This window comes from Cyprinodon tularosa, unplaced genomic scaffold (assembly GCF_016077235.1).
Source record: "Cyprinodon tularosa strain WSP-4 unplaced genomic scaffold, ASM1607723v1 ctg221, whole genome shotgun sequence".
NCBI lineage: Eukaryota > Metazoa > Chordata > Actinopteri > Cyprinodontiformes > Cyprinodontidae > Cyprinodon > Cyprinodon tularosa.
This window is the reverse complement of record NW_024038824.1, coordinates 297,114-558,953: the sequence shown is the minus strand read 5'-3', so window position 1 is coordinate 558,953 and position 261,840 is coordinate 297,114. Positions and strand designations below refer to the sequence as shown.

Here is a 261,840-nt window from a genome sequence, read left to right as displayed (position 1 = left end):
GAAGCTGTAGAATCATTGGTGTGGAGGTCATTTCCCCATGGCTTTGTCCAGTGTTTTCAGTTCCTTCAAATGAATGTAAACTGGTTCATGAATTTATCTGTAATCTTAAACAAAGGGCAGTTTGAACAACCTGATGAAGCTCCTTTTATTTTGAAGGGTTTTCAACATCATGAATGTCATAAAATTGAACGTTCACTTTTTAGTATCACCCACTTTTTAAAGTTTTGACCCAAATGTTCCCTTAAAGCTCCACCCACTTAGGTTTAATCCAACCAATGAGGATGTTTCTTCATCACAAGCAGTTCTGCTTTTTATGAACGGATGTTTAACTGAAACTCTAATGGGGATACTGAGAAATGGTGGATTAATGGAAGGACTGGAAGTTGCCATTGCACTGCATTTCCATCCTCCGTCTTCTGTTCGCGTTCTGTTGGACAGATTTCCCGGGACTGTCCCCAAACCAATTTCCCGGCTATCCGTTCCCCTTCTATCTCACCCCAACTGGGACCCATTCACACCTGGATCCTACACCTCCCCCCCCCCCCCCCCCCCCCCTCCCAGATGTTCGCTGTCAATGTTTCTTTTTTGTATTTCTTTTATATATGGAACACAATAAAAAGGGGTCTAATTTTTATAGAAGCAACAAGTCTGATTGTTTTTTCCCTCTTTTTTTGTTTATTATAAGGGCAAGAGATAAACAAAGCAAAAAAAAAAAGTATTCCTAATTACTTTGGTAATACATAAATCAAATCAGCTAATTTATTTATCTCTGGTTCATAATACATGCCATGTTGAGACACTTAACAGAGTCTAACAGACTGATTAAGGAGTTTCTAAGGAAATTCAGCAAACAAAGAGCCAATGAGATTAAACCATAAAGTATATTGGGTTCATCAGAAGGAAATCATTTGAGATTTTGGGGGAGGTTACAAAAAATCTACTAGTATTCATTTATTCATTAAATTAAAAGTTCAAGAGAAACTAATTCAATTTTAAAGGTACTGTAATTGTTAGAGGATCCTGTCCAGGTTTTCACTTTTAAAGAATAAAATGCTGTGATTTTCTTAAATAAAACAAGGGTTCTGTCAGAGGGAGATAGAAATACTCAATGGAAAGATTTGGCTGTTATTGTTTAAATGGGTTTTGCACAGTGGTGATTTGATGCTTTTAGGAAGAGGAAAGTGAAAATTTCATGAAATCACAGCTTCTACAACAAATCCTTTTAATACAAATCACTCAAGAGGCACAAGACGATTCTAACATGTATTTGTTTCATTAAGCTTAAGATACTCTATGAGCTGACTGACACGTGTCAGACAATGGATGGATACTCTATGAGCAGTAGCAGCTCATTTATCTGCTTTGAATCTAAAATGCTGCTAAGCATTTAATTTAGTTTTGATCATAGTAAATTCCACAGTGTTAAATATGCAGTGTTAAACTACAGGGACTCTTTTAGAGTTATTACAACAACAACTGGAGTAAGATATACACTATGTAGATTGTTAGATCAATACTATTTCAGAGTAGGACCAAATCCACTTGGATTGGTGTTAAATTAAAACTCTTAAAGTGTTACTATAACACTGCAGAATTTTGGTTTCCTTATTGCTACAGGAACAAGCCATGCAGATGGCCAATGTGTGCTAGCATTGTTAGCAATTTTTTGGCTCATAACCTCTTACTTCACCGGACAAAGTCAAAGGCTGGCGGCAACTGAACAGCTTTTATCAGAAGTATTAGGTTTCAGTCAATAGTTATAATGAAATTGAAGTTGATTAAAGTGTTTTCTCACAGTCTGAGTTCCTATTTCCTTCACCTGTCTCAGTGGAAAATCTTCTCTCAAACCTGGACTTGAAATGAATAACAATTAAACCTCGCTATGAATTATATTTGACGCAAGCAAAATTTTAAGTCTTTCAGAATTGGATTGATCTACTGTAGAGGCAGATGAACTTAAGACTCAAATCAATCCTGTTGATGAACTCTGAGAAAACATGGACACAGAAGGCTCTGAATGGGGGAGGAGTGTTAAATCAGGGATACCACTGGAAGATACAGAGTAAGGAAATGAATACAACAACACAGAAATAGTGACAATTCAAAGTAAAGACAAACTCAACTCAAATCAATGAAAAAAATAAACTACAATAGACTTGAAAACAACTAATAAAAGATATGAACTTACATTGAAAAATAAATCAAAAGACTAAAAAAATAACCTCAAAATATGTCATTATTACTCTGACATGAAAATTGTATTTGGTAAAGAAAAAGTTGCACTAGATGAGTTTTTTCTTTATTTGCACTGGAGGTGATACTAACACCTTCACTTTACATAAAGGTATATTTCTTTAAGATTTACTGTTTTACTCCGATTTGAGGTTAAAATAAACAGATTGCATGTACTCACCACTTAAAGGAGAGTTTTCCGAATCATGTCATTAAAACAAACACAAAGCAAAGTAAATTGAATCTAAAAAAAAATAAAGAGCTACTCTTTAAGCCTTTTTGGTGAGAGGATGATCATCAACATATTATTATAACCATGTCATATAAAATAGACCCAAATCCCCAGTCCTGGATCTTTCTGCATGGAGTTTGCTGGAGTTCACTGGTGAGATCAATCAGAAAATGAGCAGAATCACTGTAAGATGAAAAGGACTTTGGAGCTACCTTTGATAAATATTTTGGACACTTTTTAGTCATTTCATCCTAAATAACCATGTGATTTATTTTCAATGTGTCTTGAACATGATGTATAACAATTATAACGGACTACCATGATACTAAAGTTGCCGTCTAGAGAGAGGGTCCTTTGATGAGCTCTAAGGTGGGGATTCAGTTAGCATTTCCTCCCAATGCATCTAGCCTCTCTCTGGCTACTCTGGCCTGCCTCCATGGTCTAAAAACATCTCTTTGGTTAATTGGTCTTTCTAAATTCCCCTAAAGGTGTCTGGTAACCTAACCAGGTTGTAACCCACCTCAATGAGGTTAGACACCAGGGTGGGAAGGAGGGACAGATGGACAGGTTGATGGATGGAGCAGCTCAGAGAGGGCCCTGATTCTGCAGGCTTACCGTTTCATGACAGAAGCTATAAAAACATCCTGACATACTTTATATGCAAATTTGCTTCTGATCCAAGGGAGTGGGCTGCACCAAGAATATTGCCCTGAATTAAATGTAGGATTGAAAGATTCTGCAACTTCTTCCAAAAATCCAAGAACTGTGTGGTGGTTTACTGCAGATATGGAGCTTGGTTAATAGGTTAGGTTGATAAATAAATGATTCAAATGTTAATAAATAAATAAAACAGGAAATTCTGGACCTGTGATCAGGAAGCTCCTCAGATCCTAAATCCTCTGAGAAGCAGTAAAACTGCTATCAACTCCATGTCTAAGGAGACTACAACGATTTGGTCCAGAAGATGATGCATCCAGCATATCAGAGCGATGTGGAGACATGGAGAAGGTTTGCTGATGTGGCTTTTGCTCATATAAATTTGACTTTTTTGCTGATATAATAGCTTAAGATTGGCAACATTTCAGTAGTTCCCAATAGAAAAGTTATTAAACTGTTGATGCATTCTGTTATTTCAAAATCTATCCACTGGGTGGCAGCAAATATCCAGTCAGACCAACACTACAACCCATTTTAGAAAATGTAAATGCTTCTCATGAGTGGCTGGAAGCTTTTTAAACCAGTTATTTTATAATTTTCACATAATGACCCATAAAGAACCGGCAGGAAATGATTTTTTCAGATCACCTAACTAATGCTAGTAGCATTTCATTTGCAACATAACACTTTCATCTTTATTCTGCTGTTTTTTTATTAAGATTGATACTCCAACAGAGATGTCATTGACGAATAAATCAAAAAATCACAGCAAACGTCTGAGTATCGGGTCAATGCCGCATAGTCAGACACAGGGCCTGCTTTTCCAGGAGGAATTGTTGCTCTTGTGTATGGATTTTCAGTTAGACAAGAAGGAAGAAACAGCAGGAAAGGCAGATGTGGAGGATGGGGTTGCCATGGTGATGTCGGCCTGTTGAGCCTGCAGTGCTTGTGTCTTTATAACTGGCTTTACAAGTGCTCAGCTGATGGATCTGTACAGCAGCATTACTACCTCCTCCTCCTGATACAGAGCGCCTCGAACAAAAACAAAGGGTTTAGTTACAGGACCTGCACCTGCAGGGACAATAGAAGTCATGGGGCTACAGAGTCCACAGCTTCATTACTTGAAGTAACTCAGCATTTTCTTACCATCAAAAGAAACAAATTATTCCAAATGCAACTAAATGGATAAGGTTAAAAAAGGTAAAACTCTGCATTAAGAGATCTGACTTTAAACAGCTACAAGAAAAAAAAAGACAAGGAGACAAAACCACACAGAAAAATCATTGCCAAAGAGAATCAAGCCACAATCCAACATGTTTAATACAAACTACACAGCAAGAGGTTCAAGAGACACATGCAGGTTTAAAAAAAACAAAACACAAAGATCCATAGAAATCACCAATCTTAAATAAGATGAGTATTATTATAAAATCCAAGAAGGCGAAAAGTCAATATCGAAGTGTAGAGTATTTTTAACTCTCTAGATTTATTATCTTCTATTATGTGCCTAGCAATCTGGACTTTTTTTTTGTTGCATTTTTTAATCATCGTTTTCTGGTGCAAAATTGTTAAACAATTTTAGAATCAAACATTGAATCGATAGTGGATATTAAGTGGTTTCCAAGAAAACTTCCCACCAATTATGAAAAGAGGTTAACAAACCTTTGATACTCTGATGCACAAAACATAAACCCATCATACTGTAACTGAACATCTACTATTATTCCTATCTCTATGACCAACTTAATTTTTTATTTCAGTGGATGATCTCCTGACCCTTTATTGGCTTTTTTTATGAGTCTTAAGGTTTAAACAAAAAAGCTTCCAAACTTTAAAGATGTCACACAGGCCTGTGAGGTAAAATAAATAGAATATATTTACAAATAAAAATGAGTTAATTTTTTCCATAAGAAAACAAAATATTAAGCAAACAAAACATACAATATAAATTTGTCTCAAATATCTATATTTGAAAGAAGGCCAGAATGAAGCATTTTAAACATCTTAAATAGATTAAATCATTAAATTTTGTCAAGTAAATATTCCATCCATCCGTTTTCCATCACGCTTATCCCTGCGGGGGTCACGAGGGGTGCTAGGGCCTATCTCCAGCTTTCTACGGGCGAGAGGCAGGGTACACCACGGACAGGTCGCCAGTCCATCGCAGGGCAACACAGAGACACACAGGACAAAAAAAAACATTTACGCACACACTCACACCTAAGGAGAATTTAGAGAAGCCAATCTAAAAGTCAAATTTTTGGACTGTGGGAGGAAGCCAGAGTACCCAGAGAGAACCCACGCATGCTCAGAGAGAACATGCAAACTCCATGCAGAAAGACCCAGGAATCAAACAAGTAACCTTCTTGCTATAAGGCAGCAGTGCTACCCACTACGCAACTGTGCAGTCCTTTAAGTAATAATTTAGATGAAAAATTATCATACAATAGCACACAAAAATGTGCTCTAAAAATTATCATTTGATCTGTAGAAACCAAGCAAATATCATAATATTAACTAATCCAGTTAGAAATGTCTTCTCTATACTGCTGCCTTTAGGTCCCACACTCATCCTGTGGAAAGTATGGGCTATGGATGCAGCATCTCAGATACTTTAAAGGAAGAAAAAGTGTCAACAGTACATCTTCTAACCAGTTGTTCTCTACTCTGGTAGTAATCTGCCAGATTCCTCCCTTAGGCCTCTGTTCCTATGATCTCTTCGCTTGAAAAACAGAGTTTGCTAACTAGACTGCTCTGGTTAAACTTTGTATTGGATATTACAGCAGCACCTTCCCAAATTTGGCATTAGATATTTGTTACCAATTGAAAAACAAGTCATAAAAAATAAGAACAATACTGAAACTATGATTGTATCTTTAAGCAGTTGTTTGACATTTTTCTCCCAAAATGAAGATGAGGCAACACAGAGAATTTATTCCATCTTGACACATTTAAAAATATGAAGAGAGAAAGCAGGAGAAGTTTGTTCACTACTGCTGCTGTAAGAGAAGGTAATTAGTAGCAGCAGGGGGTCAAATCTCTACCTCTGGCACTCATTTCTGATGCAAAGCGGTAGCTGATTGGATGGAAAACAACAACTTGTTTACTTTGAAGCTGAATCTACTTGTACTATATGTTTAGGTGGATTAACCTTTAACGCTGCTAAAGATGGCTGTTTTTGCCCTTCTTCACAGTGAACTGCAAAACTGATTTTAACATGAGGCATAGTTGTTATTTAAAGGATGAAATGTGGTGAATCTCTATGCCCAAGACTTAGAATCACCTGCCTAATCTATGTCCAAATGTCTGATTGATCATATGGTTGGATTTCTAGATGCCTGCAGTGCCAAATAGATCTATACAAACAGAATTGGTATGGGACATCATTGATATGTTCAGCTTTACCACCAGACGTCATTTAGACGTTGGCTTTTAGGCTAAATCTGGTCGGTCCTTCACAGTCTTGATTTAGTCAAGAAATAATTGTTGAAAATTGGGCTGTGTTTGATCAGTCTTAGTTTCTCCCACTTTAGTCCAATAACAGACGTCAAAAAGACGCAAACCCATTTTTATATTTTCAATAAACTGAAAATTACAACTTAACTTCATAAAGACTGTGCATTGTGATGTGCCTATTTTTAATATAAGTTAAAGTAATCTAATTGTGTAATAAAAAAAACAAGTTTGTGTCAAAGTGATGAATTTATCTTTATTTTAAAAGTCTTAAACCCCCCTGAAAATTAAGAACACCATCTTTGTTCGATGCTGTGGCACATGAATTGTTTACATTGCGACCTGTCTAACTAGGGAGTACCAATATGGCGGCCGGTGGCTTCACTTCAACCCCATACTACCAACAGGCAATCAGCAATCCAGTGAAAAAATAGGGATCAGTGTTGTACAATCCAAGAAAGTGGAAACTCAATATACTCTACAATATTAAAGTGTATTTAGTAAGAGTATTTTTACTTCCTAGATTTATTATCTTGTATTCTGCGCCCAGTAATCTGTATGTTTTGTTGCATTTTTATTGTCATTTTCTGGTGCAAAATTGCTACACATGTTTCAAAGCAAATACTGCCTTGGTAGCAGATACTAAGTGGTTTCCAAGGGAACCTCCCACCTCTAATGAAAAGTCAGAGGTTATCAAATCTTTGCTGCTCTGATCCTCAAAAAAAAAAACACAAATCTGTAATGAAACATCAAATTTTAATCCTCTCTCAATGACTAACTCAGGGGCGTCTCTAGGTTTAAGACACAAGGGTGGCTCAGCCCCTAGAAGATAATGCGCGCCCGTAGCGCGCGCCGAATTTTTTCAGTGCACCTGCTAAGGCGTTGTCTAAGACAAGGGTGTAACTTTGTGTTGAAAGTTGGTGGGGACGGCTCATAAGGAAAGGGAGCTACCTGCGCGACGCCTTTTTTTTTTGTTGGAAAGGATAAAGCCAAAAAAATGCGAATAACATTTATCAATTTAATGCTTACAGTTGAAAACATAACTGTTACAATATTCACTTATATATTTTGTGCAAAAAATATCACATAAATCTAAACAGACAGTGCAAATCAAATAAATATATCAATTTTGTAGAACATTTATTGACAGTCAATTTTGGGTCACTTTTTAAAATTAATTTACTTTTAAACCAGGACTCGGACAAGATCTTATGGGACCTTAAGCAGAATATGATTAAGCAACTCCGTCTTTCTGTCAAGAACATCCACTAGCAGGGTATCCAGGGGGGGATTTACCATTAGGCAATACTAGGCAGTTGCCTAGGGCCCCAAGTTCTGGGGGCCCCATAAAACTCTGTTTCCATGTATGGTTAATACAACTAATCCTTATTTGTGCACATTAATTATGTTTTTGATAAAAATCCTTTGGCTAAAATGCCATCAGAACGCTGATAAATAGAGAGAAAAAAGGGACAAGAAGAGAGGGACAAAACCTAGAACAGATAATGGATGTCTATTCTATTAACATTTCTCTATCTGTAGAATGGGTCTGTTTTATGGGTTTTCTTCTCAGGGGGCCCCCTGCCTGTCTTTGCCTAGGGCCCCAAATTTCCTAAATCCGCCCCTGAGGGTATCAATACTGATTTCATAGAATCTGGGAGAGCGGACTATGTTCAACCATCCATTTTCTTGAACCTTATCCCTCAGTGGGATCAGGAGGTGCTGGTGCATATCTCTAGCCACGTTCTGGGTGAGAGGTGGGATCACCCTGGACAGGTCACCAGTCTGTCGCAGTATGTTCAACCAGTACATATAAAAGAAAAAGGGGCGCAGTGCTTGCAACTGAATGGCAACACTATCAAAGTCAGGAAAAAGTTTTAAGTAAAGCCGGGATTAAAACAGTAGCTACAAGAAGCTTCAAATAAAAGGTGTTCTTTATGTTCAACCTAAACACCAACTCCGATAGACCATCAGTGGAGCAGGTGTTTAAATTAATCAATCACTGCTGCGAAAGCTTATAGCAGTGAAAGCTAATATTCCACAGCCATCACTTAATAAACGCAAAATAAACAACCCTCTAAAAACGGAAAACTGTAATGGACTGAAAGTCCTGTTTTTTATGTGGGAAATTATTTGCGTGTGTTTTAGTATAATTCTGATATATGGCGCTGTTGTCTGTTTCTATGGCAACGATACTGAATGTAGTGTAGCTTAGAGACCTGCATGGGTCGAGTTTTACCAACCCGCACCCGCCCGAACCCGTTAGGATGACTACCGAACCCGACCCGTCACCCGCGGATATCTTCAATTCAAATGTTATGGGGAGAGGTTGGAGGGGGGTGATGGGGAGAAAGCGAGAGGCAACAGATTCTTTGTTCTGAGTTTTTTTGTTGGGGTTTGTGGACGGTGAGCAGCGGGGAGAACTTTTTTTATTTTCTTTCTGAGGAGCGGCATGAATGGGGTTCTAATCAGATATACACAGCACCGAAAGCAAAATACGTGTACAAAATATTGGTGGGGACATGTCCACACCAGTCCTTAAGGAAGTTACGCCTATGATTGTTCAGATTAACTTGTCTTCTTTATGGCTTTTATTCGGTGCTTTACTGCATTTGTTTTGGGAAAATATGAGGAAAAAATAAATACAGAAAAAAAATATATATTTTTTAAAATCGCAAAATAATTATAGGGTGGCTAATGCCAAAGAAAGGGTGGCTGAAGCCACCCTTAAATAGGTCTAACGACGCTTAACTTAATTTTTCTTGATTTCAGTGGATGATCTCCTGACCCTGGGGGCATTGGGTGGTGTTTATTAGCCTTAAGGTTTAAACAGCAATTCTTCCAAATGTGTAAAGATGTCACACAGATGCCTGTGTGGTCAAATAAAACAAAATAGAATATATTTATATTTAAAAATGTGTAATATTTGCCAAATAAAAACCAAACAAACAAAACATACAATATAAAATAGTCTTCAATAACTATATTTGAAAGCAGGCCAGAACTAAAAGAAAACTCAGGAACACTAATTCCTTTTCAGGGCAGAAATAAGCATTTTAAAAACCTGCAGGAATTCAAAACCTAATATAAATACATTAAAAACAATTATGTCAAATAAATATTAATCTAAAAAATCATTTTTAAAAAGTATATAAAAAAATGGCCTCATAAAATTATTAGTTCAGTGTGTATAAAAAGGCTTGGTACAAACCCGACCAAGTTACAGTGGCTCTGACTGGTGGAATGCACTGAAGATAAGAAGCTTTTGGAAGAAAAACCAATATATTTAATCAAATTATACAGTTTAAAATTCGATTCTACCTAATACTATAAGTTGTGATCCTGAAGACAGTAATAAAAAGTTAGCTCTAATTTTTCTAACATTTAGTAGATAGAATTGATCTGTTCAGTCTGAAGTGAACAAAAAGAGAAAACCTTAAGTTGGACATAACGTCTGACAGTGAGGTTAGGTCTCTCTTGTAAATATCTGATTCCAACTCAATCAACATCTGTTTACCCTCAACATGTGTCTTCCATTAGAAAAGACATTGTTTTGATGCGTTGTCTATGATTTTGTCCAAAGACAGTGTGACATGGTCCTCTGGTGCAGACCGTCCATTTGGTCCATTACCTACTGAGCTCCTGTCCTCCCTGATCCAGCCATATACGAGGATAGTTTTTTTTTTTTTTTTATAATCATCTTCATGCCGCTCGACGTCTGCTTATATAAGATGACAAAGGTCCACTCCTAGATACCTAATCTCAGGGAGCCCATAGCGTCACAGCTGGGCTCGTATTCTTTTCTTAGAGCATCAGACAGTTGTATTGACCAGAGCCAATGTCAACCGGGTCCAGAAAGAATCATTCCTAATGAACAAATACGACCCTGAGCAGCATGCTGGTTTTCTGATCGAAGAGCAGCCAGAAGTGTATACTAACAGGAGCTGATTTACTGATCTGAGAGACTAAAGATTATGACAGGTATCCTGAAGGCATAAGGCTGCTGGGTAATTCTCGGAAAAACAAAATCAAATTTGATGAAACTAGAATCTTTGCATCAGGTGGTCAAACTTCTTTGATTACATAAAAAAATATGAAGAAGACATCACATTAGCAATGTAAACTGTTTCATTCCTGACCTAGATGCACCTTACCACAACGAATACACTATAATCAGGACTAGCAAGGGCAAAGAGCAGTGTGAGGACACACCAGACACAGAAGCAGATTGTAGTTAAGTACTTTACCGCATCTGAATAACACACTACCTGCAGAATATGCATGTAACAATAAAGAACATAGCAAATCAAATGTTGGGACTAAGTCAAGGCATTTAGCGATAATTAAGAATTAATGGGGATGATCACACCAACACCTGATTTTCTGCAGGGGCCTGCATAGCTCCCTCTGAAATAGCCCCAGGTCCATTTTAAGGCCGTAACACGACTTTTTAATTTCCAATGCAATTTTTTTCCTCATCACCCTAACTGCATATAGAGAGGCCTAGGCGGTGGGGGAGCAGATCTGTGCGGAATTTGTTTCCACTTTTTTCTCTTTGCAACACAAATTACAACAATTTCACACATTTGACCTTGACACATTATGAAAAGTTATTAAATATAAATACATTTTAAAAAAACGCTGGCACGGCTATAAAGCAATGCCCCATTTAAGGAGTCTGTGCAGCATCTAAAAGCAGGACAGATAGAGAATTTTTATAGGCCTATCTTAATAACATAATGGGATGTTTGAAGAAAGGAAAAATGCAGCAATAAAGGCTGTAGGATGGTTTATATGCTTTATAAGGCAGAAAGAGGCGATTCTAACAGAGATCTGTGAAGTTTGTGAATTTTTTATTTCTTTTGTAAAGAGGGGAGAGTGCTTACCTGCAATGTCTCCCGTCGTAAGTTTTGTTTTTGGTGAGACTTTAAAGAGGATCTCTATTTTACTATATTAGACAGTTTTTTTGTTTTTTTTACTCACAAGTGTATACAAAAAGAAATATCATTACGTACAGATCTCTAAACTTTTTTATTTTCTAAAGTGCAGCCTTGATAAAGGTAAGCAGTAGTGATAAAAACATTGTGATGAAAAAAAAAACACTAGTGAGGCTAATGGGAGTGCGAAAGAAAATGTTCTGGAATCTGCTGGACCTGCATCAGATGCTTCGAAGTCTCTTCCCAGAGGGCAGCAGGGAGAACCGTCCATGGTGGGGGTGTGAGGGGTCATTTATGATGTTGCTGGCTCGGAACACGCAGCTCTGGGATGAAATGTCTTTAATGGAGGAAAGAGTACATATATATCCCTTTTCTAGATATATAAAACGTAACTTTTTAGTACATTATTTTTTAATTTCTGAAATTTAGTTTCTGCTGCAAAAATTTAAATTAGAAATGCTATTATCATAGTTCATTCTAGAAGTGTGATTTTGACAAGGAAGAATCCTATTTTAGTGATCTGCAAATGGAACAACAGAGAGGAGAGTGCTTTAATAAATGTAAAAGCGGCCTGCCAAATGGGACTTCATATAAACTTACGCATTAACTCAAGCAGCAATCTTTACCTTTGCCATTTTACTCTCCTTTGCAACTATAGCACTGTTTCTTTTAAACACATTCTAATTATTTTTTTTTGCTTTATTAAATCTTTAGATCCAGTGGTGTAAAATAGGCACTTCCTGTTGTCATGGTGACTCATGGACTCGGTGCTCCACCAATAAAATTATAACCCAGGAAAAAACATTTGCAACCGATTGCATCCAGTCATTGACTTGTGAGAGATGCTACTCCTAGATAAGCTTGTGTCAACAATATTTGCTTGCATTTTGTCACTGACTCTTCAGCAATCACTCACCCCAAGCATACATGTAGAGTGGAGAGGAAAAGATATTAGTCACCAGGACGAAACCTAATAACAAGGCTCAGTGTGAACAGCCTTCTGCAGAAGCTGACTGTGGTTCAAGGAGAGAGAAGTAGATATGCAAAAAAAAAACACAGAAACTGTGAACCATGAATACTTTCTATGTTAAAAAATGTTCAATCTGAAAAACTCACACAAAGAGAAAAGATAATTAGGAGAAATTTATTGATACAATTACTTTGTCTTTGGCGTTCAGACCTTGGCAGGAAACATAGCACTTAATTTTGATAGATATGCATGAACAGGAGCAAAGAATAGGGGTGTTTCCCTCTCAGGCCTGAAACCGGTGGTGGAGTGGAGATAGATGAAGTTGGTAAGTCTGTAGACTGCTGGTTAGCGAGACGGTATGCTGAGCTTTATGGGGAGATCCAGTGGATTGCATGAGCTGATTCTAGAGCTTCACTTAGGGAGCAGGAAGATGGAAGTTGAGTTTGGATAACACAGGTGAGAGAAACTGTCCATGATGAGCAAGCATGACACGACAGTGGAGAGGAAAAACTCCCTGTTGGGAAGAAACCTCTGGAAGAACCAGGCTCAACATGGCGGTCTTCTGCCGGACCGGTTGAGATGAGACAGGGAACGCAGTAAGAGTCCAGGAGGAATGAGACTCTAATGAAGCTTTAGCTACAAAGGTGGAGGAGGGGCTGGAGGTGGGTTGAAACGGTTTCATCTGAATGAAGTATCAGCGCAGCCGCCGACAGGAGCAGACAAGTGCGTATCGGAGGCCTTTGAAGATGAACTTTGAATGCTGATTGGCTTTCGTGGAGGTGTGGTTCAAAGCTAATCGGCTGTGTCCCAGGTGGATGTATGAAAAACAAAGAGTTTCTTCGGTTGAACATCCGCCTAGGCTCCATGTAACATTACACTAGTTCCACAGGTGTATCTGTCTAGGAAATAAACAGTTAAGCAGACATGCCCTGGGCCATGTTCCATGTCAAATGGATCAAGGAGAGCAGATGTTGCTAGTTACAGTAAAGCTTAGCCGATACTGTAGCTATTTTTTTAGGCAAGAAACAGTACTTAACACAAAAAAAATGGCCCAAATCTATTGTTAATAATTCATTTCTGTTTTTTGGTCAACTCCAGCTTATATTTACTTTTCCAAATGGTGAATATACTATGATGAAAAAAGAAGAAAGAAAAATGTAGTTAGAGGTTGAAATGCTGCAGAATGGAAGAATAGAGTGAAAAGAATGAACCAGAATTATGAAAAGCTGTCCCTATGACCTGCAGCAGCATGTAGGCTATAGCAGTATAACCATAGAATTCACTCAGGATAACCTGAACCACTCTATGAGCTTTATCAAAAAGAAAAGTTTTAAACCTTGCCTTAAAAGTAGACAGGACGTCTGCCTCATGGACTAAAACTGGTAGTTGGTTCCACAGGAAAGGAGCCTGAGAACTAAAAGATCTGCCTCCCTTCCCTATTTTTAGAAAGTCTATGAACCACTAGTAAATTTGCAGATTAGGAGCAATCAGATCTCTGATATAAAATGGAGCTTGGTTATTTAGGCCTATAAAGGAGAGGGAGAATTAAAAATGTTATTCTGGATTAACACAAAGCCAATGAAGGGGAGAAGAAATATGATTTCTCTATTTAATTTTCACCTGAACCCGACTGCTCTAACTCCTTACTCCAGCTTAATCATGTAAAGACACCTTATGTGCAATAATCTTCATTTTGGGATTCATTTCAATTCATGTGTTTCTTGTTCATAATATTCCGGAATACAGAAGTGGTAGTGTGTGTTATGGGTCTATGTATATATGAAGTGGGGGGGAGGGGGGTCGTGGAAACAAACACAAATGTGTCCCTGCACTACACACCACCCTGAAGGCTAAGCGCCCTACATTCAACGAGCAAGCACTCCGTTACATAAAGCCAGTGCAGCCACACAAGCTGTTGCTAGGCAACAAGCCCCCGAGCCCCATCATGGAGTCTCGCTGGGCCGCGGCTGTACCTGAAAGTGTTCAAATGGGTCAGTGAGGACAAAAGAAACCAGACAAACTGAGGCTGCATAAAGAATAAAAAAAAGAAAATAAAGTGTCCCTAGAGCCGAGCAGATCTGTGCTCAGCATACCGTTCACAATGAGGCGGTGATTTTGGGAGGTCTGAATGAGGGGAGGAAGATGGGTTGTGTCTGCAAAATGAAGCAGGAGCTTACTTATTAAATGTAAATCAAACGATTGTTTTTAAATCACTGTTTACACTGCAGTAAATTTTAAAGTACCATCAATCAAGGATTGTTCTTTTTTTGTGCATTTATCAATGGATGATCGTAATTCAAATTCACAGCACTCTGATTAATGACTCTCACTTTATGATCCAATTTGACCTTTTAGGTATAAAGCAAAAGCATCTCTTCACCATTGGTCAACCAGTTTAGGGTAGATCTGTGTGATCTAATTTAACGGCTTAAATATAGTTATTTTCTATTGAAGAATTATTTAGAAAGAACTCTGAGCATGCATGATTTGGACGGTGATCAGAGAGCTGCGTCATTTTATTTTTATACTTCAGATTTTAATTTCTGAATTAAACAGAGCTATTTTTTGCATGCAACACGGAAATAGGATGAACTCCAAATAAAAACTGCAGAGTGGGGAAGCATCTCTGAGTTCATTTCCTTACCGGTGGGATAAGAGCATATGGAGTTCACATCAATATTTAGTGTTGGCTGGTAAAGCCAATAATTCTGTGTGTAAAGCTCTTAAGGGAAGATCTTGCAATGAACCCTGAATGCGATGGGGTCCTGCTTTCTTTATTCCCTTTTGAAATAATCTCTTCTTACAGAAGATGATATTATGCATGGCTTTCTATTTATGCTCTGATTCAATACATAGAAATGCTGGAACACACGTAAGAAAACATAAATTAACTGAACATTAGGAAACAAGATGAAAACCACCATGAGGAAAATTCTCTCCTCTGGTCCCTGTTGTCATAGTCCACACTTAAATGTACAATTAAATTTTGTTTGTTCTTTTTTAACAAAAGCATTAAGGGCCAATATGACATCTGTATTCAACAAATAAAATCCCTGGTCAGGGACACTCTTTGGTCCAGATAGACAAGACTCAAACATTAATGATGATCTGCTAGAAGCAACACACTGTCTCGTAGACTTGCTTTGCCTTTCTTCTTGTGAGAAATTGAAGCTGATTTGCAAAAAAAAAAAAATAAGCTAGAAGTGTCATGTTTTCACAAAATCTCATATTCATACTCATCGTTTCATACTTTATCTAGGGTTTGGTCATAGGGGCAGCAGTCTCACATAGACTCCCAGGCTTCCCTCTCTGCAGACATCTCTTCCATCTCTGCTGGGGGAGCCTGAGATGCTCCCAGGCCAGCCGAGAGACACAGTCCCTCCAGCGTGTCCTGGGTCGTCCCCTTGGCGTCCTCCCAGTGTGGCTTGCCTGGAACATTTCCCAAGGAAGGCATTCAGGGGACCTCCGAAAAGACGTCTAGGCCACCACACCTGCATCCCTTCGATGTGGAGGAGAAGCGGCTCTACTCTGAGATATAAACAAATTCTGTTTATATCCAGAATCTAGGTCTTTTGATCATGATCAAGATTTTAAGACTATAGGTGAGGGAAGGAGCATAAACTAAAGTAAAATGTGAGCTCTGCATGTTCGTACAGCTCTCCCTTCACCTGAACAGACCAGTTTAGCATCCGCATTATAGCAGCAGCTGCACCGATCCATCTATCGATCTCCAGCTCTATTCTCCCCGAACTCATGAACAACTCAAGATACTTGAACTCCTCCATTGGAGGCAGGAACTCTCCTCCAACCTAAAGGGAACAAGCCACCTTTTTGTGGTCACTTCACCCTTGGCTATGAACCGCCCCAGTGCCTGCTATAGGTCTTGACAAGAGGGAGCCAGCAGGACCAAGTCATTTGCAAAAAGCAGGGATGAGATCCACTGATCCATGAACCAGACCTGGTTCTTGGCTGCACCTAGAAATCCTGTCCAGAAAGGTTATGAACAGGACCGGTGTGAAAGTCTTGCAAACTGACCAGTCAACCAAAGGGACATCCTGCTGCCTGAGTAGCCAGAGCATATCATCATTCAGAGGCATAGTGACAGGACCACACTGTCACATATCTCATGGATTTGCACTGTTATTTAGTTTAAACACATTCCAGTTGCTCTAAATTAGTTAAAAGCTAATTTGGCCTCATTACAAAGTCTTCAAAATAAACTTTGGTTCTTAAACATAAAATCCATGCCAAACTTTAATGTAATTGTATCCTTTTATTTATTATGGCTGTCAACTAGTTTCATTCCTTTTTCTTTGTTTATTCTATTTTTGTTTTTAACTGAAATACTTTTGCCTTAGTGTTGAATGATTTTTGTTAAGAATTATTAATATTTTGAAAAGAGAATTTGGACATAATCATAATGTTATGATTTATTTCATGCAAGCAGAGCTAATTGCTTGAACATTATTTGAGCTTGATTCAAACTCATTTACTGTCCCATCACAGTATTAAAAGGACAATAAATGACAATTCACAAGTTAAAGTTTGTGAGTGGTTTATGAATGTAAAGTTAAATGCTTTTGCTACAATCAACTTTTTTTTAATTAATTGTACATGTTCTTCTATTTTATTATTTTACTTTCAATAGTTACCAACAATTTACAAGCCAGTCGTTACTTCTAACAGTTGATATGTTACAGTTACTTTTCTGCAGTTAAAAGCTGGAAACAGATGGCCAGTAAAAGTTTCTAATTATTTATTTCTAACATGTTATTACATTTTTTTTAACCTTTATTTAACCAGGAAAAAAATCCCATTTAGATTTAAAACCTCTTTTTCAAGGGATTCCTGGCCAAGATGCAGCAAAGTTACATAGGAAACATTAAACATATATAAATTAAAATAAATGACAGGTAGATAAAAAAATAAAAAACAATATCAAGTAAAACAATTATAGATCATTGAGGCTGCTTCAAATTCTTCCACTTTCAACTTAAAATCATTTAAGGATAAAAACCTTAGTCAATTTCCAGTTTATATCTTACTGGTTGCTTCCATTTGTCAACTTATTAATTTTTACTCTAAGATGCAGTCTATATTTGCATAGCAAAACTTCTTTAGATATAAATTACTAACAAATGTGACCCCTTTAAAGGCAAAGAAATGTTTAAGTTAAAGTTTGATTAGCTAATTAATCTTAGCCAATCACTTTATAAATGAAGTGGTCTAAATGTATTATTTCAACCCACATTCACAGCTCTAGGCTTCGCTGTTCCTCCGAAATCTTTAAGTTATTGTTTGCATGGGGAGGTGAGTTAAAGGGTGTGCTGTGATTTAATCAGTTACTGTTGTATGTTGCTACAATATAATGTGTTACATATAGTATCTGCTTTATTTTCTGTGATTTAACAACAGTAACACTTTAAATGTTTTAACATTTGACTATTTTGACTTTCTTAGTTGCCAATATTTCTTTTAAACAGATTTTTCCTTCTTTCTATGGATCCTCTTAAGGGATACAGAAAATATTAAACAAAAACCTTGTTAATCGTACAATAAAAATAGGTACCTCTTCATATCTTAACAGTTTATCATCGCAAAAAACTTGCTGAAAAAAAGGAATTTTAATGGGTTTGTTGACATTGTCCCGGCCTTTCTAAACCCCTTAAACAGAAGTAGTCAAATAAACGAGCAGCACCATCCATCCGAGGAGAGGCACTCGAGGGAGACTCTTTAAATCTGGGACAGTCGATGGTGTTCTGGTCGACTGATGCCAATTGTGCAGCAATCTGCTGTAATCACTGAGCTTTGCTGTCTAAATTGAAATATGGGAGGGTTGGTGAGTCAAAACATGGACCGCAGAGTAAAAATGTATTTGGCTTAGGGTGATAAGGGCCAACTTTCTCAGGGCCAACTCAGTAGATTAACAGAAACAAAACATTCCAAGAGCCAACTAGTAAAGTTAAAGAATGTGTACTAGTAAACAAGTAACAATTTCCGTGTTACTTATTAGCTGGTTAAGAAGAGAATGTGCTCCCATAATCAAATTAAAGCCATTTTAATCTTATTTGATATTAAGAGCCTTATTAGTGGAGCTCAAAACATTGATTTGTTAAAGCTACAGTGTGTAATAATTTCAGGGATATACAGTCAGAAATGTAATATATTATACATAACTATGTTATTTATCATCATCTACGAGCTCAGCCTCTTAACCTTAATATTTGCGTTGCCTTAGAATTCGTTATTTATAATTACATAGGAGCGGGTCTCGCAGCCATGGAGGCAGACATCTTTGCGCTACGGCAGCGTAGGGCCAACAAGATTCAAGAGACTTTTATTGTCATTCACATCACGTGTTACATGAGGTAGAACGAAATTAAGAGTCACGGCCCCAGTTACATCTGAATATAAAAAATAAATTATAAAAACTAGCTACAATATCAAATTATATAAATAGAAAAAAATATTTACAGATATATAAAAACAAGAAGTAGAGAATAAAATGTATATTAATAGGAATGTACAGGATGGATGAAGTATGAGTAATGTAGCAGCGTGGGAAGATAAATTTAGCAGTGCAACATTTTAAAGTGTCTGAGTGTAAACTGCAAATACAGTGTCATTGGGGGGGTTAGGGGTTGAAGTGACCAAGTTATTGTTAGGGACAGTTTGAGAGTCTCACAGCTTCTGGTATGAAGCTGTTTCTCAGTCTGGTTGTCCTGCATTTGATGCTTCGCAGCCTCCTGCCTGAGGGTAGCGGGACAAAAAGTGAGTGTGCTGGGTGAGTGGGGTCCTCAATGATGCAGGAGGCCCTTTTCCTGCATCTGCATGCGATTGCGAGATCGCCCATTACACTCGAAAGTAACTACGGCAAGTTCAGAGAGATGAACTGAGACGGTACTGAAATCTATACCCTACACCAGTGGTTCTCAAACTTTTTCTGTCATTCCCCACTTTGGACAAGGGGGAATTTTCAAGCCCCGCCTGTCCCCATCGCCCCAACACAATGCTAATGAAATATGCAACAATCTTAAAATTTTCCAATTTTATTGAAGTAACAAGTAGTATCTAAATACTAACTATCTACATCAAATAACAGCAAGCTCAAATATAAAGAAAATAAAAATGCAGCTGTGTCAAAATTTGTATCAAGCTCAAAGATAGAAAAAATTAAAGTGCCACTCTGCAATCTGTTAATAAAAGAAAAGAAGTGAAATCCATCTGGCAATACAGGTCTATTTATCCCTGCATTAGTGGCTGCAATGAGCCTGTTTTGCATTGCACAGTTTCTCAAAACGGGGTTGCAGGCTTGATACTGCCACTCTCAAGTCATGCTCAATGTTCAGCTGAGATCTGTATTTTGTTTTCAGTGAAGCAACAGTTGAAAAGCCCATCTCACAGAGATATGATGTGGCAAAGGGAAGAAGAATGCACACAGCTCTCTGCCCGATGAGTGAATACTCCCTCTCCACTCCAAACCAGAATTCACTATTAGTCTGAGCATTAAACCTGAGCCTCAGGGTGGAGTCAGACGTCATTTCAATAAACTGGTCCTATTTATTTAAGAAAAAATATTTCAAATTCAGTTACTTATGATCAACCTGCGCCGTCAATCCCGGCGCATGTGCGCTTTATTTGCAGTCTGGACGCTGAGGGTAAACATGCTGTGTCTCTGCAGCGCTGAGAGGGACTCCTGCGATAGCGGGGGAGAACGGGGTTGGGACGGAGGAGGCGCCCCACGGCAGCACCTGCCGCTGGAGGACAAGAAAAGGAACGATACGTGCTTTCACGTAAGAGTCTCCAAAAGTCGCTAATTTGTCGCTAGTCCCTTTTTTAAAAAAGAGTCGCTGGAGGGGTCTAAAATATAGCGACAAAGTCGCTGAGTTGGCAACACTGGGGCGCGAAAGTTTATTCTGTTACAAATAATATGCCGACGTCACGTCAATCATTATTTTGGCACTTCAGTTCCAGGTGAAATTTTTCTCATATCTAATGTTCTTTTAATTAGACTGCATGTAGGCTATTAATGATTACTTTGTGGGTTTGATTGGTCTAAAAAGCGGCAACATGCAGCTATAAGGACAGTTTGCTCTCACACGTTCTACATTTATAGTCACACAACACACACACACACACACACACCGGAACTTGGCGCGCCCCACCTGTCACGTCTCAATTCCCCACCAGTGGGTCGCGCCACACACTTTGAGAACCGCGGCCCTACACAGACTAATGAAATACTATCTGTAAAATTATCTATGTAAACAAACCTCATCACTTGAGAAGGTAGGTGATGCGGACGTCGTGGAAGACATTTTGTCCCGTAACGCTCGCCGTACTGTTGGGGGGGAGAAGCGGTGGGGGGGAGATGTTCATGTTTTCCCTTTATTTCATATCTGTTTCACCTGCCTGTACAGAACTTTGGTTAAAAGCTCTTTATAGATAAAGGTATTATCGTTATAACTGCTCATAGGAGAAGCTGAACAACAAATGTTTTATCCTGTATAATTTTGCAAACATGTTAACTTCAATGTTTAAAACAGGTTTTAACTTTTGTACAGGTTTTAACATTTAGGTACGGAACACCTTGCCTCTTGTGGTATTTGTGGGTTAACAAACATGAAAAAACATCTTATACCGCTCTAGTTTGAATTTGTATGAATATTTCCCAAACTGGGTTGCACAATCACACTGCAGAATTATGACTGAAGGCAGGACATATACCTGGGACACAAGCAAGAGCTGCTGAGGACACAGCTGAACCATGACAAACATGGCAGCACAGCAGGACGTATGCATAGCTGCTACTATCACAACCATTTTTCCAGGATTAAGGATTTTGTCTTTGAAACAGGAACAAGAGCATAAAAGCATAAATTGTTCTAGCTTCCCATGGCATCTTCTGCTATTTTATTTGTTACCATGATTGGATAAATCCAAACTTTGTGGATTATAGCTATTGCTTTACCCAATAAGAACAAAAAGTTTTGCTGAACAGACTCAATCTGTCTTGCCAGGTTAACAGATGACAACCCTAAAAGCTGATTGTCTTCCATAGTTTGTTTGTACAGTATAAATTCTACTGAGAAATGCATTTGCACTTTCAAGGGGAAAACCGTTGCATTATTAAACAAATATCATTCTTTCAAAAATGGGTCAAGTATAAGTAGTCATAAGGTGGCATAGTGTGTAGAATTTTAGGAAACAGAATAATTTGCTAACTTAATTTGTCTGGATTTGATGATCGTCTCCTCCAAATTGTCTAGCATCTTCATCATGCATTGCTAGTTTTTCTTCTTCCGGGTGGATCATCAAGATTAGTGGTCCTCCTAATTGTCAATCATTCTAGTGATATGTTTACGTAAGTCTGTCTTATGTGCTCATCATTTTCAATTACAGATGGTGAGTCTGACATAGTGGAATAATTGCAAATCTTCTTACTAGTAAAAGTAAGCTTGTATTAGCGATGCTAACAGCATCTTTTAAACAGAGCGTGCACGAGGAGAAATGGGCTCGCGCAGGCCCTAGCATGTGTTTAATAGACGTTCCCTCTTGGGAGCGGGTCGAGGGTTGTGTATTTGCATTTTTGTGGAGGGGACGCGTCTTTCCAAAAAATTTGTGACAATTCTGCACTATACCTTTAACTCTGAGTTGTTTTAGTCTCTAGCAGTACTTTTTTTAGATGTTGTTTTTTTTTTTATGTGTTTTGTGTCTTAGCTGTTATGTTACATTCTTATTGGAATAAAGACTGCAGCATCAAGTGAACACTAAGCCTCTTTATTTTTCTTCTTCTTTGCCCCCAACATGTTTTTCATGTTATACACAGCAATACACATGCATCTTCTGCACTCTACTGGTAACACATGTAATGCAGAGAGTAATGATGAGAGGCTGCCAGAGAAGAAGTTGTTGGGTTTCTCATTCAGTTCTAAATATTGGGCCTACAACAGGATGAAAATTGGGTTGAAATATAAACTAAATATGTTGAAATGTTTTCCAAAGCATAAAAAGAAATAAGTGTGTGTATGCTTACAACCAAATACAAGATAATTCATTTTTACAATAACTCCATAATGTTTTATGTTGAGTGTTCAGGCGCATACAGTCCACTGCATTGGACAGGTCTGTAACTTAATGTAGTTAGGGTTAGAGTGTTATTTAAAAAAAAAAAATCTGTTGAAATTTTTTTTTTCATTTCCTAAGAAGAGAAAAAACACTTGATAAAAAAAAAACATATTGACCAATGGTTTTTATAATTTATGCATTAGAGGATTAATGAGGCCCGTTAGTTTTACCTTCTGTCCTCTACCCAAAAAGTTTTATGTCTTACAGGATGACACCAACTTCTGTTAATCAAAGCAGAAGAATAAAAAAATTCAATTCACTCTTCAAGACAAACTCCCATCCTTACTCCGTATCTTGAGCTAACTCGCTGAGCTGACGTGATGACACACACACACACACACACACACACACACACACACACACACACATGTATTTGCTATTATTAGTTTGACTTTGTTCACTGATAAAAACGTTCTTCACCTTCAAGCTCAGAGTTTTGAGTTTATAACAAGCTTTCAAGAAAAGGATGAAAGATGTCTTCTTCATTACCCCCCCTACACACACACACACACACCCCCACACACACCTCGTCAGCGTGCCTCCTCAGACTCAGAAACCCCGCTGTAGTTTCTTAGCAACCACTATACTCATGAAAAAAGAATGAAGCGGAGTGAGAAGGTGCTGTAATCTTTGCGCTTCTGGCAGCGAGGCTCACTGAAAATAACCGGGATTTATTGGACTCTGAAGGGTCAGGGTAGAGCCTCAAACATCCTCACGATGTTCAGCGAGTGTCCATCACCACTTTACGATCTTCTGCTGATCTTAAGCCTTAAACCGAGAGACAGAAGTTGGTTGTACCTATTTTTAGACCAATGTCAGCTTTTTAAAGAGAACATTTGAGAAATTACAAAAGGTATTAAAATGAAATTTCCCAGAACTAACTGTTTTAAGACAGATACAGGCTATAAATAATGGAAACGGAAGGGAACAGTGCTTCGCTCTGGCTGTGAAGATAAAAATATAACTCACTGAAGAAGCAGAAACCAGCTGGTGATGCAATTTTTAATCTTATAGGTGAAAATGTTCTCATAATATGAAACTGCAGTCATTTTACATGGTTTTCCTTTAGAAAAATAATGATTTATCAAATATTTATCAAAGGGGTTGTTTACCTCCCTTAGAGCTACAAACAAACACTGGTGTAACTGCCTATTTCAATTCAGACAACACCTAGTTAGTACATAGAGTCCACCTCTGTGCAATTAAATGATCAACCCAGCTGTTGTTTGCAGGTATGAAAGATCTTTAGAGAACAGTAGCTGAACAAACAGCATGGAGGCCTGAGAACACACCCCAGGTGAGAGAATCTATGAAAAGAAAAACTAATACTTATGCAATTCTCATATTTTTTGACGATTCATTGAGGAAGACTTTGTTGAAGAAGGAGACACAACAATTACATGGAAGTAACATTTGTCCAATGGAAAAAAAAACTTAAATTAAAAACACACCCTTCACATTATCCTGAACACCATCTCCCTAGTGAAACATGGTAGTTGCAACATTATACTCTAGGAAAGTTTTCCTTCAGCAGCAGTAGAGAAGCTGGTTGGAGTTAATGGGAGGATAGTTAAATAAATAAGTTAGAGACTAAAAAAGGGTTTATATTCAGACCTTTTATATTTGATTCTTGAGGGGCCTAAAGTCAGACCTGGGTCCAAATGATGGAACTGCAGTGAAAGTGGTTTTAGATTTCCTAAAGTACAATGGATTTAATCAGAATAATTTCTCTTTTTTATTTGTATTTATTTATTTATTTATGTATTTATTTATTTATTTTTACATTTGCAATTATGGGCCATATTTTGTAATTTTATCAGATGAAATAATTTTTTAAAAACTTTTAATTGAAGAAACAATCGGATTATTCGTAATTAATCGATTATTGAAATAATCGTTGATTAATCGTTAACTGTAGTATAGAGACTCTAAAACATGCCTTCAGTTGACAGAGCAACCCACTTAAAGCAGTAATTATACCAATTTTTTAAAAAAGGTATGTAAATATTTAGCATTTAAGATAAAAAAAAATGACTTTTTCCAGAACTTTTCCATCCAGAAATCCGCAAGTGGAAGAGTTTTAGTTCCCCCCATTTAAATTCTGTAAAAATTGATAAATGATTAATTGAAAAAATAACTGACTGAAAGTATAATTGAGTGATTCATCAAATAGTAGAATAGTTGCCAACTGCAGCCTCAAATTTTACATAAAAGCTGCAGAGGTGTGGATGCGCCTGCTTGTAACTGGATCCACAGATTACATTGAAGCAGTCTGGATCAGACAAACAGTAAAACACCATCCAGTGATGTTTCACTGTGAAGGTTTTACATTTTTTCAATGATGAGTTCAAACATGTTCTATAGCAGCTATGATAAAAAGAAATAAGGGCCAACATACAGTATGTTTAAATGAAGGCAGGCACTCAGTGTGTGTTTGCACTGATCTCTTTTAGAATGCATGTGATAATGATGCAGGGAGTCTCCAGATGTGCTTTGACATGGCAGACATGTTTCCCTGAGGAAGGACAAGCTGCTAGACGGGCCCGGGGTGATGATGATGGGCGGGGGATTATGATGAAGGTGGCGTGATAGAGTTCTGCCTGTCAGGACTTCACTCAAATCTAAACAACAACCTCAAGATATAAGCAGCCTCAGAAACACCACACAGCCCTGAACAAATGTTTTCCTATAGACAGTAATGTTTCTGCATTTATTCTTTATGTTTAAACAAAATGGCACTTTTTTTTTATAAAATGCTGCAAATTTCCCTCCAAATGTTACAGGATGCACACATCCAAAAAGATAAACAGCAGGTCCCACTTTTTAGTTTGCTTTGAAGTATTGAGGTCATTTTGTTGCTCCCCACTGTGTCCGTTCACCCCATGAAGTCCCAAAGGAATACATTTTGGATTGGACTTGCAACTTCTGCAATGTGCTACGACTACAGCATCAGTTAGCTGAAGCCTGGAATGGCTGTTCTTGCTTTGAAGATGGACCTTCTCCAGCTCCTTATCCAGCTCCAGGCTGAAGTGAAACCGGACAACCTGACACTTTTAATTTGATCCCTTCTCACCCTTCTGATAAAGGTCGCAGCTCTCACGATGACCTCCGGCTTGTCATGTGTTAAAGCTCACCTAAAAATAAAAAAAAATAAAAGCAGTTTCCAGGTTTTTAATGTAAATGTATTGAGTCTAAAAAGCCTGAGATGCGATCTTTAACAGGTTTATGTGGAAACAAGTTTTTCTTTACTTAAACTCTACTGATTCCCCACATAAGAAAGCAGTTTGGATGTTTCTCCATCCCCCACCATGTCTTTGTGTTGTGTGGTTGGATCGCCTGTCCGGTGGAGGACCTCACGCGCTTCAGAGCGCTGTTTAGCAAAGCTCCATTTTCTAATCCAAACTGCTGACGGCTCTCAGGGGCAAAAGGCTGAGCAAGTCGATTGGACTCTGTGAGGAAAAACAAATTGAAGCTTGTCGAGGCAAATGTGCCAAATATGAATGCTTTCTCTCCTTCAGCCTGCCTCCTGCTTGTTCTATAAATGTCCTCAGTGGGGATGCTTCACAGAGAGCCAGCTGAGCTAACAGAGCAGAAAAACAGCATTTGGAGCTTCTCTAAAGCCTCATAATCATGCTCCACAACCATATCTGTATGTAAAACACGCTTTCATAAACCACATTTTGAAGATTTAAAATTACCCAAATGTGGCATGGCTCTTCTTCTTGCCAAATTTCCCAACCCTAAACCAAGTGTTAAATGAGATTTTACATTTCTGAACTACATGAGGGTCAGTGTTGTGTACTTCTGCATGGTGGCTAAATGCTGGGAAGAAATAATACATTTTCACAAGACTTGAACTAAAGGATAGAATAGCACATATACAAATACAAATACAAATTTATCTAATTGCTTCAGTCTGTTTTATTTGATGCAGAAAGGCAACAGGTATTTCTGCTGTTGGCAAATAATATAAAACATTGGGTATTATATTTATAAAACAACTATCTTTAAGATTTATCTATTCTGATTTTAGGATCTCCATGTTGAGACACCTGCTTTGGATGTTGCAATTCCATTAAATGCCCGTTATTAGCTGTTATTAGTCCTATAAATTGGCTTCAGATTCTGCCTCCTAGCTACCAGTAGACTTCGTAGGTTGCTATCACCACATGAATCCTAATCCTGAGCCTAAGATAATTTATTCTTTACCCGCAGAATTACTTAATGTATTGATGTAATGTATTGTTATTGTAAAAAAAATATATGTTGCTTGACATGTTCATATCGAACAACCCCTCCCTGAAAAATATATCCTGACAACTGAGTTGTTTTTAAACACATCATGAAATCTGTGTGACTGAAACGTTTGGAAGTTACTCGGAGTAAAGCTTTAAAATACAGTTTTTTTTAAGAATATATACTGTTAATAAAGTACATAAAGAGTGTAAAGTATGTAAATAGAAAGTGAAATTTAAGGTGTTAGACGTGGCCAAAGCGGCTGTTGTCAATGATAAACTGCATATCGATGTGAAAAACTCACACCGAAAGAAAAGATTAGAAGAGTTTTATTGGTACAATTACTTTAGTCTTTGCCGCTCAGACCTCAGCAGGAAACATTAGCAGAGAATACATTTTGATATGCATAAACAGGAGTAAATAATAGGGATTGTTCCCCCTCGGCCTGAAACTGGTGGTGGAGTGGAGACGATGACGTTGACTGCTAACTGGCGAGACGGTTTGCTTGAGCTGTATGAAGAAATCCGCTAGACTGCGTGAGCTGATAGTGCATCACTCTGGGACCTAGAAGTGAGCAAGCATGAAGTGACAGTGGAGAGGAAAAACTCCCCTTTTGGGAAGAAACTGACAGAACCAGGCTCATCATGGCGGTCTTCGGTTGAGATGAGATGAGGAACGTAGTAAGAGTCCGGGAGGAATGACACTCTGATGAAGCTTACAGTAGCTACAATGGTGGAGCAGGGTATGGAGGTGGGTTAAATCAGGTTAATCTGAATAGAAATCTGACATCATCTTATTCTATGAGATGTGGATTGGAGTCCCTTTTAAGATGAACTTTGGATGCTGATTGGCCGTGACGGAGGTGAATAGTAAGCGTTTCTTCAGTTGAACTTCCAACTAGGCTCTATATTATCAGCTGTAAGAAATCTATTAGAAGGTAGAAGAGGCAAAGTCTGAAGCCATTCAATGGGACTTATAATCGCTAATAGCAGCAATTTAATGGTGGATCACACCAAAATGGGTGGCTGAGGCCACAAAATTACTTAGTAGCTTCTTGCCCAGTTATTTTTTTTTATTCAGTTTCATGTCTTCTGTGTTTTTCATAAGATGCAAAAAATTTTGCGAATATGAAATGTTTTTCCTGTGAGCGACACTTTTGTTCAGCCACCTGACAGGCAGACTGCAGCATAGAAAGTTAATCAGATGTTTACTTTTTCAACAAACAAAAAAAAACACATTTTAATATATTTGAATTAGGGCAAGAACAGTTTTAAGCAAAACTCCTATTGCGTTTTTTTTTTTTTTTTTTTCATTAATTATTTCTTGATTTATTTAGATTTTTCTCTGCACTAACCACAAGCATGTAGAGGTGGTTTTTATGACCAAAAAGGCTTACTTGTCTAGAGTCCATTGTTGCGTGAATTCCCTGTTATTTTTGAGTAAAATAATGTTTATCTCTGCTTGCACGCATGGATCTGTGCACAAGTTACATCTTTTTCTACCCTTCTTTGATGCAGTAAACCCACTTCAATATTCTTACCGTCACCTAAAGGGTTGGAGTGACAAAAAGTCTGTATTGTTTTTTTTAATTTAATACGAACATATTTAAGTGCATCTATGGTGTGAAAATTGTCTTTTGATATATTGCGATCGTGTTACAAATGCAAATATTTGTTTAAAGCACTGCATTACAAATGCTGTAATGTTTTTGCATTTTTAATCTCTTTTCAATTGTGGGTCAGTTGTTTCACAGCGTAACAAAAAAACATACTAATGCAAGGTTATAGAAAAAATTTAAATGTAATTAGTTATATTAACCATGTTGATTTTTTTCTTTTTGTTAAATTTAAAGTAAATCGAAACACAGAGCTTTCAATAACAATCAATTTCACCTATAATACATATATATTATTTTACAAAACTGAAAATATTGTATGTTTACAGAGACAGAATGGAGTGTTCTAATAAAACTGTCACCTGAGGTCAAAACTCAGAACCTCTACCTGTTCTTGTTGTACATGGTCATACTTTTGAACTGATTATCTACAACATCAAATTTGAATATAACATTTTGTTTGCTGGTTGGACCCATTTAACACCTCTTGGTTCACATTCCATGGAGAAAATAGAAAATGACAGCATTTTTTGTAATCTAAAAGTCCACTATAAACTGGTACAGAGAGTGACAGAGAAACATTTCCTGGTGTCACCTGTTGCAATGAACCTTTTCATTACTTATATAAACGCAGCATCATGGGTTATTTTCCAGCAAAATTAAGCTGTAAAGTAACTAAAAAGACTTGCTGGATCAGCATAGAGCTGAGACTGCCAAAACTGGCAAAAGAAAAAAAGTTTAATGAAGGCGTGATTTCACACAAAAAGGAAGTGCAACCCTGATGATACTCTGCTGATGAGTTGTGGTTTTCGCTACTACTAACATTTTAAGTTGAAACCACATTTTTGGAGCTGATTTACATTTAAATTTACATATAAACCAAATATAGAGTTCACTGAATCTTATTACGATTATTCAAGGGGTAATTGTGTTAATTTTTGCAAATAAAAATGCACAAAAAGTCAATGCAGCACCTGGATGATATGTTCTTAACGCAGACACTTTCTAAACAATTTCTTTATTAATTTAATGAAACCGCATCAGGGTCATTAGTGCTTACAATTTTAGTCGTATTCAGATTTAACATAGTTGCTGGTACTGCAGCTGTTTCTGGTGTAATCCATAGTCTGGAAGTGATGCTATGAGTACAAGCAGAATTAAAGAGTGTTGAAGATAGATGATGGTGGCACTGCAGGGCTTAAATGTCTCAACACAGCATGTGATTCATGATACAGCAGAGTTCCTAAATCTCGTTATAATAATATTTTTCAGAATTGAGCAGTAATGTTGTAGTTTTACAGGAATGTATTTAAATTCATTAATCACTCAACGAGAAGAAACTATATTCTAACCATTCGTGTTTGAGTTTGAAGGACTGAAACAAAGAGCAGAGAAACAAAGCACAGACTGAATTCACTCAGAAAAGTGCAACAACAAATTGGCTTTTTGAAAATCTTATCCCAATGTAATACTTAAAAAAAAAAATAAACAGCATTTTTCTGTTAATTCAAGCAGGTAGTTCTTCAGTGGACATTTTGGACACATCAAGTCTTTTAAATCTTGCAAAATTCGTACATCTTTTTTATGTCCACCATTGGGTTGGTTTTTATGAGCAAAATGAAAAGGCAAAAATACAAGCTAAACTAAATGTTTTGCTTATATGCACGAAGAAGCGTTTATATAAACCCTACTATTTCTATGCACTGAGGTTTCCATTTATGCACAGGAGGACACCAATACATCTGCAGTCACAGTCATAATGATGAAAAACAGCACATGGAAGAAAGGCTTGGGAAATATCTGAAAATAGAAAACTTTCTCTCTGGGTTCCCCTTAAAGTTATGTGTAGACTGGCGGCCAATGGAAATTCACAGGTAAAGTAATTTAAAAAAAAAAAACGGAAATACAGGGGACCACACCATCTAACTGGATCTGGCAAACCCAGTGGAGTTCAGGGTACTGGAGAGCTCCAGTTGGCCCCACAGCTGGCCCTCACTGTGATCCACAGATTCTATGATTCCTAACATTTAATTGTTGGGAATCACAGAGCAGCAGTCATTGCTTCCCACTCAGAACTTGACAGATCCACAGGCAGACACCCTGCAGGGCAGGAAGATAAAAAAAAGCACCTCAGAGCTGTAGGAGGGAGCGGTGACAACAGTCTCCGACAGAACAAACACTCTGAAATGTTCAGCTATTGTGTTTCTCCTACAGTTGCACAAAAACACGACATTACTCCTCTGTTCTTCTGATATAATTCTTCACTATAAGCATAAAAATCTTAAAGTGATACACAAGGTGGGACTGATTGACTTTTTAATTACGTCTTTATTCAGCTACAAAGATTTCCTATCATCCCTATGAAAAACGTTTTTTTAACAGTTACTAAATCTAAAAAAAATAACTGTTTTAAAAGTTGATTAAAATACTGAATCTGAGCTCAGTGTACTTCCAAGATTATACCCCTCTGAGTGACCCACACATGACTCCATATCTCCAGTGTATTATCAGGCCTGTCACTACATGTAATTCTTTCCTAATTCTTTTAGTTTCTACATTTATAATACAGTGAGGACAATGAGTTCATTAGAAAAAAAAGATGTGCCTTAAAGGGATGGTTTAAATTATTTTCTTTTATAAAGATACTCACATAAAAATGACAAACTGCGTGGGAAATAAATGTCTTTCATGTGACTGACAAAACAAACTAGACCCTCATTATAAAGTGAAAGGAAAATAATAGAATGCAAATGATTTCCAAGTGTTTGTTTTGCAAGTTGATGTCGGAAAAGTGTGGAGTGCATTTGTTTTAGCTTCTTAGAATCAACACTTTGTGGCAGTGCCTCTTTCTGTCTTTCTGCAGGTTTATGCTTTTTCAGAACATGTTTGGTACAGTAACTGATAGTCTCTTACAAACCTCTAAGGCATTTTTTCCAGAACAGCTACATTTATAAATAAAATCTCACACGGTATCTGCTTACATACCGTATTTTCAGGCCTATAGAGCGCACCTCAACTTAACTCACCTACCAAACCGGTAGGGGGAGCTCGACATATAGCCCCTGAAGTAGGGACGTAGAAGAATGCTAGCTCCCGTTAGAATAGAATTCAACTTTATTGTCATTCCACTGTCACAAGTACAGAGCAACAAAATAAATTCTCTTCATTTAACCCATCCCCTTGGCAAGCAGTGGGCTGCCATTGTGTGGGGCCCGGGGAGCAGTGTGGGGTTAAGGGTCCTGCTCAGGCAGCCAGAGTGGGAGTGGGGGATCGAATTCCCAACCTCAGGATTCAAAACCCTATGCCCTAACCACTAGGCCGCCACTCCACTATCTTGTTGGTTCGCAGCAATAAGAGCTTCTACTGAAAGAAGGGGCTTCATCACCTCGTTATTTCAGCTCTACAGGAGCTGAGCCCAGTCTTTTCATTTATTTGTCAGCTTTAATGCGGCAAATAAATGTTAAAATGTGTGAATTTGGGAGTTTTGTTTTCTACCGTGCCTGCTGCTAGCATGTTCTTGTGCTAAATGAAAATTTGCCCCTTATTCTTTCATTTCCAACTTTGACTTCCCCCTCTGTCGATGAGTAAAAATCCACAGCAAAGCCACAGCTTCTTATAAGCTGCATGGGTCAATGCGTGGGGGGAAAAGTGGTGGCTTATTGTCTGGAAAATACGGTAGTTAACATTTAAAAGCTGAATTCAGGAAACCCAATAGAGCTATCGGGTCCACATACATAAACCCACACAGTTTTTTTTTTTATTATTATTGTTTTTTCACTTAATCTTTAAAATTATCTTGTGTAAGTCTATCACATTAAAGTTTATGATGTATTTTAGCTTCTAATTTGGCTTATTTAGAAATGTTGTATGTAAATATAATGGAAAAAATAAAAATGGATATAACACCAGTTTGGGTTTCTGTGAGGTTTTGGTTATTGCTCCCAACTTTCACATAAATCACTAAATAATTATAATTATTCTAATGTGTGTGGTATATTCTTAATGAATTTTATATTTGAGAATAGAAACAATAAACCAGGAAAACAGTTTCACATTCACTGAGTCTGTTAAACTGTAAAAGTCGGTCATGTGTTTGCATTTAAATGGAAAGACTTCAAGTTGTGCACAGTGATCAGTGATGTGGTTAAATTGTCCAGCTGCTTCTCCGAGCTGAAGCTGCTCATTATGTAAGACTTAAACAAGCCAGGGTAAGATGTAATTACTGTGTGTGGATGTGTTGTTGTGGTTCCATGCGGCACATATGCCATACTGTGTCCGCGTCTGTCTCTCTACGTCTTCACATGCTCGATCTATCAGCTGCTCTCCCACATAAACCTGCCTCTGCGTGTGTGTGTGTGATATGGGTGCTCTGCAGTGGAAGCTCTTGTGCCTGTTGCTAGGCGAGAGCCAGCATCAGAGCTGCCTCCACAGCCAATGGCGACGATAGTGGAAAACTCCAGCACCAATGAGGCAGTTTATTGGGACCTCGGTTCATGGTGGAGTATCTCCAACTGATTTCTCAATGGGGGGGTTTTAAGTGCAGGACATCAAAGCAGGTATCTGCAGTTATTTTCACCCCCCCCCCCCCTCCCTTTTTGAGTTGGCTGCAGACGAATCAAGATCTTTGCTGTGGGGGGTTATTGGTGACACCTTCAAGCTCTTCAAGTCCCTGTAGAGATCTTTGATTTACTATTTCTGGTATTATCGCTCTCATCCCTCTAATACTCAGCTTTCGGTTTCCCCTGTGGATATGTTGAAAGGGTTGGAAGGACAAAAAAGTCTCGATTGAGTCTTGATTTATTGCCTCTGAATTCATTTACAATATTTAATTTTAATTAGAAGCAGTGTTTACCTTGTTATCGCAGTTACTAAGGCTCGTTTTATCCTGGGAAACAATAACCTTAATAAATTTAGATGAATTTAATCAAAGCGTTAAAAACCAGGCAGCGGAAAATGTTATCAGCTTTAAACACATAATATGAAAAATGAGAGTGCTTTAAGGATAATTTGAAGGGAAAAAAGCTGAACATTGATTATTATAAGACATTAGATGGTTGGAGGACAATAAAGCATCAGTAACACTAATATTTTCCTGCAAAACTAGGTGCACCCAGTTTTATAGGTAAAACTATAAAGGCTGCCACCATTAAAGTGTTTGCAGCTGTACCTGCATATTAATTAGAAGGATAAATTTGTGAAATAACATGAACCGTCATGCAGACGTCATGTATTCTTGTAGTAATGTCTGTGACTCCTGCAGCAGAACACATCCTTTGATTATTTTTAACAGCACCCCTCTCCGTGTTGCTACATCTGTTTGTTTCCGCCAGAATGAATCCATCCATCCATCCATTGTCCTCATTGTTTCAGCAGCAAAAAAAAAATACACTTGAGGATAATCTGCCTTAAATATTCTGCACATTATGTAAGATTACGTACAAACAGAGGGAGATGGGGGTGGTCATGGGAAACAATGAATATTTTACAGACGCCCTCATGCTTCACTCGCTCCAAGAAGTGGCTGAAAATAAAAATCCTGTGAATGTGCATTTCCGTAACACGGTTTTTAGCTCTGTTTCTTGTGGGGAACACATTCCCTGTGGAGTGGAGTGTACTCCGAGCTGCTGGATGCTGTGTTTTAGGACATTTTATCGCTGTTTTTGATGCAATGTCATAACAAAAAAATTGTGGTTCCAATATTTTGCATAGAAAATAACTTATCTGGGGAAAAAAGTATTCAGTTAATTTACTGGAGAGAAAGATGTTTATCATTTTACAACAATCCCCCTTTAATAGTCTGCCGTAACATTACCTTTGATCTTGGTTAATCTTTTGATTTAACAACTAAAACTCAGGGTTTGCATTGTTTTTATAATTCATAGTTTGACCTTTATTGGATGTCAGAACATGAATCCACTTTTTGATGTACCTGGAAATGCGTCCATCCATAGTAAACAACACCACTGAATGTACCTGGTGGTTTAAACAAAGATTTTGCTTATAGTTATTCCATTTAGTTGGACGGATTGGGGTTAACTCTAATTGGAGAAAAATAAATACCAATTTCAAATATAGCTGTGTGTGTGTGAGAGAGAGAGAATTATTGCAAAAGACCAGTGTAAGAAGCATCTTGAAGCATCTCTTTTTTTTTGTCCTCCTGCATGCAGACAGACCTAGGAGCAGCAGTCTGGATTAGTTCTCTTTGCTTTCTTAAGGTCTACAAGGATTTTTAATACTGATCCATTTATTTTCAGTGGCACCTGACTGTGATTCTGTTCTAAACTATTTGTTATTGAAAGAAATTAAATGGGGAGAACCAAGACAGGACAAAACTTTCTCAAACTGATAATCTCAAAGTTATTTCTTTGTGAAATGAAAACAATCCAACCTCTAACACAGGATCTGAGAAATACATAATCCTTCGTTTAATTTTCTAATTAATCCCATGTTTCCATCTGATATCTCCTATAATTACATTGCTGGAAGTAAAAAAAACTTTTGTGTGTCTATCAAACTTTCAAATCCTTTGAATCTTACTTTTTAGATTTACCCAAAATCATTCTTCTTTTTGATACACAGCTGGCAATAATGAACCCAAAGATCCAATAAGTTGGTTGTTTTATGTTACATCAAAGGTTCCTGTCTTTAGTTTAGGAGCTTTTAACACTGCTTTGTAAACGTACTGACAACCTTCAAATATTCTAACATTTTGCCCCTTTACATCAGGGATTAGGAATTTAATGCATAGCACTACACAACAAAGAGCATAATTCGTGTCATTAGGCAATTAAAAGATAACTCAAACAAAAGACTCAAATCAAGGAAATAAAATCAACGTTCATACAGAGCAGGGTTAGAACACTGAGTTGAAGAAACTGGGCAAAAAATATTATCTAAAGGCAGAGGCAAAATGAAGTAGCGCAATAACACCAAGATAAGAGAGACAAAGACAAACTGCAAAGAAAAGCTGCAAGGGGAGAGGCTTTAATAGGCAAGACAAATTAGAACAAGTATCCTTTTGTTTGGCCAGAAAACTAACGTATTTTACCCCTCTGTCATGATCCTGGCACTAATGCCGGATCTGATTACTCATTTCACACACCTGCTTAGCTCGCCCAGTTTATATTATCCGCTCATCTGATCCACCTGCATTAGACACTATATAACCAGCCTTCAGACGAGTCATCAGTGCCAGATTATTTCAAAGCCATTGGTGAGAATTATTCTAGCATTCCTGTATTCTGATGACCTGATCCTTACCTGTTCTGCCTCTCTACCTCTAGGCCTTCCTATTGCCATCTCATCTGTTTGCCTGCCCTATCTTATGACTTCTGCCAGGTATCTGCCTGTTTGTCTACCGTACCTGGAACTTTGAACTACCTCGGTCCTGGATTCTCCCTTGGCACCTCACCGGATCTCTGACCTCCTGGCTCTGACTACTGAGCTCTTCACCGACATCGGCTCTGGCTTCAACCTCTGCATTATGCTGCCTACTTTCATCCGCTCTGTTCTCATCTCCGACCACCAATACATCAACATCTTGGACTTTCTGTGCGGCGACTGTCACGCTACATTGGCAGCTGGCCGGCTGGAACCATCCTCACCCTCAGACTGGGCTCAGACTGAACTATAAGACCAGAGGATCCTGCCTTAGATGCTGACGCAGCTCACTCTGGCTCAATTTTCAATAAACATTTTAAGAAATCTAACTGTTTGTCCGCTTTTAATACTGGATCCTTCTGTTCTGAGCTTGATACCCCCTTTCCCACTGTCCTCCTGTATTAGCCGTCACCCCTAAATTTCCTTTATTATTGTGTTATAAAGTTAAAAACATGATCTGCCTCTCCAAACGGAACTGTCGTTAGCATTGTGAGTTAAATCTCATCAACCAAATTATAGTTTGCAATTGGTTGACAAGTGTTTATTGTAGGTTTCTTGTTCAAACCTCCACAAATATAATGGAAACTGGAGCTAGACTGGGGTAGTCAGAAGGCTTGCAGCAGATGTCATAAAATTTTCTTGTTGCTTGACAGGTATGTTAAAAAGTGTTGCCTACAATTGCATTCTGGCCTGTGCGTTAACACTTCTTAAAATTTACTACAGTCAAGGATACAACTTAGAGAGATGGACATTTTTGCCCAATATTCTTTGTAAAATAATTTTCAATTGTAATATCATATTAGGATGGTAACCCATGAGGCTCTTCCTATTTCAACAATAAATGAAAGGACTGTCCCACCTTTTTTTTGCAACATGTGAAGGTGCTCAAATCAAAGCATGTAGCACATCTACACCTGACAGTGATGTATGTGGCCCTGTCAGACGTTAAGACCAGCACTACCAAAGACCCGTTGGGAGGTTAAGTCCTTCGTTTCCTTCTTATCATCATAGTTTGTTGAAAAGCTATTCAAAAAGAATAAAACAAAGAACAAAAAACTATTGATCAATCATCTCACTCAAATTAGTTAAATAATTAATGAATAGTTAATAAGGAAAAGTTTTTTCTCATTTATTATGCATTGTCTGTGGGTTTGTGAAAGGGGGACCCAGGCTGAAGCTAATGATGTTTGGAGCAAAGAATGTGAATCGCTTGCACAGCAGTTCTGGCTGTATATTTAAAGTTGATTCTCTGCTGACAGGTGAACCTCTGTCACAGTTTCCAGTTTTTTAAAAGACCAACAGGGTTCCCTACAGTATTGTGCTGAATTCAGCTCTATCAATTTGCAGCTCTGCAAGGCTTTACCGCCCCTGTTGATCCAAAGCATACTTTTAAAAAGGCAATAAACAGATAAATGATTGATACAGTATGTCTGATTTGAGGTAAAGACATTTATAAATACACAGCAAATAAGCTAAAAAGGAGCCAGAACCCGAAGCAATACATATATGAAATCTGGAAGATATTTTCTGCACACCATCTGTGACTTGAGAGAGACTGTGTTCATATTGATTTTAATGAGAAAGCATATCTCATAATAAACTGTGAGGATCAGCCCGTCTTCAGAGCTGTCAATTTTTCTCATACGGTGACAATCTCACTTCTAACTGCAGCTCTTTATGTCTCACATTAATGTTCCCTCCTCTCTGCTTTTACAGCTTTATGGCACTTTGCAGGATTAAATTGTTGGACTCCATAACTGCTCGCTGCAGGTGACCATTCAGTGTAAAATGAAAATGATCTAAGCGGGCACATTCTTCTTAATAACCATGTTCTATTAATTCAATTTATTCTACCAACCGGAGATTTTAAATGAAGTTAATGTTGGCATTATCTAAGAATTTCTTTCATTTCTGATGTTATTTTAAACCTCTAAAGGGGTAACAGGATCCATCTTTGAAATCAAGTTCTTAGTTTTATTTGTTTATTTTCTTGGTCCACTGGCAAATTGTTCTGTTCTGTCAAAAATCTAAAATTAAACAGAATTTCTATTCAAAGATCAATGCAACATAAAAACAGAGGCCTGGCAAGCATAATTAGTAAAAACTACCATATATTTTCTGAGGTTTTTTCACAATATTCCCAACTATTAATCAGTGCATGTTTTCCTGGAAGATCTCTGCTGAAATCACATCAGTATCTGGAGACAAAAGTTCTGATGGATCATCCCTGACAAGCCAAGGAGCAGACATGGTGGGAGAATCTGCACATTTGGCCCCCCTGACAGTGAGTACCCACCCATGAAGAGAACCTGACTGATCCTCCACAAAGCCTCGCCTCCATCGAGCTGCCTCTCGGCCTGTGATCCTCCCCCACAACGCCGGGCCAGGCTGCTCGGCGAGGAGCTGCTCACACTCAGCAAGCAAAATGACAAAGATGCTTTGAAACCAGTTCCCCAGTCGGGCTTCAAAGACGGTCACAGCCAAGAGAGGCAGACAAAGATATAGAAATGAGAGATGCTTGACTGCATCACCTCGTCAAATCATCAGATGACTCTTCTGGCTAAACCCTCTGCACACGTTTGATAACTGGAAAGGGTGTTTCTGTCCTTTTATACACTAAATACTTCCAGTTACGTCAACTCCACACTCAAAGAAAAATAAAACAAAGCTGTATTAAAAAAAGCACTTCCTGCAGAGTATGATTTTTTTATAAATACAGGGAGCTCCTTAATTCAGCTAATCACTTTGACATTATGTCACTTTACAGTCAGTCTGAAAAAAAAATGAGTCCACAATCCATTTTGTGACTAATTACAGCTTGTCTGTCTCTTTTATCTGAAATGTTCACACTCGTCTCGATTGACAGACTGAAATTTGTAATAACGCTCAACAAAGACAAAAGCTTTCTTTTCTCCATTGTGTTCCACTGTAAGCCAGCTTTATTCTGGAGAGGCTCAGACAGCTATCAGGAAAACATGTATCTGTAGGGATGTTTCAGTTCCATCCTGAAACCATGCAGGAGACTAGTTTTTCACAAGAAAATCAGTCCTGAAGCACACATCTGACTCAAACACTAAAAAAACTTTTATTTTATTTTTTTTGTCACAGATTCTGTAGGTCATTTGTTTAAATTCCAAAACTACATTGCATTAAATACATAGAAGCAGTTCTCAAACACACCAGGTGCAAAAATGGCTGAAGAGATAAAGTCAAGCCAAGCACCAGGTCCTGAACTGACGAGATAGTCTTTCCTCAAACCTCATCCGTTCTTTGTGGGGTTTTGCTTAGTTTTTTTTTTTTTTTTTTTTTTACTTAAACCACAATATAAGCAATGAATTTTTTTTATTTGACACCCATTATATATTAATTAGTTATTTTGTGATTGATGATTTACAAGTGAATATACATCTTGGTCAAATACAAGTACTGCTGTATCCCTATCTGCTAGAAGTATGAATTATTTGGGCTTCACTGGGAAAGGGTCACTCTAGAATTAAAATTATAATTATTGCAATAATTTGGTGTGATTAAAGCTACAGTGTGTAATAATTACAGGGATATACAGTCAGAAATGTAATATATTATACATAACTATATTATTTATCATCATCTACGAGCTCAGCCTCTTAACCTTAATATTTGCGTTGCCTTAGAATTCGTTATTTATAATTACATAGGAGCGGGTCTCGCAGCCATGGAGGCAGACATCTTTGCGCTACGGCAGCGCAGAGTCAACAAACTAGCAATTGCGAGATCGCCCATTACGCTCGAAAGTAACTACGGCAAGTTGAGAGAGATGAACTGAGACGGTACTGAACAATAGATGGCAGTATTATGCCTGAGAAGCGTTTAGTCTTCTTCCAGCGAACACAATCTTGCTGTTAAACTAATTACTACAATTACTTCATCTGTTTATATCACCATGCAAAGCAGCTCACCAAAACGTCACAACGGTGTAGAAAAACTAACGGGTATATTTATTATCTTAAGTCTACATGAAATCTATACCCTACACAGACTAATGAAATACTATCTGTAAAATTATCTATGTAAACAAACCTCATCACTTGAAAAGGTAGGTGATGCGGACGTCGTGGAAGACATTTTGTCCCGTAACGCTCGCTGTACTGTTGGGGGGGAGATGCGGTGGGGGGGAGATGTTCATGTTGCTGCGGTCTGCAGTCTGGACGTTAGATGTCGCTGAAAATTACACACTTAAGCTTTAAATTTGCTTGATTAGTTTCCATTGCTCATATTAAAGTTAGTTATATATGTACAATGTTAAAAGAAATAAAACATAAAGACAAAAGAGCAGTGAGTGCCTACAGGGAGAGCAACCTAATCTTTTATTTCCAATTGTCCAAGAGTCTAAGCAGTTTGTGTCCAGGATGTGTGGGGTCTTCTAAGGTGTTTTGTAGCCGCCCCCTTCCTAACCCTGGACCTGCAAAAATTCTGGGTGAACCAGCTGATCCGCCTCCAGCCTAATTGTAGTCTTGTCACTGCAAATATATATATATCTATATATAGATATATATATATATCTATATATATATATAGATATATATATACATATATAGGCCTGTTAGGGCCACAGTGGGGCACTAACAGGCCTATGGGCGAGAGGTGGGGCAAACCAGCTTTTAATCAGTTTTATTTTTTGTGTGTCTGGAGCTGGGAGAAGCTGTGGAGCTGCGGCCATGTTAGCAGTGCTTTTTCTTGTGTAACTGCAACAAGTGACTGTGTTGATCCATCCTTATCCTGTCTCCTATAAATAAACCATAGTTTCATTTCTGCTTCATCTTTTTTTTTTTTCTTTCAGATCAATGGATAGCTTTGTCATCAACACTGTGATTGCAGTGGCAGCTGACAGACACTATAAAAAGATTTAAAGGCAAGAAATTGTTTTTTAACCATCCACAGCATTTCAGGTCTGCATTGCTACTAAGAGTTATAATTTGGGAGATGATAGTGTCACAATTCAGAACAGAGAGACCCTGTATTCAGGCAAGACAGACAGTGGGATAACTTAAAAAGTGTTTATTTAGAACTGGCGGATCTGAGTACCAGCGGCCAGGGTATCTGGGGCAGGAAACTCTGGAGAGATCAAAACACAGGTTAGTGACCACGTAAATGTAATGGAGGAAGATTACAAACGTGAGCCACCAACCTGGTTTAGCAGTTTAGTTGAAAGCCAGAGAACAAGGTAGGATACAGCTGGTAGGCTGTCAAAAAATGCAACAGGCGCTGCCCAGAGTGTCCCAGATGCTGCAGTCCCAGAGAACATGCAGGAGTCCAAAGCCAGGTCAGGCAAACAGATCAGAACAGGAACAGGCAGGCTCAGAGGTCCAGGAGTCCAAAGACAGTTCAGACCGGGACAGGCAAGATCGCAAGATTATAGATCTTGCTAATATATGGTGTTAAATATATCTGTACAAAAAACATACATTTAAAGTAAACTATCTCTATAGTTTTTTTTATTTATAGTTAAATCATGCCAAAAATGTCTTTATGAAAACATATTTATAAATTAAAGAGAAGCTGTTGAAAATCACCCTCTTCCCTCCAAATGGTTCAGATTAAATCTCTCCATAATGTTTCATTGGCGAAACAATCCTGTGTACTTTAGTTAAGTACATGTATTGCTATATATGTGTGTAGAACTAGAACACCAGCTGCCAGTGAAGCTTCCAGCCTCAAGTTCAGCTTGTTACTATCAGTTTGACCCTTGGCTTGTTGCTCTTCTCACTGTTGCGCAGTGTTTTAATGACACTTTAAGATGTTCCATGATTAACTTGACTGCTTCCTTTTTATAACGTGGGTGTTAGGTATTAATAACCTTCAAGGCGGTGCCTTGAAGAGATTCCAGTATCGTGTTTATTGTATAAACCATGCTTTTCATGACCAAATTTAGCATGTACAAGTAGTAGCTATTCAAAATTTCCCCACTTTCCTTGATTTTAGTACAATCATTGTACTAAAATATTTCTTCTTTTATGATTTGTGGAGATTAAGATCTAAAGAGAAGCGTTATCTACTGGTTAGATCCTGTAATTCAGTGAAAGAGTGTGTAATAATTGTTCTGTAATTTGTTAGAACAGTGAAGGTATTGGACAGTTTCTGCCAAGCAAGACTAAACTAAAGTATGTAGCTGTTGAAACAAACAAAAGCTGTGGTTAATTTCATCCAGTATTTGGGTAGAAGAAATAGCAAATTATAAAGTTAAAACAACCCAATATTTGTATTATTTTGACCCAGCATTTGCATAGAGCCAATAACATATACAGTATTTGTGGGTGAATTAGTCAAAATTTGCAGTTAATTCCACACATAATTTAGGTGTACTATCATAACTCATGTGTTGGGTTATAATGGACCAGCCCATCACACTCTGTCAAATCAACTGCTGCTGGGCCTGTGCTATAATAGCCCACTGGCTGAACTGGAAATAACCCTGGTTAAGTTATTTCTGAACCACTTGTTTTTCCTGTGTACAGCATGTGCAGGGCGCTGCCATTTCTACCATCAATAAGGAAGTACAGAGCCCAAGTTGGTTAATTTGGTTATATGTTCAGACTTTTTGGTTAAGTGGTTTTATTTCAGGACCTAAGGCATTCACATGCGCTGATCCTCTACGTATCTAAGTATTAAAGTATTAAATCCTGCAATTTCAAGCAGGTAAAGTTATACAGACTGCTGTTTGTAGGAATGCTTTCAACTCTGTTTACATGATTCTATTTTTTTGCCTCTGTAGTTCTGCAGATCTAAACCTTTTTCAATACTCCCAGTTACCTCCTTCCCTGAGGGTTAATTCTGTTCTAACATCGGTTGATTAGAAAAACTAAGGCCAGAAAACATAATAGGACTTTGTTAAATTCTGGTTGGAATGGATTTCCAAGGATTTCGTTAAACCTCCAGTATGCTCTTCCCCCACTTATTGTTATGACACCTTTTCTTAAGTACTGTTTGTGCTTTTAATAAAGTATTTTTTTTATTTCTACTGAGCTGCTGAGCCATTTAGAGGTCAATTGAATATACAGTAAATTATCATTAATACGCTTTACACTGTTCTAACAAATATACAGTTGTGCTTACAAGTTTAAATACTATTACAGAAAATGATAAATTCCCAGTAGTAATTCAAATAACACAAAACTGAAAAAAATAGAACAAATAAACAAATTAACTGACTTTTAATTGTGATAAAAATGACTAAACTCTGAATTTGTAGAATAAAATGTTGATTTTGCAATTTTGTTTAGAAACGAATTCTAAAAAACAAACAGACAAATTAAAGGACCAGTTAACCAATGTGCCTGTCAACAGGTGCAGAAGTCTGAACATTACAGGAAACACCTGATTTTAGTGATTGCCTCAAAGGGTTTCTCAACAACATTTTGGTTTTTGGGTCCAGGCACGTGCAGAGGGGGGGGGGCTAAGGGGGCTTGAGCACCTGCCCCTTTTGCTCCATGATCCCAATGTGCCCTTTTTTTTTTTTTTTTTTTTTTGACACATGTACTGAAATTATTATTATTATCTTTTTTTCAGATAAGGCGGCTAACTGCGGAGCTAAAGGTAGCGAATATTCCACATTACACTGTGGCCGCTGCTCATTTGGCCCTAAGCAAGATCAACCATGATCGGACGGATGGCTATGTCTTCAGTCTGCACCGCCTCTCCAATGTCAACCTGAATAGAGATGTAAGTGAAACCAAATGAGCCCCATGGATGATGCAGTATTGTTTGATCTAAAACACTGTTTACTCTGTGCTTTTAGTCTTTCACATTGAAAATTATGTTTTTTAATTCACAAAAAACTGTTCTGTAATTATTACAGAACAGTTTTTTGTTCTGTAATTATTACAGAACAGTTTTTTTGTGGATTAAAAAACATAATTTTTGGTGAAAATACTGGAGTAGGCTTGCTACTTGTCAGACAATGGAAAACTTTGAACGTTGTATAATTTCTCTACTTTAGCAAAGAGTAGCGGTTTAAACGGAGGAAAGTATAGGACGCGGCGCGCCTTTCTCTGAAGAACTACTGAGCGGGAGACAGCCAGGTGAGGAAAAGCTGTTCTTATCTATTGATTCAGTATTTTTATCGTACAGACATTAGGCTGTTGTTCTTGTGCTATGAGCTAGCTGCTAGCTAATGACTTTGCTAGCAAAGCAAGATAACTAAAAAGCTTCCCTGTGTCGTTAATGATAGTAGGACATTCTTCAGTATTACTTATGCAATAGGGGCACATCGCCCGTCAAAAACCTATCATCTCCATAATGGATATATGTCTGATTTTCTAATTTCCTTTGCTGCATGATGTACATTTCATTTATTCTAGCGTTAGGTAAATGTATCTTGAAGGAGAACTAATCCAGAACTACCATGATAGATATATGATAGATATAATGTATGAAGCTGGTGAAAAAAAAACTGCGCAGCTTATGCAAGGAGGATCGGTTGTCAGACCTTCTTTTGTTGGCAATCGAGAAGGATGTGCCAATCATTCACAGTGAGGTTATTAACATTTTTAAAGACATGGCTAACAGAAAACTGCTGCTGTGAACAAAAGAGAACAAAAATAGCAAAAATGCTTAGAAGTTGGAAATTTGTTTTTAAACAGTAAAATCACCATGACGGAAAATAAGTTTTTGGATCATAATCTTTAGTTTGGGGGAAAAAGAAAGGCAAGAGACTGAAATAAATAAGACATTGACCTTCACTCAACACAGAAAAGATGAGACAATGAGGAAAAAAAGAAAAGAGAAACTGACAAGAAAAAACAAAGGGGAAAGATTGAAGAAAATGTATATAGGTACTTACAAAATACACTAAGACACAAACAGAGTAGGCTTTTCTCATGGTGACATGCATTAATAAAATGTTTGCTTTTGTTCTTTTTTTTCTGCAGTTCCACGTTAAAGTTTGATGCAGCAGCTCTGCTTTTCTGAATGGACTGTCTCCATCTCCACTGTCAGTACAGCAAACCAGGCATACATTCTTTTTTATAGATTACAGTACACTAAAAGGTTGCATTGTGCCCTTGTATGCATTTTAACAGTTTAATTCTGTAAAGACATCTTTGGCTAAATTGCAGGTTTGAATATTGTAATACTTTCCTATAAGAAAATAGACCTGCAGAAAGAAATTACTAATAAAATATTTTACATATGCATAGTTCTATGTTCTATGTAGAGATTTCCCTTAGCTTTGATTGTATGTCTCACAATTTTGTAATTTATCATTGTTCATTAAACTCTGAAAGCTACAGGTGCTGGTCATAAAATTAGAATATCATGAAAAAGTAGATTGATTTCAGTAATTCCATTTAAAAAGTGAAACTTGTATATTATATTAATACATTACATACAAACTCATATATTTCAGATGTTTATTTTGTTTAATTTTGATGATTACAAATGACAACAAATGAAAATCTCAAATTCATCATATCAGAAAATTAGAATATTGTGAAAAGGTTCAAAATTGATGGCCCCTGGTGCCACACTCTAATCAGCTAATTAACTCAAACCACCTGCAAAAGCCTTTAAATGTTCTTTCAGTCTAGTTCTATAGGCTACACAATCATGGGGAAGACTGCTGACTTGACAGTTGTCCAAAAGACTACCATCGACACCTTGCACAAGGAGGGCAAGACACAAAAGGTCATCGCTAAAGAGGCTGGCTGTTCACAGAGCTCAGTGTCCAAGCACATTAATAGAGAGGCGAAGGGAAGGAAAAGATGTGGTCGAAAAAAGTGTACAAGCAAGAGAGATAACCGCACCCTGGAGAGGATTGTGAAACAAAACCCATTCAAAAATGTGGGGGAGATTCACAAAGAGTGGACTGCAGCTGGAGTGAGTGCTTCAAGAACCACCACACACAGACGTATGAAAGACATGGGTTTCTGCTGTCGCATTCCTTGTGTCAAGCCACTCTTGAACCACAGACAGCGTCAGAAGCGTCTTGCCTGGGCTAAAGAGAAACAGGACTGGACTGCTGGTGAGTGGTCCAAAGTCATGTTCTCTGATGAAAGTAAATTTTGCATTTCCTTTGGAAATCAAGGTCCCAGAGTCTGGAGGAAAAGAAGAGAGGCACTTCATCCACGTTGCTTGAAGTCCAGTGTAAAGTTTCCACAGTCAGTGATTGTTTGGGGTGCCATGTCAACTGCTGGTGTTGGTCCATTGTGTTTTCTGAGGTCCAGAGTCAACGCAGCCACATACCAGGAAGTTTTAGAGCACTTCATGCTTCCTGCAGCTGACCAACTTTTTGGAGATGCAGATTTCATTTTCCAACAGGACTTGGCACCTGCACACAGTGCCAAAGCTACCAGTACCTGGTTGAAGGACCATGGTATCCCTGTTCTTAATTGGCCAGCAAACTCTCCTGACCTTAACCCCATAGAAAATCTATGGGGTATTGTGAAGAAGAAGATGCAATACACCAGACCCAACAATTCAGAAGAGCTAAAAGCCACTATTAGAGCAACCTGGGCTATCATAACACCTGAGCAGTGCCACAGACTGATCGACTCCATGCCACGCCGCATTGCTGCAGTAATACAGGCCAAAGGAGGCCCAACTAAATACTGAGTGCTGTACATGCTCATACTTTTCATGTTCATACTTTTCAGTTGGCCAACATTTCTATAAATCCTTTGTTTTTATTGGTCTTCAGTAATATTCTAATTTTCTGATATGATGAATTTGAGATTTTCATTTGTTGTCATTTGTAATCATCAAAATTAAACAAAATAAACATCTGAAATATATGAGTTTGTATGTAATGTATGAATATAATATACAAGTTTCACTTTTTAAATGGAATTACTGAAATCAATCTACTTTTTCATGATATTCTAATTTTATGACCAGCACCTGTATGTGACTTTGTTAATATTCTGTCCTAAAATGCGATAAGATGTGCCCTTTTTTTTTTTTTTGAGCACCTGCCCCTTTAGTGGTCTCTGCACGGCCCTGTTTGGGTCTGTTTAAATAAACAGGGTTCAACAAACTCAAACTCAAATCCTCAACTCTGAATTGATCTAGCCTAACGTTGGTAACTCAGAAACTAACCCGAAGCTGCTTTCATTAAAGCTGCTGTGGGTTAGTCTAATCATCTCTTAAGTAGGACCACTCAGACTTATACGTGTGGGTAACAAGTATGAAAAGTTAGTATGGGAAAGGAAGACTGGCGAAGAAGAAGACTGCTGCTCGAGTTAATGCATAGGTTTATATGAAGCAGGCCGTTTTTACATTTATTAAAAGCATTTTCCTCTCAGTTGTTCCATTTATAAATCCCTAAAATAGAATTCTCCCTAGTCAGAATCACATTCCTGGTCAGAAGTGTAACAGTAGGTTTTCTAAATTACATTTTCACAACAGAAGTTGAATTTTAGAAAAAAAAAAGAAGAATTAAATTTGATATTCATAGTAATGTTTACACCTTTAAGTGGCCATTTTGACAATTATCAGCTTGACTGAATATGCATTTATGATATCTGAAATACATTTCTTCATAGTCAAAATAATACAAATGAAAACCAGTAACAATAGGAGTATGGAATATTAAATTTATTTATAGACATCCAGAATGTTTATTCTAGAAGAGAAGAACGTAATTTTTTTGAAGTTGTCATTTTGACAAGGGAAAAAGTATTTTTTTCAGATATCAGGAATACATGTTTATTCACACTATTGAAAATAAAAATTACCTGCCTGGAGAACTAGCTTATTGCTATAATGGTAGTCGATCAATGTATTCTATTTAGGTGCAATAACCTGTCAGCAGGTGAAGATGAAGTCTAAAAGGTTTTTTTTTATATTAGGTAGGACCTGTGCGTAACCTCATGGGTTCCTCCTTAGTTTGATTCTGTCTTTCATTACACATTAAATACTAAGTGGCTGTTTTGTGTGATAACATCCACATCAGCTGCAATATGTGGTCATTATAAGCAGTTATCATTTCCATAGAATGGCTTTAGACTGTGCCAGTAGGCTCTGTAGGTTGTTATCACTGAATTAATCCTAACCCTAGGGTAAATAATTTTTCCTCCACGGAACTCATTTCAGTCATTCTTCACGTACTGTAAAAAAAATAAAATAAAATAAACATTTGCATGTCGCTCATATAAACAAACCAAAAACAAATACATCTTATATCCTGTGAAGTGAGTTGTTGAATCTTCTCCCTAAAAATACATAATTCTCAGTGAAAAAAATGCTGATTTAATAAGATCTTCGTCAAAAGAACATGCAATGCTTGTTTTTAAAACCAAACGTCTCTAAAGGAACTAGTGAATTATTTTTTTTTATATTATGCACTAAACTTTGTCAAAATCTCCTGACTAAATCAAGAAATAAAATGTTGCGATTGGCTCTTAGGAGAGTAGAGACAGAGGACACTGTCTGGACAAAACCTGCTACCGACCAGGTTAACTATGGGGAGAATGTTACTATAGTAACAGAAACAGAGGTTGAGTAAACTCTCTTAGTGAAACAAAGTTTCCCTGATTTCAGGTTTACAAAGCTTAGAGGGTTCAGTAAATCTGCTTTGTGAAAAATCACAAATCTTAAAAATCATGAATTACATTTTTTATAATTTACTTTTGCAGATTTGAATTAATTTTACTGGCAGCTGCTTTTCTTCTGTCTTTATCGGAAGGCTTTGTAAATTTTTAAGCACAGTTGTATATAACCTACTGTACAAATTCATTTATGCAGTTTTACGATGATAAAGAAATATATGTATCTTCTCCTACAATTGTTAGAAATATTTTATTTATACTCCGTTTGTGTTTTATGGGTTGTGTTCTAATGAACTATTATGATGTATAATGTTTGATTCATCTTTTATTAACTCTTGCTTAAGATTGTTCCAGATAAAGGTCATGCAACGGACGGGTTGTGAAGGAGGCCTGAACATCCTCTATCACATGCTGGGTTGTAAAAGAGACCTGAACAGCCTCCATCACATGTTTCTTCTAAACATGTGTTCTTGGAACAATTCAATTGTAAAACAACCACATGCTTTGTTTTAACATATGTGCTGAGGTTTAAAGTAAGATCCTTTTGTTTCCCCTTTTCCCTTTAGTTAAACCTCAGCTGATGTAATTAGGGACATCCCATTTTCTTCAATAAATGGCAAGGAGAAAGCTGAAGACTGCAGAGTGGGTTGGAGATTTGTAAACTCTGCAGTCTCCTTCCTATTCTCCTCGCGAGTAACTAAATTAATTGTCTCTGTGCTTTCTTTCTTTCCCTGTATGTACACTATATTGCCAAAAGTATTTGCTCACCTGCCTTGACTCACATATGAGCTTAAGTGACATCCCGTTCCTAATCCATAGGGTTCAATATGACGTCGGTCCACCCTTTGCAGCTAGAACAGCTTCAACTCTTCTGGGAAGGCTGTCCACAAGGTTTAGGAGTGTGTTTATGGGAATTTTTTACCATTCTTCCAGAAGCGCATTTGTGAGGTCGCACACTGATGTTGGACGAGAAGGCCTGGCTCTCAGTCTCCGCTCTAATTCATCCCAAAGGTGTTCTATCGGGTTGAGGTCAGGACTCTGTGCAGGCCAGTCAAGTTCATCCACACCAGACTCTGTCATCCATGTCTTTATGGACCTTGCTTTGTGCACTGGTGCACAGTCATGTTGGAAGAGGAAGGGGCCAGCTCCAAACTGTTCCCACAAAGTTGGGAGCATGGAATTGTCCAAAATGTCTTGGTATGCTGAAGCATTCAGAGTTCCTTTCACTGGAACTAAGGGGCCAAGCCCAGCTCCTGAAAAACAACCTCACACCATAATCCCCCCTCCACCAAACTTTACACTTGGCACAATGCAGTCAGACAAGTACCGTTCTCCTGGCAACCGCCAAACCCAGACCCGTCCATCAGATTGCCAGATGGAGAAGCGCGATTCGTCACTCCAGAGAACGCGTCTCCACTGCTCTAGAGTCCAGTGGCGGCGTGCTTTACACCACCGCATCCGACGCTTTGCATTGCACTTGGTGATGTATGGCTTGGATGCAGCTGCTCGACCATGGAAACCCATTCCGTGAAGCTCTCTGCGCACTGTTCTTGAGCTAATCTGAAGGCCACATGAAGTTTGGAGGTCTGTAGTGATTGACTCTGCAGAAAGTTGGCGACCTCTTCGCACTATGCGCGTCAGCATCCGCTGACCCCGCTCCGTCAGTTTACGTGGCCTACCACTTCGTGGCTGAGTTGCTGTCGTTCCCAAACACTTCCATTTTCTTATAATACAGCTGACAGTTGACTGTGGAATATTTAGGAGCGAGGAAATTTCACGACTGGATTTGTTGCACAGGTGGCATCCTATCACAGTTCCACGCTGGAATTCACTGAGCTCCTGAGAGCGACCCATTCTTTCACAAATGTTTGTAAAAACAGTCTGCATGCCTAGGTGCTTGAATTTATACACCTGTGGCCATGGAAGTGATTGGAACACCTGATTCCAATAATTTGGATGGGTGAGCAAATACTTTTGGCAATATAGTGTATGTATGATGTTTTAGGTGCTTAGACCTGACAACAATTTATTATAGTATTTTCTTTTTGCTACAGTTTCAAAATGCATTCTTTAAAATACATCAATTTGATGGATTATTTTATATTTATCCCCCTCTAATTTAATCATCATAATTTAAATCAGATGTTAGAAATAAACATTTTCTTAGAACTTAAGTAGGGGTTTTGCCAGATACATGTATACTTTTGCCTAAGGTATTCATTTATTTTTGCATATCTACTTTTTGATTGTACTTAAATAAAAGACCTATTATAGTAATGCTTTTCTTACATGAGAAAGAGTTATTTGTTAGGCTTGCCATGTCTGACTGATAGAAAATAACTGGTTGGAGCCATAATTATTCATGTTTTTGTGCTTCCAACCAAAGCAACTGACTTTTAAAAACATATGCATGCTTAAATATAGGTATAAAAATGGCCTGATCCTTGTTTACATAGTTGGTTTTATTCGAGGGAACAGCATGCTTTGCGTTCAGTTCCTCTTTCTGTATCTGGGTCCTCTTTATCTAGCCTGTAGTCCAAAAATGTGAAAATGATATTAATGATTGACAAATGGCATTTGAACAGAAATAAATCACACTAGTAAGATTAAGTTCATGATTAACTGTTCCGACGTCGCTGCAGCAGGGAGGGTGGGGTGATAGAGATAGAGACATCAATCATCAATGTTTGGCAAGACTCCGCTGCCTAGGTTTAACCTCATTCCTCTGCTCACATCAATATTTTCCTTTCTTTCGTGGTGGGTAAAGTTATATCTCTGCTGGGGCTGTAGGACTTTTCAGAGTGTGTAATAATATTTTATTTATATGAACCCGTTCAACTGAATGAACCCAGTGACCGAATCAGAATGTACAGAGTGGTGGCCAGTAGCTCAACCATATAGGTGAAGGCATTGGAAAGATTATTGTCAGGAACGTATATATTCATAGACATTCATCTTGTTACAACCTCAATGTCCCGATATACTTTTTCATTATTTTATTTGATAGACCAGCACAGAGAATTGTGTAAATTAAAATACGTAAAGGAAAATAACATAAAATCTGAAAAGTGTGCATGTACTCATCGCTTAAATAAAGCATAAAATCCACTGGTGGGAAACAAAATTCTTTTTAATTAATATTTAAAAAGGAGAGAATTAATGCGGAAGTAACAACTAAGCACAGTGCCAGTAAAGCGTTTCCTCCTAATACATTTCTTCTGCTTCTGGGTTTAGTTTAACCACCTTAGAAAAGCAACATTTGTACCTTGCGTTTCAGATATTAACATTTATTTGATGAAATGCTTCAGAAGGGCTCTAAGAAAGCAAACTGTGTATAGCAAAGCTTTGAATTTCAACAGATTAAATTACTTTTAAAGTAATACAACTTTTCCCTCCTTTAAGACTATCAGTAGCATACTTCTCTTATTATATTTAGATTGTGTTAAAGGTCAGTGTCCCACAATGTTAAATGTTCACATAACCTGACATTGTTTAATTGCATTTAGTAATTGGTGTGTATAACAATTATTAGATCCAATCTAATTTACTTCAATTGAACTATATTGTGGCTGTTCAAAACACATCACTTCAATGCACCTTATAAAATTATTTTTAAATAAAATTGTTACAAATCTCAAAGACAGTGTTTTATATACACCCAAGTATGAGATCCTACTTTTAAAACAGTCTAGCTCATTTTGTTATTTGAGTCAGTATTTCTTCACTAAGAAAACCAAGCCGATTACATTGAGTGGTTGACTTTGCAGCAATCTCTCCATGATTTAGGATTCATAGATTTTGAAAAGTCAATTGCATGGTGCTTCAACCAAGCTTTTGAAAACTGTCCAAGTTTTGACTCTGCTTTCTTTCACTACGTCCACCACTGACTCTCCCCCATCACATAGATCACATATATAACCTTCAACCTTGTTCACACTGCTGAGTAAAAGCAAACAGTAAAGTGCCCGTGTCAGTTCTTAGTCATCCAGGTCATGGCGACCACAAAACAGGCCTTTAATTGCAGGCTTTTAAAACTAGCAGGAAGTAATACCCTGCAATGAAAACAGAGTGATACCAAAACATTTGCTCTGTTCGAAAACCTAGGACGCATCCTTAGAAGGCCAGATTCGAAGGCCGATTACGTCATCGCTGAGGTCTGGTCGGATTCCAAGAGTCCTTGTTATGCGTCCTTAAAATGCGTCCTTCTTATTGCCCGATTTGAAAGACGGGTCCGATGTATCTTCGCTATCCTTGGATATCCCAGGATTCATTGCGAGACCAAGCAAGCCGTGATCAGAGGAAAGATTACTTGGCGCCGAACAGTGGTGAAAATTGGAAGTTCAGTTTAATATAATACAAGTGTGTGAATAGTTCCGTCTGAGATTAATGAAAATATTTGTTTTAATGGTTATTGAGTCAGATATGTGGCGGTAATGTTTGATTTTATCTGTTACTGTGTAAATGGGTTTGGCTGTAATTTAAAGACAGATTCTAATATATCTGCAGTGTGGGGACTATAAATCTGATAGGATTTTAATCTTTTTATTGCTGTTTTGCACAATATGCTTAACAAAGTATTTTTTGTTGTTGAATATTAGGGATTTTGCAGATATATTTTTTATACATACATTGTTTAGATTTGCTTATATCTTTCTACCCCTTTTATAGAATAGAATAGAAAATCCCTTTATTGTCCCACAATGGGCAAATTTACAGCAGCAGAAAGAATATTGAAATGGTCACACAAATGTGGACCTTAGAAAAATTTATAAGAATAAAATAATATAAGAGTTAAAATATAAAAAATACAATACTGTAAAGTGTTTTAACAATATAAAACTGGGAAATAAATAACCAATATCCAGCAATGGACATTTTTACAGTAATGGATATTTGAAAATAGCAGCAATATCAGAGATGTGCAACATGACAGCAGCATGTTATTTAACTGACTAAGGTTTATATCATTACGTACATTTGATTTTATTTGTTCCTGCTCCTGGTGATTGGAACATTTATTCCACTCTGGATTCTTGGTAGTCCTTGTTCACTTTACAATAAAAAATAAATAAATAAACAAACAGTTTTGAAAATTTTGGTGTTTATTCTTTTTCTGCTTTTTGTGTCAACATTCGCAGTTGCTAAGCAACAGAGCATATGGCGGTAAAACCCGCCAAAGTGTAGACCTGTTTGAATTCACAGCCAGAACTCTTCCGGTCTCCTTATTTTCACAGACTTCGTAGGATCCAGTCTAGGTAGACCGCGTTCTCGGAGGATGCAGCCCAGGTTTTTGAACAGAGCCATTGTAATTCCAATTTGTTAGCAATTTCGGACAAACTAACTAGGATCTTCTCTGCACATATCATACTGCTGAATTTCACACCCAACAACACACTCAGAGAAAAGGTGATTCATCCCAAAGACAGAACTTCCAAACTAAAGCTGAGTGGTGTTGTTTATGCAGTCCAGACTCTTATACTGGAAATACCCAACAACAGCTACACAAACGCATGGCGCAGTGTATGAGAGTTCGTAGTTTTTGGCACCTCAAGAATAAAAGACATGTGTTTGACAATGGAAAATTTTAGATTTTGCACAGAGAAGACAGATGGTTTGAAAGAGGGTTAAAGGTAGCTTTCTCTGTTAAATAGAAAAGGCATTACTGAACAGAGGAGGAGGATTGAAGTTTCAGCTTCCATATCAGAATCAGAATCAGACATACTTTAATAATTCCAGGGGGAAATTATAGGAGATCATATTTCTCCTATTCTAGCTTATCTTCAGTGGCTTCCTGTTAAATTCAGAAAATAGTTTAAAATCCTCCTTCTCACAAGCATTAAATGGCCAATGGCTCCATCTTATATCAGAGATCTGATTGTTCCTTATGTTCCTAACAGAGCATTTCGCTCTCAATCTGCAGGTTTACTAGTGGTTCCTAGAATTGCTAAAAGTAGAATGGGAGGCAGATCTTTTAGTTGTCAGGATCCTCTCCTGTGGAACCAACTACCAGTTCTAGTCTGTGAAGCTGACACCCTGTCTACTTTTAAGGGTAGGCTTAAAACTTTCTTTGATAAAGTTTATAGTTAGAGTGGCTCAGATTATCCTGAGCTATCTCTATAGTTACGCTGCTATAGGCTAAAGGGCTGGTTATACTCCCGCAGCAATGTGTCGCAGTGAGCTTGTCGCAGGTATGCCGCAGATATTTTAGATTTTTGTCCAAGTTTTAAGCGTGGTCTGCGCTATGTTATTCCACAGCACAACTCAAGAGGGACAATCAGGAACTAGCTGTGGGTCTAGATAAGGCAGAGGCGGTGAGGAAATAGAAAAACACAAGGGACAAGTTTGTGTGACAACAGAGGGACATTAGGGCAAAAAAAGAGCGGGGATCCAGGTGGAAAAAGGGTCCCAGCATTCTCACACACATCACTCTTCAAGCTGGTCATATAAACAAAACAAGCCGGTAAGGTACCAAACAGGAAATAGGCATAATGTAAAGCGGATGTAGCTTTGACCAATCAAAGGCCTCCTGTCTGCAGCACTGTCTGCGGTCACCTACAATTTTGGAGAGGTGCACCAGAGTGTCTGCGGAAGGGCGGGGGCATATTTGTGTTAAATGCGACACACATGAAGACGACCTGGTTTTGAGCATAAACCAGCTTTTAGACCGCTGGAGGATATAAGGTCCCCTTTTCATTATTCTGCTTAATTCTGTCTCTATTCCTCCATTATGCAGAATTTGTTAGTTCAATCTCTAATGTTATGTTCTCTCTTCTTATTCTCATAGTAGCTTCTGGAGAGAAATATTAGCTGTGCTGCTGCCATCAACACCTTTGTTTATACTGTAGATGTTGGAACTCGGCCTATTCCTCCGTGTAGTCCTGTTTCTCTCATTGTGACTAACTATATGTTCTCTCTTTCATCCTCTGATATGGGAGCTAGCTCGGTGCTCGTCTGCATGGCTGTGTGTTTCCTGGACAGGGTCGCCTGTGGAGCTGGTTTACAGCTGTCTTATGTATCTCTGCTTCTGTCTTCTTGAACCCCAGTCGGCCTCAGCAGATGGCCGCACACACTGCTTCTGCTGGAGGTTTCTTCCTGTTAAAAGGGAGTTTTTCCTCTTCTTCGAGTCAATGCAATCAGCTGGTTTTCCTTGGATACAAAACTTTAAATCAATTTGACTGTATGATCTGGTTGATTTGTAAAGTGACTTGAGGTGACTTCTGTTGTGAATTTGCACTTATGCCATCTGAGATCATCGCAAGATTCAGTTGTTCTTGCTTTTCTGTTAATGAAGGTTTTTAATCAGAACAGTAAACCCACAATTTGGTTGGTTAAAAAATTTACCTATTAAAAAAAACAACAACTGTGTTTTAAAGTTTAACTTCAAATTCATTCTACTTTTCAGTCACATGGATTTAATGTGGTGATTAAAAACGACTCAGTTTACAAGATATGAGATTTTTTGTTTTTGGTTTGTTTAATATGAGCGACACAATTATCTTTTTTTCTTTCCTTTTTTACAGTAAACAAAGAACTACTATTATTATTCGCAGATTACACATAGATTAATTAATTCCGTAATAAATGGAAGACAGAATCAAAGAGAGGATCAGTCCATGAGATGACAAACAGGTCCTACCCGTTCGAACAATATTTTTATGCTCCTTTCTAATACCTTTTATACTAATCTTCACCTGCTGCCAGGTTATTGCACCTAAATAGAATAAATTGAATCACTACCATTATAGCAGTAAACTATCTTTCCCCATAATTTTGTCATGTTTACTATTATTATAAAAAGACGTTTTGATATGTATTAGATGACTGAACATGTATCTCTGATATCTGAAGTTGTTTTTTTTGTCAAAATGACAATTTCAGTTTCTGTTGCAAAAATGTACTTTAGGAAATGCATTATTACACTCCCGAGTAGAAATGTGATTTTGACCAGGAATAATACGATTTTAGTTATCTACCAATGGAACAACACAGAGGAGAATGCTTTTAATAAATGTAAAACCGCCTGCCATAGAGGGTTCAGATAAACCTATTCATTAAGTCGAGCTGCAATGACTAAACTATGAAAGTTTCCTACCTTAGGTTTTAGTTTGTTAAACCTCCATATTTAAATGGATCCCACGAAACCTTTCTGTCTTTTGGAATTATACATTTATCCAACAAATACTTACATATAGGATGCATCAGGGCCCTGTTCTTTGGTCCCTTAAATACAGTATCTAGATGCTTTTGCTAGCTCAGATTATGAAGTTTTTTTGTTTTTTTTATCAGCTTATCTCATTATACTTCGCTGAGGACATATAACTGTACTTCTGTGTCACCAAATGACCAATCACTGCATCTGGGTGATCATTTATATATAGTGCTCAAACATTTTTTCATTTGTTTAGTCTTAAAAGTTTTTTTTTTTTATATAAAATGTGTGTTTATATACATGGTTCTTTACTAACAATTAAACGCCAATACAAAGGAATGTTATCTTTCTGTTGAGCACGGCTTGAATTTGTTTGGGTAACAAGCTGGATTTCAAATCCAACACCTTAGCAATTCAGGCAAGACAGCTAAGGTCCCATGACAATTGTGTTTTAGGGGAAAAACTATCTGATCTACAAAATGAAGTGAAGCAGTGTGCCAGAAAAAAAGGACATTAAATCACATTAGTTGACCACCAGCTAAGTTAATGTTCTAAAGACTTAGAGGACAAAGTTCAGTTGCACAAGATATTTAAGTCATTTTCTGACATTTTATTATTGTTGCACCATTTATACAAGTACATATAATTGTAACGCATCAATTTCAATATCATTTTTTTTTTTTGTCTGTTTGCTTGAATGAACATGTAGAAATAGCTGCGGTGAAACATGGAATGAAAATATCAATCGTAGTTGGCATGGATGCAGACCGAGAAATTATCAATACTTATTTTTTTTATTTTTATTTTTTTCCACTTGACCAAAAAGACAGGACTACAGGTTCACCCAACCACAGACATGCAATTTACTGAGTCAAGAGAGGAAGAAAAATAACGTAATAAAATGACACACAAACCGTCCTCGGATGTTTGTTTCTGCTACGGTTCAACGAGTGCTGGAAGGAAGACGCTGTGTGTCGTATGGATGGAGAGGAAAAGGTGAAAGATGGATTGCAGAGATGACGACACCTACACCTGCATTTATGCAAAGGTCGAAAGAGGAGGGTTTGGTGGTCAGAGTTTAAGCTGCTGGTATCTTACTTTTTGTCCAAGAATTGAGTCACAAGCAGAAGTAAAACTTATTGTGATGGTAGATATGAATGTAACTGTTAAATAAACTTCACATTTCCTGTTTTATGTTGTTTGAATTTAAAATCATATGAAATTGGAAACACTGATTATTCCTTAAGAATATAGCTTTCTTTCATTTTGTCAATATCTCCTCCATTGCTACAAAGATTTTCAAAATATGCAAACAAAAGTGCTTGACTTTTTCAGAGTCCTCTTTTCCCAAACATTGTACCAGTAGTTTAAAATAAAAAAGGGTTTTTTCAGATTTTTTTGAATAGTTGATTTGGAGAACAATTAGAAGTACTCTAGAATCACCTTTGCAGAGTTATTTCTAGCAGTAATTCCAAATTTAACAATGCATATGGCACATTAAATAATGACACTTATTTTGAAGTAACTGTGCATGATTTCTTTTTCATTTAGAGCAGTTTGTAACTTAAGGCTGATAGCCCACTATTTGTTTGTTAAATAAAAAGAATTGAATGATTTCTAGTCATATGCTGCTATGCCTTCTTATATGCAGCTGCTAGGAACACTGTATCTCCGACATGGCAGGATGGTTAGGCTAGCCATGTCTTATACTGACCACAAAAAAGTGTTAATATAATTTTTCTTTAAGGATGACATCTTGAATTGCCCTAATAATCTAAAGATCAACTGGCAAAAAATAAGTCTCATTAATGGCTGTAACATATCAAGATGTTCGACAGTTCATATGCCTGACAAACCAGACATTTTCTAATATTTTACACAAAATATTTTCTAAATACCAAACTGCTAAGGTAAGGTAAAGTGTATAAATGCTCAAATTTACCTTTTGTGGCCAGATAAAACCGCCAACATTCTGATTTCTAAAATTTTTTTCGGTTGTTTTAGATGTTAAGAGAAGTTTCTGAAGTATTGCAGGCCAAAATAAAAAAAAAACTGACAACATAAGACTGCTAAAATCTTATAGCCTTGCCACTTTGTGCAACCTCAGGATTTTGTTTAATAGGTTGGGAAGGACAGACAGTCACAGGATGTCTGAGTGCCAGTTTAGTCTGTTGTTTTTAAAAAGATACTACCTAATAGAGTATGTGCTAATCAAAGTGTCTTCGTAAGAAAGTAAACTTTACTGTCTAAGTATTGCAAGCAAGTATAAACAATTCAGGTATTGTACTGCTTGAATTTCATCCAAGTCAATGCTAGATATGTCTGATCTGTATATGTTACTGTTTATTTCATTCAAAGACCTGAGAATTGCTTCAAACTTTACAAGAACATTGCAAAAGTCTTTTCAGCAAGGCTTTGCAAAATCTTAAAGTATTACAAATGCTAAAAAACCACTTGGTTTCCTTAGAATATACTTAGCTAAGGGTTTCAGTACAAAATTTAGAAGTTTATGTGAAAAAAATCTACAGTTATTTGCAAAGCCAGCAATACTCAACCTTTGAAATGCATCTTAAAGCTTCAGTATTCTCAGTCTTCAAATGAAAAACCTTTGTAAAGTTTCAATGTATGGGAAAACTGGAAGCTCCCGGTCGGATATAATGCAGATCCATTTGGAAAAATTATTTGTAGCCCCTCGTTCCCATTTATCCCATCGGAATGGTTTCCCAAAAACATCCATCAGATAGACGGTGCAGGTGAGTGCATGAATGCAGGCCTTCTGAGGGCTAAAAATGGGAAATCTATAAGTTATGAGTGAATGGAAAGATGAAGGTGAAGTGGCAAAGGCATATGGTTGACACAGACTCGTATCAAAGTTCAAATACTACAGCAGAAAAAATAGATTAAAACATAACAATAATAATAGCAATAATCATCCGCATTGGTGGGAAATATCTCGAGTCCTCTTTACTCAACAAATCATCATAATCATCATTACAATTATTATTATTATTGTTATAATAATATGGGCGGGCTAGTAATTTAATTTTCTTTTTTTAAATCTTTGTCATCATTGAGTTAGGTAATTTGTTTCTTCATTTTGGAAAAGAAGCTGTCCATTAATCCTGAACTGCTACGGTTTGATCCTTGCTTGGTGCCTCTGTGGCATTGGCCTCCTTGGCGGGAGGTTCGGCGGCTGGTGTTTAACTAGGTGCAGCAGCGGCCTCTTTAGGTGCTGCAGGAGCCGCCGCCTCTGTGGGCTTAGGGTCAGGAGAGGCAGTTGCTGCCGCCTCAACTTTGGCCGGTGCAGCGGGGGCCTCAGTCTTTTTGGCGTCGGCCTCCCCTTTGCTCTCCGCTGCAGGGCCAGGTGCCGTGGCCTTCGCCTCTGGCTCCGTGGCGGCAGGAGCTGATTCTTTGGCCGGAGCAGGGGCAGCTGGTTTCTCTTCAGCCTTAGGAGCCTCCGCGCTTTTCGGTGCCTCTGTTTTCGGCTCAGCATTGGAGGCAGGCTTTTCTGACTCCTTGGTGGCGGGAGCAGCATTCTTTTCTTCCTCTTTTGGCGCTTCACCATCCGCAGCCGGTGTCTCTTTGGCAGCCGTGTCGTTTGCTACCTCTTTAGCATCACTGGCTTCAGGGGCCTCATCTTTTTTGTCTTTCGGTGCTTCACTCTCCTCAGCAGAAGCGCCCTCTGCCTTGGCATCCTTGTCTTTTGACTTATCGTCATTTACATTGTATCCCTTCTTCTTTTTGCTAAGCTTGCCTCCCATTTTAGCTTTCTGGCCTCTGAAAAAAGAGAAGAAAAAAGTCCCATTAGTATTTTTAACAGGTTATCTAAGCTTCTCATGCAGTGCTTTGCAAATTAATTCACACTTATTGATCTTTTTAACATATGGAGAGTCAAAGCCACAAATATGGACTGTTTATGACAAATCAACATAAAGTAGTGCTTTAGTGTGTTAACTATAATGAAATTGCTCTACGACTCTTGAAGGTTTTAGGTTCCAAATGCAGTTATAGCTGCAAACCTTTTGTTGGTATGCCTCTACCAGCTTTATGCATCTAGAGCAAGCTTTATGCATCTAGCTTTATGCATCTAGAGCAGAGGTCTCAAACTCCCACCCTGGAGCGCCAGTGTTCTTTAACTTTTAGATGCATCTCTGCTTTAAGACATCTGACATCAATAAAAGCTCATTAGCAGAGCTCTGCAGAGTTTGACTGCATGCTAGTGATGTAGTTTAGCCATTCAAGTAAGGAATGTAGGGCAAGGAATGCATCAAACATCTGGATGAAAGTAGCCCTTGAGGATTTGCGTTTGTGACCACTGATCTAGCGGCTGAAGGTCTGACCTTTCTTCTATTCATAACAGCTCAAAGTGAATCGGATTGGTTGCAGTGAACATAATTTTTTTACACTTGCCAGAGATTTTCACTTTAATTTAAGTTTGGAGTTTGACTTAGCCTTTCAAATACATGAAGAAGTTCCATCTAAAACCTTCCAATGAAGTATTTTCTATGTGCTTATATAGGATACAGGATGACCTGCTAACAAGTGAACATCTACCTTAGACTCATGTCTTTAAAGCCTTCAGCCAACTGTCTACAAACAAACTACCCATCTCTCCATTACCAGAAAGTTTCTAAAAAATAATGACAAAGCCATGTTTCACTATTTTCACAGAAATGTGTTGTTTCCATTTTCCACTACACTTTGTGTTTTGTTCACAGGTCAAAACTTTCAGGGTTTTTTTTTATTTTAATTTTAAAGGCAGTCAAATAAACCGGATTTGATCTGGGCATGTAAAAGTAAATAACTACAGATTAAACTTATGTTTTTTTTTTTTTTTTAGTAAAAAACTTTGCAGCTTAAAAAAATCAAATTTTTTAGTGTTATCAATAAAAGCAATAAGATTCTGTGTAGGTTTATACAACACATCATATAAGTAAAAGTACAAGTAGTGTGTTTGTACTGTTTGAATTAGGAGACATTCTGTAAAATCCACAGCATGAATTGAAATGATAGTGCAAAAGCCTTTTTAGAGGAAACACAACCTATCAGTCATTAATTTCTCCAGTTGTAAAACACAAATGCTCCATTTTAAAGTTCCTTGCAGGCTGTTAAAGTTATCTATGTCATGTTATCTCTCTGGTTGTGACAGTAACTTGAAACCAACAACAAGAGCCACAACAACCAGACATTTCTGACAATTTGCCATCTTTCGCAACAGTTGCAAGAGATTTAAGCTCCCATGATTTGCTGCATTGGCTCAGTAGTTGTCATGGCGATTAGTCATGGAGTCATATTGATTGCCCTACTTAAAATAAACAGTAAAAAAAAATAAATAAAAACATTAAAGTCGTATTTTTATATATATATATATATATATATATATATATATATATATATATATATATATATATATATATATATATATATATATATATATATATATATATATATATATATATATATATATATATATATATATATATATATATATATATATAACACCTCTAAATTACTCCAGTTCCATCATTGGAGCAGGTTTAAGAAGCCACTAATAACAAACTCCCATGTCTAAAGGCAGCATTCGATAAACAACAAACTGATTTGCATCAATATGGATAAGCCGCTGATCCCTTTCTAATACCTTTTAGTCACATTTTTAATTTCTGTTGTTTGTTTTGTTTAAATTCTAATAGTTTTGAAATTCAACAGATAACCGTTACAAAACCTGTCAAGCAGTTGGTAATGTAGTTACAAAGACAAGAATGAAGGGGGGCATTGCAAGCATACTGATGTTATCAGGTAGTTTTCTAAATATCCAACGGCTTGTTAAAGCCTCCAGCGACTGCTCTGCAGAATTGGTAGGAATTATCTGCATCTGAGGAAGGATGATAATATTTTAGGTCTATATGTTGGTAAAGGCGGAATAATTTAGAGTTGCTCTGCATAGATAAATGTTCAACTCAGTCGGTATTTGATGTCACCCAGGTCATTATTTAACACTCAACATGCGGTGAAGAAGACTTTCTTTGAAGGTTTTCTGACCAAATCCTACCTGGAGAGGAAATGACAGTGAAAAAACTAAAACTAAAACCTCCTATAAATCTAAGTGGAAACCTTTCCAGTACTGTCCAGAACATGTTAAAGAGAAATTTTGTAAGTTTTTACTGTAAATATATTTAAAATAGCCTTTTAATTTACCGTATTTTCACGACTATAAGGCGCATCTAAACATCTTTTTTTTCCCTCAAAATGTGCGGTGCGCCCTATGTGTTACTGCGGACGTTGTTGAGACCTCTATGAGAACGTTAAAGAAGGAAGTGTGGGCGTGGATTGTGTATAAAAGAACAGGTATGTGCTTTATGCAGAACATTGTTGTTATAACAACCCTGAAAATGGCAAAGAGACACGCCTAGGAGGAGTATGTAAGGAGACCAGGTGGTTTTTTTCCACACATCACAATCGCTGTTAATCTGTGACTCCATCCACTCGACATCAGTGTGAACCGGCCGTTCAAAGTAAGGCTGCGAGCGGCGTGGGAGCGATGGATGACAGACAGAGACCACAGTTTCACGAAAAGTGGAAGGCAGCGCCGGGCAAATTACGCCACCGTTTGTGGATGGATTGTAGATGCTTGGACTAACGTGTCTGCTGGCACTGCTGTTCGAGCTTTCACAAAAGCCGGCATTATTTCTGAGGAGCCGCCCGGCACGGAAAGTGACTCTGACAGCGAAGAAGGGGAAATTGGCATGTCTGATTTAGCACGGCTGTTTAATCCAGAAACAGAGGATGATGACTCCGATGGGTTTGATTAATACTTTGTAATAAATACATGAATAAAGCACAAACATACTCAGTTTTGCTCCCACTCTCTTTTTAAATACGCAGTAGAGGTATTTAAACGTAGTAGAGGGTATGTAGCAGTATATAAAACCCCCACCCTATAGTCCGGTGCGCCTTATGTGTATGTTAAATACAGAAATGGATCACATAACTGAGACTGTGCCTTTTAGTACGGTGCGCCTTATAGTTGTGAAAATACGGTAATCTTTACAACCAAACACTGGTTGATGAGCAAACTGACACTTCGGTATTCTGCGCCGATCTATAAGCCTATATTTTATATTTTCCCTGGATGTACTTTGGATCGATGGTTCCTGCCCTAATTCTGTAAGTGGTAGGTTAAGTGCGTCCGTGATAAATAGGTCCGACATGGTAAAAAGTGGAAGCATTATATTAAAGATTGATTTTGTGGATACTTGAAGGCGACCTCCATCCAGGTCACCTCAGCCACAGATGGTAACTCCACATTGGGTAAAAAAATGTTTAGTACAAACCAGATCTACAAGAACAAGCAGAAGAGTGCTGCAGTTCTGTGTTTTTACCAATGGTGGCAGTATAATTAGAAAACTCCTTAATGTCTTTTTGTTATCCCCTCCTAATGTAACATAATAATGAAAAGATTATTCATACAGATATTTAAATCAATGGATTCATCACCTCATCAGACAGCATGTTGCAAGGAGCGGGACCTATATGCCTCTTGAATCATACAAGGACTCAGCCTCATGTTATCACCAACTCATAAAGCTGTTAGGTAATCTGGCCGTTCCTGCTTCTTCATTTACTGCTCTGCATGGATCCTAAATTAAACCCATATTAGACCAACTTTTCCTATGACCAATTAGAAACACATGGTGCACAATGTTATCACATGAATACATCCAAAACCCTTGAACTCTGACAGGCTGCATGGATATATCCTTTGTCACCAGGTAATAAGTTTGTGTGCACACTGATCCATATAAATTCCACTGAAAATGCACACAAGCACAAATGTTGGCACCACGGACTCAATGATCCTCATAGTGTGCCTTTGTGGATCATTGCATTCCATGCATGCCAAAAGGAATATCACACACACACTCTGCAAATCAAATCAACGGACAAGTATGTAGAGTTTGGAAAGGCTGTCACAGAAATCCACAATTTCCTGCGTAAACTATCCGACAAAGAAAAACTAACAGAATTCTGACTCTTTCACATTTTTCCATGATGATTAGATCTAAAGTGCACAATCTCACAGACACACACTCTCACACACACCTGCAGTTTCCTTGCTCCCTCGATCAGCTGAAGGTAGATATTACCATCTGCCTGCTTCACAGGGGAGGAGACTTCACTATGCAGCAAATCAGGCAGAACATGAGCAGAAAGGCTCAGTATTTTTGGTTTGAATATGTTGATGCTTAAACAGGTTGGAAAAAATGCAGTCTGGCCAAGCAAAGGCAGCTAAAGTTCTGTATTCACAGAAAAAAAAAACATTGATCTAGTTTGTTAGTCTGGATGTGCAACTTAAGCAATAGTCGTTTGAGACTGTTTATTAAAAAAGCTCTTATTTAAGTGATGAAAACGGAGGAAACCTACTTTGTATTCCATATTAGATCTGGGTTAAATGAAACTTCTTCCCTCCAAAACAAACCAGACCGGAGAAATATTGTGCTGCTTACTCACAGACTCGCCCTGTGAATGGAACAGAGCTGGCGGTGAATCCACTCAAAATGCTAATCACCTTGTCGCCACAGACTGAATCAGTCCACTATTCATGCAAAACTCCTCTGACAGTCCACTGGCCGGTGTCTGCCAGGAATGCCGGTCCTGCCTCGGCTTTATACGGCCCACAATAGACCTCTTCACGGCTGCATCACGTCGTTTGACTCCCAGCTTGTGCTGCTGGAACAATGACTCATGATCACCCGGGCAGACAATGGCTGTTCAGGCCAAAGGCATGCTTTTCCTCTGCTGGGCGTGTGGTATTAGTGTTTTTTAGTGTGTAAAGTGCTGGGGCAAGGCTGGGACAACCTGGAAAAAATGTGATAACTTGCACAAAAGACCAACTGTAACCTGCAAGCTGCAATCAAGAAAGCAAGAACTGTAAACAAAAAGGATCCTCTGAGGTCACTTTCAGTATCAAGGAGAAAATGACTATTGAAACACTTCAAACACTTAGGTTAAATATGTTACAATCATGTGAATAAAGCCTGGATCTGATAACATGACTGCACAGAAGAATAAATCTATCTGGAGGAAAAAAGGATTACAACCTACTCAGAATCGCCCCAAAATACAGTACAGCTTTACTGTCTTTAAAAAGAGCCGCTCCAAAGATCCTTTTCTTTACTTCTTTTTTTAATAACAGTGGCTTATAGCAAAAGAAGAAAAGCATTCCAAACCTGCCTTTTTGGGTTTCAGTCTCACTTGATCTCTGTCAGACCTGTATAAACTAAGATGAGGCAAACTGACCTTAGGAAGTGAGCTAAAGGCTGATGGGACAAAGGTGGGATTTGAAGGAAGGTGTGCATCCTGTTACATCTGGGATATAACTAACACAAAGAACTAATGGTCAAACATAGGGGAGGTAGTGTGCTGGTCTGGGGTTTTTTAGGAGCTGGACGACAAGTCATGATAGATTGAATTATCAAATATGCACCCTAACAGAATAAAAAAAACCTGCAGGAGCAAAATTCTTGGCCTGTTTTACCTCCAGTAAATCTCAAGTTTTCACTGAACAGCTGGATTTACAGAGATTGAACTAAACACATGGTGGACTGCGTTTATAACCATTAAATCAAGTAAACACAAAATATAATTTCCCTTTAATTTCACCATTATGCACACTTTGCATTTTTCTAACACAAAAAACCTTAAGGGAAAAGTCAGGAGGTTGGGTTTAGATATTGTTTTGAACAAACTTGCAGCCTTAACTAAACCTCAACATGATGCATCTCTTCCCGGTCATCTTATTTTCCTAAGAATGTTTGCTGACATGATTAATGCCTGCTGAGCTACTCTGTCCTGCTTTATTTCCACTGTGTTCAGCAGTTACTGCTTGCACCACACACCACCCAATCCCTCAGCCTCAGAAGGCTGCTGAGTTCACAAACCTTATGACTGATCACCACAACACCGGCGTTTGCTGGAAAAGTATTTATGGAACATTATTAATCTGCAGTCAGGCCAGTGTCCTGCAAGTCAGAAGGTTGCAAAGCAGTTTAGAGATGAGCATGAGCCCCTGAAGGAGCAGATGGCTCGTGTCTCGGCAGATTCTTCTCACCATCTCTGGCGAGTCATCTGTCACGCCCCCACAGCTACTCTGCTTCCACTCACCTCCTACTTTGCCCATCTGTAATAATCCCTTAAAGCTCTCCACCGTCTCCATGCCACTGCTCCTTCTATCTTCCACTCATATAACAGTGAAGTATCAGGAAATAAACGTGTGTGAAATGACCAGCTTTGCAACACATTTGTTTTTTTTCTGCAGACCACATTGCAAACCCTCCTCCTGCCCCAGCAGATGGAGGTCTCTGGGAGGTCCTGGGCTCTGGGTAACCTCAGCATGCACATTCTGGCAGAATCTGCATCCCTGCCATCCAACATGACACCTTAAAGGTTAGGGCTGTCACTGTCCGTCTCCCTGTCCCAATCGCATGTTTTCACTCTCCTTAAATGTCTGTTAGAGAATTGACTTGACAGTAAAGAACAGGAGGAGCAGCTGGATGACTAAAGGCACTTCTGTATTACAGGAGCTCTTTATTTTTACTCCCTAATTTGCATGAATGAAATTATAACACTTTCCGAGAATTTTGTTGGCAGAGAACACGAGCACTGAAGCAGTCTCTGCATTTGTTATTCTCATCTCCAGAGAATTTTAATTTGCCTGCTTATTCAGTGAGTTCTCATTACCATTTTTTAAGCTTTCACGTACCCCTGAAAATCTTTCAGAAATATTAGATTTGGACAAATAAACACACAGACCCCCACGAACACTCAAGGCAGAGGTGACTCTTAAGAAGCCTATCTATATCTTCAAAGAGCTTCCTAAAAGGATAACAGTGACAAAACAGTAGAACAACAGCGGACCTCACAGAGAGACTAAGTTAATCCACCCAACAGCTTTTCACAGAGCTGTGACACAGATAGGATCCCACTGTGAATCCAGCCTGGGGGTAAAAGCTGCACAGTTTCTCCCCCTGTGTCACACTGACCTCCATTTTCAAACAGCTCAGCCTCGTCAGAGAGAGCGAATAAATTGCTGCTGCATCTCTTCAAACCTGCTGAATGTCCCGTGGTTTTAAAACAGTCTGTTTTCATAAACTTCTTTGTTTTTTTTTACATTAAACAGCATGTTTCAGGAAGTTAATTTCAAACCAGATATTTACATATGGCACACTGTAATACTGTCTAACATTAAATTAGGCCAAAGTTCTCCAACTTGTCTGGTAGGGTTTGCCGAAGTGTTTTTTTGTGATCATCTAATACCTAAAGATATGTTATAGAGATGAAGTTATTATTTTTGTCAGATTTATAAGTTTAAATACACCAAGAGTATTTTTTGAACACTTTAGAAAAGGCCAAATTATATGCATGCAGTAAGAATGTGCAACCACCATGCTGTTCAATAAGGAGGAAGGTTTTCTGTGGCAGTGATGAATTTGTTTCTATGGCCAACTGTTTAAATCGATCTCAGAATAGCAAAACCTCTTGTGAATATGCTGGCTGAAGGTGATACTTTTGTTAACAGTTACATAAATCATTTGGTAGAAAGGCCTCTAAGAGTGGAAGGTGCCATTTAAAAAGAACAGATTAGTTTTTACAGTTTCTAACCCACTCATGGGATCAAGACTTTAACATTTTAAGACATTTCCTAAAGCTGAAAGTGCTGTTTTTAAATCTGGAGGGTAAACAGGAGAGCCTGAAAGCACCATGTTGACTGCGGAACAGAGCCATTGAATAAGAAAGTTCTGGCAACTCCATTGGCCCAATAGGTGACGTTTCAAAGACCAACAGCAATACACGGAGCTTCAGTAGTTCGAGGAATGTCAGCCACTCACGCTAGCATTGCCATAGACATAAGCAGAGCATGGTAGTTGGGGCAACATCTATAGTCTACTCTTCTTTGATTATGTAGACAAAATGTTAAGATCTATAAACGTTATATATGAGTTGACTGAATATGATTGAAATAGGCTCTAGATAAAAAAAAAACACATTTCACATGGCTAACAACAGATTTATAATACGGAGTACAACCTCTCAATTAGTAAGCTCTTTTATAATGATTGTGTATTTTGTGATAAAGTATCTGGTCTGTCACAACTCTGCCTGTATTTTAAATTGGCTGCCAAGCACTTCTGTAAGATTACTGGACACCCAGGCAACCTGACTTTCTTGGTTTTCCGGTGGCAAAACTCTCCTATTGAACAGTTCTGCTGTGGCGTTCAGGGGCGGTCATGCCATGTCGTCTCTGGGTATTTTGATCTCGGAGGGATTGGTGCGCTACACAAAATACATGGCATCATTAGGGGTACACATCATGAGGAAACCTCAAAAGACAGTTTGGAAGTTGAGGTTTGGGTAAACATAGCTCCCTCGATCTTCACATCGTCCTACTACTCCCATCTTCGCTGTAGGAATAAGTTTGCTTCTGGAAGAGGTGTCTTTTATCCTTTGATCACCTTCTGGCCTAAATGTACTTGGGAAAACCCATACAATTAAATTAGTAATTAGATGGATCTATAGTCTGGTTAAAGCTTGAGCTGCAATCATAGTGTTGCAGCTGTTGTATATTCCATATCTCTCGTTTTATTTTAGCTGTCCACAAGTGTTAACCAGCGGCCATACATGTCAGGAAGTGAGAGCAATCTTTACTAGACGGCATCTGCAATATCCGATAAAATCCCAAGTGAGCATGGATAAAAACAGGCAGTGTATGTCCAAGTAGTAGGCAGGAAAGCGGTGTGCAGACCTGTCGTCCACAGAGGTTTGCCTCCTCTGTAACCTGACTCAGAGCTTGGCTTGACTCTACAGGGATGATTCTGCATCAGTCAGGCCTGTAATTCCACTTCCAAGGGAATGAGCAGCATTCAGAGGACCTGGCCATACTTAGACATGAGGTAATCCACTCATCCTTGTCTCACAGTACATTTGACTAATAATCAATAATAGCGATTTCAATCAAGTCGAGTTTCTGGGAAGAGGCGGACAAAAACAGCATGTGTGTTTTAGAAACATATTTTAGGAGCTTCTTAAAACTCCAAAGGAAAACAATTCTAATAAAAAGTTATCTCTGTTTATTATATTCTAAAATAGGTTAGACCTCAGACCCAGTTTGGTTGCAAAAGAGATTAAAAAGGAAACAAAAAATGAAACACAATACTTTATTGTGTTTTAAGCAGGTTATTCTCCATAGAAACACATCTCCATACAAACCTTTGACATCTAAGTCCTGTGGGATGTGAGCGAGCAATCAGCAAAGTGGTTCAATAGTTCAAATGAAGAACTGTGTGTATCCTCCCTGCTTATAAATAAATGTAACACGAGCATGGCGCCGTAACTCAGAGTGCACGGCTTCCTCCTGCCGTCATCCAGCTGGCTGATTTAAGACAAGTCTGTTTCACTGAATAGCAGCAGGCGATTGAAAGATGGACAGAGAAACTGGAGCAGAAAATCTGGCCAATCACACAAACACTCACACATACAAAATAAAAAAGTCTTTTAATGCTCTTAGGACTAAGGTGAAAGAGAAAAGAAAAGAAAAATAACTGACACACTAATGAAAAGGGGCTGGTTTGAGATATTCGAGTACAGGAACAACCGGCTGCTGGTATGGCTCTCTAAAAGCATCTCCAACAAGCTTCACAGGAACTATTTTTCTTTCATCCTTTCATTTCTACATTCTCAGTCTGAACTGACAGAGCTGAAAGTAAATTTCAATACAGCCTTGCAAGCATAAAATGCACCATTTGTGAAAATTGGTACTGGTCCCCAGTGTCAAAGCTAGCAGCAGGACCAGTGGCTACGTCTATTTTTGTCCAACAATAAACACTTTTCTCAGTCTGGAGAAGCTTCTGGCTTCATGATGATAATATCATCTGTCAGGCTAGAGATGGAAAACATGAAACAAGGTTGTTGGAGAGTGCTACATATGAGAAAAAAGTAAAAACACCTTTAGTATGTATAAACCTTTGGTTCTTCGGTCTGTAAAATGTAAATGTTAACCCTGAACAAAACATTCAAATGTGCTTATTTAAAGCAGGTGAACCAATATCAGGTATAAAGGTATGAAAAATCTAACAGGCTGATTTCCTCTCATATTTTTTCTAGGTTCCCTGGAGCTTTGTTAGAGTTTTCCTTTAGTCTTGGAGCTTTTTTCTCATGAATCAATATGGAAATTATAAATACCTTTGTCTGTGCCCTTACTGAAAGGCCTGGCACATGGAAGCGGAAGGTGGACCTGGATCGACTGCATGGGCAAACCAAATTTAAACCTTCCGAAACCATCCAAAGGCAGTTAATGGCCCTCAAATCCTACTTTATACACATCTGATAAATCACCAGCCAAAGGCAGCATAGAGAAAGGACAATCTTCACAGATTTATGATCAAAATGATTAGTGACAGAGTCTGTTGGGTGATCTCTATGTCCTGCTAATGACAAAGAGAGGCAGAGAGATCAGGGGAACTGTACTTAAGCAGTTGCTGCAATGACAGATTGGCAGACGGATGGATAGGATGGTCCACCAGAGTCTTTTTCATGCTTGGATGATTACAAGGTCAAAACATCTTTCCTAAAAATAAGCAGCTGAAAAGACTTGACTTGGTGAGGAGAGGGAAAGCTGCCAAAGTCCAACAAAAGAGCCTTTGAAACCCTGGAAACTCAACCTGAATAAATATATGTTTTATATATATATATATATATATATATATATATATATATATATATATATATATATATATATATATATATATATATATATATATATATATATGAAGTCAAAAGTTTGAGAGGAGAAAAGAATAGTGAATATAACTAAGAATTAAGATTATACAAGATAACATAGAAGTCTGCTTCTACAACTACAGAGAGAGAGAGAAACAAAAAGAAAAGCCACATCAACAGGAACTTAAACGACAAAAACACCATCGCTGTAAATGGTATTGTACTTATTAATACCACATGTATTTTCGGGGAAATGCAGCTTATCTTTTTTATCTGTGTATCATTAGGCTCCTGAATCCAAACACAGAAAGTGGCTGACTGCTGCTGAAAGCTTTTTCTCAGCCCTTTGTCATTTGAATGAGTTGCACACCTTTGCAACCAAGATAATTGAATGGTAATCCAAGAAGCAGCATCTCAAACCTGTGGTTTCATCATCTTACTGTCTTTTATTAATTTCTACTTTTCCCACCTTTTGTGGTTAGTTATGAGTCAGTAATTATTACCCAGGAGCTTCTGGAAAGGAGTCGTCGCTTAAAAACACATTGACCACACAAGAATCCCTATGTGTGCTTAAATGAGCGATAAACACACACACACACACATACATTAGTGGGCGTTTAGACGATCAATCCTCAAATTGATAGAGCTTGAGAAAACTCCAGAGCTGGAAATGGGTATTGATCAGCCTGGTACAGAGAGGCGCTGTGTGTTCAGCTGCTGCTTATGAGTCAGAGGATGCACTCAGCAGAGATGAAAGCCAGCGAGGTGCTTTGAGACGCTTCACGCCGAGACATTTAGCAGTGAATACAAATTCTGTCCAAACGCTTTGTTGGCCGCACAGAAAACTGACAGCAGACAAAACAAGACAGAAGAGCAAACCAGATTATGTCCGTCTCCCTAGCCCCAGTGGCATTTTGTTCTAAAGAACAAATGCTTCCAGACATCCAAATGACTTCCATGTCTCCAAAACTAGAATAAAATTGTACAAATAGAAGATTACTCAGAGAAAACAAACTGGTGATGATGATTAAATGATTAAATACATATAAAGAAGGTTAGATATGATGATTTTTTGGTTTTAAATTAGATATCTTAGTGGGGGAAAAAATGCTTTTGCAAATGAGGGCTCTTCTACCAACCCTAATCAACTCGAACCCACCCGTTTGACCTATGCATACATCCAGACCGTGTAAGAGTGCATTCACACTTGATTCATATAATACAAATATCTACTAGGATAGGGATGGTCTATGCAGAGTTATGGCAAAGGGAGTCATCCTGAAGGGTGTTAACAGCACAGTTAGTTTAACGGTGATAAAGTGAGAGACGTATTCAAAGGTTTATAGCATGGGAAATTGTCTCCTGGGAGATTGTGATAGTTTACCACAAGGTCAGGGTGTCCAATTCACAGTGGAATAGAAAAAACTGTGAGCTTTGCAGCATGTTAAATGTCAATGTTTATGACTAGTGTTGGGACTAACACGTTATTAAGTAATGTGTTACAGTAATTACTTTACTTTTTCAATACCTAGCATGGTAACTAATTACTTTGTAAAAATCAGTAATGCGTTAGTCATCACCTTGCTTAAAACAGATTTGTTGTTTGATATTTGCCATTGTCATTTACTGGATTACTTTAGCCCTGTTTAATGCTATTGCAAAATATATTTTATTTTTGTCAAATTGCTTGAAACACATTATTTTTTAGCTTCATAACTCGTTCATAGCCAACTGAAGGCTGTCAATCTGCAAACAAATAAACGCCAAAGCATCTCATTTTCCTTTAATTATAAACAAGAAATATGATCAAATCTACATAATCATATTGTAACTCATTGTCAAACCACACACATCCAAGTAGTGCAGAGTTGTGCAAATGTTAACAGATGTTTGTTTTTACTTCATTATTTAATTTACTAATTAATAACAAACACCTTATATTCCATAACTGAACCTATAGCTGTATTTAAAATTCCAATTGCAGCAAAGTTTTCCAAATTCTTCAACACCCTAAATCATAAAAAGTAACTGCATAGTTACTTTGACTAGTAACTGAGTTACTAACTCAGTTAGCTTTTTGGACAAGTAACTATTAACTATTATTAGGCAGTTATGGCTGTTTGTACGGGAAGAAGAAAAAACTTTATTCTAAAAACGACATGAGAGCACCAATCAGGTAAAAAACAAATGCAGCATATGAGTACAACCCCGATGGTGGGGTGGGTTGGACAGTACTGCCTTTCCTTTCAGTGTCATTAGAATATATGCCACCTTAGTTAAGCCCCGTTAGAGTGCTGCCTTGCTCTGCAGGATAAACACTGGTTCTACCTGAGCCAAGACAACTCAGGCTTTTTGGATGTAAACCTGCTGCATGAGCACTGCAGCTCACATGTCATGTAAACTGAACATGAACTGCTTCAGCAGTAGTTTATTCCATCATTGCTCAAATGTCGTTCCAAAGACATTCTGTCTCGTGCAATACAATCCGAACGCTCTGTCTGCACTAGTGATTCGCTCACCTTGGAATGCACAATGCTTTAAACTAAATGTAAAACTAAGAGCATGACCTACTTTCTGAGTGATACCAAGCCAAAACAATGCATGCTAATGGGATACGCTGGAATCTAATAAACTCCACACTCTGCATCGCGGCATACAGACTATTTAAACCTGAAGTGCCTTAAGAAAATAATCACATTAGATGTGCTACATCTCATTAATCAAAAACTGTCAGTTGGCGTTGTTATGAGACTCAGTTGCATCATGTTTATGTTTGCAGAGACGGACAGGGCAGATTCCTGTACTCCAGCCTCAGATGGTTTTATCAGAGGCCTCAAAACCTTTGACAGATTCACAAAGGTTTGCTGTACCTTCAAGCTTTTGCTGACCACACGCAGCTAGTGTGGGCTGTCAGATGGGAAGGAGATTGCCCTCAACATACCTAGAATTTCATGTTTCGCATAATCTGATTGATGTCCATTTTAACTCCAGGATAGAGATCATTAGGCCCTATCCCGTGTGTTCACTAAGATGGGCGCAAATCATAATGAGGCTTCAAATTTTTAAATGTCAGCCTGTTGGGTGCTGGTTTTAGATAACAACTCGTCTTAGTTAGATTTGAACTAAAGCAAAACTATTGTAAAGCAAACAACAAGCAACATTAAACATGGAAACCAGCTTTAAAAGAAATAGAAACATATTAAAACTTGAACAATGTCACTTAATTCCTGTACTTTGGCTTGTTGGATGTCATCCAGGCCTCACTTTCCAGTGAAAATATTGTGTCTTCTCACTGCTAACATTCTTGTACGTCTTTTTTCGTTCCATCCTGATTTACTGTAAAATGCTGAGGGTGTTTAGTTGTATTCTGACACATCCAGGTCATCCCTTCAGGCTCTGTTGAGGGATGAAACAGGTGCTGCTAAAGCTTCAGTACATATGGAAAAATACCCACCAAACTCACCGGATTACAGATATCTGCCAATCAACCCATTTTATCCCAGACACAAATATTAGCGCTACCTAATAAAACATCATTCTTTTACCGTGCTGATGAAAATTCAAACCCTAATGGTAAATACTGAAGCTTAATGTTAATTTGACTAAAAGTATTGAATGTTAGGACTAACACACACACTAAAGCTGTCCACTGAGGCCACTCACAGAGCCAGTCGATCCCATCAGCCCCACGGTTAATGTGACTGATTGGATTTGTCAGATGCGTTGGCCGTTTCAGCCCGCTCGCTGTTTTCTCAGACAGATAAGAGACTCAGGGCGGCCGAGGACGAAGGGAGGAAAAAAACCCCAAGGCCTGTTTGATATTTCCATAGTCTCCAACCTGCCGTCGCTGCTGAAAACAGCAGCCAGGAACAGACAGTTATGTCTGGAGAACAAGCCTCGGAGAATCTTTGTCTGATTTAGATTTTTGTGGCTTTTGAATTAATTCCAACAAATGTACTTCCTGTTTGGAATTCATTAGAAAATAATGAATTAATTCTCTGGTGTTAGCCTCGGTCAGATCTATCCCCGTGGGGACGCGGCTATGTCTGTTTCCCACTGAGGAAGGACTGTGTGAGGGGGCATGGACTCAGTCAACTTAGGCTGTCACAACCTGTTAGTGAGCCTCGATGCCATGATGCAGCAGAAGACAAGACCTCGTTTTCAAAGCTTGAGCCCTTTAGTTTGAGGTTCCTGAATCTTTCTAGTTTAAAATATAACAATCAAAAATATTCATACGACAGGCAGATTAGAGCGATTTTTGAACCAATATATTAATCTGACTGTATTTAATAGTAATTTTTTAAGTGGCTGAGCCACAGTCACAGCTTTAAAGGTATAGAAGACAATCATTTATTTCCGGGTGCATCATCTAAATAAGTGCTCCTCCTAATTGTCAATCATTCTGGTGACGTAAGGCCGTCCTACATGCTTAAACACGTAATATGTAGCCAACATTTGGAAGAACAATATTTTTCAAGATGACTTGGATAATAGTGCGTTGTGACAAACACCAGATACAGCACTAGGACTCGATCAACAGCTGATACTGCATCATGATGTCACAAACCGGTAGGTGACAGTAGGGTTCTTTGACAAACATGGATATCTATAGTGAAACTCATTCAAATGAAATTACTCTTAATTAAAAACACTTATCATTTATCCAACAGTATGTAATAATCATATATTTAAAGTACTTTCAGAAGTTGGAATTCTGAATATGACCAGACTTTTGCTTTAAATCTAATAATCTAATGAGGGAGCAAAGATTAGGGTAATGGATAAGAGATCCTCCAAACTTAAAGGCTTAGAGTTTATATCATAAGACAAAATACTATTAAAAAAATTGTCAACGGGAACATTACAACGATGCTCTGCTCTAATACGAAGGGTTCAATAGCTATAATACAAACACAATCTCCATTGGTTTTTGATGAGGGTGTTAATAATTCTCAAAGCTAAGAAATTTTAGCAAGTCTTTCTTTTATTAATTTTTGTTCATTTGTAGATTTCCATCTTTTAGTTTTATATAAACTGTTTATACTTTTTACATGTAGCGCTTTACACTGTGTACATATTGAAACTAAAGTCAGTTGCCTTGTTGATGCACAGAAACTTGGCTTGTGACTGTGACTAACTGAAGATTCGTTATTGAATGTTAACAGAGTTGTTTTGGCTTGTCAGATCAGAAGCTACTAGCGTGTTGTGTTGATGTCCGTATGTTGCGCTCAATGGTGTCACATTATGTATCCCGATCAGAGCTGAAGCAATCTTAACATGGGTCCATTGCCAATACTTTTGACCCGGTTAGTAATACGTCAGTAAGCTGTCCCCACCGCCACTAAAAGCAGATTGTTCCCGGATTTAAACACATTTTTAGGCCATTGAGAGAGGGGTATAAGTGTGCTCTCTTTCATGCTCTAACAAGACAACTGGCTTGTCTGCCTGGCTGTGTCTTTCCCGGACATGGCCTCCTGTGGAGCTGGTTGAAAGTTGCCTTTTGTATCTCTGCTTCTTTTTCTGTCTGTCTCTGTCTCCTTGAACCCCAGTCGGCCTCAGCAGATGCATACCCACACTGGTACTGCTGGAGGTGTGTTCCTGTTAAAAGGGAGTTTTCCTCTCCACTGTTGCTACAAGCATGCTTGGTGTAAAGGATTGCTTTTAAGTCTTTGAGTCAATGCAATCTGCCGTTTTTTCTTGAATGGAAAACTTTGAACCAATCTGACTGTATTATCTGGTTGAATTGTCTCTGAGGTGCCATGAGATGATATGTGTTGAGAATTGGCGCTGTATGAATGGAATTGAACTAAATATAACTATTTCATAAAATGTAAAAAGATTAAGATCAATGATTCTGTTTGTAATAGGGATACACTTTGAATTCCATTATGTATTTTTAGAGATATTTTCTAATTTCCTAACAAACAAAAATCTTGGCTGAATGAAAAGAATGTAAACCTGCCAGAGTTTGCAATCTGCCGAGTCCTTAGACAAATATCTTTAATCATACAAATAAGGATAATAAGGCTAGTGACTGCAATATTTTATAAATAGGATCAGTTGGAACATAGGGTAGAAGTACATGACTTGGAATCTGTTTGAATCACCTTAAGTAACTTTTTTTAAATTACTAACTGCCCTTAGAAGACATGTCTAGATTTTCACCACAGTACCTGTATGTAAATAAAGTGAATTGAAATGCTTGGCAGTTCTGTTTGCTTTTTCTATTAAATTCCTGCTGTAAAACAAAGTTCCTATTTTTCAATCTTTCTGTGTTGAAGGTTAAAGTAACAAAAGAAAATAACTTTCACACAAAGTGATTTTAATTGTAAATAAAGATTTGTAGAAATGTTTTGGTTGGAAAATTTCTTAAATATTGCATTGTTAAAAAGATACAGTTGAACTGTAATAGATAATTATATTTTATTGATAAAGTATAAATACATGCAAAGATTAAGTGATTATTAATAGGTTTTGCTTTTCCATTTTTAAATTCATGAATTTAGATAGAAGAATCCAGTTTCAACACACTAAAGTTAAACAGGATGTAAGTGCAGAAGCGGGAATTACAACCAAAACACTGAATCTTTATGCTTTCTGAGTCAGAAGCAGGTTTGAAACTGATTAACCAAATAGCAGACGAAGAATGCTTGATTAAAGATTCACCCAAACAACAGTAGATTGTTCATTGTTTGTACAGTGTACAATCTTTTCAAACATGAAAGCAAATTTGAAGGTTACTGGAGAAACAAAAAGAAAAAAAAAATTAAGCTGAATAAAAAGGACATTTAATTGTGGTCAAAAGATTACCGTCTGCAGGTTTTAAGTAGAGTCAGTCCTGCTGATGTTTTTGGTAAACATCGTTTATTATTATCTTTATTACGCCTATTCATGTTCATCGAATGAATACAGTCACCATCATGAGTTCAAATCAGCTTCCTACACCGAATTATGCAACGAAAAGATAAAAACTGACATTAGCATTAACTTTGTGTCTAAATATGTAACCTTTGCATCGGCAAGCTGCATGAGCAAAGAAGTCCCAGTAACCACATCTAAACCAGCTTGCACTTCATCTTACATAAACATATATTAATAGGAGGGTTTAATACACCTGTTTTTAATAGGATAAACAGTAATGAGCCTTTAATGTGAAAAATGTATTCTTTCCTATTGTGTCGGTTAAAGTAAAACATGTGACTATAATTAAGCTGCTTAATATTGCTGATGTTAATCACGATTAAACCACATTTTTCTAATTTTCTACATTTTTCTAACTCCCTAGGTGAGTTTTAATCAGCTTTTTCTGATGCACAGGTGGAGTTAAAGAAGGAAAACAGATTAACAAATCATCTTGATATTGCATATTAATAAAGAACATGTTTAGTTTAACCTCCTTAAAGTTTTTTCTATGGCAAAAATATTTATTCACTAGTTTTTCATCATTTATCCAAGCCTCAGTCACACAGACATCCAATGAGGTGGCAACACTTTCCAGGCTCCCCAGATGGATCCATAGAGCATTAGTGTGAAAGAAAAAGCTTCAAAGGATTGAAACCAGGAGGAATCTTACTCAGATGCTCGAACCACCGCAGATCATTTATTTTGAGGCTTCAAGCTCCAAATGCCCCTTGGATCATTGGCTTTCTTTATCTCTGAAGCTAACCAGTTTCCATAAAAAAGCTATTTTCAGGTACTTATATTGAACTGTGTATTCTCTTCCGAATAAACTCAATGAGAAGGACAGAGAAATGGATCAGCGAATCAAGAGGTCTGCCTGTCGACTCGTTTAATTTCTATTACAGAACTGAGCAAAGGTAGGTGAAGTTCTGGTTAACTGTAAAACACGCAAACTCAATCCAGCCCAGAGCAAAGACTTGGAACAGCATATAGACTTTACTGCTAAAGCTACTTGCACTAATTCAAACCAGAAACCTGAAAGTGTTCAGTGACAGTTTTGAGTTTAACTAGCAAACAACCAAAGAAACTGCTTAAACTTTGCCATAGATCCTAAAAGAATATTTTAATGTTATCAGATCTCTAATTATGATGAATTGTCCAGAACAATTAAGATGTACAGTGACAAGCTCTGATATCCCTCAGTAAAACAGCAGGCATACCTACACCTCTAAATGTTCATTATGAGACAAATGCAAAATCCCTAAATTAAGCAAAAAAAAATCATTTGAAAAACATTTGAATTTGATCTTCCAACCCTATTATCTTTCTGTTTTTTTTTGTCTATGTACATGTGCAACTGCACAATTCCCAGGATAAACATTAGCACGCCGCAACAACAGCTCATTAACACCAACTGTATCCACAAGTGTCCACTCTGTTCATGTAGTCTAATTTAATTTCCATTAATAATGAGCTGCTGCTTGGCAGCCATCCGCCTCCAGGGTGTCCCTAGAGAAGACCTGAGTGCAAAAGAAATTCAAAATGAGTAAATATTAGGGCTGAAGTTTTAAAGTCATGGTTTGACACAGGCTTGGTTTCTTTCTATAAAGAAAACAAAGAGGCCAACATAAGTAACTAACTGGAGGACGGACGGAGAAGCAATAAAACCACTTGAAAATGATAAGTATTGTTTTCTCTGCAGGAATTTCTTAAAAAATTGGCAGACATTGAGGAATGAAAAAATGAAAATCCATTTGAGCTGTTTTGATAATTAAAATAGTCCAGTGTACAAGATGTATTTGAATGCACCATAGAGGATAAGGATTTCCCTTCTAGGTCATGGGACCGTCCATGTAAACACCAGTGTCTTTGTACAGTACAACTCTCCCCTAACACCAGACAGCATTTAGAATTTGGTTTTTAGGCTAAATCTGGTCAGTCAATCATATTCTTGATTTAATCCAATAATACTTGTTGAAAATTGGGCTGTGGTTGGTCTTCTGATTTTTGTCCAGCTTTAGTACAATGATAGATATATTTCCGATTATCTGAAAAGTACAGTTTTTCCCCTTTCACTTTTCAACTAAATGTAGACGTTGTTTGGGCGTAAAGCATGTCCTCTTTTAATGTCTTTTCAACCATTTTTTGCTTGGTGGGCCTATATGCTGTTCATAAATGTGTTTCAGACCAGTTAAACACTGCAGGTAGCTGGCGTTAGAGTTTAGCTGTTTTTTGAATGAATGATATGTGGGAGTCCCCCACTTTTTTTCTTGGTGTCAATTTTTAGGGTTGTGCTACCTGCTGGTTCATTACAAACTGACAGGACTGTGCCTGATATTCAATATTAATACGCATACCATCCAACCAAGAATGAATAGGAAGAAATTAAGTATTTAAAACAATCAGAATTTATACTGTGGCCTGGAACCTTCATCCATCCTTAATATTATCCAGTTTTAAATTAAACAATTCCTGCTGTTCTTGTTCCTCTTGAACAAGAGATGCTTTTAGAGCCTTAGTCCTGCTGTACAGAGTTCGCTTTGTCGTACAGCTGTGTGAAGTTTTATGGAATTAGAGGGAGCAATAATCTTTATAAAAAGAATAAGTTTATCTAGTGAAATATCGAACTAAAGACACGAGTCAGAAATAAAATGTTCAGTTTGATTATTATATTGTTGCCTAATCACCTCCACCAAGGTGACTGGATGATTGGTTTTCCTCCTACAGCAGTGAGTGACCAGACTGCTTATCAGCCTAATGAGTGCGTTTCGATACATGTTTGAAAGTCATATTCTACATCTCACCAAAAGGTCAAAGAGGTTTGAAAAAAAAACCACACATATGCTGTATCACACTGTCCTTGAGGGAATTTTCCATCAACTTGTATTACCAACACATATCCAACCCTAAACCTAACCTCAACTCAATTCACACCTTAGTCCTAAACTTTACCCCCACCCCAGTCATTGGTCCCAACAAGTACCTATATTCCCCAAAATGTAGCATATTCCTGGGAAATCTTCCAATCAAGAAAACAAAAACATGGCCGCACACAAACGGACAGCGTGTCTAAGATAAACTCTAGAACATAGCTCCGTTCTCTCTGACGCACACGTACCGATCTGTCAGCCTGAAGGGTGTCGTAGTGAAAACATGACAAGACCTCGTCATGCAGAAAGTAAACCATCAAAACAGTCTTGTTTCAGACGAAAGAGCATGAATAAAACTTAAACTTCCCCAGTGAGGGACAAATAAACTCTAATACAAGAACATTACACTGATACAAACCAGAGTATTCCTGGCTTGGTTTATACTGTAGTATACATGGGGATTAGGAAGATTCTAAGGGTCCCTGACTGTGAGGGGCCCCAAAAGAAGAATAAAAGATATGTCCCACTATATATTTCAGACATAAAAACAAAAATCCAGCAGTAAAATATATTATCTTTGTGTTCTCCCCGAATTTTCAGCAGTAAACAGTGAAACAAAGAATTGATATATTGACCAACCCATCCTTCCCCTGTGAAACTGGAAGAAATGGTTTAGTCCTCAGGTCCTGCCTTGGTGCATCAGCTAACCCCATCTGTCCGCAGCAGTTTGCTGGTCTCAGGGCTTTAGTGCAACACACACACATCAATGAATAAAACAAATGAACATGAAAATATATTGATAAGGAGCAGTGTGGAAAAACCGTCCGTGGCTGAAGAATACAGTACCCCAAATAAAAAAATCACAGACCGATTTTACTTAGTTAATCCTCTGCAAGGTTGGAGCGAAATCACATCACTGATTATGCTGGCCAGCCAGGTACAGCTCTATGTATTAAGTCAGAAACAGGGCTAAAAATTTACATTTACAGACCAGGCAACAGGCAAACACCATACTGTAGTCCTCAGAGGGTTAAGAGCAGTTGAGTGCTCATAAATGCTTAGCAGGATATTCACATTAAATAACTGTCTTTATCCCTCCTCCATGATGTATACAGATCTCTCCCTGTCTCTTTAACCCCCCTCCCTGTCCCAGTGAAGAAGGTGAGCCACAGACAGACCAGTTAGCGTCATTGCAGAGTCTGTTGAATTTTCTTACTTTTTACCACTTCAAAAACTTAAATGTAAACCCTATATTTATATATATATACACTATATTGCCAAAAGTATTTGCTCACCCATCCAAATTATTGGAATCAGGTGTTCCAATCACTTCCATGGCCACAGGTGTATAAATTCAAGCACCTAGGCATGCAGACTGTTTTTACAAACATTTGTGAAAGAATGGGTCGCTCTCAGGAGCTCAGTGAATTCCAGCGTGGAACTGTGATAGGATGCCACCTGTGCAACAAATCCAGTCGTGAAATTTCCTCGCTCCTAAATATTCCACAGTCAACTGTCAGCTGTATTATAAGAAAATGGAAGTGTTTGGGAACGACAGCAACTCAGCCACGAAGTGGTAGGCCACGTAAACTGACGGAGCGGGGTCAGCGGATGCTGACGCGCATAGTGCGAAGAGGTCGCCAACTTTCTGCAGAGTCAATCACTACAGACCTCCAAACTTCATGTGGCCTTCAGATTAGCTCAAGAACAGTGCGCAGAGAGCTTCATGGAATGGGTTTCCATGGTCGAGCAGCTGCATCCAAGCCATACATCACCAAGTGCAATGCAAAGCGTCGGATGCGGTGGTGTAAAGCACGCCGCCACGGGACTCTAGAGCAGTGGAGACGCGTTCTCTGGAGCGACGAATCGCGCTTCTCCATCTGGCAATCTGATGGACGGGTCTGGGTTTGGCGGTTGCCAGGAGAACGGTACTTGTCTGACTGCATTGTGCCAAGTGTAAAGTTTGGTGGAGGGGGGATTATGGTGTGAGGTTGTTTTTCAGGAGCTGGGCTTGGCCCCTTAGTTCCAGTGAAAGGAACTCTGAATGCTTCAGCATACCAAGACATTTTGGACAATTCCATGCTCCCAACTTTGTGGGAACAGTTTGGAGCTGGCCCCTTCCTCTTCCAACATGACTGTGCACCAGTGCACAAAGCAAGGTCCATAAAGACATGGATGACAGAGTCTGGTGTGGATGAACTTGACTGGCCTGCACAGAGTCCTGACCTCAACCCGATAGAACACCTTTGGGATGAATTAGAGCGGAGACTGAGAGCCAGGCCTTCTCGTCCAACATCAGTGTGCGACCTCACAAATGCGCTTCTGGAAGAATGGTCAAAAATTCCCATAAACACACTCCTAAACCTTGTGGACAGCCTTCCCAGAAGAGTTGAAGCTGTTCTAGCTGCAAAGGGTGGACCGACGTCATATTGAACCCTATGGATTAGGAACGGGATGTCACTTAAGCTCATATGTGAGTCAAGGCAGGTGAGCAAATACTTTTGGCAATATAGTGTATATATATATAGTGCCCCTGGGAGTATAATCCAATTAAAGTCAAATTTTGAATAAAGAAAAAAGAATAAAATCATAATGATTTCTTAGGGTATTTTTACTGTCAAACCATTGATTTACTGTCTTGGTTTGTAATGTTCTCTCTTAAGCAACAATATACTGATTGTAAGCAGCAGTACCACTAATGCTTACTGACACCCTGATGAAGTTAAATTAATTGTTTATCTCAGACTGATAGAGAAAATATAGCATAAAAAAACATGTTCCTATTTTCAATCTGTCGATATTTGCTTTACAAAGATTGTAAGTAGGTAGACTGGTCCAGACTTTTTTTTTTTTTTTTTTTTTTTTTTTTATCTTTGTGGAATCAACTGATGATGAACCGTTTTCCTTTTTTCTTTGGCCACCAAATTCACCTAAAATACCCTGGTGTGTGTGCCCTCCAGCATGGATCTCTGGGCTTTTAGAAGAGGAACGGGCCCACAGCATGACAGCTCCTCTACCATGGTTAATGACTAGTGCTTTTCCATGTGTTGACCCTTCATTTCCAGATGCAATTGGAGGGTCTGTTACAGAAAAGTTCAGTCGGACCAAAGCACACAGTTCTAGTTAATACCAGCAGCAGAATCAGCATTTATATTAATGGTTGACACAAAAAAGTCTTTTTTTCCTGGCAGGCCTCCTAAGAAACTAGTTGGTATGTAGATATCATCTAATAGTTGTAATGAAAACATGTGACCCAAAGGGAGCACTCTTTGCTGCAGTTCCCCAGCAGTGAGCTCTAGAGGGGTTTTACCTCCCATTTCATCGTCCTCACTGAGCATAATGTCCATATAAATATTGGTTGTCATCCAGCTTAGCGGTCGGTCTTTATAGATGGTTCATTTAGCTTTCTTTTATTGTAATGATTGTGTTTTTGTGTGTCTTGCTTTGTTTGAGTACAATGGGTTTGTTTTTATCTAAATAGAATAAACCAGAGAATTAAAGGTCACAGATGACAAAACAGGGGCCTACATCATATGAAACGGGTATAAATATTTCATTTGGTGCTACTGGCTGTATGGAAATGAAAAGAAAACTGAAGCAGGAAAACAAAAACCTGAAAAAATCCTGATCTGAAACACTGTGTGTCAACTTCCCACGTGCAGCAGGAAGAGGAATATACTAGGTCCTCAGGCGGTTCTGATTCATCACATATTTATGAGAAAATGTGCAATGTAGAATATGTTCAGCTTGATACTACAGGGAAGGAGTTTTTGCCAAAGACACAAATAACTGTGGTTTAACAGTGGAGTTGGTTCGCGTCCAAATCACTTCCCGGGTCAAACTTTCAATGTTAGCTGTAAGGAGCAGCAGCCAGAGGTGGGAATAAAGTATCCCAGAACAATATTGCACCAGTGCACTTCACAGATCACATGTTATCTGCAACAATGAGTGCAGTGATGAGAATAGTTTAGGAAGTGATTTACTCTGAGGATGATAACCAACATCGCTCCAATCTCTGTCTCCTGAGCCGCTGACTGCTGACTGCACCGCTTTCAATCTGAGTCACTGCCCTGACAGGGATTGTTTTTATGGGAAATCAGCATTTAATAGGAAGATGATTCATTGTTAACATAAAACCTAATGTGGCCACAGATCTTCAGACCAGTGACGAACATCAATTTCAACACAGAGTCTGGTCATGGCACTCATTTAGCCCTCAGCATATTATACTTTTTAACAATTTAATTAAAATGATTTAGGGGTAATTATTAAAAGTAACTAAGGGAATTAGTTGCACAAATAAATTTTGTGAATCTTGTGAAAATTTCGGCCCGGGTAATGTGCAAAACTAAGGTTCCTTACAAGTGTTTCTTCCCCCTAAAGTGCTCTGCATTTTAAATGACTGAATTTATTTTAAAGACCGTTAGAAAGATTTCTAAAAAAAATAATTATTTACGTTCCTTCTGGTCTGCATTCATGTTTTGAGTTTATTTTATTTAGATGTAAATGTTTTTTTTTTATTAATATGTTTAAATAGTTTTTATACTAAGCTTTCTTTTCCCTGTTTTTTTTTCCTCCATTTTTTTCACAAATTGAAATAAACTTTTACACTTTTCAAATAATTGATAATGTCTTTTCAACGTTTTTTTTTTATATTTTTCCAATGTCTTTAATTTGAACACTTAATTTGATGTTTGAGCTCATTTTATCTTTTAGTTTAATTCACCTAAGTTAGATTAAATGAATGGCTATTCATATGTTATCAGGACATATAAGAAACATGAATATTTTAGAGAACAGAGAATACAAAAAAAAAAGTAAAAAATGAAAATAAAGAACAGAGAATAGTTGCTCAGAATGGGCTGATATGCTGTTTTTCCGTGGTTTGTTTTGGTTTTCATGAAAATTTTGTGATAAATAAATGCTTTCTTTAAACATTAAACTGACTCCAGGAGTAAAACCGAAGGACTGAAATGATTGCACCCCTAAAGGAAATACTTTCTCTACATTAGGCTCACAGACTTGAACTTTTGATCTCCTGTTAAACGCTTCGCTCAGGCACCCCTCAGCTGTCAGCCTGTTAAGTGGTGCGAAGCCATTTTCATGATCTGTTTACATTGACCTCATTCCATTTTTGACTCTGTTGATCTGATTTTGTCCTCCATCTGAGAGCCCAGCCTGTAAATGTCATGTTCCAACCTCCACATGTCCGTCCCACCTTGAGCTTTTAGATTCTGCCCTTCCAGATGACGACAGGACAGACTGCTTTGTCTACTAGCAGAATGTGAAGGTCGAACTTGTGTTGTTGTAGCAATAAAATCTTGCTGAACACTTATTTTGACCATGGCAGAAAAGGCTACCTTGAAGAAAGAAAACTAAGTTCTCCCTTTTAAAAATAAGTGCAAATAAGTTTCCTCCGCTTCCCACAATATAACACACCTGTCTTCCTCTTGGTGCAATAAGCCAGAAATTGGGAAAAATATAGTTCTTTTAAAATATCTCTTGGGTTGTAAAAGTAAAAAAAAAAATTTAGAAATCCAACTGAAAAGAAAAAATGTTTTCTCAGAGCAAAAGCTGAAAGTATGTTAGATTTCATGAAGCTTTTTGGTGGTTAAAACTCGTACTGCTGCTAATCAGCCTATAGATGAGACAGAGACTCCAACACACTTCATTTTGGGCCTTTTCTGTAATTTTCAGAGCATTTTTCTCAATTCCTCAACACCTCATGAAAGCTCTCAATAGGACTATGCATTATTTACCTGTAGATGCACAGGTAAATAAGCTGTCAAGTTAACATCTGTTTAAGACATGAAATTCAGACCATGGGCTACAAGGTAGAGCAATTACAGCACTGTAACTTTGCAGCAAGATTCTAATCGCAGGGTGAAGTCTTCCCAGTCCATGCATAGGGTCGCTCTGGGCTCCCCAGTTTTTCATCAAAGCCATAAAAACATGACTGTCAGGTCATGTTATCTAAAGTTTCTCATACACAGTCGTTGTTTGCATGACTTTCTGGGACATTTCATTGACATACATTCAAATCATATGGCCTAACCCAGACCCTAACCCTAAACATTACCAACATACCTAACCCTAAACCTAACACTAACCCTACCCCCCACTCAAGGAAGAAAACTTTACCATTTGGACCCCTTTGAACCTGTAGGTCCCCACAATGGGGGATATTTGACAATACACTGCCCCCTCTGGTAGCTCAAATAAACACACACACACACACTCTGCAACACTGTATGATCTGTTGGTTAAGGTGGAAGGATGGATGGATGGATGGATGGATGGATGGATGGATGGATGGATGGATGGATGGATGGATGGATGGATGGATGGATGGAATCTCCAGGGAGATTTAGGAAAGTATATATATATATATATATATATATATATATATATATATATATATATATATATATATATATATATATATATATATATATATATATATATATACTAAAACAATTGCAATAACACAGCTCTTCCTCCAAGCGCAGGTTGCTGTGGGGTGAAATGTCTTTCCAGCATGATTTGCATATAAATTGATTATGTCTTTCAGCTGTAAACCATCTAGTTCTGTATATCTATAACCAAAAGAAGGCTAGTATAACTGCAGTTCCATGTCTAAAAACAAAAGCCAGCGTAGAGGAACTGGCGGTTTGTTAATATCAACCAAAGATTATTATATTATAGGATCAAACCTGGCCCAGGGCATTTCTATGTGGAAATGCATTTTCACCTTCTACAAAGATTGTCTCCTACTATTTCTGCTTCCTCAAACAGTCCACAAACATGCATGTTGGTTTAATGGATAACTCCTGGCCGTTATATATGTGTGTATGGACTGAGCTACCAGAACAGGCTGTCTGATTGTCAAGCGGGTTTAGATTAGAGACAGATAGATTAATAACCCCCCCCCCCCCCCCCCCCCCCCCCCCCCACTCGACATCAAAAACCTGCTGCTCATCTGTAGAATTTCTTTCAGACTTTGAAAAATAATGTCTGGACCTGATTATCTAAACACTTTTAGTATTGAAGTAAGATTTTTGTGAACTAACATCTGCACCTCTACCAACAATTGCTAACACCACTGGTAAAAATGTGTAAAAAGTAGTGTTGCGACGATGCCATTTTTTGGCCCCGATACCCGATACCTGGCTGTGCAGTATCGGCCGATACCGATACCATAATAATGTAAAATAATTGCCATCATGGCTTTGTCAAGCTGCTGCCTACCTTTGTGAAGCAGGAAAAAATCTAATACAAAGTGAATCCAGTAGAACTTTTTATTGCCTACCAGGAGTGGGTGACAATAGTTGAATAAACTTATGGCTCTCAAAATGGTATCGGTGCCTTATTTGTTGGTACTCGCCGATACCACCATTTTAGGGCAGTATCGGGGCCCCGTCCGATACTGGTATCGGTATCGGTGCAACACTGGTAAAAAGCCTTCTGAGTCTGGTTAGCTATGTACCAAAAGACAGTCCAGATGGGTCCGATGTAAAGTATGTGGGAAAGAAAATGTCTTATGCTAAGTATGGTAGAGGATCTGTGATGCTGTTGGAATCTTTCATCATCCTTGGATCTTCCAGCAGAAAAAAGATCTATACGGAACATGTTCAAGAAATGTAACATGTAGCTGAAGAAATGAAGGCATAAGAGGGGACCCAGAGCTCTGGAAAAACTCTGGAGTCCGTGCAAACATAGAGAAACGCTTTAATCACATTAAATATTAATATTATCAAATAAACAAAACAAAACCGACAATGTATAACTTGACACTATGCCTTTGGTCACAGCTTGTTTTAAAAGGACAAGGATGATTCTTACAGAGAAAAATGACAACCAAACAAATTGTTACATCATGACAGCAACTTTTGTGAAAAATAAAAAAGACTTCATAATATAGGACAGAATATCACTGTTCTTTAGATATAAATCTGGTTTGGGAAAATTATGTTGCTATCATTTTTACCGTTTTGGTCTTTTTTTAATTCTACAAAAACAAAAAATAAACAGCAGCTGATTCAGAGCAGGGCTGCATAAAGTTGGCCCTGGACGGCAGGTGTTTGAGGTTTCCCTGCTTCAGCAGAGCTGATTGTGATGATTGCAGTTCAGTAAAAGCCTGTTAATCAGCTATCAGTGAAAATCATCTGTGATGGAGCAGAGAAACCTCTAGAACCTGCAGGACAGCGGCACTTGAGGACCGACTTTGTTCAAGCCAGATTTAGATCCATCAATGCTTCATCTTTATCTAACTTTCTGGTTAATGATCTCCATCAATCACCCTGAACAGGAGCTTAAAGGTCTGTAGAGTTTCCGCAAGCCCTTTCCTGTGTGGGCTGGCATGAACTTGGTCAAATTTGGAATTATTGTTTAGTCATGAAAGAAAACATCCTGTGAAAATAGCCTCCCAGCCACTGGTGGATTCTATGGGTTTGACTTTGAGGAAAAATGGAAGAGAATAGTTTCAGTTCGAGGTCTCTTGCTTTATAAAGGAGGGGAACATGAAAAACAGAGTAATCATCTGCCTTGTTAGAAACATTCAACTTATGTGGATGTTTTTACTCCATAAATAGCAGCCAAAGCCTGCAAGGACTCACATCCTCTGGGAAATTATGCATCTCTGGGAATAGAAAAGTGGAGCGTGTCTGCATTAAAACAGGACATCTTTTCCTGGAAAAAACAATAATCTGCTCTAGTTATTCCAAATGAGATAGCTCCACAAGGAGCAAACAAAACCTCAGTGATGGGAACCGTGGTGTTTCTTTCCTGGAGTAGTGTAGGAGTAAAATGATTGTTTAGGCTGACTCTGCCTGACTTTATAACAGATTTCACTTCCTCTTCATGGGGAAATGAGTTGGCAGCCCAGAGATTCAGTCCGTTATCATGCACAATAACAGTGAACAAACTGTAGCCCACATTAGACTGATGGAGCTGGCTCAGGATGTCTGCTTGTTGCAGAGGTGGCCGGTTCTGATCTGTGAAGATTACCGGTTTGATCTTTGCTGGTTGCAACTGGTTTGGGGTCATTACTGGGGACCCTAACTTAGCGGAAAGTGTGTAGTTGTTTGTTTCCAACCATCCAGCTCATTGATAAAATTATTTGCAATCCATAGTGATTTGAGCCTATCAAAGATGTCATTACTTCTATATTGAGGAAAAAAGAAGCTAAACTCTTGTTTGCTTGTGGTCAGAAACAAGGTCTCTAATAACCTTAGGAGTTTATGCCTGACAAGGAACTTTTATTCTGCATACAGAGCAGATATTTAAGGATTTCATTTTTGAAGAGATTAATAAGATCGTTTAAAACAAAATGAAGTCATTACTTCTGTGAATACACATGGGCAAAATTGTTGTTCCCCTTGTTGAAGGAAAGAAAGGGGGCATGCCAAATAGTGGCGAGCCCACCTATTAGCATCACAGTTGTCTACAATCATGCAATTAGTCAATGGGACTATATATACAGTGGGCACTGGTTGGAAATGGACGGTTTCCTGCATGATTCCTGTGTGATTCCCACGTGAATCACGATGTATTTCCTGAGGCCAGTTTTTTTATTTCAAAAAGAACTGCAATGTACCCGGACAACCACCAGGTGGCGCTTGGGACCTCTGCCGTGCTGAGGGTGACGTTTGTGGGCCTGCAGTCAACTGAAAAGCAGGTTTATTGGGGATCTTGGTGTGATACTGTGCCATTTTATTTTGTTTTTGATTAAAATAAAGTTAATGAATTAATTTAACATAGTGACTGCATAATCTTATTTTATGAAAATGGTTGCGTAGTTATAGATACACCTCCGATCTTATCTGAGATCTGTTTATTTCTACTTATTTGCATCTCTATTTTTTAATGAAAAATAAAATTAATTAAGTTGGAACCGGGGATACGGACTGAGGCGCAACCAGAGAAAGGCGACAGAGACAGTGCTGCGGCTGGTGATGTTGAAATTAAAATCATATCCAAAGTTGATTCCTCATTAAGATAAGCCAAAGTTATTCAACAGGGTATGTAAGAAAATATATTTTCTTTAGTGTTGTAAAATATAAGTGCCGTAGCGTCATTGCATTATTTATCAAGTAACTTTCCAGTAGTGACGTTATTTTTTTTATCAAGTAGCAACGTAGCGTCCACAAACGCTACAACATCCAGGGCAAAACTAAGTAATGAAACCAGGTTTTCTATTTTTGAAACAACCATTGGAGTTATTCGTTGGACATTCACGCATGAGCCTCCCATGTATAAAAAGAGGAGCTGAGCAGCTCCTTTAGTCAGAGACTTACAGTAGACAGCCTGTCTGTAAGAAGGAGCGCTACCGCAGGTCATTTGTTCCTGCTGCCACCAGACTCTATAATAATGCACTATATCAACAATAACTCCTGTAAAAACCACTGTGCAGCTACATTATAGTTTTGTATTTATTGACTGTGAACAATATGCTGTGCAATATGTTGAATGTGCAATATTTCTCCTCCTGTATATAAGCCATCCAGATTGCACATATCTTTATTTCTTTTTTTTTTATTTCCTATTTTTGTTTTGTTTTTCATTGTGTGCGATACATGTACACATGCACCTTAATCCTATTTATCTTGATATACTGTATATACCTGGATATACGGTATATATATTGCTTATTCTTAAAGCACCTTTTTCCTCCATGTTTGCACCTTCAGTAACTTCTATGCCAATATGTGACGAGTGAATTTCTCCGCTGTGAGATCAATAAAGCTCATCTAATCACATCTAATCCAATCTAAATAAATAAATAAATATATACATGTTCAATAAATAAATAAGCATTCAATTAATTACCCCCAATAAATGGTGAAATGATATGTTCTCATAATGAATCATTTTTTTTTAAAAATGCTGTTATGTTCCTTTTTTGTAAAATTGCTTTTAAAATGCTTAACTATTTTTATTCTTTTATTTTCTTTCAAAAAATCACTAGATTTTAAAAACTCATAGTTTTTGAAAGGTATTATATATATATATATATATATATATATATATATATATATATATATATATATATATATATATATATATATATATATATATATATATATATATATATATATATATATATATATATATATATATAAACTAAAACGCTCGGATCTTTCTGTCATTTTGTGTGCGTGTGAAGCATCTGCAATGTTTTCGTTAAATATTCAAATAAATGAGATGGACTTTAAACTAGCAGACACGTTTGAATTTTTGCCATTTAAATTCTTTATTTAATTTTAAAAACGAAAGAAATAGAAATGGGTTTTTTTGTCATGATCTTGGCGCTGATGGTTTGTTTTTTTCCTCTGCTCCTTGCTCCCTGTCTCCCTGGTTCTGCGGTTCTAAGCTGTGTGTTTGCCTCCCATCAGCGCCAGGTTATTTGTGTGTTTTGGTGAGACGTTTCCTAGCTTTCTTTAGTCTGTCTGCTTCCCTGATTATGACCAGTTTTCTGTCCTGTGGATCAGCGGCGTCTGCTGCTCGCCCTCTAGAAACTCTGGGGGCGTGGCCGCCGCAACTGCTGGTCAAATCTCCCTTCTGGATTCTGCTGAGTTTCTCCGCGAATGAACTGAACTTTGAATCAAGTCAGTGACTTTGCTCCAAGTCGCATTCAGCTCCACATCAGACGAGCAGCCCTGCGCACCTGTTTTGATTAATAAACGCGTTGAACTTTCCCACTGCCTCGTCTGCCGGCGAGGCAGACGGGCAGTGGCGAAATGATGTGGATCAAAGTATTTCCCGGCTAGAATCAGGCATGCAGGAGATCCTTGATTATTAATCAGGCTGCTTCAGCTGCCCCCGCCCATGACAGCTGCCGCGCCGTCGTCTGCTACTGATAGTCCAGCTTCTCTTGAACCGCGTCTGTCCCCTCCTGAAGCGTTTAAAGGGGATCCTGATCAATGCAGAGCCTTCCTGACTCAGTGCGAAATTCATTTTGAATTACAGCCCTCTGCGTTTCCTTCTGATCGAGCCAAGGTGGCCTATGTAATCTCTCTGTTAGCGGGAAAGGCCAAATTGTGGGGAACACCAGAGTGGTTGAATAATCCTGAACTCTGCAGCTCTTATAATAATTTTTCTTTGGAAGTAATCAGAGTTTTTTGCCCAGTATTCTCCTATCCCTGCAGAGATCTGCCCCGCAGCAGAAGAGCAGCCCCGCTCACCTGTTGGTGTTTAATAAAAGTTTTGAACTTTCCCACTGCCTGTCTCGCCTCGAATTCTGGGTCCAATATTCTGACATCATTACATTTTTACAGGTTTGCTTAAAAAGACTTATATAGTAGCCCATAATATAATAGTGAAACATAAAGTCAGGAAAATGTCTCATAGAAAATGTTTTTTATTTGCATTTCAAATCAATATATTACTGATAGCAAATGACATGTATCTCTTGGCACTGGGAATATTACATGCCAGTCGCTGCTCCATTCAAGGCTACGACCTCATCGTTGTCTTGGAAAAACCGATGTGTAGACATTTACTCTCTTGTTCTCTGACAATAGAGTTCAAGCACCGCTATAGTAGTAGCGACATTCCTGCATTAAGTGGTTTGCTTAATTAATTGGTGATGTTTAGAACAGGATGAAATACAAAAGATGAACCCATTATATCCAGATTACGTTCTGGTCATATGTGGTTAAATAGTACATAATTTAAAATGGGAATAAACCGGATTAGCTCACTAACTTGCGCGTTGATCACATAACTATGTTCTTCTCTCCAAAACACACAGCTGCACCGCAGGCTTTGGAAGAAAAATCCAATCCATCACGGCGGGGCGGTGCTGATCCCCGCAATATTAACCCTTTATTTCGTGTTGATGATTAAAGTATTATTTATAACTATATTATTTTACAGTACAGTACAGTAGTTAACATTTATACTGCGCTTTTATTTGTTAAACAAATGCTTGGGCCTGTATAAAGTTTTTATTCCCTGATTTCAATGTTATAAGGAGTATTTCATCGATAACTCTAAAAAAAAAAAAGGTTTCTACTTCACGTATTTCGCCTATCACGGGTTCTTTTTGGAACGTGACCTCCGCGATAAACGAGGGTTCACTGTATTTAAAATGGAAATACTCCGGATTAGCTCACTGACTTTTGGGTGGGTCACAACCATCCCTGACAACAGTTTAGAAACGCTGCTATTCATCGCGGCAGCAAGCAGCATTCTTGCATAATGTGCCCAAAAAGCCTGGGGGGTTGGGCCTTTCATGCTTGTTGTAAGGCATCATAGCGTCCTTTTCCAGATCAAACTGAAAATTTTACCAGCTAGATGATAATAAAAATAACAAAAATAGTATAACAATACGCCTATTATTATCAGAGTAAGATATTGAGGCTGTAGAATGATAATCCCTATGGTCTAATGAAATTCCTTGGAAAGGTGGAGCGCACATCAGCTGATCTAAATAAAAGAAAGATGCCATAAAGTCAAACAGCAAAATAGGCTACTATCCGTAATATATATAAATAAGTTAAAGAAGTAATTGTACAATTTCTGATATCATAGGCCATCAAGTGATAAAAAAAAAAGAAAGACATTTAAGGCAACATTAATAATTTGACCACAGCTGGGACCGAACCCTTAACCTTTGGAATTGCAGAGCATTCACCCTACCCTCTACGCTAAACCTGGGGAACAATAACCTGCTCAGCTCGCAACACCTCATAGCCCTCCCAGTCTGCTCATTCACCTATCTAATCTTGACTCATGGGACGCCGAAATGGACTCAGACTGCCACCTAGTGGCTATAGTAGTCACATGTTTTTCACACAATATGTGAAACACGCGGAGCGTGAGTGAAGTGTCCATTTCCAACCAGCGCCCACTGTAGGGCTAAAGTTAGTCACTGTGCTTTTTGGTGACATGGTGTGTACCACACTCAACATGGACCAGAGGAAGCAAAGAAAACAGTTGTCTCAGGAGATCAGAGAGAATATTGTATAAGACAATTTACAATATGCTTGATGTACACATATTATTCAGAAATTTAAGATCCATTGGGACTGTAGCCAACCTCACTGGACTCAGCTACAGGAGGAAAAATTATGACAAATGAAAGAGACGAGTAATATGAATGGAAACAAAGAGCCCAGAAAAACTTCAAATGCGATTAAAGGTGAACTTCAAGCTCAAGGAAAATCAGTGTCACATAGCACCATTAGTCATTGTTTGAGCGTAAGTGGACATAATGAGAGATGACCAAAGAGGACACCATTTTTGAAAACTATTCATAAAAAAAAGACAAAAATTTCCCACATATTATGTTGACAAGTCGCAAAGTTTCTGGGAGAATGTTCTATGCCAGGCAAGATAAAAATTGAACTTTTTGCAAAGGTAAATCCTTAAGCTTTGTGTTCTGAGACAGAAACATGAAACATATGAGGTAAACATGGAGGAGGCTCTGTTATTTGTGGGGCTTTGCTTCACCTGGCACAGAGTGTCTTGGATCTTAAAATTCTGAATTATTATTATTTTTGTCAGATTTACCCTATTTCTGTGACCATTGTGGGGGGTTTCTTTTTTCTTTTTTTTTCAAGACAAGGAGTACCATAAATTTAGTCCATGTTTCTAATTATAAGATGACCATTGCTGAAATGATATATATAGTGACAAGTTAAAGTTGAGTGCATTGCTACGTTTGGGGTTTAGCTCTGTAACTGAGCTTGGGCTTAGTCCTTATCTAACTATTGTTTGGAACCAAATATATTATAAACATAAGCTTTTACTGAACTACCTCAAAGCAAATTATAACTTATGCAAGTTTTATACACTAACGTTCAAAAGTTTGGGGTCACATTGAAATGTCATTTTTTAAGGAAAAGCACTGTACTTTTCAATGAAGATAACTTTAAACTAGTCTTAAATTTAAAGAAATACACTCTATAAATTCCTTAAAAAATAAGGACATTTCAATGTGACCCCAAACTTTTGAATGGTAATGTATGTAGTATTATGGATAGACTGAGTCAGAAACTACAGTTATGTGTGTAATCAGCATGTAGAGATGTTTTAAAACTCTATAATCTAGGCTAGCAGGAGCTGGCAGATTTGGAATAAAAGGGGCATGAGAGGGATGCCTGGAGGAGCCCCACATATGATTTTAGTGTTCTCAGACTTGTGTATTTTATTTTATTTTTTTAAACAAATAGAAAACCATCTCCATGCTATGTTGCTATGAAGTGTAAAAGTGGATTAGAGTTGCTGATGTCTGGTTTTTTTTGTCATGTTTTAATGTATCAGAAAAACTGTAAAATATTAAGCAACTAGGGGCGTAAATAATAATCGTTTTGTATCGATGCATCGATCCAACAGCCGACGATCCGATGCATCGACACGTCCGCAAGATAATGTTTTTTTGTTTCTTCTGGTCTATTTTTATCCATTTGCTCCTTGGCGTAATTCCCCCTCCCGTGCTGCGGTGGCGCTAAACCTATTTTGCCCTCCTAACTCGCTTCCTGTTTATACTCTTACAGCAGTGTGTTGCAGTGAGCTTGACACAGATATTTTTAAATTATGCTCAATATTGAAGCGTGGTCTGTGCTACACGCTGTGGGTATAGATACGGCCGAGGCGGTGAGGAAGTGGGGACGAGTTTAGTCCGACGACGGAGGGACATGAGGGCCAAAAAGAGCGGAGATCCAGGTGGAAAAAGGGTCCCAGTGTTCTCGCGCACCTCACTCTTCTAGCGGGTCAAACTTCACGAGTTGTTTTCCGCAATTTCGGTCATAAAAACAAAACAAGCCGGCCTCCTGTCTGCGGCACTGTTTGCGGTCAGCTACAATTTGGGAGAGGAGCAGCGGAGCGTCTCTCAAGGGGGCGGGGTGTCTGGAGCCGAGGTATTGAATTGCACTCATTGCACTGATTTTGTGCAGTATTTTTGCAGTATTTTTTGATGCAACTTTTCTACTTCTGGTATTTGCTGTTGTTTCTAAAAAAAAAATGCATAACGATATTACAGCTTTCATTGATTTATTTCAAACTTTAAACTTTGTTTAGCCTGTAAGGTCTAAAAAAAAGCTAAATAAAAAATTAATCGATTAATCGAATCGTGGTGTATTCTTAAGTATCAAAAATAATCGAATCGTTGGGTCAGGAAATCGATACTGAATCGAATCGCCATGATGGGTGTGATTTACATCCCTATAAGCAACCATTGATCTTTGGGTATTACCTATTCCTTAAGGGTTTGGTAAACAGACCTCACTTTACAATTTCAAGTAATCAAATCACCAACCAGGCAATTTCTGAAATCGAATGTTGGAACTTTGCAGTTTTAAAAGTGTTTTTTTCAGAAAACCCTTAGTTTGAACATATGTATTAAAGTTTCCTTCATCAAAAAGTAAATTGTTGTTTCATGTTCTGTATGCATCAATGGGTAGACAATCTCTCTAAAATAAATATGTGACTCAATTGGTCCCTATGCTTGATTAGAGTGACCAGAGTCCTTGTTTTTAAGCTAAACATGTAAAATAGATTTGCCACATTTATTTCATTGGATAAAAATCTTAAGTATGCAGTTTGAAAGTGCCTAAACAGTTGACATTATGGCTAAGATTTTCATTTAAGATCACAAAGAAATGACCAAAGGCAGCAATTTTTCATGTTTGGGAAATTTGACAGGAAATTGCCACAACCAAAAGTTGAGCTATTGAGTCATTATAAAAGAAAAGCTAAGCCTGATGCAGATTGCACAACAGGAAGACACCAGCGTTATCTCTGGTACTTATTCATACTTTATCACTCCATGCAGCAGATGGGTAAACACATTAATGTCATCTCAAAACACAAAAATTGTGTCTTTAAAGGGTAACAATAATTGGCCAGGACAGGCATGTTTTTTTTTTCCGTTTCATTTAAGATATTTTGATGCATTCTTCCAATGAAACTTGAAATAAAATCCGTAACAGTCTGTTTATTTAAGATGATTCAGATGTGCTATGATTATGTTGCTACAAGTAAACAACAAAAAACTTGTTTTATTTAAAACTGAAATAGAAAAATTGAATATGACAATTTCAGTCAGTCTGTATAAATGTTAATAATTCTTATTTTAAAACTAATTAAAAAAAATTATTTCTTGATGAAGCCCAGCTGGGGGCCATGCTGGTTACGGCAAGAAATGCTTTTGCTTCCAGGGGCAGTGATCAAGTCGGCCAGAGACGAACGCAAGGAGACAAAGCTGAAAGGAGCTTATTGGCTGCACATAAACACACACACTGAGTCACAGAGCAGACAGACAAATAGATGTGACACCTTTGGCTGAACACAAACAGCCTCTCAGAGAGACAACATTAGTTCTGGCTGACTGCTCGGCCAGTCGTAGCGACAAAGACTGAGCTGATTCTTTGGCTTTGCTGCTTTTTGTTGCACAAAACAGAATAGAAGATGGTTCTGTGTGCAGATAACGTCCTTTACTCTTTAAAATGATGTCTAAATTGGCAGGGAACAAATTAAACAAAGCTATAAAATAGAGCTTTGGTCCTTCAGCTCGACATGTATTTATAACGTTAAAGGATGCACCGTGTAAAAAGTAATTTGACTTAGGAAATCTTCATTGTTATCAGTCTAAGCTCTGAGGAGGTTTGGGATGCTCCGAGAATTTAGCTTGTAAATACAAATATGAGGAATGACCGACGACAAATTTTGATTTTTCCAGTCAAAGGTTGAAAAGCCCATCTTTTTCTGATCAGTTCAAGCACTTTGTGCAACAACACCAGGTCATGTGAGTGAATGAAAACACTCTTCAATTTGTTGCAGAAAAGCGAAGACTCCTATAAGAGCAAATAACACAGCAAAATACAGTTCAGACCGGACAAGGAGGACGTGGTGATTTCCATGAGCCGCTCTGCATTTCAGATGCTCAGCGTTTACACCCTGGACCGCATCATCATATAGGAAGAGCTTCAGCTACGTTAAGATAAAGCCCCACAGACGAGAAGAAAACTCAGCAAATAGACTGAATGGTTGTTGCTTCTTTACTGTAGGTTTGTGCATTTAAAATGGTAATTTAAAAAAAAATAAAATTAATAAAAGATAATTGTTTGTTCTTATTGTTACAGAAATATTAAGGATTATATTTTTAGGTCACTCAGAGGTCAGCTATCCCCCCATCTACGAATTGAATAAAACTTATCCTATTAGCCTACTTTTTCAGTGCAGGTAAAACTGTCAGTTGGGCTGATATAGTGTAAGACATCATTTACAATGACGTCACCACATTCATACATTCATATCTTCAGGTAACACAGAGTACATGTCAGACTTAATAATACTACTTCAGCGATAGTTTCAAGGTGTTGCTTTATTGTATATCTCGTACCGTGTCATTCGGTTGTGCTGTTCTTTTTTCATCTCGTTACAGATGATGAAGCAGACTGAAAATGTTTTGTCATTGTCTCCTTTCTATCTCCTCTTTCTTTCATCTTTTCTCTTTTTTTTTCCTTTTCTTCTGTTTTTCTGCTCTATTTACATTGCAGTGTCCATATAAACTGTAAAACTCCCTGCATAATTATAATAAAGCAACTTATATGCATGAAACAAGTGGAGCAATATGGCAATTGCCATACTGCTACACTTGTGAAAGTAAAATCTGTTGGGCTCTTTTTGACATCAAGACAATTATTCTTAGTGCCACATTGCCAGACAGGACACTGTTAAAAAAAAAAAAGACGACGTCACCATCCCCTAAATACCTTAGTGCTGCAAATGTGGTTCCTGTGCTGTTACTGAATGGTACTGAATATAACAGTGGGTATGTTTACCTTATTTATTGGCTGGAATGATTGTTTAATATTCAGTAAATCAACAGGCCTCCCAGACCCTGTGCATTTGACCTGCCGTTACCCGTGGCAACCCCATGTAATTTCCTCTCAAGGTCTCCCTGTCGCCATTTAAAAAAAAAGTGCACAGGTGAAACTTAACATCACAGACTGCTGCTAAAGTGTTCTCTATGAAACTCTTTTGAATCGCCTTTGGGAGACCGTCTTTTTTTTTAGAAAAGCCCCCAAAGTTCCTAAAACAGTCCACTTTAGTTCATCCACAGCTGCGTCTGGATGACGGTCGAATTCAGCAGGACTTCCTTGTAAATCTACCCCCTCAGGAAGCACCAATGCTGGGCAGTGTGCAGTGATAGGCCCTGAGCCGGAGGTTACTGAGGATGATGAACAGTCCTTCTAAAACTAAATTAAAACGGCTTTTTTTTTAAGCCGCCTAATACCTCTTGAAAGCATTCCTTATTTCTTCCTTTGTTAACATTATTATCCATAAATTTCATTTGAAGTGAAAAAGCTTCACCTAAAACCAGTCCCTGATTGGCTGCCGTGTCACGGTTTCATTAAAAAGTTGAGCTCCTTCCAACTTCAGCGCTCACAGCTCCTCTCTCTCCATGCGGTGCTGCTGTTTGACAACAATTAGCAGTATCGTAAACACTCAGGCATGGAAGTTATCAGTTATTTGACAGTACAAGTGAGGCATTTAGAAATCAGGTCACATGCGGGTAAGAGACTAGAAAAACTATTCAAAGCAAACAGCTAATTTAGGCTGTGAGATGTGCGAGACCTTTAGGAGATAACAGGAAGGCAAAGCTGCTCTTGTTTCTGCTTTCTGGGTTTTGAGATGTTGGCAGGTATTACGAAATTGTCAAGTGCCCTAGAGTCTCCGTGGAATAAACACAGACACCATTGCTTTATGAAAGCTGATGTAGCATGTTAATCCTAGTATAACCAATAACCAATGACTGCTTGGGACAAAATAGCTACAAAAGAGGAACTGAAGTCTGCTAGAAACGGCATCAGTGGGTTACAGCTAACAAACTCATATTTTTAGTCATCAGTCAACATTAGAGGTAATCAAGAGTCTTTGTTTAAGATAAAATTCCTTTATAATTATTAAAGACACAACAAGATTCTGGTGAGATCACCAAAGATCCCTCGGTTCGGCTGTGATTTGTAGTTTATGCCAGAAGATACAACCAAATTACGAAAATATTCATGTTTTGATTGACTTGATGTTTTATTTTCTAAATAACCAGTTTGGACATATCATTCTGGGAGAGAATGTACAAACCACGAAAAATACTTTCTCATGATTGCATGTGTTTTGAATGATTTACATGGTTGTTTTGAAGTAAATGTTATGCACACCAAGAACATGTCTGAAATGAAATCAACATGTCCTCCTCCACCCATCAGGAATCAGTAATCCTTGCACATGGTATAAGAAATCATTGACATGTCAGCAAGAACTAATAAGTGAAGATCTGCTCTGCCTTTTCCTTTGAGAACAGCAGTGGATGCTGCCAACTACCAAATGTTTTTCACTTTGGCAACGTTCCTCCTGTATTTAAAAAAAAAAAACAAAAAACTATGCAATGTTTCACAGTCTGCTCAGTTTGTCAAAGGAACTCTGAATATGAATCCTCTCATTTAGAGGAGCTGCAGAGTGAAGCCAAAACACCCCAGAGCTTTAATGTCGTCACAAATCCCTTTATTATTTTTATCCTCCAGTTTTAAAAAACAAACAAATGCACAAAAACATCCAAGCCGCCAAGAGAAGGATGCACGCCAGGTCTAAAGGAATAGGTTTTGATTCATGTTTATTGTGATGTAATACACGAGCTCCTCATCCAACTGCTGAGTTAGTAGTTAGGAGCTCCACAGCAATGGGGTTAAGACATGTTGCGACTCAGAGGAGGTATTATTAGCTTTCTTAGCCAATAAGAAAGTTTTGTTTCACATTTGTGCTGATTTGAAATGCAACAGATCTAATTTATGGCAAATTTAATGGTAAATTATAGTGTTCCTTTGGAGCATGGACAGCATTTGGTCAGCTCTTAGTCTGGTCACACCTCAGGTGCTTACATCCTCACAGAACAGAGACCTTTAAAAGAGAAGATTTAAGAGATATTTACTCTATAAATGCAAAAAAAGAGACTTTTTGTGCTTTATTTTTTTACATTAAAGCTGTATTCATGTTACACAAGCCTCTAAGACACTTAAACCCCAGATTCTAATGTTTTATATCATTCTTTTTAGCCTTTGGAGCCTTTATTTTCCTTAAGAATAAGACAAAAATTTTAAATATTTTGTCTGAGTAAAACAGTAACACCAAGACTGGCCTATTCTACTCTGATTAAAGCCCAGATAATTGCTTGGTTAATTGTTTTCTTGTTATTCGTGCTCCTGTTTTTATTTAATGTATATTAGTAGTATGTAAATAAATATTAATCAAACTTTGTTTCCTTTTGTTTTGGCAGTTTTTTAATGTTTTTTTTTTCCATTTTAAAGAGAAAATACCAACCAGAGCTTCACTCTGACTCACAGCTGTTTCTAACAAACAAACAAAATATTTTATTAATTCCCCCTTTCCCCGTTTATAAATAACTATAACTTTGTGTTTTTGTTTTAGTGGTGCCTGTGATGGCCAAACCCATGGCCACACTTTAAGTCTGGACTATACGTGCACCTTTACTTATTCAATCACTACACATACTTTAGTTTGCAATAAAACTTTATTCTTAGTTCAAATGCATGTGTTCTATTTGTAAGCGCGCACATTTAGTTCACTGTATTTGTTTGCACTCATTCATATTTCTTTCTGTTTTTGTCACTAATCTGTGCCTTACCTATGGTGCCTAGGAGTTTGGCCAGACAAAAGATGGCTGCCAGGGTTCGGATGTGCTAAATGTAGGAGGGGGAAATTGGCCTGTTCCATCAGCTGCAGCTTAAAGGGGAAAATTTGAATTTTCCTTTTCTAATTTTTTTGCATTTTTCACTTAGGATTTGTTTTGCGGTTGGTGTGTTTTCATTGTTCTAAGATATAGATTAGTTTTTTGCCAAACCCAACTGTACTGCCAATGTTTGTAATTTGTGGTTGTTTGTTTAGTTTGAATTACCCCTATTGTGTTAATGGTCTGATCAGCCAGTGTGTATATACAGGACTGTCTCAGAAAATTCTTTATTTTCTGTAATGCAATTAAAAATCATGAAATGTCATACATTCTGGATTCATTACAAATCAACTGAAATATCGCAAGCCTTTTATTGTTTTAATATCACTGATTATGGCTTACAGCTTAAGAAACCCAAATATCCCATCTCAAAATATTAGAATATCTTGAAAAAGTATACTAGTAGGCTATTCAACTAATCACTTGGATCGTCTAAATAACTCGAAACACCTGCAAGGGTTTCCTGAGCCTTGAAAAACACTCAGCTTGGTTCAGTAAACTAAATCACAAGTATGGGGAAGACTGCTGATCTGACTGCTGTCCAGAAGACCATCATTGACACCCTCCATCAGGAGGGTAAGACACAAAAAGAAATTTCTCAAAGAGCAGGCTGTTCACAGAGTGCAGTTTCAAAGCACATTCACAAAAAGTGTGTTGGAAGGGGGAAATGTGGCAGGGAATGCTGCACAACCAAGAGAGGTGACCGCAGCCTTAACAGCATTGTGAAGAAGAGCCGCTTCCAGAATTTGGGGGAGCTTCAAAGACAGTGGACTGAAGCTGGAGTCCAGGTATCAAAAGCCACTGTTCACAGACGTGTCCGGGAAATGGGCTACAATAGCCGTATTCCCATGGTCAAGCCACTTCTGAACTCAAGACAACGGAAGAAGCGTCTGACTTGGGCTATGGAAAAGAAGCACTGGACAGTTGCAGAGTGGTCCAAAGTCCTCTTTTCAGACGAAAGCAAGTTTTGTATGTCATTTGGTAGTCAAGGCGCCAGAGTCTGGAGAATGGCTGGAAAGGTGCAAAATCCAAGTTGCTTGAAATCCAGTGTGAAGTTCCCACAGTCAGCGATGGTTTGGGGAGCCATGTCAGCTGCTGGTGTTGGTCCACTGTGTTTCATCAAGTCCAGAGTAAATGCAGCTGTGTACCAAGAGATTTTAGAGCACTACATGCTTCCATCTGCTGAAAAGCTCTATGGAGATGATGATTTTATTTTCCAGCATGATCTGGCACCTGCCCACAGGGCCAAAACCACCAGTAACTGGTGTACTGACCATGGCATTACTGTCCTTGATTGGCCTGCCAATTCCCCTGACCTGAACCCCATAGAGAATTTGTGGGGTATTGTGAAGAAGAAGCTGAAAGACATCAGACCCAACAATGCAAATAAGCTAAAGGCCGCTATTGAAGCATCCTGGGCATCCATAAAACCTCAACAATGCCACAGGCTGATTGCCTCCATGCCACGCCGCATTGATGCAGTAATCTGTGCAAAAGGATTCCCAACCAAGTACGGAGTGCATTAATGGACATTTTCAAATGTTTGATTTTGTTTTGCTGTTATAATTTTTTTTTTTTTACTTGGTCTGAGGAAATATTCTAATATTTTGAGATAGGACTTTTGAGTTTTCTTCAGCTGTACTCCATAATCAACTATATTAAAACAATAAAAGGCTTGCGATATTTCAGTTGATTTGTAATGAATCCAGAATATATGACATTTCATGATTTTTAATTGCATTACAGAAAATAAAGAACTTTATCACAATATTCTAATTTTCTGAGACAGTCCTGAATACGCTTGTGTGTCATTTCTTTGTTAGGTCAGTTATGTTTGTTTATACAGCCAGTTAGTTTGGGCAAATTTTGCTTGAGTTAAATTTTCTCTTTTTGGTTGGCCTCTTTTATAACTTGAACCCATGTATTTTTTGTAAGTTTCTTTTTTGGGTTAAAAATAAAAAAATATATTTTTGTATTAATTCCTGTGACTCCCCATGCTTTTCATCTCTGTCCCTCACAGTGCCCAATCCTGACTGTCCAGGCTGACAGTCCATAATGTGTTTTAAAAAGAAAAATTATAAGCAGGAGAAGTCTGATTTCACAACAGTCAGCCATTTTAAAATTAAAGAACATCTGATGTGCTTTAAACATAGGGTTTAAACATTGAGCTTGTTTGACTGGCTGCTTTTTGCATTTAATAAAAGCTAAAGAGCTTTCAGTCAAACTCTGCTGGTTGTGAGCTGCTGTGCTACAGCTGAACAGATCAGGTACAGAAACAGTGTGAGAATTATCCTCCAGTGTTTATTTATCACCATGTAAATTCACTCTAATGTAAAGTCAATTCTCTCATCAATTTGTCCAGACAGACTGGGCCAGATTAGGATTTAAAGAGAACATTATTACTTGATTTGTTTACACATTATCTCAGCTTAATGGCTCAAGCAGATGAGAAACATTAATATCAGACTTTAATTTCCTTTTTATTTATTTATTTATTGTTTATTTATTGTTTATTTATTGTTTTGTCTGCGCTTTTATGAATGCCCCGTTTTTTATTAGGTGATCCCAAAGGAAGCCTCTACATGCAGCGTGTATGTTGAACATGTTAGATAGACATGAATAAAGTGTGCATCATAAGCGATGAAAGCTAAATGGAGTCTTAACTGCTGCTGCTGCTGCACAGAGTGGATATTTGAATCATTTCAATGACTCTCCTCTCATACTGTTGTCAAATCTGGCTCCATCTTCCTTTCCAACAGAGACTCCCGCCAATAATCCCTCTTTCTAACACAGCCTCAGATACCTGCTGAAGAGACAGAAGACTTAAGGATCTATTATACTTGATCTGTTTGTACTTCTGAAGAATTTCAGGACTCTTTCATCATCAGCGCTGCAGGGTTTAACTGAGAAGGTCCAACGGACCTAAAATACCGTCAGGACAGACCATCATGGCCAGATGTTTTTTGTGTTTCTCAGGTTTCAGATGTATCAGAGAGCATATTTTCCTACAATCATTTTCATAATAATATCCATTTTTCTCTCTGAAAATTAACTTTACAATATAAAGGTAACCTGCTTTTCTTTCTTGACTTGTTTTCAGGTTGTGGAGAGCAGCGGCTCCACCTTTGGGGAACCGACCATTGGTTTTAGAAGATCAGATCTGAGGGGTTTCAAATTTTAATCTTTCCTTGTAACTTTCATCCTATGATTGAAGCTTGATCATGTTTCAAAAAAGGAAACATCTCCCAGATTGCTGGAAGAATTTGCTCCTTATTTTTGGGAAGAAGCCCACTCCTTTGGATGGAAACAAACTTCGCCAGACTCCTTAACTTGAAGCTTTTGATGCATTTTTTGGTAAAAAATTATGTTTCACTATTTTCTTCATGGCTAATTACAAAACCCCAAAACATCAGAAGGTTTGTTTTGCAGTTCATGATTAACATCTTTTTAAAGTTTTACCCAAAGTCGTAGTTTAACCACCGGAGTAAAACATGAGTATAAATATGATGCATGAAGTCTTGATTAAGGAATGAGGTTTGTTTTCTCAGCTGTGTTTGCATTTTATCAATCATGTGCAGAGATTTCTGCATAAATGAAATACCTTCCCTTTTATGTCGCGTTTTAAGTGCGGACAGGAGTGCAGAGTTTACCTGAACTTGCTGAAGTCTGGATTGAAAATGTGTGGAACCTCTGTGCAAATGTTCAGAAAACTAACCCAGAAGAAACTAAAGTAATTACAGCCCTCAGCCCATAAAATGGATGATTAATGATTACTAGAGTTAGAGAAAATAGAACAACTCTACAGTGAATGCTGTAAGTCATATGTAGATCTGGACCCAACATTCAACCTAAAGCGGGCCGATGAGATTAGCCACATAAAATCCTAATCCTTAAAAGTAATCTGATAAAACAGAATACCACTTTGGCATTGATTCTACCTGTGGCATATTTTAAGTAAAAATACAATACAGATATAATTGGCTATCATTTAATTGTTGTTTATCCTCCTGGAGCTTAAACCTGCCCTCTTTTTCCATATAACAGCCATTTTTTATTGCATTTATAGATCAAATGAAAGTTTCAGAAAAAATAATTATATGAAAGAATCTGTTATTGGTGCTAAATATTTTATTAGCGCAGTTTCTGCATTTAAAGCAATTTTTGTTGAGCATTTAGTTCCTATGCTCCACTTATCTGGAACAAACTTCCAGAAAACTGTAAAAGTGCAGCCTGAGTTCCTTTAAATCAAGACTAATACACATTTGTTTAGGATTGCCTTCGACTGTTCTAGTTAAACAGTTCAACTGAAACATCGTTAGTTCAACTTTTTTATTTTCTTTAGTCCAACTGTTACTTGCTTTGATTCTGTTTTATCTTCCTGTATTTTAATCATGTAAAGCACTTTGCATTGTCTTTGTACTGAATTGTGCTATACAAATAAATTTGCCTTGCCTTGTCTTGCCTTTAAAACTCCCTTCTCAAGCCCACCTGAAAAAAGCAGATTCCCACTTCTCCATTCGGCACTACAGATGCTTTGTACCGACCCATTCATTTGAACCAGGTATGTTGGAGAAAGGATGCATCATAAAAAGCTGCAAGGTGGCACTGTAGCCCTGGGTGCTTTTCTGTAAATGAACCTTCTGTATGACACAGCGTCTAGTTTGATTCCCAGTCAACAAACCGACAAACATGAGAGCCTCTATGCATGATACGCAAACCTCTAATTGATGTCAGCATTAATCGCTGCTCCTGTTTATTTTCAGACTCCCAAACGATCCATTACATTTCCATCTTAAATGCACCCTAAGCAGCTCAAAGGGAGAGAAACACTGAAACGCTTCCTCGACTTTAATTACTTATGTTCTTCACTTCAGCTCTTTCGATTCCTTGATTACTTTCTGTATTTTCTTCCCTCTTTGTCACCTCCCCTGTGCGCTCTAATAGCTTTAGACAGACATTTTTATTGTCCTGAATTGGAGTAGTTTTGTTAACACCAAGCTAAACCTAATAACTGCTCTGGATCCAACAACACAAAACTTATTTTGAGAGAAAAAAAAAAGGTGTGAAATGCAACTCTGAGTAATCGTACAACCATGAAGAAATGTTGTAAACAGAATGGGCAGGGCAATATATGAAAGCAAATTTCTCTAATGGGTATAGAGGAAATGATAAGTCTAGTTACTGCTTATCCACTGGATGTAATCTGTCCATGTCAAGGAGGATCTGGCTTTCATTTGGCCAACAAAGCCACCGCGGGATTGTTCCAGAGAAGAAGATGCTCCCTTCACTTTCTCTTGCCGTCAGCTCGGCTTTAGGGGGTTTTATCTCTGCTGTCAATCAATAGTATTGCAGCTTTAAGCCCACCACTAGCTGCTCTTCTTTCCCAGTGTCCCACTCCATCCTCCATTCCATCTGTCTGCTCGGGTCCCTGAGGGCCCCGGGCTTTGAGCCGGAGCCAGACACAGTCCAACATCAATCAATATCTCTGCAGGGCTGTGCTGGCGAGCAGGCCGGGACCAAATGATCGTTTCTTCTGAGGAACTTCTGGGAATGGAATGATGTTTTCTGATGAAATCGACTTTTGGTTGCTCTCCATGTTTTAGCTCATTAACTACAAATTAAAAACACGTTTAGAAGATTAAACCAGTCCTTACTTTCTTTTTCCTTTTTTTTCTACTCTGAAAGTGTTTAATGATTTCAGTCAGGAAAAGAAAAGAAAAAAGTGAGCCGAGATCTCCTAAACGCATGAAGGATCCATCAGACTAATTAAGGATTATCTTGCTAATCGATCAATCTATTGATTAGTTTTTCCATTAATATGGAAATCTGATTAATAATAAGATAGCAAAAGGTTCCAAAAAGAAGATATTTTACAGAATTAAACCTTTCAACTTGAGGAGTGCTGAGTAGAGGATAGACAGACCAGAAAGTTTTTTTCTATTAATCTTAATTGCATATATATATATATATATATATATATATATATATATATATATATATATATATATATATATATATATATATATATATATATATATATATATATATATATATATATATATATATATATATACATAAATAAAATGTTTTAGAGTTGCCAGAGACTCTGGTTAATGATTAATCGATTACTAAATCAGTTGGCGATTATCTCAATAATCGATTAATCCAATGAATCGTTTCAGCCCTATAACAGAGTATCTGTGTCTGCTCTGAAATGGCTCAATCAGATCTAATGGCAGCAATTGTGCCCACTGGGGTCAGCAGATGAGGAGTAGAGCAGGTGAGACCGCTGCATGTCAGGCAGTGATGGTGGATAGTGGACTCGCCTTCCAATATAAATCTCCTCATTTTGGTTCAACTTTCAGGCTGATGAAGACATTAAAATCACCAATAAGGAGAAAGAAACAAGCTTTATGAAAACTCACATCCTGCTCAGGATGCAGAGATCCCTTTCCACTATGAAAGCACAAAAATGCTCAGGTATTGCTCATGGTGTGCTGCAGGGCATACAGACAACCTTTCATCACTTGTTTTATTCTTAACTGCTTTTCTACATCATTTCCAGCATAACTTTAGTTTTTCTTTTCTTTTATTTTAAGCACTTCTTGACCAAAGCTTCTCTTATCTCTTATGGTCCATTTTCTGGATAGATGGCTGCTCCTGTCTTTGGGATAAATAAAGACTTTACATTTGAGGCAAAGCTGTTTATTCGTTGGTTCATCTACATTCATGATCTTGAGACAAAAACATGTGCTACAACTGCTGGGGTCATCAGACCTTGTCTCTTAAATTCAGTGTTTTTTTTTGGCCGCAGTCCACAGATTAGAATTTAGATTTAAGACCCTAAATGATTCACATTTTTTTGTAAAAGAAAGCATAAAAAAACTACAGTGGAAAATAGGTTTTTATTTCTAACTGCAACTTCATTATGATTTCAGAAATTAAAATAAAGAAAATATATATTTTTTTCAAGTGGAGGATGAATACATTTTCTTGAAAACTTAATTTATATGAAAAATATATTTAAAAAAAAAAGCAAAAAATGTCTAAGCTAATTACAAAAAATATCTATAATTATATGTTGTGGTGACTTTGTGTGTCATTATTTATCTAAAGCAATCAAAGGGAATATTCTATTAAAAAAAAAATCAAACACTGCTAAAGCCCTAATTTGTTAATATATGCAATATTATATTATATTAGCTTGTTCTTTCTCATCTTTAAGCCGCGATTAAGGGTTTTGTGGAATAAACATCTGTGTCTCCAGACCATCAGCCTGCAAGACATTTGACTCTAAACCGTGCAAATACAAATTATGAAATGGAAAGCTCCAAGATTTTTGTCTACATGTGCTGCAGAGTTCACGTTTGGAGGCATTTTATTAGACTTGAGATTAATTAAAAGGTAAGAAAATGACCTTTCCTGTGGATAAATTCTGTCCAGAGTCTGAGGCCATGGAGATCAAAGCAACAGCTGCTTTCTGGAGACTTTTCACAGATATTCATGATTGCAAACAAAGATGCGAGTAGCCTGCACCTGGAATCATCAGCGAAATGCTTATGCAAATCATGCATGAAGACGAAGCAAGCAAGATTACCTCTCACACCATAATGCAGCCCTGAGCTCAGGAGGAAGAGATGAGCATAAAAAGAGCTCATTCTGAAGACTGCTGCTGCCCACGCACAGCCGAGACGTAACACTCTGCAGTAAATTACAGCCATGGTGCACAAGTGGCTGGTTATTAAAACCCTGTATTCAAAGCTTTAACAGGCTGAAGCCTTCCTAACATGGATTTTTTTATGCTTCAAATTGGTGACCACTACTTAAAGCTTCGTCTCTGAACAGAATAATATTGTTACTACACACGAAAAAAAAAATGATTTTGGAGGTACATTCTATAAAGATCAAAGGTTTTAAAGTTTCATCGAATCAAAAGGTTAAAGGTGCAAGAATTCAGCCAAAAGCCTAAAAACCTGAAGTGCTGAATGACACCGATTAGCCATCGTGTTAGAGCATCAAAAGCTTTTAAAGGGGAGGATAGCCTGCTGTTCTCTGCTTTACCAATAGATGTCACTCCCTCTTACATAGGCAAATTTAAAGGGACATATTAGTGTTTGTAAAGTGATGTTAACAGAATTTGCTCTGAGCAATCAATATCTTACATTCAGTAAACGACAACCTGTATTTATATTCCTACTATGTTTTGCAAAATTGGACATTTGATGAACTGTTGTTGATAGGGTCTCTGCCTGGCTCTATGTAAAAATTGTAAATGTTAATCCCATACATACATATGAGGTATTTTTGTAATAAATCTGCATATGCTCTTAAATTGTGTCAACGCCTACATTTTATTTCCTTAAGGCTTAAAAATGAAAAAAAAAAATGTCCACAGCTGTGAAATCAATCGCTTCCCCCGTAAACACAAAATATTCCATTTTATGTTCATATTTTCAAGCTTCTCTTTAGTTTTTTTTTTTTTTTTCCGATTTTTATGTTTGCTTATTTATGTCTTTAGGTCTGTGTGTTATTATGTGCATCCTGAGCCAAGCTTCCTGACAACATAGTATTACCGATCCATATAGGCATGAAAAATTCTTGAGTCTTGATTGCTGTCAACTTGCAGTCTGGTAAAAAAAAAATTTGTGTGTATATATATATATATATATATATATATATATATATATATATATATATATATATATATATATATATATATATATATATATATATATATATATATCCTCCACTGGCTGGTGTACACAGATATTCACTTCCTGTCTCTTTGCACAAACCAGACACTCAGTTTGAACCCCATCCTGTCACCAGTGCATCTACAGCTCACATCCAGATACTGGTGGAGTGAAATTAGACGTGGCAGGTGTCCACTGTCCCCAGCCACAACAGAGACACAGCCAGAGTGAGGCAAAGCGGGCAGACCTGGAGTCAGCAGCACTGGGTGGGAGGCCAGACGAGGACATGGGACAAAGTCGACACTAAACTCCAGATAACCCCTCCCAAAAAGCCAGAGGGGTTCAGAGCCAAGACGTACATCATCCAGCACCACAGAGCAGGCCTGGATTCACTGAGGAAGAAGGGCAAATGGTGTCTGGATGGACTCTAATGGCTCATTCTGGCATTACTGGTTTTATAGCTGTGCAGGGAGATAAGCTCCTTTAAACACAGCATAGTTGATGGGCTTCAGATCTGAAGATAACTGTTTAAAGGCAGATTTAGTCAGGTTTATGCACCATATCCGTAGGAATAAAAACATAATGAGAAAATGTCATTAAAATGTAAGCCACTCTTTATTCAACATTAAAACCTATTTTTTAACATGCCAAGGTGATTGCAGATCTTTTAATATAACCACATGTTTAACTATGATTTAATACTAATAATTCAATTTACTGAATTTTTAATTTTTATGAACTATTCTATAAGTAACCCTAACTTTATCAGTAATAGCATCGTAAATTAGAAATATTCAAATTAAATATTAATTTAAGATTTTAATTTCAGTTCAGCCTTCTGATAAAATACATGAATTACTTTGCTAACTTATTTTTACAAAGTAAGAAATAGCAGAAAACTGTCAAAATATGCATTTCAATCTTGAAAGCTTTTATAAAATGTTTGTATAAAATTTTACAGTAGAGCTGACTAAATATAAGGAGATTTTTGATGATTAGATCGACGTTACAAAGACAGAAGTCCTTATAGGGGATCCATTAACCTTTAAATAACTGTAAGGTAAACCAGCACCCCCTGACTGTCTCCCACCATTCACACATCACTGAGTAGTTCTGACAGCCCCCCTGACTGTGGCTCAGACTCGGGGAGGGAAGGAATCCAGTTCAGAGATCTTCTTGTAATTTTGCTTCCTTCCTGTGTCTCTCAGTGGTTGATGGGAGCTGACAGAACTGGGACTGCAACACTGATGCGAGGAGGCCGAGCACCTACGAGTCTAAACTCTGTTGTTCCCTCTCATTATTTTCAGACTCCGTCTACGCGCCGTTTGAGATTCGCACAAAGAGCAGCGAGTGGCGGCAACGTCACCGAGGCCTGGCAGCTCTTCATCTTTATGCGTGAAAAAAGACACAAACCAAAAAAAAAAGCAGAGACGCCGTTCATCAGTCAGACTGGGAAATTAAAATGGGCTTGCAGCTTGTGGAAATGCTTCTTTTAACACGCTCCATTTTAGACAAGAAAACAGAGACTTGCTTCCTTATAGTGTTGTTGCTGCAGCTTGTGTGTTTCGTTCAACTTTTAGTCTCCTGACTGAGCCTAATTGGGACATGGTCTGTAAGTTTAGCAAGGCTTAAACTCTAATCTTGTTTTGATGTAATATTCTTTTATCGAGATAATCCAACCTGAACTGTACTGTAGATATCTCAACATCAGACATAATTTAGAGGATTAATTCTGTATGCTATCCCAATTTAGACAAATATACATTTTGTCTGCCTTTAGCCCCGAGTACATCCCCTTTAGATATCTATATTAAGGCTAAGAGACAAAAACTAAAAATTATTTATCTAACCACTTGAACGCAGTCTTGAAGGCTGGTGTACAGACAGGGAGATGGATATCACGTTAGCACAGATGCTCCTGGGGTACTGAGCTCTTTGGTATGAAGGTGCAAGTCCATGGTCGTTCAGTTCTCAGGGATTCCCTATGACCTAACCAGAGTGTCCCCCAGGGGTGTAAATCACACCTATCATGGTGATTCGATTCAGTATCGATTTCCTGACCCAACGATTCGATTATTTTCGATACTGAGGAATACACCACGATACAGTTTGATTGTTTGTTTTTTTTGTTATGTTTTTTACCTTACTGGCTAAACAATGTTTCAAAATTTTAAATACATCATTGAAAGCTGTAATATTGTTATGAATTTTATTAAAGAAAAAACAGCAAATAACAAAAATAGCAAAGTTGTTCCAGGAGCAAATGGATACAATTATGAAACCATGAATCAATACTTGCGGACGTGTCGATGCATCGGATCGCCAGCTGTTGGATCGATGCATTGATATAAAACGATTATTAATTACAGCTCTAGTGTCCCCTCTCTTTAACCTATGACAACCCCACATCGAAAACAAACTTAAAGGCACCAAACACTGCAAAACCAAAGGATGACAATATAAAGAAGAAGGTTGTGACTGTTAGTATCTTGGAGAATGATGCTCCTGTTTCGCCACCAAAGGATCAGAGAACCTTCTTAGGATGCGTAGTATCATAAACTCTTTGACATTCCTGAATGTTTTCTATTCAATCAAAACACCATTTAATTGACTTAAAGGGTTTAAATAATTTCACTGGTGTAATAAAAGTGTCCCCCACTCTATAGATAAAGTCTGCATGTTTGTCGCTGTTAAAATTAGATCTGCTGCTCACCACCATGAGAGTCTGAGATCATTTGTCACAATTAAAGGAAATGAAAATTATTCATAATGCCTATCCAGCTTTGTAGCTTTTCTATTAAATTGAATAAATTAGCAATTCAATGACACTCATTTGAGTCATACACAACCTAATCTTTAATGCCAACCCTCTTGATTTATGCACATTGACATGAAGATGTCTAATAAATCTTTGTGTCCACACCATTTAAACCCCCATTTTAATTTAAACCAGAGAAATAGCTCATTTTGTTTGCATTTTGTCCTTCAAACAAAATGGCTGCTATACTATAGATTCTTAGTTCCATCTGTACAAGTGAGTCAGAAAATACCTGCAGTTAATTATTAAGTCCTGCACAGACTATAAGAGAAACGTCTGCTCCACTCCTGGCTTTTCACATCTGTTGTTCAACATGTCTAAAGGGTCACATATTAAAAGTAAATCACTCGCAGGTTGTATTTCTAAAAAAATTTCCCCTAATCTTTAAGCAGGAGTGTTTATTTCTCTGAAAATGCTCCTTCGGGCATTAACAGGTGCCAGTGTCCTTGGCATGATAAAAATGAGATTTGATTGGTTATCAAAATCTCATAAGTATGCGAGTGTTGCCACCGTCTGGTCAGCTCTTAGGAAGAAATCAGTCCGCTCCACAGAGAAGAGCACAGGCAGCCGGATTGTCCCTTTATCTGCCCTCGCCCACTGATTAAACATCCACCAGGACAACTGAGTGGATTTGGGATTCAACACAGAGCAAAGCCGAGATTCAGCCGAGCTCATCCATTGCGACCCCACAGGGGTACATATCAGATAATGTTGTCGCTTTTGGTACGAGCTGTAATTTCCTGGAAGACGAGGCACGATGTGACAGATGGTGCTCTCGGTGAAAGACCTGCCGAGGACGAGGACATGATGCATCGCCATCAAACTGTTGGAGGGGATGGGATGGACACGGCGGGGAGCTGAATTAATTCTGCTGCACTTTTGCTTAAGAAACACCAACTGCAGGACATGTCAAAGATAAAGCTAAAGGCCTAAAGCTCAGAGATCATTAAAAAAAGTCAGATTAGTGTTTATTCAAAAGCCAAACAGTTGTTTGGATGATTAAATGTCTGTGTACTACTTTCTTTGAAAGGCAATCCTTTATCTTTCAATGTACTTGCTTCAAAGACACTGTGCTATTATCAATGCTATTAAAGGACTTAGGCAGCGTTAACTTTTTTTTCCTCTTTTTTTTTTAACTATGGTACTAATGCTTTTTCTTCATCAAAATCATGCCCAAAAGTAATACTATGCTTGATTTATGCATGTCTATTTAAATTATGCGAATTCAGCTCTTTGAGGCGCCCACCACTATTTTATAATGAAAAATTATAAGCCCCTCCCCTCGAGGAAGCCATTTCCTTGACTGCGCCAATCCTGCCAACTAAACAACACCCCCACTTTCTACAATCAGTGAGAGGTTATCTGAGGCAGCTGATCATTTCTGCTCAAAGTTAACAACATGGTTGTTGTAGCAGTTAATCTGCACAGTGACAGCAACACAAGGCAATTAGATTACATGAACTTGAAATAAGACAATGCAATTTTCTCATTTTAATTTAAATTCTCTTGTTCCATTGGCAAAGTGTCTCACTTACCTCCTAAATTCCAGGAAAAATGCACTTATTCAAAGAAAAAACTACTTATTTAGATTTACATTTTTTGCACTGTAAGCTCAGGAGCACCTAGAACACACAACCGGACAATGATCCTGCGCACCATGAGGTCTATCTTTGAATCTCTAAATAGAACAATAAAATTTTAAATGGAAACCCATTAAAATGTTTTTACATAACATTAAATTGAATGGTTGAAAAACTTCAGATATTGTGATTTTTTTTTAACAATACTCTGAAAGGAATTGTCCAAAGTTCTTCTACTGTAGGTTTATTTCAGACTCACTGTCAGTAATTAATATTCATAGCCATTTCTACTATGAATGGGTGCACAACCTGTAACCATCACAGAATCTGCCATACGTTTGCTTTCTTTTCCATTGCAAATAGAAGCCATTGTAGTTGATGCAGTAATTTCTATCAGCTGAGCTGCGGCATGGCAGAGAGCTTTCCCTCCCTCATCTGTCAGAGATAGGGTGGGGTCTAATTTTGAATGACGATGGAGTAAAGTTCATCAATTTCTAAAAAAAAGATGATATAGACAGGAAGTCAGTGATGGGGTAAGTAAGGTGGATCAGCCGCATTTCAAAATAAGAGTGGACCTGTCTTAATGCATTAAAAGATCATACACACATTCAGTGTGGCTTGCTGTAAGGCATTTTTCGAGAGGAATGATGGAGTGCACATGTATTTAGTGCATTTTTCTCTGTGTCTGATTATCTGAATCTAAATCATTAAAGTACAGATAGATATGTAAGAAGGTGAAAAGTTCTTTACAGCTCTGGATGAAATATTTCTATTCATGCCTGACAGTTTAAATTCAACAATATTTATGGTGCATGAAGTCATTTATGGAAACTGGAAAATAAATCCCCTTTGGATGTCAACAGAAAGCAAAGTAACAACAAAACTTGTTGAAAAGAGGAAACTTTGGAGAACCTGATTCTTCCATTTGTCACACAGCACCAGTCATCTTTGAACCCTCCTCTGCTCTTTGATTGCACTTCAGCTTTAACAGCACCAAAATAAACATTGAAAAAAAAGTTTACAGTCTTTTAATACACAGTCATGCTTCCTCAAACAGGAAATTGAAACCTTAGAGTTCCTCATTCCTGACCGGCCGATGTGCAGCAGTGAGACTAAAACATTAAGGCTACATGCAGCCCAAAGCCATATCGGGTTTAAGAAAGTCAACTGTGATAAGAGCATTAAACACAGTAAACACTTCATATTTCTGCCTTGGTGCTGCTGCAAATTGCTTTAGCAAGAATTAAACAACAGGCTGTGAAGAGTGGTCAGTTTCCAAGAAATTCACAAAGGAAGGAAGGAGATTGAGCAAGAACAGTGGAGGTCGAGCTCCGATCTTATCACTCAGCTGAGCTTACAGGAGCAGAGAGCAGCAGCTTAAAGAAGCCGTTCAGACTGCAGAAGCATGCGCGTGCACAGCTTTTAACAAGAAACGCAGCACAAATTAAAACATGCCTTCAGGTTGTATAAGTAAGCAGATACAGGTAGAAATGTTGGCATGGCAGGCGTCGCGCACATCTTCTCAGTCATACAGATGTGTTTTCTGGATCAGCTGCATAGATTTGTGTTGCCTACTTCTGCACATGGCCTCAAAAGTAAATACAAACATGTTAGCGAAGTATCACGGCGGCGTGTCTGCTCGCCTGACTCGGAGGTCACCTTATTAGCTAAAATAATATACTGATAGCAGTGTTAGGCACGGCTAGTGCTGAAATACTGCAGGTAGTGATCAAATATTATTGGTCGGCCCAAAATATATCTTCAGTTAAATTTAAAAAAGTCAAGCGAAAAGAAAATTTCATTAAAACTTAATAAATCAATACTTAATATAAAGTAAAAAAAAAAATTTGATTATTGAAAATGGCTAACAAATTAAAATAAAAACAATTTAAAATACAGTATATTTAAAAGATGAATATTTACAAGTTATATAAAAAAATTATTAGCCAAATTTTAATTCAGATAAGCATGAAATCAAAAGAAATTGGAAAAAATGCAGTTAAAATAAAATAAAATGGATGTATTTAGGATTTTTATTGAAATGGATCTGACTAAATTTGGAATTCATAGATGGAATTCTGGTTGCATTCATAGAGTTGGTCAATTTTCCACTGTTGGATTTTATTGAAGCAGTTTGTGTGCATGAAGAAGCGCATCTCCCTGAGCAGGTAACGGTTGTCTATAGAAGAGCGGCTCAGTTCACACACTAATCGCAAATCAAATTCTTTATATTTAGATACCATGCAGAGGCTCGTTTTAGAACAAGTCCTTCAAACACCACATTAACGTTTCTTTTCCGCAATAACAGCGAACCGAACAAAAAAAAAGGGAGAAAAGCATCCTCCTCCTCCTCCTCCTTCTCTCGATCCTGATTTACAGGCAAGGTGGCGCGTCTCCCATCCACACCCTGCCCCTAGTGCGCATGCGTGCCGCGGCAAACAAAGGACCAGGCAATTAACAGGAAAGGAAGGCTGATAAAGTTTGACTGTGTGCAGAAATAACTGGTGAGGAGACGCAGCAACAACTGCGGAAACATTTGAAATGCATGGATGTGAGGAGGTGGATGGGGGGAAGAAGACTCAGGTGCCCCAACCATCTCCATCCCACCCCCCACCTCCCCCTCTTCTTCCATCCTCCCCCCCCCCCCGTCTCTTCCCAGAGCAATAAAAAAAGGAATGTGGCATCAATAATTCATAGGAATCGTGACATAACGCGATTACGGACGCAGAGTGAGAGAAACATGTAGACAAGACACTGATGACGGGCTTTATTTCTGGGTGGAAATCCAGACAGCATCCACCTCCTAATCTAATTTCAGCAACCTAAGGAATTATAATCTGTGGAACAATAAAGAACTTTAATTCAATAAATCAATTTTTTTTAAAGCAGCATAAATGGAGCGCGTGGAGGCGCATTCCCATCAATAAAAGTAGAAAAATCCACAATCGGTGTCTAGGCGCGTTACTTCAGACCGACACACCCCTTTTTCTAGGCGCGTGCACATTTAGGAAATTTTAAACTCAATGTTTGAAATTTCAGAAACATTTCCAGATATTTTCTCTGACTTTATGTCATCACATCTCATGCATCTATTGTCTGACATGCTTCCATGAAAGAAGCGCACTGTGCGTCTTCCTCATCAGAAGGACACGTGAAAAAAACATGACAAAAGCTTAAAAATACAGTAGACCCATGTAGGATCTTCCTTATGGGGACATAATCACGACCATGAAGCAACATCCGAGCTTCTTACCGTGTGCACTGAAGTTCTGACGCTCCCTCTGCGCTCCTCGCAGTCTCTGTTTGCGGCTCTCCCTGCGCGCTCGGCGGCTTGTGCCTGCTTCACCGTTCGGCTCTCCTCCGCTGCGCGCACTCGGATCCCGATTGTACGTGCACGCGCGGCAAACTGTGCAGCAGCACAATCAAAAAAAATTTACCACATGAGGAAGTGGAATCTATATAAATCTTTGTACTGATGTTGTAAGGCTTTGGGGTTTTAATTTCATAAAAGTTATGTTGGCAAAATGGTCGAAGCGGTCAAACTGACCTAATGATGTGAATGTATTTTACTCAGTGTGAACATAATTCTCATGATCAAGATAAGGACTTGATTTTTAAATCTGTTAACAGAAAAGGAAGAGTTTTTTCCTGCTGTTTTCTGATGTGTGCAGATTATTTTTTTCTGGCGCAAATATTCACTAAGGCGCTGAAGAGCTCATTGGGAATGCGCATTTTTTTTTCGTGCAGGTTTTACTAAACTCAATTCATCTGGTCTCCCTCGGTTTTATTGAATTCGAGCGCCACCAGCAGGTGGTCGCATCCTTGCCATCCTGGAACCTGTTGGACTGCTGGATGCACTTGTTGATGCCGTCAGAGTTTACGATGAAGATAACTGTGTCCAATGAGCCTATTTAACTTGAAATAAACCCTTTTTGGAGGATTGTCTGTTATGCATTTAATCACAACGTGTTGCTCCAAATGAATTTAATCCTTTATGATGCAAATTTGCCATGGCACATTTTTACTTTTTGACATGCTGTAGAGCCATTTTTAAGAGCATTTCAATATGAAAGACATCATTACAACCCTTAAGTTACTAATTTATCTAAAATAAGTCTATTTTAACTAAGTAAATTCTTAAGATGTGGAATTAATCAACAGAAAAATGAGAAATCATTTAGAATCCAACTTTTCTAACCACCCATGACCCATTTGAGAAAAAAAAAAACATATTTACAAAATGAAATGTAATGAAATCTTTGAAGTTAACCCGACAAATAAAAAACACACTGTAAGGTTCAGAAGACAATGTTCAAACAATAAAAAGTGTTATGAACAACAAAAAATATCATCTGTTTTTTCCTATATTTTATAACCGATAAACACAAATTGAGATAATATTCTTTATCAAGATACAAAAGCGGAAGACAAAAAAATGACAGGAACAACCTGAGCCTATCTATGATAAATCATTTAACATACAGGAACTTCAGACACTGAGTAAAGATTAGTTCTCGATCTGATCTGAGGAGCAGTTATTGAACGTATGACATTTTCTGCCCACTATCACTCACAGAGGGATTTTACACCCCTCACACATGAACAGAGTTCATTTCCAAAACACCCTGCATTTAATTCATCCTGATGTGCCAACAGGCCTCTGCTACTTGTTGTCTGCTCCTGAAAGTCTGGTGGGTCATCAGCAGCTGCTGATCCAGTCGGCCACACAGCTCCTTGTGAAAACAGGTAGCTGTTTATTACAGCATTGTCCACCAAGTCACAAAGGGATTTAGCATTTTACAGATCAACCACCTGTTTTTTCTACATGAAGAAAATGATCAAATTATCTGGTCAAAAACATCGATTCCCCCCAAAACACTTATAGTCCTTCATAGACGGCTCCTTCTTTTTCCTATCCCTCTCTGCAAATGACTGGGTGCTTCACGAAGCAGTCAGTCTATTCTTCCTCCTCGACATGTCACAAGAAGTGTTAGATGTTTTAATATCAACAATAATATAGTAAAATCCTTTCATATCTACATTATCAATGTTTTGAAACTAAGACAAATCATATATATATATATATATATAAATATACTGTGCATGTGTGGATCTTGTCCTGTGCATGTGTGGATGAGTTTGTGAATACTGAGACCCTTCTAGCTCCATAGTGACACGATGGAAACGTTCTTTTCTACTTCACCACTCTCTCCATGTGGGCCCTGCTGTTTGACAGCACCCCAGATCTATCAAGTAGCAGGTGAGAGTGGAGTGGTGACAGCCATCAGTTTGCAAAGGTGTACCATGTAGATCCAACACCATCGCTACGGACACCGCGTTAGGTCTGAATGCATCTTGACAAGCCTCTAATCTTTGGTTATGCAACCCTTTCCTGGCTGATGAAAGTCAATGACTGTCAGAGAATTAATGGTTCTTGGAGTGAACCGAAGTGTAGACAGAGGAACCATGGTGAAAAGTTTTAATAAGTGAATTTACAAGCTTCGAGCCAAGTATGATATTTCAGAAACAGACAAAGAAACTGTGACAGGCTTGGTGGTGACTAAAAAAACCTGTGAGGACTGAATGAAACAGACCTGTTAGAGTAGGCTATTGTCTGCTGCAGCTGGAAACTAATAAAGCAGGTGGAATGGATGAGGATGATTAGGAAGCAGGAGCAGAGAGTGGAGCACAAACATGGAGCTAAATGGAGCTGTAAGGTCAAAATCTACTAAAGAAAACTGACTCAAGGTAAAAATGAACACATGAAAAACTGGAAAACCATGAGCATAGAAAGAATCCAACGATAATATCAAGGAACAGAGAACTGTTTAGGGCTTGGCCATGGAAATTCAAAAAATGGTGACTTGCACTCAAAAAAATTTTCAATGTCTGTAGATTACTTTCTAACACACGGCCTGGTTGGTTTGGATGATGATTTGATCATACAGAGACCTAACAGCCCTTATTAAAGGGCCTGGTACTCCATACTTCCGGAGTACCCCCCACAGGCTCCCCCGAGGGACATGGTCGAATGCCTTCTCCAGATCCACAAAACACATGTAGACTGGTTGGGCAAACTCCCATGCACCCTCCAACATCCTGCTGAGGGTGTGGAGTTGATCCAGTGTTCCATGACCAGGACAAAAACCACACTGCTCCTCTTGAATCCAAGATTCAACTATCCGAGAGACCCTTCTTTCTGGAACCCAGAAATAGATCTCACCAGGGAGGCTTAAGATTGTGATTCCTCTGTAGAGCAGACTGCAGCGTGTCATCCGGTCTGCAGAGAAGGTGATTGGCTGCAATCTCTCCAGGAGTTGCACGCCTCCAGGACTCTGAGGCGTGCAGGGAAGATTGTGGCTGATCCCTCACACCCCAGTCACAGATTATTTCAGTCACTTCCCTCTGGCAGGAGGCTGCGGTCCATCATGACCAGAACCTCCCGTCACAAAAACAGTTTTTTCCCATGCTACTGGCCTTATCAACAAGGCCAAGAGCCGCCCGTGGACAATGTTTCTCTCCCCCATTCAGGATTTCTGCGTTACATTAACGCACAGTCTACTGTGTGTATATAGCTTCTGTGTATATATATATTCTATCTTATTTTGTTTTTTGTCTGCACCAACAACACAAAGTCAAATCCCTTGTAAGTGCAAACCTACTTGGCAATAAACTGGATTCTGATTCCGATTCTTTAGTTGGAACACACCCTCCGGTCCCTTTCTTAAATAGAGGGACAGGTTGGTACGAAGACCTCCTTAATCCCTTAAATTAAAACCATAATTTTAAATTGACCTAATTAAGATTTTGCTTTCTGTCGGTAAAAAGAGTTTGGATTTGAGTATCATTTTGAACAGGGGAAAAAATGCAAACATTAAAGCTGTTCTAGTTGCTTTAATCACTGCTCTGTCTGTAGTAGCTAATCTTGGACGCTAGGTGGTAGTGTTTGCAAAGAACTAAAGCTTTCAGTCAGCTCTGTTTCAGTTGACTTTTCAAAGCACCTCCAGTGTTGGCTGTTAATTTTTAACTCAGTAGTTTTGTCTCACACAGATTTATATCTGTGATATAAGATATAAACACAGAGAAAGAGAAAACATCTGAAATCCTCTAAAGTACTAACTGTATTTAGGACAGAGACTTAGTGCTCTAAAATGTATGTACAGTGAGGACCGGATCATTCAGTTCAGGTCTGTTTGTTCTGGAAGGTACAGGTCATACATTTACCCACTGACACACCAGATCCCACAGTCTGTCTAACTCCAAACACTCTGACGGCTCCAATCAGGCTCAGCTGTGTTTATCTTAAAGGGTCAGTTCACCCAAACAAACCTTTAGCAGGAAGTTAAGCAGATTCACCTTGAGAAAGAAAAGTGGGAGACCTCCAGTCAGAGAAAGAATGAGTTGAGTTAAACCTCTCACCCCTGGAGCCCCTGGAGCCCCTGGAACTCTGTTGATTTCTGTTACATTTATCTCCCCATGACTGATGTAACAGGGGAAAAATTCTGACCTGAAAGGGACATCGACAAACAGCTAAAGTTGGTGCTGTCGATTCCCAGCTTTAAGTAAAAGAAACGCTTTTAAAGAAATAAACAAATATAGCTATTACCCATTCTAAAATGTTTGTTTTTGTTTCAAACTATAATCACCAATATCTTATAAGCAGTTGTAAAACTAGAGTCAAATGATAAAGGTGTTTAATTCATTTTGTTTGTGCAATGTATACATTTGAGTTTGGATAGTTATGTGCCACTAAGAATTGGTTAATAACTTGGCTTTGTAAGAGTAACCAAATAAAACATCAATCCACCTTCTACAAGTTGGCCATCAATGTCTGGGTGGGCTGGAGCCTCCCCCAGCAGACTTTGGGTGAAAGGTGGGGTACAGGTGACCAGTCCATCACAGGGCAAGACATAGACACACAACCTTTTGGGACAATTTAAAGATACAAATCAACCTTGCTTTCAGAAAACCAGAGAAATACATACTATAATTCTCTAAATGAAGTATTATAAGATGATAAACTGTAGCTCCTACTTTTAGAGCATAAAATTAAGAGCCACAATTTCATAACTGATTAGATAGGGAAGCAGAAATGCTGAAATAGGGGCCCTATTGACACACAGTTGGAGCTGTGTTTTTAGTCAGTTTTTAGACCATAAATACATCAAAGAATCCCTTCTTTATTAATTTTTTTGTTTTACAGTTTGCATTTTTAAAATCAACTATTTGTGCAATTATTTTTAACTATTCCATATTGTGTTTCTGAAAAAAAGTATTTTTCTTTGCGGACAAAAATACATATTAAGACAATAAAAGACCTGAAATATTTCAGTTAGTGTGCAATGAATCTAAAATATATGAATGTTTAAGTTTTATCGTTACATTATGGAAAATAATTAACTTTATCACAATATGCAAATAGTTTGAGAAGGACCTGTATTATGATCATGAAAATTGGTTATGAACCCACTTTTAACATCTGTAGTGTGTGATTTGGATCCTTATTCTAGCTGGAAGTTCTGTTGTTCTGGTTGCTTTATGTGATTATTATTGTACAACAGCATGTAGGGACATTTAAGACCAAGTGGTTTAGTGTTGAGCAATCTTTACAAAAAAAATCCAGCAGCAGTCGGAGCCCAAGCTAACAGGGAACTGTCATCTGGTAGGGTCTTACTTCCTGTGCCTTCTCCTCAGCATCAGATGGATTTACTCCACTTCCACACCTTTGATGAACAAGATAAGGAGCTTGTTGTTACCACACAGTAAGCTGAGGAACGTGTTGATGTAAAATGTGGCCTGAGGCTGAAGGAAGAAGCATTTTAAAGCAGCTTTGAAGCGTTCGGTTTAGTTGATGTGGTGAGGACCAGTCATGACAAACTACAGGAAGCTCCATCATTTAGGAGTTAATTATACAGCACAGATTGTTCTGAATGGTTTTCACAATACAGAGAAAAAACTTATCCATTGAACTTAACAGCTTGCATTACTTTTGCTTTTTAATATGTTAAGAATTAATCTAAATGCAGCCTTGTGTTTGTGCAAAGAATCTTCTACTTTAATGGGGAAAGCTCTATTTTATTTTAGAGCTGTAACTCAAGGGTAAAGTCATGCTAGAATAACAAGTCTTAAAACTTTTATTGTAGCAAAATAACTTTGATCCAAATTACAGGAACCTGAACAAAGCCAGGATAAAGTCAGAGTTGTGATTCATTCATAGTCTATTTTTTGCATTTTTTTTCTGCTGCAGAAAAGCCCAGAATTGCAGCATATTTGAATTCTTTCTGATTAACTAATCCATCCTGCTTCTGTTTCTGTAAGATTCTGATAAACATCCATGTTTTGAGTCAGAAAGAAAGGGTTTATGGGAAGGACTTTATCTCTTGTCCAACAGTATTGTCTTATTTCAATGTATCTCTTTACAAACAGAGTAGTTTATGTTATATGTGTTATTTATTTGAAATAGATCAGGTTTCTGCAAGCTACAAAAAAACTGATTTGACTTCACATGTTTTGAATTTCTTCCTTTTTGTCCTTCCACTCCTCGTTCATTGACGGGTCCTTCAGCTGCTTCAAGGAGTCTTTAAGGAGAATTTGGGGCTTTTTAGAAGGACCTTCGACTCTTTCAAGAGGTTTTCAGCTTATTGGAGAAGATTAAGAGTAACAAACATTAGTCTAACGAAAGCAGAATGAATTCCAGTAAGATTATAAGTTATAAAACCTGAAACTAAATAATCCTTCAACATTAAAGAAGCTAATTATCGTTATTAAAAAACATCTTTATTGTTTGGATCAGCCACTCCACAGACAAAGGGAATGCTGATTGGACTTGAGGAAAATGCCAGTCGTCTGAGGATTAATAAAGCTGATGCACTTGTAGGAGCTTGTTGCAGAGCTCAGGACGTGGGTGCATCACCCTTTTCATCAAATACCCCACTTCTAAGGGATTTTTTCCATGTAGCTTTGGCGACTGGAGGGGTTGGGGCAAACAGACCCGGAACTCTTAGTGAGCTGGAGAGAAAACAATGGGTAGGGATAAGGAGCAAAGAAGAGAAGATTTTAACCTTTCTTTTTGTTGATCATAAAATGAATTTAAGATCAAACAGATTTGAATTTTAAAGGAAATCTATGCACAGCAGTTTTCATACATCTAGAGGTTCCCACTATCAACTGTATCTCACAGCCCCATGAAAGCTTCGGTCGGCCCTGCTAAACAGAACAGCACAAATGGGGGAAAGTGGGAGAATAAATAAATATTCTACTAAACAGTGTCCTAATATGTTCTAATAAACCGATCATTCACACATCTAAAATAAAACCACTGTGGTTTTGTCAGTGCTGCTGCACAGTCTCCTATTTTCTATGCTAAAAGTAATGAACTAAACTAGAATGCAGTTTATTTTCTGTATAATGCTGTGTTTCAATGTGGTTTCAACTATAATAGCAATGTTCAAACAAACCTTTAGTACAAAAACAGCAAAGAAACCAGATTTGTTATTAAGTTATTTTTAAGTTACTTATTTAAATAACGCAAATGAAATGTTTCTAAATACCAGGTAGAAAATAAAATAAGATGTAAAGTTGAATATCTAGCTCCTTAATGTAAGCAACTATATGTAAAAGCTCTATTAAAGACATAAACCTCTCTAACTCTAATCACTCCTTTAAACCTGTGCTTCACAGCGCCTCTGTTTGCAAAGTCAATGATGACATCATTGTGAGGGAGTTGGTTGCTGAATTTTTTCATCATACTACTGGATCATTCCTTTGTCATGGAAGGTTTCAGGTCATTCTTTATAAATGTGAGTTTGGAAAAGCTTTGCTCTGCAAATGCAAAGGTCTCAGGAAGAGAGCAGATCACCATCGAAGCTACCCAGCGATTCAGGTAGAACTCGGGTCTCATTTTTAGCTGAGTGAGGAGAAGAGGTCCTCTGATGCTACAGAACATCTTACTATGGTAATTGACCCAGTATACTTAACCTGGTCGGGACAAGATTGGAACCAACCAAGGTCAAGCTAGGCGTCTTCTTTGTTGAATCCAGGACCAGGGGGATCAGACCGTTACAGAAAGGCGATTATCAACATCGCCATTTGGCCCAAATGCATGGTGCCATCAGAAATGCCAACAAGTTATAAGCTACACAACACAAAATTTATTTTATGCAATGTGATATATATAATAGTCACAATTTTCTTTTTAACTTTGGCAAACAGATCGGCATTAGCTGAATTTATAAATGAAATATATAAATATAATATATTTCTGAAAAGAACCTTGGAAGGACTGAGGGAGTGACTGTGCATCCCGCTTCTTATGAGATCAAAATAACCCTTTCTTGTCACCTGACACATATCTGCATTAACGTTACTAATTTCTGAAGAAACATACATTTCCTTAAACACTTGAACTGGACCTCAGGTCTCCCACAGAACAACTCCAATCATTCCTTAACTGTTTAGGGCCGCTTCCCTAGTCTTTGTTACATTACTTTTTTTTGTTTGCTTGTTTTTGCGGCTGCAATTCAATTAATATAAGTATATGAATACAATTTTTTTTACGTAAAAATCTAGTCCAGATTCCAAGTGTATGTATATTTTTGTTGCTTTCTTGAAATAAAGACAGTGTGATTTATCAGAGTTAACATTTTGGATGAGCTTTTTGTACTTTGTTTTCACCTGTATTCTCACTGCTGGTTTAATTAGGATAGCTAAATCTGTGGAAGAAGTCTTAGCTTCTTGGATTACAATATGCTGCCTTTATTTTAGGCCAAGCAAGATTCTTGCTGACTAAGATTTTTTTTATTGAAGGCTGTGTGGGACTAAAGTTACGATTAAGCTCTCCATGCTGGATTAAATGGAATATTTAACAAAATTTTCCTACAATCATTTACATTTTCTGAGCTCTTTTACCTTTTTACCAATAAAATACAGAACACATTCACTTTTCCCATGGTCCACTGCGGTCTGCTGATGTGAGAGACAATACTGATTAGTTGAACCTGTCCTGAATTAGTGCCATTTACCAAACATTTGTCATTTTAGTGAAACCCAATGATGGGGACTTAACATGCTGTATCTAAGTTGAGTCAGAATTTGGCATCTAAGTCTGACTTTTCTGACTGAGTTTCATGAAATATCACTAGTGTGTCAATCTCACCCTATTAATTAATCTATTAAAGAATGAGTATCGATTTCTACTTGATTAAAGGTATATTGACACAAAAAAATAAAAAACTATATCATGAAATTGTGTGTTTTTGTTACAGTTTATTCATAGAGGAACCATTGCATACGCAAAACAAACAAAACTAAACATTTACTTTGGGCCCCAGTGCCCCTAGTTGCCCATAATAAGTTGCTTAGTTCCCTTATACGTTAGGCTAAACCAGCATTAAATCTAAACCCAAACAGGGACTTTTATTCTAAATAAAATCAAACATTAAGCATTTATCCAAGTGTCTTTGATTCTATTCTTCAATCTTGTTATTGTGAACTATTTTTTTTTCCTAATAAAACATCCAACTTATCTTGTGCCTACCAATAGTGCACCTTAATGAGATAAGTGTTCTACAAATGGGCCTAAACAGTGAGACATACCAAACAATTCATCAGTAAGCAGCAGTGCAGGATGAAACATGCAGCAGCTAAGTGGAGGAGCATCACTCAAGAGAGGGATCTGTCTGTCACTCTAAATCACCACCTACATGTCAAAGCACCAAAAATCCTACACACAAAGGGTTGAGAGAGGAGGTGGAGCAGCAATCAGCCTAATGAGGGACTGACAAAAGGTGGGCGGAGCTCCCTGCTGCATCTAACTACAGCCTGACCCTGAATCCTCATGAGGAAAGGGGTCAAGGCTGTGATCATCTAGTGCTGTCTAAACTCTGTCGGTGACTGCTAATTATAGGTCAGGTGTTACCATGGTGACAGGTGACCTGTGCAAAGCTGTTACATTTAGTGACCACCTCTGAGAGAAAAAGGTAGGAGGAGTTCACAGATTATCAGAGACACATTAACACAGAAACAAAACGCCCTAACAAAACATGTCAGCTGTGCTCTGTAATAACCAATGACTATTTACTGGCCAAATGACAATGAAAAGCTGGGAATGTTAAGTTACTGCAGAGACTGGAAGCCCTATCCTACTCTGATTCCTATCTGTAAAATTAATGTTTGGGTTATTTAAAGTCATGACTAATAATAAACTTAGTGCACTTAAAGTTACCCTTAGAGTGGAAGAAGATAAACTAAAGTTGCAAATATCTGATTTGCAGTTGACTTAGTTTTAATGCACAATGGGAGACATAAAAGAGGAAAATAAAAATGCTAGTTTTGCTCCATTTTGCAAACAATTACATTTAATGGTATTAAAAATACTAGAAATTTAAAATTTAAAACAATTCTTGTTTTTATGACCATGGATTCATTTTGCACAGTAAGTGTGTTCTTACATTTATTGTTTGAGACAGAAAGTCCAAAAGACATGAAAAAAAGCAACAGACATTTTATCCATCTTTTTTTAACTGTATCTGGGGAGACGCTGCTGAACTACACATAGAGCACGCCTCAGACTGTAAAGCTACAGGAAATCAAGAGAGAGGGTGAAAACGTCCCTTCAGGTATAATAAGATGAGCCATCAGCCAAAGCAACACTGAACCAGACCTTATAATCATGCTCATAACCACCAAAAACACCATATATCCAACAGCTTTTCACAAAGATGACCAGAACTACACCAAAGCGCACATAAAGTGAAAAAAAGAGTAAAGAAAAATACTTTTAGGAGTCATTTAATAGCATTGTGCTTTCTACTTTTGTTTGAGTAAAAATATGAAAAAAGTACTTCAGTAAAATTTCTGGCTACTCTACGCATTGTGAGTAACTTTGCTTCATAAAATCAAGCTTGTTTTAATTCAGCAGGGGGAGAAAGACTTTCTTCTTGCCCGCTCTCAAAGCTTATTGGTTTAGTTCTATTTTCCATTTGTTGAGTCTGAAAATCCAATAAGCAGTATAAACTATTAATATAGTAAGTTTTATAACTCAGACAATGTATTTTGACAAGTGTTCATTCCACCTACATTTGCTATTATGTAATCACTGTTTGCTATATGTTTATTTTTTATCTCAGTCTTTTAAACACCAGAAATTGCATATAACTTTATATTTTATTTAACTTGGTGAAGTTACACTATACTTTTTCACTCTTACTTGAGTAAGTTTAAGGATGGCAACTTTTTATTTTATTTGGGTAAAAATATGATGAAGTAATGATACTTTTAATAGAATACATTTTTTCGGGTACTTTACCCTCCAGGGAGCAGAACCTAAAGGTCCAGTGGGCTGGCCAAACAACTGAAGTGTGGAAAAGGTTGCAAGCCTAATGTAAAGTGGTGGCAGTATTATGTTTTATGGAGGTTTTACTGCCAAAGTGACTGATGCACCTCAGAAAACAAGTGACATCAGAGAGAAAGACCATAATTATTGAAGTAACATGTTAAAACAACAAAAAGGAAGTTAGGCTTGAACATAATGGGTCTTTGAAATGGTCAATCACTGTCAGCAAAGGACCAGTGTTAGCAGTAAAAAGGTTTGAAGAAAACAAAGTCAATGTTTTGTGGAATTATAAATATGAGCTCAAAAGATGAGTGTGAAAAAGGCTGCCTTTAAACCCAACACAGTTATATCAGTCCTGGCTGAAGAAATGGGTCAAAATTCTACCAAACTATTCTGAGAAGCTCAATAAAGGCGCTTTAGAACAAAATACTAAAGCAAATATATAAACCTTGGGGTAAATATTATTATTTCCCCCATCATGCAGACAACAAGCAGATAGAAATAACACAGTTAGATGCAACCTGGTTTAAAACATGTAATGTTTAGTCTGAATAAGACTGAAAAAAACTTTAACTGTGTATTTTAATATCTGACCCTTACAGTAGGGGGAGTCAGTGAGGAGGAGGATGGCTGGAGAGGAGGAGGATGGCTGAGGAGGAGGAGAGGGAGGAGCTCTTCCATTATTGTCCAGGGGGTTGGGCGATGGACTCTCTGGGAGAAGCGCCTCCAAAGTTACCCCGGCTTTCCCTCCGTCCGGTTCTTCCCTTCTCCTGACACCTCTCTCCAAACAGGCGCAGATCGCAGTGATCCACATCCAGGCGCAGCCGAGGCGCGCGGTGTGCAGGACGCAGTCTGGCTAGAAGAAATGAAAGTTTCCCTTCTCGATGAATAACTCATGAAACAAAGAGCAGATGTGCTCCTGCAGCTCCACACGGACTGTCTGAAGGACCATCCAGCAGCGCACTGACAGCAATGAAGAGGATGCGCTGAAACGCTCCAATCTGAAAATCATTCAGCTTGGAATGAGTTGGACGCGCGGTTTTCATACAGTAAATCCCCTGGGATTAAAATAAAGGAGCAATGGATAACTTCTTCACTGAGGTAAGAGAAATCTGCAGCTCATCTACTCTTGCAGTAATCCCACTCCTCTAAAGCATCTTCAGATGAGCAGCTTGGATGATCAGAAACTTTTGCAGCAGATAGTTTTTATTAAAACACATTTGCATGTTTTCTCAGTGATGCATCATGCAAATTGTGGTGTAATTGTGCTTTATGGGGTTGTTGTAAACCCAGCAGTTCCTGCTGATGGTATAAAGGTGCAATAAACGTAATCATATCTGCAATAAATCCATGACAGACGCTCTGTGGGGCTCAGTGGGATTGCTGGAGGTGTTTCACTGAAACATGAAATATGTATTGGGAACCTCAGAGGGGGAGTTTGGACCTGGTCCCAGTGGATCTTTGGTATTTCCGTACCTCTTTTTCTGGTTTCCTCCAATAAAGAAAGAAAAGGGGGGTTAAAAGTCCCGAAGAGCTATTAATAGAAATCTGAACCTCTGAGCTTCTGGGTCTGCAGAAGCCACTTGTTGAATGAACGCTTGGTGTTTCTGGTATGTTCTAGTTTACCTGGATGATTTTTTATTTTTATTTTTTTTTTGCAACATTCATGCAGATGGATGCATAAAAGAGCAGCTATACTCCAGGCCACCTTAATTCTGCTAAAGGAACAATGGTTTGAGAAGTGTTGAGTCAATGCAGGGCAAAGCTTTGTTAAATGATTCTAGCTCCCAGGAAGTGACACATCTACAGGTGCTGGTCATAAAATTAGAATATCATGAAAAAGTAGATTGATTTCAGTAATTCCATTTAAAAAGTGAAACTTGTATATTATATTCATACATTACATACAAACTCATATATTTCAGATGTTTATTTTGTTTAATTTTGATGATTACAAATGACAACAAATGAAAATCTCAAATTCATCATATCAGAAAATTAGAATATTACTGAAGACCAATAAAAACAAAGGATTTATAGAAATGTTGGCCAACTGAAAAGTATGAACATGAAAAGTATGAGCATGTACAGCACTCAGTATTTAGTTGGGCCTCCTTTGGCCTGTATTACTGCAGCAATGCGGCGTGGCATGGAGTCGATCAGTCTGTGGCACTGCTCAGGTGTTATGATAGCCCAGGTTGCTCTAATAGTGGCTTTTAGCTCTTCTGAATTGTTGGGTCTGGTGTATTGCATCTTCTTCTTCACAATACCCCATAGATTTTCTATGGGGTTAAGGTCAGGAGAGTTTGCTGGCCAATTAAGAACAGGGATACCATGGTCCTTCAACCAGGTACTGGTAGCTTTGGCACTGTGTGCAGGTGCCAAGTCCTGTTGGAAAATGAAATCTGCATCTCCAAAAAGTTGGTCAGCTGCAGGAAGCATGAAGTGCTCTAAAACTTCCTGGTATGTGGCTGCGTTGACCCTGGACCTCAGAAAACACAATGGACCAACACCAGCAGATGACATGGCACCCCAAACCATCACTGACTGTGGAAACTTTACACTGGACTTCAAGCAACGTGGATGAAGTGCCTCTCTTCTTTTCCTCCAGACTCTGGGACCTTGATTTCCAAAGGAAATGCAAAATTTACTTTCATCAGAGAACATGACTTTGGACCACTCACCAGCAGTCCAGTCCTGTTTCTCTTTAGCCCAGGCAAGACGCTTCTGACGCTGTCTGTGGTTCAAGAGTGGCTTGACACAAGGAATGCGACAGCAGAAACCCATGTCTTTCATACGTCTGTGTGTGGTGGTTCTTGAAGCACTCACTCCAGCTGCAGTCCACTCTTTGTGAATCTCCCCCACATTTTTGAATGGGTTTTGTTTCACAATCCTCTCCAGGGTGCGGTTATCTCTCTTGCTTGTACACTTTTTTCGACCACATCTTTTCCTTCCCTTCGCCTCTCTATTAATGTGCTTGGACACTGAGCTCTGTGAACAGCCAGCCTCTTTAGCGATGACCTTTTGTGTCTTGCCCTCCTTGTGCAAGGTGTCGATGGTCGTCTTTTGGACAACTGTCAAGTCAGCAGTCTTCCCCATGATTGTGTAGCCTATAGAACTAGACTGAAAGACCATTTAAAGGCTTTTGCAGGTGGTTTGAGTTAATTAGCTGATTAGAGTGTGGCACCAGGGGCCATCAATTTTGAACCTTTTCACAATATTCTAATTTTCTGATATGATGAATTTGAGGTTTTCATTTGTTGTCATTTGTAATCCTCAAAATTAAACAAAATAAACATCTGAAATATATGAGTTTGTATGTAATGTATGAATATAATATACAAGTTTCACTTTTTAAATGGAATTACTGAAATCAATCTACTTTTTCATGATATTCTAATTTTATGACCAGCACCTGTAGAAGTGGTGACATCCACTGTACTGCTATGTATCATCAGGCAGTTCATTTAGCATCTAACAGTCAGTCATTAACTGCAATTTTCTTTCCATTTTTTTCACTTAACCTTTAACTCAGATGTCAGTAAAGAACCTTTTGTTTTGGTGTAATTCAGTGGCGTTTAAAAGGGATTCAATGAATGGAAGGGCCTCTGAAATTCAATTTTAACAATAAGTCAGCCATTGTTTTTTTTTCTTTCAGTGCACCCATAACCAGGTCTGTATTGGCTCACGTGTGCCATTTCCTCTTTACTGTCGCTTCATGCATGCTCAGTGAGAGGAATTGCTGTTGTCTCAATGAGTCGATGCAATCATCTGGTTTTCCTTAGATAGAAAACTTTGAGCTGACTCTAATGTACCTTGAGATGAAATGTTGTGAATGGCGCTATATAAATAAACTGAATTGAACTGAACACACCAGTTTGTGTGGCTTTAAATGTCTGCATTCTGGAGGCAAGTTTACATGTTGTTGGTTCTGCAACTGCTTCGTTTGGCGGGACCTAAAAGTTTGCTCTTCACCCAAACATAGCTTTGTCTGGACGAGGCCTAACTGTTGGAAGCTCAGGCAACTGCCTCTTAACTCTTATCCTTCACTTGCAATGGTGCCACTGATACCTGTGCTGACTGTCATAGACATGCCTGATCCTTGAATTTTAAGCTCCCTGAATTCTTTATCTGACATCTTAAGTGGATTTCATGAAATGCCCCCTGACATTGCTTTTCTTTAAAATCCTGAGCAGGTTTACGTTTTCAGGCTGTGTTTGATTCATGATATCTATGATTCATTTGGTTTTACAGCGTCAGGGAGCCACACCTTAAAGCGATGATGTCAGCCAGGTGAAATAAATGAGTCATCTCTGAATATGATTAGTGAGAGTTCACCAACAGGTTTCTACGGAGGTATTTTAAAACCAGTTTTAACGGTTTGACAGAAAATTTATGAAACACTGTCCACTGACAAAAAAAAAGTGTTTTCATTGCTGCAGAGGTGTTTTTGAAATCGTTTGAGGCATTTTCAGTGGAATGAGGGGTCAAAGGTCGTGGGACTGAGTGAGAACTTATAGGTGCGGGTGTAAAACAAACAGTGTGCAGTACCAGAGTCGTTCACCCTGCAGTACAGAGTTGCGTCGGTCCCATGATGAGCAAACTGTACATCTAGTGGTTTCGCATCTACCACTGGTAGCTCTGAAAAGTGACAGCAAGTTTTTTTTTTTTTTTTCTCCCCCTCAGCCTAAAGCAGACCAACGTGCACAATAGTTTCAAATGTCGAACGCCTGCTTTTATGTCTGCCAGCGAATCGCAGCTGAAACAAAGAGCCCACTCTTTAAGGAAAAGGCCATTTGACGAGGAAGTAAAGAAGAATCCAGTTTGAGCTGAGAGGAATGCCAACTGGGAAGGAAGCTGGAGAAAGAAGAAGAAAAAAAAAAACTTTTTATTCTCGGCGGTCTTGTTGTAATAAACTCCATTATGAGGTCTGCTTTACAGCTTAAAGTTAGTGTGGGGGAAAAACTTCTTCCTGCTCCTCCCAAACTGTAAAACCTCTAAATCTCCTCATAACGTTACTTGTTATGTTTTAAAAATCCTTTCGCAGTTTTAAAAAAGGTTCCTCTTTTCAACTCTAAACGTTAATTTTCTCATACAATCATATTTTTACCAATAAACTATTTGAGATGTATTTAATCCTAAACTCTATGGATATTTAAATCTTTAAAACTACGATTTCTGTTTTTAAAATGAAGTAAAATCGAAAACACACAAATTGTCACTTTTCTCTATGATTTTTTATTTCGATTCCGGACTATTTTTCAGGTTTTAAGTTTGTTTGTCAAACTTTAATCCTGCTATTATTATAGGTCTATAAACATAGTTCAGATTCTTTTAAAATGTGTTTTGGTGTTAATATAAAGATTGTTCATATTTAAATATATTAAAAAAATGTATAATTAACCATTTAAAGGAGAATTCCGGGTTTTAACACTTTTAGCCCATTTTCTGTAGTGTCCAGGATGAAATCGAATGATCGACACCAAAATTTTGACAATTGGTCCTGTCTCTGCTTTTTGGCTCATGCAGAATCCCCCCCTGGCTGCTTCAGAATGGCTTCCATAGTGCATGTCCGATAATGTCCTTAAAACAACCTTAAACGTTCTTTTTTTAAAATATGCTACTCACCGGGTCGTCAGCGCTGTTCAATGACGTTCCAAAAAAAGTTCCGTGTTTTATTTAGCATTTTGTAAATCCCAGAACTATTTTTTCCGATACATCACAACCGCATATAAACTTCCGCTTCCCGTTCGAATCTGAAGCGTTGCACACTCCAGACCACTAGTTGGCAACAATGTCTCTATATACTCCTCCTCACTATATTCCGGTTCAAAACAGTATCCTCTACCGTCAAACTCAAAGTCCAATATGTCCTCATCAAGAATCCACCTTTCGTATTCCATTTTCAGAGTTTTTTAAAGTGTTTAACAGAGACGTTAGCACCTCGACGTCGGAGTACACAGAGTGAAGCGAAAAGACTACAACTAAGTGTAGTCTTTTCCCCATTTCCGTTTCCGGTGGCGGAGGGATATTGACTATTCCAACAGAACTCAATGGGATTTACAAAATGCTAAATAAAACACTACAGCAACGTTTTTTCTTCACGAAACTTTTTTTGGAACGTCATTGAACAGCGCTGACGACCCGGTGAGTAGCATATTTTAAAAAAAGAACGTTTAAGGTTGTTTTAAGGACATTATCGGACATGCACTATGGAAGCCATTCTGAAGCAGCCAGGGGGGGATTCTGCATGAGCCAAAAAGCAGAGACAGGACCAATTGTCAAAATTTTGGTGTCGATCATTCGATTTCATCCTACCTGGACACTACAGAAAATGGGCTAAAAGTGTTAAAAACCGGAATTCTCCTTTAAACACTTAACCAAGTAATTTAATCCTTCCTTTTTTATTTCCTAAGATCATCTTTCATCAGATTGCAAATGTTGCTTGTTACCTTGTTGTTTCCAGCTACCAAATCTATTATCAGGAGCTATATTTTTTATTTCAAGGCACTTTTTTCATACCCAGAGTTAAAACTGGAAGTTGTGACTCCTGGAAGTGATGGAGGTATATCCCAGAGGCGGTGACCAGCTATACGACTCCAAGCTTGGTAATAGTTTTATTTTAATCCACTATGAGCAGCTCTGGATTATTAAATAAGTGACTGCCCTAGAGGAAGAGTGACAGACAAACAGAAGGATCTCGGTACTAAATCAGTGTCTATTTATAAATAAGCAACTGGCTTTGCAGAATCAGAAAATGACCTCATCTCCCAATTTTAAGAGCTACATTTCAGATTTAAATCATTTTCCATCATTTTATGAGCTAAAGTATTAAAATTTTCTCTTACATAATCAAGTTTCTTTTATAGACCTCACCTAAAGTCATTAGTATTTTAAAAAGAAAACATATTTCTAATATACCAAATTCTTATTCTTTGATTACCCAAGTAAATTGGCATTTAAACATTTTTGTTTTCTGTTTTTTGTTCATATAGGCTGATGGACTAAAATTACATTTCAGTAGCATCTAACTCAACATTACAGCCACGATTAGGGAGGTATGTAAACAGCTGCAGGAGATGAAGCTAAGGGCCTGCTCCTTTAAAAACGCCATAGTGGAAAGTCAGCATGTACTCAACTGGAATCCATTAAGGATGTATATCTACTAGTGTGTTACGGCACTTATCGGAGTTCTGTCTCAATTATCTGATCCACATTACATGATCTAAGAAGAAAGGTGAGCGCATCAAACAGGAAGTCCTATGTCATTCAATCAAATAGACGGGACTGATTTCACGGTAGATCCCAATGTGTGTTTATTTCTAAATGGTCTATGTTTTTTTTTTTTTCGCAGCTTATCCAGGGACAGAAGTGTTTAAATTTAACAGCATTTTTTTTCTTTTGGTGATTAACTCCATCAGCCACAGTCAGTTTAAGGTTTACAATAAAGCCTGGATATTAGAGTGTTTGTGATTAACATATCTGATGCCGGTACTTTTATTTTAAAGCAGGGATGCCAAACTCAAGTCTTTGAAGGCCGGTGGTACCCTTCAACTTTTTAGATGTCTACCTGGTCCAACCCACCTGAATCAAATGGTTTAAAGCCTCGGCTGAAGTCAAGTCCTACAGGGTCCGTTAAAGTTTAAGTGTATCTAAAAGGTGCAGGACACTGGCCTTAGAGGGCTGGACTCTTAACAATACTCATGAAGCTCTAACATTAACGTAAAATTTTCCCCTCTGATTCGAGGCGAAATCTTTACCATTCTTAGTATAAAGCTAGCTTAGGACAAAATTAGGTTTGTTTATAGTCTTAGGGCACCAAATGTGCTTTTTGTTGATTTAATGTGGTGTATATATTTAAACTTTAAAGTAGATGAATAAGATTTTATTCATTTGGCGATGGTTGGAATCTCATTTGTCTAAGAATATTTGAGATTGTTTTATTTTGTATGCTGAAACTCGTTATTCAGAATTTTACGTTGATAATCTCCCATTTGGTCTGTGAGCTAATACCATAACAGCCATGTCTCAGTGCGAAATGTCTCATTCAGGGCCTATGTGATGTTCAGAGACAATAAACTAGAGGAAGGTTTGTTTAAGTGCTTCTGGTGCTGAATGCAGCAGCTTTAAAAAATGTGTTATTTTCTTCACTAAGCCTCTGCGTCACCCAATAGACATTGGTTCAAAGGGTTTGAGGAGTAGCTGAAGCAGCACAACTTCTACACATTTTCTCTCTGATCTTCCCTTCAGACGCGTTCAGGAGCAACTAGCAACTTTTGCTCCACTAGCTTTGCTTTTTAAATATAAATGCTATGCTGCAGAGAAGTACTCACGGCTCCAAACTGTAGGGACACGATGGTGTTGACAATGACACATCCTTCAGCAGGAGGTTCCTTGTCTCTAATTACCGAGCTGCAGCCAAAACAGTCTGGACCAGAGTCAGCGCAGCCTCTATAAATGGCCTGGCCACAAATCCGGTGCACAGTTTTTCATCACCTTGCCATTAACTTTGAAAAATAACAGTGACAATCGGAGGGGTTTACAGTAAAGTTCCTAAACCAGACCTCGTAAAACTGCTAAAATTAGTGTAGACATGAGATCTATGGCCAAGAGAGGCTCTGTTTTAGAACAAAATGAATGTTTTGATGAAGTTTTAAGGTTCTGGCTTTAAATTTCCACTTTAAATCTTGGATATGTTTAAAATCTATCAAAGACTCTTGAAGTAACGACTTTTTGTATGAAACTTCTTTGCAGCAGTTTAAAACAGAGCAAGGCAGGTTTTGACTGAAGTTTACCAGCCCAAACATTTATGGCTGCAAAGCAACTTAATGCCGCTCAGTGGGTGATGGTGATTGGCTGCTCCAGGTTTGATTGTGTCCAATAAAGAGTTGGCATCTGGTCATTCAGCTCCGTCATCTGGTGCTTGCTGTGTGTTTGATGTGGAGCGTGTGTGTTGACACGGGGGAGTCAGTGGGTTTGTTTATATTTGAACTGGAGGGTGTGGAACCAGGTAGGCTCCAGCCTTCAGCCAATCAGACAGCATCTCTGCCTCAGGTGTGTGTTTGTTGTGATCACAGTGTTAGAGACGGCAAATAACCAGGTCAAAGATTAGTAAATGTTGTCTGTTTAACAGAATTAGTGCTGTCAGGTTTTATTCCCATGAAGAAACGTTTCAACTGAATGTTTTCCTTTCACCCCGTATGAGAAGTTCTTATCAGAGTGTGTCAACATTTCTTGTTTGGTGAGTTTGTGACAGAGTGATTGGGTGAGCTCCATGTAGGCAGACCAGAGGGATCCTGTGGGGGGTGACTGCTGAGGTGGAGCTTGTATGCAAAAACTCCTCTTTTGAAAATCAGCCATTTGATTTCCGTCTTTAAGCAAGGCATGGAAAATGCACAACTTGGCTGTGAGCTTTAGAAATAAACGTTGGAGACTAAAGCACACCAAGCATAGAGTAGAATAATAACTTGACTGTCGGTCACACACAGTGATAAGTTTTTGTTTATTTTGGCTTTCTATGCCACACAATGGCAGCCCTCTGCTCCCCAAGGAGATGGGTCAAATGCAGAGAGTGAATTTCCCCCATTGTTAGATTTACATGATACATCAGGCATTTTCATGCTGCTTATTCTGAATTTTCTGCTCATAACATGTTTGAAACATGAAATTTCATGTTTGAAATATGACGTGCTTAGTGTTACAGGGATAATTTGGCTAATAACAAATTATCCTGTTTCTACTTATGCAACATTAGTCTGCACAAAGCAAAACAATCAGATGGACACATGAGCCATGTACGGAGGCCTTAGTCCTAGAAGCCGCCAAGCCGGGTTCGAGTCTGACCTGTGGTTGTTTCTGTCTCTCCCCCTCTCTCATTCCCCCATTCCTGTCAGCCAACTGTCCAAAAAACAAGACTCTAGTGCCATAAAAAAAAAAACAACAACAAAAAAACAGCATGACCTAACTGTTTGTAAAATGGATCAACAGGAACGATTCTTGTGTTTGAGTTTCCACATTGCATGAGTAGTTGAGTTTCTCATGAGGTCTCTTTCCAAGTTACAGAATTTAAAGTTAGAATTAGATCATTTTTTATGATTATTTTAATAATGCATCAAAAAGTTAGCGAAACCTATTTATTAAAGCTTTTCCAGGTAAGCAGAAAAAATATAAAAACTGTTTCAAAGCTGAAGGTCTACCATCTAATGCTGTTTCATGACTTGTTTGTGAGGCAGCGACCTCCACTGCAGTTTTTTTCATGAGGCATTATCAGCTCTCTGAAACCTTAAAGACAGTCTCTGTGTTTGCATGTAAATATGAAACCACCCACTCTGTAGCCCTATAATAAGCGTCCCATCTCACAAATCTCTTCTTGTTTTGCAATAAATATCAAAAAGATGTAAACAAAAATCTACTTATCACCATTGCTCCTGTAGAGTCTTACATTTAGATTGCATTGGATAACCAATGGCAGCCCTAAATCCATTATCTGTATTACACTGAAATAAAAATCTGAAATCAACTTTTTAGCTTGAATTATTACTACGATTGAATATCTACAGTCTCAGGCATAATAAAAAGAAAATCCATCCTTTTTTATCAGGGTTTTATGAAATACACCTACAGTTAATGTGATTTTTAGGTGGTTCATCACCCATCATCTATTTTAAAGGCTGACCAAAATAGTTCTAACAGGTAATAGAGTTGATTTCAGAGCCATAAACTGTGATTTCTTCCTTTAATACTCATAAATTTCAACAAACGTCCTGCAATCTGGAGAATGCAGCTACTTTTTATGCGATTTCAAAGTGAATGTTTTATGCTCAAGTAGAAAAAATCAACCATTTGATACGGAAATCTAGTTATTTGTGTCTAAAAAAATTGTAATTTCTAATAGAGCATTCTGTCTGAGTAGTATTTTTAGTAATTTTGGATTTAAGAGGCTGAGGTCAATGGAAGTCAGAGGTTAATGTGTTCATATGTTGGTGGGAATATCCAGGTTTATAGTGCAAGTTGGCACAGATGCGTTGCAGTTATGCTGTCAGAAAATAAACCCTGTTGAAGACAAATGATAAGCAAACATGAGCCGTTATGGCAGCTGCAGCTTTCGCAGCCCAGGCTGAGCTTAAGAGACGGTATTTCAGCACTTTGTGATTCCAAGGAAATCACACAAATAGTTGTTTAACCCAGACAAGCTCAGAGAATCCGACTTCTGCTCTTGATACTCTAATTTTGGGCTTTGAAGCAGTCAGTTTTATTTCTCTACTCCTGCTTCTCCTACTAAAAGGTTCAGCTGCATTTCTCATTTAAAACCATAAAACGGTCAAGCCCAATTATTGATGATTATCAGCCCGCCGCAACAAAGGCCAGACCCGCCCATTTTCTGCTGCGACATTTTAATGATGGAGCCACACAGTTTCTCTTTCCTTTGGCTTTTTCTTCATTTTAATGTTGAAACACGACACCTTTGAAGGAGCCAGCGAGAGCTGAAAGGAATTTAAAGGGCTTGCAGATTGGTCCTTTGTGAGCTACAAATGGCCAGTGATCCTTCTTGTTCTTGTAGCATGACTGTGGAACACGTACGGCTGAATTCCAAAAAGTTTTTGTCACCAATAGATTTTTTTTTTTTTTAGACAACCTTGATAAATAGTTACTGGGAGTCTGGGACATTTTTAGACACAGATGGTTGACATACCTCCTGTTTATGACCCTTGATGTCATGAATGAAATGAGCTTGCTTTTTAATTTGGAGAAACTGAATTTTTAAAGTAGCATTTTTCAGTTTTCATGCTCAAAAAAAACTTTAGTTTAATGGTTGCATGAGTGGATCCATCCATCCATCCATCCATCCATCCATCCATCCATCCATCCATCCATCCATCCATCCATCCATCCATCCATCCACAGCTATTTAAACCACAAACAGCTCTTCACTCTATTATTGAGCCCTGCCAGCCAATCTACCACAGTTTTATCATCTCTTACAAGAAAGACAAGTTCGGCTGTTTGAAAATACTTCCCTTTATGAAACGACCGAGATTGTTATGGTGGACTACTACGGTTAAAAGATTTGGCAGACACCTTCTAGATGTCATTATTCTAAATAATACTGGATGAGCACAACCCATCATCCAGTCTTTTTCATCTCTACTTATTCTTGGCACTGATTGGCCTCTTCAATTGAACATACCTGTTTCTCCCAGGATCTCCTGGATTCTGTTAAGCATAACATCCAATTCGAATTTGGCGATATGACATTTGTAGCACCTAGAACACATGGAAGTGAACAGAAACACACAGACCACTTCAATCAGGATAGCCGAGGGGTCTTCCCTGGGGCTAACCTAGACATAAATGTCGTTATTATGACATAAAATCTTAATAAGGGCATTTTGGACTCAAACCCATGATACCTTGTTTCAAATTGTTATGCTTTGTTAATTTCAAAGATTGTGCATTCCAACAATTGATTATTAGGGAATACAATTTCACCTAGTGTGGCTTCCTTTGTGTGATAACATGTTTGTAAAAAGTTATTTTTCTGAGGAAAACTGGTTTGATTTTTACTAATCTTAATTTATTAATGTTGCTAAACTAGCAAAGACAACACTCATACTTGTGCCCAGTTTTCTATTTGGAGTTTTTTTATTTTTACTATCAGCAGCTCCATTATAAATGTCCTGTCTGCAAATGTCTAGTTATGTTTAGAACAAATGTATTCCTGTCCTTGGTCGAGTTGAGGACTGTTAGGATCTCATTTCTTACATCATTTTTATTTCTGCTGGTTGGGAAAAAAAAGGCAGCTGAGCTCAGCTGCTGTTTTATATGTTGCTGTTAAAATAATAGCTTCCTTAAAGACGCAGACACTCTAAATGTGAGCTGAAGCTGCCTGCACTTTATCTGAAACTGGCTTCACTGCTCTACCAATAAATGGGCCAAAGAGGCAGCTGAGACTGTGGGAAATCAAACAAAGTGTCAAGGTTGTAAGTCCAGAACGAGGCCTAGACAGGGAGTCTGTTTGGTTCCCTCCACTGGGTGTTACACTGAGTGCAGCCTATAATTCTCATTTACTCTCACTGATACTGATTAAGGAAAGGTACCTTTATTTGTTTAAGGCAACAGGAAGATTCTATGTGCATTATGTGGACATGAAAAGAGGAAAATAAGGATACATGTTTAGACAGCACTGTCAAAGGCCACTCCAAACCATCACGATTCCCAGTGTTTGGTTCTGGGAATGAAAGTAGATTAGAGCTGGAAGACCTGAGTGGTCCAGGCAGTAGATAAACTAACCACAAGTCTGTGATGTATTTTAGTGCTCAGCTATTCAGTGATTTATAGACTAACAGGTATTTCAATGCGTATTCTCTTAAATAATTTTAATGATTTTAGTGATAGAAGGCTGACTTTGTTTCTGTCCTTATGTCAGGGTCAAGGTCTGATCCATCACTACACTCAGATTAAGAGCCTGATTGGTGGTTTCTAGCTATATTAACTGAAGCTGTTCGCTGGCTTTTACATGGCCGTCCTTTGGCACAAAAATGATTGCTTCCATTTTTTTTCCTTCCTTAGCTGGAGAACGTTTTTTATCATTAACTTTTTAAACCTTGATACCAGAAATGGCCTCAAGTCTTAATCAGGTCATGGAGTTATGCTTTTATTAGGTTATGTTAGCAGGGATGATGATTTCAGAAGATTGTTGCAGTGGTGAAGACGCTCCTAGAACTGTGATGATGATGATATCCACTTTGATATTTGCATATTTTCTACATTTTCTTGTTATCTTTGCTTCCATGATATTTTGATATTAAGCATTTTTGATAATGTCAAAATATATGTCTGGTGTGAGCATCTGCTGTAGTGAGATTCAGTTCAACTGGCTAAATACTGAATTACCATGGGAACTTCTGATTCATACCATGGTAAATCAGCCAACAACTATAAAACTTTGAAGTGCCCCCTATGATATGAATATTGCACACATTGAGATTTCTAGTACATTTTTTTCACATCATGATCATTATTTTGCAGCCTTATATATAACCTCTGTTGAACATTCCCACTTTGACCTTGGGGTTTCCAGCCCATACTCTGCACAGATGTTCCTGTATACTATTCCAGCCACTTGGTTAAGGTGCACCATGTAAGCTTTACCTGCCAGCATCTTACACCCTGCAGTTATGTACTGGATTGTCTCAGGGCCTCTTTGCACATTCTGTACCTGGGGTCTTGTCTGGTTTGGTAGATCTGGGCCTCTATTGCTCTGGTGCTCATGGGTTGTTCCTGTGCTGCCATGATGAGTGCCTCTGTGCAGTCCTTCAGTCCGCCTTGTCTAGCCATTGGTAGAATTTCCTGATATCCGCCACTTATGTTATGTTTCGGTTGTACATCCCGTGTAGGAGCTTATCCTCCCATGACGGAAGGCCTAGGTACCATATGCACCGCCTTGTACGGAAAGCACCCAAAAAGGAGAATTTGACGGTGATTTGAAAAGAATAAAAGCTCTCTTTTCACTAACATGATTACCTATAGATAGAGTGTTGGAAACACTTTATTTTCTGCGGCTTAAAAAACCCTGCCGACAGAAGTGAAGTTATGAAAAGCATCGGCATATATCTTATCTGAAAATATAGAAGGCTTATTAGATCTTAGCAAAGAGGACTAGTTATCTCTAACAGTGAGGAAGTGTTTTAATTTCCCTCAGTTTTTGGTTTGAATTGGTTGAAACAGGTTAAATTTGGTGAGTTCTGGATCAATGAGAAACCAAATCCATAAAGAGCCATGCTAAATGTTGCCATCTGCAGACACTGTTGCTGTCTTCTGAATTGTTCTGTGTTAGCAGAGCTCAATTTCCAATAGAATATTTAACAAAAAGTAAGACATTTCTAAGTTAATCTCAGAACCACCCTTTAGGGTATACTCACATCTGTTTAGTGCATCTGTTCATGGGTCGGTCAGTGATTTGGATGGAAGAGAAGCAGCCATGTGTTTGTAGGCCTGATTGCTAAGGTTTTGCCAAGGCTCACATCTACAGTAACATGTGTTTTGACTATAAACAAGCTGGTGTGAAGATTAGGGCTCAAGGATGAGCATTACTTGGATTCCTCTTATCATAAGTAGCCAGATCTACTTAACATGTTAACAGCCTTATCTACCAGCGTCCCGATGAGGAAAAAGCTTCAAACTTGAAAAGACGTCACTGATTTTTCCTTCTGTCGACCTGAAAATATAAAATGAGATCATCATGACCTGCTATAACAAATGTTAATCTTTAGCTAAAAACTACATAACTTGATGTTGTTAACTAAAACCTAGAAATTGCAACCAATACTTTGTTTTAAATGAAATAGTATCAAGGCTTTGATTTATTAATTAAACAACAAGAAATATAATTGACTTTTATTGAAGCATTTGCCTTGAAGCATGGAGGATCTTCTAAATGCTTCCTCGCTCGAAGTCTTTAATAATCAGCTCAAGGGATAAATAACTTTTTTATTTTCTGTCTTATTTAGTGGCTTCCTCTGCTTCAGCCTCCTTGTCCTTCCTCCTTGGCTCTTTCAGCATGTCTTGGCTTCCTGTCGAACATTGAACTCAAAACAATCCTTTGGATCCAGACACTTCCTAACGCTTTGCTCCGTCCAACACGTTCCACATGTGCTTATCTAAATGTGCAGAAGTCATTTGATGGCATAAAACAAGACAGTGTTTTCTTAGATTGAAGCTGATTCTGGGATTTATTTTGCTTTAAACAAAACTAATCGATGGTCAGGAGGGATTCTATACTAGCAATTGACCAGTAAATTGGTCAGCCCATCATTTTGGCCAATATTGATTTTTTTTTTTGTATGAGTAAAGTTTGGTTTTTACTTGACACGTCTGTGAGGTCCACGCAGCCACATTACATCAGGGTTTGCAAACATAAACATCTAGACACATCCAGTGATTTAATCCATAAATATTACCACTATCAACAGATTGTGGAAAAACTCCAGGAAACAAAAATACTGTTGCTCTCAAATGGCATGAAGAGGCTTTGACAAAGTTATAAACAGCTGTTTTCTACTTGTTCGTGATATGTGATTTGTCAGCTTGCTGTTTAACTGAACACCCACCACCCCCTGCAAACGCTGTGAGGGGTGGCTCAATTTCAATGTGAAATGTCCATGCCTCAAGCATAATTAGCCCTTAACGGCCAATGCATTCAGGAGGTTTAATAAGTGCATTCAACTGCATCCTTTCCGAACATGGCATGCATTGTCAATCCCCTCCATTTGCCAAAATTTTTAATTGTGTTCATTTCTATAATATAAATTGATGAAGAAAAAGCAACATCTGATCAGAGAATCCGTGCAAAACTATTGGCAGGACGTATCGGTGATAGGTTGGAGTGATGTCAAAAAAATTGCCATTGACCTTAAAAAACATTATCAATGGATCTCTGTTCTATACCTGATCTTGTAGTTAGCTATTCTTTTGAAATATTCTTTAGATATCGGTATTTCGGGAATCGGTTGGACTGATAATCAGTATCAGCACTGGCCTTAAAACACATATATTGGTCGATCGCCAGATTACATGGCAGGGGAGTTGGACCTTTCCTTTTTTTTTTTTGGATATGAAATTATTACATGTATCAGGAGATTAAATAAAGAAGATTTATATTATATAAAAGAATTTGATGTTTTGTCTATGTGAACAATAATAGCAGCTTTTAATTTTTCTTTTAATTTAAGAAAGATTTGATCGTTTGTTTTCAGCAAACTTCATTAGCCTTCCTCATAAGCTCTTAGAATGACACAATCTGACCAAAACAGCATAAAACATGTCATATAATTGATGACTTTTCACATTGATCCAAAATCGCAATATTATCAAAGATGAAAAATATTTGTTGTTAACTCACAGGCATAGCTATAAAATGAGTTAAAATGACCTTTTTTGTACTTAAGGAGCTTGTTTAGATTCAATTTCTGTCACATGACCACCTTTTCCCATGGTTCTTGTTTCCAAAAGGATATTTAAAATGATCTCTTTTCTTGTTCTTTATCCCTTCAACCTGATGCTCATGTTTTATACACTTAAAAACATAGAACTTAAATGTTACGGCCAAAAAACTCTGACAATTTTAAGTACTGCAGCTTTACCATTGAAGTTTTGCTTTTCAGCTAGAAGCATTTAAGTTCATCTTATTGTACATTGGAAAACTATACAGTGACTTAGGAATTACTTACTTAAGTGTGAAACTCTTTATCACTTATTTTCCCATAAAGGGGAAAAGTGCATTTCTGCCACCTTTGCAGTCACCCCAAGAAGTAATGCGCTGTTCTCTAACCACTAGGCCAACGTCTAAAAGTTGCAGATGCGTACCATCATAAATAAGCAGCTTTAATGACTGGTGTCTGAGCTTCTAACTCAAAAACCACTCACTCAAAACTCCCCTAAAAGTTAGTAGAACTTTCACCTGATAGAACTTTCACCCATAACTTAAAAGTTATTCTGTTTGGAGTTAATAACCGACATTACTGATTCTTACTAATTTTAAAGATTTTAACCACCTTGGTTTTCTGAGATGACTTATATTGTTTCCTTAGTTTCAGCTCAACAAAAGGAAGATCTTTTTCTTATACTCAACAGTAAAACTGAACTTTACTGGATCAGAGATGTCAGTTGGCTTCATAGGGGATGTTTAAGGGAAAATAAATTGTGTTGACACTAATCCTTCTGCACCCAGTGCACTCTTGGATCCCTTCTGATGAAATCTTCAATTAATATGTTGCAAAGAAGTTCTGATACAACCTTCACTGTTTAACTTTACCAAAGATTAAGTCAGAGCTAAAAGTTTTACAAATTTTAAGTCGTATAGATTAAATGCTTTATTTTGTTTTCATTTTTTTTTTTGTGACCAATTGAGCAAGGTTAACTTTGTTTTTTGTCTATCTGGATCTTTCCAAAAAAATTTAATTTAAAAACAATCCATTGGATTTTGTTTCCAAATTTGATCGAGTAGATTGTTTTTGATTTTCTTTTTTTTGGAATGACTATGACCTGGGTGACTGAGAATCTTCACCAGCGTACCCGGATCTTTATACGTCTCCTTCAGTAAAACATTTCCTTACAGAACATGACAGACAAGCTACTTTGGTGTTTCAATGGAAACAGCTGCAAGAAGGAAACAATTTCTTCCACTTTCTCCTTAAGAACAGATGGAAACGTCTGAAGACAGGAGTTGGCTTACTTGTGTTTTTAATAATTATTCATACATCAGCATGTCAGAGTTACCAAATGGTTCTTATCCAAAATTTCACATTGAATTTTGAGTAACTTTACTAATTGATTTATTTTTTCTGGAATGAGCCATCAATACTGGAATATTGTTAAGCTTTGTAGCGATGGTGACAATCTTTTTATTGTCTACAATTAAACCTTCACTCAGAGACATGTAATTTGCATTATTTATTTATTTTTACTAGTACAATTAGCACTTATTATAGAGTCCAACCTCAAAGACGTGAATTGTTTGGATAAAACAAATTATATTGATGTTTTTTATTTTTTTTAAATACCAACAGGCCATAACAAAAATGAGCTGAAATGAAACAAAACTATTTTTAAAATGTTAGCGGTAGAAAGTAGATATAATAACAAAAAATATAACAAGTAAAAGTAAAAAGTTGTCTAAAAATGAATTACTCCAGTAAAGTATAGATAGCCTAAATTTCTACTTACATAAGGTAACAAAGTATTTGTCTTTTGTTACTTGACACCTCAGTTTCGCACTTAGCTGGCTGACTCTTACTTCCTGTTCATTAACCAAGCATTACATCAATGTATGACAATATTATAAGGTTCATAGTTAAAGTTGATATCAAACCTCTCCCTGGCTTTCCAAACAAAAAATGCATATCAACACCTGTTTGAGTATTTAACTATCCTGCTCCGTTAGATAAAGGCCTGTCAGTGTACAGTGTTCAGTCAATAGCCGTGAGATTGCTTTGTGTTTTTTGTAAAAAGTATGTGCTTGTGTTTAAAATCTGAAAAATAAAACAGTAGATCTGTCTGGATGCAGATATTTTTACTCTTGCAGGATGTTGCTTATTGTCTCGGACATCCTCAGTTCTGTTTTTGATCAGATCTTATAAGACTTTGGAAGAGGTTTATCTGATCCATGGTGAATGCAGCTTCCTGGAAAACCCCGTCTGCACGCTCACACAACACAACCCAAAAACCCCAAACATCCATTTCCACCAATTAGCTTTCTCTCATGCGATACTGTTGGCTTGTAAGGGTGCAGGTTTGCTCCTCTGAGGACTGCTGAAAGTACTTAACGGCTCATTAAACCATATTTTATTTGCACTGTTAGTATAGGCTGAATTTGGGTTTAATTTAATGCAGTTCTTTAATAATATTTTTGCAGCCTCAATGAAAAAAGCATCTATCAATGCCAGGTTAGGTCCTTAGTCCTGCAACCAGCAGATCCCCATAACATTTCACTTCAGGTTTAAAACCCCCCTTTTGACCCCCGTATTTCATTAAACAACTAAGTTACATGTTTATCTTCAGCAACGTTTGCAACTTTTGGATGTTTATCTTATGATGCAGCTCCTGTTTAGGACACAAACCCCCATCTTTAAAGAGCCCTTTCCAAACCGTGACTCATGTTAATAAAACCCAGAGTGAGAGGATTCTTTCTGCTGTATCAGGAAAATCCAGTTAATGAGTTGCTGAATAAAATCTGCACTGGGGGAACCTGCTTCTAGAGGTAGACTGGTGTCGAATGCAGTTCGGATGGAGATCTAATTTGCCTGCTCTCTGGGTTCATCCGTTGTTTTTCTAAATCTATTGTGAGTGTTTGGTAATGACAGCTGATGTCAGCAAGACATGAAGTTTGGATGCATTGAAAGCATTGAAACCTGAGAACCCTGATCAAACCAAACAAACAGGTCTTCATTCTCTGTACTAAACGTTACAACATCTCTTGAACGGTTTCTAGCAGCTGTGCTCACTTGAACTTAAGATTGAATATTTAGGGCCCTATAAAAAGAAGCCTTTAGGGCCTTTCCCTATATGTACTTCTTCTGGACTCCTGCATGTGATGGACCTTCCTCTGCTTCAACATACATTCAACTTCAACAAACATTATAAGTCCTTATTTGGCTGGTTTTGTTTCAAGTTTATTATTTCATTTTTTTTACTTTAAGGGATGAAAAATATTAATAAGGTACTTAATTTAGATTTTTTGGCATATTTAATTTCTGTATCTCTCCAGTTATGCAGACAGATATATGGACAGTTAGTCTTCTTTTGAGAATTTAAAGTGTTTTTTTATGCAAAGTCTTATAAGTTTGAGTCTTATATGGAGACTTGCTGTAACTTCATTTTAATGGAGTCGTGGTAAAGATCGTAATCAATTTAAACGTCTCCTTTGGCAGCCATTGCAAGCAAGAGACCCCTTGTTAACCTTTTGGTTTTTGGTCTGCGTTTTGTAGAACTCAGACCTCCATGCCTTCATCAAACATTGGGAATGAAAACTGATTTAAGCACATTATACTTTGGTGATAAAGAAAGCTCACAGCTTGTTTACACGCACTGTAGAGTAATTCTGTAATTTCCCTCACCACTTAACCGAACCCTCTAAGAGCCAAGCCATCAGAGGCGTACGTTTTTCTTCTGAGTGCACTCAGCAACCTGAAAGGTTTCCAAAAACCCATAAAGTCATTATGAGGGAGTTTAAACTTTGCAGAGTTTGTTTCTTCCCTTTAATCATTTGTTCGCCATCCTTTTTAACACTCGGCTCTACCATAGGCAAATATTCGGGATGAGAAAACTATAGATAAGACAGTCTAGTGACATGAAAGTAACCTTTTCCTTTATGGAACTGGTCCTACTAACAAAATTCTGACCATTTCCACATCAGACACACTAAAAGGCTGTAGGCTCAATGCTTTGCTGCTTTTTTGGGGGGGGGGTTGGGTTTTCACCTTCTAATATTTTCATGGTTATAATGCCCTTTACAAGAAAAAGCCATAGCATATAACCTTGCTAAGCAGGCTGAGACCTTATGGAGTGCAGACAGTGACAGACTGCACCACCTTCGGTGCAAAAGGGAGCATTATTGCAAATCCTTCCTCCCAGCTGCTAGACGTTATAAATCCCACTGCTCCAAAGAAACTCAAACTAAAAAGTTTAGTTGTGTTTTTTTCTTTGTTTTGAAGGTTTTATTGTTAAAACATAAGCCTCATTTGTAAATTATCTCTGCTTAGAAAAGATTTTTCACTCTGTCAGAGGACAAGCTTTTAATTTGGGGTAGACATACATTTCTGCTGATGTTTTAAGGTCACAATGAACTTCAACATCTTTGGCCCTACAATGTTTCAGAAGTTAAAAATGCTGCTTCTTTTGTTCAACAATATTTCTGTTGTTTGTCTGAAAGAGGAAGACCATATTTAAACTCCTGCTCTGTGGCTCTGAAAGCTGATGCCGGACCGCCGCAGCTGGGTAACACATGGCACCTTTGGCCCATAACACAGCCGACCCACAATGTGTGCCACAAAACAACACTGATTCAAACCTTTTCGGTGCTCTTTGCTTTAGGCCAGTCTCACTTTCACACACTTCTATAAACAATAGAAAATATGTTTAGAGCCACTTCCATCTGCACGAACACACTCTGCAGGAGAAAGTAGGTCAGGTGGGCTTTATTTTAAAAAGTTTGGCATTTCCTTCTCTGGTTCCAGTGTTCCCTAGCGATGGAAACCAGTCTAAGCCCAGTTTACTCAGTTTTGATTTATTGTCGGGCTCAAACTGGACATTTGCTGAAAGTATTTTGTTTATTCTTGAATCTCTTTCTAAGCTAATAAAAATATCTGCGTGATTATATGACCTCCGTACAAACAATTTTTACATGGGATACTGCATCATATCACATCATTATTTACTTTTCTTCCATAAATAATTACATAAATCTCATAATTTCTCTTCTTTCCCCAGCTTGGATTATATTTTGACCAATAGGTCCAAAACAAGACAACAAAGCAGCTTTATTCAATCAAAAAGTGTGTTTCCTGTGGTCTGGTCTGGCTTTAAGAAATCTGCATAGTATAATTTAGAGGGATTCAAACCCAAGGAAGAGATATGATGATAGAAAAGGCTTGAGCCTTTTTGTGGGTCAAACATCTGGAATTAACTGCAATTAACTTTTAAATGATGTGCGATGAGATTGTGGTACCGGACCACCTTTAGAATGTTGCTTCTACATAAGAATTTCATTGTCTGCTGTATTTTAGATTTTAGACACTTTATTTCTGTATTTCCAGCCTTTTTTAGTTTTTGTTCTGTCCTTTAAAAAGCAAAGTTCAGTCCAAGAGCTGGAAAGACTTTAACGAGCGAACGAATGCGGTGCCCAGAATAACTGCTCTCACTCAGAACATTCATGATTTTATTTCTTTGGAATCATTTTGGATGTTGAAGGAACAATCGGACAAAGTTAATCAATCATAAATCTGTTCCCCATGTGATTAAAACCTGACGAATCAGAGCACTGCAGCTTCCTTCCTTCTCTGGAACCTCTCTCTCTCTCTTCTGATATACACAACATAAAATCAGCAAGACAAGATTAATGGAAGCTCTTTACTTTCCAAACATATTCAAATGGGGTTTGGGTGGATGCTTGGAAACAATCGTCATGAGAGATTTAAGGGATTCAGTGACAGAATGAGGAGAAAAACCCTAACCCTAAAACTGCAGCCCATAAGTGGCGAACAACAGCCCCCCCTTTGCTCTTTTTCTGTTGGTGCTGCATGTTTGCATCAATGAGAACAAAACAAGGATGTGCCCTGCAAGCAGAACTTAGATTACAGCCTGGGTTTGTGGGATTCCAGCTCACTTTGTTCTACAAACTAAAGAGAAGCTTAAAAAGTGCAGAACTCATCCAAAAACATCTGTTTAAGAGAAGTTGTTTTCAGCCTTCACTGATCATCACTCTGCTACTGCAATCTGCCAAAGTCCATTAGAAGCTATTAAAACACTGTTGGCCTTTTTTTCTTCAGATTTGAGATTATGAACATTTTTAACTTTTCTGCTTTGAATAAACTGATAAGTCACCCAAAGTGGCGGCTACTTTGATAAAAATCTTGCCCCTTTAAATCAGGAAAATGATGCTTTGCCTCCAGACAGGAAAAGCAAGTTGGAAATTCTTCACTTCAAAGCCGTTAGCTTTCAAAGGACATCTCTTTAGAACATGTCCGGTTCTTTTGCATGCACAGGATAAGTCTGTTTATTTTCTAGTCCAAGTGGTAGAACTTTCAGCCATTTTCTTTTTTTGTACCCCTCTGTTGTTTCATGTGGCTGTCTTGAAACAGGAAACCAAAACATCGTTTGTAGCGGGGCCAGCATCCAGGTGCTGGCATAAATAACGAGGCGATTCAAAGCAAATGAGGAGAACTTGAGCTGAAAGAGAAGTGAATGTGCTAAAGGTCAAACTGTCCAGGTGGCTGCACTGGAGTGATAGAAAAAAACTCAACAGGAAACAGTTTCAGACTTTGATTGGTGAAAGGAGCTACATCCAGAGGTCCACTAAATACTGCAGTATAATGGCACTAACATGTTCAGTAGTTTCCCAGTGGCTCTTTGTTTAGTTTTCAGTTTCTGTAGAAGTAAGAGCTGCATTATCTCTATTCCCCTCATATGCAATCTAGAAAAAAAAATGTTTTTTCTTGAAAGCTTTCGTCATAACTGCCTGACTTTTTTACTCTTTTAACATTTAAAAACAGCATTGCAAATAAGAGTTACCTACACCAGCTAAGGGAGGATTTATAAACACCATCAGGTGGGGTGAGTATTGGCATGAGTGTTGCGATACGATTCGTTGCAACAATGCTCAATTGGTACCAAGGGGCCCAAAGAGTGCCAAGAAAATATTCCCCACACCATGACACCACCAGTGACGTGCGGTGAGGTTCATAGCTGGTGAGGCACTGACGTCATCAGAATCAGATTTGCAAATAGATGCATAGATTGACAGCAGTTTACAGGTTATGTTTCACTTCTGCATCCTTACACATACAAACTGTAGCTCACAAAACACACATTTCCTTAAAAAACAAAACAAAATAAATGTTATTACTGTCTTACCTTTACTTATAAATGAATAGAAGTCCTCCTTATCTTCCTTCAGTTTTAAAAGTCTCTCTGTCTCAATGGAGATCACTGCCAGGGAAGAAAGCCTTCCTTGATCCGTCCTGTTCCTGCCTTATGTTTTCAGTCTCTTGAGCACCCCCTGCCATGAGGCAAGAGAACTGCCTGCCTCACCTCGAACTTGTTCTCTGCCGTTTATAATCGCTCATTACACGAAACACGTTACACAAACACAGTTGGTGACAAAAAGCTCTGTACATTATATACATAAGCCAAATTATTAGAAATAAGTTCACATATTACATTTGTTTAAACTATTTTATTGACGCCGTACAGCAACATGCTCTCTCCGCTTTGCAGCCAGCGCAGAGCCAGGGGTTGCGCAATCCAAGGTGAGGCAGAGCTCGCTGCTGCCTCACCGGCATCGCTTCCAAGCATTTGAATGGGAAAATAAGAAAATTCAGTGATTTTGAACAAATAAAAATCGAAATTGGTGAAGCTACATGAAAAATGAATATTTTTTAGTACAAACCACCGGATGAATATAACAATTTAAATTACTTTATGATTATATATTTTCTTTCTTTCCATGATGGCTGGTGAGGCACTGCCTCACCTGCCTCCCCTGACCGCACGTCACTGGACACCACCACCACCAGCCTGAACCGTTGATACAAGGCAGGATGGATCCATGCGTTCATGTTGTAGACGCCAAATTCTGACCCTACCATCCGAATGTTGCAGCAGAAATCGAGACTTATCAGACCAGGCAACGTTTTTCCAATCTTCTATTGTCCAATTTCGATGAGCTTGTGCAAATTGTAGCCTCAGTTTCCTGTTCTTAGCTGAAAGGAGTGGCACCCGGTGTGGTCTTCTGCTGCTGTAGCCCATCTGCCTCAAAGTTCGACGTACTGTGCATTCAGAGATGCTCTTCTGCCCACCTTGGTTGTAAAAGGTGGTTATTTGAGTCACTGTTGCCCTTCTATCAGCTCGAACCAGTCTGGCCATTCTCCTCTGACCTCTGGCATCAACAAGGCATTTCTGCCCACAGAACTGCCGCTCACTGGATGTTTTTTCTTTTTTTGACCATTCTCTGTAAACCCTAGAGATGGTTGTGCGTGAAAATCCCAGTAGATATCCCAGTATATATATATATATATATATATATATATATATATATATATATATATATATATATATATATATATATATATATATATATATATATATATATATATATACACTATATTGCCAAAAGTATTTGCTCACCTGCCTTGACTCACATATGAGCTTAAGTGACATCCCGTTCCTAATCCATAGGGTTCAATATGACATCGGTCCACCCTTTGCAGCTAGAACAGCTTCAACTCTTCTGGGAAGGCTGTCCACAAGGTTTAGGAGTGTGTTTATGGGAATTTTTGACCATTCTTCCAGAAGCGCATTTGTGAGGTTGCACACTGATGTTGGACGAGAAGGCCTGGCTCTCAGTCTCCGCTCTAATTCATCCCAAAGGTGTTCTATCGGGTTGAGGTCAGGACTCTGTGCAGGCCAGTCAAGTTCATCCACACCAGACTCTGTCATCCATGTCTTTATGGACCTTGCTTTGTGCACTGGTGCACAGTCATGTTGGAAGAGGAAGGGGCCAGCTCCAAACTGTTCCCACAAAGTTGGGAGCATGGAATTGTCCAAAATGTCTTGGTATGCTGAAGCATTCAGAGTTCCTTTCACTGGAACTAAGGGGCCAAGCCCAGCTCCTGAAAAACAACCCCACACCATAATCCCCCCTCCACCAAACTTTACACTTGGCACAATGCAGTCAGACAAGTACCGTTCTCCTGGCAACCGCCAAACCCAGACCCGTCCATCAGATTGCCAGATGGAGAAGCGCGATTCGTCACTCCAGAGAACGCGTCTCCACTGCTCTAGAGTCCAGTGGCGGCGTGCTTTACACCACCGCATCCGACGCTTTGCATTGCACTTGGTGATGTATGGCTTGGATGCAGCTGCTCGACCATGGAAACCCATATATATATATATATATACACTATATTGCCAAAAGTATTTGCTCACCCATCCAAATTATTGGAATCAGGTGTTCCAATCACTTCCATGGCCACAGGTGTATAAATTCAAGCACCTAGGCATGCAGACTGTTTTTACAAACATTTGTGAAAGAATGGGTCGCTCTCAGGAGCTCAGTGAATTCCAGCGTGGAACTGTGATAGGATGCCACCTGTGCAACAAATCCAGTCGTGAAATTTCCTCGCTCCTAAATATTCCACAGTCAACTGTCAGCTGTATTATAAGAAAATGGAAGTGTTTGGGAACGACAGCAACTCAGCCACGAAGTGGTAGGCCACGTAAACTGACGGAGCGGGGTCAGCGGATGCTGACGCGCATAGTGCGAAGACGTCACCAACTTTCTGCAGAGTCAATCACTACAGACCTCCAAACTTCATGTGGCCTTCAGATTAGCTCAAGAACAGTGCGCAGAGAGCTTCATGGAATGGGTTTCCATGGTCGAGCAGCTGCATCCAAGCCATACATCACCAAGTGCAATGCAAAGCGTCGGATGCGGTGGTGTAAAGCACGCCGCCACTGGACTCTAGAGCAGTGGAGACGCGTTCTCTGGAGTGACGAATCGCGCTTCTCCATCTGGCAATCTGATGGACGGGTCTGGGTTTGGCGGTTGCCAGGAGAACGGTACTTGTCTGACTGCATTGTGCCAAGTGTAAAGTTTGGTGGAGGGGGGATTATGGTGTGAGGTTGTTTTTCAGGAGCTGGGCTTGGCCCCTTAGTTCCAGTGAAAGGAACTCTGAATGCTTCAGCATACCAAGACATTTTGGACAATTCCATGCTCCCAACTTTGTGGGAACAGTTTGGAGCTGGCCCCTTCCTCTTCCAACATGACTGTGCACCAGTGCACAAAGCAAGGTCCATAAAGACATGGATGACAGAGTCTGGTGTGGATGAACTTGACTGGCCTGCACAGAGTCCTGACCTCAACCCGATAGAACACCTTTGGGATGAATTAGAGCGGAGACTGAGAGCCAGGCCTTCTCGTCCAACATCAGTGTGCGACCTCACAAATGCGCTTCTGGAAGAATGGTCAAAAATTCCCATAAACACACTCCTAAACCTTGTGGACAGCCTTCCCAGAAGAGTTGAAGCTGTTCTAGCTGCAAAGGGTGGACCGACGTCATATTGAACCCTATGGATTAGGAACGGGATGTCACTTAAGCTCATATGTGAGTCAAGGCAGGTGAGCAAATACTTTTGGCAATATAGTGTATATATATATATATATATATATATATATATATATATATATATATATATATATATATATAGAGAGAGAGAGAGAGAGAGAATTGGTGCAAATAGATGTTGGTAATGTAGTTGAAAACAACCTTTGTGATTGGAGCTCTCTTTGTTACATTACCGAGATGATTTTTTCTTTCTGCCTGTACCTTTAAGTGTTTACTCTACAGTGATGGTTCTACAGAATAAATAAATTCTTCCATTATTTTACATCTAATTCACTGCAGAATATGTATTTTTCTCCCACATCTCCACTATCTAACTTGAACTTTATGTTTCTAATAAATTGTAGCCGAGTTTGACATGTCAGTTGTAAATATCCAACTCCTGAGTAAATTGTTTAACAGCAAGTCTTCTGTTTTTCGCATTTGGCTCCTGTTCACAAAGGCTCCTCTGGAGGCGGTTCATCCTAAAAGCTTCTTTCAAAACGCTAAAGTCAAACTTTTAAATTTAAAACACCTGTTTTCTCAATCAGCCTGGGCTCAAGCTCGCCCACCTCTGTTAGATATTCAGGGGGAGTTGATGCATTCCAGGATTTCCACATCCGACCCTGAAGAGCCCGTTTTTACATGTTTTCTCTGCACTATTTGATTCATCCCAGCTTGTTTGTTTCTTCTTACTCAGGCTGTAATTACAGTTTGGTTAGCACTGATCTGTCCCATATTTGAACAGACTGGATCTTTCTTGTTGGATGAGCTCCTTTGTGATTGGGCCAGCATGTTTCACTTTAAATGTTTTATGTTTGTGGTGCTGTAAATGAAGCCATAAAGTCCCACCGAACAGTAAATATGCCTTCACCCTCACACTCATGGAAAAAGACATAAAAAAAGAAAATGCTATCTGGGGTGCTCAATTGGTATTCATTTGTCAGTTTAAACATTAAATGGATGTTTCAGTCATTAGCAGACGGGATAAACATCATGAGTCAGGGGCCGTTACCACAACAACACTAATGACAACAATTACATATTAATGAGACACAGTGACTCAAAAACTCATTAGGACATTGAGGAAAACAAAAGCTGGTTGTCATTAGGATTTCATAAAAAAATAAAAAAAAGATTCATTATTGTTTGAGATTATTTTGCTTTGTTCATTGTACATTGACTATTATGCGTTAAATGACTATTTCCTGTTTTGTTTTCAAAGCTAATTTAATTGGTAATGTATACACACATCAATATCAGATAATCTTATTGTCTTTGTAAAGGCAGGTTTTGAATTTATGATCAGCTAAGATTTAGATTTTGAACCTGGGTTATTTTGTGCTTGTAAACCTAGCTATAGATCCATTATGTACTTCCAGGACATTTACAGTCTGGTGTGAGGAGAGTCGTCCAGTGTTGAATAAGGTTCCATTAAAGCCATGGATGTTTTCAGACGAAAAGTCTGGTGAAAACATGTAAATTCAAGTTAGAATGTGGAGTAATGCATTTCTATGAGGAGGAGAACCCTCATGGATGTGTTTTGTATGTTGTGGAGGTTTTACAGAGATTTCATTTGTGTCCAAAAGTAAACACTGTAATGTAGAGAATATATGAATGACTGTCTGATGCAGGGACAGCAAGAGATGCTGGAGACTTGCCTTGTGTTTCAGATACAAAAGGAACGATTCAAAGGATAATTTACAGGGTTCCTTTGTAGACTGAAAATCCATCCATCCATCCATCCATCCATCCATCCATCCATCCATCCATCCATCCATCCATCCATCCATCCATCCATCCAGGCTGTTCTATAACTTGGAAAAATTAATTGGAATTAATTTAGATTTCAGTGCTTCAGCTCCAGTCCAGTCCCACCTAAACAGCATACATGTCCAAACTGTCTAATATGTTTTTAATCTGTGATGGAAGCTCTTTTCTATTGCAACTGCATAAAGGATTTAGGGGTGTGGGGAAAATGGATTTGGTGATGTATCGTGATCTTCACTTGCACTACATAATGTTGATATTTCAGCTTCTGAATACTTTTTCCTAAAATACTGTAGGAGGGAAACACTATTTCTCCTACAATAGGAAAAAAAAATTGTTCTTATTTTTGTGCATTGTCAGTAACTGAGTATTTTGTCATTAATGTTCTCAATGAGTGGTTACAATTAATTCATTATGTTTTAAACGACTTCTTGGAGACGTCTACTAGAATATAGTTTCAGTGGAAAGAAACTTGTTCACTGTATTTTATGATAGCTGCATCTAACTGTTTTTTATTTTTTCAATGAAACACTTGTAGTAAATAATAATAATGATATGATGTTTTGAAGATATTGTTTTTTAAATTAATATGTGAAGGATCAGTATCTTGTGAGGAACCTGTGCATCGGTCTCCTTTTACCTCCTAATTTAATATGCTAATATATAGTGATATTGCTATATTGTGATAATATCAAACTGAAGTATAGTGATGTGTATCGTATCGGAACACCCCTGCTAATACTCACCTCTAAAAGTTGTTAGGGGTTATTAAATCCTCCATTAGTGTTGATGTAACAGTGAACTTTTACACACCTAGCTGAGTCAGAGTGGTTTCATCATCTAACCTGAGGAACTCACCCAGGAATCTTCAGTCAGACATGTTCCGCCACGTTCAATGGACATGAGCAACTAATAGGTGGGATCATTTATGCAGAAATAATCCAATATCTGGAAATCTTTTCTGGCGGATTTGCTGTGAAAACCTGACACCGGCTTATGGTTTCCAAAAAGGTTTTAAATGTCAAATTCCTTAATGCTTCACTTTTCAACCCCTGTCATCAGAATGAAGATGGGAGCTGAGACTATTCAGTCTGCTGTCACACTTTAGCTGGAAAAGTCTTCAGGCAATTTTAAATAGAAAATCTGACTAATGAAGAAGCAGTATTGTTATTCCGCTGAGCCCTACTGATATATCGCCTTGGTGACTGTCGGCACAAAATACAATACTAAACTAATCTGAAACAGTCAATCTAAAAAAAGCAGTTCTGCTCAGGCAATATCAGAATGTAGATGTCTGTGGAGGACATGTGGCATTAAAACCAACTGAAAGGAGCAGTAAACATATTCAACATATAAACACGTCAGTGTGTGTGTGTGTCTGCGGACATGTCTTACCGCAGCGACACACGCATATTAACGTGTTGCTGCTGTTTGTATCAAATTCGCTTCCAGGACGCCTCTCGCTCTGAAATTCTGCAATATGTCGACTCTGCCGAGTCAGCTGCGAACTCACATGGATCCACCCTACAGCTGCTACCCAGATCCACAGCGACGTGCCTTTTAATTATCCAAAGGCAGCTGAGGAGGACAGAGAACTGCATCTCATGGGGAAAATTTTTAGACTCCTGCGTGGGAAAGTGTTGTGCTTGTTTTCATGGATTAAAAGAGATCAGGACACATTTCTATTTCAACTTTTAATAATGTGACCTTTTGATACGTGATAATAATCAGTTCCCAGCTTGTGTAGACATCCTGTTGTTGTGTCCTTGTGCAAATAGTTGCTGACATCTCGATCGCTGACAGGAGCAAGACGATCTGTCGAAGAGCAGCTGCTTCCTGTTGTGCCTCCAGTCATCACCTTAGTTCACACCCACTTTCTGACACCCGTCTGCTCCGTGATGTCACCCCTGACCCTTCCTGACAATTGCTCTGTTAATAATGCAGACCTGCCAGGTGTTCTGCGTTGTTAGCAGGTTTTATCTTGCTTTTTTCATTTATTTTTAAGAGCTCAAAGGCTTAAGGGCATAAGCATTTAAAATGTCATTAAGGATGAGTGCTTTAATTCGGAATACCTAGCATGCATCTAACGGTGAACCATTTATTTGGCCAATATTATCAGCAGCTGAAATATTCTGTTCATGAAATGCATGAAAAACTAGAAACCGCCACGCTGTATTCCAGTCTGTAAATACGTCAGTAATGCAGGTCGTTATTAATAGCTTATTAAAAGTCAGATAAGTGTTACTGGATAGATCATGCATACATTTGAAATTTCAACTTTATGCCTGATATTTGTTCTGGATCATTTGGGAATTTCTACATTTAGTGTACAAAACACACTATTTTTGAGCCAGCTAGCAGGTCATTATTTAAAATGTGTACACCAGCTTGACCCGCCTTCCTTTGAGCAATTGTGAAAATCATTAAAATCATGAATAACCATTTAGTTCTAATTATAGAATTGGAGCAAATTTTAACAGTGAGTTTGGGTTTTATAGGTAATTAGCAGGTCAGTGGATACAAGAAGCTGGTATTGGTGAGTTAACCCATGTGGTGCTTCTGTAGTTAGGAGGATTAAACATCATTAAAGGACCTTGATAAAATTGCATTTACTAGGGAAGTTTGGTCTATATATATGTAGTATTTTTTGACACGTTTTAAGTAAATTCTTTAACATATTTGGTCTTTCCGTAGCTTATAGAATTGTAAGGTCTAAACAGATCTCCTCACCGCTCTCTTTAATAAAGGGTTGGACTCTTTTTGCCTTCATAACTGCCTTAAGTCCACATGAAACAGATTCAACATTTTGGTCACACAGTTGTAGCAGCTTTCATTTTTTTAGGTGTTTATAAAAACCCATTGAGTTCATTGAACCCAACACAGTTTCCTAATGTTATGTTAGCGTTTTGCTAATAAAGCCTAAAAAAAGTTCCTGGTTTAGTTTGTTTTGTGTTTTTTTTTCTACCAGCTTGCAGTTTTCAGGTTGAATTCAAACTTAGTTTTGGATACTATTTGTGAATAAATTTGAGTTTTTTATTTGTTTAAGTACATATTTTTAGGTCTGCAACGTACATTATAGAGCGTTTATCTAAAAAAACGTGATATGTGCATGATATTTAGAGTGTTTAATTCTTTTACAATTTTGAAATCATTTTCAAATGTGGGCATATATACATGCAGATAGTCACCTTTGATTTTACATTGTGCTTTTGGTCAGTGCTGACACCTCTGTAGCTCTTGTGTTATGTACACCAGATTGGACTGTGAGATAGAAGTGATTAGATTCTGCTCCAGAATCCCTTCATTGTTAAAATTTTCATTTTAATCCCACAGAATTCAATACATAAAGAAGCTGATGGTATACACTTGGGCTGTTTTTCTTTGCAGCAAGCCAAGATCTAATATTTTCCATTTCTTTAAAGAAATCGTGAATCATTCATTAACCTTACACTTTGTCTTTGACATAAAGCAGCCAGATTTTGTGTTGCCCTCTGGATAACTATGCTGCAATATCAGCTAAGAGAACAAAATTAAATCTGCTGGTTTGAACTGTGGATCTTAAAAGAAGAATATAAAACTGCACAGTGTCATGCTGAACAGTCAACATCTCAAAGTCGAGTCTGAACTCTAAATATATTCCAACCACAGAACATCTGAGCTCATGATGACGTTAATCTGTGGTAAAATAAGGCACAGAGGCAAAGAAGTGAAAGGGTTGAGCTTGTTAAAAGTAGATCTTGTGGTCGCTGGGAGCTGGAACCTTCTGGAAAGAGGGTTTCAGAGAGAATTACCTTTTGTTCGGATTCAGCTGATGTTTCCATGTGAAGCTGAGTTGTTTGTTGGATTTAACCTCAGTTTAACACTTTCCTTTAAAGGAAAGACTTTTGACTCCAGTGTTTATGTATAATTTCTTTTTCGCTGTTAGGGCTAACATAGTTTGAAATGAGGACCGTGGTGAGAACAATCCAATCAGCTTGGACATGTGGTTACAAGGTCCAACCACAGCTCAGGTGATTAAACCTGGGTCAGTTACGCTGTGATTTGAACACCTGGCATTTGGCCTCCTGGTCTGATCTGTAATCAGGGCTTTTTGCTCAAAGCAAAAAAGTTGTAAGGATCAACTTTTTCATAGCTGTTCTCCTGCAGACCTTTAAGATCTTTCTTTTTATTTCTCTTTATTTCTGCATAAACATACTGCATGTACTTTCAGGTCGCCATAACATTAACAAAGATGGGTTTAAAGGGACTGATATTTGGACCTCCTCAGTCGTTCTCTTTAAAGTGTCTACTCAGAAACTGCAGAATGTGCCTCATTGAATGAGGTCATTCAAGGTCAGCCTCATCAATAGAGGTTTTACTCTCTATTTTTTTTTATTTTTCTTACATTTGATATGATGTCCTTTGACGTTGTTGGAATGCATCAAATAAGTTTTTTGTGTATTATTTCCTGCTGCCAACTTTAATAAAAAGCTACCCATCTATATTATCCACAGTTATCCCCATTAGTTATATTATAGAAATCAAGTTTAATTGCAGATGTAACCTGCTTAATCACAAGTTTCCATCTATTTTTATTGTTGTAAAAATGAAGGCATGCTGACATGCTTCATCAACCATCATAAAGATGCCACTGTTGGGTCTGTTGAAGTAAATTCTGCAGTCAGCAGGAGCTAAATTGACCCAAACATCTTAACTCAGGTCAAGTAAGCAGGTACATGTGTGCAGTTCTTCTGTAAAGGCCTCATAAAACAGCTTCTGCCGTCCGATTATTACAGCCCATAAAAAGCTAATAATCCTCATTTTTGGCTGGGTTTAATCAGCGACTCCTCGCTTTTCTGGCCGGCTGCTGTCGACTGGTCGGCTGTGTTTTATGACTGCAGTCAGTCCCAGTCTATCCTGGTCATGTATTGACAGCTACAGCATCCCTGTGCTTTAATACCTTTACCATCATCATCATCATCATTATCTTCCTCAATCAGCCCAGAAACTGCCTCTCCACTTTGGGAACACCAACAAAGGATTTACCTGTTTTATCCATTTAAATTTTGCTTTTAAGCAAAAACCTTCAAAATAAAACAGCTTTAAACACTTGCTGATATAGGATCAACTTTAGGAGGAGTTATTTTCTTCATCAGGGATGCTTCCCTGATTCCTTTAATTAGAAAAAAATTAAAAGAAAATGAGACGATTCGATTAAAGAAAAACTGTCTGAAAACAAGCTGGTAGTAGCTGCACCACTGCTACATCACATGGTTTTAGTTAATAACAAGAAAACAGTGTTTCCCTGGAATTACTGGAACGTTGTTTTCTGTGCGTTTCTCACAGACCGATCCAAAGCGATTCTCCCCTCTTCTGCTTTAGGAAACTGCAGATGAACGGATAATAAATCAACTCACCCATACTCCTCATCCGTCGCTGTAATACATCATTCTGCAGATGCAACAGTTTGGAAGAAATACCGCTTGACATCCAAAATGTCTCGGAGGCCTCAGACTTTACTTATAGGGTTTTGATATTATATGATGCTGCTGCCTGAGCTGTCTGGTGGGAAGCTTTGCAACGTCTAATTAAGATGCATTAAAGTCTGGAAACAAAATAAGGAGGAGCTGAAGTACAGGCAGCTTTTATTTTGACAGATTAAGTATATTCACTATTAGGGAGCCTCCGCCTCAGGAGCTCCAAAATTCTTGCCTTGTTCTGATTTCCTCCAAATATTACATTAAGGGTGGCGAGAACTTGAGTGTTTCATTCTGATGTAAAAAAAGTTTAAAATGATCAAATTGCATAAAATGTACATAAACTCCAGTAGATATGAGATTTTTACAGGTAAACAGAATGTAAGAAGAACTTTACCCAAGCTTTTTTGTCTGAGCCGCAACTAATAACCGAGAGCATCATTCAAATTAGAGAAACATTTTCTGATTTTACACATCAAGAAAAAAACAACATAACTCAAGGCAGCTGTATAAAAAACCTGACAAATCCCATTGAGATGTATTTTGTTTTTGATTAAATCCAGGCAGGAATTTAATAATAAAAACATGGTAAAGATGGGGAAATAATTTAAAATTAAAAAATTATTAAGTTAGTCAATAAGTTTTTTTTTCCCATGTGCTAAATTGAACCATTAAATGTCTCGCTATCGATGTGTTTATTTGACTATGATCCGAGGTTATGAAGTATTCTTAAAAATGCAGCTCTCATGTATGCTAATATGCTAAATTACTGTGTTGCCTGAAGCATTGCCTCTGCTCATGTTTGTTTGGGAGTCACTCAGTAAGAATCTACTGTGCAAATACTTAAACATTCAGAGGGAAATCATTGGGTTTTGCTAATTATGCTTATCCTGTGTTGCTTTTATGGATTTAAACACTAAGATGGCAATTTATACCAACAGAGTTTGAACAAAACATTTTGGATCTGAAGTTAGGAAACGTGGTAAAGTTTCCAACATTTCAAATTTAGACCTTTAAAGCTTTAAACTGCCTAATGAAAACAGAGTGTAGGTTGAACCAAATTTTGTTGCTTCCAATGCAAACAATTTGATTATTTTATGTGCACTGATATAAAAAAAAGTCCTGATTACCATTGCTACACTTTGACTTTTGAAATCATTTTAGGACACTATGCAGCTACTAGAAAGTAGGGTTGTCAAAAGTATCGATACTCAAAAAAGTATCGATACTGAAACGTTGTATCCGGATACAATACTCATTTTCAAAAGTATCGAGTACCAGTCGCACCTAAACAGTCATTCATCTAAAGTGCAGAATAGAGGAAAATGCACTTTCTGAAAACTGTGTGATCGAATAATTCAACGCACTTTTGAGTTTCAAACTTTTTTTTGTAAGAGGTGCAGCTGCTGAGAATTATTTTTGTTTCTTAACTGGTTTGGCTAGTGTCATTGTTATGTGTGCAAAGCATAGCCAAGGAAGGAACACTTAATTTTAATTTTGTAAGTTTTTTATCAAGCTTGCTAAATACTGTGCACAGCAAACAACCTCAAAATGTTGTTCTTATTGTTTATTGTATTTATTTATTGTATTTTAATTATTAATCAAAATATTTCTGTTGAAATGTTATCCTTGTGGTATCGAAAATGGTATCGAGTATCGAATATTTTCCTTAGTATCGGTATCGAGTTGAAAAGTTTAGTATCGTGACAACCCTACTAGAAAGAGCTGATATTTGGAGCTTTCAAAAGAGAAATGTAAATATAAACTCCATTAAATCACTTGAGGGGAAAAAATCTATGCGGTAAATCTTCCTGGTTTGTCAAATGTAGTAATTTAATTGTCTCTGCCTGCTTATATGTAACTGAGTGTGCACTGCTGCATAATTCTGATACAAAAAAGGGCCTGTAAGATGTATTTGTTCATTTAGAAAGATTTTATTATGAAAACATGTTCATAGAACAAACAGCAGAAAGAAAATCTGATCCCACCAGACAATAATAGTTTTTTCTTTCTATGTTTGCTTGTCGTCCTCTGTTTAATAATGTTTATTCATATGTTGGCATTTGCCCTCACATTGATAAGCGTTTTCAGAGTTTTAAACCTGGGTGAGTCCTTCTGATTGGCTCCCTCTAAAGCTCTGATTGGTCTGTACTGCATGCATAAATAGTCACGGTCAGTTTGCACTCATGGACTTCCTCATAGTTTTTTTTGGGCGGGTCTTTTTTTTTTAGGGTGCAGTTTTATACTTTTCGCATAAATTGCATTGAATACATTAAGTTTTTTAAAAAAGTTTTGGGACTGTTTGAAAGTCAGTTAGAAATCACTTAAAGTGCTCATTTTGAACCAAATGATGCTTAAAAGACCTTTATTTAATTTGCAATATATAAAAAAAAACTTTTTGGTATTTGCTGTTAGTGATAACTGTACAACTGTAACAAAAGCTCCTTATAACAAAAAATTATTAGGCGTGAACGGTAAATATAGATAGATCATTGCAACTGACTGAAATGTTTTGTAACTTAAACATTAACGAGGCAAATTCAAAAGACGCAGAAAGAAAGCAGAGGAGGTTTGACAGTTGGTCACTTTTAACCCTGGCTATAAAAAGAATCAGTTAATAATTGATTTGACACAATGATTGATCCACCACTTATCCCTGGAAAGCAAACCGACACGCACAAGCAAAATACAGCCCCCTATAGGCTGAAGGAGGCCTTCCACTCAGAAAAAAAGCCCAAAACATCTGTCTGTATCCCACATCTGATGGAAAAACCTGCCAGGTGTTTGTTTGTCTTTTATAGCGTTGTTCATTGGCCAACTGTTCAAAAAAAAATATTCAAGAAAATAAAATGGCTGATGACTTTGTTGGGTTGTTAGAGTACAAAGCATGTAGATTGCTGCAATATTTATCGACTGGCTGAAAGCATTGTTAATGGATAGCTTTACAGAAGCTGCAGATGGTTTGATTAGCTGCTGAAGCACAAGCTAATTGAAGGTTCAAGTCATGGAGAGTCAAAATAAAGACATTTAACATAGAAAAACATACTTCAGGGTGAGTATTGTTCAGTATTCCTGGCCATGTGAGATGCCAGTGGAATTAATTTGTCTTTGAGGGTTTGCTTAAACATGTCTTCTTCTGAAGAGGTTTCAAGCCCTGCGGATCAGTGAAGCTCAGAGGAAGACTGCACACCTGCCCACAGATTTAGAATAGATACACTGAGTGAAGATGCCTCTCAGACACCAGATAAACATCAGTGATCGTCTTGCTCCTTCTTTGTTCCACTTGAAAGAGTCAAGCAGCACTTTAATCACAGGGCTCAGGCTTCCCCTTAAGGTTTGAAGATGGATGCATGACAAATTCCCCATCCATTTAGAAGAAGAAAAAACAAATTTACCGCATTTTCCTGCCACTCTGTTTTATCATAGGGCTGGTGCATTCAGGGTGATGTGCAACCCTTGATTCCCATATCACATAGCAATTTGTATGTTGTTTAAAAGTTCAATGATTTTTTCCATTGACCTGAGAAATGCTCTTCATGGGGCTGTTTTTTCACTAACTTGCTCTTCATAACCACCATAATATACCATTTAATCATATCTTCATATACCATTAATACCATTACAGATAAAACAGTGATAAATACTAAAGGAATGCCTGATGTATATAAAAAATGAGATCATGAAAGGCTTGTTCCTTTGGGCTGAAGGCTGAGGAGTGAAGTTGCTGGAGGTTTCTTCCTGTTAAAACTGAGTTTTTCCTCTCCAATGTTGCTGCATGCATACTTGGTGTGAGGGATTGCTGAAGAGTCAACTGCAAAATCCAAGCCAAGGTTGTTGCAGCAGGCTCATGCAATCAACTGGTTTCCCTAACCAATATCACAGTATTGTCTCTGAAAAGTGCCTTGGGATGACATGTGTTGTAAATTGAACTGAAAATCTTTTTCAAGGGAGGATTTAAAAAGGGATGAAGAACCTCTATGTTGTGTGATAGTACATCTTTATAGATCTTCATTTCTGCCTCTTTTCTGTTTTGAAAGTTATTAGCTGAAATAAAGATTTGCTCATGACTTAGAATTTATATTAATTAATTTAGCTCAGCAAATTCTCACACATTGAATGCATAAACCTGTGTAGCAGCTTCAGATGGAAATATATGGTGGAGGAGGGCTGCAGCTGTTGGAGATGTGTATGTTTGGCAGCACAGCTGGTGCAGATGAGGTTAAAGCTCAGCAGCAGTGACTCTGGGCTCTGATTGTAAGCAGAGAGAACATAAATTATTACATTTTATAGTGAATACAGAATCAAAGAGATGCAGTCACAGAACTTGACTTAAGTTGAACAAAGTCGCGGTTTTAATGTGAATATAAAAAAAAAAAATCTTCCCTTCTTTCTCCTGATAGAAAGGATGGCTGTTGTCGAGCACAAGACTCAGTTTGTTGCTTGAGAGGAAGTGGAATTGCTCAGACAAGACAGCTGCTCATTCCCTACCCTGATGGCGTACGAACGCTCCCAGCACAACAGATCCACCGTCTCCCAGCTCCCCCCCTCATGCACCCTGCAGAGAACGCATCAGCCACACATGTCCGGGTTACGAGGGGAAAACACACGCAGGCGATGGGTCACTGCTTCAGTTCTACTCCCTCTGCCTTTAGGGCGGCAGGTTCATGTTGGTGTTTTGGCTCCTGCAGGGAGGAGGTGTCAGTGTGGAGATTAGGGCCAGAAAGGAGTCTCTCCCTGGATAATAGAAGCATGTTGTTTAGGAAAGACGTGGAAGTGAGGTGCACACTGTGGGTGGGTCCGTACAACTGCATGGGAACTGTTTAAATAAAGCAAACAAAACTTCTTTATGGATCCTGTTTAAACAGAGGGAGGTTTTTCAGCCTGGCAACATCCAATGACCTTACTGAATGAGTCTGGTCTTTACTTCACAACCACCCCTGTCTTAGTTCAGCGTATCAGACTTGGTGTTAGACGCTTTCAGCTGGAAGGGGAGTCTCTGAGGTCTTTAATGGTGCAACAGCTGGGCCTTGATCCACAGCTCCCAGCCTGGTTAGAGTTTAAATGACATCTTATGCTGGGGTTGACAACAGCTCAGATAAAGCCCTCCTCCGGTATGTTTGTTTTATCTGCAGAAAAGCTGATACATGCTATCATTTTACGTTTAATGCCATTTCAAACCATTTTTTCATGACCTCTTTGTCCAACTTTTTTTTTTTGTTGATATGGCATTAAAATCCAACTTCTTGCAGCAGACAGCTTTAGAGACAACCGTTACTAAAGGGTCTAACCCTGCATAATAAGATTGGATGTAGCTGTCCCTCTCGTGGCCAAATTGACATAGTGTTATTCTGTCAACAACAACATGGAGGTATTCTGAAGCATCTTGGTTCTCAACACTTTCACACCCCTATTTACATTAAATCAGATGGGATCAGGTCACCTACAGCTGGATGACAGTGTAAGGTCTAAAAAGAGCAAAAGACTTGAGGCTGCAGCTGTTACTCTGCAAGAGCAAAAGGGAGTGGCAATGGGAGTTTTATTGACTATTTGTCAGAATCCATCATGAAGTGCTCCATTTTCCTCCCTAATGTCTACTGTTGGCTTATTTAAAGTATTTTTACAGTTCTGGTGTCTGTTGGCCAGCATTTCATATTGGTTTTCTGTCAACAGCATCATTACTAAATGGTTTTATACACCATTAAGTTGCTTTTTTCTGTGCTAAACTGCAGTCAGAACTGCAGCTAAAAGGGCAAAATGTAGACCAGTTGTTCTCTATGTCCAAGTGACAGAAAATACATTTTTTGTGATAATAAAATTGTTATTAAATCTGCTTTCAGTAACTGGTAAAATAAACACCATTACTACAGTCACAATCACGTTAACAGTTAAACTTAGCTTCATTTGTAAAAAAAAAAAAAAAAAAAAAACACATGATTCTTCTGTCTGCAGCTCATATTTACACAAAAAGTGAAAATAATCTGGAAAACAGAATAACAAAAAAACTACAATATTTAGCAATATTTAGACGTAGGCAACAATTTGCCCACTAATTTTTAATCTAAGACACCGACACAACTCTGCTTTTTGAAATCAGTATGATGCACTTTAAAGCACTGAAAGCTGAAATCTGATCTAATTCAAAATAAAATCCAGACTTTATGTATCAAAATAAACATGATTTAAATACTTCAGTTTTCTTAAGCACTCGTTAGTCTACAATAATTCATGAAATCTTATCAAGTGTATTTAGCTACACTATGTATTGTTTGACCAAAGTATTTGCTTAATTCAGCATGTATATTAAATGATTTTTCGCTCAATATACAGCTAATATAATTGGCTACATAACTTGGAAGGCTCAGATCCATCACTGACTGAGTCATGTGACCCAGCGTGCTGCGTTCAGGCAGTCTGAGCTCCCGCTGAGCAAGAGAGCGAACTAAGCTTACAGTTGTTGTTGTTAAAGTCCGCCCAATAAAAGCAGATATTAAACTTGTCCGATTGCATATATTTTGGTTATCTGATGTTGAATGTATTCTAGAGCGGTAAATGTGGGTTTGTCTTCACAAGTAACTGCATAGCTTCTCAGTCTGTTGGTCCAAAGTAATATCTGCTTTCAGATTTAAAAAAAAAAGGGAGATTTCTCTATTGCCAGATGCTTTCCATGTTCCCTTTACCTAGATGTTACAGGACTTGCTCCCCTAGTGGATACAAGTCTTACAGTGTTACTTTAAAGCACAGGCCTGAATTTCAACTAAAGCATCTTTTGCATGAAAATTCCCCTTTAATCTGTTAAAACCTATTTGATCCATGTTTGAGCATGCATATCATCACAAAACAAATATGGAAATTCAACGTTAATTGGATCACTGTTTGGCTTCAATGTTTATCCTGAATTAACTTGTCAGAAGAAATGTTGATCATCTATGGATCAACCGCCATTGATGGAGTCGCTCACTTTGCAGCTTTTTTTTTTTTCTTTTTTGTTTAGATCTGATCTCCTTAATGGGGATTTTTATCCATTAACGTTGAGGTGCAACTTGGCTTCTCTTCATGTTCAGTTCATCATTAACTCCAAACAAGAACTTTGATGTAAGAGTCCAGGCAATCAGTGGTGATGAATGAGGGAGGGGAGGTGAAGCGCAGACATTTGGCCCAGAGCCATGTTTTGAAAGTCTCCTGGTGGATTAAACTGTGCAGAGGAACAGAAGAGAGGGCTGAGTAGATTAGTCAAGGGAGCAGAGTGAGACGATGTTCCACCTCTCTGCATCAGACGGGGGTTGGCGGCTCATGGAGTCCACAAACAGAATGAGCATGTGTTGATGAAGGGAGGAGGGAAGACCTTCTCTCTCCTTTTCTTTTAGATCTTATGGTCACATCGGATTCCTTTGCCGGTGCACATCAGGAATGTCCGTATGGTTTCAGTTGGTAAACAGTTCAGGCCTCCCCGATGGATCATCTTTCTTTGTTTGGTTCCTTTATGGGTCATTAGACAACCATAAGCCTTTGTCAACACAATGAGGTTTTTTTGATGTCCTTTACAAACATTATTCCATATGAAGTCTTTGTGATGACTGTGTTCAGATAACTACAGAAAAGATGCTCCAGTAATGCTGTAAACTTAAACATATTTTTATCAGCCATCTGTGATTATATTGATACCAAAGATAGCAGCAGAGTAGACTAGGACTAATTTCTGCTCTGAACGCTGGACCAACCTTCAACTTATCTTTTCTGAAATACTTGTTTCTTTCTTCTAAACATGATTCTTATGATTATGGCCAAACATCTATACCAGAAACTATGCTCCAGAAGTCTTGGGGTTTATTCATATGCAACTTGGCAAACCTATGCTTTGCTGCCATTAGGGGAATTTGCTTTAATCCCTATAAACACACCACTCTTCAATCATTCCTGTCCTAACTACCCTGTTAGGAATGCTAACTGGGGCTCTTGAGGTTTTTGATTTTTCAGAGCAATTTATGCTCTGATCTCAATGTAAATTGACAGGTGATGTTTCAACTGAAGATTTTGGTTTTCAGACTAACTAATTTGGTTTTAAATTGATACGCTCAGCCTGTCATTGCTGACGTCTTTCCCTGTTGGAGTACTGGCTGCTGATCAGTATAGAGCCAATACCTCTGCACCTTGAGGTGCTGGTGATGATTTTAAAGCAGCTTTAGCTGCTACTTTCCCTCTTATATGCAGTAAAAGATTAGAGGATGTATTCACCTTTTCCCTTGAGGCAATTCATTTTTTGCTTCATGTATCAAAGGAAAGAAAAAATCCAGGTACCTGTTGCAGTTGCTAAACAAACCCAAATAAATGACCTGCCATTTGCCTTTTTAACTTCTTGTATAAAAGTCGGGATCAAGCGTTCAGTCCTTTTACGAGTTTCCTTTGAGCATCACATTTATTTCTCTCCAGGAGATCCTTTTAATCGTGCCGCCTCCCTCAACAGAAGCGGAGGGGGGGTTCGAACAACTGACAAAGCCCCTCTGATCTGCTGCTGACTCTGCAAACCTGAGCTTTACTCTCTCTCTGTGTATTTTACGCTATGAGCATTCATCTGCTAACTTTCCTCCCAGCCAGGTGCCCCCCGGCTGCCTGGCTGGCAGGTCTAAGCAAAGCACAGCGAGTGTTTTTCCCATTAGTATTAACCGCTCACGATGAGGAACCGAAGCACATGTGGCCATGCCATTAGGGAAAAGGTCCATCTAAAGGGTATTTTACTCTGGTTGCTTTAACTGAAAAATGTCTGAGTGCTGCTGTAATTACTGTTTACACTAAAATACAACCAAACAGGCACACGCATCAATCATTTAGCTGTCAGAAGCTGTTTTATTTACACAACTGAATTTAAAATGAGAAAAGAAACAACCAAAATCTTCCAAACCAATAGTTACATTCAGAATTTCCTCTCAAACTCTTGGAATTAAGTACTAACGTGACACAAACATTACATGTTGGCCTAAAAGTCTATTACATTAGGAGCAGGGAAGTAGAGGGATCAGCAGGTATGAAGTTGTTTTAGCTCCTGCTCTGCTGAGGGGCTTCAATACAGCTGTATGAGGGGTTGAAGGTACAGGGAAGACAGAAACCCAACACCGTCCGATTCTTCATGTAGAATCCCTCCATCTGGTTGGAGGTCGGTGCCTTGGTAATACTATGGCAACCACATGTAATCTGGTCAGCCTTATCAAAGGCTCCAGCCTTGGGAAATCTAATCACAGGGACATTACATGTGATGTGTTATTTTAAACCTTCATCACTGTTTTGTTTTGTTTTTTCAATATTTCTGGGTCTGAATTGATCAGTCATTTTACACCAAAACTGTAAACTGGTTTATCTTTGTTTTAAAATGCTGTTGTTATTTTCAGGGTGATCGAGTGTGGTTACGGGAGGATGAGCAGTTCCTTCCCAGCACCGTGTCTTCCTGTTCTGGAGGTGTTGTTGTCTTTGCCACAGACTACGGCCAGGTAAAAACACACAAACATATTTATAACTTTCTCTGAAATCTTTGTGAATATTGTCTCATGTTCCCCTCTGATGAAATGGAAAATGACAGAATCTTAACGCTTAGTAGACACGTACTGTAGACAAGCCTGAAACCTGTTTTCACGTCAAAAGAGATGGAGAGATCATATATTTAGTCAAAGTAAAAGCTGAGTTCATAGCTGTGTCTAAGACTGGAACAGGACTAAACATAGGCCCAACTCTGTGATCTATAAATGTTGATGACAGTAGCCCAGTCGATATTTCCCTCCAGGATGATGTCATAGCCAAACAGGAAGAGACCAGATTCGGTTACTATGACGAGAAAAAGCAGAGAGAACAGAAAGTTATGAATAGAACCTTACAAATTCTGCAGAAAGGGAGAAGATAGAATGAAACAGAGTGATAAAAAGAGGTCCCTATGTCCTCCAGCAGTCTAAGCCTATAGCAGCATAACTGTAACCTCTTTCACACTACCTTCTGAAAACCGATCTCTGCCGAGCTTGGATCAGTTAACAGTGCTGAGTTCTATTCCTTAAGACCGTTTACACACCATGGTAGTGTGGTTCCTCGCCTCCCAGTGATGATCTACGGTACTACTGCTCTCTAGAGGTAAGCAAGCAAATCAACATGGCGGCACATGAAGGAAGTTTTTATGAATGTCTGAAGTTTCATTAATATAGCGGCTGACTAGATGATGCGGTCTGCACATGCGCTCTTTGTTATCTAATAACCGAGGCAGAACTGAACCGTGCTACCTACTGATGAACTAGTACCATGTTATTGTGGTTCGGTTGTGTCTGCGGTGGTCCGGTTCAGTTCTGCGTACCATTTACACTTAATGGTTATTTCTGTTACAGTACTTGAGACATTCTTGGCACGGTTTCAAAAGGGTAGTGTAAATGGGGCTTAGAGCTCAGCATAGAGATAGCTCAGGATAACCTGAGCCACTATAACTATAGGCTTAATCAAAAAGGAAAGTTTTAAGCCTACCCTTAAAAGTAGACAGGTTGTTTGCCTCATGGACTAAAAATGGTAGTTGGTTCCACAGGAGAGGAGCCTGATAACTAAAAGATCTGCCTCCCATTCTACTTTTAGAAATTCTAGGAACCACTTATAAACCTGCAGATTGAGAGTGAAGTGCTCTGTTAGGAGCATAAAAAATGATCAGATCCCTGATATAAGATGGGGCTTGATTATTTAGACCTATAGCGGAGAAGAAGGATTTTAAATTCTATTCTGGTTTTAACAGGAAGCCAACGAAGTGGAGTTAAGATAGGAGAGGATATGATCTTCTTTTTATTTTTATCAGAAAGCTGGCTGCAGTATTTTTGATCAGCTAACTACAGATTGTGCACTTCCTGTTTGTAAAGAAGTACAGTAGTCCAGCCTTGAAGTAACAAATGCAAAGACCAGTTGCACGGCACCCCTGGACAGGATATTTCTATTTTTTTCAATTTTCTAGAGATTAAAATTTGAAAAAAATTATGCTGTTGCCATTTATTGCAACTATCTGACCTGTTCTGGTCCCAACACATCTATGAACTTTTTTAATCAATTTATATCCCAATGAGATCTTTACTTCTAGAGGCTCAACTTAGTATTTATATGGTTAATAAGTGATTATATCTGAGGGATTTTACAGCATTTATCCTCTACTGCTGCTGATAATTAAGACTTTTCACGATTCAGGATTAGTAGAAGAAAAGTGAATTTGCTTCTGTCTAGTTGGATGTTCTCCACCTCCCTGCAGTTTTTTTGCTTTTTTCTTTTCGCTTTATCTACAACTGAATAAGGATGTTGCTCTTTCTCATATGCTTTTTTGAAGGATTACATTCATTCAGAATTTTCTGAGTTTAAGTTCAGTGAAGTATTCATTGTAGTAAATTACCACATCAGCTTTCAAACAACTCATTGGAACAGAACAAATTGAAATAAGTACACTTTAAGGGGATCTAGAGGTAAGAAGATATATCTGTCATTTGTTCGGGATCTAATTTAAAGTATTTGGAAACATTGGTAGCTGATTTAAGCATTGTGTGCCTCAGGTCGCTGTTTTTCCATATTTTTGTTAGTGTGACCCTCTTATTAAAGAGAGATCAGTGATCAGTTCTGTCTCCTCTTTGGCCTGAACTGCAGGTTCCCCACAGACACTTTCTTTGTCTTTAAAAATGTTGGCCTAAAATCAAACTACTGATGGTGTTTGACCTTCTTTAAGAATTAACATATTTAAGAAGTGGGAACAGAACCATGAGGCTAACTTGATTTACTTCGACTAACGTGTAAAAGTCAGAAAGCAGCCTGTCACAAGACCCAGAGCTCCTGCCGTTCCACATCATGCTTCCACTATTTTATTGGTTTTGCTAGATTCCACATACGTTAATCTGATTACTTTGGTCTTGGACTTTTTTTTATAAAACACACTTTTGCCATTTCCCTGCAGAGTTTTACCATCATGTATGTAAAAATGTATCTTTCCCACAACTTAGAGGCAAGGAGAGGCTTAAAACCATCTCTTCTATAATTTAGGATCAGCTCAAGATGCTGAAAATCCCTTTAAGCTTGTCTGGTTCTGCCTCATGTCTTTGATCAGTGTTTTCAAAACAGTGGATCTAGAAGGGAAGGTGAAGGACATATGGAGTTGGGGTCAGAGATTTACCTTTCATGCATGTTTTGGGTATGTGAAATCATAAAGAAGATATTAGATATGGATTTGATGCAGAATTGGATAAACTGTTAACCTGATGATGTTCATTAACAAAACTAATGGGCTCAGGCCGAGAGCAGGAGGAGCTCCAGTATATTCAAATAAACTTTGTGTTATTTACTCATAAACTCAACAGACCCCGTTCAGTAATAAAATCCAAATGTCATGTTTTCTGTTTAATTTCTTCAATTAAAAGTAGGGCTGCAGCTAACGATTATTTTGCAAATCTATTAATCTGTTGATTATTTTTTTGATTATTCAATAAATATTCGGATTGGCAAAAGTTCCTTAAAGATTATTTATGAAACTAAATTAGGTGAAACAAAATGTTCCACTTGAGGAGCTCTGGATTGAGCAGATTGACAGGGGAAAAAAGGTTTTTTTTTCATATAAAATTTATTTTTTTGCATATATTTCTTGCTATTTTTATATCAGATTTAGATTATTTTACCAGTTCACAGCTTTTAATCACAACTTTTAGAAGTTTTAATTAACATTCTCATTATAAGATTTAAAAAATTTTATGTTGTGGATATTCTGACAACCGACAGAAATTCTTGGATCATAACCTAATTTTCCATTCTAGGCCTATAGAGGTCCATGTAATTGATTTTTATCAGCAGATAAAACATATTTTGATGAATTATTTTTGATGAATTATTGAGCTTTTCATAAAGGTATATTTCAGTTTAGTTTATTTGTGTTATATTTTCTGAAAGCCTTTGTGACCTAAGGTGTGAAGTATAAAATGTGAAGAGGATGGAAAGACTAGTTCCTAAATAATATCACTTGGCAATAAATTGACATCATATTCTATAAAAAAAAGCATACTATTTAGTCAATTTCTGAATGCAATCAGATAGATTGAAAAATTTAATCAGTCTGCCTGTATGATTTGATCGAATTTCATTAATGTGCATAAAGCAGAATCTAAACAAAAAGATGATCTATATAGTTAGTCTGAAAATTAAAACTGAGGCAATGGGAGCTTTGCAATGCTCAAATTCTCAAAATCCTCATTAACTTCAGTGAGTTTAATAAATGTTCGGTGTACTGCGATGTGTCATTTTGAATTTGCCTGTTTAAGCTCAGATGGACGGACTCCATGTAAACCCTGTTTAAGTCAGTAAGTTGGTTCAATTATTTTACATTCTCCAGTTTTCAGTGGAAGTTGTATGTATTGAAGTTAATTTGATCAAATAAGTTTCCTTTAATTAGAGATAATTTGGATATCTTTTTGTGCTGTGAACTATCACACTGTAAGTAAACTGAATGTAACCCAATCAGTTTGATCTGTTTCTGTTTAAACACAATTTAAGGTTTCAGGTTTTGTGTCAGGTTAACCATTGTGTCGGGATTCACACCAACAAACAGTAATCTTCAGGAGCAGTTTAGGAGGATTTACTCTCCTCATCGCCTCTGTTGCTGACAGCTTTAACAAAGACTTCCTGTGCAGTTGGCCAGCAGCAGCCGGCCGGCCTGCAAATGTGCTCGCTGAAGGATTTAGGCTCATGTTGAGCTGAGGTATTGTCCCGAAGAATTACTGTCCGATTAAGGCATTCTTATCTCAGGGAGTCTGTTAGACCTGCTGGCTGCTGCAGTTAATGATCCCCAAGTTTACACTCTGAAGTCCCAGCAAATGGATAGTTCAGAGCCATCAGTCTCTGTTCAAAACCAGCGCTGCTGTGGCATGCATTTTCATTAATTAAACTCATCCATCCATTTTCTGTCACGCTTGATCCCTTCTGGGTTTGCGAGGAGTCCTATCTCCAGCTGTCTGCGGGCGAGAGGCGGGGTACACTAGGGGTGGGTATTGCCAAAGAAGTCACGATTCGATTCGAATCACGATTCACATGCCACGATGCGATTCTATCACGATGCATCATGATACTTGAATTATTGCGATGCATTGCAATACTTTCACTGAACACTGTTAAAAAAAAAACAGCAATTACCAGTGGCTGACTGGCTGAGTATGATCTGGGTAGTGTCTTCAAATTGATAAATAACTGAAAGCAACTGAATTCATACATAGGTGTATTTATTTACCGGTAAATGACTTTTGGAGGTATTGCCATGAAAACAAATATTACTGTAACTGGACACAAATATTACTATTGCTGGAGTGGACACATTGACAAAAAGTGCTTAGGATTTATAAAACTAAAAATAACAAAATAAGGATTATCATGGCCTCCGTGGTCCTTTAACTCAATGAAATGAAAACATCTTCGGCTCTTGATTTTCTGGATGGCCCCTCTGCATGTGTGTTTTTAGGTTTGTTGTGTTCCCACAGTATTTAATTCTTGTGTAGCAGTGTTTGCAAATTGCGTGCGTCATATCAACTTCATTTTTACCTTTGTTTTTAAAACCAAAATGCTTCCAAACATCGGATTTGAAATGTGATGGAGCCGGACGAAGTTTCTCAATCTCCTCTATGTTTTGTTTTTGAATGACTCAGTGCAGTATCCTGCGGCCGGAAATGCTTGTGACACAGGGCAGCGTGCGTCAACACATCCGCAGCGACATCTACTGGACTGGAAGTTGTATTACACTTGTTTTTGGCTGATGTTCGCCAACCATTCATGCAATTTTATGTATTCATTTTTTTAAAATTAATAATCGATACTTTGCGTCAAGAATCGATGCAGTAGATCACGAAAATTAGAATCACGATGCATCATCATGACGATTATTTTGCACACCCCTAGGGTACACCCTGGACAGGTCGCCAGTCCATCACAGGGCAACACAGAGACAAACAACAAAGCACACACACACTCACACTTAAGGAGAATCTAGAGAAGCTAATCAACCTGACAGTCATGTATTTCTATAACTCTGGGAGGAAGCCGTAGTACCCAGCGAGAAACCACGCATGCTCAGAGAGAACGTGCAAACTCCATGCAGAAAGACCCCAGGCTGGAAATCGAACCCAGAGCATTCTTGCTGCAAGGCAACAGTGCTCCCACTGCGTCACTGAGCAGTCCAAATTAAACCATATGTTCTTTAATTTATGAAGAAATAAGAACCTTTGGGCTCCCAAAACACCTAAACATCAGATGTGTACCAATTATAATACAGAAATTCATTCTGATCAAGTTAGAAGTTTTATGGGCCAGACTTTAGCAAAACCAGAATTAGAGCTTTTTTTCTTACTGGTGCAGGTTTGGAGGTACTCACATGGACATCAAAAGAGGAAACAAGTGAACAACATTTCCATCTGAATCTTAAGTGAAGCAATGATTAAGCTTTTAACCTGATTCTGTTGGGGATTTTTATTGTTTGGTTTTATTTTTAAATATTTTTTATTCAGATTTTTTTCTACCCAAATTGTATTAAAGTATTTTAATAGGACTGTCCTGGTAGATTAAAACCGACATCAATAAAAAAAAGCCGTTGCACTTAAAAACTTGGACATAACTGTAAACAAGTGAGGTTAGACCCTCGCACCATGTCGCCAAAGTCTCAGCCTTTTGTAGCTCTTCTGTCACAGGTGACATGTTTTGGTTGCAGGGTTCTCCTCGTCTTCCTCAGGTTTCACTGTTTTCGACGGTGCAGACAGTCTCCTCCTCCCCGGCTGACTGCAGGACAATGCAGCAGCAGATGAATGGTAATTCAAAGAGCAGCTGCTGCTTTTGATGATCATAGGAAGGGGAGCGAGGCGAAGCTCCAGGCAGTTGAGGGTTACCTGTTGACCTTTCTGACTGAGAGTGAGGGGCAGGAAAAGGGGTTGAAGGGGCTCAGTTTCCCCTCAAATAACTCTGATGAGGAGTTTCATTCCGTCTCTCTGACACGCTGATTATCAGCATGAAATATAAGCTGGTTTTTAAATGTAACTGAAACAATCAGCCACTTTTAGCTTCCCTCATACTAACACAAATGAAAGAGTTTCAGGCAAAGAATCCGCATGAAACTCTCTTACGTTTTTGTTTAGACTAAGAGAAGATTTCAGTGTTTTTAGACCTTTTTTTTTTTTACAATTTTACTTTTTTTTCATTCTTTCAATCCATTTAGTGGCTCAACGCTTCATCACACTTAAATGAGTTGAATCTACATTTATGGGGGATAGAGAACTCTATAAATCTGAGTCATTTTGACACAAATAAAGTGGAGGGACCCTGTTGCATTCAGATAAGAACTATCCAGAGAAATAAAACAGCTAAATGGTTCTTCCATATATCCCCAGCTCCCCATACCTCAGTCATTCATACTGTATATTGTATTATTATAGGTTTACCATGTGTATGCTTGCCGTTATAAAGGCAGCGACTGTGGATCACACCTGCTCACCAACTCGACTCTGTGCCTGCTGCTGCATTCTATTTGCCTGAGGAGTTGGATCTAAAATACAGGCATCCTATCTTGGTTAATGGTGTTTAGTTTGAAAACCAGTAGGATTTACTAACTGGTTTGGCCAGAGACCAGGATAAGACACAATAGAAGCCAAAACATTATGTATTTAAGCAAAGACTGTACCAATTTTTTGATAGAAACACCATTTCTGATAAGCAAGTAAACTGTTTCCTGAAATGCCAAGCAGGTTGCCATATTAAATTTGAAGTGTAGCACAAGGACTTCACACTTTCAAGATTCCTAGTTTTGTTTATGTGCTTGAGAAAGGAGGTGGGGGAAATTCAAGTAAATTAGATGATCCACCTGGAAAAAAAACCTTGTCTTCTGAACCTTTAAAGAAGACGTTTTAATAAATTAAACCAGGTGAAACTCAAACTTTTCCACTTGAGGAGTTCTGGATAGAGCATTTTGACAGACAATCTTGAATGCAAAATATTTATATTTTTTTTACACTCTTGGCATAATTACTTCTCTAATTGGATTGCTCTGTCAGCTACAGGCATGTTTTAGATACTCCAGTTAACTATTAATCATTTACTGAATTAGTTGATGATTATTTCAATAGTCGATTAATCACAATTAATTATTTCAGCTCTAAATGGACAAAAAAGTTTTATTCTGACTGATCCAGGCGATGTCACAGGCCAAACTGCTTTGTATCCCAGAGATTTCCTCCTGTAGCATCTGTTGCTGGGCTTAGTGTCTGGCCCCTGTGGTTTTATATCTGAGGTACGGACCCTCTTCGCCTCTCTAAATAGACAAATGAGCTAAATATAGAAACGTGATTAAGTGAAAATCTGAGGGCAACCTGTGCTTCACTGGAGGCCTGCTGGGGCCGGGCTTTAATACCTGGATGAGGACTGTGTAATGCTTGGGGCCGTTTGTAGGAGTTTTACAGATTCCTTTACATATTGGTCACTGCAAAGTGAAGTTTTAATTTTATAGCTCTGAAGCACTTTACATCTTTGAACTTCAGGACCTGTGACAGTTGCTGTGTGCAAGGACACTAAACAGGTCTAACAAGTCTGTAAAGTTGTTGTAACAGCGTCTCCTTGGAGTGAATGTAAACAGTGTGCTCACTTAAAAGGAGTTCCAACCTGATTAGACCCAGGAAGGCATTATCCATCCTTTCAGTTAGTTTAGTTGTTTTTGTCATGCATTGCTGGTTTTCTGTACGAAGCCGCTGTCAGACATGACGGGATGACGGCTTGTGATCCCCACATTTAGCTTCTGGAGAAATGCTTCAGTGACGGTCTGTTTCTCACTAAAGCGTCACTGCAGGAGGAATGTGAGAAATGAAGGTTGACAGGAAGCTGGAGGGCATTTCTCCTGTTAATGTGCAATGAGGGGAGGGGGTGTGATTGGGGTCAGATGCGATTGACTCCTCAGACAGAGACCGGCTTGTTTTCAGAGGATTCCCTGAGAACTGGTCGACCACAGCTGGTCTTACAGCGACTACAGACTCCCAGTTCACTTTGTGCTGGTTAACTCTACTGCTTTTATTCCAGAAGATGTATGTTGCATTGGATTTATTAGCAATTCGTCTTAAACCAGCCTTTATCACAATAAATCTGACCATCCCCTCAGTGTGTCCAAACCTTCAGTTAGAAATAAAACAAGTCCTGGTTAATTCTTGTTAAAGATGTAAAAATGACAATACTATGGGAAATTTATTGGTTTCAATTTTTTATTTCCAGTTTTATTTTTATTTCCCAGTTTTATCTGGTACAAATCTCCTTAAAAAAATAAGTAACAACATGTATACTTTAATTTGTATTATTTAATTACATTTTGAGTACAGCTGAAGCAATTAATGGGATCAATCGTGATAATCGAATATTGAAATAATCACTTACTGATTTAGTAATTGATTAATCCTTAACTGGAGTATAGAAACTCTAAAACATGGATCCTGATCTTAAAGTGGAGATTTTCAAATTCAATAATTTTTTTAAGTCATCCCTCATGTCTGTTAGACCTTCCTGTTCTCTGCTGAAAGTGTCCTTCTCGTCTCAAAAACAGAGAACGAGATTTCTCTCAAAGTTTGGGGCTTCCAGTCGCCTGATTTCCAGGACTGCTGCAGCTAAAAAAATTATTTGATCAAGTCAACACCTAGTTTCAAACTGAAGAGCTGAAGAAGCCATATCTGTCATAAACCTATATCCATTTTTTGTAATTATTGATTTGAAATACAAGGGAGAAAAGTAAAAGAAAAGTAAAAGTAAATGACTGTCATTATCAGAACCATATAGTTTTGATAATAAAATAACTTATTTCCGTGTGAATTATTTCTTCTGTGTGGACAAATGCTTTCTCTAGACTTGTAAAGGCTTACTTTTTTCTTAACCTAGAATAGGTAGCAGCCTCTTTCTGGCAGCGTTAAACCTTAGGCTCATGCTCCTGACCAGCTCAGGATCAAATTTATCTACGCTGCCCACCAGATGTCACCTCTGTTGAAGGAGACATGAAACAAGAGATGCAAAGAGAATCGCTGTAACCAATGGAAGGAGGACGGTGCTTTAGCTTCTCTTTGTGACTTTCTTTTGTGTTTTTCCTTAGCTGCTGACAACCAGAAAAAAAAACATGCAAACAAAAATGTTTCCAAACACTAAAAACTAATCTGTCTTGGGTTTAAATACATGAAAAGTGGATATTGGCTTTAAGTTCTGATAGCAGATTTATATCACCAGTAATGTTATTTAGGTACACTTCCCAAGCTGTCTGGCCAATGTGGCCTTAAAACTTTAATATTATCTTAATGTTTCTGTTCAGACTGTGTTCTGCATCCCACAGATGACAGGCTATCTAAATGGTTCTGCTAAGGTTATCAGACACAGCGGATACTTTATAGAACCATTAAACAACATTACATTTCCATTGATTGTAGCTGTGTATGTAGGCTGACAACCTGCAAACACATAATGTAAACTCCATCAAGTAATCCTAATCCTGTCCTTTGCATTTAGGGGTCCTCTTAAACACTCTAGGTTATTCTTTGCCTTTGCCATTTAACACCTTTGCATTACCATTTTATGTCCAACTTAATTCCATTTTCTAATTTTAACCAGTAAAAGAGTGGCCTGCTCCCACCAAAGACAAAGAGCCACTCTTGCACACAAGTAGACAACTTTTCCTCTTAACTATTGAAATAGAAATTGTTTTCAAATGCATAGTTTACATTATTTAACTTATCCATTGAGATATGTGTCACTGAATTGTCTAAAATCCATATTTACACTATGGAAGTTCAAGCATAGAAGGTTAAGGTTTGATGAGATCCATTTTTTTAGTGGGGATATTTGAAGGATGCTTTGTTACCAGAATACAGAAAAAATGAGAAATGTTTAAGGTGTTTTCATTTTGACATTTTAGTTAAAAAAAAAACATTTACTAAACCTTAAGTTCCTTTTAGCACTTCTGTCTCTGAATCTCACCTCTGTTCTGTCTGTTCTGGCCCAGGTGTACACTTACAAACAGAATGCCCTCACCAGACAGAAGGTGCAGCCCATGCACCACAGCAGTGTCAGGGGGGTGGAAGACATGGCGACGCTTGAGGACCTTCATGATGGCGCCATCATGCACAACCTCTTCCAGCGTTACCAGCAGAGGCAAATCTATGTAAGTTGACCTGATACCTCTAATGGCTTCTGCTCAAGATCACTGAGACCTTGAATTGTTGGGCTGCAGTTTGGGAACCCAGTGCAACCTTCTCAGGATTTACTCAATACCTATGAGCATATTATAAAAGAAGGTAGCTGTTGCTCCTTATTGGTTCTTGACTGAGTTTATACTAGCTCTTCCATTTTCCTGTTGGGTCTTTGGGCTAATGTTTAAAGGGAAGTTTTAACCCTAAACGTGAAACATGTTGGATTCATATAAGAAAATCAGTTCTTCTTACATGAAATCGCCAACGTAGTTTATCTTCCTCATCAAGTTTACCTGGTGACAGCTCCTTATCAGTCAACCATGCCTTCACTGAACTGCTCTCTGTAGGCATCTCCCATGAAAGCCTACTGGTTACACAACTGATAGCTGGTTACACAACTGATAATCATCTGAACGCAGGCAGAGAAAGTGAAAGCAATGGGCCCGTTACCTGTCTCTAAACTGCAACCCGATGCTGGTATTGTGAAAGACATGATGCCATGTAAGACGTTCTGTAAGAAATATTTGGTATGCAGAGTTTGAATTGATGTTCTCAACAGATAATCAGAAAACATTACTGTCTCCCATTTATTAAAGACAATACATACAGACCGAGCACTCTTTGTTCTCTTCCGGGGATTGTCACATGTAAAATCCCTGGAAGCAATGTTTGAATTAGATGATTTAAGGTGGTGAACTCCAGGAACATGTGTTTAGACAGAGCAAGTACTCAAAAGGGGAGCGTATGTTTGTAATATTGTGATATTTAACTAGGAGGATAAATTGTAAGCTCAAAATATAGAAATGTAAAGTAGTAGATCCAGTAATAATAAAGGACAGAAGAGCATCAAAGTTATTTTTGTTATATAAAACTATAACTTTATCCAAATGGGTTTTAGAAATCAGAAACTCTTTAATTGCAATCTAATTTATCGCCACTTGGGGTCCATAAATCTCCAACTCAGGTTTTCTTTTTTCCTTCTAGAGTCAGTTTAACATTGTCAGTAAATGTGAGTGAAACCAACCTTGTTCCTTTTGTAGATTAAGACAACAAAATGACAACAAAACCTCAATGCTGCAATTGAGGTTTTGTTGTCATTTGACCAATTTTTAGTAGATTATCACAGTGAGTTTTACAACATTCTCCTGTAATTTAACTATAGTCTATCAAAAAAAAAAAGGATAGATACAAAAACATACACAATTTTACACTCATGGATTAATGAACAAACCTGACTAAACGCTTAACACAGCAAAACAAACACAAAGCCATCCTTGTTCTCTGTATTTGGCACGCATCAGGCAGACTAACCTTTGACAAACGCCATGTTGTTGCTTTAATGACGTTTGAATGCTCCCGTATGGTTGAAATTATCCAATCAATTCATCACAGACAACCAATCTCGATCCTGACTGGGAATTTTTTCCCTCTTTTTTTCCCTCTCTTTTGGAAAGCAGCCACTGGAAATAAAAAAAAGGGAAAATTAGAGGGAAAGATTTGGTGAATTGGATGGTGGTAAACCAAAGGGAAGGGCTGCAAACATACACGCACATTACATGTCTGATGGAACTAAATGTGTGTTAGAACTTCTTCATCTTTTATAGCTAAAGTTTGATCAGTTTTATCGTTAATTTTTAAACATTTTTAAATGATTCTCTTTGCTTCTAACTAGTTAAGTTCCATAATAGAAAAGCAAAGTAGTGTTATTAAGTACTTCTTGCAGTTTGTACATCTGTTGAGCAAAATAGGTAATCACTGAGTTAAGCTAATATACGGATCAAACTGTCAAATTTAAGAGATGCAGCATAGAAAGAGATTGTTATTGCAACAAGCTTTACTCTGTCAGCTGCTCATGTCTGATTAACCTTTTTATGCGTTATATTATGCTAAATTTACTTTCTAAACATTTTGTAAGAGTCATATGTGTCCTGAAGCCTGTTTATGAGATTCACAAATGAAAAATCCCTTTTCCCCTCCATCTTAGCTAATGGGAGCTCAAAATGCTCTGTCTAAAAAGCATTCTCCTTATGATGTAATAAGGGGAATCAGGGAAGCAGCGCATTGATTAGGCTACGGCCTTTATCTCGTGTATTATTCTCTGCTCCTAGCCAGTATCTTTATGTACTCTGACTTATTGTCATGGTTACGGGTTGTGAGGGTGCGGCCTTCGGGTGGACGGGGCGTGGAAATCCAGAGGAGGCCTGAATAAGGACATTTTTGAATGAGTTTTCCTGCACAAACAGTAAAAACATGCTCTGGTGCCTCATTGTTAATATTTTTTTATTTTAAAATGTAGTAAAATATGGGACCTTTTTATTTATGCCGGTGAAGATTCTCAGTCATAGTCATTCCAAAAAAGTTAAACAAACCACTGGACTTTGTTTTCCAAGTTTGAAGACGTTTTGCTTCCCATCCAGGAAGCCTGAAGTTGCTACATTATGTTTTTTAAATTATATCAATTATTTTTTGAGAGATGCTACAGAGAAATTACTACATTTAAAAACAAATATGGGTGTTTCTCAGCTTCCTTTGGCTTAAGCTGTACTGGTAAAGATATGATAAGTATTATCTTTGTAGTTGGCGCGAAGCAAAGTAATAACTGATTATTTGCTGAATTAAACCAAAGCTTTAGGGCTGCATTGTTGCTTTACTTTTCAAGTCATGTAGCAATGAAATGCAAATTAACAGGGACATTATCATTAAATGTAAACATTTAATGGAGTACTGTATAGTTTCAAAATAATTTAAAAAGTGTAGGGAAACTGAACTATGAAGGTATCTGTCTGTGTTCAGTCTGGTTTACGGATTAAGTCATTGGTTTTATATGTATCACATAAAAAAGATGCAAATACATCACTTGATTACAGACCGTCTGCACTGATAAAAGTCCAGTAAAGGGTAACTCCCCAACTTTTACTACAGACAGGTAGGTGCCTCCATTGAACAACTATTACATGTTATCTACAGAGGCTTATCTGAGTTTCTGTAAGCTTCCGTATACAGTCTCGTAATCCTACTACTACTCTTATTTTTTTTCTAGAGCACTTTAACACAAACACAGCTGCAACAAAAAATGACCACAGAAATCACTAAGAAAAAACACCATCACCTCTATTCTTATCATTCAAATGTAAGACATTTAAGGCTGATCTAGTTTTGATGTCCTCCAGCCTGTCCTAGCTAAGGTGTGTAGTACTAACAACCCTAAAAACTTTTTTGTATTATGCATCTCGAAGTGCTCATGTTACCGCTGCAGTTACCATTTAACAGCAAAAGGTATTTTGGACATTACATTGCATTATCTTGGTGTTTATTGGTATGTCACTATAAATAAGACTATAACTGAAGAGCTAAAGTTTTTTTTTTTTTCTCAAAGTATCAGACTTTGGTTCACTATTTTCCTCAGGCTGTGGTTATTCCTGTTATTTTTGCACCATTTTCTGTCACATTTTTCCTTTCTTTCAACTTTCAATTACTATTCCTGGATGTAACTCTCTGTGAACCCCCAGCCTCATAAGCAGTGACCTGTTATGTCTTACTATTATTACATCATATGATGGTAATTGATACATAGTATAATATTTCTGCATTAAGATGCTTATCTATTTGCGTTTTGTAATTTTCTAACTTAATAAGAGCTATAAATATCAAAAAACAGATAATGATAAAATTAATATGATAATAATAACAATAATGATAATGATGAATTTATTTCAATCTGAAAAACTCACACAGAGAGAAAAGATAATTAGAAGAATTTATTGATAGAAAGTATAGTCTTTGGCGCTCAGACCTCGGCAGGAACATTCATGCTGAATTATGCTTTAACATGCATGAGTAGATAAATGAGAATAGGGATGTTCCCCCGGCCTGAAACTGGTGGTGGTTTAATCGGAGCTGGTTGACAAGGTGATCTGCTGAGCAGAATGTGGGACTAGAAGACTGAGGGAGCTGACGCCAGGCTTCACTCGGAGACTCGGGAACTGTCCATGATGAGCAAGCATGAAGCGACAGTGGAGAGGAAAAACTCCCCCTTGGGAAGAAACCTCTGGCAGAACCGGGCTCAACATGGTGGTCTTCTGCCGGACCAATGCGGTGAGACAGGGGATGGTGACGACTGGGATTAATACTCTCTAATGAGGTTGAGGTGAAGTCGAGTCATGGAGGACGATTCGGCTGCGATGGCGGAGAAGGGGATGAAGGTGGGTGAATTGTCGTCTGAATCGAAGTCCGACATTGCGATTGCAGGATAGCGGCTGGGATGAAGATTTGGAGCGTTTATAAAGTGAGAGCAGGACGCTGATTGGGCTTGTGGTGGAGTAGTTCGAAGCTGAATGGCTCGCTTCGGAGACGGATTAGCTTCTGATTGGATGGAGGTAAGTCACAGTTTCTTCAATTGAACTTCCGCTAGAGCTTCATTTCAATCTGAAAAACTCACACAGAGAGAAAAGATAATTAGAAGAATTTATTGATAGAAAGTATAGTCTTTGGCGCTCAGACCTCGGCAGGAACATTCATGCTGAATTATGCTTTAACATGCATGAGTAGATAAATGAGAATAGGGATGTTCCCCCAAAAAAAAAGCCGAGGTAGAGGCCGGAAAGTCCGTATGCTCGTGAGGCATACGCTAAGGACAGAATAAAAGTGTGCGTAGTGAAATGCTGAGAAGATTTGAGAACAACTTACCGAGCCAGGTTGTTGAAGAGAATGGTGACCAAGGTTGACGCTGAAAACTTACTACTGAAGATGATGATGATGATGACGAAGAATACATACCCACGATGACGATGATGAAACCATGGTGATGACGATGAATACTTACCCACGATCATGATGATGAAACCATGATGATGACGATGACGAACCTCCATGATGCTGATGCTGATGCCGATTTCCCCATGATGATGATGCTGATGATGATGATGCCGATTCCCCCATGATGATGATGCTGATGATGCTGATTCCCCCGTGATGATGATGCTGATGATGATGATGCTGCTGATGACCCCCGATGATAATGATGATGATGATGGTCCCATGGTGATGATGCTGGTGATCCCATGATGATGGTGATGAACCCATGATGATGATGATGATGATCCCGTGATGATGATGATGATGATGATCCCGTGATGATGATGATGATGATGATCCCGTGATGATGATGATGATGATGATCCCGTGATGATGATGATGATGATCTCGTGATGATGATGATGATGATCCCGTGATGATGACGATGATGATCACGTGATGATGACGATGATGATCCCGTGATGACGACGATGATCCCGTGACGATGATGATCCCGTGATGACGATGATGATCCCGTGATGACGATGATGATCCCGTGATGACGATGATGATCCCGTGATGATGAAGATGATGATGATGATTCCCCCATGATGATGATGCTGATGCTGATGATGCTGCTGATGATGACGATCCCCCGATGATGATGACGATGAACCCATGATGATGGTGCTGAAGGTCCCATGGTGATGATGCTGGTGATCCCATGATGATGGTGATGATGATGACGATGATGATCCCATGATGATGATGAACCCCATGACGATGGTGACGATGGTGATGATGACGGCGACGATGATGACGACGACGGTGATGATGACGACGGCGACGAATCTTGCGGATGAGTCTGATAATGGATCTTGCGGATGAGTCTGATAATGGATCTTGCGGATGAGTCTGATAATGAATCTTGCGGATGAGTCTGATAATGAATCTGGCGGATGAGCTGAATGATCTTGCGGATGACATAAAACATATATCTTGCGGATGATGACATGTATGAACAAAAGACATGACGAAATACAGACGCATGACGAGACGCAGACATGGTGCATATTGGTGCATTAGGAAATGCATCAAAATGGCGTAAAAAGCATGACGAGACGTAGACCAGACACGACGAGACACACAAGGGAAGGCATGTTGCTGCCTGGCATAAGGTGAGATGATGATGAATCTTGCGGATGAGTTTGATAATGATCTTGCGGATGATTCTTGCGGATGACATAGAACATATATCTTGCGGATGATTCTTGCGGATGACATAGAACATATATCTTGCGGATGATTCTTGCGGATGACATAGAACATATATCTTGCGGATGATTCTTGCGGATGACATAAAACATATATCTTGCGGATGATGACATATATGAACAAAAGACATGACGAAATACAGACGCGTGACGAGACGCAGACATGGTGCATATTGGTGCATTAGGGAATGCATCAAAATGGCGTAAAGAGCATGACGAGACGTAGACCAGACACGACGAGACACACAAGGGAAGGCATGATGCTGCCTGACATAAAGGTGAGATTGCACGTATAAGCCAGAATTAAGACAGCATAAGTATAGCAGGGAGACAGCATGAAGGCTGCACAAAGCAAGAATGTTGATAACTGATGAGTAGGAGGAGGAGAAGACGAGCTAGAGGATGGGCATGGTTAGGTCAGGTAATGATGAGAAAGAGTTCGAACCACCACCAGTATTTGTGTTAGAGTTACCTAGAGGCAGAGAGAGTGCTGCGCTGCGAGAATTGATGAGATCTGGGCGGAAGATGAGGTATAGGCTAAGACCATCGGCCCAGTACTGAGGGAGCCTCAGAAACCCCGTGAGTAGCTGACTACGTAGCTGCTCCAATCGGAACGGATGCCCAGGATACACCCTGAGGGAAGCCGCATGAATCTGAAGTATCCTGAGGTGATGAAGAACCATCGAGTGACGTGGGGTAACCCTCGGGTGTAATGAAGAGCTAGAAAGCCTGAACATGATGCGCTAGATGATGAAATGTTAGAACTGCTGCCGGATGATGCTCTGGTGAGGGCATAAGAAACGGGAGAAGCGACCTAATAAAGTTTTACTACTGCAAATATCGTGGTGGGCGGATATGCGATCTTCCCAACGGCCCCTCGACGGCTGGCTATGGAACGGGGTAGCCTCCAGGGCAGATGATGGGTGTAGAATAAAGGCCGTGGACCACGAACACCTAACCTGAAGACCCCCCAAAACCTAAGGATGAACCAGCACCCGTAAATGGAGCATGCAGGAGATTGATAATATCGTCTTATATTTGTTATTATTTATTATTTTTTTAATATTTTTAATTATCTAATTATTTTATTTATTATTTTATTATTTTTTTTATTATTTTTATATTATTATGATTATTATTATTATTATTATTATAATTATTATTATAATTATTAGACGACAGAAGATGGGGAGACAAGGCGATAATCAGAAAATGATAAGGGGTAGTAAGATGACGGGCTGATCAATGATTAAGCTGAGACGTCACCTGCTGATGCGACTTCAGGGGAGGGAGGAAAAGAGAGACTAAATTAACAAGTTTCCCTAGAATAATTAGAGCTAGGCTAGTGAAATATAGCATGCATGGGAATAAAGTGTATGCCTAAATAAGGGGCAGACAAGCATGAAGCGAATCTAATGATAGAAGATATGGAAGAAAACATGGTTGGATACATCTTACCTAGGGCTGGCCCGCGGGCGATCCTTAATGTGAATGAGGGGGGGGGGGGGAGGTCCGTCTCAGCAGGCAGCGGCAGGGATGACGTGGCAGTGCGGTGATTTTCCAGGTTCAGAGCGTGCGGACAGCGTCGAAACGGATTGAGTTAGAGAGTCCAGAGGAGTGGAGGGAGGCCGGGAGCTGCCAAACAGCTGAAGGACCGGACGTGGGTGCCGCCACGAATCGGGAAGCTGGAGAAGGTCCAAAGCCCGCATCAATACGATGAGAGGAGCGGGCGCATCTGGAGCCCTCTGCGCTGGCGGGAGGAGCGGAGGACTTGCATGTCTTTGCGGCCAGGGGCGAGGGAGATGAACCACGAGGAGGCAGGAGGGAGGCCAGCCGAGACAGCCGAGCAGAGTCCATGCCGGAGCCCGGCAACACGCCCTCGGAGCGCAATGCGGAAGAAGGAGATGCGAGAGCAGCCAAACGGGAGCCTCTGTGAGCAGGGAGAATTGAATTGTCGTCTGAATCGAAGTCCGACATTGCGATTGCAGGATAGCGGCTGGGATGAAGATTTGGAGTGTTTATAAAGTGAGAGCAGGACGCTGATTGGGCTTGTGGTGGAGTAGTTCGAAGCTGAATGGCTCGCTTCGGAGACGGATTAGCTTCTGATTGGATGGAGGTAAGTCAGAGTTTCTTCAATTGAACTTCCGCTAGAGCTTCATATAACTATTTATCTGTTCAGACGTCTCAGATTCCAGGGTAAGCTGGAGACGTGGAGACTAAGTTAACCATGTTCTCTGCTTCCATTGGCGATGCGGCCGCCCAGAGCTGTGGCCATTAGGTCTGAGGTGCTTGTTGTGGCGGCAATCACTGAACCCAGTGGTTGACACCGGTAGTAAGGGGTGGCGTCAAGCTAAAGAAGGAGTCTTACCGAGCCTGTTTGGCTTGTGGGACTCCTGATGTACTGTAGCAAGCAGGTGACGTGAGGCCAAGCTTTTCAATGCCCCGTGGCAAAAACACTGGCCTGGGAGGAGTTTTGGGAGGCCATGGAGAAAGACTATCAGTTGGCCTCAAAGCAATTCTGGCAAAAAATCTAGTGTCTCCAGAGAGGATATCAGTGCTTTGCTAACGCTGTTGTCAGTGGGAGTGGACCTTAAAGAGGACATTGTGGATGGTGGAAGAAACACTTTCTAAATAATCCAGTGACATGCCTTCCGTGATGGAAGAAGAGATGGCTGCGTGGGCTGGATTTGTTCATCCCCGAGGCTGAAGTCGCTGAAGGGGTCAAAAAGCTCCATGATGGCAAATCATCAGGGGTGGATGCAATCTGCCCTTAGTACCTTAGAGCTCTGGATGTTGTCAGGCTGTTGTAGCTGACACGCCTCTTCAACATCCCATTGAGATCTGGGACAGTGCTCCTGGATTGGCAGACCAGGCTGGTGGTTCCCCTGCATAAAAGAGGGGACCAGAGGTAGTGTTCTAATTATAGAGGGATCACACTTCTCAGCCTCCCTGGGAAGGCCTATGCCAGTGTCCTGGAGAGGAGACTCCAGTTGATTGTCAAATCTAAGCTAAGGAAGAGCAGTGTGTGTTTTTTGTCCTGCCCGTGGAACAGTGAACCAGCTCTACATTCTCTGCAGTGTTTTCGAGGGTGCTTGGGAGTTTACCCAACCAGTCAACATGTGTTTTGTCCACCTGGAGAAGGCATTCAACCATGTCCCTCATGGTGCCATGTGGTGCATGCTTCAGGAGTATGGAGTTGGGGCCCTTTACTAGGGGCCATCTGGTCTCTGTAAAAACACAGCAGTTGCCATAATTAAGACAGACTTGTTCCCAGTGCACGTTGGGCTCCGACAGGGCTGCCTGGTCCTGTTCATAACCTTTATGTAACTGTTGTGGTAAAGAGCTAAGCAAAAAAGGAAATCTCTTGATTTACTGGTCAGTCTACCTTCATAGCCTCACTTACAGTCATGACATCTTGACCATGACTGAAAGAACAAGATTTAGGATACGAGTGGCCGAAATGCTTTCTCCGCTGGGTGGCTGGGCACTCCCTTAGAGATAGGGTGAGGAGCTCAGTCTTTCAGAAGAGGGTCAGAGTAGAGCTGCTTCTCCTCCACATGGAAAGGAGTCAGCTGAAGTGGTTTGGACAACTTTTATATAGACAGTCCTTGGATTTATTAGTTCAGTGGTGTTTCAGGCACATCCCAGCCGGAGGAGGCCTAAGGGATGATCCAGGACATGCTGGAAGGACTATGTCTCTCGGCTGGCCTGGAAGTGCCTCAGGCTTTTCCCAGCAGAGCTGGAGTAGGTGTCTGCGGAGAGGGAAGTCTGGGAGTCTCTGCTTAGACTCCTGTCCCTGCCAACCAGGGAAACTGTAAACTCAGTATTTCATGTTTCTACAACAGCAGGCATCAATATTACCTTCAAGTAACTATCTAAAAATTATATTGTTCTATGTTTTTTGGTTTTCCTGGTGGCAATAAAGTGGCAAGGGTTTGCATCAATTAAAAAAAACAAACAATTTATTTAACTTTATTATGTTTTAGTGTTATTGTAGTTAACTATTGACAACTAATCACCCTTAATGGGTCTCAGACGACCCTTTTAATCAACCAATCATAAATCTGCAGGTAAAGAAGAGGCCCCAGAGTTATTAAAGCAGCCCTTTTGGATGTTTAGGAGAAACTGAGGAACTGCTCAGACTTATTGTTTGCATTAGCCTTTGGGTAGCTGTCATCTGTTTAATTCACTACTTCACAAAAGCCTGAAGTCTTTTGATCTGAGTTGAGGATCAGACTCCACCCATTTCCAACTGGTTATTTAAGTTCTTATACTAAATAATGAACAGAAGCCATTATTTTCATTTTAAAAATTTAAATGTCTAAAAAAAAAAAAAGAAATATTTTAATAAAAACCTTCTAGACTAAATTAACAAGTTTTATTTGATGTTAAAGAGATTTAGATGAACAAAGGATGTATTATTTAAAAAAATAAAAACATAAATCTAATATTTAAACAGCTTTAAATGAATTTTAAACACTTTTTAAAGTTATTCTGTAAGCAAATAGTTGAGGTTTTTCTTTTGGTTTGTTTCTAGGTGAGTTTTACGGGTAAATGCTGGATTCCTCACCAAACTGCATCCAGGTTCCTTAGCATTAGTTTCAGTTTTCTACAATCAAACAGTGAAATAAGCCTGTAGGCAAGCAGATCTGTATGTATGTGTTTGTGTGTGTGTACCTGTCTAGCCCTCAGAGTGAGGACCATTTTTCTAATTTCACCATCAAATTAAGGACCAGTTGTTGCAAAGTGAGGACATTTTGCCTCACGTGCTATTTTGCTAATGGTTAGGTTTAGGGCTAAGGTGTCAATTGGTTAGGGTTAGGGTGAAGTATGCATTGGTAATGGTTAGGATTAGTTTTAGGGTTAGGGTATAGAAAAGGTTGAAAATGACTTAAAATCAACAGAAGTCAGTGGAAGTCAACACGTGGTCCTCACTACGATGGCAGAACGAGTGTGTGTGTGTATGTGTGTGTGACATCTTTTGCTGCTGTGATTGTAACCAGCTGTGGCGTCGACTGGTGGCCTCCTTCTTTTCCTCTTCAGATTCCTGACGAGGCGTTCACACACACACACACACACACACTTTTCACTCCGTATTCTCTGACTTGATCTGTACCACATGGCCCGTCTTTTGTTCACACAGACATACATGTTCCGTCGTTATTCAGTTCCACATGTTTTTGTTTCAGCTTGTCGGTACCATTCTCCTCATGTTTCTGTGACGGAGAAAAACAGACTGAGAAAAATGTGGCCTGTCTGTCTGTTTTGGTTTCAGGACCCCCTCAGGACTCTGCAGGGAGGCAGCCGAGTTAGAAACTCTTGGAATTCCTAATAAACTGCTTTGGAATCCTGTATTCAGTATAGAAATGGCTTGAAGTACCAATACTTTCTTCTCATCAGATTGTTGCTTATCTACCTTAAATTAGATTTAGCCCCCAGTCCTCCCATGGAGACAGCAGGGTTGTAAAAAGTTTTTTTTGTTGAAGATGTGAGTGAGGGAGCAGTTAAAATCCTATCTTCAATTCAATTCAGTTTATTTATATATCGCCAATTCACAACACATGTCATCTTAAGGCACTTTACAGTTCACCAGATCATACAGTCAAATTGATTCAAAGTTTTCTATCTAAGGAAAACCAGTTGATTGCATCGACTCATTGACTTGAATGCAATCCCTCTCACTGAATTTCTCAGCAGAATAAAGCAAATATGCAGAACTTAAATTTAAGTAGTTTAAATCCCAGCTAATCAGGTATTTGTCAACCTTAAATTAAAACAAATACATTTATAACAACTTTAGAATTTGCTATTATGACTTAAGTATTTAGACGACTGATCGTTGATGGAATATTGTTTCTGCTGTAGTTTCATTTTAAAGAATAGATCCTTAATATTCAGAAAAAAACTACTGTCTAACCTACTGTTAAATAATTTAATCCTTAAGTAAAATATGACAGAAATGGAGAAGGAAACTTTTTTTTCCAAACATTGTGATAAGATGGATCTCAGGGAGTATTTTCTGTTTCTTGGCAGCTAAACGCTTCTACTCCTTAAACAATTTTTCTTTGGAATCTGGAGGCTGAAGAAGCAAGTCGGTGCTTTTTACTCATTTTATTGTCATTAAATGTTTTGGGTCATAGTCATGCACGAAGACTAAACTGTGTTCTGATTGAAAAAAGAAGGTTATTGTTCAACGTTTGATCATCAGTCATCCTATGATGCATTGAAATCTTTCTTCTGTAGCACAAAAATAGACAGCGTTTTATTCTCTTTACACTGTCACAAGTACAGGGCTACCAAATGAACTCTGCATTTAACCCATCCATGCAGCCCATGCAGTGGGCAGCTAGCCTCTAGATTCCAAGCGCAATGGCCTAAGGACCCACACTGGTTCATTCCCTCCAGATATAAACCTAGGATTCCTGTTTGGAGGACGGGTGACTTAACACTTAAACTAGCCAGCCGCTGTTTCCACCTCAGTGCTTGACTGTGTTGAGGCTGGTCACCAAGATTAGCGCTGGTCTTATCTGACCACAGCCATCATTCAATCACTTTGATGTTAACTGATTAACTTGGAACAAGCCTGTGCTTCTACAGCAGGGGGCTACAAGATTTCAGTCCATTCAGAGTTACCAGAGGTCTGTCTGCCTTCAGATGATTATCAAGCTTCTCCAGTCTAAATGTGGTCTAAATTCCCACTCTCTCTCCGTCATCACCACCTTAACTTAAGAGGGTCTTTGAGCTGGTTAGTTGATCAGTCTCTGTGCCCCAACTCTGTGAACTGTAACAGAAGACGTGTCGTCTTCAACAGTGGGTCGCAGTAGAGATGCGAGTTGTTGTGCAACAAGTAGGATATGTCTCATCCCCTGAGTCAAGGGGTGTTCAGCTATGTTAGCCGAGGGCTCCTTTGCTTAGTATAATCCCATAGCCAGTGTTGCAGATAGCCATCTGGTCATTTATATGATTTAATTTAAGCCACACTTTTGAATGCAGCAGCATAAACGTTTAGTTGTGCACACACTCCTGCAGATTCTTTTTAGCTGATATTAGCCAGCTTCCATTTCCATTCTGCAGACTGAGCATTAGAATAAGGAACCAAAATAAAAATAAAAAAATTAATGACAACATTAGAATGGGTTTGGATCGATTATTGGTTCTCGCTACTCAACCTTGGTCTCCAGTGACTTTGTCGAAAAGTATTCCTTAATTTGTAACTGACATAATTTCCACGCCAAGTAGGTATCCTAAGGATTTTTTTTTACATGTCATTACCCAGGGCTTCAATAATGTTGTAGGGTTCTGTGAACATAGTTGTAAAATGTTTTGTTCTGACTTGAAACATGTGAGAGAAAAATCTTGTACACATTTCCCACAGACGTCCTTGATTAAGGAGGAATTTGGGAAATGTAAAATATGCATGTGAGCTTGATCCTTTACTTTTCTACGAAATCTGAGATGTTTAAAGAGGTCCGGTCAGACGTGCAGACAGAAAGTGTTTGTTCTGTAGGAGACTGGTCCATAGAGTGAAAGATCTGAAGTACTGAGTTTAATAGGAAGTGGTTTTAGCTGACTAAACTCGAATCATTCTGATGAAAGTTTAGATACAAGAACAGCCTTCTTTAAAGATCTCTTAGGTTTTCTTAAATGAATAAATTAAATATGAACATAAAGTTTTAAAAAAAGACCTCCTGCATCATAAACTATCTTCATCCTTCCAAGCTATTGGTTGGAGAAGCCCAGTGGTATGATCACACACCAGAATTGATCTCATGAGTAACTGAGCATTTTTCAACAAGTCGCTGTCTCCGCTGTTGGCCCACTGACAGATGGCCTGCGGCCGGCAGTGGTAGCTTCCCCTTCACCATCTCTGCAGCCAAAACTGTGACTGTGAAAGCAGGCAGTAGCATTCTAGAATAAGAAGAAACTCCCCAATGAAAAGAAGGTTAGAAGGCTTTGGAGCAGGACAATACTGGATCAGCAGTAAATGCTTGCTCTGCTTTCCTTGGATCCATCCTGATGTTTATAACCCTGTTATTACATTGATAGGGGGATATATGTTTTCTCTAGATAAACTCTTAAAGAATCACATTCTTAACTCTTTCTGTACTTTAATTTGAGATCATCTCATCTTTTTACCAGTTTTGCAAATCAGACATATTTCTTTCTTTACAGTTTCCGAACACCATCCTGATGTCAGTGATTGTAAAAAAAATAAAAATGTACTTTGGTTATTTTAATTTTAACTCAAAGAGGCAGGAAATATTCATATCACTAAGTTTTTATTTACGAAAGTTTTAGACCCTATGGCTGAGTTTCCCCTAATGGAGTTGTCCTGTTGACAAATCCACAGATATCTGCTGTACTGGACCTATTACTCTCTGCTTGGTAAGAAAATCCTACACCCACTACTCTGGATAATACTGAGCTTTCAAACTAGGTCTGAACGATTTAGCCAAAAATTTAAATTGTGATTATTTTTAACCAAGATTGCAACTTAATTTTGATTCCCATTTGCACTGAATAACCCCAGACTTGTAGATATTTCACCACAGGCTTTCGGTTTTTGAAATCTTGCTTACTCAGAGTCCATTGTTACAGGACTGTACTGTAATCATTGTGTGTAAAAGTGTTTACTTCTGCTTGCATGCATGGATCTGTGTACTAGCTGCAACTCTCTACCTTTCTGTGTGGTAACAAACCCACTTAAAATTTTTAATCAACACCTAAAGGGCTGGAGGGAGAAATTTAGTGTCTTACTCTCGTTAAATATAGTGTGATTAAAAATTAGTGCTTCATTGATGTGAAAATTGCATTTTGTTAAATTGCAATATATTGCAATTTAAATTAATTGCCCAGCCCTATTTCAAACATTATATAGTCATCTCAAACAATTTTTTCATACTGAAATTTCAAAAAATATTTCGTTGTTTTTCTAAACTAGACAAGGAATATTTATGCACAGATTTTTTTTTTTTTTTTATAGTATAAATAAGGCTTAGTATATCTGTATCAACATGATTTTTTCTTTTTAATGAAACCAGAAATATTCCCAAACTTAAGATGTTTTCAACTGATTCAGGAGTTTGTTAAGAATGATTCATTTTCCAAAATCAGAAGTAAAAAAAAATACGCTAAATGCTGTTTTTCACACAAAATGTTTAGTCCTTTTTAAAACCTTTTATCTATCTTGGCATGTTTGTCGTAACAAATTATGAGCGTCTAACCTTGTGGAACAATTTGATTGAAGGAGTGTTGTCACATTATTAAACTACCGGTATGTGTTTTTGACACTGTATGTACTTTGAGATGAGAGGTGTAGATTCCAGTGTTTAACTGCATCATTATACAATGTATTACTGGCCTAGTTGTCATTATGTCCCTTTTTAAAAAATATTCAAGGATCAAAGGACTGTCTGTGAGTAAAACCTATTAGTTTAATAATTTACCCTAAATGGTAGAACAAAACAAAAAAACTGGGTGAATAAATCAGTCAATTTCACACTCGGTTCAAACATCCAACTTACATCTAGCTTTGCCTATCTTCATGAGTATAGATAGTCCTTGCATAGTGTAGCATAAGTTATCATTCAGTTATTTTATTAAGTAGTGATTGTGTAAATGCTGTATTATACATATTGTATGAATACTCATTTGCATGATTCATGCAATGAAGTTGTTTAAAACCACTATAATCTCTTTTGTATCCTGGCTTATAAATAGAATTGTGCTGTGTTAATGTGCACAAAGCAATCCTAAGAGATTCTGCATTGTTAGACTCCTGTGTGGGAGTGTTGTAGTTTTTACTCATTTATTTTTTAGCAAATAATTTTCAATGCTATCCCTAAAGCTCTTCCTAAATTTTCCTTTGTTGCAATGTTATTTCCAAGATTTTTTGCCTACTACAAGAGGATTTTATTGCATTACAAGCCTGCATCAGCGAGTCCTAACCCCTTAGTCTTTACACGTTTTTATTTTCTGCATGTTCTCTTCCTGTGTCGCAGAATTATAGGTTTCTTCTGGGAAACAAGTCAAGTGATGAAACTTGTTTCATTTTAGTTTGAAGGCGTGTACTGGGTACATTGTTTTCTAGGCTATAAAGTGGGGCCAGATAGAAATCTAAGACAGAATTTTGACTGTATTGTGGTTCCGTATTTGACACAAAACTGCCCACAGTTTATGAGCTGTTGAAAGTTTATTGTTGTCAGAGAACCTGTAAAAATAGCTGCTGTGGAGAGAAAATATCCATTCATTTGTCCTGCCAGTCAACCTGCCTGTCACGTGTGTCCAATGGCAGTCATATTAAACTCAAACAGCGCATCAAGATCACTTTAACAACCAAGTGGAGAAGATATGGAGGAATATCTGTGGTTGTGCCATAGCTCCGCCATATTCCTCATAACCCCGCACCCTTTGTCTTTTCCTCCATCAGCCAGGTTTTCCAGCTCTGATCCCTCTTTCTTTTTTTTCAACCTCCATCTGGTCCTCATTTTTCTATCAGCAAATTTATCTGAGTCAGGCTCAGGGGGATATTGTTTTTTAATGAATGCTCTACAGTTACACCAAAATCAGCAGCGAATGACGTCTCTCTGTAAACACAAAGTCACTATACGTTCTCTTCAATTAATCTTATCTCTTATAGCAGAGCCCCTTGTTATTCTATGGGCCACCTTGACCCCATATCTCTATTTGTCTCTGTAAGTGTATCAATAAAGACAACGAAAAGCAGGAAAGGATTATTTTCTTAGTAAAATATTGTTGAAATCCTAAAGACAACCAAGTTTGATTAATTGGTTAAAATTGCAAAAACAATCATCCGTGTATCAGAATTAAGATTGGATGAAAGTTATGAAAAAGTACAACAAAGACCTCCTGCCTTAAAGGGGATCCCTCGGTCTCCAAATTGATTCATCCTCTGCTTTAACCTTTCAAAAATATCTATTGTGGCAGTGTAGTGAAAACAGGAAACTGCTTTTATGTTGATAATCCTATTATGTTAGGAAGACACTAACCAACCAGCCATCCCTGCTGTCATACATATTGTAACCATGTTTTTATTGTAATACATCCTCTAACAACACAGTAAACTTCTCTATTCTGATGTTTGGCTGCTAATTTTATGCAAGTCAAGATGCCTTTTGGGGTAAAATCTAGTAGATATCTGATTTAGTGTCTTACTGTTTAGATTTATGGTCCTGTCCATCTGTGTTGTGGTTATGGAAAATCCATAACATCCCTGTCCAGAACTTCCTAGGAGAACCTGAATCATTCCCCATTCAGAATAAATGTTCAGTTCCTTCATGGAGCTCCAGGTCTCCATGGGGCAAAAAAAAATCTCCAACGGTAGGATTTCACTTCATCTGACACCAGTTGATTTTGGAGCAAGGCTCTACTCCCAACTTTCCCAAGGATGATGAAGACCTGCACCCCGTTCTTACTGAGGAAACTTGAACTGCTGTTTTTTTGGGTCAAAATCCACCTCTTATTTCCAGTTTTGGACCAGCTTGTTGTTATTCTATCCAGAATACTCAAACCTTTGATCTTTAGGCAATCCTGTCATTCATTTCCCATAGATAACCATAGTCTCACATTAATTTTTTTGTGCATATACAGTAATAATTTATTAAAGGTCAAATAGAAAAATGTCGTTCATGAACATCACTGCTGCTGTAAAAATACAGACTAAATACACTAGAAGTTTTGAAGTAGAAATTCTCTACAGAAGAGCCAAATAGGAAAAATGAATAAATCATTTCATACATAAATGCATTGGATCCCATCTACCTCAAAAACCTGTAGTGAGGTCTGGAAATGACATAATTTCCCATTTAACTGTTTAATAGGCATGGCAGAAAAACTACTTTTTGGCCCCAGCAGGCAGGACTGAATGCATATAAACACTGCAGAGATACATTTACCCAGGGATGTTTTACAGTCCTGTGATTGTGGACAGATTTATGAAGATTCAAGGCATGAGACCTGCAAATAAATGGTTTACTGTGTTTGGTGACTGTATGTCTACAGCAGCCATACCTGATTTTGTGGTTTGAGTTTGTAAGCAATAGCCTTGTCAGTTCAGGCTTTTAACTTGAAAATTATCAAATTCGACCATCAATTATTATGATAAGCAATGTAAATACAAATTATGAAGAACAGAACATAAATGTACAGAAATATTATTACCGTTGAAAAATTAAGGATATATTTTACAGTTAGTTTAAAAAAGTAAAAAAATATAACACACAAAAAAAAGAAAGTCAAACCAGCCTTTAAATTGAACTTGTTTTTTTTAAATAGTTAATTTCAGATAGAAAGTTTTAAAGTTCTGGCCATGTCCAGGCTGGAAAATGCAAAGTGGTAAATATTCCCAACTGGTATTTTAGGGGCCGTAAAGTTACTGAGAAGTGGTTTTATTATCTTCAAACTCTGCCTCAACTGTCAAAAACACCTCAAACAAACATTGAAACGCAGATATCATCTTTCTTGTTTCAACTGTGTTGTTTGGCTGAGAGTCTTGGAGTCATTGAGGGAGGAGGGGTTTGAGTCAGTGGGCGATGAGACTGAAAGTCACAGTTAATTAGCTCTGAGCCAAGAGCCTTCCAGAGTTACAGTTACCAAGACGGCCCAACATGGGGAGTCCAAATGCTTGTAATTCATCAAGTAAGGCTCAGAAACAACAAAAAGGCTTTTTTTTTTTTTTGCTAAGGAAGCTTTTTTCTTTCCAGTGTGAATATAGTGACTTTAGATAGAAAGCTGAAGCGAATATGAATTTTCTGAAAATGTTTTAAATGATGGATGTTAATGAAGGCAGGTCTGATGTTATAGACTCAGAATAATTGGACTACATTATTATTTTCACAAAATTGACTTATCAACAAAACATGTTTTGCTCTTTTCTGCGACTTTCAAATACATGTCATTGCAACTAATGTACAGCAAAGGCTGTAGACGCAGTCTCTTAAGTCAGTGAAGAACTTAATACCATGTGCATACACAGAACCCAGGCAGTAAACACAAGTTTCAGTCTTTATAAAACGCTTTTCATTGCAGTTTTCTGTTTAGGGAAATCTTTTATCCAACCTTGGAAGATCAGAGCCAAAGGTTTGCTTGACTCAACCTCCTTTAGTTTTATTTCTTGATATGCAATTTAAGCTTCCTCATGTAGACTATCAGGCTGGAACTTAAATGTGGTGTTTTGGTAAATGTTTCTGAATCCCTTTTTGCTAGAACTGCAATGATGCTTTATAGTACAATAAATCAAAATAGCAAAAATAATGGGGGAAAAAAAGAACCATTTAATGTTGGCTTAAGCTTCTTTTTGGCCAGCTCCACATCTCACTTCTTACAGTTATTCCATCAAGCCTGTAAGGGAGGTAGTCACAGCCATCTTTGTTTGGCTCCTTCGGCTCTTAATATTAGATTCTGGTGCGATTGAGCAGAGATATATCTACAGTTAAAGTTTCAGGACTCCACCCCTCGAGGACAGAAGTTCCCAGTACCTGATCTAAATAAACACCTTTTCTCTCCCTCTCTTCTGTGTTCATTATGGCAGCACTAGCGCACCCCCATTGCAAAGGTATTAATGTCACAACACTTGTTACAACTTGAGTCAGCCTCAGGTGATCTCATCTTTACACTTAAGCTTCTTCGGTGCAAATAACTAATTTGACTTCATTTGGATGTTGTCTTAAAAACCAACAATATTTCTGTCGCTAATTTTTCTGGATAAATAAATGCTAAATGAAGGAGGAAAATCCTGCTTACACCCAGCCCTTATTTTGCAAAACAAAAGATCCATTTAAATGTGGACCTCTTATATTTTCAATGATTGGGGCCATTTCCACCTTTGTGAATCAGATCCTGATCCATGCTGACCAGAAAAAACATGGGAACATGTATGAGGACTAAAAGATACACGTCATGCATTTGACAACATTAAGTTGCATTTCTTATTACTTTTTTTGACGAATACAACGAAACATCAGTGGAAGTATTTGCACCCATAGAGCCCGTCACAGCAGAGAGCCCGGATGTCATCTCATTGTACTTCCTGCAGTGGACAGAGGTCTCTTCTTTATCCCTTTATCTCTGTCGCCTTAGCCACCACACCGGGTTTGCATACAGCTCTATCAGAGAGCTGTCAAATGATGATACACTGTGCATCTTTATGAAATGTCCTAACCCCACCCCCCACTCATCCGTGGACTGGGAAGAAAGTCTGGGGCCAGTATTTGTCATGTAAATAAAGTCAGCTCAACTGCCATTCCAATGGATTTGCATCTGGGCTGAATGTAGGTTAGTCAGTCAGTCACGATGGACGTGTATTGCTCTGAGTGGATATCAGTGGGAACTAATTCAAACATACGTGCCTTTTTGGAAGCGCACTGGTCTGATCTTAAATCGTTAACAGTTTTCTTAAGGATGAAATAAACAATCTGCATGAAAATCGCACCAACCTACGGTTTTATTCACTGTAAAGGTTAAATTCCTGCATTTAAATGCTGATGATAAATTTTCTCATGCTTCAAGAGAAAGAATTGCACAAAATATCCACAAAAAATAAATTTGTTGTGTTTATGTTCACTATCTCTGACACTTCAAACCACTATAGCATTGTTAGTTTACCATGATAAACTGGTATCATTACTGCATTACCTTTACCTAAAACAGCAAATTGTTCAAAAGCAAATTTTATATGATGTCAAGTTTGAGTTGTTGTAACTAGCTTCATAATAGCATTTAGCTGATATCTGCAGAAGGAAGGTCTGACTTCAAGAATGGGAATACATGCTTTTATTTATACCTTTTGAACCTGTTGGGAACAGCAAAGAGTATAAAGATGAACAGCAGTTAGGAAAAGGATCAGTTGTAGAGCTCAACGCAACAAAGACTAAACAGGGTTCAGATCTCAAGCTCTGCACCAGATTCATGGATGGTGTACAAAATTAATGCTTTTTTTCTGCACCATGTCACTTGGGCAGCATTTGTCAGAATCTCTCAGGTTGTAGCACCTGTTCACATCTAACACGGGGTTTTAAGTTAAAACACTGAAAAAAATCATGAGGAAATATTTATTTACCACATTTAGCACACTAGAGACAGGAAAGCTAAATTACCAGTATTAGAAAATATCTGTAGTTCTCCTAACTTCAAATTTTTCTTTTCCCTCATCTGGTATTGCGTCTCTCCAGTTACTGCTGATGTTTCCTCCAATAACACATCCTGCTCCATAGGTGGAAGCATACAGAGTTTAGGCTGCATTTCAGCAATTAATTGGCCTTCGGAAAATAGGCATCAGGCAGACAGAAGCTGCTGTTTCCTGCCCAGAGAAAACCTTCAAGCGTTTCCAGTTGGTTCTTATTTTCCCTCAAACTGTGTCCCCTGCAAAAACAAACAATATTTATTCTCCTGTCCTAAACCCTGACATTCAGGGTCATCGTGGTCTGCTCATCTTTCCTCCCATTAACTCTAGTTTTCATGTCATCTGTGAAATTCGAGTTCTGCATTTGATAGCACTAGACTTGTTTTTTTGTTTTTTTTTCTCCAGCTTCGCAGTGTTTAAAGAAACTTTTCAACCTTTCCTCACTTTTTACTTGTCAGATTTAACACTGATTGTCCTCCAAAATAAGAAAAATGGCTCTCCTGTTACAGAAGGAGTGCCCCGCAAAGGTCTTCTCTATAACAATAAACTCTGACTGAGTCCATTTAAGCAATGGAATATTAATACACACCCAGAATACTGGAAAGAAACCCTGTCCTTATATATATTAGCAGATGTGCAAAGCTACAGAGAGATAAAGCAAAGGTTAACAGCCCATTTTGTTTGTGTCAGGGGTCCATGTGAGCGTAACAGGATCAGTGAACGTGGAGCTGCATGACCTCAGAGAATATAGATGTTTTGCAGATCAAAATGTCCCCCACGCTTTTCCTTCTTAATGCATTTCTTCTTCTCTTCATCCTTGAGGCCACAGACTCTCTGAGCATTAGTACGTTGTAATGGGAACAATGTGCACTCACAGCTCTAATGAGATTTTCCCTTTCAGTCCAACTTGGACAAACAAAAACATCCTCAATGGGATGAAGAGAGAATCTGTTGACTTTTTTCCTTTTCTTTGTTGAACACTTTAAACCACCTTTAAAAATGACATCAAGCTCTGATTATAACCTGTTTAAAATGGAAAAACGAACTTGACATAAAGGTCATTGTTCTGTTTATGTGGAGAAATCCATCAGATCTACCTGCTCGTTTTACTCTAGATAAAATAATTACTGTGTCTGGCTTCAGAAGAAGAGACGAGGAAAAGTGGTAATTATGCAGATTCTCAGTCAACCAAATTAAACGGAGTGGGCTGCCCAGGTGTCAATAAACCTCACTTTTATTTTTTGCATGATTCAGTTAATTGCAGAAGTATTTGTACATCTTTAAGTTTCCCACACATTGTCATGTTATGTGACCAACCATCAGCAGGGCATACATTGCGGTCAGAAGCAAATAGCGAAAAGGAAATAGAAACATTTTATTAATGAAACAAACAACACCTTAACAATGGACAGCAATGCAAGACAGCTTCACGTGATCATCATCATGGTACTGAATGGATTAATGAATCAGTGAACGCATGCATGTATCGACCAATAGCAATTCAAGAAAACAGCACTATCTGTCTCTAGTCTCCCTCCAGGAAACGGTGTTATTTTTCCACAACATTTGGATTGCAAGGTGCAATGGCGTAACAACACTACGATAGGACCGGAAGAAACATTATCTGGGCAGCCCCATATGAAGTACAACACCCCGTCCCCCCCTGCCTAACTGGATTACCCATAATTCCAAGTCATATTGTAAAAAATAAAATACTCAAATACATCGTTCTTTAAAGATCTTTATTGTGGTTTGAAACATATTATATTAGTGTATTTTTGATAAACAATCTAATGAACTATATACAGTTACTAACATAGTAATTACAAGTACCACTGTCTGCTTTGCTATTGGTGTTGTGTTTAATTGGCTCACCATCATTTGGAAATCTGCCATGTGTTGGGGTATAAATAAGGTCCGGTCAGTCAAGGCAGTATCAGGTGGATTTAAGAGGAAATTCTTTGCACCATTACATCTGCAAAGAGACGTCCTAGTCCACAATGGCGTAGGGGACCAACCAGGTGTCAGTGATGGGGCCCCTAAGAGGTCGGGGGCCCCTAAGCAACTGCAGTCTCTGCTTACCGATAGTTACGCCATTGGCAATGTGAGAAAGTTGTATTTTCACCTCACTTGACTGGAGCACGTTCTTATATGCTGTCTTTATTGCCCTGTATTAAGCTCCAGCAGTTCTCATGTCCCTCTTCCAACTGGCTTCCATTTCCTGCTTAACCAAAGCTTCTTTGAAACATGGCGCTGCCATCAGAGTGTTTTATTATGAGGATAATGAGTTTGGCATGTAGTGAGGTGGGTGTGTTTTTGCCTTCTATTGGACTTTTCACGTACAGGAAAAGTTCAATTTGGTTCATGTCTGACCAGAGTATATTCTTCAGCATTTTTGATGTCCACGTGAAAGCCATGACATGTAGTTGTTATGTCTGTTCTGCTCCTCTGTCTTTATGATGCTGCTTCTCCTCCAAAGTCAGTAAAACCTCTGATTCCTTCACAAACAGCTGCATTTAGTTCATTTGGTTCTGCTGCAGCAGATTTCCTCCCAGATACATCCTGGCTTTTCTTTTTTGTTCCTCTGCCTCTTTTTGCATTAGTCACCACCACAGCATCGAAAGCTGCAGCCAAGACATATTTTGGCTTCAGAAGTTTCTATTTCAGCAGCCTGGTTTGTTTTTCTTTGAACTCTGAAATGTGACGCTGGTGTGGAACAAACTGCAGGCTGCAGAGGGTTTGGGAAAAGAATAGCAAAAAAGGTTCCCCTGACTTTATGTAGAACCTCCAAAAGAGTTTTTAGCTTATATCCTTTGATACTTTTAGAAGAGCTTCTATTGGTTTTATGACCAAAAACAGTTGAATGATCCAGAGATTTTAGGGTTTTTTTTTTCACCTTTAAAATGACACAAACATGTTATTTATAGAAAAAAAACTTTTCCAGAGGACTCAGGATATTCAAATGCTATGACTTCCAAAGGTCTATCAGCTCTATGTCGCTTTCCCACCTGTTGCTCATAGATCCCTATCTCTCTGTTGCTCCACAGACGTACATCGGCTCCATCCTGGCGGCGGTGAACCCCTACCAGCCGCTGCCCGGCCTGTATGACCGCCCAGCTGTGGAGCTGTATAGCCGCCACCAGCTGGGGGAAATCTCTCCGCACATCTTTGCCGTGGCCAATGACTGCTACCGCTCACTGTGGAAGAGGCTGCAGAACCAATGCGTCCTGATCAGGTGGGTGAGCCTGGCTTGCTAAATTTGGATTCATTTCCATCCATTATTTCTGTTCCTTTCTGGTCAGAGGATGCACTGACTGGTCTTATTTAATCTTCTTTGAACTCCAGGCCAACACTTTGATAAAGTCTCCCTGAGCTCCTTGGCTTCACCTCTAACAATCTGATCACAGCATGTTACAGAAACATCCAAACTTCCTACATTTATTTCCATCTCCCGTCCTCTACTTTCCTTCCTCGTGTTTTAGGCTTCACCAACTTTCACATCCTACATCACTTTATTGTTTTCATCCACCTTCAAAGGTGTTATAAATACTTTACAAATGCTAATATTTGTGTCCACATTAAACATGGATGGATGGAAAAGGTTTTCATGTGGCTTTTATGAATCAATCGGCTGTAATTTACTTAGTCATTGATATTGCAACATGTTAATTTAAAGGAAAAATAAACATGGATAATTAGAATACTAGAACATATTTACCTTTAATATAGATCTGATCTTATTTTGGATAAATAAAAATTATTGCATTGTATGCATCGCTCTACCTTACCTTTCTACCCATCCCTTCCCTCCTACCTTATGATCATAAATGCAGCTTTATTCGTTTGGCTTTGAAACGCAGTGTTTCTGGGGAATTAGTTTGGCTGCTGAGTCTCAGTGTTCTTCAGAACCATGACTGTTGTTTCCTCCCAATCAGGCGTACACAGAGCACAAAGTGTGTTTCAAATTTTAGTAGGAGTTAGCTTTTGAGTTTGGAGTTAATACAAGTTTTATCCTCAGCTGAAGTCAAAAGCCATTTTAGTCCTGTTCTTTGTGACAAATCTCACATAAATCTGATTTGCTTCTGGACAAGAGGGGGCGCTGTGAGCAAATATAGATGAGAAAATCTACTTCCCAAACAGTTACAAAGATACTGGAAGAACTGGAAAATGAATCCGGCCTGGGTAATTTGGAGTTTAACCTGTCAATATATAAAAATCTGGAGCATTTAAAGTATTTAACCAAAAAAAGCACTCTGAGAGCACATATTTCCACCAAGCAGAAAAATTTGCCCCATATTGTGACTTTCATCTATAGCTATAACATTATCTGGATCGTTACCATATTTTAATGAATTGCTCCTCGGCCTGAGGTGCACCTTTGGTAACAATTTCCTTATAATCCATTATAAGTTTAAAAATAATACACAATGTGTGCCTGCAGCCTCTGGTGTTTGTTCTGCTCTCACCTTCTTCATTCACTCGGCTTTCCTCTTTGATGAGCAAATCGAGCAAAGCATGGCTCACCCTTCCTGTGTTTTTTTTATTTTTTTGTTTTCACTTTAATACTTCCAGACTTTTCTTAGTCTTAACTGAAGCTGTCTATAGTCACTGCTGCCAACCCTGCTTGTTCAGCCAAATAATGTTACAGAATCCTATAAAATGATACCTGTCACTGGATTATCTATGCATCATTACCAAAATATAATGGATTGTTCCTTTGCAAGAAGCGCTCCTTGTGTAAATATTTCACCGAAATCCTTTCATATCAAGTAAACCTGCTAACAAACATAAACATAACCTCCTTAGTGGAGGTAAGAAACACAATAAAAGCTGCTTTCTGGTGCTTTGCCATTAATTCCATGGGATCATGTATTGACCCAATTTGCCTGATTATTATTTTACACATCTTTAGTCAAGATCACCTCACATATCTAGACCTCATGGATATTAACTACTGGAGGAAAACAAAACATTTTTTAGTCTTTCCTGCTCATTCTCAGACTATCTGTGTGGTCTTTTCTATCCCCTCTGTCTTTAACAAATACAAACTGCAATCATTTTGTCAAACTAATGATTATATGAAACTGTGCTCTGAAGCAGCCTTAGGCAGTGTAATCTTGCCCCCCTATTTATTTCTAACTTACAGACTTGTATTCTGTGGGTGGTGGAAGTGGATGTGTCCACTTGTAGCCCGCTGTGGGTAACTGCAAATGATTTACTTGGTTTGTTTAGGCGGGATAACCATGTTATTGACAGTGCAATAAACCCTTGGCCATTTTGGCTCGCTGTAGGCTAAAGCTGAAACAGTGGAGACGTTTGGCGGGGAAGGGAGTCTCAGCCTTTCGCTCGAGGCGTGAGTTCAGTGGTTAACCGACAATTAGTTGACGTTAAAGCAGACTGTTTCGTCGGCACCGGGAATAATCAGACACAGGTGGTCCATTTAAAATCAAACTAAACAGAATTTAGAACATGTAAAGTTAACAGCTGCTTCTGTTTTCTTCATAACAACTTTATTAAATTCAAACATGGAGAAAAATAGAATTGGTATGTATGTATCAGTTCTAAGAACAAGTGACTCTGTAGAGACTCTTATGTATTAATAAACGCCAGAATGTTCACCTGCTGTTGTTATAAATAACAAAATAAGAAAGAACTCAACTTCAGGTCAGCTACAATAGATTCAGACAGCGTGAATCTGTACAGCGCTATAGTGTAGTCCTTCTATTAAGTTCCTCTAACAGCAGCTGACCATAGCCGCTTTTCTTTAACCTGATAACAAATGAAACAAAGAGAATTCCTGTCATGCATTACTGTGATTGCGATGCTATTAAAGCGGCATGTCTTTGCATGCATTCTCCCTCACATGTTCCCCTGGTTGTCTGCTGGTCTAATTTGCCTCCGTCCTTCTATTAAGGGAGGGAAAAAAAGGCCTTTTGTGTGGCAGGATGTCGGTCAGTGGGAAGAATATGTGCCGTGGCAAAGCAGAGCTAGGCGTAAACACAAACATATCGCACCGCAGTGCTACACAATGCTGCGTTTCTTTTTACAGAGACGCGTCCCTGCAGCAGATCCGCTTTGTGCTCCTTCACATCTCAATGATTCCTGTGACTTTCACTGCTTTTCATTGTGGACTTATTTTAGACACCTGGAGTTTATAGAACCATTAGTCTACCACAGAACCTGTGACCTAAAGAAAAAGAAAATATTTCGGGCATTTTTTCCCCCCATGACAGCAGCAGCAGTGATGTCGGGCAGAAAAGATAAACCACAGAGACCACAGTTTTGACCTTTTACTGTAGTTTTAGCTAAAACATGACCTTGTGGTGTACTGTTTGTTCAAATATGGCAAATAACACATGGAACGTATTGTAAATCTTCCTTATCAACCTATTAAGCCTTGCATATGTAGATTATATTAAAAATGTCAAATATTTGAAGGTTTTCTACACAGTAAAAAAAACAAGTGTTACTTTAACACCTTCAGAGCTGAATATAACTCTGTTCCAAATAACATTTTCTCCCATTTAAAACCAGTGTAAAATACACTCTATAGGCGGTGTCCATTTTCTTATTTAATTTGACTAATTTTACTCTTACTTAAAAAATTTGGAAGACCTCTCAGAAACTGGCAGGTAATTAACACCATATAGAGTAAAAGTTACATTGCATGGCTGTCAAATTTTTCGTTAACTCTTAACTCCATCACTTGAGCTGATTTACACTCAGTATAGATGTAAGTACTCTGTTTAGAATAAAATTGGTTGACTCTGAATTTTGAACACCCATTCTTTTATTGTGTACATTTTAACTTACCAACACTACAAATCAGTTAAAGTATTTTAATTCGCAAATTTAAAAGAAAAAAGGAACTAAACTGTGCCAAAGACTGAACCCTCAACCCTCTTTTGCTACCTTCGATGTTCTTAAGCACATTTTTAAAATGCAGGGTATATTTTCTCATATTTGTTGTCAATTTGGAATCCGTACATGCATGCATATTTCATGTAAAAAGAAAATAGAAATGTGTTTTTGAATCAGTTCTCTGTTTGGCTCTCTTGCCTTAGAAGTTTTTTGACCCTAAAAGTGTGCCCTCTTAAACCACTTGTGTTTAACTGCAAAGCTGTTAACTGGTTGGTAATTTCTACCCTCAAGCAAAATCTTGAGGTGCCTGCTGCAACACAGGAGCACCAGCTGTAGTAACTTTGGGAAAAAAAAAAATGTGTTGATTCAAAACCCAATAGAAAAACTCTAAAATTTTAACGGACTAAATCCTATAAGGACTTGGTAAATTTGTTCTGGTTTGTTGCTCAGATTAAAGAAAAAGGGCGACATGCTTGTGCTTCTGCTGGTCTGGAAATGATGGATGTGTCGAGCTGTGAATAATTTCAGTGTGAAGCACAAATCCTCAGGAAAACCAGAGGGCCTCATTCCAGTGTGGAGGTCCGGCTTCTCAGTGAGCAGAATTGAGCTTGGTGATCGAAGTGTGGTCCATTCAGCAGCAGGCAGTTAGTGAGCAACTTTTATAACCATGAAGCAACATCGGTTTCCGTTACCCAGGAAGTAGTCCTTGCCTCCATAGTCATTTGAACAGAGTGCTGGACAGCTGCTCCAGAACGTGAACAGGTTTACAATGATCATTGACATTCAGACACATGTTCGCTGTGGGCCTGCCAAAAAAAACCGGTGTGGACCCCCCATAAAACATGGAACACGCCTGGGCCCCCACCCCTACACAGAGGGATCCATTTATTTTGTGCATGTGAGGAAGAGGAGCTATAAATCTGCAAGCTGGCAGTGTCAGCCGCGGCAGGAAGCCTTCTCTTCGGATTTAAGGATTGTTGGTAATCAGATCCAGGCGAACGAAACAGGAGCTGGTGTAAAAGAAGAGGTGGTGGTGGAGGAGAAAGAAATCAGCTCTAACATGAAACCATCTGCTCATTAAAGCTTGTGAATGCCACTCTGCGCTTTCACTAATGCGGGTACCTACCTGCAACCAACCACATTGTTATAGGACAGGAGTCCCGGGGAGATTTTATTGAACACTTAAGAAAGAAACAATCTAAATGCTGAAACACAATTTTTATGGAAACCCTACAGAAATTCTCCAAACACAGCAAAGTTGAGGGTTTTAAAGATAATTGAACAATAAACAGGAAATTCTTAAAGTGATTTTTTTATAACAGCAGCTCCTTTGTTTCTGTTCTCATCAGCACTGGTAAAATATACATCACTGTGTCACACAACTGAACTCTCAATCCTTCACATTGACATCATCCTCCGGGAAAAACCAACTTGATGCATAACTAGTTTTTTCTGTCTTATGCAAAAAAATCCAAATAGCGCTTTTTGCATTGAGACACTTGAGCTTTTCCAGAACTAGCACGTTTAAGAAAAATTATAGCCCCAACTGTGAGACACGACATCACCAAATGCTACTCCTACACCTCCCTGAGGCTCATATGGGTGAATTGGGGCTAATCCTCAGAGCTAGATTCCAACATCTGGTTGAAAGATTGAAACCAGGAAAGAGGTGGCTGCTTGAGCAGCTCATTTGTGCTCTAGGTGTTGTGTGAGTTTGTTTAGCTGGTCTTATAGGACTGACTTGGTTCATATAGGTTTTTGTCAGAGGAAAACCTGTATACCTTACCTATCCTAAACCACAGAATGGTTAGGGAATAAGGTGCTGTCATGTAAACTGAACTTTGATTTTTGAGTTACAAAAAGTTGGAAACCTAACTGAAACTGTAACAAAGGTTTACAAATAAAATAAAAAATAAAAATTTAATCTAACGGAAATTTCAGAGAGAAAGTGCTTAGTTTTCCTTTGAGTCTTTATCATAATGCATTACCATGTTTCTGCCATTTTCACCTTTTTCCACCTTACTTCCTTACACCAAAATATGGATGTCAAGATATTCGTGTTGCTGCAGCTATCTGTCCTTACCTGGGTTTTTATTTTAGCTTTTTTTTTTCTTTTCTTTTTTTTGGCCCAGGTATGATCATTTTTTTTACATAAAAGACTAAAATTATATTAAAAAATTATAAAAAAAATTGAAAACCACTCAATGAGCCAGACATCTGCCACGCAGCAAATTTTTCCCCAATTTGAATTGTGACTTAGACCTGTCACAACATTGTGTAGGCTACAAACACAACAGGAGAGAATGCCTAATGATGCTCTATTCACCTTACAGAATTGTTTGGCTGCTCTCCGCCCTGTTGGAAAGTTTACCTCATCTTGGCAACTTGGGTGTCATTGAATTTTTCCCAGCTTTCCAGTAGAAATTATATGTGTGGGTGTTCATGTCGGCTTTTGGTATTTACCATAATTACGGTAGCACATGAAGGCAGCATTAGTCTGTGGAAAAACATATTTTTTAAGAGCCTTACTCAGATTGGTCATTTTTAACACAGAAATGCATTAAGTTCAACCATAGAAGAGTAGATATTCATTAGAAGTTTTGTTTTCTAAACTGCAATATCAGCAAAAAAACAAAAACATTTTTTTTTGTTTTCCTAAATAGGTTTTTATGTACATCATTTCATCAAATGTGAAGCTTTGTCTTAAACAATGATTCCGATCTCTATCGCTCATATCTTCAGTACAGTCCCAGTTCCTCACTGAAATTAATCTGCTCTAGGATGAAACCGTGAGGACATTAGTAGTGGTCTGCTAAGGCTCTTTCCAAAAAGCTCTTAAGATTACCATGACATGGATGACACAAAATCCACAGTGACATTTGTACTCAGGATATGCAAACAGTTAGGGATAATTGCCCACCATGTGTCCATTATTACAAATTATTGGAAAACATAGACAGCAGGACCTCAGCAGGGTCCATTAAGTCTCCAAATAGGCTTTGTTTACATCCTATCAAAAAGCGCACTTTTGTGTTTCAGATGAATGCAACAGGATTTTTTTTTTCTAACAGCATATGTATGAAAACAAGAAAAAAAAGATCTTTCCTTTTGAATTCAATATCAACTAAGCTTACCTAAACAGCTTTGAATACAGACCTGTGTAGCTGTTATTCTGAACAGTCATCAGCTCCAGACCCGGCACTCTGTCCCTGATCTCTTGACCTCAGGGGTGGAGCGTGAGGTCAGCGCAATAGTCTCGATCCTGGTTAATTAGTCAGACATCTGGGGTCAGAAAAGCCCAGCAGCTAACCTCTGTAAAAGCACGGCTGAGAGGTTTCCTCTTGGGGTTTGCTGGGATTCTTTTCTGCTTCGTTTCCACTGAGAGGCCGAGTCACAAGTTAGCTGTGACTAAAGGAAGGAATGGATCAGAACAAAAGGCGGCTGGGGGGGGTCATGGTGTGAGAAAAATATGTCCAACTATGTTGGTTTTAGGTGCAACATGAGATGGAGGGCATATTTTTATCATTGAAGCTTTCTAAGAAAATATGACCTAATGATAAAGCAAATAAAGTATTTCTATGGTAGGTTGTAACGGATCTCTTTCTGGTATTAAGTCTATATAGGTCTTCAATTATAGATTCTGAGTCAAACCTGAACCCTATTTTTGATAATTATTGGTCTACAGCATAGATTGTATTTATTCTGTCATTGCATATATTGTCACTTGTCAGTCCCAATGATAAGGGCCTAAAGGCCTTTACTAACTTATAGACTCTTTCTCTGAGTTGGTTGGCATGAAACGCCCCGAGCCAGGCTGCACCATTTCAGATGCAAATGGCGTCAGATTCAAAACCAAAAAAGGTCTAAGATATTGAACTGGTGAAACTGGAAGCCCCCAATGGATGAAGGTTGGAAGAGGTTAACTGAACTGGAGCCTGCCCAAACAACCTGTTGTTTAGAGAAAACATTGTGTTTTATTTCTGTATAAAGAAGCGAAAGTTTTTCTTGAAATCCCCCCACATTTAATCTTCACAACCATATTCAATACTAACACTATCACTGGAATAAAAACTGCTTTACACATTTTAATGCACAACTATCTCAGCAGGGTTCCTTCTTTGTTCTTCTCTGAGTTTGTATTGACTCTGGCCAACACCAGCATGATTTGGCATCACTTTAAGGCAAGTGGACTGATTGATTAATTAGGCTTATTCAGAAGTTAATAAATGCGACTAAAAAAGCTAAATGACCTACAGTTAAATTAAACGATATACCAAAAAGGAGTTATAGCACAGTCATTTTCTGAATGGCTCTGTTCGTGTCGTCCATTTTAAAAGCCTCTGTTGGGTTGATAATGGTTGGTAAGGTAGCAGGGGGCCTGTGGTGAAGTTCTTTGTATGTTGAATTGGATTTGTTGTGCGACAGGAAGCCAACTGGGGTTCAGCCACTTCCACTGCTGCAGGCTTGGCTCTGTCAGTAAACAGTTTTTGTTTGTGTTTTGTTGTCTGCGCCTGAACGACCAGGAAGTTACTCCTTAAATTCAAAAAAGCAGTTTGAATGTAGCCCACCTCCCACAGAGGAGCAAAGCAGACTTTAGCTGTGCATGCAAGTCCGTCTTAAGAAGTAATTTAATCTTAATCTTCTTTGTTGTCTAACAAGCTGGTATTTTAGCTCACTGAGATCATTTCACTGTTTTCCTGTAAAACACTTTTCATTACTTCAACAGACGGTCAAGTAACACGTCCAGGGATTTTTCTTTCTTGTCTCGGTTTCTCGTCCTTTCTCAGAAAGTCTTTCAATCTGACAGAGTCTGCAGCTCTGTGTTTGTACAAAGAGCCTAAAGGAAGTACATAGCTGTACAGGCACTTTCTCCAACATGCTCTATAGTTCATCTGAACGCTCCCACCTTCCTGCCTGGGGGGGGGGGTCTCTGCCTTGGGTGGCAGCAGCATGTGGGGGTCCAGGGAACAAAGACCGGCTGCTTCTAGGTTATACTTGTCTGTGTGTGTCCAAGTTCATGCAGTTTGTTCAGCAGCCTTCTTAGTCCTTTAAATGTGCTCAATTTAAGGACCTTGTTATAGACAACAAAGCAACGGTCTAGAGCTGAAACAATTAACTGGATTAATCGACTATTGAAATAATCGTCAACTATTTTAGTAATCGATTAATCGTTAACTGGAAAATAGAGACTTCAGAACATTCTTTTTCCTGACTATCAACATACTTAGAGCAGTAATTATACCAAAATTGTAAAAATATATATCTAAGCATTATGCATTTATTGCAAATGGTGTTGGTAATATTTGCAGGTTAATTTTCTACAAACGTCCTGGTTCATGGAATCTGCTACACAATGTTTTGGTCAGTAACCTGCTCAGGAACAGCGCCTTAATGTCAAAAGAAATATTCTGCAACCATCTAGGTAGTTGGAAGAATTTGTTTAAGTGATTTTAAAGTATAGGAGCAGGCCAGATATGCATTTTACTGTACAGGGTCATTATTTTTAAACATTTGTAATGTTGGACTCACAGAAATTGTTTATTTTTTTTTTTTTTTTTGTATATAGTCAGCCTAAGATGGTTTGGTGATCTTTAGTTTCTATAATTTTAAGAGAAAAAAAAATCACAAGGACATTATGGGAAAGTAGCATTTATACCTTTCATTTGATAATGAAAACCATAAAAATGTTAATAAATCATATTTAATGGTTAGGTTTTAAAAATCAAACCATAACCTGTGAAATTAAGCTTAAGCAAAAATTCAATCTGGAAGAGGCTTATTAGCTTCACCTGGACCACCTGTCGCTCTTTCAGCTTCAGCCAATCAAAATCGGGACAGCACCTCCTCCGGAGCCAATCATCTTTTAAGATGCCCTTCTTGTAGCCTCCCTCAATCAAGCCAGCAAACTCCAACCAACCTCCACCCCATCTCCTCCTTGACTTTCAGACCTTTTTCAGTTCCGCTCACCCTCCGGCTTATTCCACCACCAGTGTCCAAGCGAATGTTAATTCACTGCATCAAAGTCCTCTGCCGGGGCCCCAGCGCTGAAGAACTCATTTAATTTATGTCTGAAACTTTTCTAATCACACCATTTCTCCATTTGAGTCTCTCCAGGTTGAATTAGAATTAAACTAAAGGGCCTGCGGACACTACAATTGTTTCTTTTTAGTATAACATGGTTTTATAGTTTGCGGCTGCACATATAACATTTAAATAGATAAACATCTTTCATTCCAGAAGCAACACTCAAACTTTATATTCAAGACAGGATTGGATGTGTAAACCTGGTGAGCAGAGACATCTGCCAAGTAGCTCATTTCCCCAGAAATATTCTGACTTCCACCTCAAGTTAATACCTGGATTCACAGAATCGTTCAAAACATTCCTGGATCCAGATGGTGATCCGGATCATCACAAATCATTTGTTGCCAGTAAAAATATGCAACTTCTCTAACATTTCAGCTGAATATATACATAACTTTTTGGGGGATTTGGAAAAGAGACAAACATATAGACAAACTGATTCAGTGTTTTTGCAATTTCAACCTCTTTGGTTCTTTATATAATGTAACATTACTCCATTAAAGTGTCATTTTTAGGTCTGATTTGGTGGATTTTTCTGATTTTGAAATAAATTCAATAAACAAAAGAATTTCTCAAAGCAGTGTCAAACATTTGAGAAACTGAAAACCTTAATCTCCCTCTTAGAACTGTCTGGATTAACCTTTTATAGGGCAAGTTTCCTTTTTTGATCATCTGCATACCCCTTACAAATGGAGTTCCCTCCCGTCTCTCAGTCAGGTCTAGAAGCACTAGATCTATATCCAAAGATCCTGCTACATGGCTGTAAATCTTATTTTGGCATTTGACCAATTAGATGAGCCCTTGAATGATATATTACCCACTGGAAATTAAGTTGGAAAAAAAGTAAAGAAAAAATGTAAAACGTTGAAAAGTAAAGTTAAAAAAATAATAAGCCTAGTTAACTATTATATTTAGGTTTATAAACTAAAAAATGTCAGTTCCAGTATCAGGATTAATGTCGTTATGTTGGACCAAAAAAAATGTGTTTCTTTCACTCTGTTTTTTTCATGAATTTCTTATAGCAGCACCTTTGCTATTTTTCTTAATATATTCGGGCAAGTTGGTGTTTCTTGTTATTACATTGACATTCGTTTTGACCATCAAACTATCCTTTTTTATTTTTATTTTACAAAGGTAATAACTCTATTGGATTGAAATTTAGATTTTTTTAAGTATTTCGCTGAGTGCTCTATAAAGGGTTAAGAGATTGTTGTAAATGTAGACAGACAAGTAGCATTAAAAAAAGAGAAAAAAGTAGTCCTTGTGTTCCTGGGGATCATCCTGCTGCTTGATGACCTGAAGTTTAAATGGCTGCTTATAATCATCTTCCATATGTGTTTCCCATGTTTTAAATCTCAGTCTGTCCTGTCATAACATCCCTACACATGTAATGTGTGACCATGTCTCAGGCTATAGCCAGAGACCCTAAGTGTTTACATTACCATCAGCCCTGTACTCCATCAGGAACATGCTGCTGACTTCAGGGACAAAACCTTTTACTGATATGAAGAAAAGCTAAAGTTCAGTTTTATTTTTAATACTAAGCTAAACCCTACAGTGACCATTTAGTACTCATCAGGAATGAGTGTTCACTGCAACTCAGCTGTACCTTTCTCCGAAACATCTGCACTGCTCTTTCTGTACCAACTTTATCTTAAAGGATAAATGTGCTGGAACATATTAGAGCTGAGCAGCTAAACACTCACTCCAACACATACAACCAGCTTAATGACACCAGTTAACTCCATGTGTATGTCTGAACTTTTTGAAGACATGCAGAAAATACAGCAAGGCTGAATGCAGCAGAGACGACCACTTTGACAGTAAGCTCTGCTCTGCTGACTGGAGGTACTCTTTAAAAATGATGGAAACACAACTTTAAAGACTATAATTCTCATTGTTTGATAGTTGAAAAAAAAAACAGATGCATCAAAAGTCCACAAACATCATGCCTTCTCCTTATAAGCGTTTATTTTTCTTACAGCCTGGCTTTAAATGAGGCGGGGTAACACTAATTCAAGACAGACAAACATGTTCCCCTAATAAACTATCAACTTACTTTATTTACTTACATACATATAGCTGGGTGTCATCAGGATAGTGGTGAACGTCTTTGTCCTTTTTTATTTTTACATCTCTCAAGAGAACTATGCATCAGAGAAAACTGATTCAAATTCAGAACTTTGAGGGACACCATAAGAAAACCTAATTACTGACAAATGACTCATCTTTCTGTTGCTTGTAAAATAAAAAAATATATATTTTCTAGCATGTTTCTGTCATAGTGAGTGTCTGCTTGTCATTTTAAAAATCTTAGTTTATCATTTTTTGGATAGAGGAGCTGTGTCAAATAATTCAGGCTTATTGTAATAAAAATCCTGAGGTAGCATTCATTTAGTATCTTTAGTCTAAAGTACACTCAACATTTTTAAGATAGGATTACGGTCTTAAAGAAGTTCCCGAAATAAATGTTTAAACATGCTGCTCGTTCTATGTGCAGATTTTACTGGTTGGAAATCAGCATGATGAGCATGAGTCTTGTGCTTTTGGTAGCCAGAGTAATCCTGGACTCTATTAGGAGGAAAGTAAAGGGATGTCAGTGTTTTTTTTTGTTTTTTTGTTTTTTTTCTTGAGCTCTGTTTTCTCCTTCAGTGTTGGAGAGGTTGCTGTGTGGCAACATTCTCTTTTTTCAAATATTCTTTTATTTCTAGTATTAAGCTTTATCCTCCCTTGTTCATCATGTTATGTTTTTAATTGACTTTATAATGTTTTTTTACAAGCCAAGTACCAAAGAACAAAGCTCCTGTAGTCAGTTAGTCTCTTTAGATATAGCCTGGTGGAAGTGACCATGCACACGTGGTTATCACAGACCAATCCAACGTGTCTTACAGGATGGTTGGACATGCAAAATCATAGTAATCAATGCAGTAAAATGAGAGTAGCTGCTTTACATGTCAGCTTAGTCTGGTTTAGAATTTAGGCTTTTCTCTTGTCTTACAGCCTGAAATGGTAATGACTGTGTGTGACTGTTGTCCTTTCAACCGCTGCAGTACAAACCCACTGAGCATTTTTTATTCTTTACTACTACTCTAGAAAATGTGTAAAGAACAACTTTATTTCTATTGTATGGTTTTGAAATAAAAAAAATATAATTTTTTTTTTAAACAAAAAAAAAAAGCAGGATAGATGCATTTCCTTCTATAGGATTTGGATATTTGTGGAAAAACAGATCTGAAAATATATTATTGGTTATCGTAGTGTTATTTCATGGATTCTATGAAATAGTTTAAAGAGTTTTAAAAAGCCACATTTGTTATTATACCCGTATTTAAGAATATCTTTATTTCTGACTTAAGTTATTTCAAGCAATAGTAGAGGGTCCAAAGAGCCGCTTGTGATTTAAGAGCTTCGAGCTGCAGAGCCCTGGTCTAGACCAGCAGTTCTTCACACTTTCTGAAGGGCTTTCAAGGCTTTGCTTTTGATTCTACCTGCATTCCCATTAATTATACTACTTATTAGCTTAGGGCTGTGTGTATTAAACAAAACATGAAGAGAGCAAATTGAGGTGCAAAGAAAAACCGAGAAAAAATAAACTCAGCAAAGACTGAGGCATGAGAAGAAGGAATCTCCTGTAACCAGTCTTCTGTATTTGTTGAAATCAAAACTGCTTTGCAAGTTATTTTCCGATCTCTTTAGAAGAACTATATACCTAAGTGTGTCTCTTTTATTCTGCTATGTCTGTTTTTCAAAGTTCTGATTGTTTCCTATTTGTGGAATATTTGAAAATATCAGTAAATCACACAGATGAATGATGCCTTTGAGGTAGCACTGGGGTGCCATCTAGTGGTTGAGGATAGAATGAAAACCCAGTGGAATTTTTCATCCTACTATTTAGTAAGAAAGTGACAAATAAGATGTATCTCCAACCTCCCTCAATTTTCTTTTTTCCTTTTTACATCACATCGTCTGGATCAAATAAGGATTGGATTGGATGGGCTATGAATAGATATTAATCATATTCTATATTTTTTATGTTTTAAAATGTTTAACTTATCAAGGTTGAAGATCCAAAACTTCTAAAGGCATATTTTGTTCTATTTCCTCAGTGGAGAAAGCGGAGCTGGTAAAACAGAAAGCACCAAGCTGATCCTGAGGTTTCTGTCTGCTATGAGCCAACACTCACTGGAAGTTTCCTGCAGAGACAAGACATCCCATGTGGAGGAGGCGCTGCTGGAGAGCAGGTAAAATAGTTCTGTTAAAGTCGATGATGTATCAGCTTTTCAACAAACTTGAACCGATGGTCTTTCTACTCATTCTCTCGTCAGTCCCATTATGGAGGCCTTTGGAAATGCGAAGACCGTCTACAACAACAATTCCAGTCGCTTTGGGAAGTTTGTCCAGCTGCATTTCAGCCAGAAGGGAAACATTCAAGGGGGGAAAATTGTTGACTGTATCCTTTAAAAGTTCTCAGTTTTAGGTGACCAGCACCCATTTTTGTTTCATTTTATCTTTGTTGAAGCACTTTGTGATTTTTGGTAGGCCTACTCTAAAGGCTTAATACCAAGAAAATAGGGAAGTCAACACCAAGAGCTACATAAAGAAGAAATGTTGTAGAGTTTGGCTTTTAAAATCTCCAACCCCAGTTTTATGTTTTGCATCCATAAAAGCGTAATGCAATAAACACATGAGCTGCTGTTAATTTTTCAACATAACTGCATTACTTTAGATAACCTTTTGGTCTAAACAGGGCATAGTTGTTAGTGTAGATAGTTTTAGTTGAACTGTTTTCAGTGAGTTTGCAGGACCTAACTATTTTTAGGAGGTTGGTTAATCAGCATTGTTATTCATGTATTGAACTGGAGCAAAGGAGGAGTTAAATCCTGTTACGAGTAGTGGTGCCTGGGTACAACCTTTTAATTTCTGATTAAATTATGTTGCTGCTTTAAGTAATATTAGCATACATCATACATTAAATGCTCATTTTGTGTTGTTATACATTGGAAAATTATTGATCAAATGATATTACTCAGAGAACAATGGTAGACAGCAATAGGTATAAATACAACAGAACTATTTATTATTAACAAGTGGGTTACAGGCACTTCAGACTGATCAGATGGTTAGTTTGCATTATGCATTGTGTCCTTGGGCAAGACCTCACCTGCATTGCCTACTGATGGTGGTCAGAGGTGGCGCCAGTGAACGGCAGCCTCCCTTCTGTCAGTGAGCCCCATAGCAGCTGTGGCTACAATGTAGCTTGCTACCATCAGTGTGTGAGTGAATCTGTGGATGACTGAATGTATTGTGAAGTACTTGTAAAAGCGCTATATAAATACAGGCCATTTACCATTTGTGGAATGGTAATATTTTATAAACTTTTGTAACCATGCAGAGCTTTTTGACTGTTTTGTTCCTTAACTGATTCTTTCCTGATGACAGATCTACTAGAAAAGGTAAATCCTTTCATATATTATTAGATAACATAAGTATATTATTTGAAGCCTTGTTTTGAGAGCTAGTCAAAGGTTTTACCAGTACAGGATCTGATGATTAAGAGTATTCCTATTGTAGTTAAAGAGTAAATGAAGAATATATGACAAAAATGTTGTGTCAGGCTGTCAAAATGAGACGCCTCGATCAGGTTTGTGATAGCTTTATTGACAGATCATTTGTTCTCTCCTCAGAATCGAGTTGTTCGGCAGAACCCAGGAGAGCGAAACTACCATATTTTTTATGCCATATTAGCAGGAGCCAACAACCAGCAAAGAGGTGAATCAAGAACAAAATTTGAATAAAAAATGATTTACTCATCTGCATTATACGAAAATTTTTTACTTTGGGTTGTTTCATTGGTGTGCTTGATATTAGCTGCATGTTTTTTGTTAAAAAAAGAAGGTCATATAATTGTTTTATTTGTCTCTGCAGAGGCGTTTGGGTTGACGCATCCTGAGAGCTATCACTACCTGAGACAGTCCAGCTGCATCGCTGACAAGACAATCAACGACAAAGGCACTTTTCAGGATGTTCTGGTATGGAGAAATATATCAGGTTTTGCATGTATTCATTCAGCAAAAATGGAACCTTCAGTCCAAATGGTTGGAAATAGTTAATTATAATAGATCACTGCGAACAAAATTCTTCAATCTTCATCCACTAAAAAGGAAAATTATCATATTCTTTGAATTTTTCTTACTCATAAAAGTAATTGTCTATAAAGCAATAGAATTGTACGAATTATCTTCTAAACAAAATGTTGTATTCTTGTTTATTTTGAGTGCACATATAATCCATATTTGCTCATTTCCCCTCTAGTGTTCCGAGCGTAAGCTTTATTAATAGTTGATTTACTTGCATGAGAGGAAATATAACGACATTTTTATTATAAATTGCGCTGCCTGGGCAAAAATTTTTTGACCTGATGTGAGTGTAAAGCACCCATACACCTCAGAGAAAATGAATCATCTTTATAAGAGGGTCTGCAGATTTGTAGTACTTACTCAAATATAGAGAATAGCTGAAATAGTGATTACACAGAGCCAGCACAGGTTTCAGTCCCGAACAGGAAGAACTGATATGTTTGATAAGATCATCTTCTTCACGTATCTTCTTCACGTTTTTGTTGTTTTTCAGAATGCCATGCAAACAATGCAGTTCACAGAGGAGAACATCAGTGAGATCCTGCGCCTCCTGGCAGGGATCCTCCATGCAGGGAACATCGAGTTTATGACGGCTGGAGGGGCCCAGGTCGCCTCCAAATCAGGTTGGTGCATTTACTGTCACTGTTGACACTTTGTTGACGCATTGGGTTGTCCTTGCAGGAAAAAAAAACATACTAGAACAGTAAAATATATGTAATTATTACTGACTCTGACTGGAAAAACAGGAAGCATTGGTGTGTATTTAATGCTCATTGTCTGAAATGGTTTGCTGATGTTTTATGTCCCTTTCCCCTGCAGCTCTAAATTGGACGTCAGAACTCTTGGGACTGAACTCGGATCAGCTGGCAGAAGTCCTGACCCACCGCTCGATGATCCTGAGGGGGGAGGAGATCTCCACGCCGCTAACAGTTGAACAGGTCAGAGGACTACTAACAAAACACACAGATAATCAAACACTGGTGTGAAATTTAATGCAAAGGAAACTGATCTGTTTTATTTCGACCGATCTCTCCTGCCACAGTCCTTCCTAACATTCCTAAAGTCCAAACATTCATTGCGCTTCCTGCCTCTAACCAACTTATTTATTACCCTAAAACAACCGATATGTTTTATATTTTTGAAAAAAGATTTTTGATATACTTGAGACGTTTTTCTACCTTCCTTTGCTTACTGGTTCTCTGTGTTGTTCCTGAAGGCGGTGGACTCCAGAGACTCCATGGCCATGGCGCTTTATTCACAGTGTTTTAACTGGATCATTCACAAACTGAACAACCGCATCAGGGGCAAGGAGGACTTCAAATCTGTCAGCATCCTGGACATCTTCGGATTTGAGAACTTTGAGGTGCTTGTTTAGGTTGACTTTTTAAGATTTCACCCTATAAGCAGTTAATAAAGTGAACATTTCTGTGCTTTAAAACAATAAGGCAGTCAATTCAGAATAAATGTTTGAATAAGTTTTGGATTTCACAATTTCTGCCTCGTTTGGTTCCCCTCAGGTTAATCGCTTCGAGCAGTTCAACATCAACTATGCAAACGAGAAGCTTCAGGAATATTTTAACAAGCACATTTTTTCTCTGGAGCAACTTGAATACAATAGGTGGGTGGTGATGCTTCCTTTGTTTACCCTCAAAACAAGGTGTAAAAAATATTTTTAGCAATTTGAAAAGAGAAAAAAAGAACTTAAAGCAGTCTTAATTTTTTACCACACCTAAGAAATTAGAGTTGAATGTTCTGAAATGTAATTTTGCAAGTAAATGTGATAGTAGTTGCATATTGGATCCTCAGGGCTTGAGTTTTAACTTTTTTAGATTCCATGACCTTTGGGTGTATTTAGTGGCCCATGGTTCAGATGTGAATCATTTGGATGCTAAAATGTCACAATTTCTGTTAAAAATATTATTTTCTTACCCGACCAAACCAAAATGGCTTTCAGCTTCTCTTCTTTAGAAAGTTAACTCTGTTCATAAATTCTGTCCACCTTTTCTCTCTCTGGACTGGACAACAGCTTTTAGGAATATAAATAATATTCCAGCTACTGATAGAGAAAGTACTGCTGAAAAGTTTTCCCAGGATACCATTTTATCGTTTTATTCATACTCATCATCTCCTGCTTCATTTGGTACCGGGGGCAGTAGTTTCAGCAGAGACTCCAAGACTTTCCTCTCTCCAGACACCTCGTCCAGCTTCTTTTGGAGAAGATATAGTCCCTCCTGCATGTCCTGGCTCTTATTATGGAGGAGAAACGTCTCTACTCCGAGCCTCTCCGGAATAACTGAGCTGCTCACCCTATCTCTAAGGGAGAGCCCAGCCACCCTGCAGACAGAGCTCATTCCAGCTGCTTGTATTCAGGATCTCATTCTTTTGGTCATGATCCAAATTTTATGACCATATGTGAAGGTGGGAACGTAGACGTTAAGCCTGATCTTTTCCCAGTGCATATTTTATTCTGCAAGGGCTGCCCTATGTCTCTCTGGTCTTGTTCATAACCTTTATGGACAAGATTTCTTGGTGCAGCCGAGGGCTGGAGGGGATCTGGTTCAGAGAGCAGTGGATCTCCTCTCTGCTTTTTGCAGATGATGTGATTCTAGTGGCTTCCTCCCCACCAAGGCGTACAGCAGGCCCTGGGAAGCATCCAGGATGAGAACCAGCACCTCCAAGTCTGAGGGCATGGTTCTCGACAGAAAAAGGTGGCTTTTCCTCCTCAGGTTGGAGGAGAGTAGGAGGAGAGTAGGAGGAGAGTTCCTTCCTCCCGTGGAGGAGTTCAAGTATCTTGGGGTCCTGTTTACAGAAGCGAAGTGTTTTGGTTTCTTTTATTCTTAATTAATTTAAAACTGTGAACTATAAAATATCAGCTAAGATTCTATAGCTACATCCTTACATGTACAGTTACCGGTATAAAAAAATACAAAAACAAAAAACAGAAAGCAATCCAAACGATAAAAAAAAAAAAAATTATAAAATGCCTGTGTTTCCACTTCAACAGATACAAAGTGGTGACAGTTCTGATATATCTGCTCACTCAGGTTAAAAAGGAGAGTATTAGCTTTGCACAGAGACCAGGCTTTTGAATTTGCTCCTAATGATTGAAGAACAGCACCTAATTATTGTTTTACAGGCTCCTTAAAACATTTTGAAGGGAAGCTGGTATATTTAGTTGGTGATAAACAGATTATCAATACGAGTTGTGTATCAGGTGATAAATTGGTTGTTTTATTGCTCCTTTTGTGTTTTAATAATTTAACGAACATGCAGATAGATTTATTAAAGTTTTACAAAGGCATAAATTAGCAAATAACAACATGTGAGGCTCCAATTCCACAGCTTTGTATGGATATTAAAAAAAGAATATGTATTCTTGATTTTAAAAAAATCTGCTTCCACAAAACCTCTTAAATTTGTACAGATTTAAACAAAAGGATGGAAGCAAAGCTGTAATGTGGCTCCATTTTACTCTAGTCTTTGAGAGAGATAAAGTAAACGTGCACAAGTAAAAAAAAAAAAAATTCAAACGTGTGTTTGTCTGGACGACATGGACTCTGATCTACTCTACATCATCTTTTTCTTTTGACAAAAGCATTTTTTTACGTGGAGGAAATGTGCAAATGTGGCAGAAAATAGATTTTTTTTTTTTAGATATAATTTTTTTCCTTCATCTATAAAGAGCATTTTAAGATTTAAAATGTGAAAAAAAGATCTGATCCTTTAGCAACTACTGTAGGTGTAACATCAGAGCGTTCTAAAGGTTGACCCTCCAAGTCCTTTCAGTTCTTCTACAAAACGTCATCCTTTACCAACTGATGAGCTCAGCTACTCAAACACCTTCACCTTTAGTTATATCTTCATTGTTTTGTTGCAAACAAAATTTAATTTCTCTGCTTTTTGCTGCAGAGAGGGGCTGGTCTGGGTCGATATCAACTGGATGGACAACGGAGAGTGTCTGGATTTGATTGAGAAGGTATTCGAATGATTTTTTACTCTAACCAGACACATCCCTCATTTAGAGTAAGAGGTTCTATTTTAAGGCTGATGAGGCTTATTTTTAAACTGCATAAATAAATATTATTCTGCACCAAAATGGGAAACACAAGGAGTGAATATCCAATTAAAGGTGATGGTAGATGTAGGATTGTTGGAGGTGCAGTCACATTATGGCCTACCAATTTGACCCTTTTAAGCCATAGATGAGTTTTTGAGACTTCTGCATTATCAGTGTGATTTTTTTTAATCCAGACACATGTAGTGAACACAAAATGTGTAAAAGACTATATAGAAATCCTTAATGTATCAAAATTGATGAAAATATATGCTATAATTCCAGTCCAGGCTTTAAAGAGTTAAGCTTTTCAGATTCTATCTATAAACCGTTTTTATGTTATTTGCTGTAAAGTTTTTAAAACCATAGAAAGTCAGATGTCAGATGAGGAAATCTTGCATGTTCTTTTAGAAACTGGGCCTCCTGGCACTGATGAATGAGGAGAGCCATTTTCCCAAAGCCACAGACGACACCCTACTGGAGAAACTCCACAGCCAGCACTCGGTTGGTTTTTAGCATGTTTTTTTTTTTTTTTTTTTTTTTTTTGCATGTCTTTTTGTTTTGTTTTGTTTTTTGGTGAGTTTATCTATATTGATGAAATTTAAAGAAATGCAACTAGTAAAGGATTAATCCACATATTTAATATCAAGTTTTGTCAAAAGTCTATTTCGTCCTGCTGGAGACTTATCGAATAGAATAGAATACAAGTACAAATCAACTAAATGTGGTTTGCATCTATCCAGAAGTGCTATACAGGATATAAATATTATTACAGGTGTATGTAAAAGCAAAAAGTAATAGTTAGGGACTGAAAAAGTTGTGTATAAATATGAATATGGGAGCTACATGCACAGATTATACAGAATATACAGGAATGTTAGGAAAAGGATTATATATGTTTTAGCAGGTTTAAAATACAAGATAAATAATGGCAGATAAAATTTACAGATTATATACAGATAGTATACAGATTGTGAATCAGGCTTTTCCATAAAATAGCATCAAGTCAGCTATTTAAAATGCCACTAGATAAAATGATCTGTTTACCTAAAATGAGGACAGCTGTAAATGGGATTCGGTGCCCAACCTCAATTGTATGCCGCATCTACACAAGCTAAACCCAGACTAAAAGCTTGCACACCAACCCTCATATTTTGCACATATTAGTAACAATGCTTTATACAAAGTTGGGGGAGACAAAGGGACAGTTTATACATCATTTAATATGTCTTTATCAGCCTCTTAGTTTTTTTCCCCCCAGATATTCAATAAGATTTATATCTGATGAACACACATTCATGGATCATGGGTGTTTTTTTGGGCCAGTAGCTGGCTGAACGCCCCCAATGACGACCAATTTTCAGTTGTTTGGCAGAGATTAGCAGATATGCATTTAGGATGTGCTGTTAGCTCAGAGAATGTATAATGCCATGTACACTGAATAGATCCTCAGCACTGTCAGATGCATAACAGATCCTCAGTTGCACATATTTCCAGTTAACGTCCCAGGAGTTGGAAAAAAACTCCCTATGTTTAATTTTATAATATTGGAAATCATGGACTTATCTCCCAAACTCAGGTTGGTATGTAGCTCAAATCTAAAGAGACAGTTCTCTAACATTAAGATTTTTGTAAACTCCCGCTTTATCTTACTCGCTATGTGAGATATGAAGGTAAACAAAATTCTCTCATCCACTTTTGTTTCTCAGTGAAATAAATTTAAGAATTTATCCTACTTGGCTAGTATGTTCCCATTTTAAGGGCTCAGAGCTTAGTTTCTATTTTTAATCTCATGTTCTGCAACAGATCAGTATTGATGTTAGATGTATCTAAGAGGGAAATTGAAAACAATTTCAGTAATCAAACATTGAATAGAGAAAAAATTGGGGTGAAATATGAAAAGATAAGCTCTGATTTAAGCACTTTATTTTATAAGGATCAGACTGGATTTCTTATCAGTCTTGTTTAACTATTGGAAAGTTATCGCTGCAGAAAAGTAAATGACCTTTTCCTTTCTTCTGCAGAAAAATTCATTTTATGTGAAACCTCGTGTTGCTGTGCACTACTTTGGAGTCCGACACTATGCAGGAGAGGTAACTCACTCACATCTTTAAAAAGTTCAGCCCACTCAGCTGTAGAGGCCACTCTGCTCTCCTTTGCTTAAGTTAAACTCTCCTGCCCCCTTGTGGCTGTTTCCAGGTGGTATACGACGTAAGGGGCATGCTGGAGAAGAACAGGGATACTTTCAGGGATGACATCCTCAACATGCTGAGAGAGAGCAGGTTGGCTATTGAAGCGTTTTTACTGTTGTTTTTTATGTACTTTTTAAAACCTAAAATTATGGTTTTGCGAAATACTTCAACTTAAGTAAATATTTCTTCAAAATTACAGCATAGCTTTTTAAAACCTATCCCATTGTCTGCCAGGTTGGACTTTGTCTACGATCTATTTGAGCATGTATTGAGCCGCAACAAGCAGGACACTCTGAGGTGCAGCACCAAGCACAGACGGCCAACTGTCAGCTCCCAGTTTAAGGCAAGTCACCAACAAACAACATTCTATCTGCTGCAACATGGATGGATGGATGGATGGATGGATGGATGGATGGATGGATGGATGGATGGATGGATGGATGGATGGATGGATGGATGGATGGATGGATGGATGGATGGACTGATACTTTGATTTCACCTAGAAAGGAACTGAGAATGATAATCGGTCCTCCTAGATGGATAACTTGATGATAAATGGCTGAATAAGTTAACAGATAGAAAATAAAATTCATGTTTTTGAGACAAATTAAATCTAGTGAAAATGAAATTGACTTAATACATTTGGGACTTTTTAAGAAACATATACACATTTATTCAATTTCAAACACTATTACTGTCTTGAGCATGTATGGATTATTATGAAACTAGCCTCAAAGCAGGAAGAACAAAAAGAAATCCAACATTGAACAAGAGATTTATGGTCACAGCTGATGTCTTTACATACAATAAGTGTGTTTTATGGCTCTTTGTGGTGGATACATGTTTGGAATTCTGTAGAATAATGAATATGACCCACAAAAATCCTGAAATATTTAGTGTAGTCAATTTTATACTTATTTATTTTGAAAAACTGATTTAAAGGTCTGTCTATGTGTGCTATATTCGATGGAATGGGGGATTTATTATAGAGTCAGCTTAGACCTCATCACTCATGGCAAAACCAAATTATAGTTTAATTATTGATGAAGAGTCTGCAAAATCTCTAAAAGTGGACCTTTATTTCAGAATTTACAGTAGATCCCTACCACCCAACAGTTTTCAATTCTATTCAGTTTATTTATATAGCGCCAATTCCAAACACAAATCATCTCAAGGCATTTTACAGAGACAATTCAAGCAGGTCATACAGTCAGATTCGTTAAAAGTTCTCTAAGGAAAAGCAGCTGATTGCATCGACTCATTGACTCGAAGGCAATCCTCACAGTTTTGTGCTGGACAAAACATATGTCAGGGTAAAACATGTGGCATTAGCCTAATTTATAAATCTGTTAAATGTTTCAATTTTAGTTGTTTCTTCTTATCTTTTTCTTTGAATTGCATTACTAACATTTTTAATTAGCACTGTTTAATACCCAAAGAAAAAACATGAAAAAGTACAAAATGAAATGTATAAACCAAAGCTTTAACTGTTGAAAACAATATAAAGACGGTGTTAGCCAGGGTTTCACAACTACTTATCTCATAAAGGGAATAAGACATGATTTTATATCTCCTTAGGACTCTTTGCACTCTCTGATGGCCACCCTCAGCACATCCAACCCATACTTCATACGATGCATCAAACCAAATACACAAAAGGTGAGTTCCGTGTGTCTCATGTGATTGTGCACATATGATTCAGTCCCACACAGTCTCATATTTATTGTCTAAGGTAAATATTTGTGGGTCAGGACATGACATGCTGTGTGAACCGGGTGTCATTTATTCATTAAACACTCCTTTCCCTGAGCAAAGTTGACAGAAAAAAAATGCTGTCTGGCTCCTCTGGTGACCTTAAGCCCCAGGTTGCTTAGCAACAGGCTCACGTAGTGAAGCATGCATGGCTTTAGTAGAACACTGTTTTTTAAAATAGGAAATACTACCTGCACTGTGGCTGCTGTTCCTGCCAAAGGAGGTTGCTTGAAGTATAAAATTGGTTGGGACCAACATTAATGAAAAGTGACTGACAAACTTAAGACAGATAATAAAAACAAAAAGTAATTTACAGGATAGCAAATGGTTACCCTGAGTAACACTTGTGGACAAACTAAACTAACATGTGCAACAGATGAGGATTTACAGATATCGAAGATCCTGGTGGCTTATCGAATTTATGAATGAATGAAGGGCTGAGCAAAGAAAGGAATGATCTATCCATACCAACCAGGTTAGCCTACGTGTTTCTACTTTTCCTATCCTTCCTCCAGTTTTAAGCTACAAACTCATCTTTGTTCTTTGTTCATCTCTGAGCTTCTATTCATTCTTTTGCGCTTTATTTTTCCGGTTTTAGGTTCATTTTTCATTGGATGCTAATTTTTCTAAATTTTTACTATTAAGTGGTCAATATGTTGAAGATTCATTTCTTTTTATTTTCTGTTTTAAATAACTGTTACAACTGTTCATTTTTACATTTGTTATGCCCAACTTTCACTTTAAAATGTGCTCAGAGTCATTAGTACACAGAGCTCTCTGAAAATTCAAACATGTCTGTCAAAGCTCAACTTTCATTTGAGCTTAAGTAGACGGATGAATAAGGAAGTGGAAAAAATAAGGTTATATGTGGTGTCATCAGAGACACGCCCAAACGTCTCCTCTGGCTTTAGTCGTCGAAGGACTACTAGGCACTCCAAATGCAATAAATCTCTTATATAAAAAAATGTAGCATTTGCATGCAAATTATTCATAAAAAGTTTAAAAAATAAGATGACAAACTGTAAAAAACTATAAAAAATTGTTATCCATAATGATGTACTCATCACCATAGTAAAGAATGTTTTTTTTGTTTTGTTTTAGTTTTAATGTACGCTATATATAGGTTTTACCTAATTTAAACAATACTCCCTTTCAAAATATCATTAGCAATTACACTCTGTTAGTAATATAATTAAGTTATTATTAATAACTTTTTTTATGTACCTAACCATTAATCCCTTATATTAAAATCTATCATTTGCATCCAAATAATTCATAAAACTATTAAAAAATAAGTTAAAAAATGTCAAAAATAAAAAAAACTATTAAAATCTGTAAAAATTTAAAACCCCTTTACTTTGTAATTTTTTTTTATAAACAAATAAAAAAAAAAACATACAAGCAAAATAGTTCACCAACCAGCCGTACTCTTTCTGCTAAGTATATGATCCAGCCTGTTTAATGAAGTGAGGCCCAGCCATCTGAACCCTTCTCCTCAGATTGGATGGTACTGTAGGCAGGGCTGAATGATGACCTCTGATTGGGGCTTAATGTAGTGAGGGACAGAGCTCCAGATCATTTTTACTTGCTCCTTAGTGGGAAACACAGGGGTCAGAGCAACACGGCAACGTGACCCGCAATGTCCCTGGAGAGGCGTCCCTGCCATCTGCCTGTTTGATTCAAACCAGACTAATCATAATAAAAGCAGCATTAACTAAAGGTTAAATGTTGTGACTTAAATCTTTGGGAAAAAAAGCACAAATAATGGTCTTTAATTTTTCACTTCAAATATCAAACATATGAAAATATTTTCCTTTCTTACCAAAGTTGACTTCACACATCTCCCAGTGTTGTCCATTTCAGGCCTGTGTGGGCTCCTTTTCTCCATAATAATACAAATACAATTTGAAATTGTATCGTCCATAGCCTTTCTCCCTGTGGGGGTGTGATCTATCAAAACATTTTTTCTTTTCTATCAAAATAATCTAATGTAGTGAAAATTATATAAAATCTAATATTTCTCCATAGTTTCTGGTTGCTATTTTGGGTGCGCTTGTTTTCAGCTCTGTGTTAATCACAATAAACCCAACATTTTTCAGTCATCCTATAGGTCGCTTTGAGCAAAACAAACTTCTCTCCCAATTTGTTTTGCACATTCCCACCTCTGTTCTCACCTGCCTTGCATTCTGACACAAATTTCAGAAAATTGTTGACATGAGATGGCAGTCAGTGGAAAGAGTTTTAAAAAGATGTGCAGGAATTAAGGTCAAAACTCATGCTTGGCTACATTAAGACATGTGTAAGGTGGACGAACCACTTGATTGATGGGTATCAGCTCTCACAGTATGTTACACACTTGCTTTTAAGATAATGTGTTTTTATGGTCCAATAATTTGCACATTTGGACACACATTTGGCCAAAAAGACCTACGGTATCAGCATTCGTTTTACCTAATGATGTAAAATTTTGCACATGTTACACACTGATTCCATTTTGATTATGTCCATCTCTGTGCACAAGCTAAAATCAGGCAATGCTTCAATAGAAAAACAAAGGTCATTTTCCCTCTATATTTTAAAAGCATTTCTATCATATTATACAATTTTGCTTCAAGCTAAAAATGCTGCAACATAAACAGACCTTGATCCACATGATGGTGGGATTCTCTGTTTAATATTGTTGCGGAAACTTTACGTTAGAAGGGCTTCGTCCATTTTGAGCGCTTCATCAGACCAGTCAGCTGCACTCAGTAGACATGTTTGAATGTAAACAGCCATCCCTTTCTCACATTCAAATACACATAACAGACCCTACAAGTGGCCGGCACAAATTAGCCTCAGCAGGAGATGCGTCGCCATGCCAACCACGGCCCTCCCTCCCCACGTTAAAAAAGGGGGAGTGGATTTCTGGGTTTGAAAGGCTTTGTTTGACTCTGTGGCGGATGAATGTGTGTGAACAAGTCAGTGTGCTGGAGGAGCAGAAGCACGGATAAACTGCAGCTTGGTGAAGCTTATCCCACTGCAGTACAAAGCAAGAAGCTAAGATGCAAGGTGAGACCTGATGCATGATTCAGATCTGAGGAAGAATTTCTGAGAGGGATTGCTCTGCATGTGATTTAAATTCAAAGCTGGGATATAAAGTGATATGAGGCTGTTTCATGACCAGTGCACTATTATTACTTGAAAAGGGGGCTGTTTTGTGGTTCTGTTGGGCTATAAAAAGGAAAATGGTTGTTTTTAGATGCCTAACGCATATTCGACAACTTCTAGACTTACCTGTTCAGGTGTTAACTTAGACTTACATGAGATAAAGAAAGTACTCTTTAAAACTATCTTTGTGATTGTTATGAGGCCTGGGGGCCAAGAGACGAATGAATCTGAATATAGAATGAGCCGACTCGGTGACAGGGTAATGAGGAGAAAGTAGCAATCTGAACTGTTTCTAATGAGATTGCTTATCCTTGGGTATATTTCCTACACAATCAATCTGTGATGCCATGGTGGGATATAATTACCTCACTGTTTTATCATCCAAAAGGGTCGGCTATTTTTTGATCCTTTGTTTAGCAAAACAAAATAAAAAATGCATTTTGTAGCTCCAGACCCTAATTCTGTTAGAATTCCAGCAGTTTCCCTGTAGACCTTAGAAAATGTATTTAATATCTTAAACATTAGATACTCTATGTGGCATCATTCTGTTTCAAAATAAAATTAATTGAAGGGATGGCTGAGAGTAGAAAAAACATAATTCTGCTGTCAAACAGTTAATGTTCCTGCTGAGTGAAAAAGTGGAATTCCGCATGTTTGGCAAAATTTGGAACAGAAAATAATGCATTAAAGAACATTTGGGTTTCTCACCCTCTTTGTATTATTTTTATCTAAGTGTATACATACGTGTATATGTACGTGTATATAACATATACAAATAAATATGTATATATTCATTAGGTTTTATTACTTTTAAGTAGTTTCCAAATTGATTTTTAAAAATAAAACAATAATAGAAATGTAGGTATATTAAAAAAACTTTTATAACAGCCCATAATAACATACACCGTTAGGGACAGTTGCAACAGAAACAAGTCCTTGCCAAATATTTCTAGGGGCTTACCGGTAATTATAAGTCCTTGCATTCAAGTAATATTAGCATCAGGATATTTAAATCTTGTGTTTTTATTGCTAATGCTGTGACCTCTGCAGGTTAGTTTATCTTCCTGCTTTTACGAAATCTACTCCTTCTACAATCTGATACAGGCTTAAATCCCACTGTGGCTGAGATTTATTGGGAATTTATCTGCACTTAAAGGCGCAGTGATATTCAGGTGTCCAACCCCCCCAACTGAGCTGTGAGTGATAATCCTCGCTGAGACAAAACAAGCAGGTGTCTCACAAACAGAACCTTATGAAATGTAAAGGCTTCTAGATCTCTTGGTTAAAGCATTAATGTTAACTTCTGACAAGAGAGAAAAAGCATCTCTGATACCTAAAGACTAAACTTATAGAGCTACATATTCATAACACAGACTGTACTTTTCAACTGCAGTTTAATATTGGAATAACTTTAACTCTTTCAATGAATTAGCTTTGAATGGTCATTTCATTATAATGTCTTATATGTCTTAAGCGGATGAGAAGCAAATTTCCAGATGGAATGATTTCCTAATGTCAGGAGAGACTTTCCTCTTCTGGCCCACTTATTTGTAACTGCAGTCTCATAACAGAAAACTAAATGATTGCAATAACATTTGCATCATCAGCAGCATGTAGAAGGTATTATGAGCTCTAACGTACATTAATTGAACCTGATGGTAAGCAATAAAAAGAGTAATTTTGGTGATTACTTATTCTAAATATATTCCCCTGAGACAGGTTGAACTTTGCTTATCTGAGAACTGGAACGGAAAGGTCACTCTTGGAAATGTCAGGAGATAATTAGATTTTTTTTTTACATACCAACAGTACATAGGGCTGCATCAAACTCATCAGTGATTTATTTGAAGCTTTGATGAGTGGACAGATGCTTTTTCCAATCCAATACAGGAAACCTCTCTCCTCTCTCAGCTCTCCTCGCTGTCTTATCTGAGCTGAATGATGGACAGCTAATCCTGAGTTTAGTTGTTCTGCCATGTTTGCTGGTTTTCACCTCTGCTGCCTCCCAGCCCCCTCAAAAGCGAACCACCACTCCCCCGTTTGTTTGCCTCTGAATGCACACATCACAGATTTTTTTCTTTAGTTTTCGTTTTTTTCTTTTTCTGGAAAGTCAGGCTGAGACATCTATTGTTGTCATCCGTCAGAAGAAGCCTGTCTAACCAAGCCTGACTCTCAGCATGAGAGAGTATAAAAGTTGTTTTTATCTTATTTCCCTGAACTAAACAAATACACTAAATGACTAATCGATGTTCTAACAAAATATAACATCATTACATTTCTAAGAGATTAAGAGCCATGTCTAAAAATCAGCTGATTTTTTATTAGTAGGCTAAATTCTAGAAAATGCATGAAAATATACAATTTTCTGAATATATTTGTTGCAGAGGGGCACCTAAAAGTCTTTTGAACAGCTATGGAATGGTGACTTGGTCTCTTTAGAAATTAGATTAGCTTGATTAATAATTTCAAACTTAATTTGGGGTAAAATAGTTTGCTGAAAAAAACCTTCATTATCTAATCTATAACTTTTCAAAGGTTCCATCCAACTCTGTCCGTCTTCCTTCCTGCTTTTAGTTTTTCAGGTTTCATATTTATAGGCCGAGCACTAAAGAGATAAAGGAGAACTTTAGATATGTGGGTCTGTAAAGTATGAGATTTTATTATTAACAGGGGAAGGACCCCAGTTGTTGACATCACAGAAGCGTCTGAAACCAGAGCAGAAAGAGGAAACGTCAAAAATGAAAACAGAGCCAGGAGGCAAAGGGGCAGCTTCCTGACACCGCTCGCCTTTGTACGGCTGCATCGTCGTCCGTATGCGAATGCTAATCATGCTAATGAGATGTCTTCTGTGGCTGGTAGCATTAAAGGCCTCCTTTCAATCACGCTGGGAAGATCGGGTGAATTGGCCTCCCTTCTTCCAGACAACTGGGCCATCAGTTTGGCTATCAGGAGAGACCTGCTGAATAAAGGAGGCATTACCATTGGGAATGAAAGCTCCCACTTATATTGAACTAACCCCACCCACCCCCACTGACGCCCACTGAGGTTACAGGGTGACCCACCACCCCCCCAGGATAAGGCTTCAACTGAATGGCATCAAGTGTGTTGGTATTGCTGCCCCATTATTTTTCACTAAAGATCTTTAAAGTCTCTCCAGTGACAGATGTGAAGAAGTTTCAACATTAAGCAGCAGATGAAGGTTTTTAACAGCTGGTTTCCATACATGTTCATCTCCATCTCCTCTCAGCATCACTCCCTAAAATCACCCGGGGCAACACAATGTTTACTGTCAAACCAGACCTTAATATCATCCCATACAATCACGGAAATAACATCAGACTCTGTTGTGTAAAGGTCAAACAGTCGCAAACATTATAGATCTGCCTGTAATGCTGTAATAGTGTTACAAGGGGCAGAGCAACATCAATATGCATATCCTGTTGTTAGATAATAATGCATGATAGATTATATCACTGTAAAAAGGTCACACAGTAGGGGGGTTTGCTTATGTTAGCTGCTCTCTGGAATGATATTTACTCTCTTTGTCACACAGATGCCTGAGCAATTTGACCAGACGGTGGTTCTGAACCAGCTCAGGTACTCCGGCATGCTGGAAACGGTCAAGATCAGACGCAGCGGTTTCCCGGTCCGCAGATCGTTTCAGGACTTCTGCTCCAGGTTTGTACCATTTTCACTGATGTGTAGATGACGGGGTTCATATGCTCAGACTGAGAAATATGTCCATGTGTGATCAGCTTCTGGAGCAGCAGGGAAGCTTTGCATTAAAACCACACAGGTAATTTCAGGGACCTGACTTTCTGGAAGCAGATGCAGCTGTTGGTATTTTTTTTAAGCTTTTAAACTTGCTAGAGTGTGGTTTCTTGAGGGGATCATGCCAGAAACCTTACCCTGGCATGATTGTAGCTTTATCCGGATCCTGGAGGACCTTACCTGCAGGATCCGTATAAAGCCAAGCCAGTGTACCAAAAGCTCCACTCTTCTCACGTTCTTGCACTGCAGGATGTCTGGGATGTGCACCCTCAGGAATTTCATTCTGCGACCACCTCTACAGCTGAGCTGTTGATGAGCAGTGGAGCCTGGTTAGGCCCGTTCTTCCTGAAGTCGATGATCTCCTTCGTCTTTAGGCTGTTGTCTTTGCAGCAGTCCACCAGTTGCTCCACCTCCTCTCTGTGGTCCCGGTCGTTGTCGTCTCTGATGAGGCCCACCACCGTAGTGTCGTCTGCAAATTTCATAATGTGATTGTTGATGAACCTGGGGACGCAGTCGTGTGTCATCAGAGTGAACAGCAGGGGGCTCAGGACGCAGCCCTGTGGGGAGCCTGTGCTTAGGGTGATGAAATCAGAGATGTTCTGTCCAACCTGGATTGACTTAGGTCTGTTTGTGAGGAAGTCTAGCAGCCAATTGTAGAGGGGTGTTTTGAAGCCCAGCTGTTTCAGTTTGCCCATCAGATGCTGTAGGTTGAGGGTGTTGAAAGCTGAACTGAAGTCCAGGAACAGCATCCGCACTTGGGTGTTCTTGTCCTCCAGGTGTGCCAGGCTCAGATGGAGAGCAGAGGAGATGGCGCCTTCAGTTGGGCCATTCTGACAGTAGGCGAACTGGAACGGGTCGAATGTTGGAGAGAATCTGGAGCCGATGTGTTCTTTAACCAGCCTTTCGAAGCACCTCATCATGATGGGAGTCAGTGCAACAGGCCGGTAATCATTGAGTGAGGGGACCTGAGGCTTCTTTGGGACTCAAATGACGGTGGCAGACCTAAAGCATGCTGGCATTGAAGTCGAACAAGGTGTTAAAATTGTCTGTGAGGACACCAGCCAGCTGACCTGTACACTCCTTGAACACCCGCCCAGATGTTTCATCAGGGCCTGGGGCTGTTCTTAGGTTGACTCTCCTCCAAGTCTTCCACACATCAGCTCTGTCAAGGTAGAGTGCCTCCTCTCCCTGGTGTGGATGTGAATTGTGAAATTGAAGTTGTGGAGAGGGTTGGTGTTAGGGTTGTTAAGTTTCCCCAACCTTAACTTATAAAAAATGGAAACAAAGACAGTGTAAGATTTTTCCTGAAATGCTTTGCAAAGGGGAGTCCAGATTTGAACTATCAATCTCTGCATCTCCGCTTGGCTCAACACTTGCCAGGCTTTTTATTGAGCAGTCAAAACATTACAACAGCAGGCGTTAGTTTTGATTACACAGTCTCTTAGACATAGCATGAACTTTTAAGATAGGGAACTTGCCTGGTTTCAGTATACACTTTACACAAGGTGTCGGGGTTATGACTTCACTTCTCTGCTTCTCAAATGAAAAAACAGGAAAGCATTCTTGCAAAACATTTCACTGTCTTATGACCTTCATACACTATTTCCAATGATGAGAGTAACATATAGAAAAACAAATGATTGAGAGCAATATAAAACATATAAATGAATAAAATGATAAAAACAACAGAAATCATAATAACTCCAACAATTGGGTCTTTTAAAAATATGCGAAAATCCTCCACTATACCTTTAAGTATTAGGCTGTATTTAAAATAGTTTCATATTTCTGAAAAAAATGTGCGGTAACTTGTAAAGTAATTAAGTTTCAAGGCTCCATTTAGCAGGAGCAGCATGAATAAAATGGTTTATATGAGACTGCAACAACTGTTAGATTTTATGTTGTCCAATAATGCTGAATGTTACTAATTTGAATCATACCTAGATTTATCTTTTACATTCAATGGAGATTTTCGACTTATTTCAACCTCGAAAATAAAACTATTAATATGTATTTTTATAGGGCTGTAATAAATACAGTAGTAAGGTGTTTAGCGAAGAGGAAGAAAGATTTGAAGAAAAGAAGTTTGCTGATGTTTAGACCAACCTTTTGCTCTTTTTTCAGGTACAAGGTGCTGATGAGGGGCATTCTGCTGCCAGATGACCACAGGGGGCGCTGCAAGCAGCTGCTGCATCTCTATGACAGCAGCAGCAAAGATTGGCAGCTCGGAAAGACCAAAGTAAGGCCCAAACAGTTTCTGTTTTTTAACCTTTTTCTTCTCACCTGCAGTAAAAGTGATTGTAAAATTTGTTCTTTTTAGTATTGCTTTGACCTTAAACTGGAATCAAACTAAAGCTTTATACTTGTAAAATAAATCTAGCATTATTGATAAAATACTGAAATGAGAACGGAATGGTTCAGTGGACAAAACAACTCGCTAAGGAATGGTTTTTGTCGCCTTGGGCCTATTAAAATTGTGCTGAGGCTTAGAAACTAATTTTGTCACATATATCTCTGCAGATTTACTTTCTCTGTCTATCAACAGTGAGCTCCATCCCTTTTGTCAGTATAATCGACTCTTGCCTGTCAAACCTTGAGTCCCTGAATGCTCCACCATCCTTTTTGCCTCAGGCTAACCCCAGTAGAAACGTATTCTCCCTGCTAGAATACAGTGTGATTGGATCCGGCCCCCCCCCCCCCCCCCCCCCCCCCCCCCCCCACCACACAGATGCCAATCCATTCGAGCTTCTCCCTGCTTCCCTCAAGGCTTAATTTGGCTTCATATGTCCTACAAATTCAGCTCACAGAAACCATTCAGAGCCTCTTGCTCTGTGACTGCACCGTGTATGAATTACCGAGGTCATGCTCACCTGAGGCTTGGAATGTGAGGGTTATTGGACTTCACTCCTCAGTCACAATCTGCTACCACCACACCGGATCAGGAAGAAAAGCTGCTGCCAGCATGTGTGTGTGTGTGTGGGCTTGAGTCATTTTGTGTCGGAGTGTGTGCGTGAATGCCTTGGGAAAGTGACAGATGGGGGACACGGACCACCGATCCCAGCATGACGGTGATGACAGCAGAGGGCGAAACCTGTGTGTGTGTTTGAATGTCTCCTTTTCAGAACAGAAACTAGAGCAACTGAAATAAAACCATGGTCACTATACAAAAAAATAAGAGGGAAATTGAATTACGAAGTCCATCCATTACCATGACCATTAATAAAAGAACTGGCATAAAGACAGTTCTGAGATTTTTTTTTTTTTGTGCAAACGTTGTAGAAAAATCTTTAGTGTCGAGCTAGAAAAGTGACCTCTGTCATGTTCAAACATTTCTAATGTCAGATACATAATGACTCAGTGATGATGTGCTACAGTATAACTACCTCATACAGCTGTGAACCACTGGGTTTACTGTAATGCATATAGGTTCGGTCTGCTTGGATTTTTAGGGTTCACGTATAGAGTATTTAATAAGATAATGATATAAATACCTGTAATAAAAAGAGAAGTGACAGAAAGGTTTCATAGTGTTTGGGATGAACAGCAGAGTTCAAATGTAATGGGACCTGACATCTGTGTCACTGAACCACAGAGTCGTTTCTGCCACCTCCCTGCAAACTGTTAAATCAACCCAACGTCCCTCTGAGGGTTTTGTCCACTTTGTCGCATGGAGAGATTTACGTGAGACTCCTTTCAGTCGGCACATGTCCCGATTGTTGCTTCAGAGTTCCGCTTTGTGCTTTTAGAAAGTAAAACTTGATTTGCTGGACGGGATGCGTCTCCACGTGGCTCTGCTCAGCTTCTGTTCCCTCTGGGGGCCTGACCCCCCACACAGCCAGAATCAAAAGGCTTCGCAAAGCTTTTTGTTGTGCTAATTAACACAGTAATGACTGAAAGGGATTTGCTGTTCAGTGTGTTGTTAACGGATTCAGAAAGCCTGTGTTATGTAAGTTGCATTTGGATAAATTAGCTTCATTTCTCCTTAAATAATCCTTTCCAGAATGATATTTGGTTTGTCCTTCTCTACTTCTCTAGCATGTAGAGTTTAAAATGGTTAAAATATGATTCATTTTCTAGTCAAAAATAAGCAGAGTTCTGCAGACTTACCAAAATGAAAAGAGGGTGAGAAATGTTGATGTGCAAATTAACCAAATAGCAAATGTTTCCCCCAGATCTACAACTCTGCTGTGGACCTTTGCTTCATCTAGGAAGCATGTGGAGTCTGGTTATTATCCATCTACATACATAGTTACTGCGGTTTCTATAAACACCTCAGGTTGATTGGACACTTGAATAAATCTGAGTACAGTTGTCTGTGTGGAGCTGTGATTGGCCGAGGTCAAAGCTACAGCCCGTTCCCTTTACAGACCGGTGGCTCACCAGTGGCAGGCTCCTTGATTGTTTGGAGCATGTTTTCAGTCTGCCCTGACACTTTAAGGTGTTCTTGCTCTGGCAGCTGCATCTGATCACAGATGACGGCTTTCCTCATAGTCAAAAAGCTCTGGTGTCTAATGCAGGCGTTAATTAACCTGCATGTGAGCCCCCTACAGGCAAAGTTACTTATCAGAAAGTCTGGTGTGTGCCTCTATGGTTAGGCCTCAACAATAGACCCATTTACACTACCCTCTGAAAACCGATCCGTGCCGAGCTTGAATCAGTTAACCCTGCAAGGCTTGGTTCCTTACAACTATTTATACATCAGTACTAGTACAATTTCTCTCCTCCTAGTGATGGTCTACAGTACTACTGCTCTCTAGAGGTAAACATGAAAATCAACAAGGCGGTTCCGGTAACATTCATGAAGTTTGCAGTCAGGCAAAGAGGGAAGCTCTTGGTGAATCTACTTGACAGAGTCAGCTTTTGGGAAGTGGATATGACAAACGATCGTCTAATCAGGGCTTACAAAACGAGCCAGAACTGAACCGCGCTGAGCCCTACTGATGAACTAGTAAGATGTTAGCGTGGTTTGGTTGTGTCTGGCATGGTCCGGTTCAGTCATGCGTACTATGTACATTTACCATCTCGGTTACCGTGCTCAGACTGATCTCAGCACAGTTTAAAAAGGGTAATGCAAATGGGGCTAATGTCATTCATCTAACAGCACACACACATACATTCCCATCTTGTTATATGTAGCGAGGACCATGTGTCTACTGCCTTTGATTTTCAATCGTTTTTAACCCTAGCATTTACAATTACCGTAAACCTAAACACTACCAGTGCAAACCAAACCCTAATCAGAACACACCTTACACCTAAATGTTAGCGAAAAGGGAGGCAAGAACCAGCAAAACTTAAATCTGTGGCACAAACAAGCCTTAGTTTGATGGTGAACTTGGAAAAATGTTCCTCACGCTATTGACAAACAGGAACACACACAAACACAGCTTTCTTCTCAACTAGAGGGGTATGTCCTTTTACCTCCCAGCCCTGTGATATTCCCCCACAATATGAGCCCCACAGAGACCGTGTCCCTTATCTCATTTTCCTCCCTCCCTAATCGGATTAACCCCAGCATCCCCAGTGGACCCAGTTTCTCTATCAACAGGCGACAGCATCCAGCAGCTCTAAGTGCCTGTAGCATTGGCCTTTATGCACAGAGCAACAGTGAATCTGTAGACTTTAGTCACTCTGACAAAAGGAGGCGAGGTTCTGGATTCGGTTCATGTGGAAGACTTTGTTCAGCTCCCTGTTTTTTTTTTTTTTTTGTTTGTTTTTTTTTTTTTCTTGTTTTGGAAGGGATTTTCTGAATTCTGCTGTATTTTCAATTGTTTATTCAGTAATTGTGTCTCACTGAGGTGGGACTTCCCTTTTTTGATAATATGCATCCTGCAGTTTAACTTTTTACACTGCAAAGACCGAGTAATGGAAACATTTAAGATCTGTGAATTTGCACTTCTTTAAGCACGTAAATAAAAAGACCTGTCTTTGCTCTTGAAATAAAACAATAGATATTATTCACTTGAAATAAGATAGCTGTGTTATTTTTTCTTATTTTCATTATAAATAATCTTATTCAGTTGGCAGAATGTCAAACATACCTGCTCAAATCAGGTAAAGTACAATAATTTCAAGAAAAAAATACTTTTATTGCAGTTTATGTAAACAGGTTGAATGTTGTTTGTTCATATGCTGCGTTGTAGAGCCACCCTAACACCAAAACTATAGATACATTTATTTTAAGAACTTTTTGCTCATTTTAGATTGTTTTTGCAGTTAGGAACTGGTTAATTGGAAAAACAATCTTAAATGAAGTAAAAATTCTTTAAATTATGTGTGTTTGCCCTTATTTTGAATAGGTAAATGAAATCATTTGCCAATGGAATTACCGGTAGTATTTTTAGTCTTAAAATAATATATTTAGATAAAATGAACTCAAAATAAGACAATGCCATTGTGTTTTCTTATTTTAAATTGGCTTGTTCCACGTATCCATTTACAAAGATAGACAGGAAGAGCGTGAAAATGTTTTTTAATTTCTTATGAATAGAACTGTATGTAATTTAACACAAAAAAGTTTGTAATAGAGTCTAAAGGTAGGTAATATACAGTGGTGTAAAAACCATGTTTAATTGAACCCGAGCGGCTAATTTTAATGTACCTCATCATTGCAGTATGTCATTTTGAGGAAAATGGCTTATGGTTCAAATGGTTATTAAAGGAGCTTCTAAAATGTATTTGTTTTAGCATTTCCAATATCTTACTTTTCTTTCCTCTGCTTTTACAACATTTGATTAAATCTACCCCTAAGTTGAGTTGGTAAATAAGATGATCTGCTAAAGGAATGAGAATTTAACCCTTAAAATACGATAATTAGATCATATGCACTTGAAATAAGAGATGGCAGTTTTGTTTTGTTATTTTAAATGTAAACTATCCTTTTCCATTGGCAAAGTGTCTCGTTTACCTGCTCAATTCAATACGAAATGCACTTATTTTAGGAAAAAATTACTTACTTAGATGTAATTTCTGTTGTAGTGCTGTTCACCTAAAACGACAGTTTGGGTAAGTTGGTTGAAATATCGACAGAACTGAGTTTAACTCACACAGAGACATTTACCTCAATGATCACAGGGGTGTATGTATATTTGTGATCCTTTTTGTTTATTAGAAAATATAGGCTTAAGTTTCTTTTGGGGATTTATGTTAATAGATAAAACTTCTAATCCAAATTCAATCTTAAAAGAGAAAAAAAAGTTTTATTTTCTTGTGAAAAATTAAAATCAATTGGACCATATATTCTCCACTTTTGTAATTAGATGCTGTAAATACAGTATAGTGAGAGAAAAAATAAAACCAATTTTTGGTTTGATATCATTGTTAACTCTCCAGTGTTTGTTTCTCTTCCTCTCCTGCCATCTCAGGTCTTTCTTAGAGAGTCCCTGGAGCATCGGCTGGAGAAGCAGAGGGAGGTGGAGGTGCTGAAAGCAGCCATGATCATCCAGGCCCACATCATGGGCTACATGGCAAGGTATTATTTAAAGCTAAACTCCAAGTAATGTTCATTGTATGGCCATAAAATGACGCTTTGGTTTCCCTGGCGGCTTTGCCTCCAGGAAGCAGTACAGGAAGCTGCTGCAGTGCATCGTGGTCATTCAGAAGAACTACAGGGCTTTCTACTACAGGAGGAAGTTCCTCCTCCTGCGCTGGGCCGCACTCACCTTTCAGAAGCGTTTGCGGGGCCAGCTGGCCCGCCGGGCCTTCAGCCGGCTGCTGGAGGAGAGGAGGGAGAGGGAGGAGTGCCGCAGAAAGATGGAGGAGGAGATGGAGAGGTGAGATTTGTCCTGATTTCTCCATCAACCCTACCTGCTTAAAAGCAGCTGACATTTATGGGGTTTTTTGTCTTTGCAGGGAGAGACTGAGACTGGAGGCTGAGAGACTCTTCAAAGAGGTGGAAAATTGGTGTTATTATTTATTGTAGCTAAAATAGCTAAAATAAGTAAGCTTCAGTAAAAAGACAGGCAAACAAAAGGTGTTTTAAAGCAGCAGAAATAACCCAGTTGAGTGAGAGAAATGTTGCTTTTATTCATACATTTCAGCTATGCTGTGAATGATCATTAACTTTCTAAATGGCTTAATTTTTATCAGAAGCTTTTGCAACATAACAAACTTCTTCTGGTTTAATATCATGTAGTCCTCAGACATTTAATGCTCTCTGAATGACTTTTGCTTTATTTAAAGAAATAATTAAATCTAACATCTCCAACAAACATGTTTCCATCAGACAGTTTTATGTTTTTTTTTTTTTTTGGTCTTTTTCAAGGCTGAAGAAGCTCGTCTACTTCAGGAGCTACATCGCGCCCAGGAGCTGCATCGCGCCCAGGAGCAGCATCGCATCGAGGAGCTGCATCGCGCTGAGGAGCAGCATCGTGCCAAGCAAATCGCCTCTCTTGGTTTTGCTCATTCTCAGCTGGAAGAAGCTGCTGCAGCATCCCCTGAAACACCGGCAGAGCTGGAATCAGTGGATGTCTTTGAGGAGGCAACAGAAGAAGAGGCCATCCGTCCCCAGGAGGCGTCTCAGGTTGAAGAGATCCTCCGGTTGGAGAGAGAGATCCAGGCCCTGCAGAGGCAGAAGGAGCGTCAGGAGCTCTCCCTGACCGAAGCGTCCCTCCACCGCCTGCAGCGTCTTCGGGATCAGGAGCTACGGCGGCTGGAGGATGAGGCCTGCAAGGCGGCGCAGCAATTCCTCGACTCGCTGAACTTCGATGAGATTGACGAGTGTGTGAGGAACATTGAGAGCTCTTTAAGTGTGGAAGAGGGAGAGGAAGAGGAGAAGGAGAAGGAGAATGAAGGTAGGAGACGCAGCGATGAGGAGGAGGTGGATGAAGGGTTCGGAGCCGATGATGAGGCTTTCAAAGACTCGCCTAATCCGAGTGAGCATGGCCATTCAGACGGTCAACGGACAAGCGGAATCAGAACGAGCGACGACTCCTCCGAAGAAGACCCGTACGCCAACGATGTGGTGATCCCACCGATGCCCCTCACCACCCTGCTTCACCAGCCGCTGCCTCCTTTACCTCCAGCCTCCCACAGCGTCTCATCCAGTGGCGACTCCGCCTTCTGCCACCCGCAGGCTTCGTCTGAGGCGCCGTCTGACGACCTGGTGGAGCTGATTCCACCAGATGAGGACTCTGACTATGACCAGGATGACTATGATGAGGGTGCCATTGTGTCCAGCGGCAGCATGGCCTTCTCCAACTCACGCAGTGGACAGTGGTCTCCTGATTACCGGGGCTCAGTGGGGACATACAACAGCTCTGGAGTTTACCGCTTCAGCTCTGAAGGCGCTCAGTCATCGGTGAGTTTCTTATCCTGGAGACTGACTGCAACTGGTCGGGTCGACCATGTTGGATGCATTAACAATCAGTTGATTTCATTAACAGATTAACCTTTTCATGCTATATTTATTTTATTCCCTCTTTGGATCACTGAAAACATTTAAATTTGTTTAATCAGCAGTTAGTCCAACTTTAAAGGTTATAGTTTGCAGTTCCAGCTTCATCCAGATTGAGAGAAAGCCTAAATCTAGGCCCACGTGTAAGGCTCTGGTTAAAGCGCTGGACGAGGTGACCCAGCTCACACAGGGTTACCGTCTCTGCAGTCTGTCCTACAGATGCCCTCAAATTAAAATCTTTAATGTGTTGGTGAACAGAGAGGTCCTGGACTGACTCTGCCAGCAACTGAACCTTAGCAGGTTAATTATTGGTAGGATTCCTGCCTCCTCTCGTCGCATCGTGATGTACCCCTGGGCAAGCTACCCACTGGTTTAAATGTGTGTGGTCAACGTAGCTCTTGTGTAAAACGGTCTGAGTGCCTGATAAGACTGGATAAGTGTCTCAGATCTGATCCTTAAAACTTTTGCTTAATTTTCAAAGAAAAGAGGCTTTTTCTTTGTCCGGTCCTGAAACCAAACATCTAACACACCAGCTGAAGCCTGTCCTGTGAGCTGAGGCTCTTTGTTTATTATTAGTTTTTCGTCCAAAAAGCAGCCTAAAATATTTCTAACTTGTTTCTCACAAGGCCCTGAAACCCGTCCCAAACTGATCAGCAGCAACAGGTGAATCTCAGTGCCATTGTCTTTCCATCCTGGCATTGTGTTCCCACACCTGTCTGTATGCTTCAGCACAGCTAGCCACCAGAACGCCTATTTACACACTTAAATCCCATGAACGCAGCAGTTCTTAACTCACAGGTTTTCATTAGGAAAACTGCTGTTGTTTTTTTATTTCCGAGGCTCAGTTTATGTAAAGAATGATACCAAAATTCCATCCTATGTTCTGATAATAAACTGATTAATTTAAAGACATAGTATTTTATTTTTCTCTTAAGAGAGATCCTCAAGCTTTGAATATTTTGTCTGACTTTTGTTGCAGTTTGAGGATAGTGAAGACGACTTTGACAGGTTTGACACAGACGACGAGTTATCGTATCGACGGGACTCTGTCTACAGCTGCGTCACTCTGCCGTACTTCCACAGTTTCCTCCACATCAAAGGTAACTCCTCTCTCTCTACCATTTAATCTGAAAAAGCAAAAGGATTTTTAGAGCTCCTTCTTTAGGTGATTTAAGGCCACAAGCAGCCTGCTGTCAGAGCGTCCTCCCTCACTGTAGCAGGAAATAATGTTCTATCCTTTCATCCTCAGGGGGTCTGATCAACACGTGGAAGCGGCGCTGGTGTGTTCTGAAGGACGAGACCTTCCTGTGGTTCCGAGCCAAGCAGGAGGCGTTGAAGCAGGGCTGGCTGCACAAGAAGGGAGGCGGCTCGTCCACGCTGTCCCGCCGCAACTGGAAGCGCCGTTGGTTCGTGCTGAGGCAGAGCAGGCTCATGTACTTTGAGAACGACAGCGAGGAGAAGATGAAGGGGGTGCTGGACATGCATAATGCCAAGTAAGAAACAAAGAAAATCTGCCCCTGGTTTTACTCATCTTACAATGGTGCATTTTGATCCACTTGATCAATACTTACAAGTGTTTTGTTTATTTTTTGTTTTTTTGATCTGCAGAGAAATAGTTGACAACACGGGTAAGGAGAATGGTATCGATATTGTGATGCCAGAGAGGACCTACCATCTGATCGCAGAGTCTGCTGAGGATGCAAGGTGTGTCTTGTGCTCTTTAAACATGTCTTAATCCTACCCAGAACCTTCTCATACCTGCAGAGTTTCTCACAAACAATCCACTTACCTGGAAACCTAGTGTTATAAATACTGACTAGTAGCTGCTCTGCACAGCGTCCCTTGTAAAGAATAATGATTGGTAAAAATCTGCTGTTCATGGAGAATTAAATCGAAGAATTAGAGGAAAATTTGTGATTCTGTTCTACTTATTTTAGCTCAATGAGCTAAAATACTCATGCTACTAAACGAGCCATTATTGCCACCCCTCCACCTATGCTCTTTGGGAATTAGGGTGTTTTTTATGGTGTTTTTACTGACTCCTTTACATGCAATATACTCCCTCTTCAACTTTGAAGAGGAAACAAACATACTGTAGGAGTAGATTAGTCAGCTCTCAGTTTTGCATGCGTACCATATGAGCAGCTGTATTACTGCCAGGTGCTGCCAGCTCTCCACCCCTGAGCTTGACAAGAGTTACGGGATGTTCATGCTCATATGATGTGTCAGGGGTTCTGCAGACATGGTTCTGTGCATCATACCTAAATGTCTCCACTTTTCATCTGGACGTGAGCTTGTCTGCTTTTCTGCTCAGCACAAAGTTGACCTGTTCTTGTATGTACACCATTTCTTGTAAATGACCAGTTCTCTTCCCAATTAGTCACCTAGCTATAAAGACCTTATCATTGAAAATATTGATAACATCAATTGTCTTAATGTTCAGTTTTGCATGCATTTTGTATTGAGATGCATTCACATAGAACTGGAAGAAACCAAATGGAGCGAGTGGTTTACATGTTATCTTTTAGGCAAAAGACATGATCAAAAGGGAATTAAGGGTTAGAGAAGTAAAGGATGTGTTCTGACTGATGCAAATGGTGCAAATTGGGCAAATCCACCGAAGAAAAATTATGAATAGACGCAATAGAAGCACAAAAAGACAGAAGCAAAGTTTCGCCGGAGTTCAAGAATGTTAACTTTTCTTTTAATTTGCATTGTGTAACCAATCACGTACTGGATATGGTGGTGATCTAGGGTGAAGGAGCGCAGAGGACACCATGTTTTTGGACACAAAGACAAAAGTCTTTAATCTGACCATAGCTATTTAAGTGGTGTTAGGAGCGTTTGTCCGTCTGTTCTTGTTTGGATTTCCACATCAAACACTTCACCGTGACTCGCTCAGGAATATCAAGGTCCTTCATATTGAATTGAACAAACAGGAGTAATGAGCAAATGGACAGAAAGTTCTCCTGTTTGATGACATGGTGAATTAAATTCACTTTATTTATATAGCACCAACTCACAACAAATGCCATCTGAAGCTAGCGGAGCTAGGATTACATTTCCCAGTGTCACTTGTGAGGGAGATTCAAAATGTCCCTTTCACACTGTCATATTTGGTGTCAAAGCACCTTCAGGGTACTCTAGTTTTAAGCTTAAGCTCACCGCTAGCAAAGAGAACAGAAGAAGGAAAGAAGTTTTAATAGATGATGCTCAAACTAGGAAGAAGTTCTTAGGGTGAATCTCCACTGGAATCACACGATTTAACGATTTTACTTATTGAACAGGTTTATGTTAGTGAGATAACATTCTTTGCATTTGATAAAAATCATGCTGATGGTGTTTCCATGGTTACAGTCAATGGTTTAGCGTGCTGAGTCAGGTCCACGGCTCCACCGAACAGGAGATCAGTGAGATGCATGATGAGCAGGCCAATCCCCAGAACGCTGTGGTGAGTTCACCAAACGATCACCAATATGCCTGATTCATCTCCTCTTTTTTTAGAAAATCCAGCAATATTGATGAAGCATCTTTTCTACCTGTAACCCTTTTATTCCTCACCTGCATTCTTCCTTCCTCAGGGCACGTTGGACGTGGGCATGATTGACTCGGTTTGTGCATCAGATAATCCAGAAAGGTGTGTGTCATGTCTTCAGTCTATCAAAAGGCCAGTTATCTGTTTCTTAAACCATGTTTTCTCTTGTGTTAAAACCAGACCAAACTCTTTCGTCATCATCACTGCGGAGCGGGTGTTGCACTGTAACGCTGACACGCCTGAGGAGATGCACCACTGGATCACCCTCCTGCAGCGCTCTAAAGGAGACGCCCGGGTGGATGGCCAGGAGTTCATCATTAGAGGTAGGTTTCAGAATGGATATGAGGAGAGAACAGTCTGTTACTATTTCTTTAAAAAATGGAGAAGAACTTGGTCATTATGGTTTTAAGCAGGTTCTAACATAATCTGCAGCTAAAGAAAAATGTCTGTTGAAAACTTCCTTCCTTCCTTCCTTCCTCATTTCCTTCCTTCTTTCCTTCCTTCCTTATTTATTTTCTATTTCTTAATTAGTTCCTTCCTTATTTCCCTCCTTATTATTTTCCATACATCCTTAATGTCCTTAACATTTTCCTTCCTTACTTATTTCCCTCCTTATTCATTTCCTATCTTCCTTTGATCGTTCCTTCCTTCTTCCCTTCCCTTTTTCCTTACCTATTTCCTTCTTTCCTTTTTAAGCCTCTAGGCCTACATCTAAAGTCTGGATTACAGTAGAAAATCTACTGATAAATCATAGTTAGGTTCTGAACAGGAGAAAGCTTGTAGAAGAACCTGAATTAAATTCAAATTTCAATTCAGTTTATTTATATAGCACTAATTCACAACTAATTTCTAGTGTTGCGCCGATGCCAATCTTTTGGCCCCGATACCGATACCCGATACCTGGCTGTTCAGTATCGGCCGATACCGATTACATAATGTAAAATAATTGCCATCATGGCTTTGTCAAGCTGCTGCCTACCTTTGTGAAGCAGGAAAAAATCTAATACAAAGTGAATCCAGTAGAACTTTTTATTCCCTACCTGGAATGGGTGACATTAGTTGAATAAACTTATGGCTCTCAAAATGGTATCGGTGCCCTCTTTGTTGGTACTCGCCGATACCGATACCACCATTTTAGGGCAGTATCAGGGCCCCGTCCGATAATGGTATCGGTATCGGTGCAACACTACAAATTTCATCTCATGGCACTTTACAGAGACAGTTCAACCAGATCATATAGTCAGACTGGTTCAAAGTTTCTATCTAAGGAAAACCAGTTGATTGCATCGACTCATTGACTCGAAGGCAATCCCTCACACTAAGCATGCTTGTAGCAACAGTGGAGAGAAAAACTCCCTTTTAACAGGAAGAAACCTCCAGGAGAAGCCAGACTCAGTGTGAGCGGCCATCTGCCGAGGCTGGCTGGGGTTCAAGGAGACAGAGATAGACTTACAGAAAGATGCAGAAATAAAAGTACTGAAGAGAACAATGTTCTTAATTCCTGATTGGAAAATGATTGTCTCAAATACCTGCAAGATCAACCATAAATAAAACTAAATACTTGAGTGCTGACATTTCAGATTTTATGTAATAGATTTGTACACTTTAAAAGGTTGTAAAACAAATAGAGCAGAATAACAGAGATGAATTGATCTTCTTCAGGCTGGTTGCACAAAGAGATGAAGAACAGTACCAAAGCCTCAATGAAGCTGAAGAAACGCTGGTTCCTGCTCACCCACAATTCCCTGGACTACTACAAGAGCTCAGAGCGGAACGCCTTGAAGCTGGGAACCCTGGTGCTGAACAGCCTCTGTTCTGTGGTGCAGCCGGATGAAAAGTTCTACAAAGAGACCGGTAAGTTCATGGCATAGGTAGAGGAATTCATGTCCCACTGTCTTCTTGTTTTCATACAGCTCACATGTTTGAATTTTGCTTGGCAGGATACTGGAATGTGACCGTCTACGGAAGAAAACACTCGTACCGACTCTACTGCAAGCTGCTGAACGAAGCCACGCGTTGGGCCAGCTCCATCCAGAATGTCATCGACACCAAAGCTCCCATCGACACACCGACCCAGCAGCTCATCCAGGACATTCGGGTAAATAATAATATTCTCTCTGTGCAGCTGAGGCTTAGCTTAACAGGGTTAAAGGGACTTCTAAGATGTAAAAGTCCTGAGCCTGTTGTGATACAGGTTCGGATTGGAATTCTCCAGTTAAAGATCAGCTGTGCTTTTGTCTGCAGGAGAACTGTCTGAACTCAGAGGTGGTGGAGCAGATCTACAAGAGGAACCCCATCCTGCGCTACAGCCACCATCCGCTGCATTCCCCGCTGCTGCCGCTGCCCTACGGAGACATCCAGCACAGCGGTAAGACGCAATACAAAAACAGACACCCATCAACTGGGCCAGGAAGGTGACAAAGATCCCAACCACCTTCCATGACCTTTAGCTTCTTATCCTCAGTCATCTCTAACAGATTTGATCCTCACAGGAGTAGCTAGAATTTCACCAGGTACCCTGATGCAAGTCTGGTCTTGATTCTGAAGTATTTATATTCTAGAAAGAGTGGTGGTAAAAAGTGGTAATGTTCTAGTACCTATCTGATTCACCAGAGAGTACATTTCATCTTCTCTCTTCTGTCTCTCACCCAGCGTCACGCAGTAGAAGCTACACAACCCTGCAGGATGAAGCCCTCAGAGTGTTCAGCTCTCTTCAGCACCTTGACGGAGTGGCTGACCCCGTCCCCATCATCCAGGGGATCCTGCAGACAGGCCAGGAGCTCAAACCGCTGCGTGACGAGCTCTACTGCCAGCTGATCAAGCAGACCACCAGACCACCGCAGCCCGGGAGCCCTGGGAACCTCTGCAGCTGGAAGATCCTTGCTTGCATGTCCTGCACCTTCGTCCCCTCACGGAGCATCCTTAGATACCTAAAGTTCCACCTGAAGAGGTAAGCAGTGGTTTACAGAGGGGATTCTTTTATTCCTGTAGCTTACAGTTGACCTGTTGACCTGGTATCTGTCCACAGGACCCGTGAGCTCTTCCCCGCCTCTGAGATGGACCGTTACGCCGCCTTCGCATTTGACTCTTTGAAAAAGACTCGATCTAGGGAGAATGTGCCGTCGCAGGAGGAGATCCGCTCCATCGTGGCCCGGCAGGAGATGAGCACCACGGTTCACTGCCATGGGGGAGGTTCCTGCAAGATCACCATCAACTCTCACACCACAGCCGGAGAGGTTAGTTCCCTTACCAAAGACAACAGAAGGTCACTGATCATAACAAATATACAAAAAAGAAAGCCGGAAATTTTAATCTGGAAAGAGAAAACATGTAAGATTCTGGTTCATTTGAGGAAAAAGACAATAGTGAGTTGGTTTAAAGTCAGGAAAGGTTGTCAGGATTTAGGTTTTAATTTGAAAAGTTCTCCAAAATGTAGTTTGCATTTTTGTGACTGGTCCCCACCCATCCCTGTCAGGTGGTGGAGAAGCTGATCCGCGGCCTGGCCATGGAGGACAGCCGGAACATGTTTGCTCTGTTCGAACACAACGACACCACAGAGAAGGCCGTCGAGAGTCGGGCTGTGGTAGCAGATGTGCTCGCCAAGTTTGAAAAGTAAGCTCCAGCATTTAAGTCTAGTTTACAGGCATCCTTTAGCCTCTGGGTCTGCTATTAATGTTCCACTTCTGTTCTGCAGACTTTCAGCGAGCGCAGAGGAAAACAACACCGGCTGGAAGCTGTACTTCAAGCTGTACTGCTTCCTGGACACCGATGGCGTTCCTAAGGACAGCGTGGAGTTCGCCTTCATGTTTGAACAGGTGACCACTGTTGACCTTCATTTAATTCACCTCTGGGTTTTTTTGCATATATTAGTCTCTGCTGGGTAGCTGATTCAAATAGATTGGTCTGTTTATTCAAAAGAGAAAATGATAACATATCAGAGGAAACTTTGTTAAAGGAATGTTTTAATGTCTCTAAGGCTCATGAGGCAGTCATTCAGGGTCACTACCCTGCCCCAGAGGAGACTCTTCAGTTTCTGGCCGCCCTAAGGCTGCAGTACCTCCTTGGTGACCAAAACCCCCAGGCGAACATGCCAGAGATGTCCCAAGTTTTCCCCATGGCCCGCCTGCGCGCCCGCGTGCAGAACTCCGCCAAGTCGTTCGCTCCAGGTTCTGGTTCAGTGGCAGAACGCTCCGGAACGGCAGAAAGAAAACGCTCCAGCTTCCTGGAGGGGACGCTGAGGCGGAGCTTCAGGAGCGGCTCTCTGAGCCGGCAGAAGCTGGAGGAAGAGAACAGCCTGGAGGCCTGGATGAGGGAGGAGGCAGCGGCGGTGAGGACCAGCGTCATGGACAAGTGGAGGAAGTTCCAGGGCATGAACCAGGAGCAGGCCATGGTGAAATACATGGCACTGGTGAAGGAGTGGCAGGGATACGGCTCAACGCTCTTCAACGTCGAGGTGAGGATGGAACAGTTTCCTCTTGTAGGTTTTATGGAAACCGAGCCGAGCATCATTGACCCTCTCTGATAACCCTTCTAGTGCCGTGATGGAGCGTTCCCCACGGAGCTGTGGCTCGGTGTGAGCAGAGAGTCCATCTCTGTGTACAAACGAGGGGAGCCATGGCCTCTGGAGGTTTTCCCCTACGAGCTGATTCTGTCCTTTGGAGCGCCGCTGCCCAACATCTACAAGATCGCTGTGGAGGGCCGAGAGCTGGTCTTCGAAACCCAGATGGTCAGTACCACTCCAAACATAAATCCACCTCTATTGGTGCCTCCTATAAAAGCTTTAACAGTGTGAAACGTGTCAGCTGTAACAAACCTGAATGCTGCTCCTCTCCCCCTGCAGGTGATGGACATCGCTAAGCTCATGAAGGCGTACATCAGCATGATCGTGAAAAAGCGCTACAGCAACAGTCAGTCCGTCAGCAGCCACGGAAGCAAATGCAGTGCTTGGTGAAGTCGGCTGAAGGATGGAGACCCAGAAGGATTGACGCCACTCGTAAGGAGAAACACCACGGTGCTACTACACTGTCCTCACATGGAGGAACTGTTCGCTAACATCACCTTTAAGTGTTTGGTGAAACGTTTCTGATGTTAACTGTTCTTTGGATGCAAAGACAAGGAAAGTAGATGAGGCTGCACCTCAAACCGAAATCAGTGACATTTCTTCACTATGTCCACATTCTGCTGGGGGCAGATCTGAGCTCAGACCAAAGTATCTGCAGGTCGGAGCTAATGAGAACATCTGGACCTTCAGGTATGATGCTCATAATCAGTCATCAGAGCAAACCACAAACTAAGGCTAGGTTAAAATCCCTCAGATAAAGATTAGATTTTCTCTATGGGCTACTTATGATGATGCTTTATATGAAGTGGAATGTGGTCCATTTAAAACCTTAAAAATTAAGACATTTATCTGAATATTAAAAGATTTGGGCTCCAAAATGTTCCTGTTTTCCGTACCGAAGAAAACCGGTTCTCATTGAGTCAGCATTGACTTTTAGCCACTTTTTAAAAAACATGTACAAAGTTGACTTTATGGCCATATCTTGTGGGAAAAAAAGGTTGAAACCCCGTGGCACACAGCAGTTACTAATAAAAAGACTGTCTGAATGTATTTTTCTCACTTCCAAAAACAAAACAAGCTGCCCTGAATACAATTCTCGAGCCTTTCGATTCTTTTATGACTGATTTACAGAGAATAAGAGATCCTAAAGTGCCTGGATGAACTCTAACCAGAAAAGTTGCGGGTGAAAGTTTCTCAGAAAAAGAAAAAGGTGCTTAAAGGTTTCCTGAAACCGCTGAACTAGTCCAAGTGCACAAGTCATTCAAGTTTAAGTTTCCAAAATTTCACAACTCACCATTTGTTAGACAATCGTTAGCTGATACCAGATCCTCTGTATATGTTCCGGTGGACCACAAAAATATGCTTTTTTCAGGATTAGATATGAATCATTTTTAGGAAACCTGGGAACAAACAGCTTTTCTACAGCAGCAATCCTTACAGATCTGGAACATGTAAGCAGATATTTGTTCCAGCGTTGACTGACCCGCTCGGTCCGACCCGGTTCGGCAGCGTGACATTCCAACATTTCTCTGGAGCTCCGCGGGCGGCAGATCCATCCAAAGATGTGCAGGTTCCTCCCACAGTTCAGTGCCTTGTTGTAAATTCTGTACTTATTTTGTTTTACACCTGCGGATTGGTATTTGGTATAATGTGCAATGTAATATATACATATATATTATATATGATATAATCATGTGGACTGTACATTTCAGGTCTTTGCTTCTGATTTATCATCCCAGCATTTTTCTCTTGTTTTGTTTTTTTGTATTCTTTTAAATCTGAATTAGCAGCAATGTGTGTCGATCTGATGATTCTTACAATAAATAAAACAATTATATTTGGTGAAACTGCTTTTTTTTCATTATTTTCTTATGATCTGAGTGAAAGAAATCCCTAAATTTAAATTGGAATTCAAATTTTTACAATTTCATTGATAAAATCAGACATAATCGAAATCAGCTTCAGGATTCAGTCTAAAATGTTCATGGGAAAACCTGTAATGCATTACATTGACTTTTGTATTGTATTATTATGTAAGATCAGTGCAGTATAACTTTCATTGATAACCTACAATAAAAACAATGCATTAATGTGGAGACAATGAATCAAAGATGTATAAAAAGTCCCATTTCTATGGCATCATCCGCCTTCCCTACCTGTGTGACTATCTTGCCCTCAAAGCTTCCTGCAGGGAAATCTTGCATTCTGACTAATCTACTTTCTAAAGCAGCGGCTTATTGGAATATGTTATTTTCCCCCTGAGTTTATGTTATAAAAGATAAAGCCTTCCTGTCAAGAAAGAAAACTAAACTAAACAGCTAGAAGCAAGATGGCAACTTTTATTCTGATTGGCCAGGTTGAGCGGACACCATCCACAGCTTCAGCACACAGGTCAGCTTAGTTCATTTTTTCTTTTACAGTCGTTCCTATTCCTATATTTAGATTTAGATTTTCACAAACTGCTTAAAACTGAAACTATTGTTAAGTTGTTTCACCCTACATCGCTCACAACACTGCAGAACTAGTCTTATCAATACAAGATCCACAAAACAGAAATAAATCTGAGGCAGTCTGACTTTTTTTTCCCATTTTTCTGAAGACATTTCAACAGAAAAAATTAGAGCAAAGTCTGATAGCCTCCAGTTTAAAAGGTTTTTGTGGTTTCCATAACTCAAATAATTTACACAGACTTTAGAATAAGACATTTCCAGCCCAAACCTGAGCCCATTGTTTGTCCAAGTGGTGCATGTTAGTTAAAGGTGTCGATCATTCGATTTCATCCTGGACACTCCAGAAAATGGGCTAAAAGTGTTAAAAACCGGAATTTTCCTTTAAGCTGGGAATTCAGATCCTTAAACTAATTTATCTTTGAACAAAGACAACTAGATTAAATGCAAAGGGTGCTTTAAAATTGGTAGATAAATAGAAATGAATGCTATTCATAACTAATTCAAATCATGAAAATTGTGTCATGATGTGTGAAATCGTACTGCTCTCCAGAACATCTCACATAGTCCATCTCTCCAAAGGCTTGAAGCTTTCAAATCTGATGGATTTAAATGAATGAATCCACATTTCTCTCTGTGTACAAATATCCTTTATACATGACAACCATGTTACATACAAAGGAAACACATATAGTCACATTCAAGTCATATTTGTGCTGCACAATGAGACGTTGATATTAAGCCTCTTAAGGCACCAAATTAACCAAAAAAATCTTTAAAATCCATCCAATGCTTGGAAGCTAAACAGAGCATTGACCATAAACGTCTTAGTAAAGTGTGGTTAAATTCTTTGTCACAGCAAAACACTTTCATGTTAAATGAATGTTGCTTATAGCAGCGTATTCCAGAAAATGAACAAAAACCTGCTGCATCATCAATTGAAATCTGTACCATTCAGATGTCAGGTTGTGCTCATTAGAAACCATGTTGGCTTCTGTTTTATATCTATGTAAAACATTGATATGATTTAATAGACCTGGTTAGCTTTCTAACTAGTTAGAGTATAAACACTCATCTTTGCTCACTGACTGGGAAGTGTTTATTGGAACTAATGAGATAAGATCTAATTTACTGAGACTTTAAAATAATAAAAAGTTGCTTAATATTCATAGAAAATCAAAAGGGTATTATATTTGGACAGGAATATAAAGGTGGAAGCATCAACATTTTGTACTGGACAAACATTTCTGCAACACGCTGACCCTGTTCAAACTAGACTCCTTCAGCCTCTAGTGGGTATTTGCATTACTGCTCTGTTAATTTCAATTTAGGGATAATAAAATACATTCTTGATAAAAATAAAAAAAAAAGAAGAAGAAAATGTTTTATGGTTAAAAATCATTAAATAAAAAAGGGTTAGAGTTAAGATCTGTTACTTAAAGCTACAGTGTGTAATTTTCAGCGACATCTAACGTCCAGACTGCAGACTGCAGCAACATGAACATCTCCCCCCCACCGCTTCTCCCCCCCAACAGTACGGCGAGCGTTACGGGACAAAATGTCTTCCACGACGTCCGCATCACCTACCTTCTCAAGTGATGAGGTTTGTTTACATAGATAATTTTACAGATGGTATTTCATTAGTCTGTGTAGGGTATA

General features: G+C 38.6%; 2 protein-coding genes across 3 annotated transcripts; one reads left to right on the top strand and one right to left on the bottom strand.

The window, feature by feature from the left end:
* Positions 1–57,099: 57,099 nt before the first annotated feature.
* Positions 57,100–119,306, bottom strand: basp1 (brain abundant, membrane attached signal protein 1). Of its 2 annotated transcripts, XM_038286158.1 has the most exons (3): positions 67,168–67,173; positions 66,718–66,720; positions 57,100–60,287 (listed from the first exon to the last, which is right to left on the bottom strand). In XM_038286158.1, the coding sequence occupies exon 3, from the start codon at positions 60,269–60,271 to the stop codon at positions 59,711–59,713; it is 561 nt and encodes a 186-aa protein (XP_038142086.1). In that variant the 5' UTR covers positions 60,272–60,287; positions 66,718–66,720; positions 67,168–67,173; the 3' UTR covers positions 57,100–59,710. The 2 variants fall into 2 exon arrangements, with proteins under 2 accessions (XP_038142086.1, XP_038142085.1); XM_038286157.1 differs by lacking the exons at positions 66,718–66,720; positions 67,168–67,173 and adding an exon at positions 119,154–119,306.
* Positions 119,307–130,928: 11,622 nt separating this feature from the next.
* Positions 130,929–259,581, top strand: myo10 (myosin X). Its single transcript, XM_038286165.1, has 41 exons — positions 130,929–131,333; positions 174,213–174,311; positions 184,850–185,008; positions 209,291–209,478; positions 223,295–223,429; positions 223,514–223,638; positions 224,628–224,641; positions 224,873–224,957; positions 225,114–225,217; positions 225,819–225,948; positions 226,145–226,263; positions 226,542–226,688; positions 226,843–226,943; positions 229,235–229,301; positions 229,791–229,883; positions 231,404–231,472; positions 231,579–231,661; positions 231,806–231,914; positions 233,150–233,230; positions 240,027–240,151; positions 242,369–242,483; positions 247,609–247,715; positions 247,801–248,016; positions 248,096–248,135; positions 248,508–249,542; positions 250,618–250,738; positions 250,888–251,131; positions 251,247–251,342; positions 252,996–253,089; positions 253,220–253,275; positions 253,354–253,496; positions 254,836–255,027; positions 255,114–255,271; positions 255,418–255,541; positions 255,826–256,123; positions 256,202–256,409; positions 256,649–256,785; positions 256,868–256,988; positions 257,150–257,626; positions 257,708–257,899; positions 258,014–259,581. Exons 1-41 carry the CDS (start codon positions 131,313–131,315, stop codon positions 258,122–258,124), a joined length of 6,339 nt encoding a protein of 2,112 aa, XP_038142093.1. The 5' UTR covers positions 130,929–131,312; the 3' UTR covers positions 258,125–259,581.
* Positions 259,582–261,840: the final 2,259 nt, after the last annotated feature.

Bases quoted from the DNA above. Each gene is read 5' to 3' on its own strand.
- basp1 (XM_038286157.1), bottom strand. From the start codon at position 60,271: ATGGGAGGCAAGCTTAGCAAAAAGAAGAAGGGATACAATGTAAATGAC.
- myo10 (XM_038286165.1), top strand. From the start codon at position 131,313: ATGGATAACTTCTTCACTGAG. The intron at 209,479-223,294 runs GTGGGTGAGCCT...CTATTTCCTCAG, and splicing joins AACCAATGCGTCCTGATCAG to TGGAGAAAGCGGAGCTGGTA. The intron at 224,958-225,113 runs GTGAATCAAGAA...TTGTCTCTGCAG, and splicing joins AGCCAACAACCAGCAAAGAG to AGGCGTTTGGGTTGACGCAT.